The sequence below is a fragment of the Apiospora phragmitis genome (assembly GCF_038363925.1).
Source record: "Apiospora phragmitis strain CBS 135458 chromosome Unknown utg000002l:1.0-5516284.0:1.0-5523493.0, whole genome shotgun sequence".
In the NCBI taxonomy this organism is placed as follows: domain Eukaryota; kingdom Fungi; phylum Ascomycota; class Sordariomycetes; order Amphisphaeriales; family Apiosporaceae; genus Apiospora; species Apiospora phragmitis.
The window spans coordinates 1,325,458-1,596,678 of record NW_027117400.1 but is presented as its reverse complement, the minus strand read 5'-3'; the positions used below and the strand labels follow the sequence as shown (position 1 = coordinate 1,596,678).

The 271,221-nt window shown below is 50.8% G+C and overlaps 80 protein-coding genes across 80 annotated transcripts in view; 35 read left to right on the top strand and 45 right to left on the bottom strand.

Annotated features, from left to right (window-relative positions):
- The window catches only part of PG994_001319 (uncharacterized protein), a gene marked incomplete at both ends in the record, with an annotated part of 1,822 nt that extends 526 nt beyond the window's left edge, over positions 1 to 1,296 (bottom strand). The window contains 3 exons of the mRNA XM_066852728.1: positions 1 to 700; positions 781 to 1,193; positions 1,263 to 1,296. The exon at positions 1 to 700 is cut by the window's left edge and continues 56 nt beyond it. Coding sequence (XP_066720869.1) covers positions 1 to 700; positions 781 to 1,193; positions 1,263 to 1,296 — 1,147 coding nt within the window. The remainder of the gene's footprint in view (positions 701 to 780; positions 1,194 to 1,262) is intronic.
- A 3,501-nt stretch (positions 1,297 to 4,797) lies between these two features.
- On the bottom strand, positions 4,798 to 5,520 carry PG994_001318 (Sm-like ribonucleoprotein; the record flags this gene model as incomplete). The annotated part of the gene is made up of 3 exons (XM_066852727.1): positions 4,798 to 5,120; positions 5,239 to 5,307; positions 5,373 to 5,520. The coding sequence occupies 3 exons, from the start codon at positions 5,518 to 5,520 to the stop codon at positions 4,798 to 4,800; spliced, it is 540 nt and encodes a 179-aa protein (XP_066720868.1).
- A 2,509-nt stretch (positions 5,521 to 8,029) lies between these two features.
- Positions 8,030 to 10,150, top strand: PG994_001317 (uncharacterized protein; the record flags this gene model as incomplete). The annotated part of the gene is made up of 1 exon (XM_066852726.1): positions 8,030 to 10,150. The coding sequence occupies one exon, from the start codon at positions 8,030 to 8,032 to the stop codon at positions 10,148 to 10,150; it is 2,121 nt and encodes a 706-aa protein (XP_066720867.1).
- Positions 10,151 to 11,285: 1,135 nt separating this feature from the next.
- PG994_001316 (NUDIX hydrolase domain-like protein) lies at positions 11,286 to 11,881 on the bottom strand (the record flags this gene model as incomplete). Its single annotated transcript, XM_066852725.1, has 2 exons — positions 11,286 to 11,710; positions 11,809 to 11,881. The coding sequence occupies 2 exons, from the start codon at positions 11,879 to 11,881 to the stop codon at positions 11,286 to 11,288; spliced, it is 498 nt and encodes a 165-aa protein (XP_066720866.1).
- A 5,582-nt stretch (positions 11,882 to 17,463) lies between these two features.
- PG994_001315 (arginine-tRNA-protein transferase) lies at positions 17,464 to 18,660 on the top strand (the record flags this gene model as incomplete). Its single annotated transcript, XM_066852724.1, has 1 exon — positions 17,464 to 18,660. One exon carries the CDS (start codon positions 17,464 to 17,466, stop codon positions 18,658 to 18,660), a length of 1,197 nt encoding a protein of 398 aa, XP_066720865.1.
- A 799-nt stretch (positions 18,661 to 19,459) lies between these two features.
- PG994_001314 (short-chain dehydrogenase reductase protein) lies at positions 19,460 to 20,308 on the bottom strand (the record flags this gene model as incomplete). Its single annotated transcript, XM_066852723.1, has 3 exons — positions 19,460 to 19,598; positions 19,885 to 19,989; positions 20,139 to 20,308. The coding sequence occupies 3 exons, from the start codon at positions 20,306 to 20,308 to the stop codon at positions 19,460 to 19,462; spliced, it is 414 nt and encodes a 137-aa protein (XP_066720864.1).
- A 638-nt stretch (positions 20,309 to 20,946) lies between these two features.
- PG994_001313 (uncharacterized protein) lies at positions 20,947 to 22,340 on the top strand (the record flags this gene model as incomplete). Its single annotated transcript, XM_066852722.1, has 2 exons — positions 20,947 to 21,540; positions 21,600 to 22,340. 2 exons carry the CDS (start codon positions 20,947 to 20,949, stop codon positions 22,338 to 22,340), a joined length of 1,335 nt encoding a protein of 444 aa, XP_066720863.1.
- Positions 22,341 to 22,655: 315 nt separating this feature from the next.
- Positions 22,656 to 23,853, bottom strand: PG994_001312 (uncharacterized protein; the record flags this gene model as incomplete). Its single annotated transcript, XM_066852721.1, has 2 exons — positions 22,656 to 23,078; positions 23,134 to 23,853. The coding sequence occupies 2 exons, from the start codon at positions 23,851 to 23,853 to the stop codon at positions 22,656 to 22,658; spliced, it is 1,143 nt and encodes a 380-aa protein (XP_066720862.1).
- Positions 23,854 to 25,157: 1,304 nt separating this feature from the next.
- Positions 25,158 to 25,971, top strand: PG994_001311 (uncharacterized protein; the record flags this gene model as incomplete). Its single annotated transcript, XM_066852720.1, has 3 exons — positions 25,158 to 25,173; positions 25,592 to 25,877; positions 25,947 to 25,971. 3 exons carry the CDS (start codon positions 25,158 to 25,160, stop codon positions 25,969 to 25,971), a joined length of 327 nt encoding a protein of 108 aa, XP_066720861.1.
- Positions 25,972 to 28,389: 2,418 nt separating this feature from the next.
- Positions 28,390 to 30,679, bottom strand: PG994_001310 (uncharacterized protein; the record flags this gene model as incomplete). The annotated part of the gene is made up of 2 exons (XM_066852719.1): positions 28,390 to 30,339; positions 30,401 to 30,679. The coding sequence occupies 2 exons, from the start codon at positions 30,677 to 30,679 to the stop codon at positions 28,390 to 28,392; spliced, it is 2,229 nt and encodes a 742-aa protein (XP_066720860.1).
- A 950-nt stretch (positions 30,680 to 31,629) lies between these two features.
- On the top strand, positions 31,630 to 32,458 carry PG994_001309 (uncharacterized protein; the record flags this gene model as incomplete). The annotated part of the gene is made up of 3 exons (XM_066852718.1): positions 31,630 to 31,667; positions 31,798 to 32,161; positions 32,246 to 32,458. The coding sequence occupies 3 exons, from the start codon at positions 31,630 to 31,632 to the stop codon at positions 32,456 to 32,458; spliced, it is 615 nt and encodes a 204-aa protein (XP_066720859.1).
- Positions 32,459 to 33,146: 688 nt separating this feature from the next.
- PG994_001308 (uncharacterized protein) lies at positions 33,147 to 35,949 on the bottom strand (the record flags this gene model as incomplete). Its single annotated transcript, XM_066852717.1, has 6 exons — positions 33,147 to 33,333; positions 33,396 to 33,530; positions 33,591 to 35,176; positions 35,246 to 35,509; positions 35,568 to 35,687; positions 35,737 to 35,949. The coding sequence occupies 6 exons, from the start codon at positions 35,947 to 35,949 to the stop codon at positions 33,147 to 33,149; spliced, it is 2,505 nt and encodes an 834-aa protein (XP_066720858.1).
- A 953-nt stretch (positions 35,950 to 36,902) lies between these two features.
- PG994_001307 (ATP synthase delta subunit-domain-containing protein) lies at positions 36,903 to 37,795 on the top strand (the record flags this gene model as incomplete). The annotated part of the gene is made up of 3 exons (XM_066852716.1): positions 36,903 to 37,058; positions 37,224 to 37,532; positions 37,589 to 37,795. 3 exons carry the CDS (start codon positions 36,903 to 36,905, stop codon positions 37,793 to 37,795), a joined length of 672 nt encoding a protein of 223 aa, XP_066720857.1.
- Positions 37,796 to 39,703: 1,908 nt separating this feature from the next.
- Positions 39,704 to 40,554, top strand: PG994_001306 (maintenance-ploidy protein mob1; the record flags this gene model as incomplete). The annotated part of the gene is made up of 3 exons (XM_066852715.1): positions 39,704 to 39,726; positions 39,840 to 40,097; positions 40,179 to 40,554. 3 exons carry the CDS (start codon positions 39,704 to 39,706, stop codon positions 40,552 to 40,554), a joined length of 657 nt encoding a protein of 218 aa, XP_066720856.1.
- Positions 40,555 to 41,407: 853 nt separating this feature from the next.
- Positions 41,408 to 42,835, bottom strand: PG994_001305 (mitochondrial carrier protein; the record flags this gene model as incomplete). Its single annotated transcript, XM_066852714.1, has 5 exons — positions 41,408 to 41,637; positions 41,759 to 41,911; positions 41,971 to 42,156; positions 42,224 to 42,442; positions 42,553 to 42,835. The coding sequence occupies 5 exons, from the start codon at positions 42,833 to 42,835 to the stop codon at positions 41,408 to 41,410; spliced, it is 1,071 nt and encodes a 356-aa protein (XP_066720855.1).
- A 2,121-nt stretch (positions 42,836 to 44,956) lies between these two features.
- PG994_001304 (uncharacterized protein) lies at positions 44,957 to 45,415 on the bottom strand (the record flags this gene model as incomplete). Its single annotated transcript, XM_066852713.1, has 2 exons — positions 44,957 to 45,053; positions 45,108 to 45,415. 2 exons carry the CDS (start codon positions 45,413 to 45,415, stop codon positions 44,957 to 44,959), a joined length of 405 nt encoding a protein of 134 aa, XP_066720854.1.
- A 784-nt stretch (positions 45,416 to 46,199) lies between these two features.
- Positions 46,200 to 48,296, top strand: PG994_001303 (CHY zinc finger domain protein; the record flags this gene model as incomplete). The annotated part of the gene is made up of 3 exons (XM_066852712.1): positions 46,200 to 47,357; positions 47,409 to 47,452; positions 47,495 to 48,296. 3 exons carry the CDS (start codon positions 46,200 to 46,202, stop codon positions 48,294 to 48,296), a joined length of 2,004 nt encoding a protein of 667 aa, XP_066720853.1.
- Positions 48,297 to 49,780: 1,484 nt separating this feature from the next.
- On the bottom strand, positions 49,781 to 50,243 carry PG994_001302 (Mitotic-spindle organizing protein 1; the record flags this gene model as incomplete). Its single annotated transcript, XM_066852711.1, has 3 exons — positions 49,781 to 49,837; positions 49,973 to 50,050; positions 50,154 to 50,243. The coding sequence occupies 3 exons, from the start codon at positions 50,241 to 50,243 to the stop codon at positions 49,781 to 49,783; spliced, it is 225 nt and encodes a 74-aa protein (XP_066720852.1).
- Positions 50,244 to 50,910: 667 nt separating this feature from the next.
- PG994_001301 (kinetochore protein spc25) lies at positions 50,911 to 51,782 on the bottom strand (the record flags this gene model as incomplete). The annotated part of the gene is made up of 3 exons (XM_066852710.1): positions 50,911 to 51,210; positions 51,236 to 51,459; positions 51,551 to 51,782. The coding sequence occupies 3 exons, from the start codon at positions 51,780 to 51,782 to the stop codon at positions 50,911 to 50,913; spliced, it is 756 nt and encodes a 251-aa protein (XP_066720851.1).
- A 576-nt stretch (positions 51,783 to 52,358) lies between these two features.
- Positions 52,359 to 55,509, top strand: PG994_001300 (uncharacterized protein; the record flags this gene model as incomplete). Its single annotated transcript, XM_066852709.1, is given in 4 exon segments — positions 52,359 to 52,482; positions 52,543 to 53,954; positions 53,972 to 54,522; positions 54,582 to 55,509. 4 exon segments carry the CDS (start codon positions 52,359 to 52,361, stop codon positions 55,507 to 55,509), a joined length of 3,015 nt encoding a protein of 1,004 aa, XP_066720850.1.
- Positions 55,510 to 56,231: 722 nt separating this feature from the next.
- Positions 56,232 to 56,588, bottom strand: PG994_001299 (uncharacterized protein; the record flags this gene model as incomplete). The annotated part of the gene is made up of 1 exon (XM_066852708.1): positions 56,232 to 56,588. One exon carries the CDS (start codon positions 56,586 to 56,588, stop codon positions 56,232 to 56,234), a length of 357 nt encoding a protein of 118 aa, XP_066720849.1.
- Positions 56,589 to 58,918: 2,330 nt separating this feature from the next.
- Positions 58,919 to 62,758, top strand: PG994_001298 (uncharacterized protein; the record flags this gene model as incomplete). The annotated part of the gene is made up of 8 exons (XM_066852707.1): positions 58,919 to 59,193; positions 59,295 to 59,379; positions 59,555 to 59,678; positions 59,742 to 59,792; positions 59,882 to 59,993; positions 60,049 to 60,656; positions 60,719 to 62,514; positions 62,573 to 62,758. The coding sequence occupies 8 exons, from the start codon at positions 58,919 to 58,921 to the stop codon at positions 62,756 to 62,758; spliced, it is 3,237 nt and encodes a 1,078-aa protein (XP_066720848.1).
- A 205-nt stretch (positions 62,759 to 62,963) lies between these two features.
- Positions 62,964 to 63,993, bottom strand: PG994_001297 (JLP2 DnaJ-Like Protein 2; the record flags this gene model as incomplete). The annotated part of the gene is made up of 4 exons (XM_066852706.1): positions 62,964 to 63,110; positions 63,228 to 63,607; positions 63,779 to 63,823; positions 63,921 to 63,993. The coding sequence occupies 4 exons, from the start codon at positions 63,991 to 63,993 to the stop codon at positions 62,964 to 62,966; spliced, it is 645 nt and encodes a 214-aa protein (XP_066720847.1).
- Positions 63,994 to 64,448: 455 nt separating this feature from the next.
- PG994_001296 (mitochondrial 54S ribosomal protein uL3m) lies at positions 64,449 to 65,537 on the top strand (the record flags this gene model as incomplete). The annotated part of the gene is made up of 1 exon (XM_066852705.1): positions 64,449 to 65,537. The coding sequence occupies one exon, from the start codon at positions 64,449 to 64,451 to the stop codon at positions 65,535 to 65,537; it is 1,089 nt and encodes a 362-aa protein (XP_066720846.1).
- A 337-nt stretch (positions 65,538 to 65,874) lies between these two features.
- Positions 65,875 to 66,662, bottom strand: PG994_001295 (cytochrome c oxidase assembly factor 1; the record flags this gene model as incomplete). Its single annotated transcript, XM_066852704.1, has 3 exons — positions 65,875 to 66,123; positions 66,171 to 66,343; positions 66,461 to 66,662. 3 exons carry the CDS (start codon positions 66,660 to 66,662, stop codon positions 65,875 to 65,877), a joined length of 624 nt encoding a protein of 207 aa, XP_066720845.1.
- A 541-nt stretch (positions 66,663 to 67,203) lies between these two features.
- PG994_001294 (uncharacterized protein) lies at positions 67,204 to 67,869 on the top strand (the record flags this gene model as incomplete). The annotated part of the gene is made up of 1 exon (XM_066852703.1): positions 67,204 to 67,869. The coding sequence occupies one exon, from the start codon at positions 67,204 to 67,206 to the stop codon at positions 67,867 to 67,869; it is 666 nt and encodes a 221-aa protein (XP_066720844.1).
- Positions 67,870 to 68,469: 600 nt separating this feature from the next.
- PG994_001293 (PITH domain-containing protein) lies at positions 68,470 to 69,267 on the top strand (the record flags this gene model as incomplete). Its single annotated transcript, XM_066852702.1, has 1 exon — positions 68,470 to 69,267. The coding sequence occupies one exon, from the start codon at positions 68,470 to 68,472 to the stop codon at positions 69,265 to 69,267; it is 798 nt and encodes a 265-aa protein (XP_066720843.1).
- A 2,836-nt stretch (positions 69,268 to 72,103) lies between these two features.
- PG994_001292 (uncharacterized protein) lies at positions 72,104 to 73,761 on the top strand (the record flags this gene model as incomplete). Its single annotated transcript, XM_066852701.1, has 4 exons — positions 72,104 to 72,804; positions 72,924 to 72,992; positions 73,120 to 73,568; positions 73,610 to 73,761. 4 exons carry the CDS (start codon positions 72,104 to 72,106, stop codon positions 73,759 to 73,761), a joined length of 1,371 nt encoding a protein of 456 aa, XP_066720842.1.
- A 966-nt stretch (positions 73,762 to 74,727) lies between these two features.
- On the bottom strand, positions 74,728 to 76,113 carry PG994_001291 (serine/threonine-protein kinase; the record flags this gene model as incomplete). Its single annotated transcript, XM_066852700.1, has 2 exons — positions 74,728 to 75,011; positions 75,144 to 76,113. 2 exons carry the CDS (start codon positions 76,111 to 76,113, stop codon positions 74,728 to 74,730), a joined length of 1,254 nt encoding a protein of 417 aa, XP_066720841.1.
- A 6,411-nt stretch (positions 76,114 to 82,524) lies between these two features.
- On the bottom strand, positions 82,525 to 84,820 carry PG994_001290 (uncharacterized protein; the record flags this gene model as incomplete). The annotated part of the gene is made up of 4 exons (XM_066852699.1): positions 82,525 to 82,768; positions 82,823 to 83,106; positions 83,177 to 84,488; positions 84,546 to 84,820. 4 exons carry the CDS (start codon positions 84,818 to 84,820, stop codon positions 82,525 to 82,527), a joined length of 2,115 nt encoding a protein of 704 aa, XP_066720840.1.
- A 2,955-nt stretch (positions 84,821 to 87,775) lies between these two features.
- On the bottom strand, positions 87,776 to 89,640 carry PG994_001289 (uncharacterized protein; the record flags this gene model as incomplete). Its single annotated transcript, XM_066852698.1, has 2 exons — positions 87,776 to 88,573; positions 88,708 to 89,640. The coding sequence occupies 2 exons, from the start codon at positions 89,638 to 89,640 to the stop codon at positions 87,776 to 87,778; spliced, it is 1,731 nt and encodes a 576-aa protein (XP_066720839.1).
- A 668-nt stretch (positions 89,641 to 90,308) lies between these two features.
- On the top strand, positions 90,309 to 91,863 carry PG994_001288 (ubiquitin-binding protein CUE5; the record flags this gene model as incomplete). The annotated part of the gene is made up of 4 exons (XM_066852697.1): positions 90,309 to 90,329; positions 90,438 to 90,974; positions 91,036 to 91,330; positions 91,403 to 91,863. 4 exons carry the CDS (start codon positions 90,309 to 90,311, stop codon positions 91,861 to 91,863), a joined length of 1,314 nt encoding a protein of 437 aa, XP_066720838.1.
- Positions 91,864 to 93,015: 1,152 nt separating this feature from the next.
- On the bottom strand, positions 93,016 to 96,190 carry PG994_001287 (uncharacterized protein; the record flags this gene model as incomplete). Its single annotated transcript, XM_066852696.1, has 5 exons — positions 93,016 to 93,997; positions 94,057 to 94,111; positions 94,167 to 94,557; positions 94,732 to 95,634; positions 95,672 to 96,190. 5 exons carry the CDS (start codon positions 96,188 to 96,190, stop codon positions 93,016 to 93,018), a joined length of 2,850 nt encoding a protein of 949 aa, XP_066720837.1.
- Positions 96,191 to 100,020: 3,830 nt separating this feature from the next.
- PG994_001286 (uncharacterized protein) lies at positions 100,021 to 101,329 on the bottom strand (the record flags this gene model as incomplete). The annotated part of the gene is given in 5 exon segments (XM_066852695.1): positions 100,021 to 100,574; positions 100,610 to 100,847; positions 100,865 to 100,975; positions 101,067 to 101,232; positions 101,289 to 101,329. 5 exon segments carry the CDS (start codon positions 101,327 to 101,329, stop codon positions 100,021 to 100,023), a joined length of 1,110 nt encoding a protein of 369 aa, XP_066720836.1.
- A 565-nt stretch (positions 101,330 to 101,894) lies between these two features.
- PG994_001285 (WD40-repeat-containing domain protein) lies at positions 101,895 to 104,531 on the top strand (the record flags this gene model as incomplete). Its single annotated transcript, XM_066852694.1, has 5 exons — positions 101,895 to 102,482; positions 102,533 to 103,452; positions 103,479 to 103,746; positions 103,814 to 103,908; positions 103,940 to 104,531. 5 exons carry the CDS (start codon positions 101,895 to 101,897, stop codon positions 104,529 to 104,531), a joined length of 2,463 nt encoding a protein of 820 aa, XP_066720835.1.
- Positions 104,532 to 110,461: 5,930 nt separating this feature from the next.
- On the top strand, positions 110,462 to 112,472 carry PG994_001284 (uncharacterized protein; the record flags this gene model as incomplete). The annotated part of the gene is made up of 7 exons (XM_066852693.1): positions 110,462 to 110,731; positions 110,779 to 110,819; positions 110,884 to 110,982; positions 111,042 to 111,109; positions 111,178 to 111,509; positions 111,560 to 111,598; positions 111,654 to 112,472. The coding sequence occupies 7 exons, from the start codon at positions 110,462 to 110,464 to the stop codon at positions 112,470 to 112,472; spliced, it is 1,668 nt and encodes a 555-aa protein (XP_066720834.1).
- A 957-nt stretch (positions 112,473 to 113,429) lies between these two features.
- Positions 113,430 to 114,313, bottom strand: PG994_001283 (uncharacterized protein; the record flags this gene model as incomplete). Its single annotated transcript, XM_066852692.1, has 2 exons — positions 113,430 to 113,654; positions 113,726 to 114,313. The coding sequence occupies 2 exons, from the start codon at positions 114,311 to 114,313 to the stop codon at positions 113,430 to 113,432; spliced, it is 813 nt and encodes a 270-aa protein (XP_066720833.1).
- Positions 114,314 to 115,613: 1,300 nt separating this feature from the next.
- Positions 115,614 to 117,743, bottom strand: PG994_001282 (cytochrome P450; the record flags this gene model as incomplete). The annotated part of the gene is made up of 5 exons (XM_066852691.1): positions 115,614 to 116,076; positions 116,118 to 116,554; positions 116,691 to 116,885; positions 117,022 to 117,246; positions 117,390 to 117,743. The coding sequence occupies 5 exons, from the start codon at positions 117,741 to 117,743 to the stop codon at positions 115,614 to 115,616; spliced, it is 1,674 nt and encodes a 557-aa protein (XP_066720832.1).
- A 547-nt stretch (positions 117,744 to 118,290) lies between these two features.
- On the bottom strand, positions 118,291 to 120,158 carry PG994_001281 (uncharacterized protein; the record flags this gene model as incomplete). Its single annotated transcript, XM_066852690.1, has 4 exons — positions 118,291 to 118,491; positions 118,595 to 119,319; positions 119,458 to 119,759; positions 119,833 to 120,158. The coding sequence occupies 4 exons, from the start codon at positions 120,156 to 120,158 to the stop codon at positions 118,291 to 118,293; spliced, it is 1,554 nt and encodes a 517-aa protein (XP_066720831.1).
- A 945-nt stretch (positions 120,159 to 121,103) lies between these two features.
- Positions 121,104 to 123,029, bottom strand: PG994_001280 (uncharacterized protein; the record flags this gene model as incomplete). The annotated part of the gene is made up of 3 exons (XM_066852689.1): positions 121,104 to 121,877; positions 121,960 to 122,907; positions 122,958 to 123,029. The coding sequence occupies 3 exons, from the start codon at positions 123,027 to 123,029 to the stop codon at positions 121,104 to 121,106; spliced, it is 1,794 nt and encodes a 597-aa protein (XP_066720830.1).
- Positions 123,030 to 126,620: 3,591 nt separating this feature from the next.
- Positions 126,621 to 128,815, bottom strand: PG994_001279 (uncharacterized protein; the record flags this gene model as incomplete). The annotated part of the gene is made up of 5 exons (XM_066852688.1): positions 126,621 to 126,925; positions 126,969 to 127,478; positions 127,544 to 127,853; positions 127,910 to 128,316; positions 128,389 to 128,815. The coding sequence occupies 5 exons, from the start codon at positions 128,813 to 128,815 to the stop codon at positions 126,621 to 126,623; spliced, it is 1,959 nt and encodes a 652-aa protein (XP_066720829.1).
- A 1,472-nt stretch (positions 128,816 to 130,287) lies between these two features.
- Positions 130,288 to 130,845, bottom strand: PG994_001278 (uncharacterized protein; the record flags this gene model as incomplete). The annotated part of the gene is made up of 3 exons (XM_066852687.1): positions 130,288 to 130,439; positions 130,500 to 130,559; positions 130,620 to 130,845. The coding sequence occupies 3 exons, from the start codon at positions 130,843 to 130,845 to the stop codon at positions 130,288 to 130,290; spliced, it is 438 nt and encodes a 145-aa protein (XP_066720828.1).
- Positions 130,846 to 131,894: 1,049 nt separating this feature from the next.
- PG994_001277 (uncharacterized protein) lies at positions 131,895 to 133,944 on the top strand (the record flags this gene model as incomplete). The annotated part of the gene is made up of 4 exons (XM_066852686.1): positions 131,895 to 131,943; positions 132,005 to 132,446; positions 132,500 to 132,698; positions 132,745 to 133,944. 4 exons carry the CDS (start codon positions 131,895 to 131,897, stop codon positions 133,942 to 133,944), a joined length of 1,890 nt encoding a protein of 629 aa, XP_066720827.1.
- Positions 133,945 to 134,706: 762 nt separating this feature from the next.
- On the bottom strand, positions 134,707 to 135,601 carry PG994_001276 (Vacuolar protein sorting-associated protein 29; the record flags this gene model as incomplete). Its single annotated transcript, XM_066852685.1, has 3 exons — positions 134,707 to 134,832; positions 134,985 to 135,395; positions 135,533 to 135,601. The coding sequence occupies 3 exons, from the start codon at positions 135,599 to 135,601 to the stop codon at positions 134,707 to 134,709; spliced, it is 606 nt and encodes a 201-aa protein (XP_066720826.1).
- Positions 135,602 to 136,707: 1,106 nt separating this feature from the next.
- On the top strand, positions 136,708 to 138,061 carry PG994_001275 (alanine--glyoxylate aminotransferase; the record flags this gene model as incomplete). The annotated part of the gene is made up of 4 exons (XM_066852684.1): positions 136,708 to 136,796; positions 136,925 to 137,370; positions 137,430 to 137,908; positions 137,981 to 138,061. 4 exons carry the CDS (start codon positions 136,708 to 136,710, stop codon positions 138,059 to 138,061), a joined length of 1,095 nt encoding a protein of 364 aa, XP_066720825.1.
- Positions 138,062 to 140,403: 2,342 nt separating this feature from the next.
- Positions 140,404 to 143,978, top strand: PG994_001274 (exportin; the record flags this gene model as incomplete). Its single annotated transcript, XM_066852683.1, has 5 exons — positions 140,404 to 140,501; positions 140,618 to 140,647; positions 140,735 to 140,807; positions 140,861 to 143,675; positions 143,735 to 143,978. Exons 1-5 carry the CDS (start codon positions 140,436 to 140,438, stop codon positions 143,976 to 143,978), a joined length of 3,228 nt encoding a protein of 1,075 aa, XP_066720824.1. The 5' UTR covers positions 140,404 to 140,435.
- Positions 143,979 to 144,668: 690 nt separating this feature from the next.
- PG994_001273 (uncharacterized protein) lies at positions 144,669 to 145,989 on the bottom strand (the record flags this gene model as incomplete). The annotated part of the gene is made up of 2 exons (XM_066852682.1): positions 144,669 to 144,995; positions 145,054 to 145,989. 2 exons carry the CDS (start codon positions 145,987 to 145,989, stop codon positions 144,669 to 144,671), a joined length of 1,263 nt encoding a protein of 420 aa, XP_066720823.1.
- Positions 145,990 to 147,055: 1,066 nt separating this feature from the next.
- On the bottom strand, positions 147,056 to 148,090 carry PG994_001272 (uncharacterized protein; the record flags this gene model as incomplete). The annotated part of the gene is made up of 4 exons (XM_066852681.1): positions 147,056 to 147,404; positions 147,461 to 147,701; positions 147,768 to 147,953; positions 148,006 to 148,090. 4 exons carry the CDS (start codon positions 148,088 to 148,090, stop codon positions 147,056 to 147,058), a joined length of 861 nt encoding a protein of 286 aa, XP_066720822.1.
- Positions 148,091 to 150,161: 2,071 nt separating this feature from the next.
- On the top strand, positions 150,162 to 151,130 carry PG994_001271 (uncharacterized protein; the record flags this gene model as incomplete). Its single annotated transcript, XM_066852680.1, is given in 5 exon segments — positions 150,162 to 150,470; positions 150,527 to 150,574; positions 150,646 to 150,756; positions 150,767 to 150,874; positions 150,933 to 151,130. 5 exon segments carry the CDS (start codon positions 150,162 to 150,164, stop codon positions 151,128 to 151,130), a joined length of 774 nt encoding a protein of 257 aa, XP_066720821.1.
- Positions 151,131 to 155,095: 3,965 nt separating this feature from the next.
- Positions 155,096 to 157,800, top strand: PG994_001270 (carnitine acetyl transferase; the record flags this gene model as incomplete). The annotated part of the gene is made up of 4 exons (XM_066852679.1): positions 155,096 to 155,460; positions 155,536 to 156,804; positions 156,923 to 157,530; positions 157,664 to 157,800. 4 exons carry the CDS (start codon positions 155,096 to 155,098, stop codon positions 157,798 to 157,800), a joined length of 2,379 nt encoding a protein of 792 aa, XP_066720820.1.
- Positions 157,801 to 158,389: 589 nt separating this feature from the next.
- On the bottom strand, positions 158,390 to 159,935 carry PG994_001269 (uncharacterized protein; the record flags this gene model as incomplete). Its single annotated transcript, XM_066852678.1, has 3 exons — positions 158,390 to 159,353; positions 159,458 to 159,641; positions 159,713 to 159,935. 3 exons carry the CDS (start codon positions 159,933 to 159,935, stop codon positions 158,390 to 158,392), a joined length of 1,371 nt encoding a protein of 456 aa, XP_066720819.1.
- Positions 159,936 to 161,496: 1,561 nt separating this feature from the next.
- PG994_001268 (DNA repair protein RAD57) lies at positions 161,497 to 162,918 on the top strand (the record flags this gene model as incomplete). Its single annotated transcript, XM_066852677.1, has 1 exon — positions 161,497 to 162,918. The coding sequence occupies one exon, from the start codon at positions 161,497 to 161,499 to the stop codon at positions 162,916 to 162,918; it is 1,422 nt and encodes a 473-aa protein (XP_066720818.1).
- A 650-nt stretch (positions 162,919 to 163,568) lies between these two features.
- Positions 163,569 to 167,030, bottom strand: PG994_001267 (uncharacterized protein; the record flags this gene model as incomplete). The annotated part of the gene is made up of 1 exon (XM_066852676.1): positions 163,569 to 167,030. The coding sequence occupies one exon, from the start codon at positions 167,028 to 167,030 to the stop codon at positions 163,569 to 163,571; it is 3,462 nt and encodes a 1,153-aa protein (XP_066720817.1).
- A 6,647-nt stretch (positions 167,031 to 173,677) lies between these two features.
- Positions 173,678 to 178,385, top strand: PG994_001266 (uncharacterized protein; the record flags this gene model as incomplete). Its single annotated transcript, XM_066852675.1, has 5 exons — positions 173,678 to 173,926; positions 174,212 to 174,663; positions 175,518 to 175,701; positions 176,074 to 177,061; positions 177,130 to 178,385. 5 exons carry the CDS (start codon positions 173,678 to 173,680, stop codon positions 178,383 to 178,385), a joined length of 3,129 nt encoding a protein of 1,042 aa, XP_066720816.1.
- Positions 178,386 to 180,976: 2,591 nt separating this feature from the next.
- On the bottom strand, positions 180,977 to 181,911 carry PG994_001265 (60S ribosomal protein eL15; the record flags this gene model as incomplete). Its single annotated transcript, XM_066852674.1, has 3 exons — positions 180,977 to 181,344; positions 181,409 to 181,565; positions 181,825 to 181,911. 3 exons carry the CDS (start codon positions 181,909 to 181,911, stop codon positions 180,977 to 180,979), a joined length of 612 nt encoding a protein of 203 aa, XP_066720815.1.
- Positions 181,912 to 182,407: 496 nt separating this feature from the next.
- PG994_001264 (uncharacterized protein) lies at positions 182,408 to 183,414 on the bottom strand (the record flags this gene model as incomplete). The annotated part of the gene is made up of 4 exons (XM_066852673.1): positions 182,408 to 182,942; positions 182,999 to 183,163; positions 183,215 to 183,305; positions 183,363 to 183,414. The coding sequence occupies 4 exons, from the start codon at positions 183,412 to 183,414 to the stop codon at positions 182,408 to 182,410; spliced, it is 843 nt and encodes a 280-aa protein (XP_066720814.1).
- Positions 183,415 to 184,787: 1,373 nt separating this feature from the next.
- Positions 184,788 to 187,711, bottom strand: PG994_001263 (uncharacterized protein; the record flags this gene model as incomplete). The annotated part of the gene is made up of 3 exons (XM_066852672.1): positions 184,788 to 185,409; positions 185,466 to 186,141; positions 186,202 to 187,711. The coding sequence occupies 3 exons, from the start codon at positions 187,709 to 187,711 to the stop codon at positions 184,788 to 184,790; spliced, it is 2,808 nt and encodes a 935-aa protein (XP_066720813.1).
- Positions 187,712 to 197,356: 9,645 nt separating this feature from the next.
- Positions 197,357 to 198,473, bottom strand: PG994_001262 (HIRA-interacting protein 5; the record flags this gene model as incomplete). The annotated part of the gene is made up of 2 exons (XM_066852671.1): positions 197,357 to 197,530; positions 197,610 to 198,473. The coding sequence occupies 2 exons, from the start codon at positions 198,471 to 198,473 to the stop codon at positions 197,357 to 197,359; spliced, it is 1,038 nt and encodes a 345-aa protein (XP_066720812.1).
- A 1,241-nt stretch (positions 198,474 to 199,714) lies between these two features.
- On the top strand, positions 199,715 to 200,379 carry PG994_001261 (uncharacterized protein; the record flags this gene model as incomplete). Its single annotated transcript, XM_066852670.1, has 2 exons — positions 199,715 to 199,804; positions 200,014 to 200,379. 2 exons carry the CDS (start codon positions 199,715 to 199,717, stop codon positions 200,377 to 200,379), a joined length of 456 nt encoding a protein of 151 aa, XP_066720811.1.
- Positions 200,380 to 201,251: 872 nt separating this feature from the next.
- PG994_001260 (uncharacterized protein) lies at positions 201,252 to 202,654 on the bottom strand (the record flags this gene model as incomplete). The annotated part of the gene is made up of 2 exons (XM_066852669.1): positions 201,252 to 201,749; positions 201,806 to 202,654. 2 exons carry the CDS (start codon positions 202,652 to 202,654, stop codon positions 201,252 to 201,254), a joined length of 1,347 nt encoding a protein of 448 aa, XP_066720810.1.
- A 4,001-nt stretch (positions 202,655 to 206,655) lies between these two features.
- Positions 206,656 to 207,656, bottom strand: PG994_001259 (urease accessory protein UreG; the record flags this gene model as incomplete). Its single annotated transcript, XM_066852668.1, has 2 exons — positions 206,656 to 207,298; positions 207,478 to 207,656. 2 exons carry the CDS (start codon positions 207,654 to 207,656, stop codon positions 206,656 to 206,658), a joined length of 822 nt encoding a protein of 273 aa, XP_066720809.1.
- A 717-nt stretch (positions 207,657 to 208,373) lies between these two features.
- Positions 208,374 to 210,141, bottom strand: PG994_001258 (uncharacterized protein; the record flags this gene model as incomplete). Its single annotated transcript, XM_066852667.1, has 4 exons — positions 208,374 to 208,555; positions 208,618 to 209,495; positions 209,561 to 209,696; positions 209,790 to 210,141. The coding sequence occupies 4 exons, from the start codon at positions 210,139 to 210,141 to the stop codon at positions 208,374 to 208,376; spliced, it is 1,548 nt and encodes a 515-aa protein (XP_066720808.1).
- Positions 210,142 to 210,510: 369 nt separating this feature from the next.
- On the top strand, positions 210,511 to 212,036 carry PG994_001257 (uncharacterized protein; the record flags this gene model as incomplete). Its single annotated transcript, XM_066852666.1, has 4 exons — positions 210,511 to 210,619; positions 211,009 to 211,246; positions 211,323 to 211,748; positions 211,793 to 212,036. The coding sequence occupies exons 2-4, from the start codon at positions 211,134 to 211,136 to the stop codon at positions 212,034 to 212,036; spliced, it is 783 nt and encodes a 260-aa protein (XP_066720807.1). The 5' UTR covers positions 210,511 to 210,619; positions 211,009 to 211,133.
- A 527-nt stretch (positions 212,037 to 212,563) lies between these two features.
- PG994_001256 (uncharacterized protein) lies at positions 212,564 to 213,710 on the bottom strand (the record flags this gene model as incomplete). The annotated part of the gene is made up of 2 exons (XM_066852665.1): positions 212,564 to 213,528; positions 213,617 to 213,710. The coding sequence occupies 2 exons, from the start codon at positions 213,708 to 213,710 to the stop codon at positions 212,564 to 212,566; spliced, it is 1,059 nt and encodes a 352-aa protein (XP_066720806.1).
- A 286-nt stretch (positions 213,711 to 213,996) lies between these two features.
- PG994_001255 (uncharacterized protein) lies at positions 213,997 to 216,541 on the bottom strand (the record flags this gene model as incomplete). Its single annotated transcript, XM_066852664.1, has 2 exons — positions 213,997 to 216,359; positions 216,436 to 216,541. 2 exons carry the CDS (start codon positions 216,539 to 216,541, stop codon positions 213,997 to 213,999), a joined length of 2,469 nt encoding a protein of 822 aa, XP_066720805.1.
- Positions 216,542 to 217,151: 610 nt separating this feature from the next.
- PG994_001254 (uncharacterized protein) lies at positions 217,152 to 219,686 on the top strand (the record flags this gene model as incomplete). The annotated part of the gene is made up of 10 exons (XM_066852663.1): positions 217,152 to 217,602; positions 217,884 to 217,962; positions 218,022 to 218,056; positions 218,167 to 218,219; positions 218,276 to 218,311; positions 218,367 to 218,392; positions 218,500 to 218,621; positions 218,682 to 218,829; positions 218,902 to 219,082; positions 219,186 to 219,686. 10 exons carry the CDS (start codon positions 217,152 to 217,154, stop codon positions 219,684 to 219,686), a joined length of 1,632 nt encoding a protein of 543 aa, XP_066720804.1.
- A 1,627-nt stretch (positions 219,687 to 221,313) lies between these two features.
- Positions 221,314 to 223,385, top strand: PG994_001253 (Efflux pump FUS6; the record flags this gene model as incomplete). The annotated part of the gene is made up of 4 exons (XM_066852662.1): positions 221,314 to 221,337; positions 221,428 to 221,691; positions 221,781 to 222,530; positions 222,618 to 223,385. The coding sequence occupies 4 exons, from the start codon at positions 221,314 to 221,316 to the stop codon at positions 223,383 to 223,385; spliced, it is 1,806 nt and encodes a 601-aa protein (XP_066720803.1).
- Positions 223,386 to 225,214: 1,829 nt separating this feature from the next.
- PG994_001252 (uncharacterized protein) lies at positions 225,215 to 225,691 on the top strand (the record flags this gene model as incomplete). The annotated part of the gene is made up of 1 exon (XM_066852661.1): positions 225,215 to 225,691. The coding sequence occupies one exon, from the start codon at positions 225,215 to 225,217 to the stop codon at positions 225,689 to 225,691; it is 477 nt and encodes a 158-aa protein (XP_066720802.1).
- Positions 225,692 to 228,492: 2,801 nt separating this feature from the next.
- On the top strand, positions 228,493 to 229,953 carry PG994_001251 (tyrosinase; the record flags this gene model as incomplete). Its single annotated transcript, XM_066852660.1, has 6 exons — positions 228,493 to 228,677; positions 228,743 to 228,838; positions 228,901 to 228,961; positions 229,031 to 229,106; positions 229,186 to 229,733; positions 229,801 to 229,953. Coding segments are annotated over 6 exons (1,119 nt in total), but the record flags the coding sequence as incomplete, so codon positions are not given.
- Positions 229,954 to 231,279: 1,326 nt separating this feature from the next.
- PG994_001250 (uncharacterized protein) lies at positions 231,280 to 232,033 on the top strand (the record flags this gene model as incomplete). The annotated part of the gene is made up of 2 exons (XM_066852659.1): positions 231,280 to 231,603; positions 231,689 to 232,033. The coding sequence occupies 2 exons, from the start codon at positions 231,280 to 231,282 to the stop codon at positions 232,031 to 232,033; spliced, it is 669 nt and encodes a 222-aa protein (XP_066720800.1).
- Positions 232,034 to 232,550: 517 nt separating this feature from the next.
- Positions 232,551 to 236,466, bottom strand: PG994_001249 (uncharacterized protein; the record flags this gene model as incomplete). The annotated part of the gene is made up of 6 exons (XM_066852658.1): positions 232,551 to 232,595; positions 232,662 to 233,170; positions 233,227 to 234,385; positions 234,433 to 235,881; positions 235,902 to 236,199; positions 236,258 to 236,466. 6 exons carry the CDS (start codon positions 236,464 to 236,466, stop codon positions 232,551 to 232,553), a joined length of 3,669 nt encoding a protein of 1,222 aa, XP_066720799.1.
- Positions 236,467 to 236,793: 327 nt separating this feature from the next.
- On the top strand, positions 236,794 to 237,698 carry PG994_001248 (uncharacterized protein; the record flags this gene model as incomplete). Its single annotated transcript, XM_066852657.1, has 3 exons — positions 236,794 to 236,878; positions 237,082 to 237,494; positions 237,558 to 237,698. 3 exons carry the CDS (start codon positions 236,794 to 236,796, stop codon positions 237,696 to 237,698), a joined length of 639 nt encoding a protein of 212 aa, XP_066720798.1.
- A 240-nt stretch (positions 237,699 to 237,938) lies between these two features.
- On the bottom strand, positions 237,939 to 238,477 carry PG994_001247 (uncharacterized protein; the record flags this gene model as incomplete). Its single annotated transcript, XM_066852656.1, has 4 exons — positions 237,939 to 238,066; positions 238,136 to 238,198; positions 238,331 to 238,346; positions 238,418 to 238,477. 4 exons carry the CDS (start codon positions 238,475 to 238,477, stop codon positions 237,939 to 237,941), a joined length of 267 nt encoding a protein of 88 aa, XP_066720797.1.
- A 518-nt stretch (positions 238,478 to 238,995) lies between these two features.
- On the top strand, positions 238,996 to 239,657 carry PG994_001246 (uncharacterized protein; the record flags this gene model as incomplete). Its single annotated transcript, XM_066852655.1, has 4 exons — positions 238,996 to 239,041; positions 239,331 to 239,443; positions 239,506 to 239,554; positions 239,608 to 239,657. 4 exons carry the CDS (start codon positions 238,996 to 238,998, stop codon positions 239,655 to 239,657), a joined length of 258 nt encoding a protein of 85 aa, XP_066720796.1.
- Positions 239,658 to 239,863: 206 nt separating this feature from the next.
- On the bottom strand, positions 239,864 to 240,718 carry PG994_001245 (uncharacterized protein; the record flags this gene model as incomplete). Its single annotated transcript, XM_066852654.1, has 1 exon — positions 239,864 to 240,718. One exon carries the CDS (start codon positions 240,716 to 240,718, stop codon positions 239,864 to 239,866), a length of 855 nt encoding a protein of 284 aa, XP_066720795.1.
- A 431-nt stretch (positions 240,719 to 241,149) lies between these two features.
- On the top strand, positions 241,150 to 242,096 carry PG994_001244 (40S ribosomal protein eS10). Its single transcript, XM_066852653.1, has 3 exons — positions 241,150 to 241,360; positions 241,500 to 241,894; positions 241,962 to 242,096. The coding sequence occupies exons 2-3, from the start codon at positions 241,578 to 241,580 to the stop codon at positions 242,014 to 242,016; spliced, it is 372 nt and encodes a 123-aa protein (XP_066720794.1). The 5' UTR covers positions 241,150 to 241,360; positions 241,500 to 241,577; the 3' UTR covers positions 242,017 to 242,096.
- Positions 242,097 to 244,459: 2,363 nt separating this feature from the next.
- PG994_001243 (NADP-dependent mannitol dehydrogenase) lies at positions 244,460 to 246,056 on the top strand (the record flags this gene model as incomplete). Its single annotated transcript, XM_066852652.1, has 10 exons — positions 244,460 to 244,497; positions 244,619 to 244,700; positions 244,757 to 244,856; positions 244,909 to 244,984; positions 245,041 to 245,128; positions 245,179 to 245,354; positions 245,406 to 245,572; positions 245,624 to 245,761; positions 245,818 to 245,888; positions 245,943 to 246,056. The coding sequence occupies 10 exons, from the start codon at positions 244,460 to 244,462 to the stop codon at positions 246,054 to 246,056; spliced, it is 1,050 nt and encodes a 349-aa protein (XP_066720793.1).
- Positions 246,057 to 247,892: 1,836 nt separating this feature from the next.
- PG994_001242 (beclin 1) lies at positions 247,893 to 248,608 on the bottom strand (the record flags this gene model as incomplete). Its single annotated transcript, XM_066852651.1, has 2 exons — positions 247,893 to 248,428; positions 248,512 to 248,608. The coding sequence occupies 2 exons, from the start codon at positions 248,606 to 248,608 to the stop codon at positions 247,893 to 247,895; spliced, it is 633 nt and encodes a 210-aa protein (XP_066720792.1).
- A 545-nt stretch (positions 248,609 to 249,153) lies between these two features.
- PG994_001241 (NAD(P)-binding protein) lies at positions 249,154 to 249,734 on the bottom strand (the record flags this gene model as incomplete). The annotated part of the gene is made up of 2 exons (XM_066852650.1): positions 249,154 to 249,492; positions 249,546 to 249,734. The coding sequence occupies 2 exons, from the start codon at positions 249,732 to 249,734 to the stop codon at positions 249,154 to 249,156; spliced, it is 528 nt and encodes a 175-aa protein (XP_066720791.1).
- A 2,205-nt stretch (positions 249,735 to 251,939) lies between these two features.
- Positions 251,940 to 252,191, bottom strand: PG994_001240 (uncharacterized protein; the record flags this gene model as incomplete). The annotated part of the gene is made up of 1 exon (XM_066852649.1): positions 251,940 to 252,191. The coding sequence occupies one exon, from the start codon at positions 252,189 to 252,191 to the stop codon at positions 251,940 to 251,942; it is 252 nt and encodes an 83-aa protein (XP_066720790.1).
- Between the last annotated feature and the right edge of the window lie 19,030 nt (positions 252,192 to 271,221).

Genomic DNA, 271,221 nt, shown 5'->3' with positions numbered 1-271,221 from the left:
GACGGTGGATGGCCGTTCCGTTGATGCCGGCCAGCACGGCTGCGAGGCCGTTGTAGTTGTTCAGCTGTCGCAACTTGAGCGCAATACTCATAAACTTCTCGAGCATCTGTGCTCGGTGTTTCGTCTTGTCCCGCATCAAGATCATGTTGGCCACCCACTTGGCGATATGGTTGAAGTGGGTGACCATCCGATTCACGTTCTTCATACCCCGACTCTTTTCTCGCTGCTGTGCGTTCAAGCTGACGTGTCTTACGAGGTCACGGATCCGGATGGATGAGAACATGACCCAGTCGATCCTTGTGATCTCGTCGGCAATGTCATCGTCGGACGTGTCCATGAATATGTGATAGCGGAATTTGGTCAGTGGCATTGTATATGTCGGGACCATGGTCGCAGCTTCTCGCTCGTAATCCTCATACGAGTGGAACTGGAATTGGTGCACCTTTGTCGCGCCAATATCCGTGTTGAGAGAGGAAGTTGCTGATGGCCGCCGAGCAGGGTTGTGGTCCTCCACGCTCAAGGAGCTCAAGCTTTCGGTGATATCTGATCCTCTCGGGCCGTCGGGCCTACCAAGACTTGACGCACCAGAAGCCGAGTCCTCTTCTATAACATCCGACTTGGCCCAGCCGGTGTCGTCATCCTCGAACACGCTGAATTCGAGGTTGCGGCGCATTTGCTGCGCTGCCGCTGCGAATATTGGCTCGGATGACAAGTGCCGTATGAAGTCTTCTAGTGTTTTGCGAGTGGTAGGCCTGGCGAAGTCTCCGGGTACGACGCCACCCATTTGGCTACCACCTCGATGATGCGAAGCTGCGACGACGTCTTTGTAAGATAGTGCACGGATTTATCCTCCTTTACCTGGTCCAGCCGCGTCAAGATAGCCGTGAAGAGCTCGCCAGGTGCAGCGAATTTGCGGTACAAACACAAGAAAACATCCGCGAAATTACTGTCTGACCGTGACATCTTGGGAGCGAGTAGGCGATCGACTAGCTCATCGAACGTGACCCCTGTCTTCTTCGCCGGGCGGTCGAAGGTGATGTCGTCATTGCGCTGTAGTATGGGTATGTCGTCGCTGTAGCCAAAAGATTCACCGTCAGATTCCTCGATGTCCAGAAAGGATGGCGCATTATGGCGGTCCAGACGAATGCCTGGGGTTCGCAACATGCTAGAGACAGTCTGGTTGTCATCGCCGGCTGCATCATGAAACTATTGTAAGCTTCCTGGATTTCCAGTACGGGGCGATCGAAACATATCCTTCTTACCTGACTGCGGTGGCAAGCCTCGCACAAGCGACATATCTGAACTAGCACGGCTATGCTTACTATGTTGGCTCATCGGCCGCGTTCCTGTTGAGTCATGTGGGGTATCAAGGTGAGCCACGGAGGCGGCTCGTCGCCTTTGACCAGTAGCCTCAGCTTCTCGAAGTTAGTATAAACCCTGTAAATATCTCCCTTGCATGGGTACATCATGATCCCCTGGGCCTGGGACTCTATGGTGCAAATCAGAACTCTGGAATTATCCAACATACCTTGGCGGTTCATCACAAGAACTTTCAGTAGCCTGAACAAGGCATTCCTTGAATTCTCAGGTTTGCTGGCCGAGGTCTTGAAGTCTGAGACACACGACTGACAAGCGGCAGCGAGTGCTTCTGTGTTGACCTGCCTTACGTTTTCAGGGTTGTCACATTTCGTCGCCACCAGGACCGTGGGTAAAGATGAATTGACTAGTGCCGCTGCTCCTGATTAGTCTACGAACCAGCGATTGCACCCCCAAAGATTCAGATGGGTCGTTGACTTACTTAAAGTCTGTGGTAGTTCCATGATGCTTTCTTTGTTCATCACATCGTATAGGAGCAGGACCCCGTCGATTGGGGGCATCATGGTACCGCCTATCTGCCTGGGCCATTGTATCTGCCGCTCTGGATTCACATCAAAATACTCGAGATCGAGCTCGAAAAGGGTCACTGCATAAGGCACGTTGTCTATGAAGATGCGCGCCGCAGTCGGTTGGGGCCCTGGAGCTTTCGGTAGACCTATCGCCCGCTGGATGAAGTGAGACTTGCCCACCCATTGGCTCCTATGGCTGCGATGTTGATAGACTCCATGGCCGTTGTTTCGGGTGGGTCAAGGGCCTTGATCGAGTTCGGCAACCCTTCAGTATGCGATTGCTGCTATGTTCTGGTGGCGGCGCTTTACAAGAAACCAAGCACGCCTGGTCACACGAGTGTGGTATGCGCGACTGGGAAGTCTTATCCTTCGAGGTGGCCGGTGGAGTACAGGCGCGGTAGCATCTCGAGGCGAAGTGTCTGGGTCTCTTGGTCGGCTCAAGCGGCTGTGTCCCGCCGCGATATAAACCTCGCAGAGGGATTGACTAGATTAGGGTATTTCACAGTACGTAGGTAGGTAATCACGTCCCTGTCGTGGCCACGAACAAAGGAGTTTGTAATGAGGTCGGTAGCTAGGGATGGATAGAACGTTTGCGTATGGTCGATCGGATGTGTGCGGTCGTTCGTTAGGGTAGCTCCTGGACAGGCCTCGGCACCGATGTTGAAACCCTTGCTTTCTGTCCCAAGAAGAGGCAAGCCCAGGCCAGCTATGGGCTGACTGCACACTTGCTGTGCCAGAATGTGGCAAAGAACACGATCTGCAACTGTTTGCCTGCCTCCCCCTCTCTTCCCAACGTTGCGGCTTCCCGTATCCGGATGTGACAGGAAGAGCGGGCCGAGTTTGGTGGGCGACGGTTCACAATATCGACACAACGGGAAGGCTGTCGCCGCAGTTGGGAGTATATATGCGCGATCGTGTTCAGCGGGCTTCTTTCAGTCGTGTTGCATGGGCAGGTATGGACGAAGACAGGAGCTGCTGGCTGTGGCGACTTGCGATACCGAGGTGAGATGGTTGTTGGTCGAGCTTGTTGGAGGCTCTTGGCCAGCGCGTCAGTCGTGAGCAGAGAAGAGGCTCGTAACGGATGGAGGAGGACGCCAGATGGTGGTTATGTATAGAATAAAGCCAGGAGTTGTTCAATGGATTGGCAGCAATTGATCAGTGGCCTCGTAGACTATGGGGAGGTTATCAATCACCACATGCATCAAAATTATTTCTACTTGGGACAGTCTTTCGCATTGCAGCCCGTCCGTCTCAGTGGGTGGTAGTGGTGGCAGCGGGTAAAGCGGGCGCACTTTCCCAATGTTCCGGTTCTGGTTTTAGTGCCAACGACCCCTCCCCTCCCAGCTTGATCTTGATTCGTATTTCAGCCCAGGCCAGACCAAGCCAAGCGCGCATCAAAAGGCGCCACCAGGAGGGAGCTCGATGTCTGGAATTGAGATTGAGCTACCTACATCCTGATGTACGTCCAAGTCTGTCTATGTACAAGGCTACATGTCTCCGGACATCAGAGGCTCATCAATCATCATCATCCCTGCGCGGGGTCAACGAACGTACAGTAGAGAAGTCGCCCCTTGTATCAAGTTGAGGAGGTCGCCCGCCACCAAACAGATTGAGGGAGTGAGGTGTTTGCTTGGTTGGGCCGAGAGAACCCAATTCAAAGCCCAAGCTTGGATGTCAATGGTAGCAACTTCTTTCGTCACCGAAATATAGGAAGCGGCATCAGGCTTCGGAAGAGGAGAGGAGTCGTTTGCATCAGTCGCATCTCGCCTATTGCAACACACCCATCCATACAGAGCCCCTGGAACACGAACCTGGGCGCTTGGTCTGCGGCTGCTCGTCACGGCGCTCTCCTATCACACAGCATGGTGGCTTGCATTTGTATAATTACCTGTACATATATATGTATGCACGGAGGGAGGTAATCATTGACAAATATACCTATAGCAACCCAGAGTCTGCAAACACGTGGATCATGGAACCCAATCAACCTCCTTCTACCCCACTGGCGGGTCAACTCTTCAGCTTCAGGGGGCCAAGAGTCTCGAGGTAGCTCCGCCCATAGGTAATATTCAGTTCTTCGTGGTGTCTAAGTCTCCAGACATCTCCGGGTTGATTATTATACAAGTAATATGTTCTTAGGTTAGGTAGGTATACAGCAAGTCTAGGTAGACTATCCACCAGATCCATCTCGCCGCCGGTCGACATGCTTTGCTGTCCAACCCTCCATTTCCATTTTGACGTTCCTGGACCCGACAGTACGGTACCCAGTTTCCACCTCCGCCGGGTTAAGTATTTGACAAGGATCCGAGAATAGCCTCTCGCGGAACTCAGCCGTAGAGAAGGCTAACGTAAACACGACCACACTGCAGGCCCATTGTACATATCTGTGTTCGCTTCCTATATATCGACAACTGGCCAATACATAGATTAAACCATAATGCAATGCACAGCTGTTTACGCAAACGGTTACGGAAGAAGTAGCAATTGCTTCCTATCAAGCATCAAAATATGGCCTAGTATGCAGCTCGATAAGAGCCCAATGTAAAGTCACAGTACAATACCTCGTGTTCAGCAGTGAGTTGACTGGGACACTGTGCCTTCATAACGTCGGTCGCTTGTCACAAGAGCCGCGCAAATGATGCCCAAATGCATTGCCCGGTAGCGAGAGGTGGTCATGCGAAGTACATTTCCACGTATTCTGGTTGATGGAGTCCGTACTCGGATCTGTTCGTGCTAAGGCCAGTCACTCCAGCTCAGCAAGAATTTCCTCGGAATTGGTGGTATCGGGAGGCATTTCACAATATTCTGCCTGTACAAGTCCCGAAAACCCCTTCCTGGATAGGTCCCATCCCATCAGCGCGGCACAGCTCATTTTGCTGTGCTAGCAATCGGCCATCTTCCCGCCAGTCTGCTACAATAAGATCTCGCCCAGATTTTCGCCTTCGAAGCCCAAGGTAAAGAGTTTCTTGAGCTTGTTCTTCTCCCGCGACTTGTCCGTTGCCTTCTTCTCCTTGGCCATGCGCTCGACCTCCTTGAAGTCAGCCATCTCGTAGCCCGCGGGCGTGTCGTCGTCTTTGTCCAGGTCGATCTCGCCTAGCAACAGCACGTTCTCGCCTCTCACAAGGAAGATGCCATGGGACTTGTCCGCATAGTAGCCCTTTACGGGGGAGGCCTCGGTGGCGTCCGGCAGAGGCGCATATATGCGCTCAATCGTGGATTGTAGAACAATATTTGCTGCATCACCGCTCATGCATTAGAACCAACCAAAGCTCTCTCTGTTGTCACACGTTGCTCGACCTCTCGGCGACAGAAGGCAGAGAGGTACCGCAGCAGCAGCAGACGCCAAACGTACCAAATTGATCCCAGCTTCGCAGGATACCTGTCAGCTTCCTACCGTCGCGCAGGCAAATTAGAAGCTTCTCTACATGGCCTGTCAGCTCCAGCAAAGTCGAGAGAGCAATGCGCTCGAGGGTATCGTCGCCATACTATCCGTGAGATCGAGCAGCTGGGCTGCGGTGGTGAACATCTGGGGAGGCAACTGCTGTGGTTGCTGGGGCGGCGGTGCTCGTCCCAGAGCCTGCGAAATCGGCGCGCCCTGTTGGGGCGACGGGTCGTGTATGCTTAAGTTCTCCATCATCATATCATCTGGTTTGTAGTGGTTGTGGTAAAGTCGGCTTTCTCGATGCAGTCCATGGAGAGATGTGGACTGAGGACTGGGGGTCGCAGAATGCAGAGCGTAGCTAGGACATCTGCGTCGCGCGGCAGTTGGAGGGAGGTATGCTATTTTTTGTGGTCACTGTTTACACAACCTCGCAAAGAACGTCATCAACTGTCCAATTGTAAGGTCTAGGAGAGCCCGCGAAACGATGAGGTTTCTAGTCGGAAGAAACTTGAAGCGGCGGCAACACGCAGCGCAGGGACCGTGCCCAAAGTGGGGGTGGAGTGACGGGACAAACCAGAACTTGGAAAGACTTCAAGAGAAATACAAATCGCTGGCAATTGAGTCATCTACATTCATTTTAAATTCAAATTCCAGTCGACATCTTCTTCCACCATGAGCCTGCTAGTATCAATTTGCTTAGCGAAGCAGCATCGCGAGTCGAGACCTCCATAATGGGCCCTGATTAAGTCCGTCGAAGCTGACCTACCAGGTACACACACCTCGTCTCTCTCAAATAGCCCAGGCAAGGAAGCTGGATGCCCATACTCAGACTGTTTCTCGATGACCGGCCCGCGCTCCTCAAAATCAAATGCACACTCTTTCTATCTTCAATCTTCTTTAGAATAAGAAGCAATCGAAGCTGCTTGGTTATACACTATTTTTATTTTCACAAATCTGAAATGATCCTTTGCAGCTTGAGAGCTGTAACTGTATACTTGTTATACCCGATATCCAAAGCATGTGCATTTTATCTCGTGGGGCACGAGCCGGTCCTCATCTGTTTTCTTTCTTACCGTGTCTATCTGCAGCCTGTCGTCCGATATGCCTGGCCGATCCAAGCACATCATCCGCGACCTTGTAACCCCCCGGATACTCGCCATAGGACTCCCCAGACCTCTCCAAGTGTCCGGCCATCAGAGGAGCCCCAATGTAGGTACGATGGAGATGGGCTACCTGACCGTTGACACGTCAAAGGGTGCCAGGAGTTCGTACTCAGCGCGCAGAAGCTGCATCGCTCTCGGTTATTCTTCTCCCCCATCCCGAGCAAATCCGAAGACACCATGGCAGATCTACTAGTCCTCATGGTTCTAGATTTAGTACACATCCCAAAGTGCCAAGCTGAGAATTAAGCTGCCCGAGCTTGATTCTGCAACGGCCTCCGCAATGCTGATTATCATCCGAGCAGGAGGATAGCAATTTTGGTGACTGCCCGGCATTGCGAAACCCGAGGCGAACCTCGACTCAAGGAACGGTTTCAGACACTCATCGGCCCCTGTCGGCCCCCACTATGAGGCTACCTCTTTCTTCCGCTTGCTCGCTTGGTCACCACGTAGATGTGGTCAAGAATAGTCACAACCAGGTTATGGCTCGCTTCGTTCCGGCTGACCTGGCCAAATTCAGTCCATCCCAAAGCTCTTAACCCTGTTCACTCCATCTATTTCTCGTCTGAAGTCCACACCTGCGCCGCGTCGTTCACTCATACAGTACGTGGGGTGCTGTCACATTGCGCATCAGGCGATGACTTCTCCAGCCAAAGTGCTTTTGCTACTAGGTATGCCCAAGGAGAATAATAATGACAGGCACAGTTGCTTCAGCTCTATTTATGTTTGTCTTTGATACAGCCAAACAGTTCGTTGGATAAAATGAGAAGATCATTGTTTCTCGCTGCTTTGGACCTGGTGGAAAGAGCCCCATTGGTCTCGGTAACTTGAAGATCCGGATAATGAGTCTATTCAAAAGGCCCTTGTCGATCAGACCTGCCTGTGAGTGGTGTGGTGTAGCAGCAGCTATAAGCTACAGTACTACCACCACGAGTAATGGCAACTTGCATATGTTTAAGAACCATTGGACCGAGCTGCTACAACATAAAGTACCCATGTTTCTATGGTGAGTCGTCGTGCCAATGGCGTCGGGCTGCTCACTTCAATGCAAGTCATCCCAGTCTGAACCGTTGCTGTCATGTCAATTGGTGACAGTCTTGGCGCATTTACTTTTGCTGTTTCCGGTCGCAGATCATACAGCCCCGTCAAAGCCAGCGTGGAGCGACTATACCAAATAAAAAGGTGGGATGTACCAGCTCCCTGGTCAAGAGTGGTCAAGGTGTGAGACTCTGCGGCCGAGTGAGCCTCAAGTCCCCCGGTCAGCAGGGCCCCTCGCATTACGGAAGCTACTTGTCGTTGACCGAGCCTGGTGATCGATAGCCCGACATATCGTCGGCAAGGCTAACGCATGACTGTGATGGACCGATACAGACTAGAGGAAAGAGGGCACAGCACTTGGGTATGGGGCTGCCATTCGGCCTGGATATTGCCCATGGTAGGAGCAAGGGACCTTGCAAGATACCTATCCATGTGACCGGCCCCTTCCAGTCTCTTCTCTCTTCTCCCTTCTGGAGTTCATCATACTCATCTTTTCTGACATATCGTCCAGGCGACACCAGACAAAGGGGACCGGCGCCTTTACGAGTTATGGATTATGAAAAATGCTAAAGAGCCGGCTCTTATACTGCAACCTGTTGATCGGGCTGGCCACGATTCAGGCGTGGGCCAGAGGAGGACATAATGAAACGGCGGGCTTTTCCGACAACCACGCGCAGGCACCAGAGACGATAGAGGCGGTAATATGGGAGCGCGTCCAGTATATCGTGGTGGAGAGGGAGGCCGTCCCGAAGAGAGTCATACTCGAGACTCTACCTAATCCCACAGTACTACCAGCACGGGATGTTCGATCCCTACAGATGCCCAAGCCGACGCCGGCCCCCCAAAAGCGACAGGACCAGGGGCAGATCAACGCGTTGTCGGGGGAGATCCAGAGACTGTCGCAGTCGATACAGTTTGTCTCGCAGACGGCCTCCTCGATATCACAGGCGTCACAGTCTCTTCGACAATCAGCGGACCAGGCCATCCGCTCAGCAAACCAGAATGCCGACCAGGCGAGCCAGGCGCTGTCTCGGACACAATCGTCGGCGTCAAGCGCGGTCTCCCAGGCGAGCCGACAGGCAGACGACAGGATCGCTCAAGCATCTTCCTCCTTCAGCAGTCAAATATCCGCCAATCTAGCGAGTGTCCGGTCGAGTGCCAGTAGCGACATCAGTGTCGCGAGTGCATCTGCTAGGGCCAGTGCCGCCAGTGCCATGAACATAGCAGCAAGCCAAATTCAACAGGCCAGAGCAGATGCTAGTGGTGTCAGAGTGAGTGAAGGCATCTCCTCATGGGAGAATACACAGGCTAACCATAAGCAGGGCGACGCAACCAACCTAGTGGCACAGGTCCAGAGCAATTCAGTCTCGGCCCAGAATTTAGCCATTATTGTGTCAGTTTCCGTGGTTGGGTCTGTGATAGTAACAGCCATCATCGCGTTCCTCGTCATGCGATGCCGGCGAAGGGGACGGAGCAATCGAGAGGCGCCGCAAGGCAGCATGGACATGGCCGATGAGAAGAGCGACCCGTACGATGACGGAAAGCCCATCGCCGTTCAGGGTGTCCCCCCAAGCGCCGTCCCGCCGAGCGGTGCGCGCTTTAACCCCAAGATGGGGGGCACATATCCCATGGATAAACTGAAGCTTCCCGGGTTCAGCCCCTTCACCGCCAAAAAGGAGGCCTTCAGCAATGTCGGGCTTGCGACGAGCGATTATAGCGATGGAAGGACCCCAACGCAGACGGCCAACAACAATCCGGACGTGTATGGGGTCTCGTCCGAGAGCTTCCGGCTGCAGAAGCCGCCTGCCATCAGCCGCGCCGAAACGGTCCGGATCATACGAGTCAATAGCCGGAAGAAGGAAGAACAGGAGCAACAAAAGGTCGTAGACGAACCGCCAGCACCGGCACCCATACAACGCAAACCAGCACCTTCGCCCCAACAGTGGCCGGAACTGCCCTCCCCTGCACCGAAATCGCCCCTACCCCCAACACCCCGGCAACGACAGCAGCAGAAGCAACAGGAGGATGAGGAGCTGGCACCACCACCGTCACGATCGGCCAGCGGCGCCCGTTATTCTGTGATAACTCCGAAGACGCCCGAATTCAGAAGCGGCGCCGGCGACGATAATGGACCCGGTTGGCGCCCGCCCTCCACGAGACGCAGCACGCGCGCAAGTATCGTATCCGCAGCGGCGCGTTTCAAGTTCCGCGACAGCAGCGACATGGAGTCGGACGCGGAGCTCCCGACGGTCCCGCCACCCGTGGTGACCACAACCGCCGCCGCCACCAACAGCAGCGGAAACGGTGGCGGTGATGATGGTGAAGTCGTTAGACCGCCCAAGGGCGGCGTCAGCATGATGAGCATGATGTCGAGCCAAGGCATGGGCCCGGCGGTGCGGCCCGGCGGCTCGCCCGAGCGCCCGGGGGCCCCGGCCATCCCGACCCTGCGCAAGAGCAGCGAGGTCCTCGACCGCGAGCCCATGATCCCCTCGCTGCTGCCGCCTCCCATCATCAACCCCAACCCCGTGGCTCCCACCGCCAGGACGGGCCCCAGCTTCGCGACGTTCCCCACGGTCCGAAAGCAAGGGCCGCCGCCCTCTACGGTGCTGAGCTGGCCGAAGCCCAAGGAGACGGAGACCGGGCCAAGAACTAGCGCCGAGTTTTTCGGCGCGGCGCGGGGGTGATTCGTTATAACAACAACAACACAGACACTTAATGCCTTTCTCCTTCTCTCTGTAGGGGCCGCCGCCTCCTAACGGCATATCATCCCATGGATTTGTTTTCTTCAGTTAATTACTCAGCCGAACAACCCATGAGAGACCCTCGATGGGAAACAACTCCTCTAGATAATAGTTTCTTCTTAGTAGTAGGCTTAGTGTACATCTACAAGCAATAATACACAGCCGATCAAATACCCAGAACTTTACCATACCTTGATCCTTGTAGTGACTGGTTAAGAGAGAAACCGCTGCTATGCAAGTTCTCAGCCAAACAGTTAAGTCTCTTGCATTCCACCGGGCATTTTGCGGTGGGGAGGAGATTACTCCCCCTCCGACACACTGAAGCATTCATTCATCTGTCTCTTGAATGTAGCTTACGCTTTTCTCTTCAACTATCGTACAACGACAGCGAGTTGGTCCTATTCAATGGGCCCAGGTGAATGCAATCGACGAGGACGGCATAGCCCTTGACGGTCCCATTCGTAAATCACGGGTTGTACCAGTAGCATCATTACTCATATGAGTGAGGTATCAGCTTCGTCTATGTGTATATGCATCGCCAAACCTGTCAAACCAGCACCACAGGTGTACTTTTACCATTCCGATTCCGGGGGCGAGCCATGGCAATGCGGATGCATCTACCCATCTACGCCAACCCATAATCCCCAAAGTCGAAATCTTGTTTTATATGTACCAATCAGCGCCATTTCATATTGTGTGGCCCCTCTATCATGGCTAGCCACCAACGCCTCAGGATGCATATTTCCCCCTCCTTTTCATGTATAGCCAAATCAGAAGTGTTTTGCTATGACTAGAAATTTTCAGGAAGATGATCTTGGGATCCCATCTAATGCGGAATCCACGTCTGATTCCTAAGGGAAATACCAAAGTCAAGAACGCTCAAATGCCATGCTGAGATACCGAACCCAAGCAGAAGTGTCAAAGCACATAAATCAAATCGAGACCGAAAAACTCCAGGATCCAGCTCTATGCAATCTTGCCAGTCGAATGTCGTCAATGGGCAGTGCGAACAGGTAAGGAAGACCGCGGTCTAGTAGGGGAGATGTGAGATCTAGATAAAGAGACGTCTCGGGTGTGGTCAACGTTGCATAGTGGACCGCATTAGTGCCTCCAACAGTTCCGGGCGGTTTTCGAGAGCATCTTTGGCCTGTGCGAAGGACATCCAACATCTCTCCCGCTTGTGGCGCTCCGGCCAGTCGTCTTCTTCCTTGAGGACTGTGGCCTCGTAGAAGCGATAGACCGACTTGGAAGGGTCCTTGTGGGTCTTCTTGGGAGGTCTGGTCTCAAGGATATCTCCCAGGTCGTAGTTGATCTCAATGGAGATACCAGCTTCTTCCCAGGCCTCGCGTGAAGCGGCCTCGGTGCACTCCTCATCAGACTCCCATCCTCCTTTGGGGAGCACCCAGCCTTTGCGCCGTGTCGACTGAATAAGCAGCACGTACTTCTTGTCCTCTGTCAAGGGTACGACACCAGCTACCAGTCGCTCACCATTGGAGTTGTAGCCTATCAAAGAAAGGGTCAGCTGATCCACGCAAAGTCTGCCCAAGCCCTCTGGAAAGCGAGAATAGAGTCGGCGATTTAATTCAGCATCGGTGACTTACGTTGTTTGCTGCGGCCAGTGCGGGACTCCATGGAGCGACCATTCGTGTCGGTAGTTGTTGAACTTGATGCCATTTTTGCAATTGCACCTTGCTGAGATGTGTGGGCGAGCGGTTGGTTGGTTGGGGGTTTTTTTTTTTGCTGCAGGTATGATGAGAGTATCCCAGACCCAGTTGTGTCCATTGACGGAAGTGAAAGATATAAGTGTCCAAAGACGAGAGCTTTCTCCGGCTGGACGTAGCTGGCAATGGCGAAATGCGTTATCTAAAATTGTGCGACTTCATGATCAAAGATTGCTCAAGAGGGTAGAGTTAAATATGGTGGAATCAGGACGAGGCTACTGTTGGGTTGGCGGTAACAGGTCAGGGCCTTGAATGGATCGCGGCGAGGTGCGATTGTGTGGGAGAGTATGGGGAATGAGAATAAGTGTAAGCCGCCCTTGGTAACGTTAGGGAGTGGATGCTCGACAAACTCAGTGAATGTTAAAGAGCTTTTGCTTTGCTTAAGGTGGTTTAGGCGTGGGTTGTCAAGGGTGGTGCGAGTAGACAGTGTGATTTGTGGTACTGCAATTAAAGGTGGTATTGCATGTACCATGGAACAGCTGAATGCGTCCAATATTCGCAGTCCAGTCCAGTCAGATGGGGAAGTGCAATGCTCCGACGGGGGATGGATTAAATGTGGTGGTTGTAGCTGGTGGTCATGACAGTGTGTCGTTTCCTCTTATGTTGAAGCTGAGGATGCCTGACTGGGAGTGAGTAGATTGATGCCCCTCAAAAAAGCACCAGACAGCAGCTGGTTAGAGCACAGCTAGCAGGCAGGCAGGCGCAAGCGCAAGGCCTGGCACTGTAACCTATTGGTGTAGGTCCGGTAGACGGGGGATGAGCACACAATAAGGAGCTGCACTGCTCTGGCTGGAGTAGGAAGGTGCTTGCTTGCTTGCTTTGTTGGGTATGTCAGTAAAAGTGCAGGCTGTCTGTCCAGTCGAGGTACTCTATTAAGATCCAACTGAGGTTATGTATGTAGCTGGAGGTATGGATGCATCAAAACAGGTATCATGTAGGATGTAGGGAGGTACAGACAAGCAGCAAGCACGTCTGGTAGCAGCAAGTCAAAGATGGCCTTTTGGGAAGGATTCTGACTGGGCCGAAGCTGCATAGCTTGATGCCATGCACTGCACTGCTTGCTGCACTTGAGTGGGCTGGACTCGTTCGGAACAGATCCCAAACGACTAGCTGACAAGGCACCCTTATTTTTTTCTTCTCTCTTTTGTTGCAGCTTCAACTGTGACGGCTGCGGGGCAGAATTGGCAGATGGAGGGGAGGGAGCTGATTGCTCATTTGCTTACAGTAGTTAGATAGGTTTCAAGGCTGCTCCTGCAAGGGCACCACCGACCAATACGAAACCCGGAAAAAAAATGAATAAAGAAAAAAATTGGGAAGGTGTTGGAGGGGAAGGATTGAATGAGGCCCCTCCAGCAACTTTTTTTTACGGGTGAGGACGGAAGAGAGAAGAGGGGACAAGGAGAGAGGCGGCTCTCTGTATGCTGAGCGCGAGAGAGAAAGAGCAGATATTGATGGGTAAAAGTAGGTTAGGCAAAGGTATCTAGTAAGCTAGGCGCAAATGTCCTCAATAGCTAAGGCATGAATGAATCAGATGTAATACATGCACTCGAGGAGGACGAGGGTTGTTACTGTGGGAGCCGGGAGCTCTTGGGGGCAGAACAGCCGTTGCATGTCTCGTGTGATGTGCCGTGCCATTCATATCTGTGAGAGATTCAAAATATATTGAATGGAGGGGCACTCACGACTTTTTGAGGAGGAAATTAGAGTTGGCTTTTATACTAACCAAGAGCCTAGCCACTGTAGCTTGGTACTGGTGCGGCATGTAGTGCCTATTCGTGCTGTAAGTAACAGCAGCCCACGCCAATCCAAACTGATCCATACATACGGAGTATATGCAATAACTTGAATTCGAACCCATGAACTCTTCCAGTTACTTCGGACCTATGAACTGATGAATGGTGAATCCACCAACTGGCTTCCGGGTGGTTAGTGCATGGCTTCACACTTGTAGAAGAATCTTCGTCCCATGTCAGTCGCACTTTGGTCAAGCATACCCGGATGCTAGTCGTAGCGGTACATGACTGGCGTCAGATCACATCAAATACATATGTACAGATACAATGGCTAAAGCCGAGAGCGTGTGTCGTATTACTAGAAGAGGGCAAGTGGCTTCTTTAGGGACTTTAGCGGTCTGGAAGAGTGGGAAAGGCACAGGTAAACAGTGGGAATGCACTCGCTGGATTAAAGCAAGCTCGGCTCGCTCGCGTGGCATTAAGGAAAGCCCTGGTCGAGCGAGTACTTCAGTTGTGCTTCGGTATGTGTTTGTGTAGGTAGGACAGCTCCGGGGCGTCGGAGTCGGCGCCAACTGATGAAATTTTAGTCACTTGATTCAATGTGTCCAAGTCGCAATGATGTTACCTGCTGGTTTGTGTAAGATGGCCTTTCGAGCAGCATGCGCTATTAATAGGTGTGGCTAAGGTTAATAAGCACTAATACCCGGTCCCTAAATACATACAAGTATCCCGTGTTCCCACGAAGGCCATCAAAGTTGCATCTCACATTTACAGTGTATAAGTGCATACTTACCTCTCTCAAGACAACTAGGTGGAAGTACAATTTGGGGATCTTCTCAATATGACATTGACCTTGATATATGCCTGTACTTAGGATGGTGCTATATAATCTCAAGCACGCTTTGGCCTTATACTTTTTTTCTCTTCTCCTCTCTCAATGGCACAACATGCCCTAGAGTACATGTACAAAATCACGAGCCATGCCAGGTGTGACTACCCTCCAAGACAGCTTGCTTACATGATTGTGGCCAGTCTGATGATCTCAGTACCTTAAGGGAATGTACCTAGGCAAGCATAGGTGTATAGGTTCTGGGTGTATCGTTTCACTAGACTGGACTCTTCCACATGCCTGCTGTCTCTACCGTACCGTGTTGAACACCTGGGCATAATAGTTCGCATGTTAGCCTGAAGTAGACGGGGTCCAAGAACCTTGCGCACTTGACCCAACTTCTAGAACTATGACTTGGCCTGTCAACATCACTCTCGTTGGGGGTCATGCAAGACCGTTACGTCCGTAGAGTCTTCAAGGCGTCAGGCGTTGATACGCGTCTTTAGTCCTTCACATCACAATGCCAAGTATTGCAGATCTACCGTACCCAAGGAGATCGACGGTCTGAGTGAGATACCCACTTACAAGTGTACATATAGTATATGAAATGGGTGTACGGAGCTTCGCGCCGCATCACACAACCAAAGCATGAGGAATTTGCTCGGAGAACAAGGGATCGTAATAAGTTTACATAACTACATGTTTATACTTGCTATTTTTATACAGCCTGCCAGTACAGTACTATACAACTATTCCTTTTCAGAGCTCACAGCAATGACAATATTCTTCCATGCTGGAAGTGTGAGGGCAATGATGACGAACAAGCCAAGCCGGCTTGCATGTGGTTTGTTCGCATGGAAAGTTGGGCGGAGGCTTCCAAGCGTTGACGATATTGGGTGTCGGTCAGATCAACAGAGATCCAAGGTGGGGGTCGTCGTCAAAGCCATGCACCAGGAGGAGGGGGAAAGTAGTGACTGCCAACAAGTAACAGGCGTGCAATGGAGCGGATGATGGAGACTGCGAGCAGTAATATCCCTTTAAGCGGGCTAAGAGCGATCACTCGTGAAGATCATTGGAATATCGTTTGGGAGAATGAGACGCCGGTCGACCTTTATTGTTGGATTTCTTCTGGATCGGTCGTGTGCGGTCTGTCGCTCCGACCTACCCACCAACCACTCAGCCCAATCAGCCTCCGGTAGCATCACTGAACCCCGACCAGTCATTTGTCGAGCTCGCGTTACACTGATATCCAGATACACGGGCGACTTCCAGTCTGGTCTGATTGATTTGTATCGCATCCGACCGACTAGTCTAGACTTGCTCTCTCAACACCATCACCACCCTCCTCGCCCTCATCCTCACCCAAATGCTGGGTCTCACTGCAGTACCTACCTACCAATAATCCCCTGTTGGTCAATCATCGCTGCTGAGCCTGGAGCCTGGATCTTGCCAACTTGCCCACAACCTTAACGAGCGGGCCATCGACTGCTTGCCTCCCCTGCCCCTGAACACAACGAATGCACTAACGTAGGGCCGGTCTGTCTCACTGTTCTAGAAGTACACCTGCTCTTTCATGCCCATACCGGCCGGTCCGCAAGTAAATATTGCCTACTCTGCTCTGCTCTACTCTACCATTCTAGTCTGAAGACAACAACACCACGCCCGATTCCTCGTTCAGTTTACCTAGCGTTCGGCCCCGATTCGACGTATCGGCTTATATCATCAGGTGGACTTGTTGAGCACTCGCCATCCTTCGTCCAGCTTGGTTGGTTCCGAGGCTCGCTTATCACGGCCCCTTCGGTAGTTGACGAGACAGCCCGATTCTGGTAGGATTGTCGCAAGGCCGTAGCTGGCACAACGTCATTCGAAGTAGCCAGGCTCTCGCAGGGACAGGGACATACCATACGATCGAGTACCGGACAGGCAGGTAAAACCATCGCCCAAGCCCCGTTAACGGCATGATGGAGGCACCCGGTGTACAGCAAAGCACCCCTGAAGATGCATTCAGCTACATATCACCAATAGGTCAGTCTCTCTCTCTACCTTTTCTGCCTTTTCTGCCTTATTAGCCACCCCGAGTGTCCACACGCTTCTCACCCAACCATCCGGACCCGTGCACCAAATACACCCTACCGTTGGCTGTCTTGCCTGCATCACGGCTTGTGGGGAAAGGCTTGAGAGGTCGCACCTGCAGCCGGTGTCAGCCATTATTAGTACCAGCCATTTGGTCACTCGTGAGCCGCCGCATTGCGGCTTGTCGCCCGCCTCGTCTCCCTGCTCTACGATGCTGTTCCCCTCTTCACGATGACTACATAATCTTTTATTTCCTTCCATGATCCGCAAGTGCGCCGATCAAGTCGACCCCGCGCAGTCTGAGAACACATGGACAGATTCGCCCCCCGGCTAGTTTCCAACTGCCAATCAACTGCCATATTAGGCTGGGCATCGCATTTTTATGTCCTCGTATACCTCTCACGGTGCATACGATATACGATGCCCTCGTGAAGTGTACTTATTCCGTCCAGTCCGCTCACATGCAAGCCCCTCGTAAATTAAACGATTGGCTCTTATTTTTGTGCGACAATAGAAGTCTATGAGCATTCTATATATACTAACTATCCAACCAACCACAGGATACAGACATTCTTCTAGCTGCGGCTACTGCCGTGGCACCCCTAGGGAGCAGACCCAAAAGAGTATGTAAAGGAGTCCATCATTTGTCTCATTTTCGTTTCCTCGGATTGTTTCCTTCAAGTCTAGCGTGCATGTGAAATTCCCGGGTGTCACTCGAAAATGGACCACCGCCGGAACCAGGCCGGGGTCAGAGGCTAAGAGGTCCATCGAGCCTCACCTCTTAGCCTTAGAGAAAGACGAGTATGCACTAATGTAATGCGTCGTTGCGGACGGGGGTAACCGATTTCTAATATGGTTTTCTAAGATACAGGAGGTTCCTATTACATCCGTGCAACGTCAATGAGTCCGGAGTATTATCAGTCCTTGCTTGATCGATACTGGCGTCGCTCTGGTGCGCTCCTATACAGACCAAATCAGCGCGAAGCCTGTTGCCCACACTATACTCTGCGCCTAGATTCTAGCAAATTCCATGCCACCAAGGACCAGCGCCATGCCATCAACCGCTTCAACAAGCATGTCACAGGCGATGAGTACACAAAGAAAGCGGCGCGCTTGTACCCACGGTCACGCGAGCAAGCCAAGAAACGTGACATGGAATTTGATCTCGTCGAGAGAATCCATGAGGCCGAGGCGCAGACCCTGAAGAACCCGCCCCTGCCACTGCATAAATTTGAGGTCACGCTAGAGCCCGATGTGTTCACAGAGGAAAAGTACGCCGTATTTGAGAACTACCAGCGGGTTGTACACCACGAAGGCCCGGATTCGATTAGCAGAGATGGCTTCAAGCGGTTCCTGTGCGCCTCGCCACTGCGACGTACCGTCTTCCGATCCGCTGACGACGGCAAGGAGCGGCAGCTGGGATCCTATCACCAGTGCTACCGGCTCGATGGCAAGCTGGTAGCCATCGGCGTCCTCGACCTGCTCCCCGACTGCGTCTCCGCCGTCTACTTTCTGTACCACGAGTCGATACACAAGTGGCAGCCCGGAAAACTGGGCGCGCTGCGAGAGATCGCTCTGGCGACGGAGAAGGGATATCGCTGGTGGTATCCCGGCTACTACATCCACACGTGTCCCAAGATGAAGTACAAAATGGACTATGCTCCGCAATTCCTTCTTGAACCCGACACCCTCAGTTGGGAAAAGGTCGACGATGATCTTTTGGCCCGGTTCGACAGCAAGGGGTACCTGGAGATGTCCAGCCACACAGGCGATGCTCCAGGGTCAGGAAATACTCCCGGGGGTACTGCCAAAGAGGAAGAGCGTCAAGGAGACTCGGACGATGAGGAGGAGCATTCTCTTTTCGACGCCAACATGCCAGGAATCCCGCCGCTAGAGCAAATGCGGTCGGTCGACCTCGATCAAATCCCTGTCCGGCTGAATCGCGGCTTCTGCTTCGCAGGGGACATCTTCCAGTGGAACGACGAGGACATCGATAACCCCGGGACTCCCAAGGCCGCCATCGCACAGATGGTCGCGGCGGTCGGGACGGACCTGGTCGCACACCAGACTTGTCTGGATTTTCGACGAGGTGTCTAAGCACTAGCCCATCTTGACAGGCATGCCGACGGTATGGGATCGGGAAAGTGGTCACGGTGCCTATCACTGGGTCCGGCTGGGTTGAAGGGTTATGAGAGAATAATATATAGTTAGCGTTGGGGGAGGTAACAACTACTTTGCGCCTTGTGTACATGATCGAAGGCAATAAATTAGCGATTCTTACGACTATTACCACACCGATCTTGATATGTTCCGTTACACCCTGCCTCGAGCACTGGATTCAGGAGCTTCACCGAGGCCTATCCAAGAGCAAGCACCGAGTGGAAACGTTTCCCCCGAAACTAAAACAAACTTAATGAACCAAACATGCTAAGTAGCAGCAAGTGGTAGTATCTCCTTGAAGCCGGGTACGTTTGCCCCTACCTCCTGATACAGCTCGCCCCAGACTTGGGACTGCAGGCGACAGGGGGGTCATTAAGTTGATCCCATCGTGTATTAAAGATGGAAGTGCGACGGGGAATGAGGCTAAGATCTTACTCCGTGTACTGCGTCTCGCTTTTGTAAAGTTGGATGAAAACTCCCTATTCACGTCGACCGGACACATTAGCAAGCGGATTGGCCGCGGTCTTTGCGAACAGGCCCTGGAAGACGCCCACGGCGAGTCGGACTCAGAGGCCGCCCCGGGCCTGATAGCCGAGCACTAGTGCCGTCACGAAGCTACCGGGACACACGGGATTCATCATGGCTTGCGATCTGCACCTACTGCAGTTAGTGAACGCGATAAGGGGGAGGGAGGTGAGCCCAATGGGAAGCTACTCATGATGCATTGTCGCCCTTGTCATGGCCATCCTTCCTCACCAGCTTCACAAGCTCCTAGAACGGGTACTGCAGGAGGAGCTTCGTGCTGGTATATATCGGTCGTTGGGCCGTGGCGCGGTCCGCCCGTTCCGATTTTAAGTAGGGAAGTAGGAGCGTAGCTAGCAGTGTCGTAGAAAGAGAGTTGGTTTGGAGGTTTTGTCCCCTGGAAGATAGGAATGATGAGTTTGGTTCAGTCAGGGGGCAATGGAATGATTGCAGTGAGCTGTTGGCCCCTTTTTGCCTCTGGGTTGGGAGGGATTTCTACCCGTTTCTGTGGTCATCGTTGAACTCCAAGAGCTGTTTTCCTTCGATCGGTAGATAGGGGATCCCTCATCCCGAGACAAGCCCTCCACAAAAATTACAGGAACGTGCCAGGAAGAGTATAAGACGAGAGATTCTACTTACCACCCCTCGGGGCCCTTTTCGTACTCGGTGCCAATCGTCCCGGCATTCAGAATTACCACATCTGCGCACCCTTTCCCTTGACCAGCTTCACCTTCTCGGCGAACGCTACTACACAGTCATATCGGCCCGTGTCCAGCCCGGGGGGTCTAACCTTACCAAGAGACTTGTTGTAAGCGAGGCCTTCTTTCCCTCCCCCTCCCGACGCCTCGGATGCAATCTGCGGTGCGGCTTCACGACCCCAAGCGGAGTCTCACGGGTAAATGATGACCTCAGCGGCACCGATACGGAGGAGATGAACTGTTGTATCAAGCCAGCGTCTACTCGTGGCGCCCGTCACTACAGCGGTGTGCCCAGCGAAGATGTCTGGAGGCGGGAGAGGGGTAGAACGCAGTTTCATGTAGGCCTGAACTTTTAGGGCCGCCATATTATTCAGTGCGTGTGATGTTAGTACGCCTATATATGTATTAGACTGTATAAATGAGAGGCGAGGTGGTATAGGATATCAAGCACGCAGGGATCCAAGGTAGACTTGGGATTGGAGTATGCGTGGACGTGTTTATTTAGTGAATAATAAAGATTTTTCTCTATATCTTTCCGAAAGTCAAATATACCCGGGCTCTACATATTTCTCAGAAAAAGGAGTGCATCGATGTAAGGTGTATGTTAGTAGGAGGGATGATGAGCCGACGTCAATTACACATCACCAAAGGGCCCCCCCCCCACATTGCTTCTAGATTCAGTATGTAGATTAGGTGCCCCAGCCTTGCAGCTACCCCTGAAGGCCACCCACTCAAACCGCCCAATTACAGCAGCTCAATGCTGGAGCTCAGAAAATCCCACTTCAGCCTCACATCAAAAAAAGAAATCATCGTCACTGTAGGACAACCGGGCTGCATCTAACGCAGCTTTTTCACTCTTTTCTGCGTGGTAACCTGTACAGACGACAATCACTGTGGAATTAGTTGGTACAAAAGCTGGGAACATACACTTTCTTGCTTCTCCTTTGACGAGAAAAGAAGAAGAGGCAACGCGCCCCCCACCATCTCCAAAACCACCCGAACCATGTCGTCCACCTCGCAGCACCTGCTGCTCTCGCCGGCCGAGCTCGCGTACCTGCACGGCAGCCTGAGCCTGACGACGCCCGGGCCGATCCGGCCGGACGGGCGCGCGCCGGCGCAGTTCCGCCCGCTGACGGCCGAGACGGGGATCCTGCCGGGCACCAACGGCAGCGCGCGCATCTGCTTCGCCGACGGCACCGAGGCCGTCGTGGGCGTCAAGGCCGAGGTCGAGAAAACGCCCGTCTCGCCGTACGAGTTCGTCGCCTCGACCGAGGGGCGCAAGGACCACAGCACAAGTATCCCCCAAAAGAAGAAGGGCAGAAAATCTAAGAAGCCCACAGAAGATGAGGAAACAACAATGGATGTGGATGATGAAGACGACGATGAGGAGGAGGCAGGTGATGGGTCGGCGGCGGTCGAAAAGGTCAGGGGCTCGCCTGACTGGGTAGAGCTCAGCGTCGAAATCCCGGGCTTGCGCGACGACGACTCGGGCACGGTGTTCCTGACTTCCATGTTGACCGAGGCCCTGCTGGCGGACGGCGAGTTTGTCAAGAAGCTCTGGATCAACCGGCGGTTTCACTGGAAGCTCTACTTGGACGTACGTTTCTTGAATATCCCTTTCTTTTGACTTCAATTGACTAACATCAACTACAACAGATCATACTCATCTCCCCGCCGCTCTCCTATCCGCTCCCGCTCCTGAGTCTCACCACCCACCTCGCCCTCCTCGCGACCCGGCTACCACGCCTCAAGTCCGAGGCCGACGAGGATCCCATGTTCGACGACGACTGGGCCGCCGCCACGTTCCTCTACCCCCGCCAAGACACATCATCAGGGAAGGCCTCCAACAAATCAAAACAGTCCTCCGCAGCAGCGGCGGCAGCGGCACCCGCCTCGAGACCCCCCATTACCCTCCTAGTGATGGCCGTGGGCGACAACATCATTTTCGACCCCTCCAAGGAGGAATTGGCCGTAGCGGACAGCGCCGTCGCCGTCTCGGTCGCCGAGGGTCCCTCATCAGAGTCCGAGCCCGAGTCCGACTCCATACCTGCTACGACTACCAAGAGAAACCTGCACCTGCTCTCCGTCCGCACCATCGATCCGCCTTCCCGGTTGACGCCACCCGGTGTACCCAACTCCGTGAACGCCTCGGCCTGGGGCACGATGACGGCTGCGACACCCACCACTACTACAACACCGGCATCAGCGAATGAGGGCGGTGCCGCTAAGCACCCCGACGCGCGGGTCACAGAGACGGAAGATGTGGTCGGCGTGTGGAAGGCGCCGCGCGGGGGTGCCAAGTTTGCCATGTTGGGCGCCATGGTCGCCAAGGTATTGGAGAGAGGTGGCGTCGCCGAGGAGGTCTTGGATGGACTCGAGGGTGTAGACTTGGGTTGAAGCGAAGAAGAACAATAAAGAGGCAATATGTAAATTTATGCGATGTCATGATACCATTCAATGCGCTATGCACAATGATGATGATTTCCGTCAGCCAGTCAGGGGCTGGCTAATTATCTCTACCACCCTCTCTTAATGCTCTCTTCACGCCACTATTGAACATGGATGTGTACAATGTGGCTCGCCCTTTCTTTGAAATGCATGAACTCATTAAATGTGCATGCAATGCCATAGTGATCGGCATAATTGGCCATTATTATCTTGACTGACTGCATACCGTCAGTCAAGAGTTGGTAGGTGCTAGTACCGGGCAGCTTAGAAAATGCCAAAGAATTTCTTCCGCTTGCCGTCGGCTTCGGCCTGCTCCGTAGCGATGATAGCGTCGGCCGCTGCCGACGGAGCCGCGGAAGCCGGGATAGCAGCAATAACTCCCTCCTCCTCCGCCGGCTGGGCCGCCGCGCCGGTGCCAGTCCAGCTCTCGATGCCATTCGCGATCGGCAGGCCATGGGCCTTGCGGTACTCGTTGCGCTTCTGGACGTCCTCGATCCGGCGGCGGCGCTTCTCGGCCGTCTGGGCCGATTCGTGCTCCTCATGCAGCTTGAGAACCTCGACGCAAGTGCGGATGTAATTGATGGGCTGCTTGAGGAACTCGCCGATGGGCGGGATCATGTCGGCGAAGGGCGAGTTGGCGTTGAACCGGGCCGTAAACGTGTATACGCCCAATGACACCAGTGCACCCTATGTTATCGTGTAAGCTTGTGTGTGGAGTTGTGCCTTGAATATGGGAACTTACGAGAGTGATGAACATATGGATGTGCTTGTTGTTGATGAACCAGTGAGACCATGTGTTCGGCGGAGGCGGGAGACCTGGGTACTCCTTGGTCTTCTGCGCCATCAGCTCCTCGGACCCTAAAGCACCTCCATAATGCTTCGGGACGGAGCGCGGGAGGCGGGCGCCGTGGGAAGGTGGGTTGAACTTCTCGGGCTTCTCGAGCACGATGGGCTTCGAGGGGTTCGCAGTGGCGGGCTTGGGTGCGGCGGCGGGCGGCGGCGCCTTTGCTACTGGTTCGGGAGCAGCAGGCTTTGTGGCCGGAGTTATAGGAGTGTTCTTGATAGCCGATGCGGAGGTGGGGGTCTTGGGCGTGGCCGCCTTCGCAGCGGTAGCTTTAGTAGTAGCGGCGGGCTTGGTGGGCGCAGTCTTTGGAGGGGTAGTCTTCGCCGCCGGAGCCTTGGCCGCAGGTGTCTTTGCAGCCGGCGCCTTGGTGGTCTTTGTTGCGGCGGCCTTGGTGGATGCGGCCTTCGGAGCAGCCACCTTCTCGGCCGCAGTGGCTGTCGTCGTGGTCGTGGACTTGGACTTTGCGGCGGCGGTCTTAGAAGCGTAGCGCACTAGGACCTGGCCAACATCCGCACTGATGGGTCGCGCAAAGGGCATGGCGCGTGCTGTTGAGCTCCGCCATATTGTGCCGTACTGCGGAAGCAGGAAGCGCGGGATATAGGAAGTTGTTGGTGCCATGGTGGGATGTGAATAGTAGCTCTTGCCCCGTCAACACCACCAGCAAAAAAAAAAGGTGGGATGAGCTGGGGATGAGGGAATCGGCCCCTCAGGTCAATCTGAGCAGGGTTCACGACCTGTTTATAGCAATTGAAAAGTTTCGTTTATTGACATTCGACATTGGCAATTGAGTCACCCTTCCTTGCAAAACAGACGATATGTCGCGTTACGCATGAATGTTGAATGCAGACCTCATTTTCGAGTAGATTGCTATTGGCTAGTTTGGGGAGAGCTACAATGGCAAGCAGATTTGCTATGCAGGGAAGCTGCCGACTTTCCCAGCTTACCTCAGCAGACTGTTGGATGCGGGCAGACGCTTGTAGGCTTGCTTGTTTCCAACATCCAACCAGTAATTAAAAATCGGAACCCGCGTTCGGTTGGCTCAAGTCTTTTTTAAGCCCTCGTCGCCTTAGCGCGCTTTGAAGACGGCGTTCCTCGTTTTCGTCACTCACGGGGTCAATGCAGCAAATGCAAGTCAGTTGAGGGTTCCAGTCTACCGAACTTCCATTTGCCTTTCCGAACAGACCCGTAACGGAGCGGTCAATCCAGGCTTCCGGGAAGTGGGACCTTCTTGTCCGGGGATCACCGATCGTCTTCCTTGACAGCCTAGCTTCGTTAGTTTGTGTGGCCAGACGTGTGGCGCAGAATGCCAGAGAAAAGTCCATTCCGAAAATGCGTTTCTTGCCTTGGCCGAATATCATGTGCATCGAAAACTGTTGACTCGCCGCGGAACGGATTGGTAGATCCCTTGAAACTCTATCTTGACTGGGACCAGACGACAGAAATGTCAAGTTGGATCTAATAATAATAAGAAGCCGCTCGCTACTCCGCTTAGTAAGAAGTGTGGCTGAGAAAGACCGGCTGATCTCGGAAGAGAAAAAAACTCTTGCGACGAGCCTGGGCTAACCGGCTACTGGCCAAAACTGACCATTGCTGCGAACGTGATTGGTGAGGGAGGGCTCCAGTGCGCTCCATTTCCAGCGGAAAGGGGAGCCACTCTAGCTTGTGTCTCGTGGCTGGAAGCGTCATAGCTAAATCAGAAAGTGTGCTGTACCTTGCCTTTTCGCTGTCCAGGTCAACCGAACCAAGAAAAATCCCGGCTGCCATAATAAATCCTGCATTGCGCTCAGCATTCCGACTTTTTCTTCTCCTGGATTCCCATTCACTCCTCAGCCATACAAACAACCTCTCTTGAACAACAGTCACCAACCTCACCTTCTTTAATCCCTAATACACTTCAGCTTCACGCTACCACATCTCTCAAAATGGGTTTCTCTGCTGGTAGGTCATCACTCTCCCTGTTGCGATATCATTGTCACCCCCCTTGCCGCTTGATCGAGAACCGGTTGCCACCGCTACGAAGCCATTGAGCGCCTGTCTTCCGGGCAGACATCGATTCACTCTTCGCGATCAAGCAGCCACCGTTCGCCCATCGATCGCCTGTTGTTTGCCTGTCGTACCTCGAGCATACGCCCTGCGAGGCCTTCCGAGCTTCGCCTGCGGTATTTTATCTGAGTCGAGGCGAGATACATCTGTCACCCGACTTGGAAGATGCCTATGGTGTATGCTCGTGGGGCTTGCCGGGCGAACCGGAGGATGGACACAACGACAACAGCAGCCATCTTCTCTTCGGATTCAGAGTACAAACGTTACCTCATTTGCCAAAAGCAGTCGGCGCTAACACACATTCTTACTGCAGGTGATGCCAAGAAGGGTGCCGGTCTCTTCAAGACCCGTTGCGCTCAGTGCCACACCCTGAAGGAGGGTGAGGGCAACAAGGTCGGCCCTGCTCTGCACGGTCTCTTCGGCCGCAAGTCTGGCCAGGTCGACGGCTTCTCTTACACCGACGCCAACAAGCAAAAGGGTGTCACCTGGGAGGAGAACACTCTGTTCGAGTACCTCGAGAACCCCAAGAAGTACATCCCCGGTACCAAGATGGCCTTCGGTGGTCTCAAGAAGGAGAAGGACCGAAACGACCTCATCACGTAAGCTCCACCATGCCTACTCTGGCCAGCATTGCATATTGGCCCATATGACTAACGCGCCGTCCACAGTTTCCTCAAGGAGTCCACTAAATAAGCGCCTCCTCCTGCGCTATCAGCATCACGTGTAACGATAAAGACCACATCATAGACGACGACGGATTGGCCAACAGTGTATTATAGAAATAGACCGTTCTGGCGCCCCGTTGGTGCAATCGTTCCTATACTTCGCGAAAGAAAGACTCCCCTTTGATTACATTTTGGGTTTGCTGGGAGTTCATGGCCACACCAAGGTTTAGCTGGGGTGGAAGCATTGGATTGTAGACATGATCGTTAGGTCCTTTAATTGAACTTGGCGTCGACTTATCTCTGCTCAAAATTTGTCGACTTCTCCCGACAGTGACATGGCATGTGAAATGACCTTCGAATATGCGACTTTTGTTACGGCCGTGATCTACATGCTGCCGTGGTTCGTTACCCATGGCCTATCAGACGACCTGAAATTTCTGCCATGTTCCCGACAGATATCCGATACATGCCGAGGATGCATAAGGAATTTCTAAATGCAGTTTCAGACGAGATAATGCGGAGGAATAATGCTTGTTCTAACTTGTGCAGTAGTGTCCAACTACTACGGAATGGGAGTAGATCGTCTGCCGCTGGTCTTGAGTCGCGCCCCTTTTGCGATGTTACCTTAGGTAAGCATATCAAACTTGGGTTATTGGAATTTCCATGACGCATAATCACGAAACTGTATTAACGGTGTGAGATAATCAAAGCGAGGCTTGATAGCCACCTGCTTATACTATTAATATGTACAACTCTCGTCTCCGCCGTTGAACGGATACGTACTCACACTTTATCGAATTACACCGTCATGATGGTCGTAGCGCTTGGTGGCAGCTGACCGACCTAAACGGCTATGACACGCACGAGGTTAAGTTTAAGACGGATGTCGTCCGCCCTCTGCGGCCCAACTCCCAGGCTGGTCTTGGTTCAAATATCCCAAGGAGGCTATCCAACAGGTCGTCCTTATTCAGCTGGTATCCAGAGGCATTCATACGTGGCGATCCCCTCAGGGACTGCAATATTTCACGACTTGCAGCGTGACGTCTAGGTGAGGGCAAGGTCTGGCCTGGCTACACCCCATTCATAATGCCTAATAGAACAAATGACTTCCAACAGTCCCGAGCAAACCTGGGCCGTTTGGTGCAGTTGTAATAGTGTGAGACTTGGTTTAATGTGATGACGGACTTCCCGCTCCTGGAGTAGAGTAGGCGTTCATCCCTGAGAAAGGGCACCCGAGGCTGGGATCCGCTCCTCCCTTAATGGGCGACTTGATGTTCGTAGAAAATCTGGGAAGCATTGCTGCGGCCGCGGCAAATCTTTTTCCTCTTTTCCTTTTCTATTCCGTCTTCTTTCTTACTCGTCACCCCCTCCTCGCCTTTGGTTGTTCCTCTCTCTCCTACTGAAGCTCCTCGGCCTCATCATAATCGCCAGTATGATGTTCAACTCGCGGTTCGCATTTGCTGCGAAGGTAGCCACAGGAGAGATAATGAGAAGGAGCGTAAGACCAGAATTAAATTCTCAAAGATGTCCAGTTCTAGTATATATACTTGGTCTCCCATCCTTTTGCAGGCAGGAGGGCCGACAAGAGACCTAAGCAGCAATAGCAATGATAAGGATATAGAAGTAATGTAGTCATACACATATATACATAACCCGTTGCCCTATATACTAACCTACACATACATGGCAGTTCTAACTTGTTCACGACATACTGCAGAAACCTTTCACACCCATCTTTCTTAACTCGTTTCTGGAGTCTGCATCACCACTGCGCCTTTTCCTCGGTGATTCCAACGTCTTCCAGAGGCCAAAACCAGGCCGAAGAGGAGTCTGACGATGACAATTACCTGAAAATGGAGGGAGAGGGGGCTTATCTGAGTTAATTCCAAGCAACCCTGACATCGTCAACTATCAAGAAGAGCAAGGGAATACTTTGCTGCTTGTATTCAGGCAGAACTCCCAACCGCTTAAAGACCGAAGTGGCCGGATGCCAACGACCGTCCCCTTGTTCATGAACCTGCGCCATCAGTCAGCTCATAGCTGAGTATATCCTGTTGTCGTATGTAGCCGGTTTACCGGCAGCCTTGGGGTTTAAGACTGGGCCTTACTGGCGCTGGCCACCACCAACCGGCCACAAGGTGGCATGACTTTACTTGTAGTCATTCTGCGCATTCATATCCTTCCTCTGGCACTTGTGATAACAAGCAAAATGGAAGGACCAGACATGCTGTTTGTTTATAGTCTTCGGGGTATGGCTGTCCCCCTGCGCGGGTCTTCTTCTTGGTATTTGTGGGATGTGTTGTCCCTCTTTAGCTGTCTGACCGACTGTAATACTGTATAACATGTAATAGGTATATTCTATAATGGCCTTTCAACAAGATGTGATCTAAAATTTGCCCGGTTTTGTCCAATTTGATGCTGTTTTCTTAGCCTAGTGACTTGCTGTCTAATTCCAACCCTTGTTTTGCAGCCTCCTGAAATGCTCAGCACTCTTCTCAGAGACCGACGGCTTGATCTTCGACAGAGCCACGTCCCAGTCTGCGCGGATAATTTCAATAGTGCCCTTGTCCTCATCCCAGCGCTCCACAGCAGCCTTGGCAGCAGCGATGTGCAGGTTCTCGATATCCGCACCGCTGAAGCCTCGGCATCGGGGATCGCGCGCCACGGGATCGAGAGCGTCGAGCTGTTCTTGGGTCGACTCGGGCAAGACCGTTCTGATGCGCGTCTTGAGGATCTCGGCAAGGCCGTCCTCATCGGGCAGGTCGACGAAGATGTTGTTTCCAAGACGTCCGGGACGCAGGATGGCAGGGTCGATCATGTCTGGTCGGTTGGTGGCGCCAATGATGTAGACGCCAGCCCGGCTGTTCATGCCGTCCAGCTCCGTCAGAAGCATGTTGACAACGCGGGCACTTGATTCAGCAATAGCGTCCCCACGCTTCGGCACCAAAGCGTCCAGCTCATCGAAGAAGAGAATACAGGGCGCCGAGGAGCGGGCGCGAGTGAAAACTTGACGCACAGCACGCTCAGACTCTCCGACGAATTTGTTGAGCAATTCCGGACCCTTGATGGAGATGAAATTCGCCTTGGCCTCGTTTGCGACGGCCTTTGCGAGCAGGGTCTTTCCACAACCAGGGGGTCCCCAAAGTAAGACGCCTGATGGTGAGCGCCAGCCAACTCGGGAGAAAAGCTCAGGGGTATCAATCGGTCGAATAATCGCCAGGCTGAGCTCTTTCTGTACCGCCTTGAGGGCTCCCACCTGTTCCCACGTTGTATCCGGTATTGTGCTGAATCCTTCTCTTTTGGCAGAAGGCTGGACTCTCGCAATTGCGTCCAGCAGGTGTTGCTGCGACACCAAGTAGCTTTCATCGTCTTCGAAATCTGTGTCGTCGAACAATGACTTTAGAGCAGATAGCTGGTGCTTCAAAAACTTCATTTTCGGCGTGGCTTCAACAAAACCATCTTCAGGGGCTGGTATCTCCTCCATAGCCTTCTGGATCCGAGACTCGTCGGCACGCTCGAGCATATCAGACACTGCCTGAGATACGACGTCTTGTAAGTCGGCACCCACAAAACCAGGTGTAAGCTTGGCGAGGGCGGTCAAATCCACGTCCTCGGCCAGGTTGTAATTCTTCGTTAGAGCCTTGAGAATCTGGATGCGTGACAGCTCATTCGGCACGCCAATGTTGATTTCCAGGTTGAATCTTCCGGCGCGTCGCAAAGCAGGGTCGATACTGTCCGGCCGATTGGTAGCCGCGATAGTGACCACTGCCTTCCCCCCTGTCTTCTCCAGGCTCAGTTCGTCCATGCAAGTAAGCATCTGGGCGACTATACGCTTCTCCATTTCCCGCTGGGCATTGTCGCGCTTGCCCATGATGGCGTCAATCTCATCGATGAAGACTAGACAAGGGGCGAGGCTCTTGGCCTCCTCGTAAAGGTTTCGGATCTGTTTCTCGGATTCGCCAGACATGCCGGCCACCAACGACGGGGCCGACACAGGAATAAAGGGGATGCCCAATTCCGCGGCGAATGTGTTCGCAAGCACCGTCTTTCCGCAACCAGGTGGACCATGGAGCAGTACGCCCCGCGTTGGTTCTGCGCCCTTGGCCTTTTCCATCCATTTCTTTGCCCGCACAATTGGACGAGCAACGTGGCGGACCAACTGTTCAATTGCATCATCCATGCCTCCCAGGTTGAAAAGGGATAATCCAGTAGGTGGTGTCCGGTCCTTCTCTGTTTTCTCGGCTCTGCGCCGCTTCAGCTTAGGCTCGCCATTGGGAAGCCGTTCGTTCATGCTAATAGACGATTCAACTGTTGCCTCTGGTGACGATGCCCTTTCTCTCCTGGCGACATTCCAGGACTTTGCAATCTGCTTATTCATCAAAGAAGGATTTGTCTGCTGGTATGCTTGAGGTTAGTTCGTTGAACGGTATGCATGGAAGGTAGATAACCATAATTACCTTGGGCGTAGGCGGTTCGGCTGGCGTATCTTCCATGGTCTCATCTTCGTCAAGTTCGGAGCGCTCCTCCTTGCGAAATCTCAGGACACGTTCAACGGAGTCTTCTAGCGGCCTCTTCTTCTCACGGGCTACGCTGGAGTTTGACTTCTTGATCATGTTATACACGCCATCGATAGTGAACTTTGCCGGCTTGCTACTGTTGCGCTCATGATCATCCTCAAGCTTCCGGAGAATCTGGTAGACATCGCGGTCCAAACGTTGGACCAAGCGGGGAGGCATTGTCTGTAGGCGGGCGTGCTAGCCGTCTACAGTGATATGTGGTGAGAGGAAGATGCCTGTCTCTCGTATGTGGTGGTAGCTAGGTTGAATAACCCAGTATATGTCGAAGATCTGGGAACGTATTAGATGTATATCAATATGAGAGTGACTCGTATGCAAATCGATAAGCACTTGGAAATCCGTCACAGTTGGCATGACCAATAGTCGGGACCTCATGAGGCGCATAGCATGTGTGGCATGGCTATGGGAGCTTTGAACCTACCTACAGAAAATTCCTGTGATATCTGCTCCGACTCGCAAGTCCGCGAAATAAATGGCTTCAAGCCGAAGTAACGAAAGTTGGTTCAAGGCAGCATTCTTAGCTCAAACAGCTGTCCGAATTTATGGGGTCCTATCCTCGATGTTCGGATATTCTCTTATAAACGCCAGAAAATTCAACGTCTTCTTTCCTACATCTGCAGTCCTATCCTCAAATGTAGATCTTTGAGAGGCCTTGGACTTAATAAAAAGTCAAGCGCTAATCTGAACCGGGGCTAGCTGGCCAAGGTTTCTCTGTTACTCAAACGTACCGTACAAAGTGCGTTTCTTATCTTATCGAACGAGCGCATGCTAAAGTGACAGTACGATTGAAGGTAGCGGTACCTCCCCCTAGCAACCTCCCAGGTTCCAGGCGAGTTTAGTGCTTCTGCCCCCCCAGATAACCGGGCCCCCAGTAGGTTAGCCCACATGCACCTGTCTGATGACGAACAGCCAGCGGCAGCACCAAGTCTATCTTGAAGCCTACATCTTATCTTATTCTTCAATAAATGATACATGCCATACCACACCATAACTTGCGACTCTAACCATTGGGTCGCCGGGGCTCATCTATCATAACCGAGGGAAGGCAATGCGCTTTTCAGGATCCGAAACACCGGCACGTTGTACATAAGGGACAACAGGAGGGCGAAATGGGCAACACTCCGAGCCGCATAACGGCGCAAGACAAGTACGAAGCAATCCCGACCGCATTTTCGCCTCTCAGCCTTCCTCTCTCCCCTCATCCTATACAGCTCTTCTTCCACAGTGACGGAATAATTCATTCATTACTAACATGTCCCCTCCCCCTTTCCGCACAGGGCGATCCTCGACCTCAAGAACCAGCGCGACAAGCTCCACCAGTACCAACGGCGCATCGAAGTCCTGACCCAGAAGGAGACGGAGATCGCACGGCAATGCCTGGCCAACGGAGACAAGAAGCGCGCGCTGCTGGCGCTGCGCCGCAAGAAGTACCAGGAGTCGCTGCTGGCCCAGACAGACGCGCAGCTCGAGCAGCTCGAGCAGCTGACGCGCAACGTCGAGTTCGCCCAGATCCAGAAGGACATCGTCTTCGGCCTGCAGCAGGGCAGCAACGTCCTCAAGGAGATCCACGCCGAGATGGGCGGCATCGACAAGGTCGAGAAGCTCATGGGCGAGACGGCCGACGCCATTGCCTACCAGAATGTGAGCGTCGACCCCCTACCTCCTTTTTCTTTGTCTGCAAGTAATGGGCATGTGACTAACCTGTTTTCTTTTCTTTCCAAATAGGAAATCAGCGAGATGCTAGGAGGGCGTATATCGAATAACGACGAAGACGAAGTCGAAGAGGAGCTAGAGAGGCTAGCTAAGGAGGTCAATGGTCCGCAAGAGACGACCCCTGGGCCGCTACCGGTTGTGCCTGGACACGAGCCGGCGGCACCAGAAGAAGAACCGGCCGTGTCAGAAGAGCCACAGCGGGAAAGGGCGGCGTTGCCTGCATGATGAAAGGAGGTGCGTTTTATTGCATTTAATCGGGCGTCATTTCAACGGGGCATATTGGCTTTCAAAGGGGACACACTGGGAATAGCGGTTGATTTGGCATGGATATACCATCGGGTACTCGAGGTCAACAACACTGAACATCTTTTCAAGTTATGTCAAGGTAGTAATAGACTTGGGTTTACACAGCATCGCCATACGTGCCTACCATGGATTCTTTGGTAATGGTGTTGTATATTTACAATTATACTCTTTCCAGTATGAGCTTGTCCTGCTCAATGACCCTGCGGCAAAATCTACTAGATACAACAACTCCCTGATGGTACTGCTCATGACCATGCTGATGTTAGCCTTTCATGCAATGAAACCCGTGCAGATGCAGAATATTGTGCTGAATACTCCCATTCCAATGCCAATGAAATGCCTGTGAAATGCCTATGCTGTCGCTTGTAACGCGAACAACCAAAGTCAATGGGTATCAAAAACAGAAAATAGCTCTTCCTAACTCCATTATGCAATATACGCCTAGCCCAATGCATACTCTCTCGCCTTTCCGTGACGAGACCCTGTCCGCTCTCGCTTTAGAGCGGCGCTTTGCAAGATGTGTTTTCGTTGAATCGTGTAGATTGAGGCTTCCATGAATTACTGGCTGCCTAATAGCAATTTGCAAATTTTAGGCAAGCAGCGGCGCTTAATATGGCCCACCATGAACAGGTTGTCGATGTTGCGGAGGATGTCCAAATGCAGGTGTTCCAGCAGCCACATTATGACCTGGTGGAACGTTGTGTCTGTAGCGCAACTCCTCTGGATGGTACTCCGCTGCTCTTCGCGCTGTGACTTGATGATAAGGCTCCGTATTTCTCGTCGTGTCATAAGTTCTATGGTCTCCACGTTAGCTTCCACGACGAATTTGCGCCAGCTGAGCTGATTGTCAACTTACACATCGCGGAGGATGGTTCGTTGACCCGGAGAGGCATTTCCCGCTATATCCCTCTGTTCAGGGCCCGGGAATTGGGAGTGATATCGCTCATTTACTGAATGAGGCGGGTAATCATGATGAGCGGCAGAGACCGTTCTGTATACCGGTGCTTCATGTGGCCGCATTACAGGTTGCATGTCCTGGGAAGTAGCATACCGATAGTTCGGAGCAATGGGTGCTGAACGCACTTCGTCATATGGCCTCGTGCGTGGCGCTGGCTCATCTTCAAGGTAGACTACCCGAGGGCCGCCGGAAACGCGCCGAACCTCCTGGAAAGGCGCGTCCTGGGCAACTAATCTCCGTGGAGCTTGTCTGTCATTGCCGACATAATGGGGCCCACCCGCATCTACACCTCTCCCAGCGCCATAGGGCGAGTCGACCACGATCGGGTTAGCCCTCGACCTAGGAAGGCCAGCATCGTGCGTCGGATAAGCCGCATCCCCCGCATAGACGATAGGAGAGCGAGGACGCTGAAGATGTCTGCCCGGGGTTACATGGTACGGATCACCATGACCCTCGGGCATGTATTGAACGGGACGGGATGGTTCACGAATTATGCGGATGAAGCCCGCATCGGACAATGCTTGAGCATCTCCAGAATACTGGGACAGCATGCGCCGGCGCTTAGAGGAGGCATCCTCTACATCTCCATTAAAGACTGGCGACCCTCGGCGCGCATAGCCCACTGGTTCGTGAACAACGGTGCGAGAAACAACACGGGGAGCGTCCGCAAAAGATTGCGAAACGCTAGGGTAGGGACGAAAGCCTTGGTTAAGGTTCACGGGTCTGTTGGGCGACACCGGCTCTATGGAAGGCAGGAGCATGTCTTCCAAGCTGTGTCTTACCGGCGATACAGGTGTAGGGTCGTTAGCCAGGCGATCAGCCAATGACCCAACTTTGGGCGCTGTGCTCTCACGAACACGTATGAAACCAGAGGATGGTTGTTGATAGTTAATACCGCCGTTGTGCCTAGTCAAGGCAGGGATACTTCGGTTTCCATGTCCGACGGGTGTGCTCGGGGCCAGCTGTGGAGCGTCTGGCATGAACGCCGACTGTTGCTGGTGTTGGCCTTGCTCGACTTCCAATGGGCCTGATACGGCACCTTGATCTACGCCAGATTGAAGATGGGCAACACTGCGTGCCCTATCCATAAGGGAAGGGGCGAGAACACCGTTGGGCTGGTTTCGAGCTTGTTCGTTAGTGTTGCGGTCATTCGAAAACCCTTCGGCAACAGCAGCGTATCTCCTAAAGCGCTGGGCCTTTCTGGCGGACTTCCTCTCTTTCCGGGTCAATCTTTTAATTTGTCCCGGTGTCATTTGCTCAGTCGGTGAAGCATCACGTCGCTGCTCTCTTACCGCAAGCGAAGGTTCTAGGCGTATGCTTTCAGGGGCAAGCGACATGTTCCTTGGTAAGGCCGGTGGAGGCATAGCAGCCGACGCAGCTTCTGCGCCAGAACTCTCATCCTCTGAACCGTCCTCGCTGTCGGAGATTTCAATCACCTCACGGAGGATTTCATCAAGCTGGTCACGGCCAGTCTCCTCATCTCCTCGCCACTTGACGATTACATCTAGGCAGGTCTGCTCGACTGCCTTTCGTGCATTGGCCCATGTTGTCTCTCTGAGTAGTTTGTCATACCGGGTATGTGTGTGCCTAATGTGAGCTAGGGCAGCAAGTTGGACACGACGAGCCAGTGGCAGCTCCGAGGCCATGCCAACTTTGTATTCGCCGTTGAACTTGCTGTTCTAATTCACACAAAAAATTCGAGTTGAGCGACACGAGCATATGAATACGGGAAGTGGGGTCCTACAAACCTTTTGAAAAGCGTGAAGAATGATCTCCTGGCGATCAGTATTCGGAATTCTCGGGAAGAGATCCCTCAGAACAGCGTCAGCTTGCATATTGATGTCGTGCTGGGACTTGGGAATAGATTCGGGTTCGCCAGGCAAGGGAACAGCGGCAAGTAGGTTGATTCCATTTCGCTCCAGCGTCTTGCGCGCCTCATCAACGATCGTTCGTCTAAAATGGTACCCCGCGCGGTGCATGTGATGCTCGAGATTCTTTACGTCCTTGCTGTCCTGTATATATCGCAGTAGTATTAGTGATGGATCCGTGATTGGTCGTCGCCAGACGTACCGAGACAATGAAGATCATAGCATCCTGTTCTCGGGACATTTCCTTGCATGCTGCAGTCAGGTCGGGGTTCCCGGTAGGGACGAACTCGAAGCCAGGCGGCGGCTCTTTCTCCGTGGTTACCTGTTGACTGGTGAGTACAATGTCTCGGGTTCGCGCGGCTTCAAACTACCTCGAACTCAAGCTTCTTCTTCTTTTCCGTGTTGTCGACGGCTTCAAAATACGACTTGTGCTTGATCTTGGCTGGCTCCTTCAGGGCATTCAACTGTGACCAAACACGTCTATCGTGCTGCTGGGATCTATGGAACTTGTCATGACGCTCATGGCGATGTTTAGCCTGTCCCCCTATGGGAGGGAGATGGCCCTTCTTTTTCTGTTTCGTCATCGCAACAGTGTTACGGACCTTACCATATCAGCAGGGCCGACGCAGCTTGCTGGATCCGGTAAACCTGGATGGGCGAAGAGCGAAGAGATGAAGAAGGAAAAGGATTATAGTCAGTAGTGACTACACACTCTCAAAGATGCCTACCACGTCCGACCCAGCTGGGCGCTATGAATGTGGGAACTTCTTCTTGTTGACGAGATATCCTTGGAAAATACGAGGAGACGATATCTTGCCTTGCAATAGCAAATAGAGATAGTGCGACTGGGAAAGGGAGAGTCACAGTAAATCACGCGCAATAAAAAGCGGCCAAGATGGATGCTGGCTTTATCGGCGCCTGTAACGATGGCGGGCTGACTGGCTGAGAGTGGGCTGGGGGAAAGAGTACAAGAAATGTTGGAGAGAAATGCTTGCAGCTTGCCCGCCTAGGTATTCTCTCGATTTCTCAGTGTCGTCGGGCGACTTTGTGTCAAGCAGCTTGTGGAGCCTGACCAGATCTTGGATTGGATGGCTTGATGGGGAAGAGTTGGGAAACCACTACACGCGCCCGAACAGAGAAGCAAGTGGTGGGTTAATAAGGCGGGAAAGCCCAGGGTGGATTGGTGGCCCGCCTCTCTGCAAGCAATGAAATGCCAGCGGCCCAGCGCAGATGGATGCAATGCCAAGTACAGATACAGCCTTAGGTTCTAAGTTAGGCAGGGAGGCAATCAGCCGAGAACTCTCGGCACAGCCACATGTGCCATGCCACACATATTGAGCACGCCTGATTCCAATTCCCCAAAGCCAAACCAAAAACCAGGCAGTAAGGCACCAACTTTTTCCGGAGACCCGTGGCTTGCACTTTGGTACTGCTCTCATTTTGCAAAGAAGCCGAGCTTTGTAGCGAGCAGACGAACGACGACACTTCAATTCCTCTTCAATCCCGCCCAACCGCCACCTCCCCCCGTCACATCGCCATGTTCTCCCGACAAGCCTTCCGCGCCGTCCGAGCTGCAGCTCCCCAGCGGACAATTGCCCGCATTCCGGCGCGCAGCTATGCCGCTGCTGCCGCCCAGGAAGTCCGACCTCCGGTAGCTGTGTACGGTCTCGATGGCACCTATGCCTCTGCTCTGGTACGACAACCATTTTCTACACAATCCATCTCTGCAAAGGAACCGTTTCGGGGCGCTTGCATTGGGCCAATTGGACGATAATTGACATCAGGCGTCTTGCTGCAGTTCAATGGATGGGGCAAAAGGTCGATTGGACAAGAGAACTAACGCATGAGCCATTAATAGTACACTGCCGCAGTGAAGTCCTCTTCTCTCGATCCCACCGCCAAGGCTCTGGTCACCCTCGGAAATCTCGTCGAGAAGGATGCTAAGCTCCGCGCGATCCTCAGCACCCCTACTCTCTCCGATGCCGACAAGTCCGCCATCGTCGCTGAGCTCCAGAAGTCTGCTGGCAGCAGCGAGACCGTCAAGAACTTCCTGAACACTCTGGCCCACTACAACCGCCTGAGCATCCTGAAGGGTGTTTCTGAGAAGTTCGGTGAGCTGATGGCTGCCTCGCGGGGTGAGGTCGAGATGACTGTCCGCAGCGCTACCGTATGTAAATTCCGAAATCAGGACTGGGGGAGTGGTACTAATACGATAATCTGCAGCAATTGGACAGCAAAACCCTTTCCCGTCTGGAGACCGCTGTCGCAAAGTCGCAGTACGTCGGCCAAGGCAAGAAGATCAAGCTGACCAACGAGGTCAACCCCGATATTGTTGGTGGACTTGTCGTCGAGATTGGCGACCGCACAATCGACCTCTCCGTGTCTTCCAAGATTGCGAAGATGAACAAGCTCCTCAACGACACTTTGTAAACTATTCATTATGTTTGTTTAGGGGGACCCCGGCACCGGGAGGTAATTGGCGAGACGTTTGCGAGCGGGTAGTCTGGTACTCATTCAGAGCACCGCTGTGTATAGGAGCGTAGATAGACGAAGCACTGTCTCACCAATACCCTCAAACTATTCAGCCTTTTATTTGCACCTACTTATTCCTCCTTCACTCAAACGAGAAGCGACCCACGCCTGAGCCCAAGGAGGCATATGGCAAGGACGAGACATAGTGACCTGGGCACGATACAGAAACACACATACTGTATGATATGCAGCCCATTCGCTTTGTTATATGTACCTTGGGTTAATATCACAGGTACGGTACCTAACGGTCCTCTCAATCTTCCCGGCGATTTCTGGTTCGTGATCGGCTTGTACTCGTCTACTTCAAGAGTGAAGCACCCCTGACAATGAAAACATCAAGCTATCGCTCAAGAAGACTTGAGATCAACACAGAACAGATGGCTGCCTTTGCTGCTGGTTTTTAATGAGCGACATATATGTCAACTATGCTCTCTAATAGACGCACCCAATACACGCAACCAAGACCAAGCCATTTGGTAGCTGGGCTTATCCCAAAGTAACAGTGTCATCATTTTGCAGACAGGACCAGCTCCATGATGTGTCCAAGTACTGCGGTAATCGTGTATATTGGCAGAATACAGATTCCATGCGAAATTATACTGCTGATATAGAGATTGACCACCCAAGATATTCTCAATAGGGGTGAAAAGCTTACTGCTACAACGCAATAACATTTCCCTTCTTTGCCTGGATCTCTAATGTATGTGCCTTATTGGGGCCCATGCAAGGAGTAAATATGGATACTTAATGACATATTGCTCCAATATGATTTTTGCCATTTTTGGATGGGCTGGACCTTTCTGATGGTATAACATACTAGGCTAGTATCCTACGGACAAGCTCATATGTATACCTTGTAGGTCGCTAGATACAGATATAATGCCATTGAGGAGCAACAGACCAGTAAGCACCTAACAGTCCCTGGCGTTACCCCTTTTAATGAATGACCTGCCTTCTAGGAAGCACAAGTTATAAGTAACGAAGCCAGGGTGAGATGGTTTATATAAAAAATGCTCATAAAAAGGCCAAACCCATTCACAGTATCATTGTCAAAATTTCCAAATGTCATGCATTGGACCTGGGACGTACAAGCAAATGCATGCCTAGGTCGTAGGTAGGGCAGTTTCGGCGGATACGTGTTTGCGTGTAGGCAGGTTGGCAGGCAAGGCCATCCTTAACTTCGCTAGTGTAAGACGATGAGAAAAGAGAAGCCTGAATTCGTTTTCGAGATGCACGACCATTCTACAGCATGAGGTTTAGCGATAGACCAGAGCTGTCAAGAATGGTAGAAGTGTGAGGCTGAAGACACAAACCGCAGACTTGCCGGGATGCCTGCAGTGAATCTGGGGGAACCCCCCCTGGCTCCTAAGTTTAGCTCCCTGCTACTTATGGGCCTGTGCTCCCCTCTCGACCTGGAACGTCATTGGATCTCATTCGGCAACAACCGCCCAGCGCCCAATCGACCCACTGGACTGACTGGGAAGTTTGTAAACAACGAACTGAGCTGAGCCCCTCAACCATACGAATTATTGGACCGAACCGCAGCAGAACCATATCGACATCCACCAACCCAGCACTTGTTCGTGTGCTCTGCTGTACTTTGGCTCGACTTGGCCCACTTGATCAGCACTTATTGTCCCTCTAGTGAGTCTCCCATTAATCCCAATGCATCTCTACTACTCCAGGGACTTGGCGCAAGTCCAAGTCGAGTGCCCCTCGATGCGGATGCAGAATCTCGTGACAAAGAACTGACCAACGTCTTCCTCCATCACAGATCCGCTTCCACACAGCCGACGAATATCCAAGATGACGTCCTTTGTAACTACAGTGTAAGTCTGACTGATTTTGGACGATAGCAAGCATGCTCACTTCCCCAAGAGCCTTGCTTGTCGCAACCGTCCTTATCGCTAACACTTATTGTTTTCGCCTCCCCTTTCCTTAGCAACCAGCGGGCACGCAACCAATTCCGAGCGAGGCCCGGCAAGGGCGGCAACACGAGCTACCAGCTGCGACAGTATGCCGAGGCCACGCTGGGCGGCGGCAGCCTGCGCAAGGTCGTCAAGCTGCCCGACGGCGAGGACGAGAACGAGTGGCTGGCCGTCAACATGGTGGATTTCTACAACCAGGTCAACCTCCTCTACGGAGCTATCACCGAGTTCTGCTCGCCGCAATCCTGCCCCGAGATGAAAGCCACAGATGAGTAAGTCAACACAGAAACAACATACATATATGCCGGAAAGAAAGAAACAAGGAAACTGACACACACAAACACCACCGTTAGGTTCGAGTACCTCTGGCAAGACAGCGAGACCTACAAGCGCCCCACCAAGATGGCGGCCCCGGCCTACATCGAGCAGCTCATGTCGTGGGTCCAGAGCAACATCGACAACGAGTCGGTGATGCCGTCGCGCATCGGCGTGCCCTTCCCCAAGACCTTCCCCTCGCTCGTCCGCCAGATCTTCAAGCGCATGTACCGCGTCTACGCCCACATCTACTGCCACCACTACCCCGTCATCCGCGAGCTCGGCCTCGAGCCCCACCTCAACACCAGCTTCAAGCAGTACGTCCTCTTCATCGACGAGCACGGCCTCGCCTCGGGCAAGGACTTCTGGGGTCCCCTCGGCGACCTGGTCGAGAGCATGTTGAGGAGCGATTAGGCGGACCAGAAAAAAGGAGAATGAAGAAACCGGGGAGGGTTTCTCACACAATGTGATACTAGGGCGATGTCGCCTCTACAATCCTCTTCGACAAGAGGTTGTACAAGGCGCGCCGAGGCACGGTCGGTTGTGATGGTGCCGCCAACGGTGTTGTTGAGGCTGTTGAGGCACAGGGCAATGAGATTTGAGATGAATCCGGCGTTCAGGATGTATGGATATTGGGGCGTTCTTGTTTTCCTTTCTCTTCTTCTCCCCAGGCATAAGCACTGCGGTAATGACAGGATAGAGCAGCATAACTTCGGAGTGAGTGGTTATAAGGAAGGCAGCCATAGGACGCTTCCCTCATTTTGGTCAAGTCAAATGCACTGAATTGATACAGGCTTTAGCCGTATGAGAGACGGCATCCTTCGCTCACGAGACTCTTCTTTGCGGACAAACGTGTATCAACTGTTCTCTCAGTTATTGGTCCTACCTATTCCTTAGACTCTTTACTTTGTTCTGATATTGTTCATTCGGTCTCAAGCCATCTTGGCTCGGCCATTATCTGTTGCTGGCCCAATAGCCCTCTGCCGTAAAATGTGGAGGCATAGCCATACCTCCGTGCCTGCAAATACCCTTACCCAGTCCGTATGATTGCAACTCATATGTATAAGAGCATACACTTCCCCTCATAACGAATTCTGAAAGGCGAAACCATGTATCCCGTCCGAGGATAGCCATCCCACAGTGAAAAAGGAATAAACGCCCCGTCATATGCTAATGTGATTGTCAACGTATGATGCGTTGATGTCCCTACAACTGCCCTGCATCGTTAAGACCTAGCGTCCGTGTGGCAGTGGTGCGAGAACATCACTCATAGCTGTTGTTCGTCATCGTAATCCTTCATAAGATTGATCTTCTTTTTGAAAAGTTCAAACGCCGAGAAGAAGACGGCATTGACCGCGGCAGACCGGCCCATCGATACGCCAAGGCCTCGATACATGTCCCGCCTGAAGAACTGGATTTTCGGGATGGGTACCGGTTGACCTTTCGAGTACATCAAGGCATTACGTTGATAAATACTCTTGACCGAGTCGATGGGGTCTATAATGTAGCCAAGCGGTCAGTTGTCATTCTCATCTCTTGTTTCGTTTCGGACATCGCTCCACCGCAATGGAACTCCAAGTCCCTCAGGGGGCCAGAAAGGGGGAACAAGGTGACCCACATATCAACGCCCAAGAAACAATACCGCAAAGACCTCCGGCAACCAATACGGCGATGGGATTCTTGTGGGCGTTTGTGCCGCTGAATGTTGTCAAAAGCTGCTTGCCGCTCTCGTACGTTGCGAAGTAGATGCCAGTACCCAGCGAATCCCTCACTAGTGAGAGCTGTCAGAATCACCTGGCTTGTATGTTTGGTCAAACTTCAGAGACTTACTGAGATGCAGATTCAAGCCGGTGTACATGCCGCTGAAACCGCGGTGCTTGACAATGTTGCGCAAGGTCTGGATTGTGCCCTTGTTGTGATAGGTCATGGCAATTGCTTGTCGCTGAGGATCCACATTCTTCTGATTGGCCATAAGTACAGACACCTGAGCGCTGAGCTTGGTGAGCTCGAATGGACCTAGCAGAACGAATATAGTCAGCAGCTGGTCAGTAGAACGCGAAGTTCCTCTACCATGTCCACTCACAAGCAATGAACGTAATGCCAGACCCAGCAGTCACGCCAGCGGCACCAAAGCAAGCAATGGTGCCCAGCGTGGGATAGGCGCCGTTCTTGTTGACATGTTCAAGCGGGCAGAAACCCAAGTTTTTCCCCATCCAGTCCGAATAGACGTGTTTGGAGCGTTGGTATATCGAAAAAGACACGGTTCGTACGAGTGTTACACTGGCCAAGGGAGCCGTCACACCTGCACATAGATCGTCAGCCATGGCACCACTTTGTATAACACGACAATCGTGCATATGTCTGGGGGCACTAGAATCATGCCATGAGGAAGCAATTATGGACTTGTCTTACCTCGGAAAAAGCCACGAACACCTTCAGACTGGTATGTGGAGCGGACACAATGCAGAAAGCCATTGTAAGGGTATGTTTGGAGACGCGTCTTCACGCTGTCGAGGGGAAAGGCCGTGATGGTAGATAGTACGCTGGCGGAGCTCGCAGAGACCTCAGTCCGGTACCGTTTTATCCACCTACGTTGCTTCTCGTGGTTGGTGTTGTTTGCACTGAGCTGAGGAGGCATGGTCCGGGCCCGAAGCTGTTCGCTGGTGACATCTTGGAACTTGACTTCCACTGGCATGGCTCTCTTTCGCGGCAGGCGCTCTATCCCCGAGGTTTGTCTCCAAAATCTTGTTCGTCTTTGGTGTGGTCCTGTCGGATAGCTTCAACAGCAGTAGCAGCAGCACACGGTGAAGTATACTGCGGGAGCTTCAGACAGTGGCCTCGAGTCGAGGACCAGAGTCATCAGCGAGGTCGCGATACTGTAATGGTGGCGGCCCGCAAGAGCTGTGCCATCAAGATGTAGTTGTCGTATGTTCTTGTGGTAATGACGATTGGATATGGAGAGGAAGAAGGTTAGATGCGGGGTCGCTGAACGGCGTGAGAAAGATATAGGTAAATTCGACCCTGTCCCCAAGTTCGAAACAAAGGGACTACTGTGATAGCACAATAGGTGGGAGCTCAGATCATATCCATACAGAGAGAGATGCTGAACTGAACTGAACTGGACTGGACGTAGGGCCAATTAGAGTAGCCTGACTCAAGACGGAAGCCCCCAACGTGGAAAGTTCAATGGTCGATTTGCGGGGTTGGCTGGCCAGGACCCAGCAGGGAACAACTGCGGTACTTGGGATGTTTTAGTGGTTTAGGAGCTGGAGCAGTTGAGCATACCGACTTCTGCATGGGCATGTAGATGTAGCATCGAGATGGATAGTGGCTCATGCCAGGTCTTTACCTAGTATTTAAAGTACGTATTGACTTACATGAAATACTCAATCGGATGTAGCACCCTGCATGCCCAGTGATCGGTTCAAAAAGCAATTCTTGATACATGAGTATTGGATGATGATCCGTTGGAATGTTCAAAAGTCGTTCGTTCGCTCGCTGGTCTGCCCATTTCCCCATCCATGATCCATCCCATTCCGCTGTGCCTATCCGTACCTCCTACTACCCTTCCACTCCCTAACTCCCATACCTTCTTGGCTGTAATGGTGCCGCAGGCGGAGGGGGCTCTTGGTTGCACAGCTGCAAAAGCGTCTCCACTGTGGATGACTGACTGGCCAGCGACCCTGAATGGACCGGGTTTGCTGTGCGACCTCGTTAAGCATGTGGGCAAGTAACGCCGACCAGAATGGGCTCCAAACCAGCCAAGCAGCAAGCAGACTACTGAGCAGACAACGGCAGCCATTGGAGGAGATTATGCTCGGGAAGCGATAGTTGAGTGAAACTCTTGCGATAATCAGCTCCATTTGCGTGCTATTATCGGCTTCTGCTAGCTAGCTTACCCCATATTACTGTTTCAGCACAGCTTCTAAGTTCTGCCGTCCCGGCTTCTATCCCGTCTGCTGTCTCTACTCTACATTGAACATGATCTGGATGTTTGTGGACACTGAGATGAGCAAGCACAATCCGTTACATCTGGCTTGGTCTATGGGATCCCCGGATGCGTAAACCTCCTATCCCAAGCAGTAACCTTGCGCTGTACCTTGGCAAACATGTGAGCCTCGCATATCAATACCAGTGCCTCCAAATACACATGCTGGTGCAATTCAACCATTGGTCCCGTGTCCAACCAACGTCATTAGGCGTAATGCGCCTCATTTAGATCATTTAGAGGGATCGCCGCTTATTAGCGGCAGAGCCATCGTCCGGCGAATCAAATAGGCAGCCACCCGTACGTGCTCTGGCAATCCGTAGACTGCCGCAGGACATATCTTTAGACTTGCCAGCTGATGAGAATACAATCTCGTCAGAATAGTGATCCGATGCCATGACCGCAATGTTCTAGACCAAGGCCCAGGACGAGTTGTCTGTTTGCCGTGATATGATGCTTCTGCTCCCCGATTTGTGTATGTTACATGGTTTTAGTCGATCCGGTTCCTTCCAGTCGTTGAGGCCCAACAGCCCAATGCCACGAGACGAAAGAAATGATTGGTATGGTATTCTTGGCCTGTGTACAGGCTCATTGGGTCTCGCAGCAATGATGTTCGAGGCCAGCTTCAGCTTTCAGGGCGGCGCATACCTGCACACAAGAGTCTCACTTTTGCGTCCCGCGGGTCTATCCGCACAAGCAGATCTGCGAGTTCGTAGGCGGGGGTTTGACTCGTTTGCCCAAATTGACAAAAGGTGAGGCTCTCAATGACACATGAACTTCCTGTATAGCCGCTGTCTGAAAGCGGCCGTGGATGGATATACACGCCTATTACCGCAAGCAAAGACCCATGGATTTATTTAGCATAGCAATCGTCATGTCGTAATGCTTGTAAGCCGTTTCACGGACGTGCCTCGCAAACTCGGTTCTACACTTGGTCAGTAAAAGTCCAGCTGGAGTCCCGGGGGTTATGTTTCCTCACTCCTTTTTCCTTGACTCCGTGTTGAGCTTCATATGCCTCCAGAGCGGGGCGTGGCCGTGAACCCGGTAGTAGGCGATTATCAGGAGGTTCTTGAGCACTTTATGTTCAGGACCTCGGGACCTGGCAGCTGCATCCAGAAAAGCTATAGTTCTTGCTACCCCTTGAGGGTTGAAGACAGCCTCATCCTCTTCGAAGGCAGTTCGGAGCTGACGGCGGGCTACATAGCGGGCGGGTTTGGAAAACTGCACCGCATGCAACAGTCCTCTGTAAAGGTGACGGTAGGCATGGATGACCTCGAGGTTTGCCATGATGTGATGGTATGGCCGTCAAAGGTGCGGGCCGTGTCGTGCTAAAGGGATAGAATATGAGAAGTGTGATGTCCCTAACGGCTGATACTCAGGCTCAGACACATTCAAGCACCTAGCCAATCGTCTACTGATGTGGTAAGTAGGGATGCCGTATTGGGGCTGTTGTGCAATTTGCTTTGACGGCACACGAGAATAGAACACCAAGCTTTTCCTCTGGCTCGGATACGAACGAATCCAGCCACTGGAGATGCTCCATGCCTCATGGGCTTCTAGCGCCGAGTCTAGCGCCATTATTGTTAGAGGTGCCCAGTCACTCCCAGTGGTGTCGTAGCACATCCCCTAAAGTACCGTACGAATCGAGCAATCGGTCCCCACGCAACATGTCATCGTCAACCGGGATCGTTCTTCAATCGACCGGACTCCTTAAGACCATACACCAATACTTTAATGTTCTTTCGGTTTTGCCCTTAAAACATCACACGACCATGCATTCACATGCCAGCAGATATCCCAGTGCCTGATACCGTGTATGGGCAGCCAGAAGGAAGCCGAGTATTATTATTTAAGTCTTGTCTTACCTGGATATATCTTTTTCTTCCTCACCCCAATCCGACTACATTCAGTTGCATGGCGTGACGACCTAACCTACCCACTTTCCACTTCGACCATTTCGTCCGACCTTGCATAAAGTCACATTCCCCAACCCCTCCAGTCGACTGCCGAGCTGCCCGCTGCTGCCCGCCGTCCCAGCTGCTGCTTGGCTGCACGCCGCCCTGGCCCTGCAATGTCGTCTATGGTAAACGACTTCATCATCGCCCCGGCCCTGCGACAAGTTCGACGCTTCTCCTTCTCGAGTCTCTCCAGCGAGCCCGAACCACGTACATCCCCCAACCAGTGCCGCAAGGATACAACACGGCCATCCAGCCAGGAGGATGTGATTTCAGAAACAGAGGAGGATTCATACTTTAGAGATGACGGGGACGATAGTGCCTCACAGCCACCTTCGTCACGAAGCTCCATAACCCCCAACATGGACAGCGAAGCATTCGACTCGACTGGATATCGACGGCAGCATGTGCCGACCACATCTCACAATGTGGCGTCAGACTCCCTCCAGGCTATTGCAGCCATGGGCTCACAGCAAAATTTGCCACCTCCTAACACCGAACCATCTAATCAAGGGCGTTCGCCAGCTTCGAATGCCAATACTCTAGGCCCTTCACCATCCGGAGAAGCTACTACGGTGCCATCGGCCACACCGATCCCGCGGAAGCCCCTACCAGAACACGATGGCATGGGTGCTCTAAGGAGACGCATATTGGAGATTCAGAGAAAAAGCATACCTGCACCGGAACGAGCACGTCTAATGCACGAGCTGTTAATGGAAGGCTATACCAAGTCGCAAATCGTTACTCAGGCAACTCGGCCGTTTACTCCTTCGAGCGGAGTGAGCTGGGAGCAGACACAATCACCACAAGGAATGCTAGACTCGTTCAAATTTTGGCAAGGCAACGTCGGCGAAACGCGGGCCACGGAAAAATTTACTCTCACGAAGTCAGATGTTAAGGCTACGTTCGCTCCGCTAAAACCAGGCGAGGACAGCGACTCGCCATACCGGCCACTTGGATGCGAGCATTACAAGAGAAACGTGAAATCGCAATGTTCTACATGTAGTCGGTGGTACGTATGCAGATTCTGCCACGACAAAGACGAAGACCATGAGATGATTGCCAAGGATACCAAAAACATGCTCTGCATGTTCTGTGGGACAGCTCAAAAAGCTGGCGAAGTCTGCATAGTTTGCGCCGAGTCCGCTGCCTTGTACTACTGCTCGACCTGTAAGCTATGGAACAATGACCCGGACAAGTCCATCTACCATTGTGGCGATTGCGGCATCTGCAGGATTGGTCGAGGTCTTGGGAAAGACTTCTTCCATTGCAAGGTAAGTGCTGGGCCGGAAATCCACATAGGCTTCGACTGATTGGATTTGCAGAAATGTTGTGCTTGCTTGGCAATCAATCTCGAAAATGACCACAGGTGCATAGAGAGGTCTTTAGATTGCGACTGCCCGATCTGTAGCGACTACATGTTCAATTCGCCCAAGCCTGTGTGCTTCATGAGATGTGGGCACGCAATGCATCGAGGCTGCTACGAAGAGCATATCAGAACGGCATACAAGTGCCCAATATGCAGCAAGAGTGTCGTCAATATGGAAACGCAGTTCCGGAACCTGGATATAGCCATCCAGATGCAGCCAATGCCCGAGAAATTCCAGGATACGCGAGCTGTTGTGCTATGTAACGACTGCTCTGCGAGGACGACAACCGAATATCATTGGCTCGGCTTGAAATGCGCTGTATGCCGTTCTTATAACACATCGGAGCTCCAAATATTAGGGGTTGACAGTGCACAAGGCTTGACGGGCGGTGCCGATATAACGACACCCCAATCTACAGAACAACCTCAAAGCGATAATCCGCCTACCAGCATGACCCAAACCTTGGCTCCCCGCGATATCCCAAGGAGGCGGCGGCACTCTTCAAACCTCTTAGACCATGGCGTTGATAACTCCGGTACAGACCCCCGTGACCTTGGCTCATTCGTGCTGCAGGAAAGACTGGTGAGGTCGGTTTCCCCCTCCCACGCTGTTGAGCGCCCCATGCGCCCGGGGACGCACCAAGCGAGCGCGGACGAGTCCGACGATGAAGCCGGAGATTTTATAGGATTTTGGAGTTGGGTACCCCGGAGTATAAAATCCAATGAGGGCCAGGATGGCGAATCCGAGTCTGATGGCGAATCCACGTCCTCCGTGGACGATGAGATGGAGGATGACGACGACGAAGATGACGAAGAAGAAATCAGCCTTTTCGGGCATCGATAGTACTATTAGGTAGACGAAACGATCAAGAGAAGAGCATGGTAATGGGGAACGGTGTCGGGCGCATTGGAATGCATCAGCGAGTCTATTTGGTCTTGGCATAACTGTTTACTGGGATTAAGGTTTTGCATGCTCCGGAGTCTGTTGGGCGCAAAGGAGATACGAATGAGACGGACATCTACGAAATTGGCCTTAGGCAGCAGGGCAACACGAGACTGGAAGTATCTCATCTAACCTCATCAATAGACGAGCATGCCCTGGGGACAATCCCCAACGATTAGCACCTTTGATAGCATCGTCAGGATGGCACCTCGAGAAGCAACGAGGCGGGCAAGGGCGCTTGGTTCCGAACATCTCCTCAGACGTACCTTCTAGTGAATACAGAGTATGCTTTACTTCATATCAACATCACTTGGTGTTTGCAGTGGTATGAACCCCCTAAGGGTTGATTGACTAAGCTTTACTCAATCCGCTGTTCAGATTGAGGCCAACAATACATGGCAAACCAGGCAAATGTTGGAGTCATAAGCAGTGAAGCATCAGGGTTCACATCACCATTTCCAATTGCCTACCCATACATGCACAACCTCACCGTCTCTCCCTTCATATTATTGCGAAAAATTCCTTTCGCTAGAGAAGAACTACACCCCAAGACAACATTCACGCGCGATGGCTGAACCATCCCCTCATCACCACACCATCACTTCCCCTATTGCCATTTCCGATCAGCCCGTCGGTCCAGGAGCTCAAGGCCCCCATAATTCCCTCCTGGGCGAGAGCGAAAAAGGGACCGCTGATTGCCGACTGCAGCGACATCATTGCCAGTGCTTCTGCCTGTGCTCGGTGTTGGTGCTCAACGCGGGCGAAGTGTGTGACGCCTGCTTACATGGTCGTCATGCTTGAACGGAGAATTCACCCCAAGACCGAAACGACCGAAGAAGAGGATAGGGACGGATGGACGCATAGCAAGCAAGCAAGATCCTGGCAGTCTATTCGGCATTCTCCAGAAAGAACGACTATCACATACAGAGAATGAGCAAGCCCCTATCGGATCGATACCCGCTACCTTTCTCGCTCTCGGCACGATGAGATCGCTCTGGCTTGCACAGATCTGCTAGCCTGCACGAACAGATGTACTACTACAGTACATAAACCACGGTGGAACAGCAAGATCTCCATCTGCGTACCTTATATGTAGTGTTTCGGCCGAATATGCAGGCTGGATAGAACGAAACGACGTTACGCAAGCTACTTGTGGTTTATGCTTAACCGACCGAAGTCGGAAGTCATACCGTTTCCCATCATGCTACCATCGAATGATCATGTATCCCCTCCGGAAAACGCCGTTACCAAAAGTGACAGACACCGTAAAAAAGAAAACGCCGGCAAGAAACCCGCCATCGATCCATCGTAGAAGTCATGAAACAAGATGTTTGTAAAAGCCGCCTCCGGAGAAAGCCTCTTCTTCGACAGTTGGTTGATTTCCCTCATCCGGCCCGAGCGTCCCGGTCCACGTCTTGGACCTTGAACTTCTCCTTCTGGGCCTCCTTGCGCAGAAATTACTACTCGGCCTAAGGTGCAAAGGCGAGGTCAGCTCTGTATCCCAGTCGCCTTCCTGGAATTTATATATGCAGGACAGGTAGAGCGTAGAAGTGCCAAGAGGGAATAACACCACTTACTGCAAGCGCTTCTGGGTTGACCCCGTTCTCAATCATGGAGATGCAGCAGGACAGCGTTCTACGGTCCAGATGACAGTTCTGCATACACCCAATGAACATGTAGTAAGCAACAACTATTTTCTTCAGGCGGGTCACCCTCTATCCATTCATTGAATAGAAGAACGCTTGGGGAAGACCTTACCAGGATCGTGGAGATCTCGTGTAGAATGTCCACGGCTTGTTGGGCGGCGGCTTGCTTCTCGCTCTCATGACTGCCTGCTGCGGGCGGCATCTTCGGTTATTGGGGGAAGTGTGTAGACACACAGATTTAAACTATGTGTGGTTTTGTGACGGTTGTATGGTTGCCACGAGATCTGGTATAAGTTGGTATCTTATGTAGACGTGGAGAGTGAGGTCGTTGCAGGTGCAGGGGCGGCGCGCTTCGGTCAACTTTGATTGAAACCCAGCTGGGGCCAGCTGCCTAGGATGTAGCTTTTCGCCTTGATCACTCCCCTATCATATTCTAGAGCATCCTTTCAGATGGCAATTCAAAGCTTCCATCTCGATATCTTAGATCCTTACACTTACGATTTGATAGAGCTACAATTTTATTAATTGGTGCTCTCTTGTTCGTCCCAGGAAATGCATGGCCCTGAGACCGGCAGTCGACCCTTTCGGAGCAACCGGCTCTTAAAGAGAAGAAACCCAGCTGCAGCATAGGAGATGATGAATTTACATCGAACAAATAGACATCTTCTTCACGAGGGTTTGGTGACTAAACTACGCCGTGTTGATTATCGAATATCAGCAGAACGAGACGTGCAGCATAGTCAGAGTTCAGTAAACTCCTGTAAATACGCAATTGGCCGTGACCCCCAAGCATGGCTGTTCCAGTAAGTGAAGCGGTTATCGTTTCTCATTAAATCGTAGTAGGTATCTTAAAGCGTGGGCAGTTCCTCCTAAGCCTTGACTGCCTCGACAAATAACTCCCGCATCCCCTTCAGCAGGGTCGCCAGTTCCCTCGTCTCGTTGACCCTCTCCAGCACGCGGTCGACCTTCTCGCGCTCCAGCTTGGGCCGGCAGTGCCGGACGTCGTAGTCGCGCGACGACGTGCACAGCTCGAACCAGGCCTCGCGCTCCCAGTCGCGGTCGTCGATGTGGGTGTAGACGAACTTAAGCCGGTCCGTCTGGCCCGCCCCCTCGATCTTGAGGCACAGGTTGGAGATCCAGAAGTCTAGCTCCGGCACGTTGAACCGCGCCTGCGCCTCGATGCGCGCCGCGTGCGCCCCACTGCGCCGCCAGCCGCGCGTCGATCTCCGCCTGCGTCTCCGTGATCTGCCGCTTCAGCGTGTCGCGCTGCGCCGCGTTCTTGTCCCGCTGCTGCGTGAGCGACGCGATCGCCGCCTGCATCTCACGCGTCTCGGCCGCCTCCTTGGAGATGGTCTGTTGGTGCGTGTTGGTCTTGAGCTGGAGGATCTCCATGTCCTTCTTCTTCATCCGTTGGTCCTCTGGAAAGCGATATTTGGGTTAGCAGGGTGAGGTTCTCTCGTTCCCGATAGATACAACAGAATGCGCGCGCGGGATTATTGGGAGACGAACCTTGTAGTTCTGCGACGTTCATGCGAAATTGGTTTCGCTCTTCCAGCACGCGCTTCCGGCCTTGCTCGATAAAGGTGTCGAATCTTGCGCTGAACTTGGCCATGCGGTCGCGCAGGTCGTCGAAGCCGAAATTGATACTCGGGAGCGAATCCGCCATAGACGGCGCCATGGCCGACATGGGGGGTTGGCCTCGCATGCTCGAAGACATGGACGGTTCGAAGACTGACGCCATGGTGTCCGATTGCGAATTCCTCAAGCGATTGCGACTCATTTGGGATATATTGTAGTCTCTATTCCAGCGATGCGAGTAGGGTGCAGATTAATGCGACGACGTGGTGGTGTTCTAATTGCGGCTGGTTGGGTTGGGTTGAGAATTCGTAAATTCGCATACTCAGAGACTCGAGGTTTGTTTACGCCGACTGAGTCCCTCAGCCTATGGCGTTGCTGGGGGCAGGGGTACAAAGTGCACTGTGGGGTACATGCGACAGAGTTCTTGGATACCAGAGTCAGCCAGCACTGCAGTTCCAGTGGACCCTGTCAGAACTTTGCTTATTCCCATTAAAGGCTTCCAGAGTTGAGGCCTATCACCTTAAAAACCCATCCATTGTCGACCTTCATGTGTTCAGCCGTCTTTGTACGGAGATTACGCTCTTTTCCTTCCCGAAGCCGGTTTGCTACCTACATATTGTGACGTTATCCTCTATTCGCGTTCTTGCCTATCTTCTGGTTTCTCGCCTCTGGCTGTCTCGTAGTATGTACCGTCATAATCGATTGATAGTAGAGCGGAAATTCGACCTGGGCGAGCCGGATGGCTGAACGGCGTCTTCAATCTTCTTCATTTGGCCACCCAGGACGTCCGACATACTCCAACTTTGGAGATGAACAGGCGGAAGAATGGGGCTGGCAATATGCAAGAAACCATGATCCCACTGGTGCGTATTCATCCGCCAGCTCAATACCGTTATTGGAGGCGTCAGCTAACAACATCACAGCTCCCAGATTTGAGTCAATCACTCCTGCCCAAGAGTGGTTTTCCGGATCAAACCATGTAGATGCATTGCCTGCTGGACGGAATTGGCACGTTGCTCAACAGCAGAAGAAATGGCTGATGAAGAACCACCCAGAAGCCGCCCTGGGCAATGATATACTGGGGGACATGCTTGCTCCCGAGATATCTGGTCGAAATACCAGCGAAAGGGCTTCTTGTCAATCGACTCAGCTTGCTATTGGAGAAATGGCTGATATGCGAAGCGCCACAGCCGTACATGGAGTTCCTCTTATTGCCATGGCTGCTGGATCTGCGAGCGATGTACTTCGATTTGTCAGGCCTAAACTCGAAGGATGGGCGCCCAACGGCAACGGCGCAACCCTCCTCCATTTGCTGGGTCCGAAAGAGCCCCCAGAGGCATCCTGGACTCAAGAAACCGGCGCTATTCTTCGCATCAAGGCAGTGGTCAGCCTAAGGAGGTTCGACCCTGTGCGATGGCTGCTGGTACAGCGACACACCGGCACGAGTGTATTTCGACCAGAATACCAGAAGGCACCAGTCGATCCCGAGGCCTTGCAAGAAAACAGATCCTATGCCCCTGCCCATGTAAACCCCAACTTGTTGTTCACAGTGCCGAAGCGTCTGACTGGGTGCGATTCCCATTCGGATGTATCATTCAACCCCGGTATCAAATCGCAACCACCTCAATTAGCCATCATCGACGAGGGGGGCCGATGGACCGTCTGGGATGTCAATGGCTTGCGATCCAGAATCAACAGGCGGCCTAAGAAACACTTGGTCAAATGCGGTAGCATTCGAAAGGGTGTACGGAACTCTATAGCCCATAGGTCATCGGCTGAACCACGATGGCACCGGATATGTTGGATCGGGAGTCTAGTGGACGAACTCAATGATGACTCGGATGGCGAAGAAAGCTCTGATGAGCAAGCACAACCGGCGTATCCTCCCCTTGAACGTTCATCTACATTACTCCTCTGCAACCGGGAAACACTTCGCATACTGGACCTCGACTCTGACACTTTCTTGCCGGATCTCCCCCTTCTTGCTGAAGGGTCTGGCAACTGCATCCTTGATATCCATGTCGATTCCGGCGATCCACGCTATTTCTTCGTTATTACCACGACGACACTATATGTGTGTGGCTTGTTCTCTGCGAATGACCCCCCCTCGTCCAGCAGAGTCGTAAAGAAAGCACTTATCCTGCATTATACGCTGCATATAAGAGACGCAATACTTCGCGATCTACGGCTCGCTGTTTCACCTGGTCCGTGTTCAACAAATGAGCGCACTTCCCTGGTGCATCTCTACTCCAGAAGCAGCAACTGGGTTGACGTCTTCTGCGTAACAAAGTTGAGGACATCGCCTGAAAGAATCATGTGTCACCGTGATATGATGGTACTGAATGGGCCAAGGGGAAGAAACTCCGGTTGCAGACGGTCTGTCTGAGTCCTGTGCTTGCTGCACCCCGTCCGAATACCATCCTGACGTTCGAAGATCGCTTGTTCGCTAATCTGACTAGGCGGTATTATCAGATCTTTTCTCTTGGTACCGACCTGAGTCTTCATTGCGCGCTTGGACTAAGTTCCGGGTCGAAGTCAACTCCCCGACCACTCCCAGTGGAAGGTGCTGATGATCTGATACCAAAGAATCAGCGACAACGGACTATTATACGCTCTCTGGCCGAGCGTTTCCTTGTTCCAGACGCTCTTGAGGTGTTCCGCTATAGAATAGAAGGTCTCCAAATTGCTGCTGGTAATGATTTGAGGCCGCCGCCGCCCAGAGACATGATCCGCCGGCACGTGAAACAGTTTCATGAAATTCTGCGGCAAACCTCACTCGATCTACTTCACATGCACGATAGCAAGGATGTCGATATGGATATTTATGGTGCGGCTCCGTTCGACCCCGTCTACGTTACCGCTCAGGAGGCAACTGAGGCGAGGAAGCTGCCTCTGAAGACATTGTAAGTATCTCATTACAATCGCTTCCAGGCTCATACTAACCTAACTTTGTTGCAAATAGACTCCAAATCGTTCAGGATGTCAAACTTCCCGCAGACCTAGAGGATGCAAGCAGAGAGTGGCAGGCAGAGATTGAAGGATTGAGTGGCACAGACCCTGGGCTACAAGTCACAAGTATAGCCCGGCCACGTAAAGCAGCGACACAGGAGCAGAACCGTAGTCTTCTCGATATATTTTCCGAGCTCTCCAGTTTCGTTGAAGGCAGGAACCCCTATAGCATTGAGCATGGTATGACGCCCATTGTTATGCGCATCATGGCGTGTGAGAGCTTCTTATCACTGTTTGGAATGATGTTTCGGGATATTGCTGCGTTCGAGGTATCCGAGCCCGCATCACAAGACATCCGCTCTTCACCTGCACCAGGAGAGAGCATGATCCTTAGCAGCCAGATGAGTAGTCGATCAGCCACGCCCATGTCTTCTGCGCCAGCCGAACAAGTCCAGTCAGAATCCGTGGATGGGGAGGATCGCGCCATGGCTTTGATCAGAGCGTATACGGGAAGCGGCAAGACGACACCCCCGAAGCCAGCCCAACGAACATCGACTTGGGTGGTGGGAAATAACCCTACAGATCATGTATGGAGTGTGGACATCAACACCGAAGTCACGGAAGGAATGATGCGGAGGGCAAGGCAGCAAAACAAGCAAGCGACGAAGCGCAAAAGGGGCGAAGCCCTGCTCCGGCTGGAGTGGGAGGCGGAGCAGGAACGGAAGCGGAAAGCTAAGTCCTTCCGGTCGACCCAGCCCGTTCCCGAGACGAAGTTCTTCAGTAGCCAGGCTAGCCAGCCGTTGCAGGAGTTCTCGCTGCCTCCCAATGCGGTGGTCCGGCCTTCTGCAGTCAGCATGTCGCAGCCTCTTCCTGGCGCATTTGGTGGAAGATCTGGGAATGACAGACCCAAGAAGAAACAGAAGCGGAAAGGCGGTTTCTGATCTAGTTTTTCGACATGTCAGATTCTTGTTGGTGCTAACGGGAGCAAACTGGATTGGTTTCTAATAACCATGTATGGATATTCATGTGTAGGCAATATTGTTCATATAGCAATGTGGAAAATATATCTAAGATATTCAACGGCTCTTTCTATGTATTGCTTAACTGACGCTTCTGCTTCACGTCCCCGTTCTTGTGAGGTGTCAATTCCTGGGGCCAAGTAACAGTATGACTGCCCCTAATCTCTATCGAGCGCAGGTATCTGGGCTAAAGGGGTAATCACGGTATGGCCGAAACTCTCCAAACTATGGACGCACTCTAGAGCAAGTTTCCCATGATGGCATTCACGCAACGGAGCACATGAGCAACGAAGTGGACTGGTAAGAGGTTGCCAATGAAATTTATATGCTGTATCCTGGTTCGCAGTACACTTTAGTCAATCGTATACACTGTTAGCAAGATTCAAAAGTTTGACGAAAATGTACATAAGCCTCACTTCCGCTCCCGTTTGTCTCCATTGATATAATACATTTTGCCCTACCATCTTCCTACCACCGAAAACCAGCCACTATTTGCGCTAGTCGACTTCTCAGTCAGAATTTAGCTCTATCGTTCTTGAAGAGTTGCTGAACGATCGAGCTGGACGCCATACGCGCCTGGCGCCGAATACACACACACACCCCCTCTCGACCAAGCGATACGCCAACCAGCCGCTATGGACCCCTTACTTCCTGTGTTGGTGGGAATGGGCTGCTATGTCGCTCACATGTTTCTGGGAGTGTTCTGGCTCATAGCGGTCGTGGACCGCATCAAGGCCCACCGAGACCTCAAGGCGTGGCTGGACGCCCGGTACGAGGACCGCAGCCTGCGCAAGCTGTTCCTGCGCGCGGCTGGCGTCCTGTTCTGGGGGCTCTACTTGCTGGGCCTCGTCGTCTATACCACCTGCACGAGGCTCGCCCTGGCGCTCAGGAAGGGTAGGGCGCGAAATCGCCAACGGAAGGCGACCGCGGCGTTGGAGAAGGAGGAGGTGCGTGGGGATGACGACCGGTCTATTCCGGACCTGCCGCCGCCTTCGTACCATAGTCGTCGTGTTTGATCTGGCACATCCGTTGCAGGTCTTTCAGGACACGGATAAGTTGGGTTGTGGGAAACACATGAGTGCCGGGGCCGTGGAGAGCATATACCATCTCTCGCCTATTCAGGAGGGGCTATGGTCTTGCTGATCACCACTTGATACTGTTTGTTCGGCATGGGAAATCAGGTAGCCCCTGAGTCCTCTCTCGCCCTCGACTCTCATCACTTTTTTCATGCGAACGAAGTCGACCGAGTCTCGTTGGGCTGTCAATCGCTACTGGTATGCTTCAATACCTAATGTGCGAGTATCAGCCAGTTACTACGCCCAAGTTGGAAACCGATGGAATCCGGCGTCAGAAGAAACAAGCATATTGAGGCCCGGCTTGGGGGGATAACTGCATGCAGTCTGCATGGTACTTGGCAATAGGTGGAACTGGTCGAATACCTAACGGGCTTACATAATCCGATTATACATGGCGCTAAGGTAGCATCGGGCGGCGGGCGCACACGCTCGCTTAACTGGGAATAGCAGTACGACGTAATACCTGCTGACAGAAATAGAATAGCCTCGCAATTTTCGATCTTCCCATTCATCCACCGGAAACAAACGCATGCGCGGCGTGACAGCGACAGGGGTCTTTCTTTCAGCCTTGCCTGCGTCAACGACCACGTTCTCCCCTATATAGCATTTGATTGGCCCTCCCTGCCCGAAGCGCAACATCTCGCGCGACAGCGGGGCCGTATAGATGGTCTACCTTCAATAAACTGGCGGGCTCGTGATGGGAAGGATTCAATTGAGGGGTTCTCTCTTCTTCTCGGGAAATTACTCGTTCTGCTGTGAGTGAAAATGACATGACGAGGAATAGTCGCTAAGATCGGATCGAAGGAAACTAGAGCTTTTGGGTATCGCAGATAAGAGAGGCTGATGCTCAAGGTCTCACTCTAGCACAATTGCCTTGCTCTGCTCAAGTAAAAAAAGCACACACACACATACACACACGACAGGCAACTTTCTTATCACGGCTATTCTTGGTGTTATGAGTTGCGGTTACTAGACAACCTTGTCTTCTAGTCGTCGTTGTCATCCTTCTCGTCCCACACCTGCATACTTCATACTGCGTACGTACCTACTCCAATTTGGAAGCATCCCGTTTATGCTTTGGGCCCCTCCTACGCAAACACCAACCCCACCATCGAATCTGGACTTGCCAGATTCCAAGAACTTTTCTCAACTCCAAAAGGTCCGGTGCTTTCGAGTGCTCTCGGTCAATTTCGAGGAGTGTAAAGGATCAGTTCAAGTGGGCAAATCGGCGAATTGGTTGTTGAGAATTGCTGTTCGTTCGCCCGTGCTGCTCTGCTCCTGTGTCATATGCGTATGTATGAACTGCGTATGGAACATCTAAGCGACCTGACTAGTAACATTCCTCTCAAGGCCCGATATACATACTTCTTCCAGCACCGATTTGAATTGCCCGGGAATCGCCAATCGACCCTTGCCCTGATCTAATACTCATAGCCTAAGCCTGGCTGGTATTGCTCAGTCCCTCATTTGTTCCTGTAAGATATCCAGTCTTCCCAGTATCTACACCTAGCCGGAGACCAGACGGCTTGTATACACATACAGGCCAGGCTGCCCAGCATGACAAACACTACCCCCGCGTCAATCTGCGAACCCCCTGATGAGAGCCTATCAAACATGACCCTGTATGCAGCCGCAGCACAACCTGTCCCAGGGTCTCATCTCGGTCCTCTCAGCCTTTACTGCATGCGGCAAAATACCTCCCACCGTGCTTTCGTCACGCATCCCAACTGACCCCCACCTACTATGTGGCTTTCGTCATTCGTCTTCACTGTTCAGACCCTGAATGGGCATCGGCATGGGTTGTACCTAACCTGACGTGTCTAGATTAGCTTGAAAACAACCGCTCCGTGTCCGAAGCTCCTCTTCGCTGTATCGATCTCTCCACCAGCATTGGTCTGCCCAGAGATTTAGATCGGGTCTACAGGTACGATAACTGCCCTGCTGTTTTCTTACGTTTACTTGCACATATTAGAAAGAGAGAAAAGTCCACGCTCTGTTGTGCTGAGCTGGATCGGGGTTGGGTATTGCTTTGCTTGGCTTGTCTGTCCCGAGTATGGGCATAGTAAGATGGGCCGGCACATGACATACCTGGCACATGGGCAACCATTTCAGGTATCCCGCCTCGGTTCCATTCATTGTGTATATTTGTATTTGGCCGGGAGTCTCTACTCACCAACAGTAGATACCACGTGCCTTTGCCGCCCACTATCCTCACTACATATCTACTGATATTTGAATGTCCTTTCTGACCAAGAATGCATTGCAGCAGGCTGAGTGACTCAGTTTCAGGCGCCGTTAACATCATACCTTCGGGGTGCGACAGCCAACTCCGCCCCAGCAGAAGAGAACGGACCCATACCAATACTTTCAAGTACTGTGTTGGTGTCACTGAGCCTGCATCTGCCACCCGTGCAGATAATCTGTCCAACCTATCCATTGAAATACTTTTCACTGCTGCCGGTTTCAAGCGGTCAACCAAAGCAAGCAGCCTTCTCAGGCTTGCTGCTGGCTCACACATCACACCATGTGAGTAAACTTGAGTTGGTCATGGCGTCCCGGCTGTGTCTTAATTTCTTCCTACGTTGCAACGCTGTTTTCTCTTGCGAACATGGGTCACTGATTCCGCTTTAGGAAGTTCGGTAAGCAAATTCAGAAGCGCCAGCTTGAAGTCCCGGAATATGCGGCCAGTTTCGTGAACTACAAGGCACTCAAGAAGGTAAGTCGCTGTTGACATCCCCCTTATTTTGCTGGCTGTCCTTTCATATATCGAGTCTGGTCTACCGTGGAAAAGCAAATTTGGACTCGATGTACCAGAAGAATAACTTTGATCCACCGGCCCCTACAACTCCTCTCTCAACCCTGGAAGCCGGCCACTAATATCTCTCCCCCAGCTCATCAAGAAGCTCTCGGCCACACCCAAGCTTGCCGCCCAAAATGACCCTCTCCGCCCCTACGACGCCCATCGACTCGCAGTCAGCCTTGCAGGCGAACAGGGCAAAGTTCTTTTTCCAGTTGGTATGATGGATCACATTCTGCTTTATGATGAGCGTCCTTCGGAACCTTGCTGATGCAAGTCAGGAACGAGAATTAGAGAAGGTCAACGTCTTCTATCTACAGAAAGAAGCCGAGGTAAGCCAAGTGACGATTGCAGTATTGATGCCAGCCCCACACGATGCTTATCCATCTATAGCTCAAAATCCGCCTGAAAACTTTGTTAGACAAGAAGAGGGTGCTGCAGTCTCGCCAAGGAGTCTCGAGGAGCTCAACAAAATTTGCAACATTGCAAGAGGGCTTCCAGCAGTTTGCCAACGACCTTAACAAGCTACAGCAGTTTGTCGAGATCAACGGCACTGCGTTCTCCAAAATCTTGAAGAAATGGGACAAGACATCCAAATCTAAGACGAAGAGAGCTTTACCTTTCTCGAGCTGTGGAGGTGCAACCCTTCTTCAATGCAACCGTCATCAGCGAGCTCTCGGATCAGGCCACGACAAGTTTGCAGGAGCTTGGGGCATGGGCAGAAGGCGACAACGTGAGCTTCGAACAACGGCCGGAACACATTATCAGCAGCCAGCATCTCCTTGGCACCGACGAAGGCGATGCAGACTCCTTACTTCTCGACACCGCCATCTCTGGCAATCTCGATTCGCTGCGAGACTTGCTCACCAGGATGAGGAGTACAGCGGACCCAACACCTGTTGCGGAAATGTCATTGATGGAAAGAGTGACACGTACATTCCTGGCTTCTATACATGAAGCGCCCCAGCCATCACTCGAACTCCTGTTGCAGACCGGCCTAGTTGACATCCAGTCGGAGGATGACATCAATGAACGGAACTGTCTACACCAAGCCACAATATATGGCAATGGGTTTGTGCTGGGTGTCGGTCTCTCGGGTAACGTGGCGGTAAATCGGACAGATGTTTATGGCCGTGTTCCACTACATTATGCGAGTATGCATGGGCGGCTGGACATGCTTGATGCTCTCCTCCAAGGTATGTCTGAAAAGGAAAGAAACATTCCACACCTTTGATGTTTGTTGACTTGGTATTTGCAGCCGATCCGACAACGATTGACTTGATCGACCACGACAATTTCACCCCACTGATCCGCGCGATCATACACGGACATTTGGCTTGTGTTGAACGACTCCTTGCGACCTCTTCTCGGTTGGACCCAAAATCGGACACAGATCACGCGCCACTCAATCTCGCCTGTGAGCATGGATCTCTCGAGATCGTTGAACTTCTTCTTCGAAACGGGGCTCAAATCTTGCCCGACGCCGAGGGTTTATATCCACAGCATCTAGTAGCTCGTTCTGGACAGACCCCTCAGCTGCTCATGCTCCTGAAGCAGCATGGCGCTGATCTGGATCAAATCGACAAGCTGTACGGATGGACGCCTTTAGTACATGCTGCGAGCGAGGGCAATGTCCCTTGCTTGCGGGAGTTGCTCAATATTGGCGCAGATGCGAACATTCATGACGAGAAAGACCTGCCCGCCATGTACTATGCCGCGTGGGAGGGTCATCTGGAATGCATGCAGTTGCTGTCGCAATTCCTGAAGAGCAAAAAGAAAAGCCCGAATGGCATGCAGGCGCATCTTGCGCCAATGATGAGTAGCGGGCCGGTGCCCATGTCGCTTGACGTCGATGCTATCCCTGTTCTCGAACTCCCTCCACCGATCATACCACTTCGACGATACGGCCACAACTTCTTGGACACCAAAACTGTGGTTCAAATTAGCTTTGAGCAACTAAAAGACCAGCCACTGGTGTTCTTCCAGGATAGCAAATACCCTGCCTCACGTCTTACCATATCATCCAAAGCCTCCGATCTTATTCCCAAGAACATCATTCTTCCGTTCCAGGAAGACACGCGGCTAGTCTCCTTTCAAGTGGAGGATCTCGAGTCCTTCACCCTTGATTTCGATGTCTTTCCTGCCTACGGTGCCAAGGTTATCGCAAAGACTGTGGCACTGCCCAACACATTCCGTGCGGTGCTAGGCAGGTCTGGACGATGCTGCCTACCCCTATTCGATCCTCGACTTCGTGCTATTGGCCAGATCAGCTTCAATACACAAGTCATCAAGCCATTCCAGGGGATGCCACTTGAGATTACCGATTTTGAGACTTACTGGAAAGCTACTAGTCAAGTTGATCGACAGCCTAATACGTTTGTTACGGGGTCTAGTCTTTCTGGGGATTTTGTCCAGTTGTTTGTCCAGCACACGAGCGATGGTGTACCCGTCTTGTGGCCAAGCTGGCATATCAACTGCGGAGGAGTTGAGGTGTCTGTAGCCCGCCTGTCGTATGCACAGTTCGGCACAGTCACCACGCAGAGCCCGAGCAGAGCTCATATTGCTACATTGCCGTCGCAAGCAATGGAGAATATTGCAGATGTGCACCGTATACTGGCTACCGCTGGCGTCTCGTTGCAGGAAGCTCTGGCACTACTGCCAAAGGGTATGCATGTCAACCTGCAAATCCTGTATCCTTCGGAGGAGGAAGAGCGAGGTCTTGGACTGGGGCCAGCTATTGACGTGAATAATTTTGTCGACGCCATCTTGACCGTGGTTTTCGACCATGCTCGATCCCAGCGCACACTGGTCAAAGCCCCTGATGTTGTGCGGTCTGTGGTTTTCAGCTCTTACAACCCAACGCTCTGCACGACACTCAACTGGAAGCAGCCAAACTTCCCCGTCTTCCTCTGTAACGACCTGGGGCATGAGGAAGCGACGCCTGCGCCAAGCGTTATTCAGGCTAGTGGGAGACGAACGTCATCCATTAAGGAGGTGGTCAGAATCGCGCAGAACAACAACTTCATGGGCTTGATATGTTGCTCTCGCCTCCTTGTGAGTTATACTACTATACTATGCCTGCTACTCCAACTTGACTAACAATACTGCGTAGGATATGGTCCCTGCTCTGGTCGATGCCATCAAGTCTAACGGGCTGGCTTTGGTTATTGACAAGTCAACCGAACAACCCCAAGAGACGCATCCGCTTGCTGATCCGTTCCCGCGCATGCCGAAGGGCGTTGATGGTATCCTCAAGAATAATGGCGTCTTACGTTTTAATGAGTCGATTGACGTGTAGACGGATATAGAACAACGCGCCGCAGATGCAAGTTGAAGCAGAAAGAATAATGATTGCCCTTGCCAAGCCCATTAGATGTTCACTCAATATACATTGCTTTTAATGAACCATTGCTTGATGAATTAGGTACAATACGTGATGGGTGTAGAATCTTTTGCTGTATTTGTTCTTTTGGGGGAATGATGTGCGTTCTAAGTAACAGAGTCTACATGAAGTCATCCTCCCAGTCCTCGTCACGATCTTGGTTGCTGGACTGAGCCATGTTCTCCTCAGAGAAGATCTCGTCATAGGCGTGTTCCTTCTGCCACTTCTTCTCGGCTCTCTCCTTCATGATACGTGCCTCTTCCTTCTTCTGCAGAAGTAGGTAAACATCAGCCATTCTATAGTCTCGTATATAACTCATGTAATGTAAAGAGATAAGGAAAAGTAGTGAGAAAGGAGATGAGTGAAATAAAAAGGGGATGCTTACCCTGGCCTGCTGGGCCGAGTTGTCGCGCTTCCGCAGCTCCTTCTGCCGGTCCTCCTTCTCCTGGCGCAGGTCCGGGTGGCGCTCGACCTTGGTTTTGTTGAGGCGGTTGACGACGGCGTTCTCGCGCTCGGGCACGAGGACGCGCCTGACCTTGCGCGGGTCCTTGAAGCTGACCTGCCCGACGGCCATGCTGCCGTCCTTCTTAGGTTCGACCAGGGCGTGTAGATGACCGTCACGTTGTCCTTCTTGTTGCCCTCGATCGAGTTCGCCTTGGTCAGCTGCGCCAGGTCCGCCACCAGGGGCTCCGGGATCGCGTCCCAGGTCTCGCCCTCGCGCAGGCGCAGGTAGATGTGGGCCGAGGAGAGCTTGTCGGCGTGGAACTAGAGTAAAACGCAATCATAAGCTTTTTTTTTTCTGCCCCCATCATCATTTCTAGTTCTATGGCAGGCGTCAAGATAGGGGGGAGGGCATGTGCAAGTGCAAGTGAATTATTCCATACCCTGTAATTACTGGTAAGTATATAGACCAAGGTCAAGTTTTCAGGGACAAACCATACCAGACATCTTCTTCCCAGCCATGCTTGATCAACTCCTCATCTACGCACACAACAAGTCATTTGCCTGCTTTTAGAGCTCGTGGTATAAGACCTGATGAGTGAGTTGAGTGAGGGGCTTGGACTGTGCTCTCACTTACTCTCAAATTTGTCCTTGCCGACGTAGACGTATGCCGCCGGGGTGACAGCTGCCGAAGTGAAATAGTAAACCATTTTGCCAGACCAGAAGGAACGACTTCATCTAAAGAAACAGCCAGGATCTAGAAGAAAAACTGCAAATGGCGACCGAGGGTGATCGGTGAGAAAACATGCACACGACTTCTGAGTTGAGGCTTTGGGAGAGCTGATAAGTGCGTTAGTGGTCAAACTGGCCCGCCGTAAAATTTCCGGGGAAGCTGGCAGCTGCGGCCCGCCCGATTTTTTTCCATTCCAACCTTCGACCTCTAACCCTAGCCAGACCAAACGACCACAAGGCTCCAGCTCCAGCTCCAGCCAGACAACACTATCAATTCGGCAAGGGGAAACCGGACGGGAAATGCAGCTGTAAAGCAACCAACAACATTACGAATTGACGAAGAAACGAGCAGCGAGACTCGTTCCCCCTCACCCCCCCCACTCTCGAAGCAGCAAAAACCACAACCACACACAAAGCAGCAACCCCAGCGACAATGGCACCACGACTGCCCGCCGGCTGGGCGGCCAGCCTGTCGTTGTCCCCCTCGACCGTCCTCACGACCCGCATCCTCCTCATAGAACGCCATGCCCTGCTGCCGCGGACGGCCAAGCGCGGCGTCAAGTACGGCTGGTCGACGCTGCCCTCGCGCTCACGGCCCGCGCGCTTCAACCAGGTGTCGTCGGGCCTGCCGGTGCCGACGGCGGGGCCCGCGGCGGCCCTGAAGCGCAAGGAGGCGACGACGCCGCTGCGCACGGGCGTGCTAGCGGTCAAGAAGGGCGTGTCGGCCATGTTCGTCGGCGGGCTCCGGATGCCCTGCACCATCCTGCAGATGGAGCAGGTCGAGGTCGTCGCGGCCAAGACGCGCGAAAAGAACGGCTACTGGGCCGTGCAGCTCGGCCTCGGTCACAAGACCGCCGGCAACGTGACGGCGCCCCTGCTGGGCTACTACGAGGCCAAGGGCGTCGCGCCCAAGCGCCACCTGGCCGAGTTCAAGGTGCGCACCGAGGAGGGGCTCCTGCCGGTCGGCGTGCAGCTGCAGCCGGACTGGTTCAAGCTGGGCCAGTTCGTCGACGCGCGCTCCAAGAGCCGCGGCATGGGCTTCGCCGGTGGCATGAAGCGCCACGGCTTCGCCGGCCAGGGCGCCTCGCACGGTAACTCCAAGAACCACCGCACCATCGGTACCACGGGCCCCTCGCAGGGCGGCGGTTCGCGCGTGCACCCGGGCAAGAAGATGCCGGGCCGCATGGGCAACGAGCGCGTCACGGTGCAGAACCTGCGCGTGCTCAAGTTCGACAACGAGATGGGCATCGTCGTCGTCTCGGGCCACGTCGCCGGGCCCAAGGGCTGCGTCGTCAAGATCAGCGACGCCATCAAGAAGGACCCCCCGGCCCAGACCTTCATCGACAAGGCCCGGCGGATCCTGCTGGAGCGGAACCCCGAGGCCGAGGCCAAGCTGGAGCAGGCGCGCTTGCGGCATCTGGAGCTCAAGGAGGCGAGGAAGGAGGGCAGGATAGGGGAGGCCATGGCGGCCACTACGGCGGCGACCATCACGGCGACGGCGACTGAGAGTGCAACTGCTTAATTAAACTGAGTGGGTGCTGGAGGAAGAAGGAGGCGAAGACATATCAAGATATGGAAATGTCTGTTTGTATTATATACATGTTGTACACATAACCAGGACGCCCTAAGATACGGGACTGTATGCATCGTCATAGAGGCCCCTTTTCGTCTGCCTCTGTATATGAATCATTGACCAACTCCCTCCCGCCGGCCAACCTACTTCGTGTCCACACGTAGCATTGCATTATGGTATATACACAAAAGACACCCAATTACTGGTACAATTTTACTTCTTGCTGTTGTCTCGGGCCCGCTCACTCAGGCCGTCGACATTTGCGATCTTCAACACACCTCCGTCTTTACTTCAGCTGTTGTCGGAACCCCCTCGTCGCCTCCTCACGCTCCTCCTCGGACATGGGCGTGCCGACGAGGCCCTTGAAGGGGTCGGCGCCGTCGAGCAGGTCGACGGTGCGGCCGTCGGGGAACTGGAGGCTCCACTCGGTGGTCTCGAACATGGCCTTGGCCCCCGGGCGGAAGCTGGCGAAGCGCATGACGGCCTCGGTCTTGGTGCCCTTGACCTTGAAGGAGATGTCGACTCGCCCTTGCAGCTGGTTCATGGTGCCCAGATCCAGGGGATCTGGTGCTTGAAGTAGACCTCGTCGCCGAGCAGCTCGCGGGCTTTCGGCGAGGTCCGCAGCGCGTACAGCGTCGAGGCCACGACGGGGCTCGAGGACTTCTGGTAGTTGAAGATGGCCAGCGACGAGAGGGTGATCAGGACGACGAAGATGGGGAAGCTGCGGCCCCAGCGGAAGGTGTAGTCGTCTATGTCTGTTTTGGTGGGTTGGGGGTGTTAGTGGTAGTTTCTTGATGGGAGGAGGTTCAGGTTCGGTCTTTGGCAAAAGAGAAAGAAAGAAGAAGACTAGGATGTTTGGGGGTGTAACGTACGGGGTAGTTCACGGTCGCCTCGTCGCTCCATCAAGGGTCCATCGCCGGGTTTCGGCGCCCTCGTCAGGGTTCGGCGCTGTATTATTGATGATGAGGTCGGAAACCGGCATGTTGCGGAAGAAGCGGTTGTGTTGGAAGTTGCGGCGGACGGATTGCGCAGGGCGAGCTGCAGCGCGCGCCGGCGCACGGTTCTAGAGAACATGTTGTGTTGTGCAATTCCTGTATCTCTCTCGGTCCAAACGATGTAGGATCAGGCTGGCAGGCTTCAAGTCGGGTTTGCTATTCGATTGCGCCAGGGAGCTCCCGATCATCTAATCATCCCACTTCGGGTAGCTCTCCAAAGATGGTCGGAGGGTCGGCATTACTGATCGGCCGGTCCTCCCTCTATTTACTTCAATTTGACACTTGAAGAGCAGGGGTAGCTTCTGTCGGCACTCACTGTAAGACCCTGGAACGGACCCCGCTACGTCACTAGTAGCGCCCGCCTGCAGGCAGCTTCGTAGCTCGTAGCTCGCATCTCTTGTCTCGAATTCTGAACAGTTGCAATCGCCTCTGATATCCAACACTGTATTATCTTTGGTTGTACGAAACTCAACAGCGACTCTTTGGTAGCTTCGGGAAGCCTACGGAAGTACGATTCGTCATAGTAGCTGGACTATATCTGCTCAAGCAACCCAGCACTGCTCTTGCGACAGCTACTATCCCTCCAATCATTATTCACACACAAAAGCCAACCAAACAAAATGAACCGAACGGCCGCAGCCGCGCGCCTACGTCGCACATTTTCCTACCCAGCCGACGAAGACATAATCTCACCCGATGATCTGTTAGCGCAAGAGGCTCTCGACGAGCAGGAGCAGGAGGAGCTGATCGAGTCGCTGGCGGCCCAGAACAGCAGGCGCAACAGCCAGTTCCGGCTGTTCCTGCTCGCCCTGCCCGTGCTCTCGACCGTGCCCTACCTGCTCAGCCTGGTGCAGCCGGGGCGGCTGAACACGCTGGTCGCGATGCTGGCGCTGACGTCGCTCGGGAGCACGGCCTGGATGCTGCACACGCTGCCGCCGGGCGAGACGGGCATCCCGGCGCTGGACCTGTGGGTCAAGGGGATCTCGGGCCAGCAGAAAGAGGGCGGCACGGTAGCGGCAAGAAAGTCTGGCGCGATGCTGGAGGTGATGCAGCGGAAGTCGCCGCTCGAGGTGTACATGCCGTATCTGAACGCCGGGCTGTGCGGCGTGCTGGTGCTGACGGGCTTCGTCTCCAAGGCCCATGCGCCGCAGCAATGGGGGCACGTCGGCTTGGGGAACCTGCCGGCCGTGGTCTATGCGGTGGTGTTGCTGGCCAAGATGGTGATGGGAAGCGTGGATCCCGAGACGGAGCTCGGTGCGCTCAAGTATGACTATAAGGGGGCATAATAGGTTTTGCTTTGCGAGTGTGTGCTGGGTCAGGAGTAGCTGGGAAACGGAGCCATGGTCATTACGAAAGCTACGAAATATCAAGACACTTATGATACGGGTGTTCGTCCTTTTCAAGTAATTTCAGCTTTTCAGAAGTATCTCGTGAGACTGTTGAGTATCTTGAAGGCTGGAATCTGAACAGCACCCGGGATGTGTTTTGTGTAAGAGGAGCCCCTCACTGCCATTGTAAATTATTGCTTCGGCAAAGTCGCAGGTCGGAAAATCGTCAGAAGACCAGTATTGGATTAGAGCCAAGGAAGTCTGTTAATTAATCGAATATGGTGTGCGATTGCTGTAACAAATGGTACAACTGATTACCAGTGTTGAATGCACTATTACTGGTTGGAAAGCGAGAGTCTCTCGGGTTTTCTTATTATTCATCGCTTGAACAAGAAGTGGCGACCCTCTCAATTTACACATCAATCAGACAAACACCAAAACCGGCATCGCCACTCTTCATCGTACAAAGTAAAGTAGAACTCATCCACAGTTACATATTTTCTCAAACCAATCATCTGACTCAATTACTAGAAAACGCTCTCCATCACTAAAACCGTCATGTCTCACCATTGCCACGATGAGCACGACCACAGCGGCGGCGGCGGGCACGACCACGGCGAGCACGACCACTCGGACGACGTCACGCCCGCGCTGCAGCACAGCCTGTACCAGCACATCGACTTCGACGGCGTCAACACGCTGAACGAAGAGACCAGCGGCTCGGGCAAGGCCGTCCTCAAGAAGACGTGGGCCGAGCGCCTCGACCCAACGCCCGAGGTCGCCAGCGACGCCGACGAACAGGTCATCGTCCAGGTGCCCTTCACGGGGCAAGTCAAGCTGCACTCTATCTTGCTGCGCAGCTCGGCCTCGGACGCGGCGCCCCGCACGCTCAAGCTGTTCATCAACCGCGACGACGTCGAATTCGACGCGGCGGCCGAGCTGGCGCCCACGCAGACGCTCGAGCTCAGCCAGACGGGCGACGTGCAGGAGCTGGCGGTCAAGCGCGCCCTCTTCGGCAAGGTCACGCGCCTCACGCTCTTCTTCGAGGACAACTTCGGGGATGGGGACGAGGAGGTCACGCGGTTCAGTTATCTGGGCTTCAAGGGCGAGTGGATGGCGCTCGGCCGCGCCCCCGCGCAGATTCTTTACGAGGCGGCGCCAACCCCAACGACCACGCCCTCAAGGGGACGAGTGCCAATGCTATGGGGAGTGGGATTGGGGGCCGGGGCCTGGGGTATAGGGAAACGGGCGGATCAGGGTAGTGGGAAAGGGGGGTGGGCGTTGGAGGAGGGTTACATGCATTCACTTGGAGTATATCAGGGGGCGGCTATGATGCGAAGAGAGAAGGCCCCGTGAGGACGTATGCATGAGTCTCTCTCGAGACCGGCATGTTCCTGATGAGGCCCAGACTACACAACATCGTTCCGTCCAAATCGCAAGATCCATTTCAGTGAGATGCCTATCGGATGTGCACCCCTGGGTCTGTGCCCAGATTCCACTCTTACCACAGACATCATGTATTTTCCCTGGCTGCGAGAGGTTCTGGCCTGTGTGAACGGATGAATAGCCGCGAAATGTGTCAAATTACCGACACGCGGCTTGGAAGTACAATGCAGACCCGAGGAGTCGGTTATATACACCGTGCTTAGCTTTAAGCGACCCAGAATCCAGATCCCCTGACCCCGTCCTTCTGCTAATGTCACTGCGTAAGTAGGTAGCCTTGGGATGCCGGCGGCATCCTTCGACAAGTTGCCAATTCATATAGGCGGCAAGCACATGTCAGCGAGGGTTTGATTACAAGGAGAATTATGTCGGTTCACTACCCGAACATGCGCCATCACCAACCGGATTGAGAGACTCTCGGCAGTTGGTCTAAGGCTGTCTGTCGGCTTTGGTCCAAGAAACGGGTGGCTCTTCCCCCTTCCCCTCCCGGTTGTGGTCTTATCTTTTACCAGACTGCTGGTATCCGGCGCCGAACTGCTCAGCCCTAGGATGAGTGCCTAGGATCTTTTAGAGTCCACCGACGTCCATCCATGGCATCATGTCTGGGCTGAGGGCACGGGTATACACCCATTGGGTTACGAGGGGCATATGGGCACCATAAGCTTCCAAATATGCTCCCCTTCAAGTATGAACTCCATTCGAACAGAGTATATACAACTTATCATGCCTTGCCGCGCATTATCATACAGAAATTGCGATGCCCCTCTCACCGTTGTCCGTGATCCTACATACATACACGAGGTGCAGTTCCCGGAGGTCAATCTAGGAACCCGTCAAGTAGTATCGTCATCCCTCCCATTGCGACGTACGAGTCAAGCATCAACCAAGATATGACATATTCGTCATGGGCACGACATCGTAAGAAGACGTTGTAGGCCACCGCTAAATGTTCCGCACCTTCGGCTACCATGGGAGCCAGCAGCCAAGGCCGTCCCATGGCCATGGTCACTTCTGCCGGGCTGCTGGATCGCATCTGTATTGGGCATGGTAGGTATGTATATGCAGGCTTGCCACTCACGAACCAGCTCGGCTCGCATGTGAATGGCACATTTTTATACATCTAAGGTAGGTAGGGTTATCAGAACCGGGAAACGAATATAGGGGGGACGGGGGTTGTGGATCATCTGCCACTCACACACCCACATCAACAGGACAAAAGGACCCCTGAACTATGACCCCTGTGTGGCCTTCTTGGGTGCTGGATCGTGATGAATAAATGCGAGATGTTCTTCCTATCCACCCATCACGATCCACGCAGCCACGACGCTTGCTCGAGGACCAAAGGACCGCACCAGACAGACAAACTAATAATAATAAGCACCTTGTTTCTACTTCCTCAGTTCTGCAGGCATTGCCTTGTTTCTTCTACCTTAGTCAGGCATTATATGTTCTCCAGAGCGGGATTGTGACATATTCGGCAAGTCCACCGACCCCAGGGCCAGTCCCTCGTCTCTCCGCTTGGTTGTCTGCATGAGCAGTTCGTTACTATCACTGGTCAGTGTGTGTTCATTTACTACCCAGTTCCCAGGGGTAAGGTAGCGTGACACTCGCTAAAGGCTGCTTGTTTAATTATCCCATAACTTAAGCAAACCAACTGCATACTGTACACTCAAAGTGTGGCATCCATCCCGTTCCATCTCCCCGATCAGTCACGATATCTGAAACGTACACCACCATTTCTGCCAATTCTTCTCCGGCTACATGTTTATGACAAGCCATTAAGCTCAAGGTCTTGTAAGGAGTTTCCAGACAGGCGGGTTGGTTCCCCAGACCCCCGATGTCGACGACCAGCAGAAAGTGTGTTGCCAAAATGTTTCCCCAAACGATGCAAGGGATCTTCGACTAATCCTCTACCCCGTACCCGATTGTCGGAACCATGATTACGACAATGCAAGGGGTCAGCAGCAGCAAACCCTGAGAATCTCGGCTTTCTCTTTTGGCAAGTCAACCTTATTATCATTGGCACATATCTTGAATTAGGAACTTTTGGATGAGTACTCCGTACCATACGGGTTTATAGCCTCTGGCCGCTTAGGCAGTGCATTTTGAAGAATCCATACAAAAGGAAAGAAAGTGTTTGCTCTAAATACAACCTATAACAGGGGTGATCGACCACCACCACCACCACCACCACCACTCCGCCACAAGCTACCACAAAGTAGGTAAATATGTATGATTTGCAGGAAACATTTTCATTCGTGACAAATGCAGGAGGAGGCAAGGTTATGCCGTTTCTCCTTTGAGAGTTAGAGAGCCAATCCTCTTGTTGGTTGCCCTCGAAAATGTTTGCTGTGGCTTCGCGCGCGGGTCCCTGGTCGCGCCTCTCCTCTCTTCGCATTGCCGAGAGAGAGCACCGACTTATTTTCTATAAGTGCCGAAAGCACGAAAAGAACAGAGTCCTTGTCGCGCATTTGTGTAACTGTCATATATGTATGTAGGTGTATGCAGGAGATAGAAAAGGGTTGGATGATCCCTCCTCGAAATAGGTCGTCGTAGCCAAGAAACGCATGCTTCACTCTTCTCTTCGATTTTAGGTTGAAGTGGTGTGATTAATTCCCTATCATTTTTGTGGTTCCTTATCGTTTCCTATAGTCACTCCTTCTATGTAGTCAGTCAGTCAGCCAAGTTCAGTCGATCGATCCCAGCCAAAACCATCACCATCACCACCATGGAATGCGTACTCCTGACCATGGCCATCTTCACCACCCTCTTGGCCCTCGTCTCCGTGATCCTCCGCGACCTGGTGCCGCTCAAGACCCGGCGAAACCCCGACCGCGCCGACGGCCTCGCCAACCTCGCCATGGTCCTGGCGCTGGTCGAGCTGGGCCTGACCATGACGGCCAGCCTCAACGGGCTCGCCGAGCTGCCCGCGCAGCCTCTCCAGTCCCAGGAGCAGCGTAAGGGGTCCGGAAAGCCGGAATACCCCTTCCCGGTTCACTACGCCATCCTGTCGAGCCACTTCTACCTCCTGGCCAGCATGACGGCCAAGGCGGCGGCCTGCCTCATGTGTCTCCACCTGATGGCCCCCCGGCGAAAGGCGGAGAACGACGACGACAACGAGAACAACACGGACCTATCGTCGTCAGCATCCTCCTTTTCTCACAAAAAGATCGCCACGTCGTCCTGGCACCGCCGCGGCTACTGGACCATCCTGATCGCGACCGTAGCCATCAGCCTCCTGACGCTAGGCCTGACGACGACAGCGATGCGGTCGCGGATAGGCGCCGCGGCGGGCGACCGGGTCATCCTGGTGGCGCTCCGGGTCCACGGGGCCTGGAGCGCGGCGTCGGACCTGGCGCTGGCGCTGTTCCCGTCGCTGCTCCTGAGCCGGCTGGCCATGCTGGCCAAGAAGCGCGTGGCGCTGTGGGGGGTCATGGGGTTGGGTGTCATGTAAGTCCGTCCATCTCCAGCAGCAGGGGGAGGAGAATGGGAAAGAGGGGGGTTATGAATGTCAGTCAGTAGTAGAGCCGGGAATTCGGTAACTAACGCATATCTATCTATGTCCCCAGTGTTGCGGCATGCGCAGTCATCAAGTGTATCCATGGCGATAGCCTGTACAAGACCATCCTGTGGGGAACGTAAGTAGTCCATCACTTCTTCGCCTTTTCTTCTCACTCTTACTTGTCCGTCACCCAAGGCACTGCAGGTTGCCAGAGAATCCCTCCGATTGCACTGAGCTAACCCCTTTTCCCACCAAACTCACAGCCTAGAACAAAACCTCGGCATAACCGCCCTCAACCTCCCAACCTACAGCCCCCTCGCCGCAAGCGTGTGCCGGGGCCTAACGTCCACGATGACGACGACGCCGACGACAACCACCACCACCGCGAAGACCAAGACCAAGACCGCCACCGCCTCGGTCAGCCATCGCGGCGGCGAGGACAACATCTTCCTCCAGTCGCTGTCCAACATGCACGGCCGCCACAAAGGGTCCTCGCAGCGCGCGCAGGTCACCACCTCCATCCAATCTTCGCCCCATAACGGGAAAGGCGACGGGAAGAACGGTAGTAGCAAGAACATCAACAAGAAGAACAAGGGAGAGTCTGCTTGTATGTTCTGGAGAGGCTACGGAGACAAGAGCCTGCTTCCTCCTCGACTGGAGATGGCGGCGAGGCAAACCACCTGGCGACCGGAAGCCAACGGAATCTCATTTGGTGCGGTAGTGACTGTACGGCTGACCGTAGGTCGGAGACAGGGGTTGCGGAGTCCAACAAGAGCGGCCAGGAGGGCAACATCCCGAGGGGCCAATGGATAGAAAATGGTATTATGAAGACGGTCAGTGTGCGGGTGAATAGCGGCGAGAATTTCGACGTGGAACTTTGGGAACTGGGAGGCAGGGAAAGCTGAACTCATAACCAATATAAACAGAATTCATGCAATATGTGTGGGATTAAATGGTTACTATGACTTTAGTTTGTATTTGTCGCAGTATATGGCAGCATAGCCGCATCCTTTGGTACACGGACAACCCTCCATCCTTATCCTTGAATATTCAACTCGAAACTCCTCCACTGGTGTTCCTGCCCCTTGCCGCTTAAGGGACTTTTTTAGAAGAGACTTTTTAAACAGCTCCCCGAACAGCATCCCCGCCTGCACAGACTACATTACTTTGTGCTGTGCCCGGTTATGCAGCCGCAGCACTCGGTCTGTAAGGGGCTCAGCAATGCATGTAGGTTCGTTACAGCAAGTGTACAGCAGGCCGTAAATTCGAGCAATCGGGTCTTGTTCCTAGCCACCATCCCACGTAGATCGTTTTCATGCCTTCTACCACTTCGAACAAGTCGGCTCTGGCTCCATGATCGCGTGAAGCTAGCAGTGGCATTCGAGTGGCACCATGCCGCCCGCTACCCCGATTTCCTCCCAGCCATGACTTTGTAGCCATTGAACCCATTATATAGTCGAACAAAGAAATAGATGTAGATGTCGTTGATGTGTAGTAAAGATTTTGTGACTGCCGAAGCTAGGATGCCGTATATACGAGCACTTGCCAAGGCTGGCTGACTGGGGCCGAGGCTGCCAAATGTATTATCATGAAGCGGATGAAGTTTTGCCCAAGAGGTGTATGCTTGTGCATAAAGTGTAGACAGACCGCCGAACGCCGGAGGACCCAATCAAAGAGTAAGAAAAATAATGTGTCAATCATGATAAGACCAGTTGCACGTAGTCTTGCTGGCGACAAAATAAAGGCGGCACATGGCGCCAATAGCTGGGTATCTATCGAATAACTTTCAGAAACGAATAGACGGGGAGGTCAGCATAAAGTGGTACACATCCACACTCTGGCAAAGCAGCAGTATTCGCCGTATGAACAACTTAGAAATTCTGCGAGATACCGGCGCTTTGTTGCGGGTAGTGCGATGGGTTCTCGATCCTCGTGTTCCGCCGCGCCGGGTTGTCACGGATAACGGGCTGAGCTCCGGCGGCACCCTGTTGACCTTCGTTGTAAGGATTGCCGTACTGGTCATAGTAGGCGTTCGTGCCTCCGTAAGCGACGCCGACACCATTTTCCGCCGAGCCTTCGGATCGGCCAGTAGCACTGTAGGACGACGAGGCATTGGACGGTCCGCGGTGCACATTACCGTTGCCGCGGTTTTCGGCTGCCGAGGCCCCATCGCACCGAGGATTTCACCCTCGGGCGAACGCGAGCCGTCAGACATCAGTGGTTCTCCCTGATCTAGTGTCAGATGTGTTGCCCCATGTAGGACCGTTAGTCTCTGAGTAAGCCGCACCTGCTGCTCCACCAGACATGGTCGTTGAAGCCTTGCGTCCCGTAGATCCCCCCAGGGTAGTCGATCCCCAGCCGCGATATCCAGAGGAACCGTCCTCCTTCATCTCGTACGCGCCGCCGGCACCGCCTACATCGGGCATGGTAGGATCCGCATTGGGGTTGTAGATGTAGTCTTCAACCTCCTTCCTCCTCTCTTCTTCGGCATCCTTTCGCTGCTTGCGTTTCCTCCACAGGAAAATGCCAGCTACTACCAAAAGTGCTACAGCAGCGATCGGAACCACTACCGCAACAGCAATCGTGCCTTGCGAGTTAAGTCCACCTGACGATGCCTCATTAGACTGCAGAATATTACCATTGTTCCCGGTTCCAGATGGGTTATCTGGGAGCCCGGTCGGAGTTGATACGGCAGTTGATGTTATGGTCTTCACCACTGTGCTTCCATTTTCAGAGGTGACGATCGTAGTCGGAATGAGAGTGGTGCTTGGTTCGGGCTTCTTGGTGGTTTGCGGCGTTGGCGATGTTTGCAGGGTGCTTGGCTTTGTGGTAGGCTGATCGGTTTTGGATGGCTCCGTGGTTGGCGCAGTAGTGGGCTCCGTGGTTGGCGCAGTGGTAGGTGCAGTAGTCGGCGGTGTGGTTGGCGCTGTCGTCGGCGGTGTGGTTGGCGCGGTCGTAGGAGTCGTAGGAGCTGCTTCAGTAGTCGTGGGCTGTGTGGGAGTAGTAGGTTGCTGAGTCGTTGGCGAGGGGTCTGACGATGGTGAGGGTGCTGGTGATTGAGTAGTAGGAGCGGCTGTTGGTGAGGTATTGGGCGACGCTTCCGTCGGGGCTGCAGAGGTGGGTGTGTCAGTACCAGGGCTTGTATTAGACGTGGCATCATCAGTAGTAGCAGCAGGAGTAGTAGCGGGATCCGACGACACAGGTGTCGTCGAATCCACGGCCAGTGTATCCGTACTTGTAGCGTTAGAAGCCGACATGGCGAATTGCCTTGCGCTTAACACCCTTGGATGTAATTGCCTGGTTCGAGGTGCCATGTTAGCGCGTGCATCGAGAATGTGAGAGTGGCATGCTGAGGTGAGCAGGTAGGAAATTGAAATGATAATGAGTCGACGTGATAATGTTCAACGGCATGAGAGATCGTTGGTCACAACTGAGCCTAATTGACTGTAGTGCGCCAGGAACGCTCATTGCGGTTGTAACAGATCTTGTCAAACTTGTGCTAGCCATACATTCTAGGGACGACAAGACACCTGAGACGGACAGACGAGCGATCCATTCGCGCACTGCAGCAAACAGGCAGAATCGTTGGGAACTGATGGGACGAACTAACCTTCACAGAACTTGGCGGCGCGATTAGATGGTGAACCAGCCTGAGCAGTCTGGAAAGACTGGATGAGAGAGGTCGCGGGCGGCCGGCGATGATGGAGAGGAATGTTTCGAATGATGCGACTTGAGACGAACAAAAAAGGCGAGACAGTACGGCGCCGGCGGCTGTTCTCTCTTCCCACTTATTATTAGAAGGAAAGTGGGAAAGCAGCGGAGGGAAAGCGCCAGGGCCAGAAACGGGCGATTAGCCAGACAAGGCAAGGCCCCTGGTCAGCGTGGCTGAGCCGCTGAGGTAATGTTCCTCTCTCTCGTGTTGATTGCTCGTGTCTCTCGGCTCATGTGAAACGAGCCGAAATTGATTGGACAGGAGCAAGCCGGGCCAAAGCAGAAACAGCAAGTGCCAAAGACGAGCTGCAGGGCCTCCAAATGATACAGCACCACACTGACTGGACTGCTTCAGGTATTATTACACCGTCCGAGTCCGGGGTCGTCTGGGGATGATGGGACTTCGGGATTAAAAATGCTTCTTTAAAATAAAAGGAAGTGTTTCGATATGAACGAGAGAATGATTCCTCAGAGAGAGCGAGGGAGCGTCTGAACGAAGAATAAGAAAATAGTGCGTGAACTAGAAAGCACCGTCGCGTAAGACAACAGGGATACCTTTGCGAACGATAGGATTGGGTAGGTTGAAGATAGCCCGATTAAGATTTCTTTCGGGGGTGTGGCAGACTGGCAGTGGTGCCAATAGTGCGTCTCTTCTTCTTCAGCAAGCAGCGCCGCAGTGAAGGCAGGCCAGAACTCTCAAGGTAGTGCAGTGCAAATGCAGATGCAGTAACCCTGGTAGGTAAGTGTGGTTGTGGGATGCGCTCAATCCGAAATTGAAATGACACCAAGAGAATGTACCTGTCAAGTTTCAATCTCAAGCCAAGCGAACAAGCCTTAGTCAAGCCTAAGTCAAGCCCAATTCGCAGGTTGATTCCTTTGCCGCGATTGCTTTCTTGCTGACGTCGTCTTCTTCCTCTTTTGCACCCTGCGGTGTAGTGGTCAATTCGTCCTTGAAGAGAAAGGATGAACGCGAGGAACTGAGAAGAGAAAAGAGAGAGAGAGCAAGGAAGAGATGAAATTGGCCCGACGACACGAAATCGAGAGGACGATCGATGATGAAAGACAGGGGGGGTTCGTCCAGATGAATAATACTGGGACAGGTACGCAAATGGGAGGCAGTAGCCTGGCTGCTGGCCCGACTACCCTCGTACTCAATTTTCCTGATTCTTATTAGTCGTGCCTGGTAGAGCGTCCCGCTGTGGAGCGCGCCCGTGGTGTTCGTGCAGGGTGCTGTACAGAGAGGTCGCAGGATGATCCCCGGGGTCTACCTCCGTAGCCAGAAGCTATATCTGCTAGCCTTGTCGCTATCGCAGAGACTTTGCTGTGTGGAAGAGGGCGGTTGATCAAATGTCAACCAGGAACGCTGCAAGCTACTGGGTTACTACCTGTTGCAGGAAATGTGCCGGGTAGTCCGCTGTGGGATTGCCGAAGGTGTTCAATTGATGTGCCGAGTTTACACCTTCTTATCGGAATACTTTCGACAGAGTATAGTTCGTTCGAACTTGTTGGATGTCGATCAACTGTATTACGATTCAGGAGGCCTGTCGATATCGAGACTCGAACCGTGGAGTATATCTTGATCTCCGCGTGCGCGTGTAACGTTCCGTTTGACTCGTGCGGTTTGTCGTTTCGATGGTTGATCTAATTTCTTCCCTGCTGTTTCGGCTTGGATCGATTTGTATATTTTCCCATCTGTTGATTCTTCTTCTTTCATAATTGACCGAAAACGAACAATTCCTACAGAGTTATCGAGCTGTCCCAGCGTTGCTCTGTAGAAATTGTCGAGTTTCGGTCTCGGAAGCCCCGTGTAAGTGGTGGCGTTGCGGGGTACTGGATGTATTATGTCGGTAGCCGTGAGTGGCCCCTTTGGAAGTAAGGTGTATGTTGGCTGGGGGCTTATGAACGCCGAGGTTTACGTAGTAGCCAATGCTCTAAAAGACCAATGCCGCGAGTTGTAGGTCGTGAGAAGGAAGAAGTCGTCGTCAAAATTCGGTACAAGGTTTCTTCTCTGGCATCTTCTGCCAACCGGAAGTTGCGGGCGGGCTTTTGAAGAGAGACGGGGGCGCCGATCTCTCAAGGTAAGGTCAGATAGGTGCAAGTGGGCTCAAAACAGACTCAACTCCTCCTCACCTCGTCCGATTCGTCAATGGCTATCTCTCTGCTAAGGCTGCAGGCAGACCAAAGGCTCCGCCGAGGACCAATGTTTGGTAGCTAGGTAATACGAAGGGGCCGGCAAGGTGAGCAAAATGTAAGCTGCTGTGCCTTGTGCATGCCTAAAAAATACAAGAGGCGGTCAGATTCAGCTGATGGTATCTTGGACTGTTGTGCGATGCCAGCCACCTCCGAAAGAGGCTTGCCTTGCAGCTGGTTAGAAGGAATCTGGGTTCTTTCTGGCCGTTACACTTGCACTCGGTCTGCTGTGAGAGACCAGATAGTGAGACAGAGAGCCGCATTCGTGCAGTCGGTTCAGTGGGAACCAACAAGATATCATTCAGGTTTCCCCCCAACCGTCGGTTCTTGGTCGACGTACAACCAATAATACTGTTTCACGTATAGCTATGACCTATGACATATTCGCAGCCGGCGAGCCCTCCACATGCGTTCAACGTTGCCATATTAACGCATAGAACATATTGCGCCAAAACAAGCCTTGAAACCTCTCTCCTTCGCCAGGCCTTGTCAGAAGCAAAAGCGAGCGAGGTGTGTATGCTCTAATTGTACTTCAACCCCGATCTTCATGCAGCCTGCCCAAAGCCTCGATTACTCGAGCATACGTGGTAAGAGCACGAGTTACTGGCCAGTGCATTGCAGGAGGAGGGCACAGCTAGCTAGCTGCATACTACACACCGTCCCTCCGTACATACATACCGCTATCTGCCTACCAAAGGACCTCGCTTTCCTTCTTCCCCGCATTCCATCCCGTACGATGGACATTCAACGTAGTAGTGAGCCAGCCTATAATGGCTATAGTGCCGTAATAACCGTCATGCAGCTTCTGATTCTATCAGATTCCGAACGAGGCAGGAGAGTGTGTCGATGAGTAAGGCCCATCTATCTCACCGGCTCGCCAGCTGAAGCTGTCGTTTGTCTCTGGTTCACATATCATCATCAATGACGACAGAAGTCCCAGAGCTCGTCTAAGGATTTCCACAATTGCCAAGTAGTGTTGTTCAACAGGGAGCTCCCTGGGGAGAAGAGGCTCCCTTTCGGAGCGTCGTTGTTTGGTACCCAATCAGAGCTGGTGCCCGGTCTGAAAGTCCAGCGCGATTCAAGGCGGCCGTGAGGAGTACATTTTTTTCCCTTTACAAAGTTTCGCAGCGCCCCGGCCGGGTGAGGCAGCGCTGAACGGATGTGTGCTCCCAATGGCCGGCGCCATCCTCGGGTAAACTCAGTAATAAGTAGCCGTAGTCAAAACTAGATCGTCGTATGTGGAGTGAAGAGTTATTTTTATACACGAGTACATACTGCTAGGCCGACGTAAAATGGTCTTTCTGACCAATAAGTCAGGCTGTACGGCAATTGGGCTCGACTGTATTAGGCACTTCAGTTAGTAGTAGAAGAGAGGATTTGCGCTTCCACAGGCAGACCGTCTTTCTCTCTCCTCTCGTTGGTGATTGCATAGTATGGCAAAAGAATTGGCTCAACCTCTGAGACCGACCATAACGTGTGCCTAACCTGCGAAATTGCCGATGACGTGAGCAGGTTACACTGTCGCCCGTTCGACATATTAACGCCGGGCTGCTAAATCTTCTGAAACCTCCGTGGCCAGGCGCAAATCGACCAGATTGGGGGCTCAGCCCGGAACCAGGAAACAGAGGGCGAGAAACGAAACACGATCGTACGTCATCCCTAGTCAACCGGCCCGGGAGTCTGGAAGGTTTTGTTCCCTGAGAAAGAAGAGCCTCCGAGCTGAGCCTCCTCTTCTTCTAGCAGACGAACCGCGTCAAAAGAAACCACAATTCAAGCGATAAAAAACTGGAGAAGCACAAACCGTCTCATCCATGATCTTCAAGTTCGGTCTCGTTGCTTTCTACTACTTAAGTAATACGTCCAACCGCGCGATCTCCGATCGTACTCTATTGATTATTCATGCGACCGTGCTGGCAATTTTGAGCTCGACTGTTCGGAAGGGCAATGCCTGATGTTGATCTTGGCGTCTTGTCCCTTTTAGTGTGATTGTTTCGGAGATTGAAGCCTTCCAGTTCCAGCGGAAAAGTGTCACCCCTTAACCGTTTGTTACCGAACATGTGGACTTCATCACACACCGATTGATGCGCTGAGGTGAGAATTGAAGATTATGACAAGACACCAACTTGCCAGACCAGACACCTCCCGCAACACACACACAAAAATTCACATAATGCCTGGCTAATTTCGGTGCACGGAGCGGAGGTCTCGGGCTGGTGGCGGCGCGCCGACCCTAGACCAGCCCCAACGATGCTCGCTCGTATCTGGCCCGATTGCTTTTTTTCTGTTTCGGGCCCAAAGGCAAGGCGCGAGAGACGGGGGAGAGACATTTTGCCCCCCAAGGTGGACGTGCTGCATGATTGCCCGCCCTGTTGCATTAGTCTTCGTATCCTTTCTGCAATCCACACCTACCTGGACGACGCCGTTGGAAGGAATTTCTTTTCCGATCCTTCTTCCCCCGCGTGCGGAAATCCCATCCGCTGCAGAGCAGAATGCGTGTGGTGTTGATTCATAGCCCAAGACGAGAACAAATATCCTGCCCACGGCGGAGAACCACAATTGATAGTAGAATGCATAAGTAGATACTTACATCGGAGGTGGGATAGGATATATGTTCAGCGCTTGCTGTACAATATCATAAGTGTAGGCAATATAATACAGGTTATATGCCTGTTTCCAGTAATCACGTCCATAAGTCTCAGAGAGGAAACTCAAAATGCACACGAGATTTGCGACATAACAGTCAAGAATTCGTATGTATGGAGGGCGACGCGACGAGACAGGTTCACTTGTTTGGTACGAAAACCGGGTGATCTGGGAGTTGCTGTAGAGACGACAAATATCATCATAGTCGATTTTCAGGTAACGAAACGTAGTTCGTATGCTGACTTGGTCCAGGTAGAGTAAGATACGTAAGGTACACAGCTCAGAGGAATACGCCCTAGATCGAACAGAAGTATCCTCTGTACAATTCAGCTATACTATAAACTCGTGATTGTCCACGTGATGTCAGTCGACCTCATCAGATACTAGATGCTGAACACGGTATGTGACGATGGATTTGTATTGATTGGCTTCGTACATTGCAGACTCGTGGTCTTTAATACAGCATTGGCCAGTAATAGCCTCAGAACCACCGCCTATACACATACAATTAAGTAGAACTCTCAGTGAATAAAAAGGGGATGATATGTTGTTATAGTGTTGGAAGTCAGAGTGACTATTTGTATGTAGTATTGGTCAGCAGCTCGGCTGAACCCCGGAAACGTACGCACTGATATTTTCCCGTACTTCTAATACGCATATTTGTCAGGAATATATTAAGGGAACTTCTGGATCAATACATCATAATACCACTGCAATCTCACGATCTGAATGCTTACATGTAGTTTTGAAATACCAATTGCACCTAAATTCCGCTCTATATGTGTAGTGTTTATATACTAATGTGTGTATGTCAAAATAAAACGTGTAAGTTTGAGTTGACATTGACAACTTTGCCCGCCATACAACATTCCGAAGGTTTCCTTCAACGACAAGAGATAATAAGACGAACGCAGTGTTGGGGTATCCAGTCGCGGAAGAGCCAATTCGTTAAGAGATCCCAAATATCGCCTAAATTGCAAGTCCGCTAAGCCGGACAAGGGAGCGAGCAGAGAAAACATTATATAGTATGCAAGAAACTCGCCCGCCATAACCGTAGCGCGTGCGTATGCCTGGGGCACACAGAGCCATAGTCCGAAGGGGTGACAAGTATGGACAGTCATTCCTTAGTGTCGCATGCCCCATTTGGGCTTGAGCTCATTACCCATGGCGGCCGAGGTGAAGACTTCGTCACCAGGAAGGCGACTGACACGACCAGCTCCACCGCGGATGGCAGAGTTGGCTCGGGATGAGATACCACTGCCCATGGAGCGAACACTGCCGGCATCGCTCATGTTTTCGGGATCCTTGAAACGCTTAGGGGGGGCGAAGTCGAGACCAGTGAACGTGCTAGACTTGCGTAGGACATGTCTAGGATCTGTTAGCTAATAGAACTCATACAACGATGATTAGTGGGGTACTCACGGGCTAGGCAGGGCTGCCATTTCGTCGAAAGCACTTGCAACTGGCGAAGCAATGGGAATGGCCAGCTGGTATGGGCGACGCTCGCCAAGTGGGCTCTGAGATCGGCCCGCTGCCTGATCCTTGAAGGTAGGAGGAGGAGCGAAGTCGATGGGGTTGCTGATGAGGAAAGTATCATCCCTGAGCTTGGCTGGTGTCGGCAGGGTGCTCAGAGCACTAGGCGGGGAAGGGGCTTCTTGGGGCCTCGAGGACCCATCTGAGCGGAGGCCGACGAACCAGGTCGCGGGCTTGACATGTTAAAGCGACCGGGACCGGCGGACATTGTCGATCCAGCTCTGGGACGACCCATAGGAGGACCGCGGGCCCGGGTCCGAATGAACCATGAGGACCTCCCGGACCTCGCTGGTTTGGGCCGCCAGGCATTGGTCGCCTGTTGCTTGGCGGGGGAGTCATGGCACGGCGAGTAACAGGCTCCGCGTACGGCATGACAAAGGCGTTCGAATCCGGGTCATAGAAAGCTGCATCACCCATGTAGCCTGTATCATAGTCCTCAACGTACTGTGCCCGTTGAGCTTGCGGCAGTTGCGGCACTGGTGGGCGCTCCTCTTTGCTCTCCTCGAAATACTCCTTGTAGAAAGATCGGATTCTGTTGGCACGGGCTTCGGGGTCGTCTGATGTGAGGAAGTCATCCGGCGGCAGCGGACGCTGGCCAATAGACAACCGCTTGTTCTCCTTCTGGGGAACGTTCAGTCCAGCGGGTTCCTGAGCATCACCATTGGGTCTCGATGCCTGTCGTCCTCTATCCTCCGGAGTATCTGGCTCGTCTTCACCAACGCTGAACTGGAAGTTGGCGTAGTCTTCGTACTCAGAAGGCACTTCCGAAACAATGGGCCTGGAGTCCTTGCGGCCGCCCTTGGGCGTTTCGGGCAGGGCACCTGTAGGAGGCGGTGAAGGCTGCGCTGTAGGGTCCACAATTGCCAGTCCTGCGGGAACAGGAGAGCGTTGCATATCACCTGCGGGGAGGGCGGAGGAGTCTCTTTGGGCGACAGGTCCTGGCATTGCCGGCATATCGACGAAAGGAGAGGGGACTTGAGGAAGGGTAGCATCATCATCGGTGAAACGGAACTCGCTTTTGGCCGGCGGTGCGGATCGAGGGGACCTCGGGCTCGACGAATGGCTTGCGAGGAGGTTCATGAGCCGCAGGAGGGGCCTCGGGAAGAGGTGAAGTAGGGAGCGAGTTTTGGCGAGCGGGGTAGTGGTGACGACAATGGGTCTGGGCTTGAACGACGAGTCGCGGTCTTTTGGGACAGAGCGTATTGAACCAGAGTCACTGTGGGTGTAGGTCTTGATGTGGCGATAAGGGTCTTCATGCTGATGAATGGTCTTGGCCAGGGAGTTCAGCGATTCCCGGGACTGTTGAATCTCCGGAGGCAGAAGGTAGGGACTGGAGAGGTTCATGTCCATTGACAGGCCTTTGGTGTGATGGGGAGTGAGGCCCTTCTCTGCGTTACCTCCAAACAGCGTGCTCTTGCGTTTGGTACCCTTGGCACCCATGTCCGAGCCGAAATCCATTGACTTGTACTTGTCATCGGTCTCCTCCAGTGCGTGTCTCCTGGTGGTTTTGCGATGCAAGTAAAGAAGAACGCCCACAAGAATGATGACGGGAATGCTATAATACCATTAGCAAAAAGGTTGACCGCGTCACACCCCATCACGCAGGACTTACACAACGGCGATGGTGACAGGGCCTGTCAGCGTACCGCCGACAGGCTTCTCACATTCCGGAGAATTGTCGCCAGGTTCGCAGTCCTTTCGTCTCAACAGGTGCGACGGCATTTCCTCGAGCATGGAGGTCAGGTTTGGCAGTGCGTCGCGTTGGGCAAGCGGTGCGAGCTGGTCGACTGGTCTGGTTGGTACCCGTGGGCCAAGGCCGTGAACATGGCGCGCTCCATGACCATGAACATGGCGATGAACGTGGTTTTGAAGATGATTTCCCTCCATGATTCCAACTACCCAGCTTTCTCACTTCGATCCGTCCACTCAATCTACCGTACGTTGACTGTGAGTTGTCGGCAGTATATTAAAGAATTGTTGTTGCTGGTATAAGCCGAGGAATTAAGTTCTGGTGTTGATGAGAGCAACTACTATTACTCATGTCAATCCAGAGAATTGTCGTGACGTTCGTGATTGCGATTAGGGAACGAATGCGGTCGGAACGAAAGCGGCTTGTTACGGGAGTTTTCTGTTGTGTCAAATGCAAGCACCTATGGAAACCGGACGAAGAGGACGATGATAGGAGCGGCAGCGGTGTCGTCAAAGAGTGACTATATTTCCGGGGGGTGGGCTAAAAGAATGGCTAGAAGTTGACTTCTAATGAATGAGTGAATGGATGGACGAACGCCCGCTGGCAGGCAAATGGCCGATAGACCGATTATTGTCAAAGGAGCCCGCAGAATTAGGTAGGTGTGAGGTGAGGTTGAAGAAGAGATCCTGAGATAGGGAAACTCGAGAACGAGAAAACCGAAGCGGCCTGTCAGCACGACTAGAACTACCTGAGCGAGATTGTTCGTGTTGTGGATCCCTCCTCCTGGCTCTGCATATTACTGTACCCGGTGTACCGTACCGTAGCGACCGCCAAACCAGACTGTTCGACTGCTGATACCTGGTGTGTGCTGGGCCTGCTGCTGCTTGCTGGACAGCAGCGGTGGACTCTCCAATGGCAGCATGGAAAGACTGGCGACTTGGGCGGGTTTGTGGGCTGTCGGTCCACTGGATCCAAGGCCTAGCGTAGGTACCTGGTACCTGCATTTCATTTCCGATGACCTTGGAAATGACCTCTCATTCGACAAATTCGTCTTCCCCTGCAACGGCTTGCTGCAAAGGGGTGCGGAGACTCCTCAGTGGGTATGTTTAACCTGAGTGGCCCCCTGTCCTTGGTTGTATTGTTTTTCCATGGACGGTTTGGAATTCCCGCGAGATTATGTATTGCCTGTCCTGCTAGCCCTGCCAGATTCTTATTGTGCGATACATTAAATGCGGTACACACGTGGTAATATCTTGGCAGGAATCAGGCCGTTAGATAGAGAACCGATGTATTGCGAGTTTACTATCTGTCGATTCAAGGCTCTATGCGAGCTCAGGATGGATAGGATACACAAGATCCAGATCCATGGACAATTAGAGCGTGCCAAGAGTGCAGCTATTTTCAGTATCCGTCCTTTCAGTGGCTGTCAGGAGGGAATGATTGGATGATGGGTTATGCAGGAACAGAACCCAGCAGCCAATGCTGGTGTTCCATGGACACTAGTTGGTCGACGCCCGCGTCTCCGCTCAGGGGAAGAGCAGATAGTGTCCAGCTAGATCCGATGTATTCGCGCTCAGAGATTTGGCTGCATCTCTACTTCCACGCATATCCGTTGTGAGGGTTGTGAGGTCGTAGTAATTTCCCTTAATGAGGGCGCCCTCTGTTAGGGGGCGTCGGTTGGGCCTAGGGCGCCCCGGCATTGACACACGCCCACAGTGAAAAAGGGTCAGAGGCGTTCAACGGTCCCACCTGCTGGCAACCAACTTGCGGTAAAATGTCAATAGGGAACATAGGAGCACTGCCACACAATCCAGCTTGGACGCTACTACTCCGGCCTATCTGTCTAGGAGGGTAGATGGCTCACTCAATCAGCCGATTGCCCTTCTAGTGCGGAACTTGGAAGCGATAGATAGGTAGGGCAAATCTTCATTCGGCCATTGCTGCTGGTGGCCTGTGTGTGCGCGTTGCCTTGTCTGTCGTTGGAGAAGTGAAGACTGACTGACCACATAAACTATTAAGCGAACAGCTGTTACAAGAACAACACGCTCTCGGATAATTAAATGAAATGAGACATCACACATGTGGTAGGGTATGTACACACAGGAATCGGCTGAGCTTGTGCTGCCAATTGTCTTCAGCAATACCTTGTTCTCCAGGGTGGCAGCCCGCCTTGTGTCAGATATAGTGCATTCCAGATAGGTTCAAGTCCGCCATTACTGTGGCAGAGATAGTGGCAGACATTACTCTGCGGCTTCCCAGATAGCCTGGCTTGGCAACGTCGATTGACTACGGCCGCCGGACCGCTTTATGGTGATCAAGGGTGATGCATGCTAAAGTCGGCGGTCGATCTGTTCCTTGATTGGCCCCGCCAGTTGCAGCCTCCAAAGGCAGGGAACTGGTTTCGTTGATCAGTACCTAAGGAAATACGTTGACAAGACTCGTTAGTTGGTCATCTCAGATACTCTAAGATGTGCCCCCAAAACATGCCATCGAACCCTTTTCAGACCGTGGAAAGCTTGATCGATGAAGCCTTGTACCACCGCACACCCATGGCCGTCTTCGTTCCGGGGAAGACAGCGGCTCCGATGGTATCCATCTGCATAGCAAGTACTGATATCAAGGACGACCGAATTAATGAACTCGATGATGGCTTGTACAAGCACTCGTTCAAGCCCACCAAGCCACAGCCAAAGCATTGTGCCGGAAGCGCTTTCACTATCGTCGCCGGATCCATGGCACCACAGCAAGTGGCAGGGCGTATATATAACTCAGTTGACAGCTCAAATTTAGATAAACCTCGTCGCTGGATACCTCGCCTTACTGATTTGTGGGCCTTTCATGTTAGACCTTGAGTACATCGCCAGGATCTCTGGGGTTTTCCGAGCAATATCCAGTTGCACAACTGCGTACAAACTGACGGCCCCAGGATGCCTCTTTATTAATCTTAGGCGCTTTTGTTGTCATCATGGGAGAGGGATCGTGAGGGTTGGTACTCAGCCAGCCAGCCAGTATTTACTGCCTAAGGTGGTAAAATCCAGCAGAGTATTCTAGGAGCCAGCCTTTCTCGATCTTCGTGATGTCACGTATGTAGGTCTTGTTGCCCGTCTCCATCACTTCGTGGAAGATGACCCAATCAGCCTTCCGATTGAACATCAGTGAGCTTGGGTGCGCATGAGAGTTGTGCCACCAGCAACGTTCTGGAAACTGCCATCTGGCTGCATTCTAGCCGCGTGGGCAAAATAGCCGGTGGTCAAGCATCGGCGGATTTGGTCGCTGGTGGCAGGCGAAGACAACTTCAAGCTCTCATCCAGTTGTATACCAAAGCGCTCAAGGTATCGTTTCAGCTGCGCGCGGATACTCACCGCCCGGGTCATCGCCTTGAAATTCAGGCTGTTCTCGTGACAGAATCTGGACTCCTTTTTGCCCTTGCCGACAAATGTGTGGTAGACATTCAGTAGTGTGAGATGGTCGCCTTCCTCCGCGGCGAATTTACGTCGAGCTGATTCCAGCTGCTTTTTCTCGCCATCTCTCTGAACCCATACAGAGCCTCCAAGGCTGGTCATGGCTGCAATTGTGAGTATCTCACCGAGACAACCGAATGAACTCGCAGTGAGCAGCGTTTTCGCCATCATTGGTTCGACGACTAGTTCTGCCATCCTCATCCCCAGCGGTTTTGTCAGTTTGGCATACTCATCTAGTGCACCTAAAGAGAACAGCAGTTCGGTGGCTTTGCTCAGAAGCTCTGCTGGGGGAGGAATGAGGTAGTTGAAACGGACAACATTGTCGATACCAAGAGCTTTCAGCTGCAAGATGAATGGTGCCAAGTTTGTTCTCTGGATCTCGGGCACGTTCATGTCCGGGAGAGCGCGGTAGTCGTCTTCGGTATAGAGTCTAAAGCACTTTCCAGGTTTGGTCCGTCCAGCTCTCCCAGCACGCTGCGAAGCGGCGGCCTTTGAGACTGGTGTCGCGGTTAGGCTCTCAATGCCCGTTGTCGGGTCAAAGGCTTTTAATTTGACAAAACCTGAATCGATTACGAAGACGATGCCGTCAATAGTGACAGAGGCTCGGCAATGTTTGTCGAGACGATGATTTTTCTTGTGTTCTCCGGGGCTTCTTCAAACACGTACATCTGCTGCTCGGTAGACAGTCCAGCGTACAGCGGTAGTGCTAGTGTTGACTGAGTGCCGGGCCGGAGGTCTGCAGCACGTTCTGAAATCATCTGAACGGCATTGTCGATTTCCTCGCGGCCTGTCAGGAATACCAATATGTCGCCTTCTGCTTCCTCTGTGTGTATATTCAAGACGGTGTCCACTGCTTTTTCCACGTAGTCTTCCGCCGGCGAATCCAGATACAGCACGTCGATAGGATACGTTCGCCCCTCGAGGCTGATGATGGCCCCCGCCGGCTTGGTCTCATTCCCCACCGAAGATGACCCTTCCGACTCCGACTCGTGCGAGTCAAAGAAACGCAAAAACTCTTCTGCCTGGAGGGTGGCACTGCTGATAACAATACGCAACTCAGGCCTGCGTTTCATGATTTTCTTAAGTAGACCCAGCAGTATGTCTGTGCTGATGGATCGCTCGTGCGCCTCGTCGACCATTATCACTGAATAACGTGATAGTAATGGGTCGGCCAGGGCTTCGCGGATCAGGAGGCCATCGGTGAGGAACCGGATGCGCGTTGTCGCCGAGCTCACATCCTCGAACCTGATCGAGTAGCCCACCTCCTTGCCCAGTTCGCAGCCAAACTCCTCGGCAACTCGAATGGCTACAGTGGTGGCAGCCACGCGCCTGGGCTGCGTGATGGCGATCAACTTGCCATCCTCGCACCAACCAGCCTGCTCCAGAAACTGGGGTATTTGTGTTGTTTTTCCAGAGCCGGTCTGTCCAACGACGATGGTGACGGGATTTGTCTCAATCAAATACAGTAAACTGTCGCGGTGTTTGGCGATGGGCAGAAGAGCCGAAGGCTTATGCAAGGCCGGGATGAAGCTGGCACCCAGATCGAAGTCGGCCATTTCAAGCCTCGGTGTTATCAGACTTAATTCGGTTTGTGGTATAGATGAGTTTAGTAGGATGCGGTGTCCCGTCCGCCGATCTGGAGGCGCTTATGATGGATTATTGACCCGATCCGAGATAGCCTTCATTCCGGCTTCAGCTCCAGACCGAGTTGCGTCCTTGGGCGATGAATTATTGATGCGGAGAAATAAAATGTCTTCTATGCTTTCATGAGGTACATCATTGCAGGGCATCTTCTATCGAGTACTCACATTGAGGTACGGATGTAAATACTTACCTACTTTGACATGTATGTACTTCTTCCTGTACCTACATCAGCAGTGTGGCGTCCCTGTTAGTTGAGTTGGAAGCCTTAGAAGCCTTAGAAGCCTTGGCATTGTGGCTGCAAGCTGTCGTCAGTTACGGCGCGCAGGGTGACGACTGCCACGCTGCCCCTCGCCGCCCCGCCAGCCGATCAATTGATTAGTCCCCATGATTGAGCATGAATACGCACCCGTGGCAAGCTGCATACTTGTCTCATCAACTTACAAACTGTCGCAACCCCTCTTGATATTAGTCGGATTCTTGATAACGAGCATATTCCGTTCGCTGTTCCTTTTCTCCCAATAATTCTTCAACTTCTAATCTTCCATCCTTACCAACAAGTGCACCATTTTCGGTAGCTACAATGGCAGCTCCGACTGATACGGTTGGTTTTACATCATCCACGGCGCTTGTCATTCCATGTGACAATGCCAGATAAACTAACTAACAACTCCTTCGATCTCACAGAACAAGCAGACCATGCCTGACCCAGGCTCCGAGTCTGCCCACTACGGTCAAGCCGTTCGAGATGTCCGACGACGACGATGACGTCCAGGAGACCGGCGTCCTGAGCGACAGCGGCACCCACCAACAGCCCACCACGACTACCTCAGCAACCTCGGCTGCTGCCACGACCGCCGCGCCCACAACTGCCGCGTCCGCCTCCGCCGAGGAGCCGCCGCCCACAAAGCCGTCGCGACCCGTGACGGAACAGCAGAAGAACGAGGCCATGCTCAAGGAAGCCTTCCCCAGCATCGAGCTCTCCGTCATCAAGGCCGTCCTCATCGCGAGCGGCGGCCGCATCGACCCGGCCTTCAACGCGCTGCTGGGCATGAGCGACCCGGACGCCGTCCAGAACGACCCCGTCGCCGAGGAGCACGAGGTCCCGCCCCCGCAGCCGCCGCGCCCGACCGGCCCCCAGGCGCAGATGTCGCAGGTCGAGGCCGACGAGCTCTACGCCCGCCAGCTCGCGGAGCACTACGACAACGTGGGCGCCTACGAGAACCGGACGAGCAACCGCGGCGTCGGCGTCGGGCACGGGCAGCAGCAGCAACCCAGACGCCAGCAGGGCCTCCATGCCCGACGAGGAGTACGAGCGCGAGCCCAACTTCATCGACGACGAGCTGCCCGTGATCCGGGAGAACCTCCGCAAGGGGTTCGTGGAGACCCAGACCAAGGTCAACTCGTGGTTCACGAACCTGAAGAAGCGCATCGACGGCGAGTACGATTCCGAAGAAGACGAGTCGCAGCCCTCGCGCCGCCAGCAGCAGCCGTACCGCCGCAGCGGCGAAGGCAGCCGCAGGAGTAACGACTACGACCGTTACGATGCCGATCCCCAAGTTCTAAGTGACGACTTCGCAGGCATACGATTGAACCAAGATGGCTGTAAGTTTGCTTATTTGGGACTGCCAAAAATTTCCCTTGACGCAAGGACCGACTGACTGACAACATGAATAGCCCAGGGCCGAACTGGCAACCCCAATCTATACCAACCCCCGCCTCGGTCCACACACTCTAGATCGCCGAGACCGGATAGCCGCAAAGTGTCGTTCCAGGAGGGCCATGAGAACATCGATGTCTACGACGCCTCGCCCAAGCTGCCCCCGAAGGACAACGCTCCCTCGCCCGGCCCCGGCGGCAACAAGCCCAGCAAGTGGCAGCCCATGTCCACTGTCGAGCCCGACCCGATCACGGAGCACGACCCCTTCAGCCTGGGCGACAGCGAGGACGAGAGGGAGGCCAAGGACAGCAAGATGCCCTCGAAGCACAGCAAGATGCCCTCGAAACACAGCAAGACGGAGTCGAAGGATATCAAGATGGACGACGCCGAGCGGCTGAAGCAGGCCACGGCCGATGCCATGGCCGATAGCCTGATGGACGAGTCGGCAAAGAAAGGAGAGGAGGCCAAGAAGGTTTAGATAAACTGCATAGGAGTGGTGGTTGGGTGGCCGTGATTCATTCATTCACGTTTTGTTTGTTTTTTCGTTTTGCACTAGGGGCATGCCAGGTCAGAACATATATGAGGGCATGATGGCACGATAACAGATACCAAGGAATAACAGTCCGTCGCACGACGACGTCACGTCTCGTTTTGATTTTCCAACAGCAAGCCCTGATGCTTCCGTAAACGAATAGTGTCTTTGTGTTCCATTTTGACCTCAGTGATTTGACGGCTGTTCTCAGCAGCATGTGATTACAGGTATTGAGCACGAGGAAAATGCTTTGGCGGGACCACTGGTTTCACAGGGGCGGTACTGCAGTGGGTATGAGTTGGTACTGTTCAGTAAGTACATGTAGTTTCTTCACAACTTGGCCTGTCATACCAGCTTAAACTGGATACTGAAGCAGGATGGTGGCTATTGGAGATCGTCTACACCATTTTCGTTTCATACATGAACCACTGGCACGTAAAAGAGATTGCAACTAGGCTAGCAGGATGTAGTGAATTTATTCTTTTGTAATGAAGAGAAACAAGCAGTAGATGATGTAGATGTACAAGCAAGAATAGAAAACCCTCCGGAAGAAAACATTGACCCCTATTTCGCGAAGTGAAATCTATAATACACCTCTTCACCACCTGGATCTTTGTGCGCCGCCAGTGGTCCATTTTTTCTGGTTCCTTATACCAGCCGGAGAGAAGCCAGTCGCCCGAGTTCTATGATAATGATAAACGCGAAATTGTGCAAAAAGTGCAACGAAAAAGAAATAGAGTAAAATAAGGCAAGTTTGAGGGCCTAAAGGCTTAGACAGTGGCGGTGAGTGTTCGTCAAGCAAACTTGACGTTTGCCCAGAAGTAGTTTGGTTGATGAATAGGTAAGCAAATAGACAATACGTTTATAGATTGGACGTGACTTCGTTATGTTTGTCAGCGAGCGACTGGGTATAATGGGCAAGTAATAATAAGTGATGCAGTAATGAAGAAAAATAGTTTGGAAATGCTGCCGTAAGAGGCTTCGCGCTGGTGTAAATAAGGGATGGCCACGGATAAGAAGTATAGTAGGCAATATGCGGCGGTATCTTCAGCTTGGAAGAAGGGGGTCAGGCGGGGGCCACAGTGGGAAGTTTCCTTCTCACGCCAGGCCCAGCCATTTGAGTGCCTTCCGGCTGCTGGTCTTCTTGCGAGCCGATGGGTCGAGGAAGAACGGCATGTACTTGCGCTCTTCGGCCCAGAAGGCGGCGTCGTCATCGTCCCAGGCCTCGAAACGGCTGTCCACACTGGGCTGGACGGAGTGGCCCAGCAGCTTCTGGACCATGGCTGACCTGCGGCTCTTGATGCTCCGTATGGATTTCGCGGAAGACATTGGCCTGAACTCGTCCGGGATTCCCCTTGGGCTCTGCAGCTTCGACTGGGTGTCAAATGCCGATGATAGAGGCGGCAAGACGGGCGAGTCGGTCCCCAGCAAGTTCTGCGTCTGGGCGCTCATCCGGCTGATCAAGGAGACATAGTCCGGACTGGGCATGGGGGGCGATCGTGGCCTCTCCACGAGACTCGTCTTGGATTCTTTGTGGGTTAGGACCGGGGGCGGTTTCTCCGGGACGTAAAAGGAGGATTTGGACATGAGTACGGTCAGCACGGTCGAGACAAACAAAGCGATCTCGGTCTCGGAGACCTGAGATGTCAGGACAAAATTGGCCTTGCTAAACGAGTCCGCCACAGGAGACTGGCTGCCTGGATTAGGCGATGAAGCCACGATGCTCTTGATAGAGCTCGTTCTCGACATGACAGAGCCGCCAGATCCAAAAGTCTTACTGGAAGAGGGAGGTCCAGATTTGCTATTGCCTCGTTGTGTTTTGGGAGGATCGGGACTCAGTATGGCAGCAATCTTGAATAGATCCACACCGATGAGACGCTGTAGACACAAAACAGTAGAGAGATGCCCAGGGGTATACTCTAATACCAAGAACCGCGTCTGGGGATGTGCTGTTATGTAATTCTCCAGGTGAGGGACAAGGAGTGTTGCTAGACGTAATGGGTTGCCGAAAGGGTTGTTTTCAGTCTGGTTTGTCAGAGGCTGAGATGTAAAGCTTTGCATAGCGTTTGCCACGAGGTATCTTTCCAAATTTCTCGTTAGCTATGGGACAAAGTACGAGAGAATAATGACTTCACATACCTTAGATCAAGCCTTCCACTTCTCGAGACACCAGTAGGTTTCACACCCAACTTGTCTAAAGAGCCGCAAACAACTGATATGAAGTCTTTTGGTACACCCCTTTTGCGCACCCACTGCCAGAATAAGGTCGACATGCCTATCTTCCTTGATAGGATCATTGATGTCTGGCTTGCCGAACAGTGGTTCCCACAGACTTCCCGAACCAGGTAGCAGCGGAAACGTGAACTGCTGATACCCAACGTCGTCTGGGGTGAAATAAGTCTTCAGGACAGACCGCAACGCATTCTGTACACAGATGGCTGTTCTCAAACCAGACGACTGGAAATCGTGAAACGTTGTCTTGGGTGCTTGTTTGGTCTCATCAATGGGCGGTGTCCTGGCCGGTGTTGGTGGATCTATCCTTGTTGGTGATGTAGGGTTCTCGGTAATCCGGCGAATTGTAGCCTTTTCAGGTTCTTTGACCTGCAAGTAAACATGCGAAGCAAAGGGGTCATAGTCTCTCTGTACTCGATAAGGCGGTCGATTGAGGTCACTCTCAAGCGGAGGTGTAGACTGCCCTAGGAGCCGAGCCTGCTTGATCACTGACTACGGCGGTAACTTCGAGGGCCTCGGGTCCATTGATATAGGGTAAACCCCACGTCGAAATCCGGATAGTATTGAATCTAAGAGCGGGACCGGCTTTTCATCGATAAAGTGTATCACAAGATCTTCAACCATGGGTAGAATAGTTTTCGGGAAGGCCTTGGATGCCATTACGGCGCCCTCAGAAGTGCGAGGAGTGATGAGCCCGCCACATACACGATGGTCCTGGTGTTGGTGTCCAGTCCAAGTTCCCTGGTCAACGTAACAGTTGTCCGGACTCGTGGCTTTGTCAGCGTACTTGCCATTAACGAGGGCGCTGGTAGATTTATTGGCAAATACCACCTTTCCGTTGTCTACTATGATGTTCGTCAGGTCCAATGGAAGCGGTGGAGGTTTGCGACTTGTGCTTCTGCTGCGGCCGGAGAAGGACCGTTGAAGTGGCTCTGCACCCGAATTTGAGCGTGATCGCTGTCGCGCCGAGGTCTTCGGCAGCGGCAGCCTACTCTCGTAACAGTCCAGTGTCTCGACTGATTTCGTTGCAAAAGAACGTGAAAAGTTGCGTGAAGATGCCTTCGAACCGGGACGAATTGAATCGCATGATTTCCCCCTCCTTAGTGACCTTGCTGCAAACTCCTTCGAAGTTGCTCGTACGTCAACCAGGTACGCTTCGCCATAGACCACCGAGGGACTGTTTGGCATAGAACCCGATGCTTTCGTATGTTGGCTAGACTTGCCCATCGACATTGTTCCCGGTGATAAAGGCGGACCTCCCGTGGAAGCCTCTGGTGACTTCGCCCACCTAGCTGCTCGTTTCCTGAAGGCCGACCTGTCCCGTGATTTGGAACGTCTAACCGGAGATTTACTTTTGTGCAGGCTCATCAATTTTGGAATTCGACCCTTCTGTGGGTTCATGATTTGGGGCATTGCATCTCCCGTCGAGGGGCCAAAGACGTAGAAAGGGGCGGCTTCTTGAAAGTCGTTTGGGGAATTGGAGCACTGGCACACTCATACTCCGTGGCCGAATCTGAGGTACTGTGAGGGTGAGATCGATTTCGTTACTCGGCTGTAAGGAAGCGGTCAGGAAGTCCAGGGTATCTGCAGCCCTCATAGCCTGTGATACTGGATCATCTCTGGAACCGTGGTTATCTCCGCATGCTGCCTCTTCGCTACTTTTTCCCGTCAAGCCGGCCACTACGTTTCGGGCAAGGGTCTTGAACATGGCTTCAGCCCGTGCCATGTTGCCATTTGTATGATGATGGCTTATCCATTCGATGCAACGCAGCTGAGCCTCCGCTGTTCCGCCATCTATGAACACCAATCTCTTGTTCTCTGGAGATGAGTCTTCCAAGAAGCGATGGGCCATGTGGGCTCGGGATTTGCATGCATCGTGTATTTTCAAAATATACGTCCGGGCGTCAGGAGACTTTTCGACGTCCTCCCAGCCAAAAAATGCTGTAGCGGTGGTATGACCAGGATTCTCGATGAACTTGGAGGAGTTGTATTTGAGTCGAGACCAGATCTTGCGGGCCTTCGAAGGCCACAAGGCTGCCATGGTACTCTGGAGTGAACACCATCTTGACTGACGACAAGGAGCCGTACTGCTGGTCGTGACTGCGACTCGGGACTTTCGAAATGTAACCGAAGGCTTCGAGCAAACACGGAAGTGTGGGAACCCTACAGCAGAGAAAGGAAGGGAAAAGATAGCAGTAATAGAATCCAGCCCAGTATCGATCTTGCAAAAGTAATGGCCACCAACCCAAAAGCTTGACAAGATGACTTGTACTTCGATATCAAGTGATCTTGAAGGAAAAGTGAATACCGGCCTGACGCCGGTTACTATAAGCGAGTATTGTAGACTCGTGTGAAGTGAACAAATGGACAAGTAAGACAATGTGTCACTCATCGAGAAGTCGGTGGAAGACAATTAACAAACGTTATGTCAAAGGCCAGCCAGACTTCCATCTCGGTAGAAAAGGGTATACAAGACGGGAGAAGGCAAGTGGGAAAAGGAATGCTCGAAGGAACTCGATGAAGGTTTGGGGAAAAGAAGATCCGAAGAATGATCAACTTGAACCTAACCCAACCCCCCATTCCACCCATGGGCTTCAAGTCAGTCAAGTTCGTGTAGTGTAAGTATCTAAGGCCTTCTGGACCCTGGCGTGGCCGCCTTCTGTGTTGCTTCTTCCTTCTTCCCAAGCGCGGGCTGATGAGCATGGGCAAAAAAAGTAGAGGGATGTAGAGGCTATCATGCATCGCAATAATAGAGAAACGGTGGGCCACTGACGTTGTACACGGCAGGCAGAGCGGGATGTGATGATGCAGGGTGACCCTAAGGCAACGTTCCTACCCGAGCTGGGACTTAGTCCAGTTACAATTTCCTGGTCGACGAGGCATGGCGCGAAGCCAAAGCAGACAGCCACGGGAAGATGGCTTGGATGGCGCGCAAAGAAAACATGGAGGTGAGAAATTGGGCCTACCTAGGCTCGAGGAGGGGTCTGATTTGTTTGTGTATCAAGAGTTTACCAGCAGTCCGGACTGCATTATCTGTAACTGTAACGGTTATACCCGAGATCAAGGTTTCTCGGGCTCTTTGCATGATTGATTACCTTAAGCACTTACTCAGAACCATCCAGGAACACCTCCGAGTCGATTACCGATTGTCTTTCTGCCTATGCATAGCAACAGTTAAGATGAAGTTTGGTAGGTACGAATTGCTTCTTCTGGCAGGTTGGAGCCTGCAAGGTTGCTGTGATTTGGTTGGCTGATGCAGCTCGGGACGAGTGTGACCAACGCCCCCAGTATGCAGGCACTCTCTCATTTGATTGCTACCCACCATATCATTCCTGGATATGGAGTACATTATGCTGGTTTGCTGCGATGCGAGGATGCCAGACCATTTAAAAAGGAAGCAGTGAGAAAAAAGGTGTCGCAAATTTCAAGGCTATCCTGCTGCGCTGATTGGGTGTGTACCCTGCAAGCCACGATCGCTTGTGCTGATCAGCAAAAGGAAGCATCACAGCCAGCATTTCTGTCGATCATGATGTTCTTGTCCTTGCCTTGTCTCCCAAGCATGCATACATTTGTGCGCGGAAAAGCCGCGGCTACCGCTCGAGAACTACCGAATGCAGAAGAGCGAGAATTCGCGTACAACCAAGTAGCACAACAAGGAAGCTTGATGAGTAGTCGTCGAAACTTTTGGCCAGGAATCATATTATCTAATGCACTAGTAGCAAGGCCATTTGAGGTACAATGGCCGGGGGCATACGGCATATCTAGGTTGAAGGCGTTGAAGCTGGTGCTTCAGGAAGCAACTGTAATTACTCCGTATGCATAGGCTGTCTCACCTTTTTGGCACGCCCTATCCATGTGGCTCGGGAGTCTAGGTTTCAACTGCATGGGCATAGATGGAAACCACCCTGCCATCCATGTGTTCATGTATCTACTAAGACAGTTTGCCCCGACATCTAAGACAGCCTGCAATCAACACTGCTGCTGATCTGGATCAAAAAGCTTGTCGAGCACTGTTGACATGTGAATCTATGCCGTTATATCGCGATACAAATAGCAATAAATCTCAAAGTTTAGCAACGACCGACCATAATCACACGTACAGTTATATACCGTGTCTATTCTCTCAATGGTACCTGGGTAAGCGTCGTCTGCTTGGTATATCGGCATTATCCTGCAATCTGTTAGAACCGAGACAAGTTTGTCTCCATCCCCAGGGACGGGAAGTCCTGTGCTAGTAGCCAAGTACCTACATATTTACGGTAAATGCTGGCCTATCAATCTGATGCAAGCAGGTATCACCTTCTCCATTCCCGGATTCATCCAAACATACGTATATCAAAGACAAACATTGATGAATACCTCTGGCCCGGGAGAACGGTTGAAGTAGTAGCGCCCATGCTAATCTCGTGAACAACCTTATTAGCCACCACCACCAGCACCAATGGCTTACCTCATCTCTTGAACACTGGCTCTCTGTTGCTTGTATTCGGAGGCTGCAATGCCCACGTTTCGCCCGCGGCTCTTTGCTATGACATTGGGACGTTGTTAGCCAGTCCTGGTGGTGGTGGTGGTGGTGGTGTTTGCCATGCGTGCCTCGGCGTGTAGTCGCACAAGAACCCCACCGAGCACGTCGAGATCCCGAGGAAGTGGGGACAAATCTTGATTCGAATTGAAGATGGATCTGCGCAGGGTCCGTAATGCCGGACTTTACACGGCCTAAATCAGAACTTACCAGAACCGTCATTTTGCAGACCCCTGTGATACATCGTTTTGTCCGTGGCCATTCGCGCCATGTGGCTGGCAAGCTTCTAGGGGAGGCTAGAGCTGACATGGATCCAAACAAAGGATGTCCCGTGATATGCTTGATGGCTATTATTCCGAACCCGGAGCCTTCCCCCATCTAATCGCTCGCTAATCATGCAACCCGCTCAGGTGTGATTTCAACCTCCAGCTAAAGCGAAGGGAGGGGGGGGGGGGACAGGCCGAGGCGGAATAAGGAAGTCCGCTCCGCTAGGGAAAGAGCCAAAGTACAACACCATTTCATTGCTTTTGTTTCGCAAATTCTCTTCTATTACTAGCGGACAGTTACTCCCCGTCGGTGAGCTTCAGATACGGCAAACAGCATGATTATGAGACTCTAGTACCGTAGGTAGGATCCCTGCATCGCGGTCTCCTACAAAAGTCTGGGCACGCGATTGTACCACGCCATTATCAACACGAGGCCGGGGTGGGAGGAAGGGGAACTACGGGACATAGTACTTCCAGCAAACTGCAATACACGCAAGATGAGATTACTTTTACCAGTTCTCCAGATTTCGCTGATATCTTACGGAGCTTTTTCTCGTGGTACCTAGCCAAATAGCACCCTGAGCTCCAACCCCTGAAGGCCATTTATCTACTCCGAATTAATCTTGATTGTCCCGATGCCAGCGTGCTGCCCCTGACATTTCTTCCACCGTGCATACTACTTATGAACGGGGTCCCGCGACTAACTTACCGAGACACATTGCTTCTTGCAGAGTCAGGAGAGCCACTTACGGCTAGGTACGTTCGTAGCTGGTCTGTACCAACCTGGCCGGTTTTCGGGGATTTTGGCATATCAGACATGCTATGTTGTCACGAATATGCAAGCCCACTCCCGCCATGTAAGACAGTGATAACGTGGCAGGTCTCTCAAGTGGTTCGTCTCGAACATCCCTGCATATACCGGTATGAAAAACCTTTGGTCCTTGAACCGAGACGGGTCAGAGCATATTTTATGTGGGACCAATCGGGGGTGGACAATACTGGATTTGACACGAGGGTTGCTATTCCGGTCCCAGAAGAAACTTGGGCCCCTTCTCTGGTATTGTGTTGACACAAGCGAACACTTTAATCTTCGTCCATCAAAGCAGCTAGTTCTTCTTCTTCCTCGGCTGTCATCAACCCTTCTGGAGCCTTCTCGACAGTGGGCTTTTCGACTCCGTTGGCCTTATCTTGTTGTTCTTGGATGAACTTGTCAAGACCACTCTTATCAAGCGACCAAACTCTCACCGTGCCATCAATAGAAACGGACACCAGCCTAGTACCTGCACCAGGAGAATTAGTCAGAATCACCAGATCTGTAACTTCGTCGTAATGTCCCTCCAGTGCGCAATATAGCTTGCCCGTGGCCCGGTCCCACACTTTCACATCCTCGTCTCGTCCTGCCGTGATCAGCCACTGCTCTGTGAAAGCTACTGCCCGCACGTGGTCTCCATGATTGATCGTATCGTCGGTCGTGAACCCTCTCGTCCTGGACAGGCACTTGGCCGAGCCGTCACCACTCGCAGTCCAAAGATCGACATCATCGTTATGGATGTCGAACGCCAGTTTATAGACCGTGGTCTCGTGCTCTAGGATCGTAGGCCTAGTAGTCCCGGTGTCTCCGGCGCGTCCTCGACAATCTGCTCAACAGAGTCGAGCCTAATGCGCCACCGACGAATGTGTGGATCACTGCTGGCACTGGCTAGCACCAACTCATCGGCTGTCGATGATTCGGGGTCAATTGCGAGGTCCTGAACCGCCATCATGGAGACGACCTGGTCCTGTATCACATGTAAACGCGAGCCGGTCTCGACGTCCCATATCATGATCTTTTTGTCCGCACCGCCACTGATTAGAAAGTCCTTGCCACCAGTTTCGTACACAGCACGGCTTTGACAAAGTCCGAATGGCCGCTATACTTGCGACCTACAGTCTTGGAGGCGGTATTCCAGGACCAGATATCCTTATCCCAGGAGCCGGCGAAGATGGTTTGGTTTCCGGGCCCCCCACAGCTACGCATGTCACTGGTGCCGAGGGACCTCTATAGACTTGCTTGGTGTCGCCTGTCTGTCAAGCAGGGGAGCCAGTCAGTATTGGGAGTTTAGAGAGTGCAGCTGGATAGACAAGCTTACATCAACATTGACCCTCCGTACAGAGCCTGAGGACTCGGCCACCAAAACGGAAGATGGATTGTTGGGGTCAGCAATAGCACCCAGAATCTTGGACTTGAGGGCTATCGGGCTGCCATTCTTGTTGCCCGCCTTTGCTTCCCGTCTCTCTCGCTTGGCAGCGGCATCACTAAGATAACGTATTAGTGATTTTGTTGAACGGCCTATGAGAGTGGAAATAACTACTCAGTTTCAAAGAACTGGTCCGGACGGTTTCCTTTATTCATGGCGACAGAAGTTGTGAAAATGACCTTTTGAGCTAGCGGTGGTTGGCGGCTTAAACTGATAGCTAGAGGTCTGTTGCCGTCGTTTCGATGTTGCTGTCTCACCACGACCACAATGGAGAGCACACTTAAGTAGTCTTAAACGAGTTTTGCCCCTATCGTTCAAATCTGAATAAGGGATTCTAATATCGGCTTCGGTGTGGGACGCAGAACCGGGCCATTGATTATAGTCAGGCGGTTGACCTAGGCAGCTAGGCAAAGAAGTATGTACCTCTGTAGGTGCCCCTCAAGATGGTGGGGCATCCCTGTTAGATGCATTATTCAATTATGTCACGTGCATAAAATGGCAGAGACGCCAAATTACGCGTGTTTCTTAATTGGCGACGCGGTTTTGACGCGACTTAGAAAGTATTACCCTGTCCATCGTGGGTTGCTGGAAGCAGAACATACACGAACATTGAAAGTCGACAACCCTAATTCCACCTTTTTCGTACTCGGTACACTACGATTTCAAATACTCGCACGGCAGAAGAGCCCATCAATCTGTCACCAGAGAATACTAGCCAACATGGCTTCGACGGCGCCTTTACGTCCTCGGGCCAGGCCCGCCCATACCCAAGGCTCAACGCATTGCGCCTACACACCTAATGGATCGAGGCTGGTATCGGTTGGGTCCAACAATACGATCAGGCTCTACAAGACTGGGTTCGACGGCGAGCCTACCAACATCGACGACTGCCAGGAGCAAAATGTGAGCGTCCATGCCTCGGGCGAATTCTTCGTGGTCGGATCAGAAGACGGCACCGTCAGCTTATACTCAATACCCAACGCCGCCTTTGACAAGTTCCTGCTGCGATGCTCCCTGCCGATCCGAGATGTTGCGCTCTCCCCCGATTCAAAGTGGTGCGCCGTCGCCAGCGATGAGCTCACCGTCAAGGTGGTACGGACCGACGACAACAGCGAGGTCCGGCACTTGAAGGAACACAACAAGCCCACCAAGCACCTTGCCTTCGATACCAAAGGCTCTACGCTTACGCTTGCATGCACTGATGGCATATTATACGTATACTCGCTCACGGCAGATGAGCCCGAGCTGATCAAGAAGGTGGATGGGGTCATCGGTGCACTGGATACCGACTCGGAGCTCAGCTCCATGGTTGCGTGGCACCCAGACGGCCGGGCCTTTGCGGTACCGACTCCTACGAGGAGATACAAGTTGTTTCCAAAAACGACTGGGAGAAGCAGAGGAACTTCGCCAGGGGCCACAATGGCGACATCACAGCACTTGCCTGGTCGCCCAACGGAGCCATCCTGGCTTCAGCCGGCAAAGACAAGAAAATCCTCTTGTGGGAAACCAAGACCCAGTCGGTCATCGCTCGATTGGACTACGCAAATGTCATGAGCATTTCTTGGCATCCTTCAGATAATCTGGTCTCCTTTACAAACTCTGATGGAGAGGTCTATATTCATCCTGACTTCGTGCCGGAGCAGTTCGCACAGATGCTTCGGCTCCCGAAACAGCCAGCACCTTTCATCCACGACCCTCTAGAAGACATATCAAACAATGTAAGGAAAACAGATTTGAATGGTATTCCCAGCAGGCCGCGGCGAGACTCGCTTGGTAGCTATGACTCTTTGATGGATGGTCCTCTGAATGATCCCCTTATGGAGGACGACGATTTCGTTGTTGATGATGATGGAGCTGGATATGCCTTGAACGCCAATGGAAAGCGAGCGCATGCTGGGCTCGAAGGGCTCTCACATCGCTCTAACAAACGCCAGCACTTGGAAGCGCAATACCACGAGGCCTTTCAGCCTGGCTCTACCCCTTGGCGAGGTAACCGCAAGTATCTCTGCCTGAATCTGATAGGGTTCGTTTGGACTGTTGACCAAGACGGCCACCACACTGTGACGGTAGAGTTCTACGATCATGAGTTCCACAGGGACTTCCATTTCACAGACACTTTCCTCTACGACAAGGCTTGCTTGACGGAAAACGGAACGCTTTTCTCGTGCCCGCCAAAGGATGATACTCCCGCTACCATCTTCTACAGACCACATGAGACTTGGACCAACCGCAATGACTGGCGAACACCGCTTCCTAAAGGGGAGGCTGTCCTGGCTATGTCCCTTAGCGAGTCGTTCATCACAGTGACGACGACAGCCGGCTACGTAAGAGTCTACACACTCTTGGTATCCCGTACCGCGTCTACCGGCCCAAAAGCACGCCCATGGTCACATGCGCCAGTTGGCGAGACTATGTCTTGACCATGGGCAACGGACCTGTCGGCGCAGACGGTAACACACGCCTGTTGTACACAATCGAGAATGTCAAGCGTGACGAGATCTGCCAAAACGAAGATACGGTGGCCCTCCCTGAAGGCGCGACAGTGAAGAGCGTGTTCTTCTCAGATCAAGGGGTAAGCTAAAAGACCCAGACCTATCAGACAATGCACATGTGGGAAAATCGTACTAACACCTGAACAGGACCCATGCATATACGACTCGACAGGTACACTCTTGACGCTCCTCCACTGGCGCCGGCCATCGCGCGCCTGCTGGGTTCCACTTCTCGACACCACGTTACTTACACGACTCGCCTCGGGCCGCAAGCACGAGAACTACTTCCCCCATTGCCGTGGCGGACAACAAGTTCCACTGCATCATTCTCAAGGGCGGGGACCAGTACCCCTATTTCCCTCGCCCGCTGCTTTCCGAGTTTGACTTCTCCGTGCCCCTGACTTCAGAGCCGCCCAAGAAGAAGAAGAAGTCCAGGGCCAACGGCGATGACGTCGACATGGACCAGGACTCTGACGAAGAGCTCGACGAAGAGGGTGGTTCTTCCGAGACCCGCAAGCTTGAGCAGCAGTACCTGCTCAAGGGCATAGCGGCCTCGCAGCTCCAAGACCTCATCGACGACGTCACTGGCGACTCGTCGGGTAGTAGCGCCAGCCAGCGTTCGACCCTCGCGCGCCTCGAGCTCGACATCGACAAGACCCTCCTGCAGTACCTGGCCATCGAGTGCCGCGAGGGCGAGGACCGCGGCATGCGCGCCCTCGAGCTCGTCCGCCTCATGCGCGATCGCTCCGGCCGCATGATCGAGGCCGCGGGTAAGGTGGCCGAGCGCTACGGCAGGACGATCTTGGGGGGACAAAATTCGCGAGATTGGGAGAGGAGGGTCGGTGGGTTCGAAGACGACGTTTAAGAGGTCTCATTAGGGTGAGGGTAGTATAGTACAGCACATAACATCTGCCCTCGTGGGCTGAGAAATAGAAGCCGAAGGCGTGCCACGTAGCAAGAGGTCGCTGCGACGATAATGTTTCATCATCATCTTGGGTTAGGGGGCGGCTGCTTGGCGTTTTGGTTGTTTGCGAGATGAATGGCTGGGACGAAGCATTTCTTGATTGGTTGGACGTTTCAGCAATTACATGACGAGGTAGTGTGTATAACGACGCATGTTCATATTTTATCGCGTGTTATTTGTGCGCAATGCTGGCTATACCGATATGGGCGTGTTGCCCAATGTTCTGAATAATACGAAATAGAGCTTTCTTCCTCCCTCCCCCACAGAAAGTATGGCAGCTTAATCGGTCACGATACTAGACTTGTGAGGAACTGATCCAAGACTGCTGGTCATGATATCGGCCAGGGGGTCCTTTGACAATGATTTGGGTATCAGCTAAATCTGGAGGGGCCTTGCTATGCCGCCTGGAGGATTCATTGCCGGTTGTCTGTCTACTTGTGGCGGCAAGCAGGGTAAGAGTGGCGGCGAGAAAAGGGTTACATTCCGGGCGACGTCCGTTGCAGGGACATCCAAAACACCGAGCTTTTCAGCTTTTTGGTAACCGAGATGTTTTGCCTCGGGGCCAGAGAACGCATAATGCAAATGCCAATGCCAGGCTGAGTATCAAACATGCTACCATCTATTGATACCGGCGTTTTTTTCTTTTCTCTTTTCTTTTCCTAGTTTCTATAGTTTGAGAACTCGCATATACTGCCACAATGGATGTTACCTGTCGACATGCAGAAATGCAGTAACAGCTCAGCCTCCTTGACTACGCCGTAACACATCTCAAGTCTGCATCAACATAACACCATGCCGGGGGCGAGAGGCGCAGACTCTTTGGATTCATCCGACTCGCTGACAGCTTCTCTACTTGGGGTCCGCGATAGTCTTCCTTTCTCTTCTTGCCCGTTTGGGATAATGTCACGTAAGAAGCGTAGAAACGAATGGTAAAAGTAAGCTACCTGGCATGGCGCAGCCCTAAGCGATGTGAACTGCAGCTGTACTGTGCAGTGCAGTACCAGGTCACCACATAGGGCTGCTGGCTTACTGCTGGCTTACTGCTGGTTTACTGCTTCCGGATGACCTGTGTGATCTTGCCTACCTCCCTGCTATGCATCTCGCTTCTCTCGCTTGTTCATCCGCTTCCTCGGCGGCTAACGAGCCGCGCCAACAACAGCAACAACAACAACACATGACATCAAATCTCGTTGGGTCTTCTGGCCCACTGCTGGCTGTTTGTACTGACCATATCACCTCACCTGTCAGCCTCACACAGGTTAACGTTAGCGGTTCGGCTGCTGGCGGGGTATGTAGGTGAGACTTTTTACAGCGGTATTCTGGAGTAATCCAAGATCTGGCTGTGAGACTCCAGCTCGATCCCGGTAGCACCGGCATCAGAGCACCGATAGGTCAAGATATCATCTTTAATAAATAGGTAACATAAGGATGTGGAACCCATTCAAATGATACTGTTTCTTCTATAGTAAACGAAAACGACTTCTTCTTATAATTATTGAACTGGTTAGAACCATCCACCTTGTTGATCTCGGGTTTGATCTCGGGTTGGGAGGGAACGTTAACGATGCATCTGACTCGCTACGCTTGGTAGGAAGAGACCCCAATGCCATTGAGGAGTTTTCATTGGACGGCGGGCAAGCCAACCGGATCAGGATCCCGGCTCATAAGAAGACATAACCCCCAACCCAATTGATCCTTCCTTCCTACCTTACCAGCATGGCTGAGACTTGCCTGTTCCGGGGTTCCATGGGGTTTCGGGTATAGAGAACAGACAGTGCTTGCCGCGACCACCGCGTCCCCTCCCCCCCAATCCATCCTGACGACACGCAGCCAGAGAGGCAGAGAGGCGCTGACCCTGCCGGGCTTGATCTCAGTCAGGCATCAGGGTCGGCTGAATAAGGTTGCCTCTTGGGGGTGTATCTTTCTGTAAACTTCCCGGATGCTTGGTTTAGGCACATTGTTGATGCACCGGCTGATATGCGGTCACATTCTAGGGTGTGGTCGACGGTAACGTGAATAGCATCAACCGCTCGTCATGTGCGCAGTCGAATCGTCCAGTAAGCGCAGCGTACGTACAGCAGGGAAGGAGTGCGCGCGCACGCCAGGGCGGTGATGGGGCCCCCTGCCCCCTACACCCCAGTCTGGACATCACCACCCACTCTGGCACTCTGCGACTCTGCAGCCCCATATGCCATGGAAGGCCGTGTGTGTGCCTCCGCCCATGTAGACGGACCGTCACGATAAGGCCAACGACGGGTAGCAGACTTTGTCACTTGTAGAGTTGCATGGGCGGTGGAGGGCTGAAGGAGGGGGGGGGACCCTATAGCGACCGGGCACATATAGCCGCCGACAGGGTAGGGTTAGCCTTTAGGAGATTCAAGGAGGTCTGCGAGAGTTGCATTCTGGACGAAAAAGGGCCAATGCACACACCGATTCCTTTTTTTTTCCAGGGCCGCGGGCGGAGTTAGTGTGTTAGTTATACTTGCTACGTCGTCGCTCTGTGCATTGAAATACCGGACAAGAATGGAGCTTGAGCCGGCCGATCGACCGGGGCGAGACTAATAGGGCAAATATAGCAGGTATCATACCTCGTTGCTGATTCATGTTTGATGGCTCTCGTGTGTAGCGACGACTCATTCGATAGACGCCATGCAGGCTTGGCGATAGACGACTTGCACGCTTGGTGAGCCAGGCCGGCATTTGTGTATTCTATGCTTCGCGGGGTTCGAAAAGTTGCAAGTTGCAATCACATCTGGAAACCCCAAGATATTCCTCCAACAGTCGAGGGTTGGTGACACCTCGGGTGTTTTAATTGCGATGGCAGTGCTTGGGATCGATGCTCGTCTAATTGATATGAAAAAGAAAACCAAGGCCGGGCCAAGTATCTGCGTTGGCCAGAGCTGCTGTTTGACCTATCTTACAGAATCTACAGAATCTACAGTGCACCTCTTCGCCCTGCTTCCGTTTCTTCTTCATCTCTCCCTGACCTACCGGCGTAGTCGGATTGGACCTCCGGAAGCGCAGTCATGATAGGCTACACGACGTATGTAGCAGTGGTCGGCCCCATGTTTCTCGAGCTACCACCGTAACCTAGCATTCATCTTAACACATGTACCATACAATACCTGCGCCTTGAGCTGGCGAGCTGTTTCAATGTTTTCCTTGACTGTTTTATTTCTCCCCCCTTTCTTCGTGGTTAGAAACGACGGATCCGACCATGCCGTATCAAACCATCAGAGACGAGAAACAGCCCCCGTAACGCCAAACTAATACTCCGACGTCATCCTGAACCTTAGCTTTTGCGGTGATGTGAATCAGACACCCGGTCCGTCGACGTTAAAGTCCAGCCAGCTATCGATGGGCCAGAGGCCTTCTGGAAACCTAGACTCGAATGGGTGGATGTGGACTGAGACCGTGCCGCGCTTCTCAAAAGCCTTAAGGCTAATTCTCACTGTCATCTTCCTTGTTGCCGGTGCGCAAAATGCCTCCGCCCAACCTGCCACTCCTGGGGCGGCGCCACCGGTATGATAGCAAGATGAGTGAGCGCCTATCAATTTCTGTTGATACGCTCCGGGTTGGAGTACGTCGTTGTCATCTTTGCCGCGTACTACTAAGGAACAGACTACGACTACACGACAAGTAATGTATGCCTCCGGTGGCAAGTGGGTTGCCTCTAATCGAGCGCGTGTATGTAGTAGTAGTTCGTAGTAACCAGACTACTCATGCCACCGGCTTGACATTGTCTCACCGAGCTGTCAAGTCCGACCATCTTTCTTGTGCGCGGCTGCAGCGGTCGGCGATCCCTTCCAGAAGTTGACAAGGTATTACTGGGGCTCTCGAAGTCGTTGGAAAAGGAACGCGGCGGCTTCATCTTGACGACCCTCCCCGTTCCCACACCTGCAGGCTGGTGCTTCTTCCCTAGCCCGGAAACGAGAGCCAGCCAACATTTTTTTACGTTCATGGCCCCCATCCACCATCTTTGCAGAGAAAGTCTTGCATGTACAAGCAATGTAGCCCGTCCTTTCAGAGGTTCAATGGTAATGGCAGTGGGGGACCACAAGGTTGGCGCCGAAGCATAAGAGAAAACCATCGGACCCCAAATCGGCTTCGCTAGTACCCGCTGCAAGGGCGGCGTCTTTTTTTGAATTTTCTTCTTCTTCCTCTCTTTCGGGTTCCTTTCCTTCTCTCGCAGGAGCAGGATCGCGGCTGTACTGGGTCAGACGTTGTGAGAAGATGATTAGAAACCTCGAGGCCCCGTAATGACTCTTCCCTACCCGCCACAATTGTTTCTCATGTTCATCGCATCTATGATGAGCCGCTGTAAGATGTCAGAGAAGCCGAGGTGGAAGGGACTATTTCTCCATTCTCATCAGTATTGCAGCGAGAAGAGAGCTCTCTCATCTCTCTCTCACACGTTACACAAGCCGACCCCGAGTGCGCTAAGCCGCTGGCGGGTCCCCCTACAAGTCCTAAGCAAGGCTAATAATCATTTAGACTTCCAGGGTTTAGCAGAGCTCGGGCTCGTCGACAAGCTCCCTAGCCTGCTAGCTCCAGATGCTCTAGCTCGCTGATTCAAGCAGGTCTCAAGTGGTGATCAGGGCACATTGAACGATGAATCTGCCCGCCAACCCCCGTGAGGAATCAAGATGCTAGGGTAGGGCAGGTTGCTACTGCACGTAAACCGTAGATCTTGACGTGAAGTCTGTCTGCTCGTTCGTTACGTACGTAGGTTCTGTTCGCTATGCCTGGATCGGTCAGGAACTGTCTGTATGTCTGTATTGCAAGTACATGTATGCGTGCATAACACAGCATATTGGTAACAATGAAGAAGAGAGGCAGTAAGGAGGCCTTGATCAATCAGTGCATAGGTTGCATATCATATCCTTGCCCATCCAAACCGGCAGCTCGGCCCCTGGATGTCCATGTTCATGTGTTGTCCTTGTACTGTAGCTACTTGGAGAAGTACCTTGGGTAATAAAGCTCCTCCCCTAAAACTCCCAATCCCCTCTAATTGATCAAGTAGCCCGGCCACCCCCCTCTTGTACCCCCTGGGTCTGTCCCTAATACCCAAACGGGCCCCAATCACGGACTTGATTGACATTGACATCGGGAGCTTGTGCCTGCAACTCACACCTGGGAAATTAAACCCCCATTTGATCTCACGCCCACGCACGCCCATACAAGCAGCATCCTTCCTGGGAGGAGGAGTCTGTGGCGCGAGACGTGGTCTAGGCTCTGTTGTACATACTTGTTCCCGAGGTCGCCAAGTCCTTGTCCAGTCTGCAACTACCTTACCCTATTACCCTACATCAAATACATTTGATACATCCGTCAGATTGATAGATGCATCTCAACCCTCCACCACACGACAAGCTCTGACGCCCCCATTGCCTTTCTGTCCTCTACCTACCTCGCCCTTCACCAACCGACTGCATCACCAACTGCAGCACTCGCCTCGCTAGCCCCCATTCGACCTAACGCTCCATGCGATTTTGATTGACTTGCCCTCCTTGGATAGGTGGACCGACCTGTGTCAGGGCTCTCGGGAATCGGCAGGGGAGACGCAACATCGTGAACAAAGGCCCCCCCGGGACGGGCTTGCTCCTTGCTCAATAAAATCTACGATCGGCCCTAGAAAAGAAACGAAACGAACAACCCCAATTGCGACTGAAGTAGCGATGCGGTTCGTTGCCCCCTACATTCTCTAAGCACAGCATATAACACGGCATTTCTTCGTGCTGGCATAAGCTGTCAACAACTGCCTTTGTTTCGTATCTCAAGTCGCTGTCCTTACTTTTTGCTGATATATCATCCGTCCTGTCGCAGAACCAATGGCTACTGCAATTGAAAGCGCGCCGAGACACCCTGTTGGCAACGAGCGAGACGATATCATGGGCGCACGAACAATCCCCATCATCAACACTTCGCAAACCCCCATTATCAAGACGTCGGCCCCTTCTGAAAACGGTGATCCCATGGATATAACAACGCCGACCAAAGACTCGAGCGGCCGCGGCTCGAGCAGAGCCCGGATGGAGAGGGAAGAGGTTCGGCCGAGCGGCACACAAACGGCAACTCGAACGATCAAATATCATCGGCGAGTACGTCCATGCCGGCTCCTGCTGTCGCGGCCGCTGCTGTGCACCAGCCCAAGATCGTTCAGACAGCCTTCATCCACAAGCTATACAAGTATGTCGTGTGAATTTGGCGTATACCCCCCCTGTTGCCGCAAACCTGCTGACGATGGCATTAGCATGCTGGAAGACCCGAATATTCAGCACCTGATTAGTTGGTCGAGCTCTGCCGAGAGCTTCGTCATGTCGCCGTCGCATGATTTCTCAAAAGTTCTAGCGTACGTTAAGTCTTTGCTGGAAAGCTATGCCCCTGGACCGAATCTGACCATCTACCCAGTCAATATTTCAAGCACACCAATATTTCGTCGTTTGTTCGCCAGCTTAATATGTATGGATTTCACAAAGGTGCGCTTAAATAACCCCCACCCCTTTTTCATCGGAGTATATATGCAGATATGCTAACCCAACTATAGTCAGCGACGTGTTCCACACAGGAAACCCGGAAACGGCCCTATGGGAGTTCAAGCATGGAAACGGCAATTTCAAAAGGGGTGATCTGGTAGGACTGCGCGAGATCAAGCGCCGAGCTTCTCGTCATGCTCTGGTGCACCGTGAATACAACAACCAGAAGCCAACACCATCGCAACCTGGCACACCGGCAGAGCCAATGCCGCCTATCCCTGACGGGTCTGACCCACGTCTTGCTCACATCGAACACACGCTTTTTGACGTCAATACTAGACTGCAGCGTAGTGAAGAAGCCGCAGCTTACATGCATGTTAAGCAGCAGGCGATGATGGACACAGTCACTCGCTTACTTCACTTTAACCAAGAAGCTGTCACGGACTATTCTAGCTCTCGTGCCCAATCCGAACGAACAGATTCATCGAGACAGTAAGTTCGAGCCGCGAGCGTGAACATAAGGAAATAAGACTAACCAAAAACGTAGTCATCAACTTGCAAGGGAAATGCAACAGTTACAAAGCAATACATTCCGTCAGATGGAGCCGGAACCACCCTTGCCGGAACCCCCCTATCAAGCAGAGGTCAATACTTTGCGGGACTTGAGAACCCACCCGTCTCCCCGCGGCAGTTGGCACAAGACGACCAACGTCGACCTGGCATGCCGCAATCTCGCGGTGCTTCTAACTTCTACCGGCCTCCTGTTCCGTCGAACCTGTCCATCACCAGCGCGCGGCGGCCTTATGGATCTATTGGCGGAGGCGCGACAACTCAGTCTTCTCCTTCTCCTCTACGGCCGCAAGCACCGCCGCCTGCTCCTGTTCCTCATCCGTTGTCAAACGTACAAGAACCGCCTCCCGGCAGTCTTGTAGGCGCCACACTTCAGCTGACATCCGTGCCCACGGCTGGCAGCCGCAAACTCCGCCGCCGTTCGGGGGGTCGGGACCAGGGTCTACGCAATGGCCATCATCGCCAAGCCGAGCGCCTCCGGAGGACCAACGACTTCGAGAATCTCTTCATACGTACTCGCTCCAAAATGCAACCCACCAGTCTCAATTCGCGACCCTCGACTCCACCTCCCCCTCCTTTCTCGAACGGTATCAGCACCATGGATAGTTTCAACAATTGGTCTTGGGGCTCTGCCAGCAGCCGGGAGAACAAGAATCTCTCAGTCAGGGACAGCTCCGGGCCACCAACTCGCAGGGGCAGCATGGCTCACATTCTGAACCCCACCGACACCGCTGAACGAGATGACGAGGACGACCCTCGAGGAGACGAGGACCGAAAGCGAAAGCGCTTACAATAAGCACTGACCGGAATGAGCCTGGCTCGGAAATTCTGCATATTTTATCTTCCATCTATTTTTTTCATTTCACTCAGCCTTGATCATTGCATATTATACCTCTACGGCGGACAATGTGTCATTTTGGATAGAAGCGATCTAAGGCTGTATCTATTCTTTATTTCCTGAGGGTTTCTTGTTTTCTTCTTACGAAGCTACCGCGGCGGCTTGTACGACTCTTGACATGCTGATGATCACTTCTTTTCTCTTCCGGCTTCTTTTTTATAATTACCGATGGGCAGTGGCCAAGTCCTTGATTAATATATACCACAAAAAGCGGACAGGATTTCCAACAAACAACTTGGGTGCGTGTTGTTGTACAGGTGCATTATGGAAGGTAGCAGGCACTCGTTTTTAGGGAAGCCCTTTGCTGGGTCGAAAAGTCACGAACTCTTTCTCTCACACTCCAGTGAGATACATACTGCAGCTGGCTGATATGAAAACCGCACATGAGTTTCATCCCATGTGGCGGAAACCACTGCTGGCTTGGAGGGCGACACGTTACAAGAAAGACTCGGAGTCTGTTTCCTTACTCACAGGCATTCGTTGCTATGCGTTGGATCTGTACGTTTAGATTTCTCCGTTTCTCTTCTCTCATAGGGATCTTGCGGGTGCAGGCGTGGGAACCACAAACATTAATATGAGGAGGCAGGATACAGTCTGGAGGCAGAGGAGATGGACTTAGACGTACCTGTCCAAGAGCAGCATTGTACGGTTACTCTTCACTTCGCTCAATCCAAATACCCAGATTCGACTCCTGTCTGACAAGGAAACGACTCTCGCATACACGCCCTAGTGTGACTTGATTCCTATGATTTTGCGTGACAAGGTGAAAAAAAACGTAATTTATCCATTTCAGGGGTATCTATAGTTGGGAGGCATATATGTAATTCTAGGCCATTCAGCTATGCCATCCATCCATCAGTCATCGCTTTGTGGAACAGCAGCGGCCTTGGTCTTCTTCTTGTTTTTCTTCTTTCGCTTCTTTTTCGACTTGGTCTCCGCATCGGGATTGCTGCCGTCTGTGGCTTTTTGCTGGTCTCCTATAGATGCTGCCGCTGCTGCTTCTGTCTCTTTTTCTTGGTCATCGCCATCTGCTGCCTCGTGTTGGTCATCTCCACTACTGTCGGCAGAAGTCTTCTTTGTCTTTTCCGTCGCAACCACGGCTACCGCCTCCCCTTCTTGATCTTCCCCGTCTTTCATGTCCGTATCCATACCGTCGGCAACGGCAGCAGTTTCAGCAGCAGCAGTAGTACTAGTAGCGTCTCTCCGCCCACCCTCTTCTTAGCCCTCCCAACCCCGCTGCGCCCCGGCTCGTCGTCGCTGCTGGCGCCGACATCCTCGCCGCGCATGCGCTGGCCCCGCGCCTCCTCGGCCCGCCGCTTCTTGCCCAGCAGCCGCGACGCCAGCTTGCGCTCCTCGCGCAGCTTGGCCAGCTGCTCGGCCGTTTTGGGGGCGCCGCTCCCTGGCAGGCCCACGCCGGCGTTGTCGTCGTCCATGGCGAGGCGGTCGAGGTCGGCTTCTTCGGCTTTGGCTTGGGCGAGCAGGGCGGCGGTTCTGGCTGCTGCTGCCGAACTCGAGCCTGATGGGGTCGAGCTCGAGCTCAGAGTCGAGAATTTGCTGGCGGTGGTGGGGGGTTGTTGTTGTTGCTGCTGCTGGGCGGCGCGTCGTTGGGAGTGCGAGGCAGAAGCGGAGGATAGAGCCTTTCGGGTCAGTGACGACTGTAGTAGTTCGATCAAGTTGAACATGCTGGTGTAGTCGGGCGCCGGGTTGGCGCTCTTCTTGACGGTTGTTGGGCCGGCCATTGTCGCGGGGGTCCGGCGGGCGGTTGTGATCGATGCGTGCCTTTCCGGGGAAGAGAGTTGCTAGATCGCAATGAATAGGCTCTCTTCTGATTATCTGCCGAGAGCGCGCATCATGCTTGCGCTTGGATGGGGCTGCAGGCGTGTGTGGTGGGAATGGAAGATTCAATTGCATTTACTTCATAAGACGACTGCTAACCATAAAATTTTGGTGGGGTATATGCACTTACACGGAGTTGCACTCAACGCCTCATCACCGTTAAGTCCTCAATTACACCTCCGAGTCCAACGACCACTGCAAGAAAAGCTAATTATATCGACAACAAACGCATCTGATAATTGGGCTCTTTCGGGTCAATCTCTTCATACTACGACAGGATGTGTTTCCATTATATCGGAATACTCTAGTCCAAAGTCATGAGTCAATCAAAACATTGTGAGGAAGCCAAGTTGGTATATTGATAACTGGGTACTACTGACTATGTGTGACTGATATGTCACCATTCTAGGAGAGTAGGTCAGTATTTCCCTCTATTTGCTACTTCGTCGGTTGTAGATTTTAGCTAAGGCAAATCCGCAGTTTGCATCTTATGCAGACCAAGTCATGTTTCTGATAAACTTCCAGCCCCCTGAGAGCTGCGCGGCCTGCGCAGGTCTTTCCCCCCTTTCAGCCTGTTCTTTCCGGGATATATACTACGAACACCCGACAGTGCTCTTGCGTTTGAGTGCTGTATTTATGTCCTCAGCTTTGCGGCAGAAACAAATTCTCTGAGCTTACCTCCTTTTGCCGCCTTGGACCCCCGAACGAACGAACCATGGTATCACCAAAGCTTGAGTGCTCTCACCCAGCCATCCCAGAAGCAAAGCAGTCCCACCCCAGGTTCATAATGCGAATTGACATAAGATATATATCCCTTGACCGGGCTGGTGTAGCCTAGCGGTTAGTATTCTTATTCATATTATACTTAAAGGCAAGAGGGTTCGATTCCCTCTGCAGTCACTCTTTTTCGATTTTTGGCCTGGTCTCCCTTTCTGTCTCTACCACCCACCCACTCTCTTCGCATCACTATCTAGTTATTTGCTTCAACAACACCACTGTAAGCAATCAAGGCTCCTAAGATCATGTTGATGTTCAGCAATTGTTCTTGGTCTCAGCCGGGAGCGACATTGAACATGTATTGAGCAGCTGGGGCAGATATCAGCATCTCTATCTCTACCTACCTACACGGCTTAGAGAAAACAGTGAACGAAGTCTAAAACAAAAACAACTCGTGTTCTCTTCTTCACTCAGATATGGGGGGGGTTATACTTCGGTGGGCTCATAGTCCCTCCACACAAGACCCTCGGGCACCATCTTCCACTGCATCTCCTCATCCAGCAGCCCCGCCACCTCCTCCCACTCCTCGCGGACGCGCCGCGCCTTCTCATCGCTGCGGGGCGTGATCACCGCCCGGAACGACCGGGGCATCACGAAGAGCCCCTCGGTGAGATCGGCCATGTCCGGCACCATCTCCTTCCCCGTGGCCGCGTCGACGGGCCGCCGGAAGTCGAACGCCCAGAGCAGGCGCGCCATGGCCAGGAAGAGCGAGCGGTCCGCGATGTGCATGCCCTGGCAGAGGCGCCGCCCCGCGCCGAAGACGAAGTGGTCCCGCTGCGTTGCGTCCGTGTTCTTGGCCGCCTCGGCCGACGTCTGCGCGTCGTGCGCCCAGCGCGTCGGGTCGAAGCGGCTCGGGTCCGGGTGGCGGTTCGGATCGTGGGCCACGGCCCTGCGTGCCGAAATATGAGCAAGAAGTTTCATTGATCGGACCCGTGGCAAAGACGTGGTAATGATGGGTAGTAGGTAGGGGCTGTTTGTCTTCTTCTTACCAGACATTCCACATGACTCCGGCGCCCCTTGGGTATCGTGTACCCCATATACTCGTCGTCGCGGATGACGGCGTGAGGCACGCCGAGGATGTCGGTCGGCATCCAGCGCATCGACTCCTTCATGCAGCCGCGGATGTAGGGCATGTCGGGCAGGTCGTTGAGGTCGGGCGGGCGGTCCGGCCCGCAGACGCGGTCGATCTCCGCCTGGGCCGCGGCCACGACATCGGGGAAGATCAGGAGCGCCTGGACGAAGCCGACCAGCGTCGCGGCTGTAGTGTCGGAGCCGGCCTCGAGGAGGCTGCCGCTGCTGTAGCCGGCGATGCCGTCGGAGAAGCCTTGTTTCTCCTGCGCGCGCACGAGGTCGACGCAGAAGCAGGGCTTTTTGTGAGAGAAAACAGTGAGTTTAGCCCAACGGGGAAAGGGGGTACAAGAATGAGAGATGAGGAAGAAAGAAAGAAAACCATTTTGGGTTGGGGTGTCTGTGTTGATAGTAGTAAAGGGGCGCTTCCCATACCTTGGCTGTGCCTTCCATGACCCGCTTCTTGGTATCCAAGTAGTGGCCGACAAAGAGATCATACTCCTTCTTGTGCAGTTCTTTCGAGTAGCGACGTATGGGCAGCAAGAAATCGGGCAGGTGCCGGAGCACTGGAAACCCATCGAGGATTGCCGCGGCCGGGGACCTGAAGACTTCGCTGAACTTCTCAAACCCCTATTCCTCACGTAAACAAGGTCGATTAACTATGCTGAGCAATGCAACACGGGGAGGGGGTAAATGAATGGGGTAAGTGGGAAAAGAACACTATATCTTTCTTAATGCTTTGCTTACACGAAATAGTCTCTGTAACTTCGGGTCGTGGATACTCGTGGTCCGGAAACCGAAGACCATCTTGCGTGGTCAGGGAGTTGGTGTACCGCTTGATATGATTCACGAACGAACCCGGATCCTCTAAGAAACCCAGAAGCATTGCCTTGTTCTCAAGGTCCTGGTACGGGACGTAGGCCCGGGCGGCTTTGATGTTCAGGCCATTATGCATCAGTCCTCGGATTGCGCGCCAGGTCTCGCCGTATTCCTGTTTCCACCCAATCTCCCGTCAGTCATCCATTCAGATCAGATAGCACCACTATCGACGTGGACCGATATCAAAATCCCCCTAGAGGCGGCCCAGGACAGGAAACGTCAGGTCAGGTTCTAGGGCTCGTTTCTTTCTCTTACCATGAGCAATACTCTGAAGCCTCCGCTCACAATGTTTCCTAGATACATCCCGGGCCGCGACGAGTAGATAGCGCTCCGCTTGTCCAGCAGGTCCTTGATGGCCTGGTCCGACGACAGGACGATCATAACCTGGGTGCCCAGGATGAGCGAGTGACGGGGCCGTACTCCTCGGCCCATTTCTGGAACTGCAAGTGGCTCTTCTCCTTCGGCATCAGGTGGAGGTTCCCGATGAGAGGGGAGCGTCGGGGGGCCGGGCGGATAGCCGGCCAGCCTGCAGCCTATCTTGCCGAGGCGGTAGGTGATGATGAGCACAGTGGTCGCAAATGCTACATAGTAAACCAACGAGGATGCCATTTTTCACACTCTGGTCTGAGTCTTTGCAAGCTAATGGATAGCAACGGAAACCAGAAGGAACCCTGAGCCGGGTATTATCTGGTCGTAAAGGGTATTTCTATGGTATGAATGAATTTTGCTGAGTGAGTTGCGTCATTATTGGGTATGGGCCATCTTATACGGAGTATGCATCCCGATAACGCTGCGAAACGGCAGTTCTTTGTGAACCGATTGGTTCGACATGTCATTTATGGGCGAAAGAAATGCCATCTTGCGATGCCTGGGATGAGGGGTAAGGCGTTTGAATGCGGAGGAGAATGCAAACAACAACAAAAGGGGCAAGAGGGGCCGATCCCCAATCCGTCGGACCGGAAAGGGAGGATTGGGGGCTCGACTTTCACATGTCGCCGGTCCAGTCCAGTCTCTCCTGGGAATCCATATGAACGCAGTCGTCTATTATGTATATAAGCATCCTTGATTTGGTGCCCCCCTATTCGATATATACCTGGAGATATTCTATGGACAACCAAGTAGCCAATTCGGGTGTTGAAAGTCTATAGGAGAAGCTCTAGCTTGGAATTGTGACCCTGAAAACCAAGGCCTGGCTATTTAGGTTGTAGCCACTGGAGTCGGCGTAGCGAAACTTGCCTCCGTTGAGGAACCCATTCTGAGTCATGAAGTCGTTATCACTCAGACTGAAGATGAAGTATTCATCATCCGGCGCCGCGGGTCCACGGGAACCACGGCGATGGACTCCCCACTTCTCGTTCTGCGAAAATGCTAGTCAGCTCAGAAAAGAGAAAGGAAGAGCCAAACGTATAGAGAGAGATACAAAGGAGAGGAAAAAAATGAGTTGAGACTCCCAAACTCACCAACAGCCCAGAATCCTGCTCTCCTCCATTATGCAGCCCGAACCGCCCCAGTTGCGCATTCACATTGAAGTCGAGCCATCCGCAATACGTAGCCGGTGTGACGCCGTCCTCCAGTTCGCCCTTCTTCTCGGACGCCGCCGCACACTCGGACCAGTCGTAGTCCTTCTCGGCTGCCTTGAGATTTGTGGCCCCGCCCAGGTCTACGACGTCGATCTGCCGGTAGACGGACTCGGTCGACTCGGCCCCGCGGCCGGCGTTGCTGTCGCGCGCCAGCACGAGGAACTGCCCGTTGGGCAGCGCGTGCATCTCGGACTGCACCGCGACTTTCGGGTTCTTGGACGGTTTGTCGGTGGTCGGGTCCACATACAGCGGCACGATGTACGACGCGGCGTAGGAAGGGCCGTCGTCGCTGCTATTGCCGATGTTGTACTGGAGGATGCGCGTGTGGCGGCTCGTCTGCTTCGCGAGCCCGCCCTGGTGGACCGTGGCGGCCTGGAGCAGCACCCAGAGTGTCTGGCCGTCGTCGGAGACGCTCAGGCCCTCGAAGCCGTGGTTGTTGGCGCGGCCCGAGGCCGGGTCCTCCGGGTCGGGCAGGGGCCCGTCGTCGCCGCCGAGGTAGTGCGGCGGGTTGGCCGACGAGAAGGATTCGGCGTCGTTGCGTGCGCAGAGCAGGGCGTCGGGCGGTCGGATCGCTGCCAGCATCTTGCCAGTGGGGTTGAAGTGGTCTTGCAGGAAATAGTAGTAAATAAATGGTTAGCCTCATAATCTCATGAAGAGTAAATATACATATATACTTTCCAAGGGGAAAAAACAATAGGGACTCTGCAATGTATATATATATGCTCTGGTTGAGATTAACTTACAGACATAAGGCCCATACTCGTCCGACACCCAAAACGACCCATCCCCGTCCACGTACAGCCCGTCGCCCGTGTACGCGGTCGCGGGCAGGTCGGGGAACCCCGCGTACGCCAGATGGCCCGCGGCGTCCGCGTCGAGCCCCGTGCAGGGCGCCCCGTCCGGGCCCGCGAACGCGACCGAGTCCTCGTACCGCAGCTGCAGGTTAGCAGCCGAGGGTTTCTCGATCGTGGCGCTAAGGGCCGGGGTGAACAAGACGCCGAACTTGTGGACGCGGGGCTGGGAGTTTAGCGTGCCCTCCGTGTTCCTACGAGCCGGCCGGGACAATGATTAGCTTCCATCATCTACGCATGCTCCTTGTACATGAAAACCACGCGAACAAAGAAATAGGAGAGAGCCACCACCCACGATCCGGTAAGGACCAAAGCGTTCCCGTATAACTCCCGTTACCGAGCTTCGTCCAATGCGCGCGGTCCATATGGATGGAGCTGCCGAGGCCGCCCAGGGTGTCGCCGTACTTATCCACGGCATCCGAGGCGATGGAGCCATAACCGGCGAGCTCATGGTAGGTATAGGCCTTGGAAGCACACGTTGTCATGTTGACTGCCGCAGTCGGCGGCCTCGATGTGTCGGACTTGTCCAGGACCCTGCTGACTACTGCCTTGGTGGTGGTGAAGAAGCTGAAAAGGGAGGAGGAAAACGCCATGGTACAGTAAGCAACCCGAAATCTCCCTCAAATGGCAGGTTAGGTTAGCCATAGGCATGGATGGGAACGAAGATAAAAATAAGAAGACAACAGCTGATTTAACTATATACTCATCCGATCTGCTACAGTAGCCCCTCAGCTAGCAACGGGAGTACCTACGTCCTTACTGTTTCCTGAATGGGAACATCGGATGGTTACGCACTGCAGCTGGCCACCTCTCCATGAAGCCGGTTTAGGAAACTGATATCACGATCGATGATCGGATAGGCGGCTAATATCGATCATTTCGGGATTCCCTGCTCGACTCTTAAGAGAATGAACAAACCCCACAATGATACGTCAGGTAGGCATGCGCTTTAATATATATATATATATATATATATATACCTTGTTTATAGGAGGCAAGAATCCACATACCATTGTTTCACCGACTTCCTTCCCTATTTACTTAGCACCCTTCCCTAGAACCCAGACAGATTTAGTCACTCATCCGTTGCTGTCCAAGTATCAGCTCAATGAGACTAAGAGGCAACTTGTCCATATGCCCGGCGTAGTGTTCTCATCTAACGGGCACAGGAGGAAACAATAAGAGGATATAAAAAGTTGCCTCTCCAACCCAACAAGGGGTTTCGAGTGTCTCTCATTCCATTTTATACATTGGACCCTATAGCCAGAGAGGCCCAGGGTCGCGCATAACGTCATACCGTCCTATGCGTACTATGCAATATAATATGGTCTAGTGAAATATGATTGTTGATAGATGTTGTCCATTCGTTAAATCTTTCTCTCCAAAAGCAAGCACTATTCTTTCTGTCTCGAAAGTGCAAACGCCTCCGACGCCAAACGTTCATGCTAATGCCCCAACCAAACTCCCTAATTCAAAGCACCACACCATTATATTCACACTACCCAAAGCAGAGCTGCCGTGGTTTACTTGCCCTGCCCTTATGACAGCGTCGCCTTCCCGCTAGGTTTGTTATCGGCTTTGACACCAGCCGGATGGATAAGGCTGCCGTTTCCGTAGCCTTCGCTGTAGATGACCCTGTCCCACCAGAATTGGCACTGCGCCTTCTGGCGGTCATTCATGCTCGTCATCTGAGCGGGCACGCCTGGGTTGCCGCGTCCGACTGTTCCCATGCGCTCGTTGTTTCCCTCCCCGAACAATGCGAATTGACCCTTATCGGCGGACTGCGAGAACGGATCCATGAACGGCGCCCACGTCATGTTTCCTTTGACATCCCCGACGTTCAGGTCAGAGGCAGGGTTCGGGTCGCCGAAGGCTGTGAACCGGGTCCAGAATGCATTCATGGCATCGGCCGTCTTGTTGAGGCCCTTATAAGGTTTAAGAATACTCATATCGTGCGCAACAACAGGTGCCTCGTCTCCGTGGTCCGAGCCTCCATACGCTGCCGACCGGGCTGCAAACTGATACACGTAGACTGGTGCCTTGGGTGTAGATGTGGATGCGAGGGATGCTTGCTGTAACACAGGGCAAATGTATGCGTAATGGGCATATGCGTCGTCCAAACGCCAAAATTGTGTACCAAAGCCTTTAGGAAGTGCCAGAGCGTATAAACTTCGGCCGTCCGTCGTGTTAACGTTGGGGTAAAGCTCGTCCATGAGTTTAATCGAAGTCTCGTTCAAGGCTGGTACCAACGAGGTCATTAAGCTGTTCAGGGCGCTGATATTAGACTCCTGTGTTGGGACAAAGATGGCGCCCTCATTGGTATCGAAGCCAGTGAGGATAGGAATCCCGCATGACGTTACCCTTTGCCCACGATTCGCGGGGCAGATCGGGAACGACACCACCAGCCCCATCGATCGCAGGCTGAAATGGCCATTGTAACGTGTTCCAATATTTGCCAACTATAGCATTGGAAGCATCCACAATCTTTTGAGCCGGCAAAGACCGAAGCTTGGTGAAGATCTGATCGTCGGGGACACCTGCGAGGCCGCACCTCATGATGAACTCCTTGAACTGCTTCTCGTGCAGTGGATGTGTGGGGTTGAAGACGGCGCGCGCTAGTGCACCGCCGGACTCCATGATAGCCTTTTGGAACGGAGGCGGGTCCTGAGTCAATTTATTCGCCGGCGCATAGGAGATCAGCTGGTGTCCGATCGAGTGGGCACCAGCACTCAATCCCATGATCGTGACATTATCAGGGTCGCCCCCGAAGCTGGCCACATTCTTCCGTACCCAATTGAACAGAAACTGCTGATCCTTGAGCCCCAGGTTCATCAAGCCAGATTTCTGTGTAAGCCCGCTTGGGAGGAAACCAAGCGCCCCGAGCCTGTAATTGAAGTTGATGCCGATGATGGGCATCTCAGACCAGCTAACGAAACTGGCCATGTTGCGCTCCTTGGCTGAGCCCGATACGAAGCCTCCTCCATGCACGTATATGACCACGGGGAGCTTGGTGTCATTTCCGCCGATCTTGGCCATGTCTTCCTGCTTGGCCGCCCCATCGTCGGCGTAGTGTGGCCGGTATATGTTCAAGTTCAGGCAGTCTTCATCTTGGTCGCGTCTCGGATTCCTCTGCGGACAGTCTTGCCCGAAATCCACCGCGCGGTACTCTGTATCGGGCTTGCGACCAGTCAGCGCCTGCGGGGGCTGGAAGCGGTTCTTTCCCGCGGTTGACTGGGCGTAAGGGATGCCACGGAATGCCTGGATTGACCGTGGGTATAAGTCTGACGTTGGTGTGACTTCGCCGATAAATGTCCCTTCATCTGTCCGGACATTTACAGTTTCCTTGGAGACAGTTAGCACAACTGGAAATATGCCATTGAAGGGCTGGTTACGAGGAGGGGGACAAAGTTTCCAAGCTCTCGGATGAACGTGACAGGGCTGAGACATGATACTGACAGGTGCATCGCGAATGGGTGCAAGGTGAGGAAGCTTTGGGGCTTTGAAACACTAAGTCGAACTTTCGACAAAGCAGATCCCGAATTTGGGACGACGGCCCGGGATTGTCATGGTAATGCGAGAGAGATCTTCCTACCTTTTTATTCGTATGTGTTAGGTGGCCGGTCTCGTACAATGCGACCATTAACACAATGAGCGCAATGCCTCCAAGTATCACGACCGCGATTGCTGCACGTATGGCGCGGCTCGGCGACGAGCTGGAGACCCGTCGATATCCCGAATAGCGTGACCACCATGGCATCTTTTTGGTGGCCATGTTGTCGTTGTCGCCCGGGGCCCGGTGGCCCTCGACGTCGGAAAAACTGCGGTTGCTGCTATCGCTGTCGGCTTTAACTGCGACCCGTATTGAATCCTTCTTACATGCTTGGGGCGGCGTAGTTGGTAAATTTTCGTTCCAAGTGTGGAAACATTAAACCACCATGAAGGTGGGTTGGTGAGAAAAGAAAAAAAGAAGAGGGAATCCTTTGTCCCTCGTTCGGATGGTCTTAAACACTCGGGTGCTGATGTGGGGTTGCCAGCGAGTGACGGTGGTGGTTCACAATGGAACTGCCAAGAGGTCGGACAGAATTGAGGCGTGGACGTTACCAGGCCTTTGGGATTCGCTTGGGGTGCTGTGATTTGCTTCTGAACCGTGTCTGGGGCGTCAAGCGTATTGTTTGCAGATGAGATTGGTCTTGGCAAAAAGGGGACTCAACGCAGTGGGCCGTGGAGGAAGGGGACCTTGGGGTGATATGGGTCAAAAAGGAACAAAACAACGTCAATTGATTTTCTCCTTTCCTTTGTTTTTCTAGAGGTGCCGACAAAGTTATCTTTCAGCTAAATGAAGGCCTCGTATTGAAGGAAGCCCCGCGGCAAGGACAGAGGAGGGAAGTTCCCTTTGTATAAGAGGTCTGGTTTCTTTGGTTGGCATGAAACAAGTCCAAACAACAGAAAATCCGCAGGGTCTAGGCGACAGCCCCCTTGTTATACATGATGCATGCCTGTTCGAGATGCGTATGTGTGTGGTGACGCTGTGAACCGCATGCATGTATTAGCCTGCCAACGAGCGACCCAGAACGGTAGATATAGTCGAGCAGCTGAAGTACGACGTGGGTCAGGCTTCAAGTAGACAAAATACATACACCGAGCCGATCATGGACCCAAAAAAGAACTCGACAAGACCGCTGTAAGTGGAGGACGCAGGCAGGAGGAGGAGGAGGGGAAGACAGAGAATGGATCCCTATTAGTGCTGTCGTCTGTCGGCCGTTTCGGGCGCCCAATCCAGGTCGGGACTCGAGGGAAAGACTAGTAGGTAGCAATTACAAAGGAATACGAGCCTAGGAGCTCAGCTTCGTGACCTAATTCCACATACTATGATACATTCATACATCATGTCAAATAGTGCAGCGTCCAGGAGTCCACGGGTCCTGACGAACCCGGCTATACGGCTTGGCATAGTTTAACCCAACGGTGGACGCGGCACTTGGGTTCCCTTGGGAGCCAGACAGACAGTCGACAGGTCGAACGCCAGCAAAGTCCAGGTTGCATGTCGTTTAAGCTCTACGCTACTGGCTGACTTGTCCTTTCGTCGTTGCATTCATCCATCCTGTCGACGGGAGCGTCCATGGTTTGCTCTGCTCACCGTGTGTCGTGTTACTCGACAAACAAACATTCGATATTGTCTGTTGCTAGTCTTGAATACAGCCAACTGGCCGAATCTCCCCTGTAGATCATTATCAGGCAGAGATGGCGCCCGCCTCTGTTTCTCTCGCACTCGCGTTGGCCCCCTCAACTCAAGGCCTTGACGCTGTGCAGAGAGAGGAAAGGGGGCAGGCAGGTTGTTGTTGTTGGTTGGCTGGTGGCAGTGCCGCTGAGCCGCTCATCAATGATAAGCTTCTCTCTCTCTGCTCCAAGAGATGGAAATGGCCGAACCCTGGGAAAATAATAAGAAATACATGTCGAAGATCCGCCAGTTAATCAATCGAAACTTTTCCATTGGCTGTCAGTGCCAAGACTAGCAGGGTTCGCTGCCCAGTACCTGCCAAGCATTTCTAGACTCATCCCATCTTTTCGCGCTCTCCCATCCTGATCCTGAACAAGTCACTCACTCAGCCCAGTCAGCATGCATGGCTGCTGATGTATTCCACCAATCTCATCAACAATGTCGAATGCATCTATTTTGTTGAGCTTATACACATCAGTGTCTTTTCGCGTGGTGGTTGTCAGCCGGTCGAATCGCATCATAGAAACATAATCGTGAGCGAAAGCCACCCGGAGGAACATCTCAATGACGGGCGCATCCATCCCTGTTACTTACTAGGGTACATGACTCCCCCCCTCCCCTGTCCCCTCGAGCAGTCTAGCCGCATAGCCCCCAAAGGAAGGGTCCAAGATTTGGGGAGGGTAAGCAAGCAGCACTGGCAGAGCAAGCAAGCCAACAAGCCTACCAAGCCTCCTCTGCAATAAGCGGCTTCACCGTCAATCATTAGCACGTACGTTGGGGCCTGAAACCTAAGAAAGGGAGGTCAGCCAGGATCAACTGCCACAGCAGCAGCATGAAGATCACCGCACATCATTGAGCTCATTTCGAGTCCTACGACGACGTACAAGAGGAAAAAAGCGAGGCAGAAGGAGGCCCCCCGGGGCCACCCGGATACGGCAGCGAGATGACTGATCATCCCGTACATGCTGATCGTCTCGCTTCCAAAGCTCTGGCCAGAAAGCTTAGCATTCGAGCCGCACCTGGTTGAGCAAGTATTGCGAGACGCTCGGAAAGGTGCTATTTTAGCCTAATTATATGAAGGTGAAGTCATATCTGTAGGGGCCATGAACGAGTATGAGCCAAATTATCAAACCAGCTTGGATTGCTCGTATTTCAACGATGTGTTTTGCCGTTAGTAGAGCATTGCTCTCACGCCTCCAAAAAATGGACCAATGCAAATTCAATACGTCAGTCAATCTGAGATCCATCAAGCCACCACTACCTAGGTGAAAATAGAATCGTGCATATAACGGAGGCACTGCTTCGGCGACCGGATCAAAAATAGGGACCCAAAACACTCCTTCAACACACCCGAGGATTCTTGTGCGCCCTGACATTGTACAACAAACCAACAAGACCGAAGACTCCCACGTGGACCTTACGCTTATAGGTCCTACACGCAGGTTTGAATACAATTGATTGTTTCAATTGGATAAAAGTATGAGCGACCCTTCCGTTCAAAACGTGTGGTAGAATACAATGAAACGCCTCGCCCCGCCCCGTTTGGAGAGAGGGGTCCAGAAAAGCAAGTAGGTAAACTCCTGACGATACCCAGCCCACACATGATGCCAGAAGACAGCGTCATACTCTATAGAACGCCGAAACTCGGCGCTGAAAACCCTCGGAAGCAAATGTAAAATAAACCCTTTTGTACAATGAATCCACGCCCGGCCCCACTGCCCGACTCCTCAACTGCCGGTTGCCGTCCCAGGCATTTTCTCCCTTTCGACGAAACAGCGCTCTATTGTTAGTCTTGTAACGGTTGCAATCGAAACCCACTCGGTTTTTTATTTGCGCTTCAAGTTATGAGATCTCTCACGGAGCCTACCGTCATCCGCTTGCGCTTCTGCTTCTCAGCCCACTCGCGACTTCGAAGACGTGATTGCTCGGCTGCCTGCTCTCTCGCAAGGCGGGCCATAGCTTCGCGCTCGCGTCTTTCCTTTTCCCGATCCTGCGAGTACGAATTGTCCCGCTGATAGATATCCTTACCTCGGAGGCGCTGTTGCTGCACTTCCTCGATCGACACAGAGCTCCGCTTGCTTCCAAGGCTAGTCGTCGAACTTGACGTAGCCCGACGGACAGGTGGGGTGGTAGTTGATGCCTCTGTTGTAAGGTGACGACCTCGAGGCTGGGACTGGTTGTTTACGTGGGACAATGGCTCCCAGATCCAGGAGCCCAAGTTGCCCGTTTATTAGGGCTCGGCGTTGGTGACTTGCCCACGTTCTCCTCGAGAGCTCCCTTTGACGGGCACGGCTAGTAATCGTCCCGCGTGGGATACTGGCCGGCATTGTGCCGCTTCGATTGGGCCTCGCTTTGAACTCGCGGCGTTTGCGTTCTTCTTCAACTTGGGCCTTGAGCCGCGCCTCTCGCTCTTCCCGTTTGCGACGAGAAATTGCCTCGCCTGGTAACTCAAACTTGGGTACGGTTGGTGCCCTGGCAGACTTCGTCCGTCGGATGGTACTTGAAGCAGGTGCAGCAGGTTGCTCCGCCGTGGCTTTCATTGATAGACGTGCCTCTCGCTTCTCCTTGAGACGCCGGGCAACAGCCTCGCCTGGAAGCTCAAAGGCAGGCATGGTAGGTGCTTTGTTTGACTTGACCGGCGACTTCGGCGGCTGCAGGCTCGCCAGGCCTTTGCTAGTCGACTTCTTGGGCGGGGCTTGTACCAATGGTTTATCTTCCTCCTTTAACTTGGGAGAGTCCAAGTAAATCATCGATGCTGACCTCCGTGTGCTTGGGGACCTTCGCGGCTCAGCTGACTTGAGCCGGTGTGTTGCTGATGATGCTGGTCTTGGACTAGAACGATCCACCTTCGAAGCCGCGCCAGGAGTATGGTGGGCAGCTGCGGAGAGCGATTGCATAGACGATTTTGGTGACTTGTCTGAGATGGGGAGACTATCTTTTCAATGTGGGCAGCTTGATCAAATGCCTCCAATTCGTCCTCGAGCAGGTCGAGGCCGCGACCGAATCTTCGATTCGAGCTGGGGAGTCGGATGGCACTCTCACAGAAGCGACGCTGGCCCTCCCTCGCTTGCTGTTAGATGGGCTGCCAGATGGCGGTGAAACTTCCTCGATTCTAACTTCAGGTACATGTTGGGCAGCTTTCACTGGCATGCCTTGCACCGCAGGTCGAGCACCCATTGCCATTGCCATCGGTGACTGTGACACTTTCTGGGGAGTAGCGGTTATCGGCTCTTGATCACCTTCTAGAGGTGCCACTAGAAGAGTGAACGTATGCTGGTGAAACTTCTTCTCAGACTCGACCTTCTCAGTCTGTCGGGCGGACGGCAGAAGATTACACCCAAAATGGAGGCTTCGCACTCTTGAGTGCTTCGAAGAATCACTCTTGACTGAGTCGTCTGGGGATACGGGGTTTACTGGGACTTTGACCGTCAGTACCCACTCAAAGTTTCCCTTGCGATGTTTGGCGAATTGTTCTTCGACTGAGATCAGCTTGCGTGCAGCCAAGGCGAGCGGATGTTTTGAGAATTGATGAGCTGTGATGAGGCAATGTCAATACAGAAGGTTAACCAAATACTCAAAGGAAAGGAGTAGGCAGGTCTTCATACCTGGGAGCTCGATGTAGTGTTGAGTTCCGGCTGAGACACTAGCAGCGTCGGACTCTGGTGGATCGCGTTGCTCGACCTCCAGGACTGTCTCGAGTCGTTCAAATGTATCGCGCCTGATTGGTGGTCGGGACAAGGGCTGTCCCTTGAGGTTGACCTGATTAATAGGCCGTCCCTTGTATTGATATAGCTCAGGCGAGTTTCCTAGATGGAGCCTCTTGAGTTCAGCAGCTAGTGACTCGACACGAGTGGGTGACTTGAACTGTCTGTTCTGCGCATCCGACACTGAGATTGGCCGTAGAGGCAAAGTATGATTCTGGCTCAGAAGTCCTACATTGGCGCCGTCAACCGTGGAAGTCGAGGTGTCGTCGTCTGTACTTGAGTCGTTGAAGATGTCGAAACGACCTCCAGTTAATGCAATCGGGGCCATGGCGGGTCTTTGAATAGAGACCATGCTAACAGGGATCTAAAGGGGGGCACAGGTCAAGCAACAGTCGATGTCGACCAATACGGCTTAGAGGAGGAACAAAGGTGCAAGGGTTTAAATGAGACGATGATAAGTCGGATCTCAGCACGGCTTGGACGGCGAACCGTGAATCGACAGAAAAGCGTGGTGGGGGTAGCCGTTGTGCGATTCAAATGGCTTGCTTGTCTAATGTGAAGGTCCCTTGCGTAGAGCGAGTCTTGGGAACTATTGAATGGGCAAGGCAATACTCCGTATTCATCTGTAATGCGGATGCTATGAGGATATGAGGATGGATGCTGGTCAAAATAGTCTCTTGATATTGTTGGTTGGAGGAGTTGCAGCAAGGTCTGGAAATGTTGTAGTCTGATGGGAGATGGACCAAATACGACATGGGGGGCATCGGGGGTAAATAACACTCGTTGCTTCTTGTATTACTGTTATTTGGATTCATCGTCGTTTCTGGTTGGCTGTGCTTGCTTACTTTGCTTGCACCCGATATATTGTTTTGATGTCTTGCCAAAAATGTACTTCCCTCCTTCCCCTCGCAGGCCGTGCTTCCATCCGAGCATTAACAGAGGCGTCAAGGATAGCTCTCCTGCTTGAGCTCCCCCGTAGCAACCGCTGACTAACACGCGTTTGCAAAGACGCGCCGCCTCCCTCTCCCCTCTTGGATTGGCTGAGCATGCATCCGTCCTTGGTCTGCGGAAGAAGAAAACCAGAAACCGCACTCCCACTCTTGACGAAGCCAAATTGACAACGCAACGTACAGGCCAGCTTGACAATTCTTCAAGTCGCTATCAAGCCGCCAGTTGCGCATTATTGCTTAAACTTGCTTTTATGTTCTTCACTGTGAGAATGAGAGTTGCTGCGTGAGAATCAATGTATCCAGTGTTTCAACTAATTCAACGCCTCAAGGAGATTTCCCCGCACTCTGGATCGGCCATTAAGGAGGCTTCCGTTAGGAGCCCGCAGAACTCGGCCAGTAGGCTGACATGCGACCGCTCAGACTTGCATCAATAATGCCGTCAACAAAATTGAATGAGTAATATGAGGTATACACATCAACCAATCCTGGCAGAATGTAGATATATACAGCCTAGCGTCATAGCATAGTATACTATTACTGGCGGCAATACCGAGAGATATGCGATGTCTGCGCCATATACCAATCATAGCATAACAAATCGATCTTCTGGCGGTCATCTTTGGGGATAAGCACCCTGTTAGTACTGACTATGGTGCCAGATGAATCCTTGTGGTGGTGTCGCATAATGTATCGATACTTGGCAAGCAGAGCCCTTTCGAGTGGCCACTTTCACTGCCAGGAAGGGACATCGGCGTTGAAGACCACCTTCACAACGCAGGTATGGCAAGCGTTGATCGCAACTCGGCTCTGCATTTATGTTTTTTCGAAGAATGCGATATTATCGCCCATCTCATTCGGTTTGTGACGGGCCTTCGAGTCCCTCGGTCGCCGCCTGTAGTGTTGGCGCATGTTCTGTGGGAATGCGGACCAACGTCTGCGGTAAGGGGGTAGTTTCTCCATCGCTGGTTGTCTCTTTGTCTTCGCGGGGTTTCGGGATTTTGGCTAGAAGGACCAAAGCAGATTAGTTGCTTGCCATCACGGAGGAGTAGGGTCGTCCCTTACCAGAAGCCATGTTGATAGCACGTAGGACGTTATGCCAGTTGTTCAGAACCGTCGCAATAGCTGCCGCCAAACTTTAGATCGCATTCATGGGGCCATGATGGTGATTGGGGCAAGACCTACCTTCAGTCCCGTCGGACAAGGTTGACAGCTTCTGTTCCAGAGCTTCCATCTCGTTGGCGACTGCTGCGCTCAGCTCCCGAAGCTCTTTCAGGTTTTCCAACTCGGCCTTCTTCTCATTGATACGGGCCAGCAGAGCAGCCGACTGGCCCGTCGACTGCGCATTGAGGTTGCTAGAGGTAGACCCTTGGCGCAGGTGGCCTGAGAGGGAGCGCGTAGCGAAGGCCATAGTTGCTGGCCCTTTGCTGTTGATATGTGACCGAATTGGACGTTGTGGGAAGGCTAAAATCAACCAAATCAATATGTGATCCAAGACCGCGACCGCTTGCCGGCTCAAGTGGCAGGCGGGGCTGAAAGTTGGGTAACTGAGGTGGTAACGCCAAGCTTGTTCGGTAACGAACCACGCGAACGAACGAACGCTAGGCACACATGCATGTCATATCCAGACCTGGATATGGCTTCAGGGATTTTGGGACTGATCATAGGAGGGAAGGATAAGTGAGTCATCCTTACCTCAACAAGAGTGCATAGGTAATTTGTTAGAAATGGGTAATTGAGTATGCCTGGAGATGCTTTCTGCCGACGAACGTTCGATGTAGGTTATGCTACCCGGCATTCGATGTTGATATGATCCCCTGAGAGACTCGACAGCCCATATTTTTGTTTTCACGGTCACTCACCCATGCAGGAGTAAGCCCGAATCCATCAGCTCTAAGGGGCTTCTTCCTTGCTACACCTCTAAGTTTTTCGAAGAAGAACAGCCACATACCAAGCGATGCATGAACTTAACCGAAGTCTCCTTTAGTTATGTACGTAGTAGTATCTTCAGCAAGTAATTCGACGCACAGCACATGCACCGGCAAAGCAGCCAGCAATTTGGCGTGTCATGACGCGGGCGTGCTCGAGGCTCAAGCATGTGTCACGGCAGCTGTTGACAAGGACCCAGCCGAAAGGCCTAAAACCCCCCACAGCGGGCCCTGGCACCAAACTGCTTTAGGAAGTGTGTTTACAACCCGAGATTACTCTTTCCTCGTCTGGTTCGAGCTTCCGCCCTTCTTGCTCACAACCTTGGAAAACTTTCAATCTTCCCAACCACCACTATGCACATATCTAATTTTGGATGACATTTTGTTGCCATCAACTACTCTTTCCATCATAGAGTCTCAATTTGACAACGAATGACCTAACGCCAATAGTTATATTACAAGGACGTCTCCTCGACCCCCAATTGTCACAACTCTTTTTCAAAGGCTGCTGTTGCGGGCTCGAATTATTGCCATGGCGCGACTGAACGAGCCGATCATGGCTACGGAGAGCCTAGAAACACGTACGCAACCTTACAACCTTACAGTCCACTTTCAAACATACTGACCAGCCTATGTTTACAGTCAGAAGAAGATTCCTCCGCCAGAACCGAGATATAGCCAGAATCAACTCCACACAGTCATTGCGCATACGAGGCTTGGAAAATGAGTGTGCCCGCATGCTATCAGAGAATCTCAATCTTCGCGGCCAAATCTTGCGGTTGGAGACAGAATTGTCCGAGAGCCGAGCACAACGCATAGCCGACCACGCAATGGAGATCAAAGAAAAGATGGAAGCACAACTGCTGGAATGGGGCTCTATGCTCGCGAGTCTGGGCCACGAGCCTATTGCGAGGCACCAACCGCCAAGGCTTCCAAAGAGGGCGAAGACCCGTTCTAGCATTGGAATAGGTAGCTCGCCACGCTGGAGGCGCCGGACAGACGGAGAGATGGAATTCGCAGCGCAGCAAGAAGGCAGACTTCCGCCGCTCTGGGAAAATAAATCTTGCCCCCGAGAAACACTCAAGTAAGAGATTTTCATTGTTTTGACAGCAGTATTCCCATGCTAATGGCTCCCAGCCGAGAGGAAATCATGGCCCTATGTGAAGAGGCTGCAGAGACCAACGATTCGCCAGACCTTGGTCCTCCACCAGTATCTCGTTTTGTCGACGAAGACCCAGTTAAGATTGATCTCCCAACCAAATCGCCTTCAGCTATTCGAAATCTGTACGCTTTGGAAGATTCGCCTTCAGCACCGGCCAGGGAGAATTTGGTCGAGGTGCAAGCGATAGCAGTGAAAAAGGTCCAGACTCTTGAAAGCATAGAAAAGGGCCGAGGAAGCCCAAGTATCTCTAATGGGGAGAGAAGAAACGGTCAAGTCCGATCCGGCGCAGGCCGATGTGAACGTCGAGCTAGCACCGCCTACCAAGAAGCTGGAACCGAAGACAATGAAGCCTACGCCGACTCCCGAACCGCAGCCAGCTTCCCAGACTGTTAAGGCCGGTTTGAAGAGGAAGGCGAGTGATGAAGACGAGAAGGAGAATGTGCAGTACACTAAGAAAGGAGGAGACGTGGCCAAGGCGACCAAAGCACAGCCTGTCAAGTCGCACACGAAGGATGGCGTTACGAACCGGCCAGTCAAGAGTCTACCTCCTGTGAGGAGAGATGTACAGTGCACACCGGCAAATCCTGCGGCCATCACAGCAACTAGGAAACCTTTGGGCGCCCGAAATGCCAACGAGCCTGTCAACTCACCGACGAAATCGACAAAGCTGGGGTTGTCGGGTGACATGGGAAAGGCGAAATCGAGTACAAAGCGTGAGGAACATGGCAAGGAGCGAGTGAAGTCGAAGAAGAAGCCAGAGGATGCCCAGCCTCAAGTTCCGACTCCCATCAAAATCAGTGCACCGGAGGAGCTGCCAGCTGCCCCAGTTGTTACCACCATTTATGTTGCGCCTGAAACTATGTCCGCCGAGCCAGACCTTTTTGCCCCTAGTTCGCCCGAACCGCCAGTAGCACCCAGAGAGAGCCTGAGAGACACACCCCCTCCGACAGAAATATCAAACGATGGCGAGACCAGCCGGCCGAGTCGTAGGAATAGGACCGCAGTTAGCTACGCAGAGCCGAATCTCAGGGACAAGATGCGCCGTCCCTCAAAACAGCTACTCGATGCTGTAGCAGGCGAGGGCAGGGCGATACGCCGAACCAGTCAGTCGAAACAAAGTGGCGACTTCTCGTCAATCAAGTCAGAGGAGAAGTCGCAGCTATGGAAGGAGTTGCCATCTGCCGTAAAATCGTCTGCTGGTTCAGATATTGCTGCCAGCCCTCTGGCACAGAAGATAAGTCGATCGCCACCTTCTGCTGAGCTGCCAATGAGCGTGGTCACGGACAGAAAAAAGCGTACCTCGATGGCAGCACGGGAAGCCGATATTGCCAAGGTGGATTCGGAAGACAATGATGGCGGCGATGTCTACGATTTCCCCCGAAAGCTCGCCACGTACAGACCCGAAGCACTCGACGCTTGAGGGAGGCAGAAAGTCTCCGAAGCCCAGGCACGGGAAATCTTCTATGAACAGCGAAGAGAGTGATGCCAAACCTCGAGGCAACAGCTCAAGGAAGAGGGCCTCCATGATGGCACCAAAGACGACGAAGATGATAGACTCAGAGAATATTGACGGGGATAGTTCCAACAGTCTGTCCAGCATCTCGTCAGCAGATGCAGATAGTACTGTGTCGAGCAGGGACAGGTCGTCCACGCGGAGGAGGAGCATGATGCTGTAAAGTGATGGGTTTGGTGTTTATGCCAGTGTGTTTGGTGTTGGATACGATGTTGAAGGTGTTCAGGTGTTTGTGTCTTTCCCTTGATATCCTGTCTCTGAACGATTAATGCTTGGATGATGCCCCCTCTCTTTTGTTTTGATGGACGAGAATGAACCAAAATGTCTTTTCAGTTACTTAGCCATAGCGTTGGAGTACAACTGTGATTTTACTGATGCTTGATACCAATTATGAACTTTCGAATTCCTACTTCTGACTGCCTTGCAACTTCATGGCTGGCGTTCTAACGGGCCTGCTTGTGTGTTCATTCAGTAAATTGCCTAGCTCGAACTGACATGACTGCTGGTGATCTGATGCTTGGCCCACGGCAGTCAATGTACGAAGCATCGTTTCGATACTCGGCTTCTTTTTCCATGTGCTCCTCTTGTCCTCCGTTCATTAGGCGGTGGTATTTTCTTGTACCCTGGTTTTTCCCCGTGTTCCCCGACTCGCGGCTCCAAATCCTACTATCATGATGAGGCGCCTGTAGGCTCTACAGGTTTCGTATACGTAACTTTCTCGACCGCAACATTCTCAACCCCGTTCGCGTCTTTTCTCAGCTGGTAGACGTATAACGTGAGCGAAATTCCTTGGACCTAGAGTGTCAAGTGAGCAAACGGTCCAGGAACATATGAGCGACCCACTATGGCCTCCCCTGAGCAACAACAGCGTATCCTCGATTCTTCGATTCGCACATCAAGAATTCCTTATGAGCCCAGCCAGGAAGAGAGAAGAGGAGGGCACTCACATCCATCAGGCAGAAGCTCGGCACCATCTCCTCGCCCTCCTTGGTCCAGCCCGTCGTGTAGGCGCCTGTGGCGGACCCGGGGTTGACGAAGAACTTGTCCATGTACTCGAAGGCGTCGAAGCGGTGGGTGCCGCCCCAGCAGAGGACGTCGACGTCGAGCTTGTTGGCCTCGGCCAGCAGCAGGTCGGGCTCCGTCGACACGAGCGTGAAGCCCTCGACGAAGCCGACGCGCAGCGAGCCGTGCGTCACCACCTGCGAGAGGGGCAGGGATGTCGCCTCGACGTCGAAGCGGCCCTTAACGATCTTCAGGTCCGGCGCGATCGACCGCAGGTACTCGTACGTGTGCTTGTCCGTCAGGTTGCCGAGGCAGAGCGTTTGGCCGATCTTGCCGGGGGAGAGGAGCTTCTTGAACTGTGGGGGGTGCGCAAATGCGGTGGCAAGGGTTAGCGATTGCGATCGTGTGAAAGGGAGTGTAGTGAAGGGCTCGTCTCGGAAGGGGAATAGGAGGTGGTTTGCTGTCCGATCTGGGGACTAAAATGAAGTCGTACCTTGGCGGGTATGTCGAGAGCCCGGTCCGGGATGTGAAGATCGCCGATGACGAGGATTAAGAAGGCCATGTTTGCGAAACTTTGCGACCTTGGGATGCTGGATCACAAGAGTTGTATCGGCGAAAGGCGGCTGCGGTGGACAACCGTCGCAGTGTCGTCAGCCTGTGGTGTCGAATCGATCAACCAGCGGGGCTGCACAAGGCCGGTAGTCTAACAACGATCGACGTGCAATGAAACCCCCAATGATTACACCAAATCACAGTATCGCCGTGGCCTGTGGAATGCTACCGAAGTCTTTGCGAATGAAGCCGGTATGTATGTTCTGTTTCGATCGGGTCGGGGAGTCGGTCGGTCGGTCAGCCACCAATCGTGAGCTTCGGCATAGGGTTGACGTCGACGCTCTAGCTTCTGGGCCCTCCAATGCACCGACCTACAGCACCTTAGCCGCCTATTTTGAACCCCTGTCGCAGTCCAGTCCAATTGAGCGGTACAGCAGTTCCGGACAGGGATCTGGCAACCGTAGTTGATCAATTGATAGCCTTGCTTCAATGTAAGCTTGCCCCGAACACGGAGCTCGGGATTGGATATCGTAATCGTAAAGTTCCATAGAGGTTCTTCTTGACGCCTTACACAAGTGAATTACTAAACCAGATACGAAAACATATCTGGGAAGTAGGCGGGACTGTGCAAGACAGATAGGGGCATTTCTAAAGACTTCAAGCAACAAACGTTTTCATCCGGTCCACTTAAAGCTCTTTCTATTGTACCGGACATCTCTCGGCTTTCCTCATCGTCTTGCAGAAACCGTCCAAAGTTCTGCCAATTGTAGTCACTAGATTCACTCGCTAGACTTGGCCCGAAACAGCAAACCTAAGAGCCACCCCCCTTCTCAGACTCCAACAGCAAAAGCCAGCCAGCCAAGCTTTCGGGTCTTCCATACCGTACGAGCCAAAATGCGGAGAGTAGCTTCAAGAACAGCATTGCCCCACCTCGGCAGCAGCTCCCCCTCCTCACCCCCATTATCGCTCCATGTATCATCATCGACCCCTTCCTCCCGGTTGTCCCTGATCTCCCAACATCTCCCCTCCGGTGGCCCTTCCATTTCCAATCCTTCGAGAGCTCGTTCTATATCCCCCGTACAGACTCGTAAGCTTTCATCATCATCACAGCGCAGCATGTCTTCACAACTTGAACATCCGACCCTCCTCATCCCGGGTCCCATCGAGTTTGACGATGACGTCCTTCAGTCCATGAGCCATTATAGGTCAGTTTAGCCACACCGCGCCTTTTGACGGACTTCCGAACAGTGTTTGCATTCATGCTTTACCCATGATCAAGTTTTCCATCAGTTCAAACTCATGCATGGAGCTCCTGCTAATATGTGTCTGGCAGCGAATCCCATGTCGGACCCGGCTTCGTAGCGACTTTTGGCGACACCATCTCGATGCTGCGCAAGCTCTTCCAGACCACAGACCCCTCTGCGCAACCCTTTGTGATTTCGGGATCTGGTACCTTGGGTTGGGACATCGTGGCCGCCAATCTTGTTGAGGCTGGTGAGGATGTTCTGGTTCTCAGCACCGGCTACTTCGGAGATGGTTTCGCCGACTGCTTCGAGACGTATGGTGCCAAGCTGACCAAGTTGACCGGAACCGTGGGTGGACGACCGCAGCTTCCCGAGATCGAGAAGGCGCTCAAGAGCAAGAAGTTCAAGATGGTTACTGTGACCCACGTCGACACCTCAACGGGTGTCCTGAGCGAGCTGGAGAACCTGTCCAAGCTGGTCAAGAGCGTATCTCCCGAGACGCTCCTCGTTGTGGATGGAGTTTGCAGTGTCGCCTGTGAGGAGATTCAGTTTGACGCGTGGAAGCTGGACGGTGTTGTGACTGCGAGTCAAAAGGCCATCGGATGCCCGGCCGGCCTGTCGATATCCATGTTCAGCGGCAAGGCCATCGAGGCTTTCAAGGCGCGCAAGACCCCGCCCGCCACGTACTTTGCTTCCATGAAGAACTGGATGCCGATCATGCAGAACTACGAGGCCAAGAAGCCGTCCTACTTCGCGACGCCCTCGCCGCAGTTGATCCACGCTCTGCACACCGCACTCACCCAGATTCTGTCGAAGCCGCTATCCGAGCGCTTTGCGACGCACCGCGAGGCCTCGGATGGATCAAGAAGGCTGTGGCGGACCTAGGTCTCAAGCAGGTCGCCTCGAACCCCGAAGATCAGGCTCACGGCATGACTGCCATCTACTTGCCAGAACCCGTCAAGGCGACCGACTTGCTGCCGAAGCTTGCCAAGGCCGGTGTCGTCTGGGCTGGTGGCATCCATAAGGAAATCGCACCCAAGTATGTGCGGTTCGGCCATATGGGAGTCAGCGTGGTAAGCATAATTCCCCTGTCCCTCTGTATTTGACATTTCTTCGAGAGATATAGGCTAACTGGTTTTCTCTAGACGGATCCTGCCAGGAAGGACATTGATAAGGCCATCAAGGCTCTGTCAAATGGTCTTGAAGAGTGCGGTTACAAGGCATAAACTCGAACGCCGCATGAACAACGAATTAGGGTGATTGGGATATAAAAGGACCATGTACATTCTGGCTCGTTATAGAAAGGTAGAATAAAAATAAATGTCTGCACCACGAGATACTGAGAGCTGCCAGTTAGTCTATATTCTCAGGATTGCCCTTTCGTAATCCCTTTTCATACACACAATACTTGTACTCTGCATAATACCTCGGGAGAGATGTCATTATCGCCAAATCTGCTGCTCCTCTGGAATGCATTCATTGCTGCTTTATTCCTTTGTGCCTCTTTAGTCTACCTTACACGGTGGGCCCAACCTGTCAGGAATACCTCTAGGTAGTATTATAAGTCGAACAGAGCATCTAGCTGACAAACCCGTCTTGATTTGAACGGAGCTCTCCAGTAATCCTTTTACAAATTATTCAAACTACCACTCAAGAAATCGTGTATCTTGGTAGGTGGATATCAGATCAGGGATGCCGGCCTTGCTGCGACCTACCATACCTAGGCTCGCGAGGTTGAACGGAAGGAAGGCCATCCGACGATACGGCGGCCAGGGGGATCCACAGACCGGACCACCTGCAGTCACCGATGGACACCTGAGTATCCGCAATGTCCCGGTTTCCACAGGCCGTTTGGATGTGTTTAAATGGAAACAGCAAGTTGTTCTTGGGCTGCCGTACGGGGAAAGATGGATTAAAAGCAGCGAGGATGCTTGATCATTTCGGCGTTAAGAAGTGGTCGTTGATGCCTGAGTTATCGAAAGATGTCTTCTCAGAGCTACCTGACTGTGATAGCTCGTATATCACTTACTGACTGTGTTTTCGGTTGCTACGTGTAATGCAGTGTATTGAGAATTTGCTAGAAGATACAGTCGATGACGGGGAAAACAATACTCTCTTTAACGGACAACTTGCAGTTATCAACGAACTTGAAGCAGAGGATTAGGTAACTTAGAGCAGCAACCGTTTTGAGAGAGGTTCATGCAGCATCCGTATGGCCTCGGACCATGCATGGTGATAGCAAATTAAGCTCACTCGCTAGGCAGCAACAGCAGTATCATGATATCATCCTTCGAGGCGTGTAAGTGATACTAGCATTTGCTGACCAAGCAAGGACCAGATATATTATTAATAGAAACGATTGTGAGTACGGGGGCATCCGAGACTTCTGCGACATGTCCAAAAGAAACGAATATTGATTGATGCATGTTCAGCCAGAACTGATATCCCTTACTGTGCTGTAGACAGTGCCCTGGTGCCGGAGGGCCGGAGGGCGATGAACGAGGCGGCCTTCTAACCTAGGGCGGCTTGGGACCAAATTACTAAGAAAACAGTCGGACCTAAGAATCCCAATAGCTTGGGTGGATCGAGAGAGGGGCGCCCAGAAACGTCGTCACCTAGTGATTCAATGAGGGGCAGAAAGAGGGTGTGATTAAAAGCGTGCGAGTGCGAGAGTGTGCGCTCAGAACATTGAAGTGCCTTTGACAAGACTGGACTAAACAGGTATGATATGCTGCCAGCACTTGTACAACGTTCGAATAGCATATTTAGGCATATGGACACTAGGGTAAGCGATACAAATGTAATAACTCAAGTGTGCCTTGTTTACTCGGTCATTATGACATCTGTTAGGCTGGCTGTTATGGTGGTGAAATTGGTTGGTCGGGAGTTCCTCCTGGTGAGCTCTCATGTTTACTCAAGTACTGGCTGCGTAGGATAAACTTGAGTGATAATCTCCAGGGACTCAGCCGCTTACCTTGTTTCTTCTTGTAAATGAGATCAATGGCCATTAGATGCGACGCGGACACCGACGAACCACCCGTGGTTGTTCAGTGAACATAATAACTTAGCCTGTCTTGTGTTGTCTGTCCAGTCTGCTGTCACTTTAATTACCTGCCCCGCCAACCCGCCCACCTTGCCGTGCCCCTCACTTTTTTTCTGCTGCTGCTTCTACCAACTACGCGCTGCCTCCATGCACACTCGCTCGCTGAACAACTGAGTGAGTGACTTCAGACCAGAGTGACTCCACCAAAAGCCACTACTACCGCGACCTACCCGCCTCTTTCATTGATTCGGATTCTGATACCAGCTGCTGCTTCTGCTTCTGCTCTGCTCTGCAATTTCACGAACTCTCCTCCACCTTTGCCTGACCGTAACTTCGACTTTTTCTTTCTTTCACTTCCTACGTGATTGCCCAGGTCAATATTCCCATCCCATTGAGCACTGCATTGTCTTCCAGTCTTATTTTGCAGCATCTCTTGACCACTCCAAACCTAACCTCCCCACGACGGCCGCCTCGGCAAGCTTCGTCTTTGATCACATCACACTTCTGCGGGCGCGTATCTTGACCTCGACCTTTCGTCCGCACATCCACCATCCACCATGGCGCCCACGATCGAGGAGCTGGACGTCATGGTCCGCTCCTTCTACGAGGGCCGCGGCGAACAGGTATGCCATTGATTTTTCTGGCCCTTCAATTCTGGCCGTCGCTATCTGCTTTGCGCCCCCTCGCAACCCGCTGCAGGATACAAAGTACTGACTTTTTGAATCTTCCCCGCCTCTAGCAAAAAGCTGCACAAGCCGCCCTGAACCAGGTAAGCCCCCCTCCAGCTCCCTCTCTTGTGTTAATTAAATGAGTAGGCATGTGCTCGAAGTCGGTAGCTGATTGATTGCGTCTCTAGTTCAAAGAAGACCCCGATGCATGGCTACTTGTCGACAAGATCCTAACAGATGCTTCATATCCGCAAACCAAGTGTAAGGGCGTCCACGATGCTGTGAGGAGTTGTGGTAAGGCTGACAAGTCCTAGATCTTGGTCTCCAAGTCCTCGACCATGTTATCATGACAAGATGGAAGGTGCTCCCGCGCGAGCAATGTCTGGGAATCCGTAATTTCGTCGGCCAGAGCATCGTCGACTGCTCCAGCACCGAGGAGTCGCTAAAGACCCAACGCACCCTACTCAACAAGCTCAACTTGGTGCTCATCTCCATATTGAAGCAAGAATGGCCGCACAACTGGCCGACCTTTATCAACGAGATCATCGGCTCCTGCCAAATAAGTCTCTCCATCTGTGAGAACAACATGATCATCCTCCGCCTCCTGTCCGAGGAGGTATTCGACTACTCGGCGGACCAGATGACATCGGCCAAGACGAGGAATCTCAAGACCACCATGTGCAACGAGTTCTCCCAGATCTTTCAACTCTGCCAAGAGATCCTCACGACAGCGAACCAGCCTACCCTGATCAAGGCGACGCTTGAGACGTTATTACGTTTCTGCAACTGGATTCCGCTGGGCTACATCTTCGAGACCCCCCTGATCGACACTCTGCGCACACGATTCCTCGAAGTCCCGGAGTTTCGAAACATAACTCTGCAGGTATTCACCGAGATTGGAGGACTGACAACGGCTGCTCATGGTCAACCGAATGCCTACAGCGAACAATTGGTCAAGATGTTCTGCGAAGTTCTCACCACTATTGCGACTATCATTCCTCTCGAGCTCGATCTGAAAAGCACGTACCCTCAAAGTAACTCGAGAGATCAGGAGTTCATACAGAATTTGGCCCTTTTCTTGTGCAACTTCTTCGGGCAGCACGTCGGTCTTATCGAACACCTTCCGAATCGTGATTACCTGACACATGGTCACTTCTATTTGATCCGGATCTCGCAGATTGAGGATCGAGAGATTTTCAAGATTTGCCTAGACTACTGGCTTAAGCTGGTCCAGGAACTCTACGAGGAGATGCAAGCTGCGCCCATGAACGAGATGACTCCCTTGTTGATGGCGAACTCTGGAGCTCTCGACCCGAATAGACTGAATCAGCTTCCCCTTCGGATGCATAAGTACAAGGAGGTGTTGTCTAATCTGCGCGTGGTCATGATCGAGAAGATGGTGCGACCCGAAGAAGTTCTCATTGTTGAGAACGACGAGGGTGAGATCGTGCGAGAATTCGTCAAGGAAAGTGACACTGTTCAGCTATACAAGACAATCCGAGAGTGTCTTGTGTACCTGACACATCTTGACGTCAATGATACTGAGCAGATCATGACGGACAAGTTGCAGAAACAGGTTGATGGCAGTGAGTGGTCTTGGCACAACTGCAACGTTTTGTGCTGGGCCATCGGTTCTATTTCACTGGCCATGCACGAGGAGACTGAGAAGCGTTTCCTTGTCACAGTCATCAAGGATCTGCTCGGCCTGACTGAGATGAAGCGCGGCAAAGACAACAAGGCTGTTGTCGCTAGCAACATCATGTACATTGTCGGGCAGTATCCCCGATTCCTGAAAGCCCACTGGAAATTCCTTAAGACGGTGGTTAACAAGCTCTTCGAATTCATGCATGAATCTCACGAGGGTGTTCAGGATATGGCGTGCGACACATTCATCAAGATTGCTCGCCAATGCAGACGTCATTTTGTGGCTCTCCAACCTAATGAGAACGAACCATTCATCGAGGAGATCGTCAAGAATCTCCCCCGAATCACGTGCGATCTCACGCCCCAGCAAGTCCATACCTTTTACGAGGCCTGCGGATACATGGTGAACGCACAGGGTAACAAGCACCTGCAAGAGCGTCTACTTGCTGACTTGATGGGGGCTCCTAATGCGGCCTGGGATGAGATTATCCGCGCTGCTACTGCAGACCCTACGGTCCTTCAAGATTCCGAAACGATCAAGATCATCGGAAACATTATGAAGACCAATGTATCAGCATGCTCATCAGTTGGTCCCTACTTCTATCCTCAGATTGGCCGCATTTATCTCGACATGCTGCAGATGTATCGCGCCACAAGTCAGCTTATCTCGGAGGCTGTTGCTCGTGATGGTGACCTGGCCCCGCGGATGCCCAAGGTCCGGGGACTACGAACGATCAAGAAGGAAATCCTCAAGTTGATCGAGACGTACGTGGATAAGGCCGAAGATCTGCAGTCTGTCCGTCAGCAGATGGTTCCCCAGCTGCTGGATTCGGTGTTGGTTGACTACAACCGCAACGTCCCCGGCGCAAGAGATGCGGAGGTGCTCAAGGCCATGTCCACCATCATCTCGAAGCTTACTGGGCTTATGGAGGACCAAGTTCCGGTCATCATGCAGAACGTCTTCGAGTGTACTCTGGATATGATCAACAAGGACTTTTCCGAGTTCCCCGAACATCGCGTCGAGTTCTTCAACCTGCTGCGTGCTATCAACTTGCACTGCTTCCCTGCCTTGCTGAAACTGGACAACCGCCAGTTCAAGTTTGTCATTGACGCTTGTATGTGGGCAAGCAAGCATGACAACCGTGATGTTGAGGGCGCAGGTCTTAACATGTGCCTGGAGCTTATCAACAACATTGCCGAGAAGACGGATGTGCAGACGGCCAATGCCTTCTTCCAACAATTCTTCATTACCATCCTTCAGGATGTCTTCTTCGTCCTTACGGATCCGGATCACAAGGCCGGCTTCAAGACGCAGTCGATGCTTCTCATGAAGCTGTTCAACTTTGTGCAGCCTGCAGAAGGCGGTACACCTAAGATCCAGGGACCAGTATACATTGATCAGGCCCCTACTGGAACGTCGAACCGTGATTTCCTCGTTAACTTCGTTGGAACTCTCTTGAGCAAGGCGTTCGGCAACCTTCAAGTGTAAGTACAAACTTGTTTGGCATCTAGTGGAGTTATTGCTAATTCTCGGTCCGATTTAGTGCCCAGATCAACGTCTTCATCGAAGGCCTCTTCACGCTCAACAATCAGTATGATAAATTCCGACTGAACCTGCGTGACTTCCTCATCTCACTGAAGGAATACGCCGGTGACAATGCGGATCTATATGCTGTCGAGAAGGAACAAGAGGTCAGGGACAACCTGAAGGCCGACCGTGAGCGGCGATCAAAGGTTGGCGGTCTTCTGAAGCCGTCTGAGATCGAGATCGATGACGATGAGCTGTGAGGATGTGGAATTTCTCTCTATTTTCGGCGTGTGTGATACCAGAATAATATAACTCAGAAGGCACTTTTGAGGACGATGATGATTACTACGTTTTTCTTCTTCGGATGGTGGAATAGCCATCGGAATCAACGACGCCTCTGAACGATATTGGGCTACATTGGTTAGCTAACGATGGAAACTAAAAAAAGGGGAACGAGACCGAGGTGGTGATTAGTCCTTACACGATATGGACCATCAAGCATATTAAGTGTCGGGCCAAGATTACGCGAGTGCGCTGCTGCTGCGTTGCTCTTGGTAGATAGATGACTGTAGTCATTCTTGAGTTGGTGGCAATAAATCTCGACTATCCCATTCATGGTAAAAGCACTGCTACTTGTGTAGCACCTTCCGTACATGATTGACAGGCCAGTTTATCCGAATATATCCTGTGGAATAAACGTCTCAAACGTGATGATGTATGTATCGGTATACTTGGGAAAGGGATAATGACGGTAGACGGGATACGGCAATAACACATATTCTTTCTCTATTACCCCCTCCGCGAAAATATTATCACGGACGCTGCTATTTCCCCAAGGATTATTCGCGCCATCATCTAGTAGGTAGGCTCATATAATAAAAGTCCCTTTACCAAAAGCACCCGCAACGCCTACCTCGGACCCTCTTTTCCCGTCCCTTGTTTTTTTTCTTTTATGCCGCACCATGAAGATATTTTCCCAGCGCATCATGCAACTCCTTGTAATCATCCCGCCGCGAGCTCCCATCCGTGGAACTTGTCGCGATGGGCGCAGACGGCTGTCCTGTGACTATGCTCTCGAGCTCGTCCTCGGTGATGAGTTTGAACCGCACACTGGCCATCCTCGACCTGACGATGCTGCCCCGGTACCAGTCGGTCCAGATCTTCTGCAACACGTTCTCGGGCTCTTCCGGTTCCTCCTCATGCTCCTCCGAGTCCGTACGCGCGAGCTGCCCGCCATTCTCGCTCTGGCGTTGTTGTCGTTCCCGGTTGCGCTGGGACTGCGGCATGTGGCCAAAGTCCCGCTGTTGTTTCCCACGCGCCCCGGTGGCCCTTAACCAGCGGCTCCGTCCCGCCCAGGAGGGCGTGCGTCCATTCGTCGCCGGGCATGACGCATATCAGGACGTGCGGCTCCGGTTGGTCTGGTATCTTGCTCGTAGTAGTCGAAGAACTGCTACTGCCGTTTATTACTTCTCCTTGAACATTGCTGCTGCTGCTGCCGCCGCCGCCGTTGATACCAGGAGCTGTCGGCGTCAGTTCCGGCGTCGCTATGGTACACAGGGGGAACCGGTCCACGACGTGGAACAGCGAGCCGAAGATCTGCTGGCTGCCCGTCTCGCCGTACTTGAGGGCGGAGAAGGCGAGGGCGACGCAGCGGACGCGGGCCGTGTCCTCGCGGCGCAGGAAGTACGTCATGGGCGAGTTGAAGCCGAACTCGTCGTAGGGCTCGAGCTCGCCGAGCAGGTAGAGGGCGTCGCGCTCGAAGTTGAAGTAGACGTGCGGCTCCGACCAATGCGGCGTCTGGTCGCCGCCGCTACCCAACGCGGACGACGACGACGACCCGTTGATGTTGTGTTGGTGGATGGTCCGGTTCTGGTTCGGCCGCCCGTCCATGTACGCGAACACGTGCGGCACCTTCCAGCTGAAGGCCAGGGCGTAGTGCCGCTCGAGGGTCCGCGTGCGCGCCTCGTGGTTGACGTGCAGCACGGCGGGCACGAAGCGGCGGCCGCGCCGGCGCGACGTCAGGTCTCTCAGGTGTTGCTGCTCCTGGGCGCCCGTGGTGCCCGGGTCGCTTTCCGGCTGCTCGGCGTTCGGGGCGTGGATGGTGCAGGAGGCCATGATGATGCGTGGGACGGAGGCGGCCAGGTCCCATATCTTGAGGCGCAGCTCCGGCGGGAGCGAGGAGAACAGCGTGAAGGAGGATGAAGGCTGCTGCTGCTCGTCATCGCTGCCGTCGCTGTATACTTGAAACTTGATGCGGAACCTGCACTCCATGTTTGCACATGTGGCCGACCAGGTAACCTAGATGCGCGAATAGTTCTATGATGTGTGACCGACCTGACCCGACCCAAAAACCCAACCCTGTATCGCTCGCGATAGGAAGGTAAGTATGTAGGATGGCTGCCAGTTAGTTATATTGAGCCTAACAACCCCTGCCTGCTGTGCATATAGATCAATGCAAGTGCCGAAAGCGGGTTGATGCGGTCTTTTTCTGTGTCCAAACGTCCACTGCTCGTCCAGGAAAAGAAAAGACGGGGCGGGGCAATGAATCAGATGTTAACGAAAGCAGCAGCAGCAGGTAAACAACCGATAACTTCTTCGCATACCACGTCACCTCTCTCTCTCTCTCTCTCTCTCTCTCTCTCTCTCTCTCCCTCTCTCGCGATGTATAAGAAGAGCGTATACATGAAGAGCAAGTCAGCCAGTCGTTCTTGTTCTCGTTCTATGCATCGCAGGGCGTCGTCGTGGGTGATTGAATGGGGGTTGCGTTTGACATCTGATTGGCGCCGTCGACGAAGTGACGTGGAAACTCAGGTTGTTATTGGGGTGGGGTCCCGAATTCCCGGGAATGGCGGGACGCTAGCCGGCATTCCTTTTCTGGTAACCGACCGATTAGATTCGGCTGCTTTCAAGATCACCAAAGTGGGCTGCGATATCTCGACTATGTTATGCTGTGCTGTGCTATGCCCGCAGTAGTAGTACATGTTTCTTGATCCTGAGCCCTATAGCTAGTGTCGAGTGGACAATGATAATGACATGTTTCCATTGTGGAACAAGTCATCTTTTATATCCTACAATATCAGATCTGCGGACGAATTCGCTGCAGTGTTTGTTTGTCCGCAATGTCACGCAAATAACGACTGGAACGTAACCTGGTTGAGATCTTATATGTTTTACAATAAAGTCGTAGTCTGAGTGGTGACGTCTATAAGACTATACTGGCTATAATACACCGGCCTCCATTATGTACAATCCATACTGTCTGTTGCTCGGAGTAGGAGAGCTTCATCGCCGTTTTCTTCTGCGCCACTATGCAATCACCTGGGGGTATCATTTTGCTTCATCGTAATCTAGGATCTCTAGGATCTCGTCTGTTGCTCCGTACCTTCTGGAACATGGGGCAAGCGCCCTGCGGCGGCCGCCCTTTGATGCCGCCCAGCAGCCAATCTGCAAGGTGGACAACCTTGGCGCCGACGCCCTTTTCCCACTCGCCATCCTGATCGACGTGTTCGATCGTGTGGCTAATTATACGTCCTTCCGAGTCAAATTCGAAGATGAAGAGCCCCGTAAACTCCTTCTTGGCACCGGGGCTCTGGGTGCCCCGCAAGGCGTGCTCCAGGTTGTGTTCGCCTTGCTGGGCCAAACTCGTACTGGACCCGTTCCCGTTGTTCTTGTTCTTATCCGCCGTCCTCCACTTGACCACCAGCTGCTCATCATAGGCGCCAGACCTCCGGGGGAGTAGTACAGCGGTTGCGTCGTCATGCGCTCCGAGAGTATCTCCAGCTTGAGGTTTCCGATGATCGGCACGCGGTTCCATGCTATCGGCGAAGTCCAGAGCGCTGCTATGTAACCAACTCTCCCGGAAACGACCGGCAGGTACGGGTGCGTCGAGGGGAACAGGTGGAGAGAGATGTTGGGGGCGAGGATCTCTTGCGGGAGTTGCGACTGCAACAGCGAAGGTAACCTTTCATGCAAAAGCCGCAGAGCTGTGATGATGTATCGTTAGCCGAACCATTCGAAACAACTGTATCTTGTCGCCTAGGGAGACGTACTTTTTCCAAGCTTCACCCTGCGTTCATCGTCCGGCTTTCCTCCGTTTGCGCTGAAACGGGCCGTGAATGCTGAATCGAACCATATGGGCGATAAATCGTGACGCGATGGTGGTGGTGGCGGTGGGATAGGCGCAGGCACTGTAGTTAGAGGCTGGGTTGGTTTCGAGAGCGCCAGCGGCGCCGAAGCTATCACGGAGGCGTTGGTAGGAGTAGAAGAAGCAAAATGCTGCGGCGGTACCGCCGCTGGCCTGATCAGGTGCTTGGCGCGAGAGGCGGAGCTCAAAGCTTGGGGCGGCGTCCGAAAGAAGCCACGGGGGAGACATGGGATCCGAGCCTCGAAGGCGCAATCGCAGGTGACGACTGGCATTAATCCGGTTCGGTCGTAGTAGGGTCGGTCAGGAATCGATGCGCCGCATCATCCGACAGCAGAGGTTGGTTCGGTCTTCTAACGGGGAAGTAGGTACTGTAGTGAAAATTGTAGAAGTTTAAAGAAATTGACTAGGTATGATGTAAGTGAAGCTTCTCGGTTACTTTGGGCGGCCAGTCGATGGTGCGTTGCATGTTTCTTTCCTTCTCTTTTGACTTCCCGAAGAGAAAGATTACCATCAGCTCCAAAAATATGGGTAGCGCGAATGGCACGACAGTCAAACGAACGGTCATCAATCAATGGGCCCAACCCCACTCCCTCTCAGGAATCCTCCGCGTGGGCGATCAACCGGGACAACGGGAACATGGGGTTCGCTCTTCAAGTCTCTCTCACTCTTTTCGGCATACTATAGAGGTAGGTATTATATAGATCTCTTGATATCCCAGCCGATCCAGCAGTGTGTTAGTGGGCACCTACCTTATGTAACAGATCATAAGTATGTGGAAAGAGGCAAAGAGTAGACTTCTACGTAGTTGAGCAATAATATGCCAATATGTAGCGTTTGCAACCCAAACACCAACCGGAACATGGGGGCTTCGCCAAGTGGCAGCATGAAAGAACAGTGATCTTGGCTGACATAATACGAGAGCTTTCTCTGTGTTTGCAGGTGTGAGAACAAAGGTTCTTCGATGAGGGCATGGACAAGTACCGGGTGAATGTCTATTCGTCCCAGAAGCCCTTGCAGGTGGTCATGCTTGAATATATTTAATACAAACGAAACGATCGATCTGTTCGATGCTGCTTTGCATTACCAGATTTGCCAACTGTCAGCTTTGAGCAAAGCTGACTCGAAACCGGCCGGTGACATGTTTAGCCACCTGACTGTGAGCCTTGGGCAAAACGAAGTCTATGACTTGACCCCTTTCGCACCTCCTGACTGGTTGGTGCACCAGCAACGGCGTCCGAGGGCCTTGTGATCCCGTTGGCTGTCTTTTTCTTTAGGCGTGTTAGGCACCCTTAAGGGCTAAAAGGCTGATGACTTCAGGAGGCTCCTGGGCTGCTTTGAGTTGACTGCTCCCCAGTAAACCAAAGAAGTGGAGCCGGAATGGCCCACCGTTCGACCCTTTCAGACTGGACTGTCCTTGACACTCGCTGACGCATCAGCCTAGCCTGCTAGGTTAGTAGGCGTGTTCTGTTCAACCAGCTGCCTGTGCCTGTGCTTGTGGGTGTGCATTGTTGTGCTGTTTGTCTGCCTCTGCGTCGTCCGTGTCTCTCAAAAAGTGTACCTACTTGAAAGTCAGGCGCATGTCTCTCTTGCTTCCTTCTCGTTCTTAACCTGCATCTTATCTCTCCATCCTCCTCTGGTTAATACAAAACTTACATTATTGGAGATAAAGAAGTCATCATCATCAAAAAGTTAGCCGGCCTGCGCCCCTCCGTCGTATTTGAACCACACGAAAGGCCCATTCAAGCGCTGTTGTGCCTTGTCGAACCCCCATAAACTCATTAACGTAAAGTTCCACAGCAACCGGGACCCCCTTTGACTTGCCGCTACCGCCTTCCTTTCCGTGTTTCGTTGGCTTATCATCCTCCGTTCCAACTTCAACACCAAACTTGCCAACCGCATCTAATATCTGCATCCTCCGCATCCGAATCGTCACCCGCCAAGATGAATCCTGAGTAGTATGTCTTCTTCTGTCCCGCAGCGCATCCCGCCAGCATCTGTTAGATGCTGGCTGCATCCCCGACCTTGTCGGCGACTCTCCAGAACGAGCACTGACCGCCGACAGAGTTACCTCCGTCTTCTTTACCCCTCGCTTGTTCGCTGCGCGCCCCTTCGATTCCGGAATTCAATAGAAGATGCGCTGCCTAAAGCATTTGGAGGTCACTCGAGCCTCACTCTTTTGTGTACCTTGATCGTCACCCACTTCAAGGCTGTTGCAAAACGCAACCAAACCGCATTGCCACAATACGCTGCATCATCAACTCCCACAACCAACACCCCAACCACACTGATTCCATTCATCATGTCTACATCGAGAGATCTGGTTGAGGATATGGAGGATCCTCAGGTCGTGGTCTTGGTCGATCCGCCCGGCATGTTCGAAGACGCTGTCTGGGTTGGAAACAGCAAGACCCGTCTCGATGAGAGACCCGTCTTCCGAACCAAGGATGAGGGACACAACACTGACATTGCTACTACCGTCGACAGATACGACTACCTGTTTAAGCTGTTGCTTATTGGCGACTCCGGCGTTGGAAAGTCTTGTCTGCTGCTGCGATTCGCGGATGACACTTACACCGAGTCCTACATCTCCACCATTGGTGTCGACTTCGTAAGGAGCCTTGTTTATTGTCTACCCGTTGGCCGGTATCACTGACAACAAAATAGAAAATCCGAACCATCGAGCTCGATGGCAAGACTGTGAAGCTCCAGATTGTAAGTCCTACTCTGCCGCTGCGCCCTGTCGTCGCTCAAGGGATCCCTCTTGCTGACATGTGATATTGTAGTGGGACACCGCTGGCCAGGAGCGTTTCCGAACCATCACATCCTCCTACTACCGTGGCGCCCACGGTATTTGCGTCGTCTACGATGTGACCGATATGGATTCCTTCAACAACGTTCAAGCAGTGGCTGCAGGAGATCGACCGCTATGCCACCGAGGGTGTCAACAAGCTTCTCGTCGGTAACAAGAGCGATATGTCCGACAAGAAGGTCGTTGAGTACACCGTCGCTAAGGTACGGCAAAGCATTACATTTGAAAAAATAAGCCACATCTTACTGACAACCTATGTAGGAGTTCGCCGATAGCCTGGGTATCCCCTTCCTCGAGACCTCGGCCAAGAACGCGTCCAACGTCGAGCAGGCTTTCTTGACCATGGCCCGCCAGATCAAGGAGCGCATGGGTACCCAAACCACGACCAACACCAAGCCCGGCGTCCAGGTTGGCCCTGGCCACAGCGTGTCATCCTCGTCCAGCGGCGGCTGTTGCTAAGAGAGACACGATTCTTCTTCACGATACCCGATCACGTCCGCTTTCTATGTCGACCTTGCGTCTTGATTTTCCCTGGAGTAAACTGGTAATTGCACGCATTGCGAAGGGTTGACTCGATGGTTGGCAAACTGGAGGGCAGATATGGTTTTCCACTTTTCGCCTTTGATGCGAAATAGACGAATTTTCCCTACGACAGGATCCTCATGAGTTATAGCAAATCTGACTCTGCCGACTTGGCCAAGTTTCTTACCAGTGTTACGCGAATTGGGAAATGTGAAGAACGAGATGAATGAGCACGGGTAATTCTGTGAGAGCAAAGCACGTACGGGTGTGGCGCATGGTATTCTATGATGGAGAGATTGACTTGTTCGACTGGACTTGGCCCATATGTTTCTTTGGTGTCCTTTTCTCCGGTGACTTTGCATAGAGAAGGTGGCAAGTTTGAGGGCGAGATCTCTCATCTTGTGGTTTTCTTTGCGTGTATGTATGACTTGCAGCAGGCGTGAGGAGTGAGATCGGCCGGGAATGACAGACATAATTACTTAGGGTAGACAACACCAAATTCTCACTCGCTCATCATCACTATCGCTACAGTTAACAGCCTGGCCCCTTACTAAGATGCGTTGACTTCTGATAGATACGGACTTATCAAGCAAGACCTGGGAACAATCGAGCACGCACTTCTTGGGTTCTGGTGGAAGTCTTACTTGACATGAACGGGCAACATGAGAATTCCACATGCCCTTTGATGAGGGGAGGGTTTACATGCTCATGGCAACTTCTCATCTCTCCTTGGAGCCACAGAGGCGTTCAGAGTAGTGAGGATGGTATTCTAGTCATGGAAGTTCAGTCGGTGGGTTCCGAGTGGTTTCGTTTCTCAGCGTCAGTTTCTGGTTCTTTAAGGCAGGCATAATCAGTCGTTTGGGGGGCCGATTATTGAGCGCTGGTTCACTTTCTCGTTGGGTTGTCGAATGCTACATGATGATAATCTGGGGTTTTGTAACCGAAAAGCATTTCCTCTTTGAGTACATATATGGTCTCTTGGGTCTCGTACGTCTGTTCTCGCTTAACACCATACCAACGTGAGTTCTCCCACTTGGTTTGTCAAGACCATGGATGGGATTGCGTGCCTGTCTCTTGTCGTCTACTTGTTGTATTGGAATTAGGTAGGAATATGTATACTATTAACGGTGGTTGGGATAGATAACTCGATAATGAATATATCTCTCTTACACGCCTATTTAGGAGGAGTTGGCTCGTTCAAGATAGACTACCTCAATATCTTGCAGATACCGGCGTAATAATTTCCCATTCTAGGCTGGGCGTGTCTCTAACTTGGCGAGTGCTCACGGACGGGTGTTTGGTTCCTTGTGGTATTCTGATGTCGACTACTTCAGCTTGCGTGTGCTTTATTGCTTGATGGTGGCGGGCATCTTGATAGAGTACCGCAATGGTAGATGAAATCTGGGCTGTATGATGCTTACGTCATGACAGGGGGCCTGTCTCCATCACGGTGCTGGAGTCGCCTATATCAACTTATAGGCGGCTTGGCTTGAGGTATCTCCAGAGTGGCGTGCCTTCCTGGCTCGAATAGACTGTCATATCAACGACACCTGTTAGACTTGGTGAAACCCCATCTCTGTTCTGTCCGCGAACCTCAGTTACCCGATATCATCACCAGAAACCAACCGGGGTGGTAATCCGCTGCCATTCCGTTGACGGCATTCCTTTGCTGGGGCTGGCCTTTTCTCGGATTTCTCCGAGCATCAAGCAAGATCGACGATACTTGTGCGCTTCGCCATGCCTCTCTTTGGTGGCTCTCCACATAGGCTTGTCTCATATCCCCATTTCCTTCCAGGCTGAGCATTCTCTTTATTGCCGCCTCAATATTCAGAGTTCTGTTCCATACCAGCGTGACCAGGACACAGGGCCTCCGCCAAGCTGCTTCAGAGATCGATCCGGTCCATCGCGGCAACCAGAACATGCGCAGACAGATAGGATTGACGCACTCAACAACCCGCCGTTGCTCCTTATGTGACATGGGGTCCAAGCAATGTGCTTCTAACAGATGATGCAAATAGGGGGGGGGGGCGTAGACTTAGGCGAGTTCTTATGCCATTTTCCCGGGTATACCCGGGCTCATCTCTTCAACTCCGAAGATAAGTGCTCAGGTCAAGATGCAATGTAACATTACTTCATCAAGATATATACATGTACATCCTGAAGAAGTCGAGATTAAGAACCACCTTGCATGGCTTGCATGCAGTTGGAAGCACCCCGCAATTGCCATGAAGTTGGCTCTGGCTTCTGGCTTGGCAACGACCAGTCCCCAATTATGATCAGTGATGGTCAGTCATCCCGATTCCCGACAGCCGGTCATCCGGCCCCACCTCATCGTTCTTTCCTTCTACTGCTACGTTAGGTAGGTAAGGTTATCTAGCAGCGTACGTCAAGTACGGAAAGTACTTAAGGAATCTGTTCGCTGCTGCCAGCAGGTACGCCAGAGAAACTTTACTTTTTTTCCCTCAAGTCTGACCGGTTCTACAAGAGGCTCACATCGGAACATATACCATTTCATTTGTAGATTCCGACGTTCTGCGAGCACGCCTCCTTGCGCATGTGATTTCTTTAGTTCATCCTAAGTTTAATATACTAACACCAATCCGAACCCACAAGATCGAGACCTGAGACCCTCCTTCCATCTTCTTCGAACCAGGCGTCGCTCTTTTGGGTGGATCATTTGGAATAGGCGCCTGGCCGCTCCAGACGAAACCCTTTGCCCCGACATCCAACCAGGGCTCATCCACTGGCCCGAAGTGCGCAAACCAAGCCTCGGACCACCCACACCAGTGACACCACAAGCAACACCTCACGTTGCCCATCTGTTACTCGCTTCAAACAAAACGACCGATTTACTCTCCCCGTGGGGTGCGATTTGTGACTAGGCTAGACTTGGTATATCCAACGGAGTTCACGCACATAACAAGAAGCCAAGCCAGGTGGGTCTCCTCCAAACCCGCCGATCAGATCCCCTTGTCACTGCTACCTATGACACTGCCCAGTCTTACACTTTGCGAGACCACATGCTTACCTGCGTCATGTTATGGGCATCGACAACTTCTATTCCCTACCGCCGCGAAATGAAGCCGCTAACCTCTCTCAGGTGAAGCCCCGTGGCAATCGCGTGCGCTCAATTTCTCATAAACTCCAGTCTTCAACTTTGAGCTGCTCACTTGTGTGATCTTCGCCCGACAACTTTCTGTGTGTGTGTGTGTGTTAGTGAGTTAGTGAGTTAGTGAGCAGCTCCTTGCGATTTTGCGAAAAGGAAGATTGACTGGATTGGCCCTGAAACTCGAGGTGCGTTACCCAAGTATACTTTCACGTCAACATATCTCCTGGATCCCCACCCAGTCCCCGTTTCAGTCCCGGCAAATTGGTCGGTATGCTTGGGTGATGCATCCATAATATGTGTCGTCGGGTCTGCGGATGACATAGGGCCCCAGTCCACTGACTCGGAGCCAATTATGTCCTGCCCTCGCAACCTGCCTTTGCCAAGGGATGACCGTCTCTATTGGGACGAGACTTCCAATCGCACATGCTTTCCGCATTGCTGCTTCTCGTGCGCTGTTTACAAGCCGAGACTCCCCCAGGCACACGGCCCACACTCCCTCTCCCTCTCTTTCGTTGTGTATATCTATATCTCTAACGCCTATCTCTCCCCGTCGTCCTCGGACTGCGAGCCCCATACCAACTCTCTGTCGGCCAAGCGGCTTTGCACTTACACTACAAGTACCTACACGCACTATATCGCCTATGCCGAAGCCACAGTTGGCACAACTCTAGTGGGATGCCATCTTATTGTCTTCAGGACTGTCATTACTTTTACCGAACAGCCCTACGCGGCTTGAATATAAGCACCTCCGTCTCACCCTTGTATGCTTAAGTCGGCAACTCCAACTGATAAGATGCCTACTCAAGTCCGTATATTTTCTATGCCCAAGTCTTTGGGCGAAACCCTAGCCGGCGGCGGCTCTGCATCTGTACCACGTTCAGTCCCAGACCTACCGGAGATTTCTTCTACGGCACATGAACAGTCGACTCAGACGACGCCTCCTTCCAGGAAAAGCGATATGCCTCGGAGCCAAGGCATAACCTTTGCTGCCCAGGATGACCTACCTAAACTCCCCATCCCTAGCTTGGATCAGTCTGCTCAGAAATACCTTGCCGCTCTCAAGCCGCTCCAAGGCCCAAGAGAGCATGCGGAGACGAAGCAGGCCGTTCAAGAGTTTCTGAAGATAGATGGACCGGAACTTCAGGAAAAACTTCAGCAGTACGCAGTGGGGAAAAACGAGTTATATCGAACAATTCTGTGAGCCTCAACCAGTATATGTGTGTGCTCGTGAAGGTCGAGAAACCAAACTCTCATCTCAGGGTACGACTCGTACTTGAATTTTGATAATCCGGTCGTCCTCAACCTCAACCCCTTCTTCCTGCTCGAGGATGACCCAACACCGGCCAGGAACAATCAAGTCACTCGTGCCGCCTCTTTGGTGGTATCCTCACTCAACTTCGTCCGAGCAGTTCGTCGGGAGGAGCTCCCTCCCGACACCGTCAAGGGAAAGCCCCTGGATATGTACCAATACTCTCGGCTATTCGGAACTGCTCGGGTGCCAACTGTCAATGGATGTCAGATCGAACAAGATCCTGACTCGAGACACATCGTAGTTTTGTGCCATGGGCAATTCTACTGGTTCGATGTCTTCGACGATAACTCGGATCTGATCATGGGCGAGAAGGACCTTTCTATCAACCTCCAGACCATCATAGATGACGCCGCACAGACGCCTATCCAAGAGGCGGCAAAGAGTGCTTTGGGAATTCTCAGTACGGAGAACAGGAAAACATGGTCAGGACTGCGAGATGTGTTACTGAAGGAGGAAGGATCAAACAACGCAGATTCCCTGGGGATTGTGGACTCGGCCCTGTTCATTCTGTGTCTCGATTACACGGAACCAGACACAGCAGCAAGACTCTGCCAGAACATGCTTTGTGGCACGAACGAAGTGGAGAGGGGGATTCAGGTTGGCACCTGCATAAACCGTTGGTACGACAAGTTGCAGATCATTGTCTGCAAAAACGGGAGTGCAGGGATCAATTTCGAGCATACAGGCGTGGATGGCCACACGGTGCTCAGGTTTGCCAGTGATGTGTTCACCGACACAATCCTCAGGTTTGCAAGAACTATCAATGGCGGAGCACCCAGTCTGTGGAAGACGACGAGCCCCGATCCCTCGAAGCGCGACCCTGACAGTTTTGGAGACGTTAATACCACCCCGCATAAACTCGAATGGGATATGCTGCCGGAGTTGAGCATAGCCGTTCGATTTGCGGAAACTAGGTTGGCTGATCTGATCGGACAGAATGAATTCGCCTGCTTGGACTTTGGCGGCTATGGCAAGAACTTCATCACTTCGATGGGCTTCTCGCCTGATGCCTTTGTCCAAATGGCCTTCCAAGCTGCTTACTACGGTCTCTACGGCCGTATTGAGTGTACTTACGAGCCTGCCATGACCAAGGTCTTCTTGCATGGGCGAACCGAGGCTATCAGATCCGTGTCGGAAGAGTCGGTCAACTTTGTGCAGACCTTCTGGGGAGACAATCCCCTGAACAGAAGGTAGACGCACTGCGCAAGGCATGTGAGAAACATGTCGCCACTACTAGGGAATGTGCCAAGGCGGAGGGCTGCGATCGTCATCTGTATGCGCTGTTCTGTGTATGGCAGAAGTATCTAGACGAGCAGCTGCCTCCCCTAAGCACTGGGTATACCAGTTCGTCAGAGAATGGCTCGGAAGTGGACATGAATTCCCCCAGTGGGAAGTCCAGGGAAGAGACTATTCTATCATATCACAGGATGGTGAGATCAGGACCCGGGGAAGAGTTGATAGCACTGGCAGCTCGCGCTCACGGGATCATCCAGTACCCTCGATTTTCTCCGACCCCGGCTGGGACAAGCTGAACAACACGATCCTCTCGACGTCCAACTGCGGCAACCCTTCGCTCCGTCACTTCGGCTTCGGCCCGACCTCGGGCGACGGATTCGGCATTGGCTATATCATCAAGGACGACGTGCTTTCCATTTGCGTCTCGAGCAAGCACCGACAAACGAAACGGTTCATTGACACATTCGAGAGCTACCTCCTCGAAATCCGCCGCATTCTGCGCATCACCAACCGTCGCGCCACATCCTCCAAGCAGACCCGTGCTCGCGAAATTGACCCGACTAAGCCCACCAAGGGCGTCAAGGGCTTCAAGGCCCGCGGTCGTCTGATCACGGGCCACGAGGCTATCCGGAGGAGAAGCCACCATGAGCGGCACGCGGTCGCCTACCGAGGACAGCATCGTTCCGAGCAGCGAGGATGACGAACTAGGCGGATGTAAGCATTTTACTTTATTTATTGCGCTGTCCATTGGGTCTTCATTGTTGTTGGATCTTATTCTCTCAAAAGGAATGAGTGTACTGACTGGGTTTCTAGATGGTTTCTTTGATGCCGGTATGCTCTTGCAAGCCCTCAAGGCACGCGGCGAGGCTTTGGACGGCGGCGAAGTGAAAGCTTCCGAGAAGGCGCGCCGTAGGGATGTTGGCAAGAAGTTGCGGTTGGTTGAGTACTGATCGGCCTGAGGGAAGGGGCCTGAGGGAAGGGACTTGATGATATCCAAGGGCCACTGTCGGATGTGGAATTCATGGGGAAGCTTTGGTGGATTGAAGCTGTGCGCGACCTTGATACTTAGGCAAGAATGGTGTCTTTTTGATGTTATTTTAATCTAGGAACAGCAGCGAGCGTTGTAGGCATTGGTGATTTTCTATTCCCAGGTTGATTCCCCGAGTTCTTGTACGCAGACGCAATTTCAACTCATGGATGCACATGTATACTGGCTGCTGGTCCGACCACGTGATTTTATGCGAAAGCTATGATTTTAAGAGACATTACAGCCTGAATGCCATAGTGTACGACATGTCAGGAGATCTATAGATGCAGAGATATACTGAGTGACTATGAACACATCCTCAGAAGAGTGTCATCCAGAAGCCGACTCCATCGCACCCAGCCAACCCTTCCCTTTAAATGGCATAAGCCCATATCAGAGAGATGAATCCCAATTCAGACGGAGAAAACCCCAGCAACCCGATTAATGCGCTTGCTTGCTTGCCTGCCGTCCTGGCTTCCCTTCCGCCCCTTTCTCTCTAATCCCGCCCAAGACTATTGCATCTCGTGGAACTGCCCGTGGTGATTTGAGTGCGGGCCATAGTTGCCCACCGCATCACCGCCAGCCTCGTGCACAGTCATCGGTACGTTCGGGCCGCTGCCGTTGTTGTTGCTGTTACTACCATACTGGTACCCGGCGCCGCCGCCGCCCATGCCCATGGTGCTGCCGGTGTGGTGTGGTTGTATCGACGAGACGTCGGTCATGGTCGGCGAGGAAGGCTGGTCGTTTAAGCCCGGCGACGTCGCGGGGCTCGGCGGTGCCATCGCGTTGGTCGCGTACGCTTGGGGCTTCATGTCTCCTGCCCCGGCGTAGGCGTATGGGGGTGCTTGCTGATGCTGCGGTGGCGGGGATTGGGTCGTGGACGGGTACTGTTGTTGTTGCTGTTGCTGTTGCTGGTAGGCTGGGTTGTAGACGGATTGGTGACCAGCCACGGCGCCAGCCGCGGGCGGAGCACCGCCGGGTCCGTTGTTGGGACCTCCTCCTGGCTGCTGCATCATTTGCGGGTAGCCGCCATTGGTGGCGGCGGCGGCGTTCCGCTGCTGCTTCTTCTTATTGTTGTGGCGGATGATGAAGAAGAGGGCGAGCGCAACAATGATGAGGACGGCCACGCCGCCCACGACACCGCCGACGATGGCGCCCACAGGAGTCGACGAGCCTCCTTTGTTGTTGTTATCCGTGTTGCCGTCCTTGTTGTTGCTGCCAGAGCCTGTTGATGAGGTGGCGGTGACCGTGGCGGGAGCGTCACCTCCGCCCAGCAGACCGCCGTCCTGTGTCACCGAGAGATCGGCGCTCGTGGTGACGGTCAGGACCAGCGGGGAGAAGCTGCGGCGGTCGTCCTCCCCGATCCACGTCGTCAGCATCTGCTTCGCGGTCGAGTAGCGGCTGGTCATGCAGTAGTAGTCCTTGATGCCATTGAAGAACGTGGCCGTCCCGCAATACGGCGTCGCCGACCTCGAGCTATGGGGCGCGCAGGATTCGTTAGCATGATACACTTATCGACGAGTCTCTTTGCCATGATTTGGTCTCGAGGAGGGAGGGGAGGCGGGGGGGGAGAGACTTACCATTTGAGGGTATGTATGTCGTTCTGGCACGAGACACCGCAGCTCGAAGTTGCGAGCTGCGCATAGTGTACACAGTCGAGCACGAAGCCGCAAGTGGCGCTGTTGCAGCAAGCGACAGCGCCGAGGTTGGAATAGGTCAAGAAGGCGCACTGAGCCTTGACGTTGTTGCAGGTATAAGCACTCGCTGGGATGGGTGTCAGTGAATATACTAGTAATCCGGCGGACTTGAAAGAAAGGATAGGACGGTGTATATACCCAAGTATCCGCTAACGTAACCACATGTATTGTCGGGTCCTACAAGCACCGTTTGAGCTTCCTGTCTCTTCACCAACTCGTGGAGGCTGGGCGGGGCCGTGATCTGGGCGAAGTCGAAAGTTGGCGATGGTAACGAGACACCTGTTGGTGCAGCTACAATCCGCTCAACAGCGATGGCTGCTACTACTGCCCCTAGGACAGTGTAGAGCAAGAGTCTTGCCATGACTACTGAAGGTCCTTCAGCGGAATATCGTTCGTGATCAAACGGCAATGTCTTCCAACTGGACCTCGAATACCAAGTTCGATATGATCACAAAGGGGGAAACGAAGACCGGAATAATGTTCAGGCAGGGTGAAAGGCCAAAGAGTTTCCAACAACATACGACATGAGGAAGAGCAGTCCTGCGTCTTTCTTATTAGGCCGGTGCCCTCCCCTCAGCCGTTTCCATACCGGTCCCTTCCCTTGACCCATCCATCGTCTGGATCAACAGGCCAGGGTGCCAGACAGTAGCGAAAGGCGGCAAGGCGTACTTTGGGCTCGGCATGCTCGTCCAGTTAAGCTTGAGGAGATGGGGACGGGCGGCCCATTTCTTTCAGCCTTGGGATGGATTCATTTCCCGAATAGAAGCCCGTTGTAGCTGAAAGGAGAATAGACTATTAGCTGCACAGCAGCCAGACGAGCGTTAGGTCGCACATGGTGCAGCCAGCTGAAGAAGCTAGAGCGGAATTTGGTCCGCCAAGGCCAGCCACATAGCGATGGCGTCGCTTGTTTGTTTGTTTCTTGGCTCGGCCATCTCAACTCTTTTCTTCAACCCTTTCCCCCTTTACCTGACCGAATGCCTGAGTCAAGCTGCGGAAAATGGATGCTGTCTCTGAAGGTGGACAAATGGGGTTGGTGTTGATACGGGTCGTCTATGCAACATACCTCTGCATAGTTCCTTGGCAGAGTAGCGTTGTGCGCAGCAGCATCATGAGACTCTCAAAGCGACGCATGCAACAGCGAGGTCACCACGGAAGCGAAACGGGATGTGTAAGTAACCGCCTGTGCATATGTATTGATTGAGAAGACCGCCACAGGTTCTGGGGCAGGAAGAGTTTTGGTGGTATTACGGCCTAGAGCTGATATGGACGCCGCAAAGTTGCCTTGCTTCTTCAAAAGTCTCAGCTGGCATCAGCTTGTACAGTAGAACGCAACAGTTGGCCCTGACCGTGGATTTCACGAAAAGAAAACATTTGGGTGAGGATAATCCACGTCGACTGAATCCAGGATCAGCAACTCGATGTCCCAAAGCTTGAAGTCCAATCAAGGAAGTGAGTGAGTTTGACCGCGAGTGTGAGTAGAATCAGTAGACAGCTATGTGTGCGCGCTTGGACGAAGCATGGTAGAGATACAGGTAGAGACCGTACTAGACAAGATATTGGGCGGGAGGATTCCGCGCTGAAGCAAGACAGTTGCAAATACTCCCATAGGGGAGACGACAGAATATTTGAGTGGAGAACGGCTGAGCAACCAACAGCGGAAGTTCAACTGATGCCCCGCTAAAAGATACGTACTTTCTATTTTCAGGCACTCACCGAACCCCCCTCCCCCACTAAAGGCTAAGAAGGCAACACTGACATTGGAGGAAACATTGAAGAAGGTTTGTTCTAGCTCTGCCACAAGTCACTTTCTGTGAACCCCATCCCCGGTACTCGAACATCCCTCTTTTTGAAGTCCCCTCCCCCAAAGCAAGGAAACAAGATCAAAACAAAAAGGCCGCGAGGCTGGGCAAGCCGATGCCTCCATGACAGATCTGTCGCGCGTCCTGCCGGGATTTCCGACGGCCCAGTATGCCGGGCTCTTGCCTGCGCTGGAGAAGAATCAGGTGACCACCGCCGAGCTGCTCACCGTCGACATCGCAGACTTGGGCAAGCGCACCAAATTGCCCCTGCTGGATCTCAAACGGATGTGCAATGCCGTCTTGGAGGCTCTCCATCTTGATCTGGGCGTCTCGGAGAAGCAGCCGGGACGACCCAGCGCCCTGAAGCAGACCGCCTCCGACCTTGCCCAGCGCTGGAGCACCATCAGCACCCTCGATGAGTCTCTCGATCAAGCCCTGGGCGGAGGTGTCCCGACAGGCTATGTCACGGAAATCGTGGGCGAGAGCGGGGCCGGGAAAACGCAGTTTCTGCTGACGATGCTTCTCGCCGTCCAGCTTCCACCGCCGCATGGGCTAGGCCGGCCCGCTCTCTACATATCTACCGAGGCACCCCTTTCCACAAAACGACTGGCGCAGATGTTGAAGAGCAACCCCTTCTTCAAAGACCTGGACATGAAACCCACCTTGGACCGTATCATGAGCACCGCCACCCCGGATCTCGAATCGCAAGAACATATCCTGCAGTACCAGGTCCCCGTCCAGGTCGAGCGCCACAATGTCGGCCTCATCGTCCTGGACTCGGTCGCTGCCAACTACCGCGCCGAGTACGAGCGCGGCGGCAGCCTCGGCTCTAACATGGCCGCGCGCTCCGCCGACCTCATCCGCATGGGCCAGCTCCTGCACGACCTGGCGCGCCGCCACAACCTCGCCGTCGTCGTCGCCAACCAGGTCATGGACCGCATTCCGTCCTCCCACAGCTCCAACAACAGCGGGACCCCGGGTATCTTCGCCATTAAGAGCAGCGTCGCTACCCCCAAGTCTCCGCCCCTTGCTGCTGCCCCTCCTTCCGCCGCCAACGCCCAGATGCCCCAGGACAGCCCGCTCACCTCGCGCTCGCGCGGGCCCTGGCAGCCGCCGCCAGGCGCCGAGCCTACAAGTAGCCTCGCCGACATGGTGGGCGTGCGGTCGAGCATGCCGGAGCCGCCGCCCGAGGACCCGCCCGCGCCCGCGTCCTTACTGCTCGACCACCAGAACCGCTGGGTCACGGGCTGGGGCGACGACCCCTACGCGGACCCCAACCACTTCAAGACGCCCACGCTGGGCCTCGTCTGGTCCACCCAGGTCGCCGCCCGCGTCGCGCTGCTGAAGCGGCCCATCTACGGCCGCAAGGACGTCGTCGAGGACGAGGAGACGGGCGGCGTCGTGCTGCGCCACTGGCGCCGCTGGATGAAGGTCGTCTTCGCGCCGCACGTGCCCGGCACCGGACAGGGGCTCGATGGGGCTGTCGAGTTTGAGGTCAATATGGGCGGGCTGAAGAGTATGGAGAAGGATAAGAGGAAGGAGTAGATAGATAGTCATGGACTAAGAAACCAAATGTCCAGCTTCCTCAAACCCCAGATGAGACGCCCTTGCCAACCTGGCCCTAATCCGTTGAATTGTTTTTCTTGGTGTCAATTTATTGCGACATAACCTTGACAACCTGTGAATGAAAAGATAAACGCGGCGCGCATACCCTCTGATAGCGTTTCCAGCGGTATCTTCAGTGCCATACCAGACCTCCTGATAGCGCCACGGCATCACCCAGCGGTGAACCAAATTCGCTCTCTCGACATGCGATCGGCTGTGCAGGGGTTCCAGAATCAATAGCCCAACACAAGAATGACAACTCATGGCCCGGCAGCTCAGTGCCATGGGGAGCAGATGGATCGCAAATGCTTATCTGATTGTAAACCAGGATAGCATAAGATCGTGGGCCGACAGCTGCGGCTGTACTATTAGCTGTCACCGGCTACCCCCTCAACAGCCATCCAAGTGGCAGAAAGAGCACCGCAATGGGATTAAGATAGACATTTGCATAATATGTCATAATTGGCTCGCAAATTGAGTAATCTACATACATAACAAAGACAAACGCCATGCCATTATGCCACAGCTGCCGTCCTACCCAAACGCCTAGAGATGCAACGCTCCTATATTCCCTGTCCACTGTACTGTCCCTAATTGGTCGGATGTGGGAATTCGTCCTCGAGCTGCAGACGGACTCCCACGTTCATGCTGATAAGCTCCTGGATGAGCAGCTTGGCGGCGTACGGCATGGTCATCTTAGCCACTTCCCGGCTGGTCCGGCAGGTGCTGCAGTAGCCGCGGTAACCGAACAGGCCGCACTTCTGGCAAATGTCCACGTCGGCACCATCCGACGAAATCATCAGCCGCTCGAGCAGGAGCTGCGAGGCGCCGTAGGCGATCAGGCAATCACGCTCCATTTCGCCGAGACGCAGACCACCATCGCGGGAACGACCTTCGGTCGGCTGGCGCGTCAGGATGGCGCGAGGACCTCGGGACCGAGAGTGCATCTTGTCCTGCACCATATGCTTCAGTCGCTGGTAGTAGATGGGTCCGTTGAAGATGTAAGCCTGGAGCGGCTCGCCAGTGATTCCCGATGTGAAATAATCCTTGCCCTCCCACGAGAAACCGGCCTCGACCAAATTGCGGCTCATCTCTTCCAGTGGATGCGAACGGAAGGCATCGCCATACCCGAAGTCCTTCCGGCCCCTGACAATGGAGGCCTTGCCTGTGAGACATTCGAGAAGCTTGCCGACTGTCATACGGGACGGGAAACCGTGAGGGTTCATGATAATATCGGGGACCAAGCCCGTATCAGAAAATGGCATGTCCTCCTGGTCAACTATAATACCAACAACACCTTTCTGTCCGTGACGAGATGAGAACTTATCGCCAAGCTCGGGTCGTCTTGTCTGTCTTGTCTGGATCTTGATCAACTGGGTGTCCTTATCAGTCTGCGTCACCATGACCTTGTCGATATAGGCAGGGTCATGAAGCTTGTACGAAACGGGGCTCTCCTTGTACTCGTCACTTCTCCTCTCCGCTCCAACACCTGGGTTCGTCTCAACGGGAGTCTCTTTCTTTAGCATGACGTTGCCCGACTCTACCCTCCAGCCAACATCGGCTACTCCGTCCTTAGAGAGAGCAATGTGTTTCCCGTTGGCTTGTGACGGGTCTCTGTCACCAATTCTTTCGCGGCTGCCGTTGTTGTACTTTTGCAACTCAGTGCTGTACTTCCTGAAGACCTGGCATCGTCCAAAGCCGCGATCGCACGATGCCTTGTTCAAGACAAGGGCATCTTCAATATCGTAACCGGAGAAGGACATGACAACAACAGTGGCGTTGTGACCTGCTGGAAGCTTGTCGTAGTGGATAAGTTCAATGGTTTTCGAGATGACCATTGGGCGCTGAGGGTACACGAGTGTATATAGTAAAGTGTCGATACGGTTGAACTGGTTATAAGCAATGGCTCCAATGGCTTGCTTACCCATAGCACACTGGTAAGTGTTTCGAGGGGACTGGTTGTGATGCGGGAAGGGAATCAAACCGGCCACGGCTCCGAGAATGGTGAACGGCTCGATTTCCACATGCGTATGAGCTTTCGTAATGTCCTTCTCGTACAGAGCTACCAGGGCATCGTTCTCTTCGTTGACATCGAGGTATTCAACGATACCCCGTGTAAGGAAATCATCGAACGTAACTTTACCGGCTTGCAGGAGCCTCAGATGACTTGCTTGAATCTTTGCCTTTCCATTCTTCACAATAATGTAAGGACGGCAGATTCGACCTTCGTCTGTGGCAATATGCACCGCAGCAAGGTTGTTGTTAACGTTGATGCTCACGAAGGGCGAAACCCAGCCTCGGCGGCGCATAGTCCGGAACTTGTTTGCGAACTGTTTAGGGAATCGTGTCATGGCGAAAGGTGTACCGTTAATGTAGATAACATAAGCACCAGGAGCATGCATCTCGGCGCCAGAGAAACAGCGCAACGGCTCGATGCTAGCGTCGAGCGTGAACACCCATCGCTTAACCGGTTCCTCCTCAATATTGGTAGTGATATGCGTCATGAGAGCCAAGTTCTTGACCAGACCACAGGCCTCTCCTTCAGGAGTATCTGATGTGCACAGCATGCCCCATTGAGAGGGTTGAAGTGCTCGAGGTCCGGAAACTTTCCGAGTCTTTTCGAACTGACTGCTGATTCGCGTCATCATTCCAAGTGCACTGATATAACTGAGACGGCTCAACACGTGCGTGACACCAGCTCTTTCCATCTTGAATCGCTTGACACTCCAGTTGCCCGTTTGGATCGCACGGTTCATGCCCTCAGTGATATGTCGACCATTGGCCATGATGGGTCCTAAGGGATCGTAACTGGCCCTGTTATTCTTCTTCAAGACGTTGTCTGCGGCGAATTTCAGGTCCGTGAGGTACTTCTTGAATAAATCTTCGAACAAGAGAGAAAGCATTTGTCCTGCCAACTCCAAACGCTTGTTGCCGACGAAATCTCTGTCGTCCACGAGCTTGGGGTTGTAGTATGCCATAAGCACACGCCGCGTCATGAGCGCGACGTATACGGCTTTTGGATAGAAGTCCAGACCCTCTACAGGGATATGAGCAATAATGATATTCGCTAAGGCGTCCAATCCCTCTTCCACATGGCTTCTGCGTGCCTGAGGTGCTCCGGCTCCAGGCTTACCCCTTCCACCCATCTTCGTCCGCGCTCCGATGTAATCGAGAGCTTGCTGTTGAGTGAAAACGCCCACTTTGGAAGCCTCCTCGAAGTTGACAACAAAGTCATCCTGGAACCTGCCATCGGAGCCGGCAACGAGTTGCATGATCTCGAAATCTGACAAACCTCCCAGAGCCTTGAGGATAATAATGATGGGAACAGGCTCGACAAGAACGTTGTGGTTCAGGACAAGCCGGTCCTTCCGGAGAATAACATACGTCTTCGATTTACGCTCATGGGTAGAACTTGTGACTGAGGCCTGGATGATGTTGTTCTTCTCATCTGCTTCAACGATGACTCTGTTCTTGCTGAGCTGTTCTTGCACGAGAATCACCTTTTCTGTGCCTCCGACGATGAAGTAGCCGCCCGGATCCAGTGGGCACTCGTTCAAGCGCTCCATCTCGGCATTGTTGGCGCCATAGAGATAGCATTTGTTGCTTCGAAGCATGACAGGAATCCGGCACAGCTCCAAGTTTCTCTGGATAACCCGTTTCTTCTCACGGAAGAAAGCAACATCGACAAGGACCTTGGCAGAATAGGTCATATCTCGTAGCCGGCACTCCATGGGGCTGATCTCATTCTTTGGCTGGGGCCCCTCATTGTAGCCTGGACGATCAGGCTTGGTGACGCGAATGTCGAGGAACTCGATGAAAAATGACGAGTTGGCATCGCTCCTGACGGTACGGTTGGCCTTAAGAATTTCCTTGATCTCATGGTCGACGAAGAAGTTGTAGGAGTCGATATGCTGCTTCACCAGACCCTTGACCTTCAAGAATGCAGGCAAAAGCTGCATCTTGTCATCGACGGTCGAGATGGGGTCGGTGAGCTTCTTGCCATTGTAGAATGGCTCCAGCAGAGCCTCAAATCCATCGTCGACGTGCGGCATCTTGAGTGCTGGTGAGGTGATCACTCATACCTGATTGACTGATTGCCTGCTTGGATTTTTTTCGGCATTAAAAATCTCGAGGCTAAATAAAGATGACTCCGTCGTTGGCCACCAATTGGTAGCTTAGCCATCGTCGTCGAAAGGTGGGGGCTCCTACAGGGGGCTCCTGTCAAGGGCAAGGGGCCTAGGTACCCCAGAATCTCAAGTGTCAGCTGCATCAGATAACAGACAAGCATTTAATTTCAGAAGCTTTCACAAGAGTGAGTTCGGAATTACTGTAATGCATTAAAACAACCCACTCTTTGGTTATGCAACATATGGACTTGCTGGCATGTCCTTATTATTTAGAAGTACTTCATACGGCTTGACGACTGCCCCTCCAAAAATAAGCTCTTTCTCTATCCGTCAAGCTTGCGCACGGATCAACGCGATAAAGGCGCCATCGATAAGAAACCTACTTACAGATGGATGGCAACGTCGACCCCCTGTAAGGTAGACCGAACGATGGCTCGAATCCAAGCCCACGACGCAATGTGCATGGGAGCGATGAGCACGAAAGCCTACTATGACCGAAAACATTCGTCTATGTTTTTCAACGTCGGAGACAGAGTGCTGTTGAGACTCCATAAGGGATACACCATTCCTAAAGCCGCCATCGTGGGGAGAAAACACGGCCAACAGTACGCTGGGCCAGGTATCACATATGTGAAATCATTTATTGATGGTTCTACTAGAATAATATGCCTCAATTCCTCTTTACGTGTCGTCGGATTTCCGTCTTCGGCTTGAGCAGTGACGGTGCCTACATGCAGGTAACTTACCTAGTTAATAAATGGGATAACTTGGTTGGCAATGGGACAGTTGGCGAGCAGCGGGATAACTGGCTAGCAATAGGATAGCTACATACCGGACAATGGGATAATTGGCCATGGTAGGAAACATACCTGTCATATCTGACCACTACGGGATCCCTGGCACCCATGTAGAGCGCACTAGATAGAGAAGTTGGTAATAACCTGCGGTACCTTTCATCATAAGAGAATGCTCGTAAAGGCTACCAGAGTAACTGCGGAACACATCTCTTACAGATATATGAGAGTACCTGATCTAATACCACTACAACTTGGACGAGTGGGCATCATGTTGGCGACATAGGTGTGTAAAGCTGTGTATGGAACCTATCTGATCCAAATCCGATGTGTACGACATTGAAACGCGCCGCCTGCTTGAATCATTCCAGCTCTATCCCCGACATTTGGAACCTATCATCAACTCAGGACTTCAATCATAAGTATGGTAGCATTTCGACCAACCAAGGATCTCTCGTCAGAACCGAAGTTTTTTGTACTGTGCAGTCAGTCTTCGTGACGCCAACCCGATCTCATATGAACAGTATCCGTGTAAGCCTGATACCCGCCCCAAAGCGCCCATTCGGCTCTATCGATGGAATTACCATTGGTTCCATGAGTATTTTTGTTACATAGCTAATGTGGTGTCTATCTGCTGGTTCGTGTGTTTCTGCGCTTCCCATGAGCGTAGTCTGAGGCCTGCGAGCAATGCCCTTACGATGATTACCAGTACCACCAACACCACCAAGCTACGTAGACACGCACCATATATTGCCATACCCCACTGGTCTTAAACTATATGTAGTATTGCATAGTTGCCCGGTTTCGCAGCAGAGGACTCCTCACGAGGCTCTTTGGTCTGGATGAGGAGCATCACGAATTGGCGTGGCATGTGATTCGTCACTTTCGACATGTAAGAACGGTCTATACCATGGATAGTCACTAATAAGATATCACTTAAGCTCAATAATAAATAATATAAGGTATTATTCCACAAGATATGTAATTTACTTATAGGAATTCATTTCTTACTATTATACCCTTATGAAAGAGTAGCTGGGTATTATATATTAGCTAGGAAAGGGCCTCATTTAGTATATAATTCCCAACTGTATAATACCGACTCGCATACGTAAGCTGTCTATAGGGATCCAGCAATCACCATGTATGTACGAGAACCCCATCATATGTACAAGGCCAAATCGAGCAATGCAGTCGAAGCCCTAACGCCTCCCTGCCTGCAGGCAGCACCGTTTCCATGCCACACTGCTGGATCCATATCCAACAATAAGTCCTGCAGGTGCAAAAAATTTGTGGTGTTGGAAACGCACGTTTGCCCACCCATTGAATGGGGACTCTCAGCGTTGAGTGCCCCCAGCGCTAGAGATCCACGGGTGCTGGGCTCCGTGCCATGCTGGCTGCTCGATCGGAATACCCACCTAGTTTACAGATGTATGTACAAGTATGTACTCCGTACGTCCTCACTTGTTCACGAGCCGGTCGGCGTGGATACCCCCCTTTCACCGAACACGGTTCCTCGATCGTCTACTTTCGTCGCATCGAGTATATATGTATGTATGCAGCATGATGTGCCCGCCGTGCCGGCAGCCTGCCCGTACGTCACAACTGAGGATGAGTCATACATATATAGTAGGATAGACGCCCTCTGAGCTGGCAATCCATGCGATGCAGGAGATCACATATAAAGCATCCCCAAGCGAGTGCAATACATACCCTATACATTCCAGAACCGTATAGAATCGACGACTTGCCCTGCAGCTAGTCGTCATATCTCAACACGCTGCATGAGGAGGTAAGGGAAAGAGGGGGCGGGGAGCGGAGCGGATACCGTGGACTGAGCAATTCAGGGTCTCGACTCACTGCACGCTTGTTGATCGTGGGCAGGTTTTTTTTTTTTGGTTTTTTTTTTGGTTTTTTTTTGGTTTTTTTTTTTGGTTTTTTTTTTGCCAATCTAACGAAAAGGCATGCAAGAAGTCGGGCGACTCAAGGCTAGTACCAGAGGTAGTACATTCGTTCTGCATCCGAGTCGAGCAGCAGCAGTACGCAACACGCCTTCCCCATGCTCTCTCTCTCTACGTCGACGGCGATGCCCCGCCTCCGGCATGCATTGATATGCGCTGCAAGCCACTGTTGCTCGTTCCCAGTCCCCATGCAATAGAATTGCATCCAGCGTATAGTATGTGCGACATCTGGCAGGACAAGGCAAAGTGAAGACGACGATGCAAGGCAGAGAAAGGTGTCTGATTCGGGCAAAAAGTCGGTGAATGGGGAAAGGGATCCGAAAGACATGACTTCCTTGTGATTACCAATTGCCACTGATTGATGAAACCTGCAGGCTGAGAGTGCCGCGAAAGCCTTGCCGCCGACGATGAGGGGCTCTAGTTCGACCTCTCCGCCATATGGAGTATACGAAGTGGTATTTCTCTTTTTCCTTCTTTTTTCCTCGTCGTTTAGGCTAACGATCATCCGATCACTGACAGATACGTAGATCCCAAGCCTAGCTAGCCGTAGCGTGTAGACAAAGTGAATGTGGAACACCTCGACCAAGTATAGCGATTACATAGCGCGAACGGCTACTTCCACCTAAACTTCTGTCAAACACCACGTTTCTATCAACGATGCATAAAGTGTCAAAGGTAAATTCCCCGTGGTGGCGTTAAGAATCAACGGCCATCTCAATGGTCATCGTCGGAAGATGGTGGAGTTGTGCTAGTTGACGTAGCAAGTAGCGGTGGTGAAGCGAAAAAGGAAGCAAGGTCAGACCTAGCACCGACCGAGGTGGTGATATTTCATACGAGTGAGCCGCCGCATCTCGAATCTGTGCATGTATTTACCACCATCGCAGCCGCGCTAAGCCATTTGACTTCGAAGCGGTATCTCGGCTCGACGCGAAACTTTGGGGCGGCCGAAGGACCCTTTGAGAGGTCCCGCTAGCCCACATGGAGCGCAATTGTGGCATGGAAATTGAGATGATGTTGTTGCTGCCGCCGGTCGTCGAGCGGGAAATCGTCCGGTCAAGCGAGCGACCATCCATTATCCGTTACCCATGACACACGATTATCCCGGCCGCCCTGGGATGCTAGGCTGGGCTAGCGGTAGCTGCCCCTCGTTTCGGTTTCTAGGCTGGCTCTGGAAATGAGAATGAGATGATGATCTTTCCTCTGGCTGCCTTTCCAAATGACGTCCTCAAGCGGATAACGGAATTCAGACCATCTGGCACTCTGTTACCCCCCCCTGCCAATTTATATTTCTTTTTACTAATTCAGTTCTTTTCTTCTTCTTCTTGTAAGCATCCCTATGCTTAGCCTAGATCTGTGCTCTGTGTCGGAGGAAATGCCTGCTCGTAGATCTACCACATGGTAATTCCTGTTGGCTGTAGCCGCTCTTTCGACGGGATTAATGCCAATCAGCATGCATTCTGCTATCCCAGAAGGAAAAGAGAAGCATCCAACGTACCTGAGATGCCGAGCCGAGACCTTACCTTAGGCAACAGAGTATATAACATGTGTAGACGCCCACTCAATACCCCCATTCGAGTTAGAGCGAAGAGGTCCAGTCGGCCTACGACGTACGGACGGCCCCTCCTTCGCAAACGACGTTCCAAGCAGGGGTGACATGCTGTCCAACCACAGCATTTCATGCCTACATCTCCGTACTCTTGCATGGCATCTTTGTGGGGTCAAGGGCCTTTTTTGTTGCAGTGACCTGACATTAGAAGATGCTGACAGCAGGAGTAATCTTGCATAGAAGGAGGTTTCGGGCCCTCTCCTCTCCCCTTCAGCCCCTCCTCGGCGCGAAAGGTGCTGTTGCACTTGGTTCTGGTCCGGCACTAACTAATCAAGATGTTGCCGATGATCTTCCTTGATCAGCCTCTGTGTCGGCCCAGATGGACAGAAATAGCCGTATCAAAACCAAACGAGGTTGATCAATGTAAGTCATGGATGGGGTCACTTGCGTTATCCCGTCTTTGTTAATTCCTAGGGTCCCCGCACTAGTTTGTTGCGGATTGTCACCTGGGCCGCGAATCGGCCAAGGCGTAGGAGGTAGTGGGAAGCCCACAGTTCGGACCAGTCCCGTCTCGCTGCTAGATCGTTGCTCACCGCTTCGTCTCTGGGTATTTTTTCTCTGCCTGGTAGCTAGCTCATTGTGCTGGTGTTGTTGAGGGGGCGTGAAGGCTGCCGGCATCCCATGGGTTTGAACTGTGGAGTTTCGTCCTGACTTTTGAGACCGTTGGGCATGACTGCAAAGAAAACAAAGAAGAGAAAGAAAAAACAGTCACTCGTGATTGGAGATGAGTCGATGGTTCAGCACTGTGCAAGTAAACCGGTATACAATGTACTCGATTTGATGTATACGACGTCGTATACACTTATCTATATCTGTAAGGGAGGTCAAATTAGGCTATCTACATACACCTACAGTACTACAGTATATGTAGGCATTCTTCGTAAACCGTCACATAGATAATGTAGGCTCCGACCAGGCGACAGCAGTGAGACTCTTTTCGCCTCTAATTGTCTCATCAAGATCCGTGACTGGCGGAGGACTAGTTGAATGCTAGGTAAGGGTAGTTTGGCTGATAGTCTGAGAAACACCCGACGGCTTTACCAGTCATCTGGTTCTTAGGTTCGGTGTTGCCAAAGTCAAATCGAAGCCTGCCTGGCCTTGAGCAGAGATGACTTGAGCTTATTATTCAGGACATGTTCCACATCCGCACGCTGAGGTGTAAAACGACGTGACTGAGAAGGGGACCGAATCGATAAAGATCGAGGAACCCCTCCACAAACTAATACATCCAGTCTGTCTCTATCTAAAGTCGACGGTGTACGTATGTAACGTCCGGCAAGGGTTCAATACTTGCGCGCGCGCGATCTGGCAGGCTCTCTTTCTCTCCCGCTCTCTTCTTCTGGAGTCGCCTCTGGAGGTTCGTGTGTGTGTGCGGTGTTTAGACCCAGGTCCACGAGCCAGGATCGGGAAGCTAACGAGCCACCTTCCAACCTGTGCTGTGGCCCCCCAAGTCCCAGTCCAGTCCCATCGGCTCCCCGACAGGGGTCAATTTCTGGGTTACTCTTGTTCCTGCTTCAACCCCCCCCCCCCCAAAGGCCAAAAGAAGCACCACCACCACCACCACCAGCGGTTTGATCTTGGTCTGGCTTTCGTTTCGCTTCGCAACTTTGCTCTCTTTCTCGTCCACAACTCACATTCATTTTGTTGGTCAATCTTCTTGCTGTCGCTCCCTGTGCAGGGAAGCGTTTTTGTTGCTATAGTTCCTCATTCTCATCATCCAAGGTAAGCCAGAAATTCCCCGTCTCGTCTCGTCTGGCCTTCGTTAGTCCGCCCGGAACCTCTGCCTCCACCTCCAGTCATCCAGTCACCTTGGCGACGGTTGACTCGTCTTGTGTGTGTGCGCGTGCGATTGAGGCATCACTGAGGTTGGGCGCACAAGAAAACAGAGGAGATATATTTGCCTTAGCGATCAATGTAAAAGAAGCCCAGCGCAAGTCTTTTGTCGTTGCGCCTCAATCTGTTCTGTCGCTTCAGAGGCAGAGTATCGTCCCTGTTGTTGTGGTTGTTCCTGTCGAGGACACACAAGACTACTTACTTGTCGCGCCGCCTGTCTTTGGTTGTGTCTGACTTGAGTCTCTGATGACCAACGAACAAACTGCTGACCACCAATTCGCGATCGTGCAGTTTATAGAACGGCGACAGCCCTGTCCAACTCTGTACGAAAACCCGATTGTTGTAACAACAGTACGAAAACGATAAAACCCCACAAGAATGATGGACGATTACCGATTCCGCGCCCAGCAGCAGCAGCAGCAGCAGCAGTCGCCCCGGAACGAAGCGACAATGAACTCGCTTATGTCTCCGCCGAGGAATGGCGCCCGCATGCCTCAGCAGCATGTAACGAGCCAAGATCATCGCACGTCGTTGCCCCGTAGGTTCACTACCGACTCGGGGCGTGTACCAACACTGTCCTCCATAAATACCCAGCGCCCTCCTGAGCCTCAGGAATATCCCACTGCTGTGAGTGCGACCCTGCTCCCCCGCCGGACATCTCCGTTACTGTCTAGCCCTGCTGGGTTGTCTTCCGAGGATGTCTCAATATTGAAATATATGTCTTGCGCTTGTGGAACTCGTGGCTGACTTTCTGCTCACCAAGACCCAGTATAAAGCTCAGTTGGTATGGCACCCTGCCTTTGAAGTTCGCATTGCCTGTTTCCCGGCCAAGCTTGCTAGAGCTTCTGACCTGCGTACTTGGGATTGATTCGCTTTCTGTGGCGCAAGAGCATTGCTGACTGTATGTTGCAGCTGGAGAAGAAGAAGCTTGAATATGAGAAGATCTTGGAGCAGAGGCGGCGCTTCGAAGCCGAGATGCAGAAACTTGCTGCGCAACAGCGACTAGAGGAGATGGAGTTGTTACGGATGCAGGAAGATCTGGGCCGCGGTGCTTTGGCAGGCCACTTGTCCGAGCCGACGACACCACCGGAGTATCGCGAAACCTCTGCTGGATTCCCCACCATGTTCTCTCGTCCGAACAGATATTCGACTTCGAGCCTGGTCTCTCCGCAAACAATGTTCAACCAACGTGGCAGGTCCGGTTCCCAGCTGACTTCGCCCCAATCCTCGGTCATGCCATCTCGTTTTGGCTTCGATGATCAGATTCCTTCCAGATCAGTCCCAGGATCTCGGCGCAACAGTGACGACGATGAGAAGGAAGAGGCTCTTCGTCAGGACCCTACCAGCCACCGATCCACGAATGCGTATGTATTGTACTTGTTCCCCATTCGAATGCGTCTTGTTTGTTCTTTAAACGTCTTGTCGTTCTTGTGGTTTGTGCCTGGTTGATATACTTGAACCTATCAAGGTCATCCGTTACCTTCATGAATTCGAGTGAATCACCCAATTGTCATCTCCTGCCCAGTTGATGTTGGACAAACCTCTGCGTCACATTGAATACCAAGCCTCATGAACATGTCTAGTGCATGAACCTAGGCCTTCATTTCTATCATCCCCTTCTCCTTCCACCGCATTCACACATACCCCGTTTCCTTATCCATGAAGTGAGGACTCATCTCCGGAAGCTGAGATCAGTCAACAATTGGTTGTACAAGATCTTCTTTTTCCTGCAACTTGAAGCTCGATTTCTGCGGTTGAACGTGGCAAGGACATATTCTATTATCTATCAGGTAACCCCAGTCTCTGCACATCAAGTCCCCCAAACTACCTCCTACCTCGATCAACTTAAGTTGCCTTGGGGAAAGTTTTGGCATGCGCAAGCATATCGGGGCTTCCACTATCAAAGCATTCAGAATACCTTCCTTTCGTTGATTTCTAAGTCGAAATACAACTCATAAAAAGTACTGTCATTTGTCCTGCACTTTGACTTTCTTTACTACATGGTAGTATCGAATGTTGTATTCACAGGCTTGGGCCAACACTCCTTCCTCTAACAAAGTTCGGCGATACCTAACCATCCCCTACTTATGTCCTGCTGAACCTGTTTTGTCCACGCGACAGCAACTTGGTCTTGCCCTTTCTCGCCGTCTTCCTTTGGCATCTACAACTTGCCACCTGTTATCACTGCTTGTTTCCTTTTGCTGACCGTCATGGACAGGCTCAACCGGTACTCAATGCCTGTTACGAGAAGAGGTAATCTCTACGACAACATCGACCAAACCAACGCCGCAGGCTTTCTCTTCCGAGACGACGATTCCGGAATGGAGCCTACTTACACAGCTGTCGATACTGGCGACAACGGCTTCCCGAAGCTGTACACACAGAAGCCAAACCCCAACCGAGTAAGTACCATGTGCCTCAAATGTGTAGTTGCCTATTTTCTCATTGTGTTCGACGCTCCCCCGCCTGAGTTGAGGCTTTGGACGCGCTGTGAATAGCGCGTTTGTTGATTGTGTGCTGGGGGACAATGCTTTGTTCACTACACCAAACCAACATCTTCGTCTCCTCTTTTCCCAAATTCCCAATAAGCCAGAAGAAAAACAATCAGCTCCTCACTCGCATCCAAATCCCTCCGCTGCCTTACTTCATTCTCAACATAGTTGGCCTCTCTGGCACAAAATTTGCAAAAGCCATTTTGGGACTTGCGATTTGCAACATTATCTACTCTCCCTTCCATCTGCCCATTTCCACTGACTAATTGTCACTACACACAGCTTTCGGCCTCTTCTGTTGCTGTCGATCTCTCTGCACTTGAGTCCGCCAACGGTTGGAACAAGATGCCTTCTACGCACCGACACCAGCAGAGCTTGTCACAGCTCAACTCCTCCCAGATGAATCCCACTGATAATGGTCAGGGCGGAGAGGCTTCTGATGCTAAGAGCATTGGTGCTCGGTCTGGTTTCCGCCATTCGCTTGATCTGAAGAACCACAACAACATGGATATGGGCTACTACAAAGACGCTGTCGCTGAGGCCACGGCTTCTTCTGCCGCCCCTCTCATGTCGCCTCCCGCAGCACAGGTTCTGACTACGCCTCCCAAACTGCAAACCTCGTTTTCTGCAAACAATATCCCTACTGTCAAGAACCCGTCATCTGCGGTTACGCCTGGATTTAATAGTAACAACGCACATGCTCAGCAGCATTACCACAACCACAATATCAGTATCGGCCGCATCCCAGCGAGCGCTGCTTACAACAAACGCCACAGTCGTGAGCTTTCTGGCGACAGTGGTCACATTGCGGTCACTCAGTCTGCTACCTTCCCGTCGATTGGATCGGCTCTTCATGCCAATGCACCATCGTTTGGACCTCCTGCAACTCAGGCCCAAATGCAGGCAACCCCATCAGCTGGTCCTGTCTCTTCTCCGGGTTCTTCTATGAGCTCTTATCCTTCGTTCTTCCCAGGCGGATACAACCCCACCAGCCCTAATGGTCCCAACGGCCATAACGGTCCCCATGGTTCCAACGGTCCCCATGGTTCCAACGGTCCCCATGGTTCCAACGGTCCTCATGGTCCCCATGGCCCCAACGGCCCCAACGGCCCCAATGGTCCTGGCTACAACATGAACATGCTCACGATGGGCATGAACAACATGAATATGAACGGATACCCGGCCCAGGCGTATACTGGCTATGCTCCTATGTACCAGCCTGGTCCTGCCAACACTCGTGACTCGCAACAGCGTGTCATTAATCAGCGTCGTGCTGTGGACACTGAAGGCAAGTACCTCATCTGTCCTTTTTGAATCTACTCAACTAACAATTTACAGCCATGTCCCGCTTCAACAACCTGACGCTCGATGACCTCGTCGGTGATATCTTCACTTTGTGCAAAGATCAGCATGGCTGCCGCTTCCTTCAGAAGCAGCTGGAGAACCGGAACCCGACTGAGATCCGCCAGATCTGGCGGGAGACCAGTCCTCATGTCACCGAGCTGATGATGGACCCTTTCGGCAACTATCTCTGCCAGAAACTCTTGGAGTACTGCACTGATGATGAGCGCACTACCCTCATCCAGAATGCATCTGCACAGATGGTTCGCATTGCCCTGAACCAGCACGGAACTCGAGCTCTTCAGAAGATGATCGAGTTTGTCTCGATCCCTGAGCATGTGCAGATCATTGTCAATGCTCTTCGCTACCAGGTTGTTGACCTCATCCAAGACCTGAACGGTAACCATGTGATTCAGAAGTGTCTTAACAAGCTCTCTGCGGAAGATGCCCAGTTCATTTTTGATGCTGTTGGCAACCATTGCATCGATGTTGGCACTCACCGTCATGGCTGCTGCGTTCTTCAGCGCTGCATCGATCATGCTTCTGGCGACCAGAAGAGTTGGCTCATCGCACGCATCACCGACAATGCCCTCCGCCTCGTACAAGATCCGTTCGGTAACTACGTGGTTCAGTATATCATCGACCTCAACGAGCCAGCTTTCACCGAGCCCCTTGCCCGTCAGTTCGGTACTAAGATTGGCATGCTTTCCCGACACAAGTTCAGCTCTAATGTCATCGAGAAATGCCTGCGCTGCGCATCGGAGCCTTCGCGGGACAATATGTGCTCGGAGATGCTGAACCCGGGAGAGATGGAGAAGATGTTGCGGGATTCCTATGGCAATTACGTGGTACAGACTGCCCTTGAACATGCCACTCCTCAAATGAAGCACCAGCTTGTCGAGTCGATCCGTCCTATTCTGCCTGGTATTCGATCTACGCCCTACGGCCGCCGCCTGCAGGCCAAGATCCAGGCCCATGATGCCCGCAGCGCATCGAACCCAAGCAGCGGCCAGAACACGCCTGCCGACCAGACCTGTGGTCAGATCTCGCTTCGCGCTGCCCGTATCATGGGTAACAGCACTATGCCTTCCGGGGGTTACTCCAACGGTATGAATGGTGCTCGGGGCCAGGCTGGTTACCCTGCGAGCAGCACCATCACGGTGCCTCCCCCTCAGCCTCCTCGGCTGAACCAGGGCTTTACCCATCCAGGCGCTCCCATGCAACCTGGTAACGGCGATGGTCACTTCTTCTGAGGTCTTTTCTTTTGCGAATTGCCGCCACCCAGCTTGTAATGGTATGGTGCGAGGGACGAATGGGGGCGGCATGTATCCGGACGGCTCTTCCCGGCTGTCCTTGCGTTTTCTATTTGGCTTAGGCGAGACACGAACGAAATGTCTTCTACGAATCTGACGACTTTTCCTTGTTGTTCTTCTCCAGACGACACCCGAACTTAACCTGGCATTCGACTCTATCTCGACGCTTGACGTAGTTGACGAGCATTTCACTAGCACCCACCGTTCCCTGGGCTGCTCTGTACACTACACGCTCGTTGACGCCAAATTTATCATTCCTTGGATTTCTGCCGGTCTTGGATGAGGAACGTTCGTGACTTGGGGTAACCAAGAACGATATCAGCATCCATACCCAGATATCTCAAGGCCTGTATCCGTGTATCAGGATCGCGGGCGACAACACGCCCAGCATAGATTTTCCTAGCATCTTTTTCTTTTTCTTACATTGTCTTTTCTGGTTCGGATGTACTTGGCATTGCGATGATCTCCGAGACTCGACGTGCTCATGAACGTCATCACGATAGTTCACTACGACAAGGATTCGACGGCAATCATTGTGGTAGCTTGCCACTGTTATGCCAGCTGCCGCCGACAGCTTTATGGGCAGGCGAGGGAGATTCATTGCGCTTCTTCTCTTCTTCATTTCTGGGTGGCGTCAGTACGCTCTCCGGAACTTCGGCCATCAGCGATTCTCAACAAGCAAGCACCTTATCCCCCATGTTTACACCCTCAACCTACAGTATCCTCATGGCATTCGAGGAATGAGAGATACTGGATAGACACAACCCCGGGAGGATCCTTGTCAAACAAACACCTGGCTGAGCTCTCGTTAGCTCTCAGACAACGGGATACACAAGGGAAATGCGCAGAAACTTTTCGGGGAGGCAGAAAGCGATAACATATCCCCAAGATATATTCTCTCTTGTTGTTCACTACGGAAACTAGGGTCGCGATCCTTCCCTTTCTTTTCTTCTCCGGTGACGACCTGCACCATGAATTCACGGAACGAATGGGAGCATTTGGTTGTGACTCCCGATGAGGAATGTGCACATCAAATTGGGCAAAATGATCTTGAGCATTCAGAAAAAGATGCCATATTGCGTGTACTTTTGCAGATAGATTGCCCTAATAAAGGCTTGTGACACACAGCTTTGATTCAACCTGTTTCTGTGATATCTAATGAATGCATATAAACCACGTCGTAAGTCTGTAGGGGGGCATTACTTGAATACTAGATGGAGAAGAAAAGACCCAACACTGCTGGTAAGCACTACAACATCGAGCAACAATTCACATCAACGATCAGGCACGTGGTCACGGGCTCCAGAGCCCCTCCACACATGTATACAGAATAATAGGTGGAAGGGCGGTAGTGAACCAACCTTCTCTCACTACATATGTCCATGGCACACTAGCAAAATTGATCGATGGCTGCAGTCTTCACTGCTGAGTGATGAATGCTTGCATGCGTAAGTACTTAGTCGGTACGCCATTTCTCTCTTCGGTGTACTTACTTCGGTGTTTGTACATACTGAGGCTGTCCTGAACACTTGGATAGGAGATCGCTACTCATCCTCCACGGCTGCTTGCCTAAAGTACCTAAACCTGGGGATGATGCTATCGATATCCTTTAATCATAAGGAAAACCTGCCCGCGCCCCTGTCCCTGCCCTGGCCTCTCTCTACGCTTCAATAGGAATGATACGATACGAACACAACATAGAAAAGATGCTAGGTTAGCCTGTTTATTTTCCATCTTTCCCGATAAACGTAGACTCTATCCCGGGATGGAAAGGGCGAAGGCAGTAAGTAAAGAGTGGCTAGAAGACACCACCACAGGGGCCGAGGTGGCTCTGGTAAGGGGGGAAGGGGGAGAAAAAGCTAATACCTCCAAATGCAGCCCGTGTTCCCAGAAAACGCCAGCTTCGAGTTCATCTCCATCTTTATGGGGACGAGCGAAAAGTCACTGCTCGGAGGTACACGAGGTAGACGCCACTATGCGAAGAAGATGCGAGTCTGCAAGAGGCCGAGTCAACCAGCAAGCCCACGTATCATTGTTGTATACAAGCATAGTAAAAGGAAAGAAGGTTGTTTCGGTAGCTTCGGTATCACTCACAAGCCCTATACGTTGCGGCAGAGCCATCATGTCTGAGAACGAGGATAGAAAACGACATGGATTCAGAGTGTATTAGCGAATGATGCACACAACAGTACTACGCATGATAGAGAAACCCAAGAAGACTTCCACATGAAGGTGCGTATCAATCGAACAAGACAATAGAAGCTCACATGGGAAACGAAGAGAAGTAGCGGCTACTTGGGGATTTTTAGAATCTCATTATCATCGTCACAATACGCCATGTAGAAAACCCATTTTTGGTGCTGCTGATCAAATGCTTTTCGTCATTCTCAGCTACCTGATTTAGACCAGCCGAGCTTTTCCCCAGCCCGTTGTATGCCCAATGAACCGTTCCATGAAGCATAACCACGTTCCATCGCAAAACAAGGATGCCCAGATCAATCGCCCCCCTTTCACCAGGAGTGACGAGGCGTTTAACGGTATCGCCAGAGAGACAGGGTGTTGTGGCGCTTCCAGGTCTTTCTGCGGCCAGCCTTGGTCTTGTTGTAGCGGTGGCCCTTGTTGAGACCACGCGACTTCTTGCCGGTGGCGGTGAGACCACGAGCCTCGCGGTGCTTGTGGACGGGGTTGACGATCCAGTTGATGCGGGGATCTTGGCGGATGGCCTTGTGCTGGGGGTCGACCAGGATGATCTCGAAGTACTTGTAGGTCGAGTCCTGGTTGATCCAGTAGGAGTTGAGGACGCGCAAGTTGGCGCATCGGCGGCCGACACGCTCCTCGGCGGTGGCCTTCAGGGAGCGCTGGTACTTCAGCTGGTTAACACCCTGGTTGGTGGGCTTGCCTGTAGAGGGAATCAGCAACGAAGATCACACCACGAATACCAATGCGATATGGTTGGGACGAACCGTAAGTGGCACCCTTGGGCACGGGTCGCTTGCGACCACCACGTCGGACGCGGACGCGGTAGATGACATAGCCCTGCTTGGCCTTGTAGCCGAGACGGCGGGCCTTGTCGGGGCGCGAAGGGCGGGAAGCGCGGTGAATGACATTCAACTGACGGAGCTATATTGATGCAGTCTCAGCAAATGTTCAACGACTGTATAGCAAAGACACAGGTGTCCCGATCTATGGCCAGCCCACAAAAAGGCAAATGAAAATTTGCAGCTTCGGGGGCAGCGAGATGCGGGACAACACAGGCGTCCACATGATCATCCAGTGATCCATCCAATCGAAATGTCATTGAATGCATATGTTTGTTCGTGTGTGTGCCGTGTCGCGAGGTGTACTGGAGAAACGGTCGGTTGGGTGGTTTTCAACATACTTCCCAGCAGCGGACTCGGAGGAGGAATCGCAGGACATCCGACTGCTTCTTCTTCTGAAGCTCTTCGACGTACTTGAGGGCACCCATCTTGGCTGTTTTGTTATTTTCGTGTCAGCAGATGACAGCCAGCAATGGTTGATCAAGAGATGGAGGTGTCGGTCAGGAACATACCAGGTTGGAGATTGTGGCCTGCAAAATTGGATGGTCGTTTGTCGTTTTTGGGTTGTTCACAAGTGGGAAGAGAGATGGGAGGATTTCTCGAGAAAAAGCATACCAATTTCTCAATGGGGCACACAAATTGGGTTGTGGGTGAGAAAAATCAGGCTCTAGGCTCAGATTGGCTTAGCCTGGCTTATCAGCCGACTCGGGTGCACTTCCCCACTTTCCTTTAACCTTCACGATATTCTCGGTTCGAAGCACTTAGGTAATCAGCATCAGAACTACTGCACATACACTTCCGTGTAGGAAGGACATGGATATGCTCTCCCTGCCTCTTGATTACTGCTAATTGAAGTGTATTTACATAGTCCAGTTCAGTAGCCTGGGATAGCCAATAGACAGTTCACTTGCCAAACCCTCTTTCTCATTGGATCCTCCGTGAATCAGAGACCCCATCACGCTCAGCCGCGACATGTCCATCCGCATCAGCTGCCACAAGAGTGGACTTTACGAGGCTTCTGAAGTGCTCAAATTGTTCAAGTGCAGCTGGTCCCCAGCAGTCCTTGGACTTTGTCTGCTGACTGCCTTGGAACATACTCGCTGCCTTCTTCTCATGCTCGCCTGCCTCATCGTTGTTCAGGCCTGCCGGGGAAAAGGTTCCGGGGGCGAGGTAGTTCGCCGTAATCATCCCACCGTGTTCCCGTCCCTTGGCGAGCAGCTCCTTCACGTCTGACCGGTCCTTCTTCCATGTTGCCAAAATCGATGTGTCGACTGCCTTTGACTTTAGGGCCTCTTCGGTGGCTTTGTGCCATGCCAACAGACTAGTGCAGGATTCGAGGGCATCCTGAGCTTGCTGGAAGATATCATCTCCCTCCTTCCGTGAGTCCTCGAGTCGGAGGGAAGCGGCAATCTCGTAGGCGTTCTCGAGGATCGGCTCGGTCTCTGGTTCGCCAGGTTGGCTACATATCCAAGAGGTCAGACTGGGCCTTCGCTCGGAAGTGTTTGGTTCACTTACAGTGATGCAACTTGTCCCTCGAGAAATTCGTGACTCTTCTTCGTGCTCTTCCGAACGTTGGTGAATAATCGGTTTGCTTCCCTTCTGTAATACGTGTTTTCGTTCCCCTGAATCCGTTTAAACCAATCTGTCCATTCGGCCGCCTCCTTCGCCTTGTCCTCCTTGCTGCGAGGAAGTCAGTCGTGGCATCTTGTCCGTTGCCTGTCTATCACTTACGTTTTGGCTCCGAATTCGTTTTTGGGGCGCTTGGTAGAAGATCTTGGTTCGCTGAGACTACCCTGAGAAATTGCGAGTTCGTTGCCCCTCTCTGAAGATGGCAGTCAGTACGGTAGCCAAAGAGGGAGGAGGACGGGGGCAAACTGACCTTCGGGCTCACCCCCAGCAGACTTCCTCTTCGTTGCTCGTTTAGGTGGCATGGTTCATCGGCCGCACGGGTTTTAGCGTGATGAGATGATCTAATACCGGTCGGTATTGCAGAATATCAAGAACGCTCTGAAGAGGAGATAGGCAAGATGCGGATAAAACAAGCATGGAACTCTCTTCTATTGTGCCATGCAGTGCTTGTGAGGGATCCTTGCAATCGACCTCAACGAGATGGAGGATAGATCAATTGTGAAATGCCGCTTGCTTCCTGCCCACCCATCCGTGTTTACTTAAACTGTCAAAGTGTAGTAGGTAAGTGCAATATGTAAATTAGGAAGTCACGGCCACGCATTTGGAAAGGCAACGCACTTGCACACTCATTCGCGACTTCCCTACCCACCGACTTCAGCTTGCAGTGTACACATGTACCTTGGGCCCTGGCGTAATTAATCAATTCCTCATTGGGCCAACGGAGAACATCGTGTATTAAGCAGATCAGCAGTAGCGAATTGGGCTCTTAGACTGGCGGATTGATACCTGTGTTGTCGTCAAATTTGATAACTACTTCGATCAGATCCAAGTTGCGGTGAACACATACATGGGCTTTAATGATGAATACCTAGCCAATACTTCCTAGCCATCAATACCTTTCTACAATTTTGTATCTCACTATATGTATCGATGGCATCAAGACGAAACGAAACGACATTCTTGTAGAAAAAAGCTTTGATTATTCAGATTCCCCCAGAGAAACCACTGGTCGACCCATGTCATCAACTTTTCACTATCTGATTCCCTCCCTCTTGGTAGACTCCTTGAAAAGGAAAAAGAAGAAGAACAAAATCCATAGTGCAAAATGGGGGCCACTCCTCAGACGGATGCCTCAGACGGACGAAGGGGCAGATACCACCAACCTACCGGCACCACCAAAATAGAGAACGAATGAATAGAAACTTTGATCGTACAATGCTGAAAATCAACCTCCGGTACCCAAGCCAAGGAATGTGGAAACAAACATCCTCCTTCTCCTCCTCCTCTTCTTCCTTGCCCCTCCTCGAGATGAAACAATTACATCCGTGCTCGTGCAAAAGCCGCTCTGTCTATTCCTTTCCCTGCGCTGCAAATGAATTTTTGGATGAACCGTCTTATGCCATTTGTCGTTGACGTCGTGTAGCTACCGAAATCATCGCTGCCGTTTCGGAATCCTTTCTGAATCCGAGGGAACTGCAAAACAAAAAAACAAAAACGAAAAAAGAGTATTTTTCAAAGGCTCGTGAGAACAAGCCAAGCCATCGTTATGGCCGGTTCTGCAAGCAATATCGACATGCTCATGTTCTTTCTGAATCTGGAGCGAATATTCGTGTCGCCAGCCATGTGCTGCAACGCCGTTGTGTATGTATAAACGAGAAACCGTCAACGAAAATGACTAGCGGGAGTTCAAGGACAAGCTCTGGAAAGCACCAAGCCATTCGTTCTGGGGGCCAGACGAGGGGGTCTTGGAATCCTGAGCTGAAGGGGTACCATGCGGACTGGGGAACCGGCCCTGCATTGTCTGATAATCCGTGGTTAGGGGAAACCCGCTGGCATAAGCATCAATGCTGGGCATCATGCCACCAACATAACCGGCAGCGCCAGTCCTGCCCGTGCCGAAAGCACCATACGCGGAGTATGGGTATGCAGATGGCGGATAGGCGTTATTGGCCGCAATCCCACGATCCGAGGCGAACGGTTGACTGAATGCGGGTGGGAAGGACCGACTGGCGGGATTGCCACCTGCGTATGGGGCCTGCTGCTCTTGCTGCTGATTCGGTCGACGGTCGGCGTTTGATGAGGCATTCCCATTGCCAGCGCCTGCTCGGCCTAAGCCAACGGCGCCGGGACCAATACCGCTGGGTGCTTGAAGGCCAAGCGTGGGACTTGCGAATGACGCTGGGTTGATGGCTGACATCCAGATCCGTGTCTTGTAGATTTTGAACAAGTCCGTGACGAGGGAGTTGAAATTGATGTAAGCATCCGCAAAGTAATAGAATGTCAATTTTTTCCAGTCCCTGCTGCAAGTTAGAAAAGATGGGCAACAACTGTGACATGAGAGGTGGGAACTCACATTTGGAACTCCGCATCCAAGATCTCCATGTTAAGCCCATGCTCTTTGACCTTCTGCATACATACTCTTTTGGCCTTGGCTTCATTGCCTTCCTTTTCCCGAAGGTTGTGGATCTCGTGGCTCTGTGCAAGACGCTTGATGAGCTTTGGCTTGAGTTCCCCGGCACTGGGCTCTTGGAGATGATGCTGGCTTGGCGGGCCCATGCCGCCTATGGCGCTTCCTTGCATTCCGTTCGAAGCTGCCATCAGGCCTGCACCAGTTCCCTCTTGGGCAGCAGCGGCGTTCTGGGAGTACATCATCAGCCACTTGTAGTGCTCCTCCGCGTAATGTTCCTTAAGTTCCTTGGCCGTCTGCCAGTCAACCTCACTTCGATCAACAGTACCCAAGTCAGTGCCTCGGTCGGCCTCAACGATGACTAGGTCACCAGGTTTCACGGTCAACCCAGTGCCCTCCTGGATGTAGAAGACGTCTGCTCGGGAGCACTTGAACAAAACAATATAGAGGAGTTGATTGTGTCGTGGCTGGCTCATGCCATACATGCCCCGATGAGGCGAAGGGGGTCTGTTTCCATAGGCGGGAGACATGCCATATGGAGAGCCGTAGGGATTCCCATAGGCCGAAGATGCGATGGCCTGGTGGGCTCCAGGAACATGAGAACCGCCAGTGAAATAGGACGCTGTTGAGCCTCTTAGACGATGATCAATCGCAGAGTTAACGTAATTCAACGGTGACTTACCAGGACCAGCAGTATTATAAGCCGTCCCGTCATGGTAACCACCCATTTCATGTGCGTGTGCTGCATCTGGCGACGTTGCCTCGTACTGTGATGCTGCTTCCCCGATAGAACTGATTGACCCTTGGCGTGTTGGCATATCAGCGAACGAGTGTCGACGACTCTGCGGGATATCACCCAGTCCACCGAATCCAAGGGAGCTCTGCCAGAACGCCTTCTTCACATTCTCAAGTTTCCTGTTTTCGACCGGATACAGAGGGGATCGGTTGTTGTAGGCGTTGGCTCCGTATTCGCTCATACGCCGGCCCAGGGCTCGCTTGGATGCCGCCTCCGCATTTTCTTGAGACTCATCAAGCTCGTCTATGGCGTAATCCGATTCTTCAGGCACGGACTCGTGCACACTGTAGCCATTACCGAGTCCGTATGCGATCCCAGTGGATGCTCGAGGTCTCAGTCGAGAGTTCTGATACTGCTGCTGCTGTTGTTGTTGCTGCTGTTGTTGCTGCTGCTGTTGCTGCTGCTGCTGCTGCTGCTGTTGTTGTTGTTGTTGTTGTTGTTGCTGTTGCTGTTGCTGTTGTTGCTGCTGCTGCTGACGAAGCATGGCGTTCTCGCGTGCAAGCAACTCAATGGTCTTTGCCTCGGCAGATTGATGGTGTATCGCAAGAGCTGAACCACGAGGACTCTGTTGCTCGTCATCGTCATCCACCTCCTTTACTTTGCCTAGCATAGCACCCTCGCTCGACATCTCGCTAAGCATACTAGGCCGCGAAGGCCTGTGTTGCAGTCCCGGGTGGCCGATTGGCCGGCCGCCTCTGCCTACCAGGGAGGACGGGAGGGTTGGCGTGTTGGCATCTGGCTCAAGCTGGCCCACAGAGTAAGATTGAGAACGATACGTCTTTGGTGTTGGATGGAGCGGGATGGCGAAAGGAATTTGCGAGTTCGAAGTTTGGTCGGTCGGACCCGGTGAAGTCTGCCCAAGAGAACTGTCATTACCTCCAAACAAGCCTCCGCTGCCCATGCCGGGTGGCAGAGCTGACGTGGGCGACGGTAGAACCTCGCTAAGTCGTGAAGGTGGCTCCTTGCTACGATCGGTATTCCAAATACCAGTGCCCCAGGGGAAAGAAGATGTGCCCTGGTGGCTTCTTCCGACAGTATGCGCACCCCACCCGCCCATACTGGGGTCCGTCGATGGGGTACTGGGATGAGAAGCGGTTGGTGACATGGTGCTGCTGGCGAAGGATCCTTTTCTTGGCTGCGGCACAGTCGTCTGTGATGTGTTGTTCAGCCAAGAGGCGCGGCGGACTGGCTTCTGGTGTTGCATAGAAGCTTGCGGCAAATCCGTACGGTGAGGATCAACCTCGTCGTCCGAACTTGCCAAAGCCTCCGAGTCTGGGGTAGACCGGCGCACGTTGAGTTTATCCAGAAGAAGGGACTGATTACTCGGAGCTATAGCAGAGTAACCAACCTGCCCAGGCTTGGATCCCGGGCCGGATTTGTTGTTGGTGGAGCTCATATTATATACACAAGTAGAGCTCTCGGTGCAGAGGACAAAGCGTGTTTCGGACTTCTCCGGTCAATAAGTATACACCAAGGGACCTGTCTGGACCAGTCGACCACAGACGGGGGCAGTGAAAATAAACGAGGATGGCGAATTGGGGACTTCGTGTGGTCTCAAGTGCAGAGAGACGCCCAAAGTCAATTAGGTGACAATAATAGCAGGAATTGGCGTCTTGGTTGTAGTGTAGTGTATGCTTTTGGAGACCGTTGCGAAAGTATAATCTGAGCTTGGAGTCAGTTATGATGTCAGGGCGAAGAATAAAGGATCCGAAACAATCGCAAAACAAACGGGACAATTAGTGAAAGTGGTGCACCGTCCAAAGGACCGGGAGGGAGAGGGAATTCAATGTATGCGGTATTGTGAGCGCAGTGAAGAGCGTGTGAATATAAATGTTCCAGCGGACCCTGAAATGAGAGAGCTCTCCCGCAAAGCGTAGCAGCAACCCCACTATACCATAGGGATCCGCAGCCCCGTGAGAAACGGGTCCGTACATGGATCACACGAGATTAGATTAAAGTCGGGCCACCCAAACTCGGCCCATTCTGATGACAAGGAAATAGCTGATGCTGCACTCACCAATGCCTGAAGCCGCAACCAAAGGAAACGCCAAGTCTATGCAGAGGGTATCGCAGAAAGCCGTCTAAAGGTTGCAACTGAGGGATAGAAAGAACAATAAATGAAGATAAATAAGGGTCGAATGTCAACAATAGACAGAGATAGAGAGAGAGAGTCGATGGGTGTTATCCCACTACTGAATGCCGTCCAGAGGTCCTTGGGCGCCAGCCGGGACACAGTTTGGGTCGGATACGGAGTGGTGATATCGATTCTGGAGTTTAAAGCCTGAGAGCTTCGGGCGCATACTCTTTCTCTCGTCTGAGGTGTTACGCGCGTTGCGTTCCTTGGACCGGTTTTTCTTCTTCTCTTTCTGACTCCCTCCTAATCCAGGGTGTAGACAATATCTCTGTCTTTCTAGTGGAAAACCAGTCTAATTGCCTTCTCTTTGCTCTCTCTCGCGCGCTCTCGCAGTCTCTCTTTTCTCTCTTTGCCTTTTCTCGTGTGCCGGGGCGGGGGGACTGATCGTATTCTCTGCGCCCGTGATCTGTATGCGATTCCCGCCTAGTACGGTCTCGAGGAGTGATTGCAACAAAATAGAGCTACGCGCGGTTGTAGCTTCTGCCCATTGTTGAAAGGTGTTGCAGGGTGTCTAGTCTGTCGCGCGCTGTCGCCAAGCTAAGGTACGGTGCCGACCAACCACACAAGAGGGGAGGAGAGGCGGAGGGATATGTCGTTTGCGTCTGCGGCGACTGCTCCTAAGGTGACAAATGAGCAGGTCGAGTATAGGGAGGCAAGAAGAAGAGGAGGAGGAGGAAGGTGGGAGGATTTGACTAAAAGGGAATCAGGCCCGGGGAAGTCGATCAATTAAGTCCAAGTGCTGTTGGGAAGCGGGGAAATCGATCGAGGTGAACGAACTGCTACTGGTGACTTGGTGCTCAGGTGCTCAGGTGCTCGCTCTTGCTCTGCTTCCGCGCCTGGTCTACTGGCTTCTCCCACTGTACTAACTGCTGCTTTTCGGTGCTAGTGCATGTAGCTTGCACCACCCCTGCTCAGCTCTGGCGCGCAAGAGAGGGAGAGAGCGTTGCAGCGGCACACACGAGACTTTGGGCGAACAAAGTGGCTGGAGGTTTTTAGCCTCGACGGGTGGTGGAGTGAACCAGGCTCTAGCGCCCAGCAGGCAGGCCAGGGTGCACCCCCCTAGTGCTTGATGCTAATGTCCTTGTGTGAACTGAGCTGGCTGAGCCTGTCTGTCTGTCTGTCGTCTCCGTCTTGCAGCAACGGGGCCCACCGCAGCACATCTGCGTTACAGCTGTGGACGTTGGCTTCGTTTTTCCTGAGCTGCTGACGGCGAGGTGATGATGAGTTGCGCTTCTTCTGCTGCGTGGCTGCGGGGCGTGCCAAATGTATGCACTGCACTTTAGTCCAAAATCCTGAATACACCTTGGGACGGCGAATGAGTGGGATTTACGTACCTTGTTTGTTTGACTGTTGGCTAAAGGCGAGGTCTGCTGACAGCAGCTAGCTAGGCATGTATCAGCAGTGCCCAGATAGGTGCAGATGTCAGTAGTATCCACAAAGAGCTGGGGCTGTTACGTGAGGGATCGATATGTGAGCAGGTATGTAGGTACTCTGTGTAGCTGTAATCGCGTATACAATGAGCTGTTGCGGCAAGAAGTAATCAAGTCGGGGAATGCAGTCCAGTCCAGTCTCATTAATAAATAAAGTGCACTGACAGAATGGAGCAGAGATGGACTCTTCTCTAACCAAAACCCTCCATCGACCCTGAACCCTCCAACAGATATACATAGATGTACTCCTCGTAGTCGTACTTCGGTCTCCTCCCACTACCTCATGGCCAGATGGGCAGATGTCTTGCAGCATCTAACCTACGACTAGGCATGTGGATACATGCCAATTTTAGTCGGCATCGGGTCAGGCTCGCCGCTCGAGATCGAAGCTCGAAAGAGGCATGCCTTGAGATGAGTCGGGAGGGTGTGCTCCAGAATAAGTCTATTGGCTGCCTATGCTCCTCGTTCTGACAGAACCTTTGCCATGGACCAATCCTCGCGCGGGAGCAGAGCCAACCCCCTGAAGCTTGCTTGTAGCTGTACTGGTATGCGAATAATCTTCCATGCCAAATGCCCAACCTACCTACTGACTTCTGGTTCGGTATGTATGTACTGAGGAGTAAACCTGATGCGCCGAAATAAATTGCCGTCCGAAGAAGAGTGTGGGAATGGCCGATCTATGCAATCCAAGGGCAAGAAGCCTGAGCTTGTTGGCCTCCTTGACAGCGACACCGTTTCGAACGGCTCAACCCCTAACCCGCCAAGGAGGCCCGTGATGTTTTTCGCTTTCTACCCCCCTACTCGTACAGTCGTACTCTCCATGACCTTGTCGCACGGCAGACGGATATTCCAGCCTCAATTGGAACAGTACCCAGAAATTCAAAATCACTTTTGCCCCGACGGCCATGACATCGGATGGTAAGGTAAGCACCCCAAGTCTCCAACCCGCTGAGCTAACTTGAACCGGGACACGCGGAGCCACTCAGATTGCACCACCACCCAATCTTGGCCAAGAAAACCTGACGATGTTGGGCTTTCACGTTGCACCGACGCTTCATTGCCGAAGCTGCTAGGCCTAGTATACTACCTGCTTGCGGGCATACACCCTGTGGCTCATCCACCACCGCCGTGGCTGGCCGCTGTCGGCCATGATGTCTCTCCAGGAACTTATGTTGATTCCCTCCGGTGTTCTGAGTATTTACTGGCCTAACAGAACTGACAAGCAACTCTTGCCATGTATGCACGTCAAAGCTACTGTTATTATTAACATCGTTGCCTTTCGGTTACGATGTGGTCTCTGGTGAGCCCTCTTGAGCTTCTTGGGATGCCAAACCAATCAGGATTGCATTTGCCATTTCAAGATATGGGATGGTGCCGACGATCTTCTAGGCGGGGCTCGTACCGCAGGGGAAGCAAAGAGCTACTCGGCTGATGCCACCCTCCTTTGCATTCACCGAGAGGGCTACCCTGGCCTGAGAAGAACCTTCACCTGACGCGAGAGACGACCCTTCTTTTGTTTGGTAGGCACCCTGATTAGCATCCTCCGCGTAGCGACCAAGCGAAATCCCGCCGTCGAATTGTCCTACAGTACCCCGTTCAGAAAGATTAACCGCCTCTCCCCCCTCCCCCTCCACTGTTTCCCGAAAAGTCAAATAGTTAGACGGTGAATCTAAACCTACTAAAGCAACTTTCGGCTTGGAATATACTATAAGAAGCTAGATTCCCGTCGTGTATTTTGACATTTTCGGGAAACAGTAGAGGGGGTTAATCTTTCTGAACGGTAACTGTATTCAACCTGCATATGCGCGCGTAGTGGTTGCAACGGAAATAACCAGTATCAGACCACCCTGACCTCCGACTGCAACCAGTCGGCGCCGCGACAAGTTATCCTTGATCAATGCTGCGTCGTCTTTTACTCACCCTCCTCTGATACCCCACAACGCAATCTTCTTCACTGCCAGTGCTGGCAGTAGTGGCAGTAGCATTTGCAACGCAACGCATAGCTCTAACTGATCACGGGCTGGAAGCCATAATACCCGAGTAATAAAAGGTGATACGAAGACATGCATATACCCTGGATTACCTACATGCACGCTGTATGTATGTATGCAAGTCACAGCATACAGCAGCAGTCTCCGAGGAACGACCGCAGCAGCACCAATGAAGCACTGTATTCTTCCATCCAATTGATATATCCTGGGTAGGCAACACATATACTCGAGGACTCGGAGGCGCACTTTCCCCCCTCACTATTCCTCGACGTGTGAAGATTCAAGTTTATGGCATCCTACAGAACGTACGTTTGAGCGACATGCAGACTACATGTACTTACCTACCTGATGGTTGCAGAGCGACGTGCATCGCGAAGAAGCAATACACGCTTATTCCCTTACTGCAGATACCGTCGTACCAATAATCGAAAGCCGCAATAAGGTCAAATAAAGGAAGGCACCAACTCGTCTCAAACTTTACTGGTCCGGGGCAGGGGGATTGCACACTGGGAATGAGAAGCAGGGGGGCTAGGGGTCAGGGGGCGTTTACCCCAGATTTCGAGCGAACGGTCCTTTGCTTGGCCCCAGATGGCCTATTGCCATTGCTGTCAACACCACAGATCTAGCCGCGTCAATCTCTTGCACAAACTTGGACATGCCCTGGAGATCCCTGGGCGCCGCCAATCTGTTTCTCCAGAGCGGTGCGCATGGCATCTCATGTCTCAACTTGGAAGCGATACATCATACCACGAGCTGCTGGCGAACGAGTACAGACGGGCCACGGCACGCGACCAGGTCTTTCGGTACCCGGGTTCTCAATGTTTACGTTGCACGTCGTAAACTGACATCCCAGCCCCAGTAGATGATCCGTGCCAACCCTGCTGGTCCGTCTTCTCTCCGTCCGTTACCTGTCAATTCAAGCCAGCCAGCCAGCCAGCCAGCCAGTCACACCAATTTGTTTCTAGTCGAAGTATTCAAGCAGCTACCGCGATGATGATACCGACTAGAGGTCCGGAACCGTTTCCCTCAGATCCCCGGGCTTTGGGGCCTGGACACAATTCATTCTCTTACCTGCGCTCGAAGGCTGTTTATGGTGCGTGTAAGCGTGCAAGTGTGCCAACGCCACGCAATTCTGACGTACTTGCAACAGTGACTTTCACCAAAGGATGCCTGGACTCGGGTTACAGTTCTGCACGGAATTCGAATGCCATACCGGCGGTAGGCCCTTTAAGTTATGTCATCAGAAGTCTCAGGTCAGGCACACTTTTCCCATACTTTCACGCAATCTAGTCCAGGTCGGGGTTTCTGCAAAGGCGAGTTTCTTGGGAAGATGTTGCATACCTTCGATGAGTATGCAACTTGACGTACGTCTGCCTAGTGGCATGATAGAGGCGTCCCCCATGTGGACCCCCCTCTCGCGGTTCGCCCCTCTTTTCGACATGTCGCCACGAACTGGATTTCCTCAAGCCACGCACACACACAGGACACGGGCAATGTTACCCTCTCTTGCTTTGCTGAGCTGCTTCATAGCAATACTATCCGGGTATGCAACTAGTCCTCCAAATCTGGGGTACGTTGGACGATCGCCTTTTTCGCCAAGGGATCAGCAGACGGGAGGCTGTCTGACCGGCAAACCAACCCACACACCCTGCTGCGGAAACAACCTATTTTGACTTTATTCTATCAGAGCGTGTGTTTTGACAGCTACTGTTCTGTCGGGCATGAATAACATCCATTGCCCATGGTCCCATGAACCTAAGGTTTGGTGCTTGCTGGTTCGCAAAAGCCTTTTTTCTTTTGTCGCATTCTTATTCCCATGGCCCTTTTCGTCTTCTGCGGTGAAACCTGCGAGGCCTTGATAAGTTGGACCTCCTACGTTAACCTAAGTCCCAAGCCTGCATAGACTTTGACGTGATGCTGTGTTACAGCCACGGCCCGCGACGCACTACGAGAGAAAGTCCAGCTTTCCCCTCTCTCTTTCCCCCCTCTCTGCCCCTCTCCCTCTCTTAAAGTTACCAGGTGGAACATTCGAAGTTCGAGGTCTGGAAGAAGACAGAACTCAAAGAAACCCCAAGTCCCTAGAGGCTCGACTTCGTTGAAGTCTATTCCCCTAGGCCGGGCTCTAGATAAGACGATCTTGATGAGGGGAGAAGAGCGACTTCTTGGTCATCTGATGGATATTGACTTGGACGGGCCTCCATCGAAACCTGTAATCATGCAGGTAAAGGAGCTTTCTTTCTCATTGCCTCGTGGGCCATTGCCAGCATGACCGATACTGTAAACATGTCCCTGCGAGCCCCGTGTCGGAAGCTTGCCTGGTTTTGGTTCTGCCTGGCAGTTTGACGTATCAACTGGGGGTGCACTGTGATATGTCGCAATATCAGGTATGCAGGAGGGATTTAGTCGCTTGCGAAGTCAAACAGGTTACCTGAATACATTGTACTGTGTATTAGTGGTATCAAATCACAGTGAATGATGGGTTTCTCCCTTAGTACGATTTTTGAAGCGAGAACTGTATACCTCAGACATAATTCTATGTACTGCTACTCTGGGGAGCATGAATGATAATCACAAAGGCTCCTCCGGGTGATGAAGTAAGCCTTTCAAAGTCCATAAACGATTCATAATAGACTTGTTGGGTAATATGTTTGTACCACGTAGTATATTCGGGGTTTTCGTCATTCGCAGGCCCGACATGGGGTTCCTCCGTATGGCTCTACTGCGCCTGATGCCGCCTTCCAGCCGGCTGATTATGGGGCAAGATATCAGAAGGAAGGCGACAAAGTAGCAACGTCGTTTTGCTTAGTGAAACTCCCTTCTCCTTCCCTTGAATCTTCGATGAGACTAGTATGCATCTATCCACTAAGCCTTCTACGTATTTCTTCTTTTCATGAGGCAGTGCCTCATGAGAATTCGTTGTTAGCAGAAGAGACCCTACTTTTTATGTTGTCGAAATACCAGCGTGCTGACGGCTGGACACTCACCAGGAGACTTGGTGCAAGCATGAGATAGGGATGTGAACACGATACATAAAATAAGTGGTAGCCGTGCAGGTCTGACACCAGCCCAACACGTGGCGGGTAAGAGGTAAAGTGACGTGCCAAAAAAACACGCACACACCACCAACACTAGAAATCTCATCTCATCATCTTTTCCTTCCTTTTAACTTCCTTTTACTATAACTTCGTTAATCCAACATGGATATTACCGAATTTGGCCGCATCTTGACCGCAGATCGCAAGCCAAATGGCGATTTCTCTTCCCACGCAATTACGGCCATTACCGCGCTCTCGATTGCCGGTGTGCCAAGGAGGGTTATCGCAGACGCGTTCGGCACGCGTCGGCCAGCAACCATTAATAACCTCGTAAAGCGCTTCATTTAACGAAAATCACCGAAAAGGAAGCAGGGTTCTAGCCGACGTCGTAGATTATCGACACGGCAAGAGCGCTATCTGGTTCAATTGGTGCGCCGGAAGCCCCGTGCTACTTGGAGAGAGCTCTGCTTAGATATGAATGTCATGCTAGGATCGAGACCGTGCTCCTTCTCCGTCAACACCGCACGCCGCAACCTTCGCAAATGGAAGGTCGGTCGCTGGCGCGCTGCGAAGCGCATCCTCTTGACGAAAAAGGACGCTAAAGAACGGCTCGCGTTTTGCCGTTATTAGTCCTCGCCGGCGCGTATGAAACAGCTGCTGCTTTGCTTCTTTTCAGACGAATGCACTATTCAGAACGCACCGCACATACCAGGCCAATGGGTCTTTCGGTACAGCACAGAACGTTTCCGAAAGGACCTTATAAGCCCGCAGAATCATTCCAGGCCTCGAATCAGTATCATGGTGTGGGCAATGGTGTGGCAGAGGGAAAGAGAGGCCGGGACCAGCCCCCTTATCTTCTGCCGGGAGACCCCGACTCTCCTGCCGGCGGCTTTACTTCTGCCCGGTATATTGAGGTTCTCGAGGCTGCCCTCCTTCCTTTTTACGAGCCTAGTGACCCTTTTATGCAGGATAACGCGCGTATTCATCGCGGCAACGCCGTGAAGGAGTTCCTCGAATCGAAGGGTATATGGACTATCTAGTGGCCGGCACATTCACCTAATTTAACCCTATTAAACACGTGTGGAAGGCCCTTAAGTCGAAGATATACGAAATCGAGCCTCGCTTTCAATATTTGAAAGAGAACATGACCGACGAGAGATATGCGAAGGAAATAATTGAGATGGCGTGGGCTTCGATAAATCCTACTTTGATATTACGGCTACTACGCTCTATCCCGCGTCGCATTGCTACTGTGCGTCGCGTAAAAGGCTGGTATAATCACTATTAATATTTAATCAATTACGGTTCGAATAAAGTAAATTGTATAAAAGTAGCTACTAAAATAGCGGTACTATTAGTATCTGGAAAGGGGTGGTGATGGCGAGGGAAATCGGCCAATGGTGGTGCGTGCGTATTTTATTGGACACCAATTTTAGCTGGCTAGCTGACGAAGGAAGCGTTGGGGAAGATACCAGTCCCACAGGAGGTGCATGGATTCCAAGGACACAGGTGACTGGGATTTGCTGTTTTCGAGGAGAACGAGTCCTACTTAAGTAGTTCCACGGCCTTCTGCCAAGACGATAGAGGCAGTGGTAGGTCCCATCTGTGGATATGGAAAGCCATTATAATACATAAAAGGAAACTTTGGACCAGATGCCAGGACTGGTCATGGTCGACCTTCAGTAGGTAGTGCGGCGTGGCAACTGAGAGAAATTAGTCACCATCGTCTCGTTCATTGATATATTTGATATATGAATGGGTACAGGCAGAGAGGCATTGGACCTCGCCAAAATCTAGACAGGAAAGGGATCGTAGGTTGTGTCCTGAGTTGGGGCCTTGTATATGTGGAACCTGAGGAACTATACCCATCTGCATCAGGAAAGCCTCATATGTACCGTAACGTAGCTAACGATGTCTGGAACATGCTATAATGTGGTTTAAGGGCACAGTCTATTCACTTCCACGGGGGTCAAGTTAGACGAAGCTGCAACGATGTTTTGACTCTCGCCAGCAATTTACTAGGTCATTGTCGGCATGTAACACATGAAGAATACATTAGGTACCCTGGAACTTCATGAAAAGTTGGTTTGAGCTAAACGAAGAGGGTCGAAATAATGATATACGAGCTACCCCTATTTGACCTTCTCGTGTGGTGAATGGGGGTAGCTCGTATATCAGCACATATATCTAGGCTGAGTCAAAACGTAGCGATCGACTATGCCAGCTACTTTGCGTTCCATAGGGAATATGTAGGTAGAAAGGCAGCCACAGAGGGTTGTTCTTGTATTATTTCAATACAAACCTGATGTTGTGCGTCCTGCTAACATCCAATGAAGAACTCAGGGGTGAACACACCGAGAGAGTACTGTACAAGAAGAGAGGATGTTCCCATCCTCTACCGGGAAGGTTCTAATATACAATCTCTTAAATACCCGTGATGCCTGTCCCTCTTTAACCAGGGACCGAATCAATGGCGTCCTTGCCAAACGCCGAGGGTGCAGCGTCAGGGCCCTTCTGCGCCCGTAACTTCTCCTCGAACTTCTCAAATTCGGCCAAGGCAATCTCCTCCTCCGGGTCCGTGACCTGGTGTACGCCTTGAACTTCCTCGATCTGCCCAACGATGCTCTGTTAGCAAAAGTATACGCGCCTTGTAAAGATAGAATAGGATATGCGGGGGAGAATGAAAGAGGGAAAGAAAACTTACGTAGTGCATCAGCATGCTCTCGATGCCGTTCTTGAGCGTCACGGTACTAGAGTCGCACGTCCGGCACGCGCCGCGCAGCTTGAGGTGGACGTGGCCGTCGACGAACCCGCGGAACTCGATGTCGCCGCCGTCCTCCTGGATGGCGGGCCGGATGCGCGTTTCGAGCAGCTCCTTGATCATGCCGACGACCTCGCTGTCGTTCTCGTCGTACGCCAAGCTGTCCTGCTCCTCGGGGGTCTGGGCTTTAGCGGCCTCGACGTCCTCGGCCGTGACCGCCTTGCCGTCCGCGCCGATGTCGCCCACGGCCGCCTTCTTACTGACCGTCACGATGTCCTGCCCCGACGTGATGGCCTCGGTGATCAAGCTAAAAATCTCGGGCCGGATGTGCGCCCAGTTGGCGTCGGCGGACTTGGTCACTGTGATGAAGTCGGCGCCGTAGAAGACGGCCGTGACGCCGTCGATGTTCATGAGCTGCGCCGCCAGGGGCGATGGATACGGCGGCGCGATCGTGGACCGCGGGTTCAGGTACTCGAGGAAGGGCGCCGAGAGGCCCTCGGGCAGCACGCGGTGGTTCAGCAGGAACTTGAGCGCGTCCGGGTTGGGCGTGTTCTCCGTCTGGATAAAGATGCTGCGGGTCTGCCCGAGGCCGCCGGCCGGTGTTAACCGGGAGGTGGCGGCAGTCGTGGAAGAGAGGACTGGTCGCCTGGTAGAGAGGCGCGCGCTTGTGTGGGCTTTGCGCGAGGCGGTTGTTGCTGCTTCGCAGACGAAGGTTCGGGCTCGGGGGGCGACTCGTCTCGTCGAGGTCGAAAGGAGAGTGGTGGCGGCAGCAGCGGTTGGCCGCATAAGTCGGCTGGAAGCTGCCATCGTGTGTGGGTGTGTGTATGTCGTCACAACTCTCTTAGGGTGGATATCGTTTGTTGAAAGAGCACGGAGATACTGGAGGGAGGGCGCCTAATCCATACAAATATATACTCGGTCTCGAATAATCTTGGTCCAGTCGTGACGGGTGTTGGGTTGGTCGGTAATGTTTGTTGAAGTTGGATGTTGGTTGTCGGTTGTAGGTTTAGGTCGCTGTTCAGTTGGCCCTCAGCTCCGAACGTCCATTAGCTTCCAGGCCGAGGTGCCCGCTATAGAAAGATCGGGCTAACCGTCAAAAATTTGCCGCTTAGAAATCCACCCTGCCGGATACGCCCCCATAATGCCCCATGACGCAAATTTCTGTCATCCAGAATTTCTCCCCCTTCCCGAGCAACTCGAACCCTGACGCCTGACGAGAACAACCATGGGCCAACCAAATCACGTACCAACCTCAACTCCACAGAACCCGGCTATCCAGCCTTGAAACGTTTGATTAACCTAGATACCCATATCCAGCGGATGGCAGTTTATTTCCAGCCTTGTCCAGAGCCTTTCCCAGTGTTGTAACCTACATAGACTGTCCAGGAAAGCTTGAACCGTGATACCTCCTGCTGCATAAACTTTCATTTCCCACTATTCCCGACTTCCCCGACTAGCATTGGAATACTCGGCAGCCTCTCTTATATGTTTAGGGGTACCGCAGTTACTACACCCGCCTATTGCCAGCTATCCCATCGCCAACTATCCCGTCGATAACCCGGTTGCTCCAGGTTGCGTGAAAGGACAATTCCTAGGCTTATTCTACTGGCACTATAGATCTTAACGGGGATAAGCTGGTTTGAACCACGCGCCCAATGGATTTGCTCTGACAACTCCTTCAGAACTCCTTCAGTAGCGACAACTCTGGATGTTCGTCCCATATCTTCCATTGCTTGTAGATATATACCCTCAATTGAGACTGTCCTACTGAGGTTCACGTTGGAAAGACAATCGGTTGATTTGCCTTTTTGGAAAGAATCGACAGTTCACATATCCTTATCGATAGGTGAACGCGAGGGAGCATCGCGATTGTTACTGTTGGCAGGCATTCACAATTTATTAACAAAAAAAGCGTGAGTGGTTGGAAGGCGCAAATTCACTGTCCGTTCACCATTCCTTGCGCGCCACCCACGAGCCCCGTCACGCGCCCCCGTCACGACGTTGAATAGTTCACCACAAGTTCAACCAACACTCAAGACACCATCAAGATGGCGCCCATGATACCCGCAGAGAGAAATCTGCATCAGCTGCGAGAAGGAGGATGGGAAGTACAAGTGCACCAAGTGCGCCAAGTACACGTAAGTTCTACATCATATCTAAACACGATCAAAATGTATCATCATAACTAACCTTTGGCCAACAGATGCTCACTCCCTTGCTCCAAGACTCATCGTGAGATCCACGACAACGAGCCCCAGGAGCCGCCCAACGCCGGCGAGTCGAGCAGCAGCAGCGGCCAAGCCGCCGCCGAGGACGAGCCCGAGGGCGGCCGCTCCCCCTGACCAAGCTGTTCAAGAAGTACCCCAATCTGCCGCACCAGCTGCGCGCCATCGCGGACTCGACGGACCCGCCCCGGGACGAGAGCAGCAGCGGCCAGCGTCTGAACGCCAACCCCCGCCGTAAGAAGGAGGTCTGGACCCAGGAGATCGGCCTGCAGAACGGTATGAACGCGCTGCGCAAGGGTCTCGCGGCCCCGCGCGGCAGCACCGACGGCGAGGGCCTCCGCGAGTACTGTGAGCTCTTCAAGTACCAGCTGGCCCAGAAGGCTGAGCAGGGCGAGGACCCGGACGCCGAGTTCCGCCGCCGCGCAGCCCAGCACGACGCCGAGGTCATCCGGAAGCTCATGGACGAGGATGAGAAGCAGAAGGATTAGGACTCCTGGGACTCCTGCTAAAAAAAGCAAAACTGCCTTCTTGCGCCCTCGCCATATGAACGGGGCAAGTACGTTCCAGCCGCAACTTCCTATTATTATACGGAGTTTTTCGGCCAAAAGTTGCAACGACAACAAGACTGTAAGTACTTATGACCCAAGCTTTTGCGACTTGGAAGTTGGCTCTCAACTAACAATCCCGACAGTGTTACGAGAAGTCAACGCATGATATACCAGTTGACTAGGAAGGCTCCTTGGTTAGCCAGGGAAATCACCAGACAGACCCGGAATCTGTGATCACGGAGAAGAAATGCTATGACACGCGAACGAACGTGGATAGGTACTCATAATAATTGAATAATCACGCATGACATGGAAGCATTTGTACTTGTTGGAGGCGCTGCAATCACTACCGACTACCGCCTGCTATTTCGTGACTAGCGATTTCATTGCTACCAGCTAGCTATCTCATTGGCACTATCTACCCCAGGATCGATAAGTTCTGACTTCAGGCGGATGCCAAGAGGTGGTACTTGGAACCCCCTGGAGACGCCATCCAATGCGGTGCAACAAAGTTTGCTTCCAACGGCCATTGGACGCCACATTATGACTTGCTTTCATGCTGACCACACTCAGGCCACCAAAAAGGACGACATCTTTGAAGCATTATTGTAGGCATTGAAATATTAGGATTAATCATTCGGCGTATAGACATCATAACTGACTGATCGTGATAACAACTTCCGTACAACCCTTAACACACTTTTACACTCCCCCTCAATATCAACTAACCACTGCCTTAAACTCCTACTTAACTCCAACTCCAACTCCAACTCTCCACAATTCAAACCCATACATTGTATTATCCAATCTCGTCAACTAAAGCGTCTAAGCCGAGCGAAGAACCCACCCCGCGACGGTGACTTGACGGGCGACGACGACATCCCGGTTTCGGATGAGTTGGCGCTATTCCTTGACTTATTATTGCTGCTGTCGCTGTGCTGCTTTGGACTGTGACGCCCTGTAGTCACGGACACGAGCTTCCCCTTGAGCGCCCAGAGCGAATCCGCTTTGCGGAGCAGCGGGCTCCTCGGCACTTTGCTGCTGCCGTTACTGTTGGAACGCTGCTGCTGCGAAGAAATCTTCCGGTCCTTCTCGTCCTCCTGGGCCCAGTCGACGCGACGGTCCGCTCCGGTGGCGTGGGTGCGCACGACGAGGGGCTCGGCGCTGGGCACGAGATCCGCGAAGCTCCGGGGTCGTTGGCGCCTGTGGCTGTTGCTCTGGCGAGCGGTGGGGGAGAAGTCGCCCGACTGGTACTGGTAGTGGTAGTCGCCGCTGTTCTTGCTGTTGCTGTTGGTGTTCAGCGGCGAGCCCTCCACGATGTCGCCCATGTTCGCCCAGTTCCAGTGTTGGTTGCTGTAATTCCGACCATCGTGCGGCGACGACGACGACGACGACAGCATGGCGAGGCCGTCGGCGGGGAGAGAGCGGCGCTTGTTCCGGTTGGAATTGGTGGGCCGGCCGGAAGATGGGGCGCGTCGTCCTGGAATTGGTTGCGCTCCTGCAGCCTCTCGCGCGTGCTCTGGGCGCGCCGCAGGGCGCGCAGCTGCTCGCGGGGCGTCTTGCTCGACTGGAGCTCCGCCCGCTCGGCCGCGGAGCCCTCCATGTGGAATTTCAGGGCCTGGCGCGATAGCGGGTGCACGTTGCTCATGTCGCACAGACTGGCCTTGGCCGTCGCCGTCCGCGCGAACTGCTGGGCGGCCACCTGGGGGACGTGGTGGTACGGGTGCTCCTCCTGGGCAGCACTTTCTGCCGTTGCCGGCTTCTTGGCCCTGGTGGAGAACGACTTGCTGCGCTTCACATCTTTGGCTCCGGCGTCCAGCTTGGAGTTGGCGCGTCGCAGGCTATGACCCTTATTATGGCTGCTCCCGTGGATGTCCCGACTCGCATCTGCTCGGGGTGGTGCGATGACCAGTCTGAGACCCGGAGCTGTGGTTCCGGCCGTTGTAGCTGCCGCCCTAGCAGCAAAGCTTGTTGCCGATAGAGGCGAGTCCACAGCTCCGTCACTAGCTTTTTGCGCCCTCATTTGTCGCCGGGCCTCCCGTTGTGCATTTTGCTCCGAGAGCACGATGTAAAGCCTCCGCCTTAGGTCCTCGGGGTCTGGTGGTGATGATTTGGGCGGATGCTGCGGTCTCGTCCTGGCATTCGACTTGACTGGCGGTTTGATTGTCACATCCAGGGCCAGGTCATTCCTGGGATTCACCCTGGAGAACTGCATATTTGTGCAACGGATGTAAGATCCGGGCAATAGAAGATAAGGGGATCTGGAAACGGTAAAAGGGACATGCAGGTCACGAGCCTTTTGATTCAAGCCCTCCTTTCCCAGAAGTCAAGTCCCAGGGTTATCATTTGTCGCAAATTGTCGCAGGTTTAGGCTACGTAGTACCCGAAAGGGTCCTCAAGCCCGTCATGCGCCGAAATGAGCGGTTTTGACGTCAGTTCGGATCCCACTCTGGAGGAGGGGATAGTCGAACGATATGGCCCCGAGTTCAGTGGCTCGATGACGGCGTTGCTGGAGTTTATAAATGGAGGCCAGTAGCGCCCGTGGGACCGACCCGAGGGTTTGTCAAGTCGCTCGTGGGGAATGTCTGTGCCAAGTATGTAAGTAGTAGTAAGACCAAGATGCCAAAGGCGGCAGAGACTGTGTTTAAGACAAACAGCAGGAAAAAGCCTCGACCTCGATCAAAAGAGCGCACAGCATAAAGAGAAAGGAAAGAGGAGAGTCAGCACAGGGGGCCAAACACTTTCAGATCGTGGGCAACCGATGTGGTTTAATAGCAACATGGTCACGAGAGAGACTCGACAGAGCCGAATCCGGCTTAGAAGGATGCCACGGGCGCCAATCCGGGGTTGCATGGATGACCAGCCATTGCTAGCCATAGCGCCGTCGCCCGCATCGAACACCCTCGCATTTTGACAGGGACTTGCAGGGCCCCTCAGTAACCCAGTCATTCTGCCCCTCGCGCTGTCTCCCTGCTCCCTGGCAATAATTGGTCTCTAGCACAGTCATTAGCGTCCACGACTAAGGCAAATTACATCAGACAATGCCCTCGGGATGGAAATTAAAAAGCTAATCTAGTCACGATGGCTCCTAGTGGAACTGCCGGATGTACATATTCCTCTCTGTCCTTTCAAGCCTACAATTCCCTCTCATTTCAGCTTGTGGCTACAAGAGGAAGAGAGAAAAGGAGGAGGGCTTCACACTGACACATCTCTAGCCCTACATATCTCTCGCGGTCCAACCCCATTGATGAGATGGAAACATAGGGGAGTCATGTACGGGGGCGACAAGCAAGCTGGAGGCAGGTAGCGGTCTGGGAGGGACTCTTTCCATTCCCAAGTTCCTCATCGTTGGACCGGTGGGAAGCGCGGGTAGTCTGAGTATAGTAGGGTCACATTGTACAAGGGCAGGGTCAACTTTCTGCTGTTGTGGTTGGTGCATCTTCTGCCGGTTCCGTATCATTGGTGGTGCAACCTACTTTCGACTTAGGCACAGGGCTAATTGAGTGTACATAAAGCAACAATGACCAGTCAGGAGTCAGGATCAAGCCTCAGTCATGACCGTAGTCATTTCTCCGCTAACCTTACAGCGGCAGAGAAAAGAAACAGAAAACCGACACCAAAGATCGTCAGGCACCACACCATGTGAGTATACAACGATCGAGCTGATGTACATACGATGCCCAGAAGAAAGTGTTGGATGGAGCCGCGGATGATTGTGCCTGGGTCCCTTGTTTTGTGTATCCTACAACAGTCCGGCTAGACGGGTAGACACAGAGTGGAAGTTGCTTATGAACGCAGTGACCCGAACCGTCAATCCACCCCACGATCCGATCCAGCACAGTCCAAGACATCGGCAGACAAATAGACGCATCTGTGCAGCCGGACGAACTGTTGTTTGCATTGTTCTACCGCGACACTGTCTCACTTTCCGGAAGCGCCTCAAATGAATCGAGGGCAACAGCCATCGTCCGTTGCTATTTTCTTTTCTTGTACTTGTACTAACTAAGTAACAACCCCCTCAATCCCCCTCATCCACACTCATACTGGCCTCGGCCCATGGAGTGTTGACAAATGGGCTGCAGATGCGGCATAATATTGACGGATCTGCAGAGTGGTTACCACACCACCGAACGAAGAGTGTTACTTTCGCCTGTTTCTTGTGTCCAAACGCGGCCAGCCCTTCTTCATTTAGAGCTGTGCCATTTCCAAGATTGACTTCGCATACCTGGCCGACTGTGTCTCAGCTTCCGCCAGAGGAGGCTCCAGAGGCGATCTTCCGATGTGGCGGGCGTAGGAACACTGCCGCCGCAACGTTGCCTGGTAAACGCCCGGTTCCAGCCAGGGCGTGCAGTGTGCGGCCAAAATTATAGTAAATATGTAGGCTCATTCACACAATATAGATTAGTTGACAAGTGTCCATCCATTATGAGCCCTCTCGATTCCTCTCCACCCTCGATGTCGGCGCCGCCCCCCTTGTAGGATAGCTTACCCGCATACGCCATGTATGGACCAATAGATGGCTCAGAAAGCCGTCTATATCGATTGTGCTTTCTTTTGCTAGAGAGCAGATGGCGCCTTGCCTTTTGCCTTTTACGCCTATTGATACGAGCAACTTTGCTTCTTGGTCTGAAACATTGGCGTAATAGGGCGAGTAAGTAAGAGCAATATACATGCCATGGATACGGAGTATATTGTTGTAAGATGGACCGCCTCAGGCTAGCGATCGCATTCAGCGTGGAACATAAGAGACAGTAACGGCTGAGATGGCCCCTCCCGAACGGTGACTAAGTGACTAGCAGGAAAAGGTCCCCAGGGTCATTTAGGTTATTATGTGCTAATGCAGGCGGTGATTGGAGGAACATGCCTGCCCTCCCAGCTGGCTGCAGCCTGCAGCACCGTTGTCTTGCAGCTGCGGTTCGTGACTGGTGTCGCTTCTAGACAGGATGCAGTATGCAGCCAAGAAGCTCGGAAATACGAAATGTGACAACAACCCAACACTGCGTGCATTACAAACAACAGTAGAATATATGCGTCTTGTCTTAGTCAAGAGGGAGGATACCTCGGCTGCATTTGCAAATCCTGCAAACATGCTACAGCAGCAGTACGCAACCCCGATGGGCAAAGCGGCTGCTCATTGGCCCAGCGACAGGAGCAAGCTCCGCTGCGTAGCGGGCGAATCGCCCGTCTATCGAAAAAAGTTCTGCTCAAAAATGCTCGTCAGTGTCACGAAGCACATTCATGATGTGAGATTCGCAAGCCAGTGGAGGCTGGCTGGTCCCTCACTTCGCCCACAAAGCGGTAGGTTAGATCATTAGATGTAACAAGTGTTGGTGGTCGTGATTTCCTCTTCTCGTTGATGAAGCGAGCACATCTCTCGCCTTTTAGCGTGTCGGGTAATAAAAAGAGAAGCGTGGCTTAAACCGTCGTGCCAACGACGACGCTCGAGTAAGATAACATCGTTAGAGTTTGAGTTTAGATTCCGTCTCCTCTGCCGGCCCAACGGGGGGGACTAATAACTCCGATCAGTAGGTGGCATAGTTCGTTTGTCAGGGGCGAAAGTTTGATCTGTGTCAGGTCATAATAAACACGCCTCCGGAGAAATTCTTGTAAAGCCACATGGCTGCCATCCACTAGACAAAAGAACCCGAACATATTCTCCGCGCAACACTTTACGGTAAATGTAGGTCAAAAAGCTTCTGGTAGAAGTGAGGGATCGCAAATAAAGGCGATAATGAGGAATAGCCTTACGCAGCTCACCGGCGGGGCAGCTACGATGCTCGTAACATCCTCCTAGAAAATCATGGAACTACAGCAGAGATGCCTCGGAATAGCAAAAAAAACAACCAATCACCAAAAAACATCGTGAACCACGCTGCCAGTAGACTCCTCGGCGGGGAATTGAACCCCGGTCTCGAGCGTTCTTTGTCGTTCGCATTGAATGACAAGCTCGCATACTGACCACTATACTACCGGGGATTTAGCTCGTTGAGTGCCCAGCCAATTATTGCAGTCCATACATATATCGTCACCCTCCATTATAGGCGACACACAATATTATATCGCTTAACATTTGATTATTCACTACTAGACCAACCCCCATGTTATGGTTGCAAAGACGTACATCTACTATTAATTGAGCGTTTTTTTTCTGTCCTATCGAATGTAACAAATACCAAGGGCTCCGGTGGTCAATGTGTTCCCCCACCCCCTTTTAACTTATACAAGCACCTCCAATCCTTCCGTCGGCCTGGGCCCGCCCTTGGACTCCCGCTCCTCCTCCGCGCCGCTGGCCTTCCACGCGCTGACGATCAAGTTGACAATGTGGTCGACGCCGACGCCCTTCTTGACCTGGGCGAAGACGGTCGGCCCGCCCTCGCGCATGTTGCGGGCGTCGCGCTCCATGACGCCCAGGTCGGCGCCGACGGCCTCGGCCAGGTCCGTCTTGTTGACGACCAACAAATCGCTCTGCGTGATCCCCGGCCCGCCCTTGCGCGGGATCTTGTCGCCGCCGCTGACGTCAATGACGTAGATGATGTAGTCGGCCAGCTCGCGCGAGTAGTTGGCCGCCAGGTTGTCGCCTCCGGACTCGATCAGCAGCAGGTCCGCGCCCCCGGCCACCTCGGCGTGCAGGTCCTCGAGCGCCTGCAGGTTGGCCGAGATGTCCTCGCGCACCGCCGCGTGCGGGCAGCCGCCCGTCTCGATGGCGCGGATGCGCGCCGCGGGCAGCGCCTTGTGGCGCGTCAGGAACTCGGCGTCCTCGCGCGTGAAGATGTCGTTGGTCACGGCCGCGATCGAGTACTGCGAGCGCAGCGCCAGGCAGAGCTGCAGCATCAGCGCCGTCTTGCCGGACCCGACGGGACTGAGGAAAAGGGGGCACGGTCAGTATTAGAGAGTGGGCTAGGGCTAGGGGTATAGGGACTTGGATCCTGCGATAAATTCTCAGGCTAGACAGACGGAACATGAAGTGAACCGGGCTTCGTGTGCTAGCCATCCAACCGTTACACTCGGCAAATCCTAATTAAAGAGGCGCGTACTTACCCGCCAATTCCAATGGTGAATGCGCGCTCGCCCCAGGTGCGGCCCTCCATAATGGGCATCTCGCGTCCCAGGTAGCTGCCCGGTCCGTCGAGAATCTCGTGCGAGTGGCCGTGCTCCGCAGCGGAGAAGCCATCGTGGGAATGGCTCGAGACGCCGTCGTGGGAATGAGTCTGCGCCATCTTGATCTAATCCCTAGTTTACTGTCTCCTCCAACTGTTCCAGTCGTACACGAAGTTTGAATTGGAAATGCAAATGCAATTTGACCGTAAGAAGAAGGCAGATGACACCACTACTTTCTGGCCGATGAGATCCTAGATCCCAGATCCCAGAGCTCCCGGTAATACTACCTCATCCGACAGCTTGAGCTGCGGGGTGAGTGTTTGAGTGCTTATCAGGAAGGCGGGGCAGGGGTCCGATTACGTACACAATATTGAATACTAAAACTTATCGATCTGACAACTAACCTACGATACTACAGTATCAGTCTAGGAACAACATCCAGATTTGTTACCCAGCAAGTCAAATTAATATACTCGATTAGAGAGCCAAACAAGAAGATTCGATCTTTTGATATGCGGGAAGAAAAATCTGACGAAGTGCTAGCTTGGAACCTCTTGAAGGCTTCTTCATCATGTGGTGAGTATCACCACCGTTGTGCGGCACGGTACCGCGGTCATTCCGCGCCTACTAACCATACAATAGTCTGCCCACAAGCTTCTTCCGGCAGATTTGCAGCTGAGCAACGGATACACCAACTAAGCCTGAATATCCACTATCATCGCCTATACCCTAGCTTCTAGACCGATGCGCTCCTAGGGACAAGAAAAACACCGAAAAGCGGAACTACTCAAAGTGTTGCGCCCGATGCGGTTGTGTAGGGGCTATCACGAGATCTACTATATGCACTCCCAGCTACCGACTTCGCGGGGATTGCGCTCTCCCCCCTTGAAGGTGCTCTTGGCCGGGTACTTGCAATGCGTATGCTGATAAGCGATACCCGCATCCACGGTATCGTTGACGAACTTGGTCCCGACCAAGGCCTCGGGGGCCATCCCCTTCTCGACCCAGTCGACTACAGCTGCCAAGACGTTGTGCTCTCGATCGAACGGGATCCCCCGGCTACGGAACCGCCCGCCTGACCAACGGCCCAGGCGCCCGGGCCGCTGCCGCAGTGGCCCATCCCGGGGATGCGGAAGAACCGGTAGAACCGGTCCATCCGCTCGGGCGCGTAGCCCATGCCGCCGGCGAGGTGCTCGTAGAACCGGATCGAGTTGAAGCTCGTGATCTGCTGGTCCTGCTGGCCGTGGTACGTCAAGACCTTGCCGCCGCGCCCCTCGAAGGCCGCCAGCGAGGACGGCCAGGTGCGTATGCCGCCCGGGTCCTTTCGGCCCGCGACCAGGGCGTCGTCGGTCGTGAAGCTGGCGGGATCCCAGGGCGGGTCCTCGAGCACGGCGAACTTGAACCAGCCTACCGAGGGTCCGTAGGACTTTCCGTTGTAGAGACCACCGGCGGCGGCCATCTCGCTGCCTGGCTGCATAGCGGGATACAGCAACGACCCGTTTGACCACAGGTAATTACTGAAGACCTTTGTGACCGTTTGAACTTGGGCATCCGTAAGACAATCTCCTGGCTCCTTTCTCGCTCCGCAGAGGAGTGTCTCGGGCTGGAACTTGCACAGCGTCGGGTCCTCGATGATGCCGTCGGTAGCTCCGTCGATGCCGTCGCATTGCTTCAGTATTTCATAGTGGATCGTCGTTCGCCACGTATCGGCGGTGATAAAGCTCGGCGCATCAGCCGCGCCCGTGATGGTGAAGTACCTCGCCCTCCAAGAATACAGGTTGTTGAAGTCAACAGCAGGGGCGCCGGCCACGATCCCGTCAAAGTCGCCGGGAAATAGCTCGGCCGCATGGATCCCCTGTCTTCCGCCCAGGGAGCAGCCTATGTAATAGGACTTGCTCGCGGCCGCGCCGTAGAAGAGGGCCGTGAGCTTTTTACCGACCTCGACTGACGTATGGAGACTTGAGTACATAACATTCCAAGATTAGTAGTGAGCCGAACATTGTCAGAGGTTCCTTAGACTTACGATCTCCAACCAAAATCGGCGACTATACCCTCGTTTTGATAGAACGTGTCGCCATTCGTACCGTTGTGACCGTTGTTGGTGCCGACCGTCGCGAACCCATGTGCGGTGCCATAGGCAAGGTTTTCGTATGCGACGCCTGTATATATGTACATGTTCTCGGTTAGTCTGCTGTTTGGATTCTACAAAACCCGCGGCAATGGCAGTGCCACCCTTCTTACGTCTGACTTACAGCCCCCGATGCCCCCATTTCCCGTGGCCAGGAAGCGGCCCGACCAGTCTTCCGGCAGCCACATCTCATAGGTGATGCTGGACCTGTTGGATGTCGATATGGAAAGCGCGACGCGGCACATGTCCGCCGTCACGGCTTGGCTGTCAGTGTTGCATGACGGGTCGTTGTCGGACAGCGCGACCCGCCCCCCGGCCTTGACAAATTGCAGCTCCGTGCGGGTCGAGTTGCGAACAGAACCTTCTGGCCGGAACTGCAGGCACTTTTCTTCAAAGGCTGTTATTTTCGTCTGGATGCCGCCCGTCGCGGCCAAAGAAGGCAACGCAAACGTCAAAAGGCCAGTTTCCAGTCTCATCTTGTCTTGGTCCGGTACGGTACCAAACAACACAACACAACACGTCAGTTTCAGGAGCCCATTGGACGAACGGCTCCCTATGTGGTACATGCGAAGCAGTTCCTTTTCTGTCCTTTCATATTTTATCCCTCATCCCAGAGACTGTGGCGAACCGGAACGGCAATTTCCCCTCCCCCTCATTGTCTCAAAAGACGCATGGCCGGTTTGCCGTTCAAATGCCGGCCGCCCCAGCCAATCAATGATCTTCATTGCAGCGCCCACCTCCCTATTCAGGACAAGTCGGAGACAAGTCGGGGTAGGTATTACCCATTCGCCCCTGTACCCACGTCTCAAGCGTGCATTTGATTCGATACATCACTTCTACAGACAATGAATGAAGCAACACTCAGAATCATCGTCAGATACAACTTTTCTGATGGTCTTACGGCACACAGCCACATACGACCGTCGGGTCCTGGAAATGTGGGCAAAACCCATTGTAGGTATCTGTTAGTCTACTATGAGTGAGCGATAATGCAATCAGGCAAAGGCAAAATGAGTAGAAACCCGAAACTTTCAACTTTTGAGAAGGTTTGAGGGGACGCTACCAAGCTTGCCATGTAGTCGCTCAGTCGGTTCACTTCTTCCCCTTTGTATACTAAACACGGGAAAGCTGCAGCGTCTATCCCCCGTTGGCTGGCCGTTAGGGGAGAGAGGAAGCAGCTTTATCGTTCCTCTGATTTCTTCGGTCTCAGGCACCCGTGTTCATCCAACTGGTAAAAAGGTCCAGGAGCGCCTTCACTACTTAGTATCCGACTTCCGTGAACGTTCCTGTAGTAGCTCAGCCATCCACCGAACTACTTCATGAACTTCACTTGCCCCTCAAAGAAAAAGAGACATCATCGCCCCAGACGGAGGTGTTCCGCGCATTCATCCGTGCGAGCTATCCGAATCACAAAAGCTGTGACCTGAGTCCTTTGCTAAAGGGCCTCAACCTCGGTGGATACGAGGATATGATTACTGATAATGGCGAGAGCGTAAACCGGCTCATAGTCGAGAAGGTGAGGCGCAAGGTGGCAGCCACTGACAAGCTCATGGTCAGCGATGGATCTTTTGCCAAGAAGAGGTAAGTAGTACCCTTTCACCTCTACCATAAGATAGGGGGGTGTCATTGTGGTTTGGGTGCCGCCGTACTGACCAAGAAGCGCGCCTGAACGAGTCGTCTCTTTCAATGAGACTTTGCCCCGTGTTGAGGGCTACCAAGTTCCTGCCAGCCAAGGACCTAGAAGAGGAGGTGCTTCAGTCAACGACCTGCCGAATGCGCCCAAACACTCACTCGAAACCACCAAGCACTTTCAGTTTAACCCGTTTGCAAGTGGCTACAACAAGGGCGCACAGACTACCAGTCCTGCCCCTGATCGTATTGGTGAATACCACCTTCGAGAAGCGCGTTCAAACGGGGTAAGAATGCCCCAAGTACGCAGACCCGGCACGGCTGCACCCTCTTCAGTTCCATCTCCAGGGGCTGTTCACCACTACCAGCGACGTGAGCAAGTCAAATCAGAGCCCCTTTCACCGAGTGGCTCAACAGCGCCATCCGTCGCCAGCTTCGACAGCTTCGACTCCATGTACAATGGCAGTGATGATGGTACTAGTACATATGCTCTACGAGGGGGGGGGGGCGATCAGGAGGAGGAGGAGAACGACGACGACGACGTACCAAGTCGGCCCGCCAGGGTCACCTTGAACGCATGGCGGAGACGCTGGCAGATTTTGGCGACGAGCTGATTGAGGCCCAACAGGAGCCAGATGAGGACGAAGAGTTCGAGAATCAAATCGACTCTATGCGGCGTCTTTATGATCGGATGGTCCAGAAGATGGACAGCCTGAAGTTGTTGCCTCCGCCAGAGGAGTGAGGTTATTGCTGTGCCTTGGTGACCGAATACATGGGGTGGATGACTTGTGGTTCCAAATGGTGTATTGTTGGTCGATGCGGGAAGGACAGCACCAAACTTGATAACTCTCGCTACTCACGGTCATGATTTGCGTGCTTTAATAGCTTCAAGGTTCTAGCTACGCAGCAGTTGAAGAAGAAGAAGAAGAGCTCTAGAGGGGACGCAGCACTACACGATGACAATGGACACGGGGCGTCATACTGATCATCTGCCCGACGAAGCAGAACTGGACGACTTTACGGGTCGGAACTTCAGCAAAAAGGTCACTGTTGTCCGGGTCAGGGATTGCTGGAATACGGTGTTTACTTTGAGCTGCGCCAGGAATTTCTGGAAGGGTACGAGAGGAAACATACATTGTACAAATACTTAATAATTGAAGTGACATGCAATCCAAGTAACACTCGATTGATATTGTTTGTTCATGTTGTCTTATTCTTATGGTAACTTGTCGTGAAGTATTACTCCTCATATGGACATACCCCTGTCTTTCAAGTCTCCTCCTTATTTGATTCGTCTTCATCCTTCGCCACCTCATTAGCCGGCAGCTCCACCGGCGGCGGCGACGGCGGCTTCGGCACCGCCCGCCCGCTCAGCTCCCGCGTGGGCATGCACTCGCTGTGCAGCTGCGCCTTCTCGAACTCCTCGCTCCCCCCCTGGCTGGTCGCCGCCAGGCTCGTCTGCGGCGCGAGGTTATGATGCCGCTCCCACTGCTCCACGGCCGACCGGCGCGCCTGATCCTCCCTCCGGCGCGTGCGCCGCCGGTGCAGCCGGAACAGCAGCCCCGTGCAGAGGAGCAGGAGGACGACGGTGCAGATGACGCTGATGGCGGCGACTTGGCCGACGGTTAAGCCGCCACCGGCCGGAGGAGACGCAGGCGCGGTGTTGTTGTCGTTTGGGGAAGAAGAAGAAGGAGGAGGCTGCTCGTCGAGTCCCGGCAGCAGAGACATCGTCGTCGTGAGGAACGTGGACTGCACCGTGGCGACCTGATGGTTATCCGCATCCGTGGTCGTGACCCACGCCGTCGTCACGAGCGGAACGGGCGTGTATCTGGGTATATCGCTGCTGGTAGTAGCAGCAGTATCCGTGTGCCCCGGCCGCAGCTGCTGCAGCGGCACCGTGATCGAGACGCCGACGGACAGCGAGTCGGCGGACGGGCGGACGGCCTGGACCGTGGCGGTGGGAAAGGGCGTCTGGACCCTGCCCGGCACGTCGTCGTGACCGGGCGCGCGGCACGGGTCCGCGACGCGCGGAAAGGGGTCGTCGGCGCCGCACTGCGACAGGATGCCCGCGAAGTCGGCGGCGAGGTAGGCGGCGGCGCTCTCCTCGGACTGCGTAGCCCGGAGGTCCTGCCCGACGCAGCAGAGGCAGTAGTGGTAGTAGTCGGAGAAGGCAGAGCCGGTGGCGCAGAAGTCTTCCGAGTCACGGCTGGCTTGGCCTTTGAGGAAGGCGGCATCTGTCACAGGGAGGAGAGGAAGATTAGAGGCGATTGACTCCCCGGGCGGGCTCCCCCTAGAAACACTCGCGGGACGGCGTATACATACTGCATGACCTGTAGCATCTATCATCGATGTACGGGGCGTCACTGCGCCTGCGAGGCAGGCCGAGACTTGTTGTAGTATATGCGAATATGTCCATGGTGGATCGATGACGGTAGAGCGGCGACCCAGTTCAATGGCCAAAGAAGGACTCGGGGACTTGAAAGCATCTTTGTATAAAGCTAACAAAAGCGACCTGGGGTATCATGATGGCGAACAAGGTACCTAGCACATGACCTTTAAAGTCCGTGGTATGAGTGGTTTTCGTGAGGGCTAATGCTAGTTTTGATCAGAAAAAGGGAGTGATACCAAGTGTCCAATTCATCAGTCATAAAGCGCGCGTACGCCGGGGCCCCCCACCACCCAATCTATATGCAGGTATCTAGCTACTGAATGTCCTCATCCATAGCTTCGTCTTGGAAGCCCTCGAACTCCTCTTCCTCCAACAGTGGTCCACTAAACCGTTCCGCCGTTCGCGGGAAGACACGCTTATACAGACTAATACCGACACTGTCTTGTGGGTTGATCTTTCCATCGAACGTGGCCTTGAAGTAGCCGTGCGTACCGAGAGGTTCTCTGATGTAACCGCTTCTCCCGCGCTTGGTCCACAATGGCATTGCCTTGAACCACTCAACATCCTCGCGGTTGAAGAACATATACCTGATGGTAACAATCTTCTTGTTGATATGGTACGGGTGGCCCGTGAGAATAGCACGCTTAGCGATCACTCTAGATGTTGATGGCGCGCGGACAGTACCAGTGGCCACCAGTTGAAGGGGTAGGTTGTTCGACTCTTCGTCCTCATCATCCTCCTCCTTCGCTTCCCCAGGAATAGTACGTTTGAAGAAGAGGGCCGGTACTGCGCCCCAAGTGATGGGACCCATGAATGTGGCGACTGCAGATTGACCTGGGTGAAGGTATCTGCAGTATTTGTGCACGTCGTTCTCGGTATTACCTCCTACCGAGAATAGGGGGTTGATAACGAAGCGGCGGGGGCCGCATTGCATAATGAGCTCCTCCTTAGCCTTGATGGACTTCTCATAATCTTCCTTGTGCGTAATGTCAAAGTTGAGTGTTGTCCTCTTGTTTTCGTGCTCCAGCAGAGAGAATAGAGAGATGGGTTGAGTGGGCTTGTAGGTCTTCTCCAATTCCATCGGCACAGCTTTCAGATGCACATGAACTCGGGTACCAGGCTTCACGCCGCCGACCAGAGCTCGCTTCAGGTAGTGATTGCGTGATGACGCATAATTTGTGACTGGCAGTAACCGCGACCAATCTTCAGGTTCGTATGGACGATCTTCTTCGGTGTTCCAGGGGCTGGTTCGAAGGCTCTTGAGACCTCTGAATCGTGCAAGTCGCTCCCTCGCAAGTACGTGAGGATGTAATTCAATCTCATCGGGGAACTCCATGTCGTCTTCTACCTCGTCCTTCTTGCTTGCCCGGTATGCTGCTAGCTGTGCAGCATCGTCGGCGTCATCAAGTTCTTCAAATTTCTCCGATTTCGCATATTCTGACACGCCAGCCTCAGTTGGCTCAGCAGGCGCAAGACCCTCAACACCATCTTCGGGTGCTGCTTGCATAACGTCGGCGTCGGCGTCGACATCTTGCATTTCTTCATCGTTCATCTCTGACTCGGAATCGGAAACATCGTCAAGATACCAAGCAGCTTGGTAATTCGAAGTTCCCTTTGGTAATTTGAGAGGCTTTGTGGGCTTCTCCATTTCATCTTCGGAAAAGTAATGATGGTCATCCAGTAGGACGCCCTTCTTTGATGTAGTCGCGACGGAAACAGCATCGTCAGCATCGTCCATAAGAGCCTCCTCGGGTGCCAATTCGTCAAGATCATCAGGTCTGTCGTGCTCAAGTACTGTAGGCTCCTCAAGAACCTCCTCGGACTGTGTTCCGTCGACAGTGACATCGCCGTCCTTCTGCTTCTTTTCTAACGGGGCAGCGGTAATCTTCTCGATCTGGAATGTGCCCCAATCTCCAACTTGGATGAGTCTGTTTGCCTTCAAACCCTTGCCACGAACGACACCGGTGAAGATGGTAGAATCAGACGAAGAACTAGGCCACTGGATTTCATCGGCCAACATCCAACTTCTTTGATCCCTCCAGTGAACGCCCTTGGGAGAGGAATTGCATAATGACCGCATGAGGTTGGAGCATTCTTGCCTCGAGTCCAGGCTGTAGACCTTGTCTTGGTCGGGATGGAAGTGTGTTATGAAGGAGACCAACGACTTCACCACATCGGGCCTGGCTTTGGCGGGTTGTATCTTGTCGAGGTTCTGGACAACCGTGAAACACGATGACATGCCTTGATTCTCAACACTCCGAATGATCAGCTCTCCAATTAGATCGACTTCAACTTCCGAAGAGAGGACGAAGATGACAAAGTCGGCAACTCTGGCGGCATCCATGCATGCTGTCAGATCTCGCTTCAGGGGGATGTATTGCAGCTTCTGCTTGAAACGGTCGACCGGGACGCAGAAGTTGGCATCGGAGACCTCGGTTTCGATGTCAAGACTCGCATTCAAGCTCTTGATGGCAGCCGTAGCATCGACATCGCCGCAGAGAGGCACAACGGCAACGATACGCGGAGCTCCATCGCGGCCCCTGAATATGGATGTATGATCTTGGTGTTCCCTGGCCTTTTGTTGCTGGAGTTGCTTCGCGCGGTTCCGTCGGTCGAGCTTCGACATGACTTGCTGGTGTGGTGTTTTGCGCAGGCCGCGCTCGCTGGAAAGCTTGCCTAATGAAGATATTGTGGTTAGCAATGCGCTTCAGGTGCAGAGGCAATGGATTATACGGGCTGCAGTGCTTCATACCTTTGGCCTGTTCTCGAAGAGCACCCTTGGTGGCTTTCTTTGACTTAAACCCCTTGTGGGAGATTTTGGTCGTCGGCCGGTGGGAATGGGCCATAGCAGCCGGCATCTTGCCGTCTCCGCCTGCTTTGAAGCGGATGGGTAATGAGTGCGAAGCCAGATTGATTATCGTCTTTGGGTCAAATCTCTGATTACGAATCAAAGTCTGTGAGGTCGTGTGGGCGCACGCGAAATCGGTGTTGAAGTCGAGGAAGAATTGGTTCACTACAGCCGCATTGAGTATATTCGACTTCGCTCCCGCAATTACTATTCCAAAATGGAGGGGCAAAGCCGTTGTTTCTCGAAATTTTTGTGGTTATCGATTACTATCAGTCGATAAGAACCCCTGCAAACCCCCACCTCCAAGAATTCCGCCTTCGACCCAGCAAGCCAATTCCGAATTACTGGACTTGGTACTCCATAAATTATTCATTGGGCCCCGCTAGATAACATTCTTATCGGAGGTCTGTGCTCAGAATTTCCATGAAACTTTTTGGGAGTGCTAGCCAGGCAAATGTCCAATGGATCTGTAGCAAGGCGACATCGCGACACATGCAGCTGTGCGCCATCTTTGCCAATACGCACAATCTGACACCGAGGATCGGATTCTTGGACACGGAACATAGTCCGAAAACCAGCACTCTGCCAGCTTGCCGATACCAACTTTATCCGGCTACAAGATGGAGGTGGACGATCTCGAGATTACCGAGCGACCTTCCGCAAAGGCCCACGACAATGGTGCCGTTGCTATTAAGCGCGCTCGCACACAGCTCGTCCCGAAGCACGAACGAGAGAGGATAAAGCGAAACAAGCAGGCCCACCGCGACTACGGCCGTGGAAGCGGCATCGACGTCAAGACCATCAAGGACAAGAAATTGCGTCGCAACCTGAAGGGCCTCGAGCAGAAATACAAGCAGGCCGCCGAATCCGCCAAGGATGCCGAAATCCTGCTGGAAAACACATCCGGCTTCCTGGAGGCCGAAGAAGAGTTGGAGAGGACATGGCGTGTGACGCAGAATGAAATCGAGTCGAATGTCTCTTTGGAGACTTCCAAAAAGCGATTCGATCTCAAGTTGGATCAGCTAGGGCCGTACCAGTTTGATTACGATAGGACGGGTAGAATGCTACTTTGTAAGCACCTCTTGCGATGTGTCTTGACCTATCTTGGGGTTCTCTTCCGCTGTCCATTGGGGAGACTCTGAGTTCCTCAACCTGAAAATCATTCGCTAATTCATTATCATTTAGTGGGAGGCGCTCGGGGACACATAGCCACCATGGATTGGAGGCAGGGCAAGCAAGTCGAATTTCTGACCCCATCGTTGCCTTCTCAGCTAACAGAGGTTATCCAGGCTTGGCTGCGAGATAAACTTGCAGGAAAAAGTTCGAGTACGTACCCATGTTGCTTGATCTAGCGATACCCCCCCTATTCGAGGAGTTATCCAGTGCTGGAGCCAGATCCCGCAGTGAACTCTGGCCATACTGGCAAACACTGTATGCTAATAAACTATTCTCTAGGCTGTCAAATACCTGCACAACACAACTTACTTTAGTGTTTCTCAGAAGAACCAGGTGTACATTTATGATTGTAAGTTATTGCGCTCAGAAAACCTACCAGCTCCACAATACTCCTTTTACTAGATCCTGCCGCATATCATCAACATTAGGAGTGAAGCATCTCACTAATCTCGCTCATAGCACATGGTGTTGAACTGCATTGTCTCCGGAAACTCCAGGAAGTCACCCATATGGTAGGCCACAGCGACAAATCAGGGAGGCCTGCACAACTGTTAACGTCGAATCCTAGGATTTCTTACCCTACCACTACCTCCTGACCACACTGGTAAGTTTCATAGATCCATCGCTTTCTGGCGCATTGCTCTCTAACTTCGTTCCAGGGTTTGACAGGGTGGTTGAAATATACGTAAGTATCATCGCGCCCTCATCCATTCTTTGTGGGCCATTGTGGCTTCTCTCAAGCTTGGCCAACCAAGTATAACACGCCAAACCAGACACTGACTTCTCTCCTAGCGATGTGTCTACCGGTCAGCTGGTCTCCGAGATCCGAACAGGCCTGGGGCAACCCGTATCAATGACACTAAACCCCTGGAACGCCATTGTCCACGCTGGCCATGGCAATGGAACCGTAACTCGTATGTTTTATTTCTACTTTCACCACCTTATGGAATGCATGCTAATTCGGGATCGTACAGTCTGGACTCCCAACAGTAGTGAGCCGCTAGTCAAGCTGCTGTGTCACAAGGGTCCCGTTAAGGCTCTTGCGGTTGACCGAGAGGGAAGGTATATGGTGTCATGTGGTAATGACCGGAAAATGGCCGTCTGGGACATTCGCATGTTTAGGTTTGTACCCCTGAATCTTTACTCTGCTTTTTCAGGAACTCCGCTCAACCATGATACTGACGGTATATGCAGAGAGGTGAATAGTTACTTCACAAGGACTCCGGCGTCGTCCGTGTCTATCAGCGACCGGGGCGTCACGGCTGTTGGGTGGAACACCAGCGTGACACTGTGGAAAGATCTCTACGTGAAGCATCGCAAGGACCAGATCAAGGTTGAGAGCCCTTACATGACATGGGGTGGCGAGGGCAAATCAGTAAGCACCTTTCCTTGTCACATTCTTCTTGACATCAATCCAAATCTCCTGCAGTGATTCATTGAATACCTGGCATAGATGATTGCTGACTCGCGCATCGTAGGTCGAGCAAGTGAAATACTGCCCTTTCGAGGATGTCCTTGGTATTGGGCACGACGAAGGCTTCTCGTCCATCATTGTACCAGGCGCTGGAGAGGCCAACTTTGACGCTATGGAAGTTAACCCTTACGAGACCGTGAAGCAACGACGTGAGACGGAAGTCAAGGGTCTCTTGAACAAGCTCCAACCTGAGATGATCGCCCTTGATCCCAACTTCATTGGCAACCTGGATCTTCGCTCGGATCAGCAGCGGCGAGAGGCACTTGATCTAGATGCTAAGCCAGTCGACATCGAAACATATATCAGGAACCGTGCACGTGGCAAGAACTCGGCTCTCCGCAAGTACCTGAGGAAACAGCGTGCTAAGAACAACATTATCGACGAGAAGCGTCTGAAGGTAGACGAGCTGTGGAAGCAACAACAAGAGCAGAACCAGGAGAAGCGCCAGGAAAAGTCGGTCGAGCTTGGTCCCGCTCTGGGTCGCTTCGCGAGAAAGGAGCAGTAAGGAGATATTACTGTTCAATCATAATACAAAAGAAAAGCCATGTTCAATGCTAGATCTCGGATCGCGGCGTGGATGCATTGCTGTGTGGTACACGCAGCGCGCTGCACACAGGGACTTGATTTATAGTGATACCCAATCTTGACGGATCATCCCGACCATATCCATGTTTCTTTTCGAGGTGCTGCGAATGGCGAAGCGATGTCATACCCACACTGCGCATACTGTAAGGGGCTGCTGGTTACTGCCATCCGACGTTTCGCCAACGCCTTGACCACGAGATGAGGCTTAGTTTTGGTCCTCCCTTGCGGGACCTTTTCCGGCATGCACTGTAAGCAGCTGAATACGAGGTGCCTTGACGGCTCTTGGCATAACATCGAGCTTCGTATGCGAGAACCTTTCTTCACTCGACATATCAGCCAGGCGCAGGCGTTTCAATAATTATCAAAATAGCACATCCAATAGAGTTTGGCAGGCATAAGGAGCAAGATGTGCATGCAAAACGTACCCATCAACACGACGAAAATGCAAAGAACTCTGGAGAAAGTAGAGCCGATGACTTTCAAATGATTTAACCAAATGCACAGAACAAGCTGAAAACTCGGGTGTCGAAACAAGCCTTCGGAAAGTCTCAGCCACTTGTGTTGGGAAGCGAAGTCTTCCTAATTACAACCACATGGCTTCGTTATCATTCGATGTGGGCGAGAGTGAGCGGTTGCGCCTGTCTTACAAGTGGTGTAGGCGGCAAGGCTTCGCTCGCACAGAGATCTCTTCTGGTTACCTTCCCTTTTCTTCCTTTCTCCCCCAATAGGGCAGTGACACGGTATGACAAGTCTCTCATTAAAGCCTCCCTCGTGTGGCATCTCCATGAATCAAGTTGATTGCGCGCCACAACTGGCGGTAGGCAAATATGCCGTGTAACATGCGGTGCTCTGCTGGAATCTCACTCGGGCAGCCAAGTCTTCCCAGTCTCGATCTTGCGACCCCCTTCCCCCCGCCTCACACGGTCGGTCGAGTCCGCGGCGGGTGGCACCGCAGCACGACAACGTGCAGTGCCACCGTGTTTCGAAAGCTCAACGTGACGCGTGCCTGCATGTGCGACTCTGACATTCTGGTCTTGGTGAGACACGAGAACGGCATGAGGAAGAGGACGGACCCTCCTTAGCTGGCCTTTACGATGATATGGAATTGCTGTGAGAAGAGACGGCAGTATATGCTTTATTCAGCGTTAGGCGTCGGAGCAATTTCCCGCTTCGATATCCGGACAGGGTGTAACAAACAAAATAATACATATTCTTTTCTCGGCTGGCCAACCCGACAGTAGGCCAATCGTAATCGCTCCCGAAGCTCGGGTTTCTCTGCTCTGCAGAACCGAAAGAATGAAATGCTACCCTGCGAATAGCCCACGTCTTTCTTTCTCGGATCTTGATCAATCACAGCTCGTGTACGAGACCTGAGGACACCCCTTTTTGGTTTTTGGTAGTAGCTGGCCCCCACGCGGGGAGTTTTCCCACATCCTGACGGGCATACATAAAGTTGGCAAAGCAATGGCACCAACCAACTACAAGTATAACATGACATGGAGACGAGGAAGAGCCTTGTCACATTTATTGTCGCCCAGATATCAAATATGCCAGCCCAAGTCCTTCTGACTGTTTTGTGTTGGACTTTGTCGACAACCCTCTTCCCCCTTCTCCCTTACTTAGCACCTTGACTCGACAGAGGATAGCTCTGTTATATATAGGAGCATATGGCAGCGACGCCTAGCACCCCGGAGGCGGAGGAGCGCGCAAGCCGCTCCGCTGAGAAAGCCGCATCATCGAACTCGACGACAGGCCCGCGAGAACCGAGCCATGAAGCGGAAGTCGACACCGAGGCCCAGGTCGCCCAAGAACCCGCCGTCCCGGAGTGGCAGATCGGAAGGCAGGAGTTACACATCATATTGTCTCTTACGGTCATCAACATGGTCGTGGCACTGGACTCGTCCATCATCATAACGGCTCTCAAGGTTTGTACTATACAGACAATTACCGGCAGCAGTGGCATTAGTAATGGGAACAATATGCTAATGCATGGCTTTACTTGGTTTTCTGAAAGACCATGACCGTAGCCCTGGGCGCAGATACAACGCAGGGTTTCTGGATCGGGACGTCCTACCTGCTGGCCTCCACCGTGGCCATGCCGCCCGTCGCGAGCCTCAGCGAGATCTTCGGCCGGCCGGCCTGCCTCCTGTTCTCGCTCGCCATGTTCACGCTCGGCAGCGCCCTCTGCTGCGCGGCCGGCGGCGTGCGCCTCCTGCTCGCGGGCCGCGCCGTCCAAGGGGTCGGGGCCGGCGGCATCTGGATGGTCTCGCTGCTGCTGCTGACGGACCTCGTGCCGCTGCGCCACCGGCCCAAGTGGTGGGCCGTCATCTCGCTCGGCTGGGCCGCGGGCCTGTTGGCAGGGCCCCTGATCGGCGGCGCCATCGTCCAGCGCACGACGTGGCGCTGGATATTTGGCATCAACTTCCCCTTCTGCGCGTTTGGCTTGTTGGCCACGCCCTGGCTCCTGCCTGTCCGGCCCCGCGCCGAGAGCATGCGGGCCAAGCTCGCGAGGATCGACTGGATCGGCGGCGCGCTGTTCACGGCTAGCCTTACCTTATCCCTGTTCGCACTGTCCTCGGCCGGCATCCAGTTCGCGTGGAGCAGTACGGAGATCACCACCACCCTGGTAATCGGCTTTGCGGGATTGGTTGCCACCGGCGTCTGGGAGGCTTTCTTTGTGAAAGAGCCCATGCTCAAGCACAGCTTATTCTACAGCTGGAGCTCAAACATTGCCTATTTTGGCGGCTTTGTGCAGGGTTTAGTGGTCAGTACAATTTCAATCGATATCATTTTCCCTGCCGGTTAATTGCGTGTTGGAGGAAGACTGGGCGTTGACAAAATCACGAAACAGATGTACGGCGAGAACTACTATGTGCCTTTCTTCTTCCAATCCGTCAAGGCGACGACACCGCTACGAGCGGGCATCAACCTGCTGCCGGCCCTGCTGTTCGTGATCCCCAGCGGCGCCGTCACGGGTGCTCTGGTCAGTCGCTGCAACAACTACCGCTACGCCCTCTGGCTCGGCTGGTTCCTCGTCACCCTGTCGTGCGGCCTTGAGCTCCTGTGGGACGCGCGCGTCTCGACGGGCGTCTGGGCGGCGGCGCTCATCGTCATGGGCGTCGGGCACGGCATCGTGCTGAACGCGCAGACGTTCACGTGCCAGGCTATGGCCCAGCCCGGCGACATGGCGGCCGCGGCCGCCATGTACGGGTTCGTGCGCCAGCTGGGCAGCGCCGTCGGGGTCTGCGTCGGCAGCACCACCTGGCAGAACGTGGCGGCGCTGAAGATGGCCTGGGAAGGGTTGCCGGTCGAGATCGCCTACCATGCGGAAAACTATGCCGAGGGGCTCCACAGGCTGCCCGGCGGCGAAGGGGATGATCCCATGAGGAGGGAACAAGTGACGGACGCGTTTGTGTTCGGGTTTTTGGGGGTGTGGCAAGTGTTCCTGGGAATCTCGGGCGTCGTCTTCTTCCTCACCTTCTTCGTCAGGCACTTCGACATGGACAAGGCTATCGAGTCGGAGCACCAGCTTGAGAATAGTGGTGGCAATGGCAATAGTAGGCCGAGGATCGTCTCCCGCCGCCTGTTGCTACTAAGGTCCAAGCCACCAGCTGAATGATGGCTAGGCTCTTGATCCACATAAATAGCCACTTGATATAAGTAGAAACATTCCCCATTCATATGTACGTACACAATGCTTGAGCCACACTTGCGTCTTGTTGATGGCATCGATCGACATGTCAGCTCTTTCCATGATTAGAAACCAAAACCTGCCTGTTGGATCTCAGATCTGTTGTTAGGCCGGCCGTCTAACCGGGTTAGACCGGTACCTAATCTTCTAGTTGGCTCAGAAACTAGACCCAAGCGAGACATTACAAAGTGACGGGCTGTATGACAACCAAGCAGTTAAGGGGCCTGAGAGCACGGAGACAGACCTTCTGTTCCTGTTCTGGGGGCGGGCCTAGCGAGGCCCAGGAGTGAAAAGGGCCATTGCCAAGCGGCCAAGGGCTTTTGCAGGAACAGGTTTGCTTAGGCCTAGGCTGCTAATAAGCTACTCGAAACCGAGGATGACCAGGTGCAGGACCTGGGGGAACGGTTATGCGGCACACCCCTACTCCGAACTTCCTGGGCAGCTCCTAGCAGCGTGCATGCAGCCCTAGCCCCTTAGCAACCTAGAGCCGGAGCATTTCTTGGTGCTTGGCTGCTTGGTTGGTTGCTGAGGACGGACAAATGACGAGAGAGAGCTGCTGGAAGTGACATGATGGGTTTTGGTGCTCGGAAGAAATGAAATGCCATTACTCAATGGCAAAAGTCGGGCCCCACAAGTACTTGCCCTTCTCGGCCTGGCTGCCCGGGAATTACCAGCCACAATTGGTCCGATACTTGCTGCCGCCATTTGTGGAGACGAGTGACGTTGCTTTTCTCATGCTTTCTCCAGATTTCCGACAGCGCCTGCGGTCATCGAAAAGCGAATCCATTGAACAAATGCAAGACACCCGGAACCAACTATTTGTTTGTTGTGCCAGATGCACTGCCGCACCTAGACCACTCTAGGCCACCAACAGCTAACTGGCGGGTGGCGGTTGGGTGGCTAGCAGCTACTGTAGGGCCGCAAATTAGACCAGTCGAGAATCAGAAATCAGAAATCAGAAACCAACAACAGTAAGCGAACACCATCAAGTCTGAGCATCTTGCGACATGGTGCCAAGTGGCAGGAGATTGAGCCAGGAGGGCAAGAAGTTGTTTGGGATTGAGCCCATGCTCGTACGGTCCATCTCTGGCCGTCCTCGATCATCTGCGTAAAAAAGGACGGCGGGAAGGGCGAAGAAGACTTGGCAATGCTACTTACTACGACTTAATGCCTCCTCCCCGTATTCAGGTATTCAGCAGTAGCCTTACTTGGTAGCTTATGGCTGTAGGAAGGGGCAACCGAGATCGACGTCGAGCCATGAAGTCCAATCGGAATCGGGGAGACGCGCGTTTGGTCTGGGGCGAGCAAGGCTCAAAACTCATCCAGCCAGCGGGAAGGGCTCAGCAGCGGCCCGGACTGCTGCGCTGCCCCATCAGAGCCTCCTCTCTGCTCTCTTGGCCAGCTGCGGTTGCTAGTGGATCCCAGGGGGGTGGACCTCCCTCCCACCCCTCCCTGGGATGATGAATGGAGAAACTCGACATGGGGTCCTTTCACAAACAACTGGTCGCCTCATGCTTGTCTAGCACAGTCTCTAATCACGAGCAGCCATGTTCGATGACGAAAGCCAGGGCTTGGGAGTACGGCGGCCATCAAGTATTTAATATCCAGCATCGGCCTCACTTCCACACAACTCCATCTCCTTTCCACTCAACCTAATCTTCTTCCATCAACAAGACCTCAGATCTTCTCATCTTCCACTACTACATCAACCTCAACACCTACACTCAGTAGTACCACCACCACAAACCAACTTCAAGATGCAGTTCTCCATGACCGTCCTCGCCCTGGCCGCTGGTGCCAACGCCCAGCTCGCCAGCTCCGTCCTCTCTGACGCCACTTCTGCCGTCGGCAGCGTCGTCAGCACTGCCACTGCCGGTGCCGGTGGTGTCGGTAGCACCATCGCCAGCGGTGCTTCCTCCATCGTTGGCGGCGGCTCCGCCTCGGCCACCGAGAGCGCTTCCACCACCGTCACCAGCGCTGTTGTCGTCACTGCCTCTGCCAGCCAGTCCGGCAGCATGAGCGGCTCCGCGTCCCAGTCCACCCCGACCGGTGATGGCAAGACCACCAAGACCCAGGGCGGTACCGCCGTCGTAGAGTCCTCATCCACCTCTACCCCCAACGCCGCCCCCGCGGCCACCCCTTCGTCGGTGGTCTCTTCGCCGCTGCCGGCATTGCTGCCCTCATGTAAATTCCTCACGCGGCAGTGTAACGAGATCGAGTTTCAAGTAGCATGATGTCATAATCACGACATGAAATGCGCGTCACTACAGGAAGAAAGCAAAATGTACCCAAAATACCCAGAGAGGGGACGCAGGTCTCCGTTTAGTCAACTTCGGGCGCATGGAATTTCGGAAGGTCGTCATCTACGCCTTACCTTTTTGTCAGGAGTGAACACACCATCACCTTGCATAACATAATGATTACTTGTACATAAATAACAACGAATCTTTTTCTGACAACTAGTGCTCTCTCGTCATTGGTACGACCGCCAAGATCTCCTCGCTGTGCGCATGACCACATTGTAATACGATTTGCCTCTCTAGGACCTCTTGCTAGCTTAGGCATTCCCGTGTTTACGTTATGGAATTGTAAATCTATGGCCTAGACCTCTGGTCATCCATGTTGGTGTGAGATGTTGGAAGAATACCTAATTAAACTGCGTGATACACTTCGACAAGTAGAAGTAAAACGTATGGAACATGTGCAAATCAATTCAATAATACATTAACAAATTTATATGTAGCAACGATACGAGACACTGTTTTTCGGCTGCATATATATATGTAGGTACGTAAGATGGTCTCGAACTTCTTCACCAGACGTGCATATAATATTGCCCTCGGCTTGGCAACAGCCAGTCAATAAAGGATAATGTATCCGGATGTATCCTTACATACACAAAAGACGGTGTCTCCTGAATATCCTTTCAGGAGAGAGATGTTGTTTGTTGGTGTCTCATGCGGAGGAGATTGCGATATACATACGGGCTGGAAAAGGGAGACGTGGGGACCCGTCATCCGACGGAAGAGAGGACATTGATGGAGTGATGGTTCAACTCAGTCATAAGTACTTCCGAAAGCCTATTGAACGACCGAAGCTTAGAATGTCGATATAGTTAGAGATACCCTATGCATACACAGAAGCGGGCCGAGGAAGCTTCTGGGAAGCTGGAGAATATACGTGTATGTCCATATAAACAAACAGTCTGACGCTTGTTCCCTGAGTCAGGCCGCTGTATGTACGTCGTAGGACCAAACTGTTGGTTGGACATATTTACGAGCATTATGGCCCACTGTGTAATACTCCGGGCCGTTATTAATAGAAACAAACACCTTAGATGCGTATGTATTCGTAAGAAGGCATCAAGGCGCCAGGCAGTGCTTGCTTGATGTCCTGCGACGGCCTGCCAACTGCTTCCTTTCTGTTCTTTGATTGCAGCAAAGGGGGCCACGCAAGCCAGGTCGCATCAAGTGGCCCCGACTCCTCAGCAACACGCGCCAATTGCCAATTCGATGAAAACTCCTGAGTCAGGCAAAGGCAACAACGACTGCATGTAAACCTGGAAATAACTTGAAGCCATCCATCCTCGTGGGCCGACATTACGAAGCAAACCACCTACGCCTGCAGGTCACGTGCATAGTCCAGAAACAGACGGCGGCCGCCACGCCCCCCTGGCGTCGTCTCTTAGGTGCGCCACCCGCGTAATTGAAGGCGGCACCTCAATCTCTTTGCTCCCTTTGCCGGTTCCTGCATGATTTCAGGTGACGGTCATTCGTTGTTGGTTTTCATCCCACACATAGGTAGGCTTCCTGCGCCTATTGATCGCCGTGATTCGCATGGAAAAGTCCGCAGTTCTTGATATGGATAAATTCCCATCTGTGTACATCGAGTCTGGGCAATCGGAGAATTTGTTTTTGTGAGGTGAGGTTAGCGTGGCCCAGCACACCCGCCACCTGCAAGCCACAGCCAACCATGCTGGCATGGGCCCGACTGCCGACAGCGGGAGGCGTTCAATGTTTGTTACTTCAATTAACCACACCTAATAAATCGTTCAGAGAGGCATACCGCGTGTTGGCTGAACCAGAACTCGACCCTGTCGACTCTCGCTATAGTAGTATATGCCTCTTGGTATACTTACTGAAAACATGCGTTTTATGCCTAAGCCAAAATGCTGGACCACAATCTGTGACCAGGTCATTTCTTTTCCATGGGTGTGTTTTTGCACTGAGGCACTCCATCTCCCAGAAACCCGAACAGTCATGGTTAAAGCCGGCTCAATAGGGACCGATGAAGTTACCTAACCCAGTAGTAACGACCTACACAGTGAGCAAGTTAATAAGCGAGCTCTCATCAATTTCATGGAAAACCGGCACCAAGCTCGAGCTGGACAGCAGCCGGTTCCTCTGCCGGCAAGAGACACACAGCATTGCCCATGGGACTTTTGCCTGGGCCACTCTCATTGAACGTGGGTGTGAAGGACCTTGCGTAAAAAGATGCAGAAACGAATTGAGGCCGATGCCAAGTGAACGGATCCTACAGTGAACGAATATATACGGCCTGCCGCGGCAAATGTCACCGTCGAGCTGCCATTGGCTGTGGCCCGCATGCCAACCGGTGACATCTCGAAGGTAACGACCCCCCCTCTAATCAATCTAGATTGATTGAGGGACTGCGCGTGCTGCCACAAGTCCGGGGTGCATATCCAATTCCACCCGGGACGTGGTCAGCGACGAGGTCGAATTCCGCATTTGGCGTATCCGACGCCAAGGCTGGAATATATAAAGCTTTTAGAGTGCATGCATCTGCCGAACCTGCCCCGACCCGGGACTTCGACAGTCGCCGCGCAAGAGCTTTTCCCTGGGTGCTCCGGGTTATGGGGATAGGAAGGGCTATATAAGGAAGTCCCTTGTCTCTGGCAATGGAGCCTCCGAGCCTGAAGGTGATGGGCAAGCTAGATTGCATTCTTCTCTCCTAGCCACGACACCTTGACCGCCCGCCATGAAGTCTCTCGGGAACATCGCGCTGCTCCCGGCAGCTCTGCTGCTGCTGGGCCAAGCCATCGCAGTACCTCTCCGCCATTCAAGAGGTCTCTCAAGCCGATGTTGATTCCGGCAAGCTCCTGGCCGATTACAGCAAGACCGCCTTCGAAAATGCCATGACTAGACTGGGCCAGAGTGACACGGGCTGCACCAAGGACAACGTGAAGGTCCGAAAAGAATGGTAAGTCCAGGGGCTCGCATCATCATATGCTCGACTGGACTCTCCCCCGTTGACCCGAGCTGCAGGAGAAAAATACCGGGCGAGGAACGCACTGCATACCGGAAGGCGGTCGAGTGTCTGATGCAGAAGCCAAGCGTCTTTCCGAATGTGGAGGGGGCCAAGTAAGTGCATTGGTGGTTGTCATCAACCCCTGAGGTCACCTAACTGATGTGATGTGATGTAGATCGGCATTTGACGACTTCGCTGTCCTGCATGTGGCCTTCACCCCATACGTCCACAACTCGGTCAGTTCCGTCGCCTATAAGGACTAAAGGGGTTCAGCATCCCGAGCACTACAGTTCTGACGGCCATAGGCTACCTTCTTGACTTTCCACCGATACTTCTTGAGAACCTACGAGCAGCGACTCGAAGATCAGTGCGGTTACACAGGTACGCATTGAATCACTCAAGTAACCTCCACTCGAACCGACAACATGGAGCACTAACATAAGTCTCACCCTCTCAACAGGAACGATCCCATACTGGGAGTGGGGGCTTGACTGCGACGACTTGGACAAGTCGCCGCTCTGGGACGGATCCGAGACCTCCTTGGGCGGCAACGGCGAGTTCATCGCCAACAAACCGAACCCGATGTCCTTCTTCGGCGTCAAGCCCGGCACCGGCGGCGGCTGCATCAAGAAGGGGCCCTTCGCCAACTACACGGTCAACCTGGGCCCCATCGGCGCGGCCAACCCCTTGGGCTACAACCCGCGCTGCATCAAGCGCGACCTGAACTCGGACATCTGCGCCAAGTGGGCCTCGCTCGGCAACACGACGCTGACGGTGCGCGACGGCACCGACGTCGAGATCTTCCAGGCCCTCTTGCAGGGCGACTTCCGCTACAAGCAGGCCAGCGGGCTCGGCATGGCGGTCCACGGCGGCGGGCACTTCACCATTGGTGGCGACCCCGGCGGCGACTTCTACTTCAGTCCGCTGGAGCCCGGATTTTACTTGCACCACGGGCAGATCGACCGGCTGTACTTTGTGTGGCAGAACTTGGATTGGGAGAAGAGACAGGTAAGTTGACGTGGTTTTGTCCCCTCAGTAATAGCGATACATCTGACTAACACATCTATCAAAATAGGGCATCGCCGGCACGGGAACCATGTTGAATATGCCAGCGAGCCGTAATGTGACGCTCGACGACACGCTCGACTTCTCGCCCATGAACCCCAAGCGAGCTGTGAGGGAGTTGATCGATACGATGAGTGGGCCTTTCTGCTACGTCTACGGGTAGCAAGGACTAATAGAATATCACTGCATATATGAGGCCCGAGAGCTCTGTCATGGTTACCATGGGCGGTGCTCATCCCGAGGTATCAGATGAGGCATGTGGTAGATATCTGGCCCTCGGCTTTATCTCATCTGTCTAGAACTAAAGCTGTATATACATATAGCACTAATCCAACTTCGTTGTGCCACCGGACATGACCAACCAGTCGCGAATTGTGATATTAGACTAAAGTTCGTTTTAACAAGGTTTATTTATATTACATTAATTCAATATGTGGTAATCGGGAAATGACCCTGGACATGAAAATCAGGAAAGATTTGGGAGTCCACGGTACAACACATCATACGATTGTGATGATTTACTCCTGTTTTTATAATGCCGAGGAATCTTTTGATGTTATAGGCGATGCAAATCTACAGCTCAGGTTATGAACCCCCTTTTCACATCTACTCACCAGGCACACCAGCCATCAGAACACATAACCACCACCTACAGAATGCCCATTTCCAGCAACAGCCCGTGGTGCGGCTTGTCTGCACAGCACCGAGACACCATCGTCGAGTTCGTGTCCACGCACTACCGTATCGTTAACACACATTTGATGCTCGGCTAGTACAAATTCCACAGGAGGATCGTCGAGGGATTCTTTCGTGACTGGTACCCCCGGACGAAGCAGGGCTGTTAGCACATAGAACGAGAACCATATGAGCTCCAGCTTCACTTCCGGTTCCGGCACCACCATATCCAGCAGCAGCTCCAGCGGCAAAAGCAAGAGCAGCACCATCAACAGACTTCGAGGAACATGCTTTACGACAGGATCTTTCTCCTGTTCCAATGGACCACACAAGGCTAACGACCCAGGACACCTGCAGAAGGTTGTAAATATCTTGAAGCGGCGCAATGAGTACTTATAAACATGTGTGCAGTGCAGAAATGGGCAACTCCCCTAGAAACCAGTCCAATGACAAATTCATAGTTGCGCAAAAGGACAAACAGTGGTTCTATTCTAATGCACAGAAGTTTACCTGATGAGCTCTTATGGTTTGTAAGCAATTTATTAACTAGGTACTTTACGATTGCGTACTCCTATTGTCCCTTCCAAAGCGAGCAGGTCAAACAGACGTGAAGTGATGGTGAATATCAATTTTACAATGAACGAAGCAGCCGCCCCAATTTTAATAACCTACCATGTAATGTGATGTGCCTTGCCTTGGAAACATTACACCTTTTCTCGCCGAACGTATCCTCTTCCACTTCCAGCCCCAAACTTCTTTCTCTCCCATTCCCACCCCTCAAACAAACCCGAGACATCGTCAGCTTTCTTCCGCAATGCCCTTAAGCTGGGCAGCCCACGACGCCTGGGCAGCACTGTCCGCTCACCAGAAGGAGGCAATAGATGACCTCGTTGCAAAGTACACCCACCTCGTTCCATTCACGTTCACGCGAGACGAGCTCCTCACCGATGTCTTCTCCTCTTGGGACAGCAGCCGCAAGCCCACGGTTCCCACCATCTACCACCAAGGACTTACCGGGCTCGACAGCCTTGCAGCAATGAAGCGTACATCTCCAGACTCCGAAGATAGCGAGAACGGACGACCCAACAAGGTCCAGCGTACAGCTAACGGCAGAGCCCCAAATTACCCGAGCGAGGATGTAAGTATCGTTCATTCCCTTGAGACCCACTTCCTTTCGAGTTATCATTATCCTTCACACGATCACTAATACAATACCTCTCCAGGACAAGGAACTAAGCTCTGCTTCAAGAGAATTGGCAGCCAGCGACCCAGAGGCATTGGCTCGTGAAATCGTTGTCACAGGACACTTCGTCGCCAAGCACTACGAGAAACAAAACTGCGTAGTCCTCGCCTTCTTGGTACAGAAGTATCTCTACAATGCGGGCAGGATTGAGGCGTGGTCGCCGGAGCAGGATGGAAAGCCTCAAGTATCCACTAGCGATATCCGAGCCCCTTTAGAGCCCCAGGAATACGTGGACTTGTGCGTAGAGAATCTAGAAGAGGTCAAACGCGCCGTCAAGAGAAAATTGCTCAGCGGAGATTGGGAACGTCACAACCGTGGCAGATGAATATCCTGGACCCTACCGGCCCCACCAATGGGGTGCCTTGCCTTGCGAGTTGAGTGGAAATACTGATTCAGGGAATCTTCCTGATTGCTCGATGCGACTCCCTTCTCAATGAAAAGGAAATGACTACATGTAGGTAGCTTACCTATGCATTTTGGTTTTCATGGCCATGGCCAATTGAAACAAACTACTCTGCCTTGTACTTGCCCTCTATGGAACCGTCAAGATATCTTGTGTCACCCGTTGACCTCAAAGCCCCGATCTGTATCATGAGCGTGAAGTTGATAAAAAAGTCAAAACTTACGGAAGACAGTATAGTTGGAACGCTGCCAACAGCTTTGCATACGACACGTGCACTATCATGAATCCGCGTCGCGTAAAATCAAATCATTTCTAGTTGTTGCTCTGGACGGAGCCTCGCTTTTTCTACAGTTTACTCCAATGGAATCGGAGCGCTACCTCTCCATCTGATGTGTGTATCGGACTAATAATGAAGAAATACTATTCACGTTCGCTTGGACTAAGGGGTCGCCTTGCTCATAGAGATGAGGCGCTTGACACCGACCTGGATAATTTGTTAGTGACCATGTATGGGCAAGGCGGAGTTAGAGAGGTTTAAGGGTTAACATACCATCCAATTACCACACTCCTCGGTTCTGTCAGTCTGGATGGAGACTTGAAGCTGTTGCGCCTCGGGATAGTTCTTCCCTTCCAAGAGCGTAGCGAGCTGGGTCAGCTGCTGGATGGTGTCGGGCTTGACGAGCTCCTCGTTGTTCAAGTGATCGAAGAGGATGTTGATGCGCTTCTGGGTGTCCTTGACTTGAGGCGCAAACGAAGCAGGCGCCTTGGCGGCTACACGCTGCATATCACGGCTGAGGATGTCAACCAGTGGTTGTGCGCTGGCAGGAATGTGCGACCTGTCACCCAGGGGATGCTTTGGCTTCGCTGGTGAAGCAGCGGCAGAGCGAGGCGGGGGAGGAGCGGGCGAGTTTCCGGCCGAAGGTCCTGTTCTCGGGGGTCCACCCATGGGAGGGCCACTCATAGGAGGGCCGGACATAGCGGAGGGCGGTCCTGATGAAGGCGGGCCCTGCTGTGCCATTGAGGGCTCATACGCTTGCTGTGGCGCATAAGGGCTGGGCGCTGGTGATCCCTGAGGTGCAGCAGCGTAAGGGTTGGCCGGGGAGGGGGCCTGATACCCTGAGGCGGAGCCATCTGAGGCGGCTGGTTCGTCTGCGCGCCAGGCGCCGGTGCGTACCGGTTCGAAGGAGGTCCAGCAGCAGGCGGAGCATTGTAAGGGGACGCAGTCCTGCCAACAACATTGGCCATTGGAGGAGGGTGCGGCATGGCCGAGCCACCGGCAGATGCCATCGGAGGCGGTGCGTATTGGTTGGCAGTTGTCGATCCCGGTCGCGGGGGAGGCGGCATCTGCCCGGCTTGTTGTCCTCCGCCAAGAGGTGACATCACCCGCGGATACGCGGGTCCTTTCGGAGGTGGAGGTGGCGTCGCGGTACCTCGAGTGTAAGGGCTCTGAGGTGGCGGAGGCGTAGGCATGCCTGCCTGACCGGCGTATGGCGAGTTGACTGCGGCAGTGTTTGGAGTTGGTTTCCTTGGGGGCGGCGGGCGAGCTACCATCGGGACGTCATTCCAGTTGCCAGCTTCCTTAAGCGGCGGCGGTCTCGTTGAAGAAGGAGGGGGTCCCGTAGTAGTCTTGGGAAGACCAAAGTTGCCTTGAGGGGCACCAAAGTTGCCTTGAGGGGGAGCATAGCCACTTATGGGCGGCGCGTACCCTCCTTGTTGAGGAGGTGGCGTGGGTTGGTAGCCTTGCTGAGGAGCATAGGGGTTGCTGGCAATAGAGGGTGGCGCGTAAAGGTTTGCCTGAGGAGTAGGGATAGTGGGCGCTCCATAAAGGCTTTGGTGAACCGCGGATTGCGCAGGCGCAGGCGGCATATAGGCCGGGACGGTAGGCCGAGATGTTCTGCCAGCAGGCACAGCGGCAGCGGGTTGGGCAGTCTTCTTCTGTGTTGCCTGCCGAATTCGGTTGCGAGCGACATCGGCAGCAGGGTAGGTTGTAGGCAGAAGCTCCAGGTATTTCTGTGCTACAGTCAACTGTCCATGAGCTGCAACGATGTCCGCATACTCGGTGTACTTGTCGTACAGAGCAGAAAGCTTCCAACCAGAGGGAAGAGCCGTCTCGGTATCTTGGAACTTGGCAACCTGGCGGAACACAGTGACCTTTTCGATGAACTGCTGAAGGGTGCGCGCGTGCACAGAGAAGGTGGTATCGCTACCCTCGGCCATGCCTGCCTTCTCAGCTTCCTCGAACTCCGAGATCCAAATACCTACAACCTTCTCAAGCTTGGAGCCCACCAAGTAGCACAAAGATGCGTCTTGGCGAGAGCCACTCTCAAGAATCCGGTCTCCAGCGCCTCGCACAGATCTGGGAACTCTGCAGGATCAGCAAACGTGCAAAGAGTGACCATGGTCTCCTTCCAGTCAGTAAGATCGGCATTGTACACAACGTCCCAAAGGTTCTTGACGATGACGGAGCTGAGCAAGCGTAGATAGTTGGGCATGCCGTCCTTCTGGGAGATATAGGCAGCCTGCACCTTGTCCATAAGCTCCTTGCCACCACAGTTGGCAATCATGAACGCATCAGCCATTCGCTTCTCATCCAAGCAAATCATGGTGGCCTTCTCGAACTGGCCCAACATCAAGGCTTTAGTGATCTCCTTCTCTACAGCCGAATCATTCTCGCCAAACAGGTGAAATGGGTTATCCGTCTTGGCGCCCTTGGTGGCCGACAGGCTAGCCAAGAAGTCATCACCCTCGCCCTCAGCATTATCGGAGAAGAAGGTTGACAGGCGGTTCTTCTTGTGACCTTTCTCAGCCTCAAGCTTCTCAGACTTTTCATCTTTATCCTCAGTAGAGTCCTCAGCAACACCGTTGGCTTCCTCGTCTCCCTTCGAGAAACCAAGATACTCGATAACCCGTTGTCGGGGGTTATCCGAAAGCAGGGTACTCATGACTTGCCATTCGGCCTTTTCTTCATCAGTGGTTGCTTGATCCTTGTGCGATTCGCAGATAGCACCGATGTCTCCAGCCTTCAGAGACTCCTCAAACTTCTCGGTAGCAGTTCCAATGTCCGAATCGACGGAGAACTGGGCGATTTCGATCTTGGAAGCACGAGGTTGACCGGGCTGGGTAGGCACAGGCTTGAAAGTGATGAGCTTTCCGCCAAACCCAAAAGTGACACCAACCGGTCTCTCTAACCATTTGGGTGCTTTGGCAAGTGTGAAAGCGGCCCCTTGTGGCTGGGTCTGGGCTTGAGTGAAGAAATCCTCCCCGTCCAAATTATTCTGGGTGTTGTTCTGCACAGCCGACGGGTTGGTGTTCTGGAAGGTCTGAACTGTAATCTTGCCATCGAAAGAGGCAGTGGCTGACAGGTTCGGGTTGTGGGGATGGAAGCGGACAGAGAACGTCCAGTTCGTCACCTCGGGGAACTCTCCGTATCGGGCTCCTGTATGGGGGCTCCAGATCACGGTTCTGTTGTCCTTGCCACAAGAGAGTAACAGATCATCGTCTTGTTGACACCATGACAGTGATAAAATACCTTGCTCATGACCCTGGAGTGTACGTTCCGGTGCATTCGAGTTGCGGAGGTTCCACAGAAGGATAACGGGAGCGAGGTCGTCGTAAGTGGCAGTCATAAGCTTGGTTGAGTTGTTCGGGTCCCAAGCAATAGCACTGACAGGCTTCCGGTTGTTGTTGAGGGTCAATGATGCCTTCTTCGTTTTCAAATCCCACACCGTGACAAATCCACCGGATCCACCAGTAGCCAGAATATGCGCGACCTTTCGATTCCATGCAACACATTCCAGATCGTGGGCGGCGGCAGTGCCGAGTCGGAATGCGTTCGAGGGTCGTTGATGTCGTAGATGAAGAGTTCCCCCTTGACTCCGGCGGTGGCCAAGATCTGAGGCCTCAATGGGTTAAATTGTAGAGACTTGATGGCACCGGTGTGCTTCGTGGTACGGGCAATGAGAGCATCTTCTTCTCCGTCGACAAGCTTCTCGGCATCCCAAAGGTCGAGCGAGCCGTTCTCGAGGGCGCCAGCGATAACACCTTGAGGGTAGTCTTCGGTGGGAGGGCCCCAAGCGATATCGTAGAACCTGGGACGTGAATGTTAGTCCAGACAAGTTGCTAACATTACCATTCGCAAATGTTTACCTTGAGTCGGCCGCAATGCTAGCAAGCGGCTGGAGCTCGAGGCCCTGTTCCTGGTTGTCAAGATCAAGATCCCACAGCTCGAGCTTGGTATCGCCCGAGAAGTCGGCGTCGACGGCTCCAGCTCGGGTTCCGGTTACAATTAAAGGTTTGCCTGCGCCAGGCGACCAGGCAAAGGCCGCAGTGCGCGAGATTTCCCGCAATCGCACCATCTCGACTCGTAGTTGTGGTTCGCGGGTGCGGTTGGCCCAAGCAACTTGAGTTCAGGGTGTGGCGGGGTTGTTGGTATTTAGATACGGCAGCTCCTCGTTGCCACGGGTTGCATTGGGCCTGTAGACCGGCTAGAAGGCGTGACGTGGGAGAGGGAAATCAGTGTAGAATTAAGGAAGTACTCTGTGGTCAAGAGAAGAATGGTGGTAATGATAATGCCAGCTGGTCATCCTCCCCTATGAGTTCACCTTGTCGACTAAGTGTCCTCGTCTCACGGCACGGACCATGCGATGTTCTCAGTGTACGGAAGGGGTGATTTTAGCTTCTCGATGCCTGTCACTTACAATTCAGGACTCGAAGAAGCTGGCCTACGAGACAAGACGGACAACGAGTCTCTACTTGGGGAAGAAACTGGTGATTGGAACGAAATTAAATCCGTATATATGAAAATAAATCCTTCATGAACAGTTTGGCATGCCCAATCTCTCAAGCTGCTTGGAAGCCTTCATGACTTGGAATCCCTAACCAATCCACCGTAGCTGTGACCTAAGGAAACCCCCACCGTCCGCCGTGTAAAACTGAAGGCCCCCCACTCGTCAGATGCTTGCAATTTGTAGAAGGCTGTCAAAAGCTCAAGCGCGCTGTGAATATAAAAGCTGCCTCAAGAACAACACATTTGCCCCTATTCGCACGCCAGCACCCATTTCAAAATGACAGATTCGGCACGCTGGAAGGCGACAGTCTATGTCGGCGGTTTGGCCGGCATGGTCGACCAGTCCAATCTGCACGACGCCTTCATCCCGTTTGGAGAAATCGCGGATATCTCATACCCAAGAATGATAAGCCGGACGCAACAGAGCCTCACCGTGGCTTTGCGTACATCGAGTATGAGGACGCCGACGATGCCAAGGAGGCCATGGACAACATGGATCAGTCGGAATTCTTCGGCAAGATATTAAAGGTGTCGGCCGCGAAGGCACCGAAGAGTGCAGAGGAGGGCCTGGGCAGCAAGACTGCCTTATGGCAGCAGGTATGCGCCTGTTTTTATTACGTTACTACTGATACCATACGATATATCTAACTAGTTTTATAGGAGAGCTGGCTTGCCGAGCATGCGGTGGATGAGGAAGACAGGACCGCCGCAGATGGTGCGAAGGGAGCTATAGATGATCGCCCAGAAGACCCCATGCAAGGCCTCGAGGGACTTGACGTTGCAGGACCGAAGCCGGAATAGAGGGAACCTTGACAAAAACTTTGGCAATTTGTTATTCTCGCATAGCGATGGCGTTTGACGAGGGAATGAAATTGAGTGTGTTAACCTGGACGACAGGCAAAATGATATCTATCCCGTTCTTGATTCTTCTTTCCGCGACTAGCTTCTTCTTCCCGCCTGAGCTATATGTACAATGCCCCTATCTTCGCTTTGCGACAAACGAAAGACGTAAAACCAGATGTTCGTTTAAACACTGCGCGCTTAGTGGTGCTCCTCGTGCTCGGCCTCAGCTGCGCGGTTTTGGCGGGCGAGACGCAGGTTCTTGTCGACGGTGAACTTGCGGAAGCTGGAGTAGCCGGCGGCGAAGACGGCGAACCCGACGACGACACCTGATTCAATCATGAGTATTTACTGTAAATCAAATTGATGCTGTGTTGGGGATCGTGAGATGGGCGTACCGAGAGGAATCAGCTCAGCCGGAATCTTCCTAAGCTTGCGGAGACGCTGAGAGACAGTGTGGCCTGCGGTCGGAGTCAATTGGTCATGCTTCTTTCCAAGGTTGCTAGTTCACTTCGGATTCAAAATAGTATCGTATGATCGATGAAGAATCGGATTGACCGTGTTTCCGCAATTGTCTGGGGATGAGAACGTACCGGCCTGATCTTCGGCCTGAATTTTGCGATGTGTTGGTTAGCGATTGCTACGTCATGAAGGCATCGGCTCTTCGGGATTCTGCTTACGGGAGGAGCACGCATCATGCGTCTCGTGGGCATCATTCGAAGAGCGCGAGTAGGATACATCGTGGGCGATGGTATAGAGGGGAGATGGAGTCTTGTCGGTTGAGATCGTTGGGTCTTGCTTGATAGGAAGCTGTTTCGGATTGCGAACTGGAAGTGGTTCTTTTTCGCAGCAGTCTGGAGAAATGGCACCACCCATTCCCAATTGCTCGGCTACTAAAGTTACCACCGCCCACCACATGCCCGCAGCCCAGCGAGCCAGCTGCAAAGGAGCTTCCACCAGAGCGAGCGCCACCGTCCACGGGGAGGAAAGAGGCCCGTGCTGCAAGTGCCTAAGCCTATTGGAATGCAGCCCAGTGCCAATTCCATCGTCGGGAACGGGCGGCCTGAGGCAGAAATTTCGGCCAATCGTTCGATCCCTCCATAGCAATTTCTGGGGAGTGAGAGAGCTAACCTACACTTCCGACCGAGAGAGCAAGCCGTCGAATGCACTACCTCATCACCACCCTCTTGACCAATCTCTCTGCCATTGAGCCCCCCCGACCACTTCAGCATATCCGAATCGCCCAGAAACCGCCAAAATGTCCGACGACGAGCGCGAAACCAAGCCCTTCAAGTTCGTCACTGGTGAGTCCCCCCGACAGTGCCGCGGCTAAAGCCCTCACAATTGATTGTCTCTGCTAACTCGGTCCGCAGCTGGTAAGAATCTCCCACCCTCCACTCCACCACCATCATCCGACCGACCAACCCGATGTTACGGTCACCCCTCGCCTCAATGCACGTCTGTGGAACGATATAGACTTGCGATACGAAAGACGACTTCGACATGGCGAGAGCGTATGACTAGGAAATAATGACCGGCCGACCCGCGACAACAACATGAACGATTTTGGCAGTTTCTGATACAATGATTTAGGTGTCGACGCCCGTTTCCCCAACGTCAACCAGACCAAGCACTGCTGGCAAAACTACGTGGACTATCACAAGTGCATCAATGCTAAGGGCGAGGACTTCAAGCCCTGCCGCCAGGTACGACTTCTATCAATGCACTGATATAGATCAACGAAAGACCGGTTCTAACGAAATATCAGTTCTTCCTTGCCTACCGATCTCTGTGCCCCAGCGGCTGGTACCAGCGATGTAAGATACAGACGTCACATGTTAGGTCCTTCGGCAGTACTAACACATCACAGGGGACGAGCAGCGCGAGTCTGGTAACTTCCCTGCTAAGCTGGACGTTTAGATCGACAATTCTCACGAGAAGCAATGGCTGGTCAAGAATTAGATTGTAGCAGTGGGGGTATCAATGTAGTAGTATTAGACGTCTCTGGTCAAACCAAATGCACATGAACATTTCGTTGCGTCACCAATCCCAAGCCTGACGCCTCATGTGGGCCTCTTAATTTCAAATCGTGCAATCATCACTTCTGGAAGGTGGCATTCTGTATATCATGCCTCATCCTCACTCGAGCTCATGAACTCGTCATCCTCCTCAAAACCGGCAAAGGCCCGATGAACAGGCTTCTTGCCCATATCTGCTGTCTCGGGTGGCGTCGTAGACTTTGAGCCACTAGAGGAGGCTTCGGCCACTTCCTCCTCTGAGGACTGTTCAGAGGAATCCTCCATATCACCGTCTTCCGTCGACGTGGATCCATGTGATGTTGCGAGAAGATTGTCTTGGTAGGTGCCCTTCTTCATGGCCGCGAGAACAGCCTCCCGTGTCCTCTCCGCAGCCTCTTCTTTGTCCTCAACCCATTTGCCATCAAGCCTGCCCTTGTTGCTGTGCTTGATCTCGTACTCTTTATCCTCGGCGGCGTCGACAATCTTTTGCCACCTCTCCATCCGCTTCTCCCTCTCCTTTTGCTCCATCTCGGGCTTGATGGCCAGGTACTCCGCCAGCGCCTTGGCCTCGTTGACCGTCCGCAGCCGGCGGCCGTCGAGGTTCCTGCTCGAGTCGTTCTCCCGCCCCGTCTTCTTCCGCTTGGACGACATGCGGCCGCCGGCCGCTCGCAGCTGCGACCCGAAACCTCCCTTGCCACCGCATAGCGGCGCGGACAGCCGTAGCGTCAAGAAGTCCTCATCTTGTGGGAGCAGGGACGCGAGCTTGACGTCGCCGTAGGATAGTTGTTTGTTTGATTGGGTGGTGACGATGAGGCGCCGGCAGGCGTCGACTGTGAGGCGTTCGTCGATCTGCTCATACAGGTCGGCAACGGTTTCGTCGCGCGGTATGCGCAGAGACAGTGTCTTGGATCCGAGACCGGGAATCGTCGACACGAGAACGTTGAGGTGAGAAGTTGAGGCCATCTTGAAGAATATCGGGTTGACGATGGCGGAGATAAATGTCGAATTGTTCCTTGTTGTCAAGTCGATGAAAGACCTCAGGTGGTTTCTCGCGTTGGTTGGATTAAGGGCCTGTCAACTGTTTCACGACAGAACGGGTCGACTCGGGCCACGTCTTGAAATGGAGCGGATCGATATTTTCTTTAAGTATCTCCGAAATGTATTTTCCTGAAAAACAAAATGTTCTTCGTCTTGAAGGGCTTACTTGGAGCGTACCAGACTCACCATTAACCTTGATGGAGATAAGATTGCTTGCAGTGGTAAGTGGCTGGGCATTTCCAGTGGCGCATGGTGACTAACCGAAGTATGGCTTGACTGATCCATCAGCCACAACTTATTGGCCACAGATTTGACCCCATCCGAGCAAGCCACCGCAGCTGGTCTGAGCTTTTCGATAAGCACAAGTTTGAGCCCCAAATACATTTTGGTTCTCCCACACGCAAGTTCCCTAATTTGTGAAAAACAGCCGTGACTTTTCCAGTCGACAACATCACGACCCCGACACCCACACCACCAAAGATTCATCTTGAACACCAGACAATACCGCCAAGATGCTCATCCCCAAGGAGGACCGCAAGAAGATCCACGAGTACCTCTTCCGTGAGGGTAAGCGCCATCCCCAAATTCCGAATATCGCAAAAAATCGCCATCCTGCCCAAAACCTCGAAATCATGAATTCATGATCCCGCGATAGCTTGGATTTCTCTAGATGCAGTTGGACTGACATGGGTCATTTTTTGAACAGGTGTCGCCGTTGCCCCCCAAGAAGTTCGAGATCCAAAATGAGGAGATCGGCACCCGCAACCTCTTCGTGATCAAGGCCATGCAGTCGCTGACCTCGCGCGGCTACGTCAAGACCCAGTTCTCATGGCAATACTACTACTACACCCTCCTGCCTGAGGGTCTCGACTACCTTCGCGAGTGGCTGCACCTGCCCGCCGAGATCGTCCCCGCCACCCACATCAAGCAGCAGCGATCCCACGCTCCTCCCCGAGGCATGATGGGCGAGGGTGAGCGCGAGCGCCGACCTTTCGGCCGTGGCCGTGGTGGTGACCGTGGTGACCGTGAGGGTGGCTACCGCCGCCGTGACGCTGGTGAGGGCAAGGAGGGTGGAGCTCCTGGTGAATTCAACCCTCAATTGTAAGGACAACCCGCCATTGGACTTGAGGATGCACGAGGAAGGCAATCGCTAACATCTAACTTTTAGCCGTGGTGGTTTCGGCCGTGGCCGTGGCCGTGGTGGCGAGGCTCCCCCCTCGTAAGAACTCGTCCTACCAACATCTTCATCATGAAAGTTCCATCGACGCATTTGACCGCATGAACGACGACGACATGGTGTACTCTAGGGTTATAGGAGGATGCTGCATGGTCGCGCTTCTCTTTGCGTTTCAGAAGCTCGTGGGGAAAAATATCTCGGTTGCACCGGTGGAGTTATTGAGGAACCATGAACGCCTTCGGTTAAAAAGGTCTACGATCAGGGTCATGATTTTGCCGCATAAAGAATCAGCTTTGTCAATGAAGCATTTGTGAACATCTTGATCGCCTGCCATAATGTCGTGATCGCCGATCAGCAATAGCTGCTGAGACAGCGGTTCTGTGGTACCTGGGTTCATTGCAGTCATGTAGAACCTCATCGGAATGAAATGCGATTAATGCAAACTTCATCGTCCCGGAAGGTCCAATTGCTTCGCATGTCCTTGAGCCAGACACTTTTGAAGTCCACGATTGTCACCTAATCTAAGCTATGTCTTGTCGAGTTTGGAGGTCTACGTTGCAATGATTACTTACCTATTCTGCTAACTCTCTGTTCAGCAGTCTGTTATAGGTAAGTTCAACGCAGCACTGACTGACTTATCGATATGCTTACTGCAAGCTGCTCAGCACTCTCATCTATTACAACCCATGTCCCATGGTATAGCAGCACTGTGGGGTAGGAAATCCACAATGTCCCAGTAACGATTGCTTAATCATCAAGATGAACGTGTATACTGCAAGTTCAAATGCCTATCTATACCTAGGTAGGTAGACACATGGATACACATGCGGCGCGATATGAGGCGATGAGAATGAGAATGTGGTATGACCTGGTGCGATTCACCCCGCAGATGTATAGTCACCGCCCACCAACACCTACACTGAGACAGCTATACTCGACCATCATCTCTTAACTCTTTCAGGGGAGTAAAGAGCTTTCTTCCCGAGCCATCTAATCTAATACGGTTTTAATTTGAATGGTCAATCAGGTTATCAATGCCTAATTGGGCCAACGCAGAGAGCCAATGATACATTATGCGGTTTTAATCTATGGAGGGATACGCTCAGCCAAGGCTGGCTTCGAAGCCCATCAACATCCCACACATCCCGCATCAGCATCCGTTGCATCCCGCTGCTCTCAACAAACCTGCAGGCACTCCAGACCCAATCCACACCAAGTGGTCATATTTCGGACGCTGATACGACGTGGGAGGGTTCTTAGGTGCATACCATGCCCATGGAGCCCCAATTGAGGGGTTTGGCTCTGATATACGACCAGGTAATTGCAGCATGTATATCAATTGACAGCCTGATGAGCAGTATCCCGTCGTTCCATCTTACTAAAGATGTTGACAGTCTTGGTTTTGGGAATATGCATCAATTGGCATGTCCCACTACCGCGCGTGATCGCGAGGGATATATCGAAGTATGCATGGGTCGTGATTGGTGATTGCAGCCAAAACCTTCGATGTTAAGCTTGCTGAGATGGATACTAAGTGCACTTCTTTCTCTACAGAGAGAGCCCCTCCCCACTGAATCCCAGCCTGGCTTTCTCTCTCTGAACACACCACGGGATTCCCGAAGCATCTATGGAAAACCCTCCAGATAGTTGCTATTTTGGTAGATTTCATTCCACTTTTACAAGGACTGGGCCATTAACCTTTCTTCACGATACACACTAGCCTGGGTTAGAAAACGCAGTATGACGCGTGCTGGCCGAGAAATCAGAGCCAGACACTTTTAGCTGGAGGTGGGGTTGGATTTTCCTCTTGGCCTGGTTGGACTCTGCCCAGGGTCCCACAGCGGGGGATTTGGAAGGACTGCCCCTCTTTCCCGCACGCCTCGAATGAACGCATTTCTCCTTTGTCACACGCAGTTGGCCCACGCTTATGCTCTTCCCTAGGCTTGGGTGCAACTATTGGCGAATGGCTGCATTCCGGCTCGCGTACTGCTGGGCGATGACATGACAAGGCCCCCTGCCAGCCTGCCTTGCCTTACTTAAGTTACCCTGGACATGTAGCGTTCAAGTCGGCGCTAGAGTGCCCAGCCTGCGCAGGGTAGGGTAGGCAAATACATGTCAATTACCCCCTCCTCAGAACGCCAGACGAAAGGTGCCGAGTGCGGGATGCTGCTGTAAAAGGTTTGTAGCTCCCTTGGCTTGGGCCTGGAGACCAGAAGGAGCTCGAGGTCTGAAGCCCTCGCTATAAATTAGCATTTTTTCCTTTCTCCGATATCACTCAGCCCATTCCTCCTTTTTGGATAAATACCTACTTGATAACCAACTCTTGCTTGACCTTCTATTATACATTCCTCATCAGATAGACCGATCTTGTTCATCTGCGTCGTGCTGCTCCTCCATTGACCCCTTTCTTGTTGATCTTTAACTTGATCTTCGTCGAACTTCTTCTTCTTTGGATACCCCGCTCCTGTTGCTCACATTAATCCTTGAAGATGGCTCCTGAACTCCCCAAGACCATGAAGGCTCTCAGGTATGTTCTCAGCGACTATCGTGCTCGTCTTTTGGTGTTCTTATCCTTGAGCAATTGGTTTCTGCGTCCACCACGCCACCAGTATATGCTTCTGATGTGTTAACCTTGTCGTCTCGGATAGATATGAGAAGCCAGAAGACTGGAGCATCGTCCAGGTGCCCCTGCCCACCTCCCGAGCTGGTGATGTCCTCATCAAGGTCAAGGTAAGTCGTGCTCACGTCTTGGTCTGCTCCGTGCGACGTAATAACATGTTCCTCAGGCCTGCGGTGTCTGCGGTACCGATCTTCACATCCACGAAGGCGAGTTTATCGCCACGTTCCCTCTCATCCCTGGTCACGAGACCATTGGTGAGGTTGTCGGTAAGATAAGAATCCGTCCAGTGTGAAAGCGCCCGACTAAGAATGATTCTAGCCGTGGCCGACGACGTCACATCCTTCCAGATTGGCGACCGTGTCGCTGCTGACAACTCGGAGCTCTGCGGTCACTGGTGAGTACATAGATTCCAGGCGCCACGTTATGAAAACCGACTAACCCTTTGCGAAGCTTCTACTGCCGCCGAGGCGACGCTCTTCTCTGCGAGGACTTCAAGGCTCACGGTGTGGTGGGTCTGGACGGCGGTTTCGCTGAATACGTTAGTTGTCCCTGCTCACTCCTTTTCGACCGAAGACTAACACGTCCTAGTGCTCCTACACACAAGGAAAGCTCTTCAAGATTAACAACCTTTCCGATGTTGATGCCACTCTGATTGAGCCGGCGTCATGCGCCATGCACGGTCTGGAGAAGATTGCCCCTAAGGCTGGCTCTCACGCCCTTCTGATCGGAGCTGGTCCTACCGGTCTCATGATGGCCCAGTTCCTGTAAGTCTCTTGATGCGCACCGGCCCCCAGTGTATACTGACCCCTGTTCAGGAAGAACTCTGGTGTCTCTCAATTGACCATCGCCGCCCCCGAGGGCGCCAAGATGGAGCTGGCCAGGAGCCTGGAGGCTGCCGACAAGTACGTGCCTCTGTCCCGAAAGGACGCCACTCCCCAATGGGAGCAGCTTAAGACGGACAACCCCTATGGATTCGATATCGGTAAGTTTGGGTCATCTCGTACGTGAAGCGCCAAACTGACATATTCCGTAGTCGTCGAGGCATCGGGTAGCGCCAAGGTCCTTGAGGACTCGATCAACTACGTCCGCCGCGGTGGAAAGCTTGTGTGCTACGGTGTCTACCCTGACTCCGCCCGTGTCACCTGGCCTCCTTCCAAGATCTTCGGTGATGGTAAGTTGCTGAAAGTCCCGTGGTCCTAGAAGATTGAAGCCGCTGACGATTTCTAGAAATCACCATCATTGGATCTTTCTCCGAGACCTTCATGTTCCCCGCAACCGTTGACTACCTTGACAGTGGCGTAAGTTCTAGCCTCCTTGACATTGTAACGTGTGCTTACTAACCTCTTCTATAGAAGGTCAAGACTGCCGGCATTGTCAACAAGACCTTCAAGCTGGAGCAGTGGGGTGAGGCTCTCGAGAGCATCCGCAACAAGTCTGCTATCAAGGCTGCCATCGTCTTCGATTAGATATGCCTTTTTCTAGATGGGCAAAGCTGGTCTGGCCGGTTACGGCACTGCATCTCATACCACATGTAGGCATAAAGGTAGAAAAGAATGGGAGGCAGCGATGAGACTGCCAGAGTCTTCTCACCTTACCTACTTATTTATTTAACTAGTACCATCAATCTACCCCACATGTGCCCTCAAGGTGCTTGGAGCTCGGAGTTCCGTTCTGTACAGGGGTTAGCCCCTTGACCAGCAAACCATTATTGTGGAACCAATGGGGACTACGAGCCCGTCATGGCTATTGATCTCTTTACCTAGTATCCAAAAAAGTCACTCCGCCTAACTCCGCCCATAGTGACATTGAGACTGTTGACCACTTTGTGCGCTCCGGATCCGGGGACCTGGTTCACATCGGCCAGGTCATCGCGCCCGGCAATCTCCTTCCGAAATTACTCCAGCTTCTGTTGGAGCTGGTTGGCCACTTGCCGATATTCGTGTTTGATACCCCAAAGCTGAAGTTTACTGTATTCTTATTTTGGCGAAATTGAGTAATTTCACACATAATCAAGTCTCTTGTACCGTCAAGATTCATGGCAGCTAGATACTAAAATGTTACGTGGTCGCATTTGAGCGACGTGCTCTTATTCCAGGACGGTGGCCTCCAATGAGAGGAGGAGCTTGGCCCCTGAGGGCTCTCGTCGCGTACCCGCTCTCGCTTATCAGCAGCCCGCGGGTTCCAGTCTCGGGGGATGGCTGGCAGTTCGAGGCATACCTTCGTACGCACGTCCTGACGCATCTACATAAGAACTTGTATCAAAGGCGGACTACAGATTTCGCAGACCACGTGGCTTGTACATCACCTGTCTGGTTTGCATGCTGCCCCTATTTGGCGTCTGCCTTATGGCTCAGTTGCCCCTATTCGGCGTGATTTGGTGGCCGAGAGCAAATGTTTAGGGACAGCAAAGATTGCGTGTTTTTTCCAGATAGGAAATGCTGGGCTATTAAATTGTGGCTTGCCACGGTGGACCTTGAAACAAAAGCTTCGCTGCCATGAGAGACTACCAGCTATTGTAAGAACAGCCACTGTAGTTAAAGATCTACCCCCTTGAAAGAAAATTTGTGTGTCCGTGAAATTCTCTGATGTCTTGTCGAGTAGCTATATGAGCAGTCTGGAGCTGGACCAAATCCTGGATGACCGCCGTGAACTGGTTGGCTTGGCCCTGGGCCAAATCCTGGGATCGGGTTGCTTGAGTCTGGGCCAGGGCGGCCTGGGTGTTGGTCAATTGCTGTATTGTCGAGACACCTAAGTCGATGGTGTTGCCTCGGATAGTGACTGGAACCAGATTGGTGCTTTTCGGGCCTTCTCGGGCCTTAGATCTGTTGAATTGGCTTGGAGATCCATGGGAAGACGTTTGGGACCGGTTCCAGATTTCGACCAGTATCTTCTAGATGATGTATCCTATTGCTCATTAAACGCAATAACGGCCAGAAAACCCAGTTGCTACACTTGAAGCGTTTACTCAATGTTTATTTATTAATGATACGGTTATTATTCGAGTATTATACGAGCGTTAGCAACATATCAGGTTGTATAGCTTTGAGGGCTAATTAATGAGATTGCCTCTGCTAGGCTCATAAATGCTACGGGGCTATATATATAACACACTGCATAAGCTGCACAGCTAGGTTGTGGCGATGGTTATGTAATAGATGAGTATAAGCTCATGGAAGCAGCTATCGACTCTAACCGATTTATCACCAGCAATCTTGGTTTTGTTGTCTACTTAATTTTCTTCTTAAAGCACGGCATGGACCTTTGGTGACGTCCCCAACCCTTTTTTCTCATTCCGCTGGGCTCTAGCTCTGCCTGTATAAGCCATGCTCATCCATATATGATGTCATGTGCTTTCTCAAGTCCTCCATAAGCCCGTCAAGCTGCCCTTCGAAGCTTCCCGAGGTATACTCCAAAAGGCTCTTCGCTGCGCTAGGCTGACCGGCCCCGAACCGTACCTCGACGAACGAGGCGTAATGCAGGCGGATCTTCCGCTCCACAGCCCTGTCGGTGCGCTGAGCTGCAGTTCTGTTTAGAACCGGGAGGCTTTCGAAGTAATCCGTATCTTTGGTTTCCGTCCAGAGGTATGATGCGGGCTCAGCCGAGATTGTGCACTGCCTTTCTCGGAGATAATTGTCGTACGGCACCAGAACCCCATTGAAGCCGTACTGGCAGCCGGCCGGGTCCAGGACCCACGACTCGGGACTCCCCGTTGCATTGTAGAGTCCAACTTTAAGGACCGAATGGGGGCAAACGCTAGAGTCCGGGCCCGGGACCAGTTGTGTGCGTATGGCTGGCTTCTTGATGTGCAGATCAAAGGTCTCGATCGAGGACGTAAAGCCTGTGTTTTCATCGAGTTAGTTGTCGTAAAGTGTTGCTAGGACTTTGATCTGCAGCTTATCTAGTGACCTGCTGGACAATAACTTCTTGGCAAGACGACCGAATATCGCCAGTGCTGTCGTACATTGATTGTTGGCCAATGCAGCTTCCCTGTGCCGATGACGTCTTGATCGACCGCCATGATGGATGTTTGGTAGAGGACAGTGGTTATTTGGGTGAGCGCCGAAAAAGATGAAAAGACTTCAAAAGCAGATGAAAATTCAAGTATCGACTGACATGTTCACAAAAATGAAACTGTATATGCAGGAGGGCTTCTGTCCCCGTCCATCTCCACCGTGTGTTACCTGACAACACCTTCATCCACTTATACACTGCGGCCATCCAATTCAGAGTCTTGGCTCTAGAAAAGGGGAAGGAGGAAGTAGGGCAAGCCAGGGTCGTTATACATCTTTTTTTTTCATAGATTCATCGAGCCTCATCTGGACTTGTATAATAATAGTAGTGAAATATGTTATTTTCTATAATTTGTCTGTCTAGAGTACATTCTTCGTTGGTGGCCGTTCCGAGTAACTGGATGAAGAATTACGCTGGCATCAACCTAGTCATTATTACGAACAATAGCAGACTTAATAACACTATCCCAGTCATTGCGACGGAAATGTAATTTGAGCTCGCATGTAATTAGTAACTGTATCTTAAAATTGACCTTCCCAGATGCTTTGAATTTTACTTGAGAATAACACCACCGTTGGAACTCACATTAGACCCCGTAGCATCCGTGTTCTTGACAAGGTAGATATACGCCTCGGCCACCTCCTCGGGCGAGGCCGGCTTCTCGGCGACCTGGCCGGACGCGAAGATGATGCTGGAGTTGGGACCCGCCTTCAAGAACCGGGGCGCCAGCTTGCCGATGAGCAGCGGCACGAAGAGCGGCAGGCGCGCGAGCTCGTTGACCGAGCCCATGTCGATCTCGGAGATGGGTTTGGGGACGCCGCGCCCGGCGGTGTTGATGACGTGGTCGAGCGGCTGCTGCTGCTGCTGGATACCGTCTCGGGTGGTGGTGACCTCGGTGAACAATTTCTCCAGCGCGGTCTCCGGTCGGCGTTGGCGAGGTCGACGACGTGACCCGACGCCTGTGCATGGCCGCCGCCGCCGCTCAGCCTCGAGACGGCGTCTTGGACCTTGTCGGCGCTCGAGGACGCAATGGCCACCTTGGCGCCGCTGGCCAGCGCGAGTTTCGCTACGGCAAAACCCATGCCGGAGGAACCGCCGATAATCAGTATGTACTGTCCTTCGAGCGGTGCCATCGTGTTGTAGGTTTTTCTGCTTGAAAAAGCGTGGGTTGGACTGTATGGAGAGGCCGGATGTGTTTCTCGCTACAATGGCAACACTGGTCGACCTTAAAAAGTAATTAAATTATGAAGATATGAATTTGGGATCAGTGGGTGACTTAGAACGGGATAAAGGGACAAGAGTTGGATTCGGAAGAACTGGCTTCTATCCTAATACTCGGAGTTAATACTGGGCGGAAACACGGCATACTTAAGTCCGGCTGTTCATCATAAGGGGGTTAACCCCAGCCAGTCACTGACCGCCAAGCCAGAAAAGGGGGATCATACATGCCATAGATGGCTAAAGTGGATACCAGACAACTTAACAGATGGTTTGTTAGCACTTGGACACGAGGGAAATCAATCATGGCGGGGAGGGGGAATGTAATATAGGGGAGTGTAAACTTGAACCAGGCGTGATCACAGCATATCAGGTTTCATACACATGTTTGGATGTGATGTATACATGTGTAAGTCGAGTGAGTAGTCTGTGGTCAGAAATGGTTGATAGTCAATTCCCGAGTCACCATAGATCCGTCCGGCTTGAACCCCGTCGGCAAACTTCTCCCGCTGCTAATGTTAGTTATATTGAAGGAGAGTTCGGCTACAGAGCTCGGATCATAGTATCATAGTGAAGCGTCAATGCTTTGGATCGAATATCACCTCGCACTGTGAGTCTCCGGCAGCACGGTAATAGGCTTGCGTGACAAGCTGAGTAACCATGAAGAATCGTGGGCTCGTAACATTTAGCACAGCCTGTCACCTCTATACCAAACACTGTACCTTGCACAGTATTATATCAGATTACCATTGTTGGCTAACCTACCTGTCCGTAATCACGGATACATATGGAAAGGATCTTCAGGTGTGTTGGTGCTCCTGCTGTGCGCCTCACTTCGGAGTAACTCCCGACCAAGCAGGGCATTGATCTAGATTAACCTTCGATTCGGAAGCACCCCGCAAAAGAGCTGAAATTTATTTGAATGGTTTTCTTTTCCACCACATAGTTTTGATTTGCTGCTCATAATTACTTGTTTCCATCTCGCTCCGATGCCCGACCCCTAGACGAGATAACGTACAGCTTCGACCTGCTCATCGAGAGCAAAGGAAAACCATCAAACATTACAAGGCGCAAATAATGACCAGTCCAGAATAGATGGGACTATTTGAACTATACAAAGGATAAGAAAGTAAGGAAAATATATATGACGCCGATATATGATTAGTTGATTACTACCGGAAACTCGTTTACCAGTTTATTAGAGTTCTGCTGGAAGATGCGAGTCGTACCGTGGTGAGTCTCAGCCAAAGAAATTCGCCGGAGTCCGGACGCCGAGCCCCGACATTTTCGGGTCCGCATGTCGAGTTCCGGATCACCCCAATCCCCTCACTCGCGCTGGTGTTGCCGGCAGTTTCATGCATCTGAATATAGATGCTATGCCAACAAGCAATTTCATGGACTTGTTGACGAAGTAGGGAAGATTCTGCATGGTGGATGCAACAGAATCAGGCGTGCAGTTCATGACGAGCTTACATTAGGATTTCTAGTTGTGTAATAAGTAATGTGTCTCCTACTTTCTCCTATGGATACGTGAAATAACACGTGAGATGATACGCGGGATAATACGTGGGATAATACGTGGGATGATACGTGGATAGTACGTGAGATAATCAACTTACTAACCTGTTATACTGTCGGGCTTATGATTATCCCAGTAGACTTAGTAATACATCGGTATTTTACGTGGCCAGGTTTCGGATAATCCAGTAGCAAATAGAGTGGCAATGTTTATGCCACTGTAAGGACGGCGTTAATGCTAGTCTAGTAAACGTTAACGATTAACATTCGGATATTCCTAGCTAATCCTCCAGGAAGGCTAAGTAACAAGGATGATGCAAGTAATACACCACAGTTACTCCTTCTGGTCCAATTTGCCAGAGTGATTTTGGCCCGGACGCCTTGTAGTCAGCGGGTATGCCAAGAACTAGTACTGTCAGTGGGTAAAGTAACGCACCCATGACATTCTCCCAGTGCGCCATGAACTCTTGAGCCCTCGGCACGATCAGGATCGGCAGGATTAACTCGACTGGAAAGACAAGCGCTTTGTATGCAAAGGCTGCGTGGTCCCTGACAGAACACCAAAGAGTGTCGCGGGAGCGTGGATGCTGAATGGGTGCCTACTACCCTTCTGAGGCGCTTGATGTTCCTGGCGGCAGCGGCGGTATCAAGGCGTTCATGCTGACCTCGTACGGTTCCGGGGAGAAGAGAGGAGGGAGCGGGGTGGCATCGTGATTGGGGTCACGCCGTGAGCCCCCAACGGAGGCTGGAGCGCTGCCAGAGGCCCAGTACGAGTCATATCGCAAAGCGGTGGGGAACCGGCGGCATGGTGCCGAACAGGCCTTCCAGTTGGCTATGATGACCAATACGGCCATCAAAGCGAAGGATCAGTCGGCTTGGACCGAAGCAGGTAGGTCGTACAAGGAATTCTTCCCTGACCCTACGGCCAGGGCGATAGGTGGAAGCTCACTCCTAAGCGAGGGCTCCGCGGGTTTCTCCGTGGCCGAGCTGTCGGAAATGTCCGCGCGTTTCATCTGATAGTCTTCCATATTAAGCTTCCAATACTTCTTGTCTTCCAGTACGGCCCAACCCGAGCGACTAGCTGGAACTCTAATATGACTTCCCAACTTGATATGCTTGTCATTATGTACCGAGAGAGACGAGGATTGATAAATGAGAATATGTTCGATTCCTATCGGCGGCATTGAGTTCTCGTATTGACTCGTTTTGCCGTGTCCTGGGTAGCTGGGCTTGTCTCAGCTCCCCCTTTATCCGCCGTGTGGAACGAAGGCCTGGATTGCCGAGAATCGAGATTGATGTAAGATAATGTATGTGGTATATTTATTAGCCCTCTGACGATTTGGGATGCGAGTACTTTTTCACGAAACGCGTTGGACGCACCATCGCTTCCTGGGGATTTGGGAGGATTTGGGACGACTTGGAAGGGCGGAATTCCAGCTGCAAATGTTGGTATCGCACGATCGACAGGCGCGAGCCAATGAGAGGGGATCTTCGGGTTTTGGGGAGGAATAAAAGAGAGAAAGGGATAGGCTACTGCTGTTGGATGGGATGTATCAGTCAGTATATTAAATTTTCAACGAATATATCCCGGATTTGTTAACAAGTATAGATCCTATATTCTTCTACATGTGCGCGAACTCCAGTAATACCCACGATGACTTATTATATTCCATCATCACTCACTATATATCGTCTTCGAGGGGACGAGCGTTGTGATAGCAGCACTAGAATCGGATCCGAGTCTACGACCAGCTCGCCCCCTGCCCGAAGGCTCCCTGGAAGTACTCCATATTGAGATAGCGCAGTGACCTCCGTGCACCCGTTTATATAACTCGACTATTTTTCTATAAACGGACTACGATAATAATTATAAGCATTTTAAAAAAGGTTAAAATCGTTACTTAAATCGTTATAATAAATGTTTAATTAATATAAATAATAAAGTATATATTAAGTTTATTAAATATTTTATTATAAAAATAAACTTTATATATATTCGTGTGGATTTTTAATATAAAAGGCCGTTATAAACGATTATTTTATTTATTAATATTTTTTTAATTACTTTATTTAATAAAGTTATTATAAAATACTCTTTTTCTTTCTTTTAAAAGCGTTAATCGCTATTATATAATCTTAATTAAAAGTAAGAAATAAAGCTATTATAAAGTGCTTCTACTTATAAAAATAAGGTTATTATAATAATTTTTTTTCTCGTTTTATTTTCTTTTTAAGGGCGTTCGATCGCTATTATATAAACTCGACTAAAGGTAAAAAATAAAGCTATTATAAAATAACTTCGCTTATAAAAATTAATTAATACTTACCGGTATTAATAATTAAAGTTATTATAAAGTACTTTTTCTTTTATAAAGTTTTAGTAATTTCGCCGGCGCTTTTTTAATATTAACGCTTTTATTAACCGTTAACGTAGTTTACTACTAAATCGACTATATTATTAAGTCGGCCACTCTTTTTTTCGATTTATATAACTACATTTTAAAACGTAATATCTTTATAACTATAATACCGATTTAATTAAAAAAAGATCGTATCGTTTTCATAATTTAAGCGACGCGAAAAGGTTCGAATTAAATTAATTAAAAAGCTATTACAAAAGTGTACGACGTCTTCTAAGCTACTTATTACAACCCGACCTAACCATGCGGCCAAGACCCTACCCGCCGGAACGGAACTATTATACCCGACCAGGCTATAACGTTATAATTACCGACCGTATTATTAATTATATTAATATGAACTCTTTTATATTATAGAAACGCGCGAATATAACTACGAAAATATCCTAAATAGCGAAAGGATAGACCCGACCCGGGAAAGTAGCCAGGAAGGAGCCACGGGACGAGGAGCGACTAAACCACCGCTTTAGCGAGTGAGCTAGGAGTAACGGGATTACGGCGCCCCTAAGTAAGCCGCTAGAATGGATCACCGTAATTTAAAAGATAGATCACCGTGAGTTAATAACGGGATTATTATAAGTTAATAAACGCTTTAATAAATTAATAAAGGAAGAAATTAAATATATAATAACGGATATTTTTTATATATTTTATATAAATATTTTTTATTTTAATAATTAATTTAAATATTAATTTTAATTTATTAATAAAATAAATAATTTTAATAAAATTATTATAAATATTTTTAAACTTATATATTTTAATTATTTTAATTTTTACGAGTTATTATTTATTATAATAATAAAAGTAACTTTTATTATATATTTAAATACTTTTTTATATTATTAATATAAACTTTAATATATTTTATTAAGTTTTTTTTAAAATTTAAATAATATTCGTTATATTTTAATTATTTTTATTTTTATAAATTATTATTTAAGCCTTTAAATAATAATATTATAAAAATTATATTTATACTTAATTTTAATAATATTATCCGATAAAGAAAAACTTTTATCGCCACTTTTAACACTTCTTAACGGAACTTTATTATAAATATTAATAGCGATAATAATAATAACGAACCTATACAATAAGCGTTAATTATTAATATTATTATATTAAGCTCGAAAAGGAACGTAATAAGCTCCTAATTAAGAATATTTTAAAATAAATATTTTATAATATTAATAAATTATATAAAAAAATAGATCTCTTTTATATAATTATTAATATTATTTAAACCTTTATTATATTAAAAAAAAGTATAAAAATTAATACGTTAACTTTTTTTAATAAAATAAGTAAAAACCTCTAAAACTTCCTTATTTAAATTAAAACTTATTAATAGTTTTATAAAAAAACGTTCTAAAACGTTACTTAACGAGTTATTTACGCCGCTTCGTTTTTTAAAAATAAAATATTCGCTTAATTCGAACCCTATTTAAACGAACTTATAAAAAATAATTAATAAATTAAACTATACCGTATAAAGGTATAATATATTTTCGAGAATTATAACGGCTTTAAATAAGCCTTTAAATTACTTTTTTAAGACCCCAACGAAAAGCGACAGGCGGAAAAGGAACTTAAAACCTTTAAGTAAAAAAGATCAGCCGCCTTTTATATAGCTAAGTTCCGGCGTATTATAACCCGATTAAATTATACCGAAACTACGAAAATTATAATATATTACTAAGAATTAAAGGACGATATTAAGAATAAATTTAACCGGCTTAACACCTTTAATAACTTTCTTTCGTATATAAAATTTATTATTAAAATTAATACTTATATATATAAATAACGCCGCGAAAAATAAAACAGACTTTAATAATAAATTAATCGAACTTAAATTAATATAAGGCGATTATATTAATATAATTATATACTATTTAAAAATATTACGGTATATAATTATTATAATAAACTTATAAACTTTAACGCTATTAAATATAATAAATAAAATAAAAAGCTACGTGATATTTATTATAATTATTAAAAATTAGGATATTACGCTTAAAAATATTAAATACCGAGGAAGAATTTTTAACGAGTTTTAAAAAAATAATATATTAACGTTATTAAAATAGAAGCTACCCTTAACGTAGCTATTAAAAATAATAGCGTTATTATTAAAGATAGTAATTTATTTTAAATAACTTATTATAATAATAGGTGCACCTCTTATTTAATAAATAAAAAAAGTATTAAATAATTCTTTAAAACCCCAAAGGATAAAGAAGACTATAGCCGAAGCGTCGTAATAATACGAAGGGAATAACCTTTCCCTTATAACGAAAATAATAATTTAATAAATAATATTATAAACTAATTAAAGTAATTAATAAACTACGAATATTTAATAAATATATTAATAAATAAATTAATAAACGAAATCGTTAAATTTAAAAACCTTAAAACTGACGGGTGGTTAATTATCCTTAATATTCCTTACCTCGACTCGAAATACTTACGCTAAATACTTATTACGGCCGGTTTTAATTAAAAAATCCACGGTAATTACGTAATAAGGAATAATTTATAAATCTCCTTTATATATAAAAAATATTTTACGCTTTTATAAATCTCGTATATATATAACGCTTATATAGAACACTTCGCGAAAAAATTTAAATACGAATAATTTCCCCGAAAGATTAGTAAATAACTTATTACGTAACTATACCCGGATTATATTATTAAAAAAATCCGAACGTTAATTTCGGATAAACGACGCGTATACCTATTAATATAAAAAAACTTACAATAACTACGATAATACTACTTAAAAGAATGAGATTAAAAAAAGTACTTTAAGGATTAATACCTTAAATACGCTTAAAAAAAATCGCGAGCTTATAAATGTTTAAAAAAAAGTACCTAATACCTTTAAAACGTATAAATATATACTCGAGAAAAAAACCCCTTTATTATATTAAAAAATTTATAAAACGTTTATAAATTACTGCGAACTTAATAAACCTTCGAATTATCGGAAAAACCCGAATTTTAAGTATTAAGGATAGTATTTCACGTAAAAAAAATATAAAAACACCCCTATTAATATATTAAAAAGCACCTTATAAAGAATAAAAGGAATAACGGTAACGATACAAGGATCGATTATAAGATATCGTTAATAACCTATAAACGCAACGTTTAAGAAATAAACGCCGCTTACTATAAAAAAACGATAATAAGCGGACTAAAATAGGTCTCTATATTAAATAACGGATAATCGAGCTATTTATAAATATATTATATTAATATTAAGCGTAAAAAGAGTTTATATTAAAACGCTACTCGATAGCGAAGTATAAAGAAACTATATTTTATTATAAATCATTAATTGCCTTAAACTCGAATAATAATAAAAAAACGCTTTATACCGATTTAAAACCGTTAATAAAGGATTTATAACCTATAACAATAAAAAAATACGGAAAAAAGTCGCGAACCTTCTAATCAATATTAAAAAACATTATAAACGAATTATATATAATATTATAAACGTCGCAAAATACGATATAATTTTAAAAATATCCTAATTACGGGTAAATAATTTTAAAATTAATTAAAAAATAAACTAATTTTAATAAAATATACTAAAAAAAGTTTAATTAATAAATAGCGGTTTAAAAAACGCCCTTTTAATAAACCTAAAATCTTTAAAGTATATATTATTATTAAAAAGCTTAAACCGAACGTTACAACGACTATACTAAAAAAATACCGGTAATTTAAAGCACTTTTTAATAAGAAACTAGAAACAGGCTTACCGCTTTATATATAATAAAATTATAAAATACCCCTTAAAAATAAAAAAGAACCTTTATTTATACTTATATACAAACTTAACTAAGAATATAAATAAGCCTTAAAAAGATATATCACGGAGAATCTCGAGAAAAGAATTATCCGACCATCTATATTACTAATAAGCTTCCCCATCCTCTTCGTCTTAAAAAAAAGCAAAAACGGGAAACCTAAATAGCGTATATACATCAATTATTAAAAACTTAACAAAATTATTATTAAAAACCGGTACCCCTTACCTTTAATCAGCGATTTACGAAATAAATTATTATACACTAAAATCTTTATAACACTCGACCTCTTTAATATATATAACATAATCCGAATTAAAAAAAGAGAAAAATAAAAAACCGCGTTTCGAACTAAATACGGCTATTTTAAATATTAAGTTATACCGTTTAACTTAATTAACATACTAACTAACTTCTAATCTATAATTAACTATATTTTATAAAAATACCTCGATAAGTTCGTTATAATATATTTCGATAATATCTTTATTTATTTTAAAAATAACGAATAATATCGAAAATATATAAAATTAATACTCTAAAAGTTATAAAACGTTAATTTATTAATTAACTTAGAAAAAAACGAATTTTATTAATAATCCGTTACCTTTATAAAATACGTAATATTCTTAGGCGAAATCCGAATAAAACCTTCGAAAATTTTAATAATTAAAAAATAACTTATACCTATAAACGCTATAAAAGTCAGATCTTTTTTAAAACTAGTTAATTATTACCGGATCTTCGTCCCCGGATTTAATAAAATAGCGATACCTTTAATAAACTTAATAAAAAAAGACGAACTATTTTAATAAACGGAGAAAAAAAAATAAAGCTTTTTATAATATTAAGGAACGAATTTTTAATAAACTAATACTTTACGTAATAAATCTATTTAAACCCTTTAAAATCGAAACCGACGTATTAAACTATATAATTAAAAAATAACTAAAATAATAAAATAATAATAAAAAGTCGCACCCCGTTATATTTTTTTTAAAAAAACTTAACGAACTAAAGCTCAATTATTAAATCTATAATAAAGAGTTAATAACTATTATTAAAACTTATAAAGAATAGAAATATTATTTTAACGAAATAATAAAACTAATTAAAGTTTATACCGATTATAAAAACTTTATAATATTTATTATTATTAAAGAATTAAATAAATAATAAATACGATAGTTTAAATTCTTTTTAAAATTTAACCTCACTATTATTTACTGGAAAAATAACGAGAACGGTCGCGTCGATACGTTAAGCCGATAACCGGACTATTAAAAAAGAGGTTCCGTTTAAAACGTAAATAATTCTCGTTTACGACCAAAATAGTAATTTCGTACCCTTAAAATAATTAAACGTTACAAACCACGTTTAATATAACGACAAATAGGTTACTAAGTTTTAATAATTTAACCAAACCCTTGACCCCGCGAACTACCCTAAAGATCACTTCGAAAACCGCGACGGTCTCGCCTTCTACCGAAATAAGATTTATATCCCCGAGCAGTATCGCGAGAACTTTATTAAAAAATTCTATAAACACCCTGTATATAAACACTAAAAAATATTTAAAACCTAGAAAAGGATTATTAGGTAATTCGATTATAAAAACCTTAAAATAATCGTAATTAAAATAATCAGTAAATACAACCTTTATAATAAAACTAAAGCCGCCCGATACCAACTATACGGAGAATTATAACCGATCTTACCGCTAGATAAAATATAGAAAACTATCGTACTTAATTTCGTTATTAAACTACCCCTATTAAAAAAACCCCTAATTAAGGTCGATTACGATAATATCTTAATTATTACGGATAAATTTATAAAGTATACCTACTTCTTATTATATAAAAAATTTAACGATACTAACAACCTAGCGTACACGTTCCTCCGAATAATTATTTCCGATAGAAATAAACTATTTACCGTTAAATTTTAGAAGTTATTTATAACATAACTTAGAATTAAGTACAAATTATCTACAGCTTACCACCCCTAAATAAATAAATAAACCAAACGAATAAACTAAACCCTAAAATAATACTTACACTATTATATTAATTATAAATAAAATAATTAAGTATAATTATTATTAATAATTTAATTCGCTTATAATAACGCGGATAATAAAGTTACACGTATATTACCATTTCGAGTAAATTATGAATATAATTTAGAAATTACTAGAAAACTAAAAAAAGAGAGCTAGCACTAATCGCGACTATTTAAGTTAAAAAACTAAAAAAACTCCAAATTACGTTATAATAAGATCTTACCTTCCTTTAATAATAAATAAAAGGATACGCCGACTAAATAAGGTTAAAAAGATTAACCTTTAAAAAAAGAGAAAAAGTTTACCTCTTATAATGAAATATTAAAATAAAACGATTAAACAATAAATTAAACTTTAAAAAAATAGAATTATTTAAAATTGTAAAAGTTATTTTAAAAATTAATTACTAATTATTATTACTTAAAACAATACGGGTACACCTTATATTTCATATTTCATTACTCGAACTAGCGGCTAAAGAAACCTTAATCGATATATAATTAGAAATCGAAATAGATTAACACGAGTACGAAATCGATAAAATTATCAATAAAAAAAGAAAGGACGGAACTTCTAATACCTCGTTTAATAAAAAAGCTACCCGTTAAAAAATAATACCTAAAAACTTAAGAAATATTTAATGAACGCCGCGGAGAAACTTTAAAAGTTTAAAAAGGAGCTTCCCCCGCGGGGACCAACGGCCTAGGCTGGGGAAACCTATTAAACTAAAAAACGACTAATTAATATCCCTAAAAATACTTAAAAAATATAGGTTATTAAAAACGAAGTTTTTTTAATTAATAATTAAAAAAGAAATACTATTTTTTTTATTTAACTCTTATATTCCCCGACAAAACGCCTCTAAACACTTTTCTACCACAACCTTCTTTATATAATAAAAACGGGCTAAACGACCTAAAGCAATAAATAACTACGTTTATAAAAAAAATAAGGTCTCCTTTACGTCTAACTCTTCCGCTTCCAACTTTTTTTATTAAATAATTAGCTTCGTTAAAGCCAATATAATAAAAATACTATTATAAAAACGGCTAACCTAAATATACTCCGAATAACGAAACGACTTCTCGTTTATATAATAAGTTAGGTTTTAGCGAAAATAATAAGTATAAGGTATACTAATTAAGTCACCCGTAGATTCTATATTAATAATAAAAGCTAAACGCGCGATAGTTTTTTTAAATCGAGATTTTTTAATATAATTAATTATAATAAATAAACATTATAATAAAAAATAATAAAAAAAGAAAACCTATTATAACTTAATAATACGGGTAATTAAAATATTTATAAAATTAATACTTTAAAAATAAAACGGTTAGAAAAAAAAGGATAATATTATAACCCGACCTAATTATACGGTTAAAACCTTACCCGCCGGAATAAAACTACTATACCCCGATCAAGTTATAACGTTACAATTACCGACCGTATTATTAACTATACTAATATAAACTCTCCTATATTATAAAAACGCGCGAATATAACTACGAAGATATCCTAAATAATGAAAGGATAGACCCGACCCGGGAAAGCAGCTAAGAAAGAGCTACGGAACGAGGAGCGATTAAATTACCGCTTTAACGAGTAAGCTAAAAATAACGAGATCACGGCGCCCCTAAATAAGCCGTTAAAATAAATTACCGTAATTTAAAAGATAGATCACTATAAGTTAATAACGGGATTACTATAAGTTAATAGACACATTAACGGATTAATAAAAAAAGAGATTAAATATATAACGATAAACGTTCCCTATATATTTTATATAAATACTTTTTACTTTAATAATTAATTTAAATATTTAAAAAATACTTCGTAATATTAATATTATAAAAAATATAGCTAATTTTTTTAAAATCGCGCGGCGGCGACCGCGTTAATAAGTATTAAGTTAAACGTTTTATTAATTATAAAACGTACCTTATAAGCGAGCTACGTATATAAACGAGCTGCGCAATTTTTATTATTAAGCTTTATAAATTATAAATTATAAATTAATTCGATTATAATATTTAGAATTAATTAAATATATTAATAATTGTTATTTTTAGAGGTTTTTATATTATTTTAATAAGTACGCGTATTATGCCCGAGCTCTCCGTAAATTCTATAACGCTATAAACGTGTATTAAACGTCCTCGTATAATTACTCCTTTAACGCGATTCGTTTTATAACTATTTATTAATATCTATTAAAACTATAAATTTTCTCTAGCTTATATACGAAGTGATCTTCTATCCTATAGCCGTTATTTTTATACGGCGGCGCCGGCTAAATATTTTATTTATTTTTCGAAGTGTCGCGTTCTTATTTTTTAAAAAAGTAACTCGGTATATAACTTACATTATAACCTTTATAATTTAATTAAAACTAATTAAAATAAACGTTAAAAATTATTTTAATATTATATAATATAGTTTCGAACGTATTCGGTTTAAGATTAAACTTTAATTAAGTTATTTAAAGTTTTTAATTCTTAAAGAATAAATAAATTAAAAAACGTCCTTAAAAATGTTAAAATATATAGCTTTATATCTAATTATAAAATAATATATTCCGGATTATACGGGACGAGTCTTATTTTTTAAAAACCTTTTTATATATTCGAAACGGTAAAAATCGCCTGGAACGCTTTTAAAAACGTTAATAAGGAGTCCTCTTTAAAGATATAAGTAATATACGCCCGTATAAAACCTTTAATTTCTTTCTCGTACGCCTTTTTTAATATATAAAAACAGCCGATATTAAAAAGCTAGAGCTTATATAATAAATAAAAAGGTACATAGAGTATAATAATCGAGTTCTTTTTATAATAAAGCTCGAAAGCTATCGAATAGTAGCTTTCGTAGCCGTTTAAGACTAAAAAACGATAATAACCCTTCGTATAAAACTTAATATATTAATTAAAGTATCGAATTTAATCCTCGCTTTTTTATTTATAGTTTAATTATTTTTAATAATTATAATCACCTAATCTTTCGATAATAAGCTATTCTTATATTAAGAAAAGAGGTACGTTTTCCCGGTAAAAATAATATATAAAAGGATAGCGTAACCGTTTAATCCGACGCCTTAAATAATTATAACTTATTCTCGGTTCTTTTATTATATTACCCTAAGTTTTCCGCATTAATCGGAAATAGTTACGATTATTTCGAACGAGATTTAACTTATAAAAAACCCGGTTTTATCGAAATTATATATATCCTCCTTTTATATCTTATACTTATTAATTATATTCTATATAAAAATAAATTACGCGCGATACGCGTTAAGATTTTCGTAAAGGACTCTTTAATAATCGATTCTTCGGTTAAAACGCGTCCGGAGGTCTAGTTATTATCGTACGAAATTAGAGGCTTAATTAACGCCGACGCGTCCCGCGTTACGTAAACTAAATAATCGATTCGCTATATCTTTTATACTACTTAACCGGGAAAAATAATCGCGTATTTAAATTAATAATATATTAAATAATTAATTCCTCTCTAAAATTAAAAAGCTTTTAAAAGTTTATAGAGAGTTCGGATCGTGGTCGAATCCCGCGTCGTCGGCTACGTAACATTAACTCTAAAACATAATATATCGCTGCAGCTTTTCGTACACTTAATTTCGGGTTATTTTAAAGCGCTTAAAGCGTTAAATTAAACCTTTTTCTTTATTTTTTAATTCTATACTTATTAAAGGAGAAAAATTAATATAAAATTAATTATAAAAAAGTTAATTAAAAGTACGCAGCTCGCTTATATACGTAGCTCGCTTGTGAGGTACGTAACCGGATTTTAAAACTTAAATAAACCGTTAATATAATTATTAAAGGGCTTTTTATAAAAATATAAGTATTATTTCCGGTTAGTTCGCGCTAATTATAAATATTAAAACTAAATACGGTATTTTAAACGAAAATATATAAAATTTTAACACGACCGGCTTTATAATAAGTATAATCGAGTTAATACTCGTCGTAATACGCGCCGATCGTTATAAAAAAACGAAATCGGTTTAGTTTAATAATCGAGAATAATTAACGGCTATTAAATATATTAATTTATAAAATTAATATATTTCGCCGTTTTTAATCGTTTAAAACTAATATCACTTCGTAAACTAGTTTTACGAATACGACTTACCAGGTAATTAAGTAATTAAACCGACTTTTAACGGTTAAACTAATAACGAAACGAGCTTAAACTAAATTCAATATTTTAATAAATATATATAAATAACGCCGCGAGAAATAAGGCGGATAATAACGATAGATTAACCGAATCTAGGTTAACATAAAACAGCTACGTTACTATAATAACATACCGAATAAGAATATTATAATACATAGCTACTATAGTGGACCTATAGATCTCGACGCCACCAAGTATAATAAACACGACGGGAAGTAGCATATTACTTATTATAACTACTAGAAATAGAGATATTACACTCGAGAATATCGAGCACTAAAGAAGGACTTTCGAAAAGTCCTAGACGGACGATATATTAATACCACTAAAATAGAAGGTGCCCTTATAACAATTATTAAAAGTAGCAACGCTATTATTAAATACGGCAGCCTATCCTAGATAGCCTGCTACGATAATAGATACACCTCTTACTTAGTAGATAAAGAAGGGACTAAATAGTTCTTAAAAACCCTTAAAAATGGAAAGAACCACAACCGAAGCATCGCGATAATACGAAAGGAGTAACCCCTCTCATACGACGATAATAGCGATTCTACGGACGATACTATAAGTTAACTAGCGTAACTATTAGATTATAAACGTCTAGTTAATATATTAATAAAGGAGCTAATAAATAAGATTATAAAATTTAAAGACCTAAAGACCGATAAATAGTTAGCTATCCTTAATATTCTTTACCTCGACTTAAAATACTTATACTAAATACTTATTATAGCTAGGTTTAATTAAGGAATCTATAATAACTATACGGTAAAAAACGATACCTAAATCTCTTCTATATACGAAGGATATTTTACGCTCTTATAGATTTTATATATATACGATACCTATATAAAATATTTTACGAAGAAACTCGAATACGAATAGTTTTTTTTAAAAAATCGGTAAATAATTTATTATATAATTATACCTTAATTATATTATTAAAAAAATCTAAACGTTAGTCCTTAACGGACGACGCGTATACCTATTAATATAAAAAGACTTATAATAACTATAATAATATTATTTAAAAGGACGAAATTAAAAAGAGTACTTCGAGGATCGATATTTTAAATACGCTTAAGAAAAATTACGAGCTTATAAATATTTTTAAAAAAAAAGTTTAACGCTTTTAAAATATATAAGTATATACTTAATAAAAAAACCCCTTTAATATATTAAAGAACTTATAAAACGTTTATAAACTATCGCGAACTTAATAAACCTTCGAATTACCCGAAGAACCTAAATTTTAAGTATTAAGGATAATACTTTATACGAGGAGAAGTATAAAAACACTTTTACCGGCATACTAAAAAACGCTTTATAAAAAATAAAAGGAATAATAATAATAATACGAAGATTAATCGTAAGAAATTATTAATTACTTATAAGAGCAGTGTTTAAGAAATAAACGCCGCTTACTATAAAAGGACGATAATAAGCGGACTAAAATAGGTTTTTATATTAAATAATAGATAATTAAGTTATTTATAAGTATATTATATTAGTAATAAGTATAAAAAAAGTCTAAATTAAAGCGTTACTCGATAGCGAAGTATAAAGAAACTATATTTTATTACGAATCGTTAACTGCCTTAAATTCGAATAATAAGAAAAAAAAGCCTTATATTAATTTAAAACCGTTAATAAAAAATTTATAACTTATAACGATAAAAAAGTACGGAAAAAAGTCGTAAACCTTTTAATTAATATCGAAAAACGTTATAAATAAATTACGTATAATATTACGAACGTCGCAAAATATAATATAATTTTAAAAATACCTTAATTACGGGTAAATAATTTTAAAATTAATTAAAAATAAGTTAACTTTAATAAAATATATTAAAAAAGGTTTAATTAATAAATAACGGTTTAAAAAATAACCCTTTAATAAACTTGAAATTTTTAAAGTATATATTATTATTAAAAAACCTAAATTAAACGTTATAATAATTATATTAAAAAAGTACCGGTAATTCGAAGCTCTTTTTAATAAGAAATTAGAGATAGGCTTACCGCTTTATACATGGTAGGATTACGAAATACTTTTTAAAAATAAGAAAGAACCCCTATTTATACCTATATATAAACTTAACTAAGAGTACGAACAAGCTTTAAAAGAGTATATCACGGAAAATCTCGAGAAAGGAGTTATACGACCATTTATATTATTAGCAGGCTTCCTTATCCTCTTTATTTTAAAAAAGAGCAAGGACGAGAAACCTAAGTAACGTATATACATCGACTATTAAAAATTTAACGAAATTATTATTAAGAACCGATACCCTTTACTTTTAATCGGCGACTTACGAAATAGGTTATTATACGTTAAAATCTTTATAATACTCGACCTCTTTAATATATATAAATTAATCCGAATTAAAAAAAAAAAGAAATAGAAAACCGCGTTTTAAACTAAGTATAAATATTTTAAATACTAAGCTATAATATTTAATTTAATTAACGTATTAATTAATTTTTAATCTATAATTAATTATATCCTACGGGAATACCTCGATAAATTTATTATAATATATCTTAATAATATCCTTATTTATTCCGAAAACGATAAATAATACTAAAAATATATAAAACTAGTGTTCCGGAAATTACAAGACGCTAATCTACTAGTTAACTTAAAAAAGAGCGAATTTTATTAACGATCCGTTATATTCGTAAAATACGTAATATCCCCTAGAGAAATCCGGATAGAACCCTCTAAAATCTCAGTAATTAAAAAGTAACCTACGCTTATAAACGCTATAAAAGTTAAATCCTTTTTAAAATTGATTAATTATTACTAAATATTCGTCCCCGGATTTAATAAGTTAGTAATATTTTTAATAAACTTAATAAAAAAGGACGAACTAATTTAATAAACGAAAAAAAAAGATAAAGCTTTTTACGATATTAAAAAAAAGATCCTTAACGCATTAATATTTCGCGTAATAAACTTATTTAAACTTTTTAAAATTAAAACCGATATATCGGATTATACAATTAAAGGATAATTAAATTAACGAGATAATAACGGAAAGTTATACCTTATTATATTTTTTTAAAAGAATTTAACGAACTAAAACTTAATTATTAAATTTATAATAAAAAATTAATAACTATTATTAAAGCTGATAAAAAATAGAGATATTATTTTAACGAAATAATAAAGCTAATTAAAATTTATACTAATTATAAACACCTTATAATGTTTACTATTATTAAAGAGTTAAATAAATAATAAATATAATAGTTTAAATTCTTTTTAAAATTTAACCTCATTGATATTTATTAGAAGGGTAACGAGAACGGTCGCGTTAACGCGTTAAACTAACGACTAAATTATTAAGAAAAGGTTCCGCTCGAGATACGAACTATTTTTATATATAACTAAGACGGTAACCTTATACCGTTAAAATAATTAAACGTTACGAGTTATGTTTAATATAATAACGAATAAGTTATTAAGTTTTGGTAATTTAATTAAGCCCCCGATTCCGTTAATTACTTCGGGAACTATTTTAAAGACCGTGACGGCCTTACCTTTTATTAAGATAAGATTTATATTTTTAAGCGGTATCGTAAAGACTTTATTAAATAATTCCACGAGTACCCTATATACGGATATCAAGGAGTATTTAAGACTTAAAAGCGAATTACTAAGTAATTCGATTGCGAAAACTTTAAGCTAACTATAGTTAAAGTTATTAATAAATACGATTTATATAATAAAGTTAAGTTTAAAAATATTAATCGTATAAAGAGTTATAATTAATTTTACTACTAAATAAAGCGTAAAAAATAATCGCGTTTAATTTTATAATTAAACTACCCTTATTAAAAAAACCGCTAATTAAGGTTAATTACGATAATATCTTAATAATTATGAATAAATTTATAAAGTATACCTACTTCTTACCGTATAAAGAGTTTAGTGATACTAGCGATTTAGCCTATACCTTCCTCCGCGTTATTATTAGTTAGTACGGATTATTAAAAACGATTATTTTTAACCGAAATAAGTTATTTATAATAAAATTTTAGAAATTATTTATAATATAACTCGGTATTAAATATAAGTTATTTATAATTTATTACTTTTAAATAAATAAATAAATTAAAAGAATAAATTAAATATTAAAATAGTACTTACGTTATTATATTAATTACGAATAAAATAATTAGGTATAACTATTACTTATAACGTAATTCGTTTATAATAATATAGATAACGAAACTATACGTATTTTACTATTTCGAATAAATTATAAATATAACTTAAAAATTATTAAAAAGCCTTTAAAAAGAGAACTAGTACTAATCGCGACTATATAAATCGAAAAACTAAAAAAACTCTAAATTATATTATAATAAAACCATACCTTTTTTTAATAATAAATAAAGAGATACGCCGATTAAACTAAGTTAAAAAGATTAATCTTAAAAGAAAGAAAAAGAGTATATCTCTTATAATAAAATATTAAAACTAAACGATTAAGTAATAAATTAAACTTTAAAAAGATCGAATTATTTAAAATTATAAAAGTTATTTTAAAAACTAATTATTAATTATTATTACTTAAAATACTACGAATATACCTTATATTTTATATTTCTTTATTCGAATTAATAGCCGTGGAAACCTTAATTAATATATAATTAAAAATCGAAATAAATTAATATAAGTATAAAATCGAAAGAATTATTAATAAAAAAAATAAGATAAAAGTTTTAATACCTCGTTTAATAAAAAGGGTACCTATTTAAAAAATACTTAAGGAACGCCGTTAAAAAGATCCGGAAGTTCGAGTTAAAAGAAAGGCGAAGTTTATACTTAAAAAAGCCAGGAGCTCCGGAGAAACGTCGAGATCTAAAAGCACGAAAGGCCAGCCTTCGCCTAAAAAAAAAAGGAGACGTAAAAACTAGGGAAATAAAGGCCTCTTACGCCTCACGACGTTCTAACTTATTAAGCTTTTTTACACTTTTTAAACCTCGCGTAATAACGCGAGCAATCTTGTCCTACCACATCTTTTTCTATTTACGCGCCCGACGGATTTTCGCGTTTAATAGTTCTCGTTCTTCTTTTAAAGTATTTAAATCCGCCTTAAGCTTTAAATATTAAGATATTAAGGCCCGCATATCTTAAAAGGATAAGCTAAATACGTTATATCTTATAAAACCGCGAATAACGTATTTTTAATAACGAGAGGAGTCTTGTTCTAATACCCGATATACGGATTAATAACGCTCGTAAGGAGAATAAATAAGCATCTTTTTAATAAAACCGGAAGAAACCGCGTAAGTAAGAACGAAACGTTAAACTATTTTTTAATTACGAAATAACGATTTAAAAGATTTTTCGACGCGATTATTTATAATAAATATATATTATAATAAAAAATAAAAAAAAGATTTATTACAACTTAACGTTATAAGTAACCAGGGTATTTTATAACGAACGCTATCTAGGTTTTAAAAGAAACCTAGTAAGACGTACTAGGGTTTATATTAATAAATACGAGAGAGTATCTAAACGTGTAATAGAAGTCGCTTTTATCGATATAATAGGTAATAATTTATAAAAATAAAAGTAATTAAGGTACTCGGGCTTAGAAATATTCGTAATAGTTTTATTAAAATTATTTATTTTATTAATAAATTAAGATTAATATTTAAATTAATTATTAAAATAAAGAGTATTTATATAAAATATATAGAGAACGTCCGTTATTATATATCTAATCTCCTCCTTTATTAATCCGTTAGATCGTCCGTTAGTTTACGGTAATCCCGTTATTGGCTCACGGCGATCTATCCTTTAAATCACGGTGATCCATTCTAATAGCTCACTTAGGGGCGTTGTAATCCGTCGCTCCTAACTTACTTATTAAAGCGGTAATCTAGTTACTCCTCGTCCCGCGGCTTTTTCTTAGCTGCTTTCCCGGGTCGGGTCTATTTTTTCGTTATTTAGAATATTTTTATAATTATATTTATATATTTTTATAATATAGAAGAGTTTATATTAATATAATTAATAATACGGTCGATAGTTATAACGTTATAGCCTAATCGGGGTATAATAGTTTTATTTTAGCGAGTAAGGTTTTAACCGTATAATTAAGTCGGGTTATAATATTATCCTCCCTTTTTTAATCGTTTTACTTTTAAAGTATCGATTTTATAAATATCTTAATTATTCGTATTATTAAGTTATAATAGGTTTCCTTTTTTTATTATTTTTTATTATAATATTTATTTATTATAATTAATCGTGTTAAAAAATCTCGGTTTAAAAAAACTATTACGCGTTTAGTTTTTACCGTTAATATAGAATCCACGGGTAACCTAACTAGCATACCCTATACTCGTTATTTTCGCCAGAACCTGGCTTATCGTATAAATAAGAAGTCGTTTCGTTATTCGGAATATATTCGGGTTAATCGTTCTTATAATAACACTTTTATTACGTCGGCTTTAATAAAGCTAGCTACTTAATAAAAAAAGCTAGAGGCGGAAAAGTTAAACGTAAAAAAGACTTTATTCTTTTTATAAACGTAATTATTTACCGCCTTAAATCGTTTAACCCGTTTTTATTATATAAAAAAGGTTATAATAAAAAAACGTTCGGAGGCGTTTTATTAAAAAATATAGGAATTAAATAAAAAAAAAATATTTCCTCCTCGATTATTAATTAAGAGAACTTTATTTTTAATAACCTATATTTTTTAAATATTTTTAAAGATATTAATTAATCGTTTCTTAGTTTAATAAGTTTCTTTAAGCTTAGGCCGTCGGTCTCTATAAAGGAAGCTTTTTTTTAAACTTTTAAAGTTTCTCCGCAGCGTTCGTTAAGTATTTTTTAAACTCTTAAGTATTATTTTTTAATAGCTAGCTTTTTTATTAAACGAAGTATTAAAAGCTTTATTTTTTTTTATCGATAATTTTATTAATTTATTTCGATTTCTAGCTATATATCGATTAGGGTTTCTTCGGCCGCTAATTTAAATAATAAAATATAAAATATAAGGTATATCCGTATTGTTTTAAATAGTAATAATTAATAATTAGTTTTTAAAATAACTTTTATAATCTTAAATAGTTTTATTTTTTAAAAATCTAATTTATTACTTAGTCGTTTTGTTTTAATATTTTATTATAAAAAGTAAACTTTTTCTCCTTTTTTAAAGGTTAATCTTTTTAATTTTATTTAGTCGGCGTATTTTTTTTATTTATTATTAAAAAAAGGTAAGGTTTTATTATAATATAATTTAAAGTTTTTTTTAGTTTTTTAATTTATATAGTTACGATTAGTATTAACTCTTTTTTTAAAGGTTTTTTAATAATTTCCGGGTTATACCTA

Coding starts and splice junctions, on each gene's coding strand:
- PG994_001244 (XM_066852653.1), top strand. CDS start 241,578: ATGCAGTCGCTGACCTCGCGCGGCTACGTCAAGACCCAGTTCTCATGG. Junction 241,895..241,961: donor GGTGAATTCAACCCTCAATT/GTAAGGACAACC, acceptor TCTAACTTTTAG/CCGTGGTGGTTTCGGCCGTG.